This window comes from Enhydra lutris, unplaced genomic scaffold, assembly GCF_002288905.1.
Source record: "Enhydra lutris kenyoni isolate GAN:26980312 unplaced genomic scaffold, ASM228890v2 scaffoldscaffold14, whole genome shotgun sequence".
Classification (NCBI taxonomy): Eukaryota; Metazoa; Chordata; class Mammalia; order Carnivora; family Mustelidae; genus Enhydra; species Enhydra lutris.
This window is the reverse complement of record NW_019154098.1, coordinates 491677-754443: the sequence shown is the minus strand read 5'-3', so window position 1 is coordinate 754443 and position 262767 is coordinate 491677. Positions and strand designations below refer to the sequence as shown.

General features: G+C 60.6%; 20 protein-coding genes across 44 annotated transcripts in view; 11 read left to right on the top strand and 9 right to left on the bottom strand.

The window, feature by feature from the left end:
• LOC111146757 (5-oxoprolinase, ATP-hydrolysing) overlaps positions 1–5083 on the bottom strand; it is a 9284-nt gene extending 4201 nt beyond the window's left edge. The window contains exons 1-16 of the mRNA XM_022502441.1: positions 4862–5083; positions 4596–4787; positions 3962–4061; positions 3761–3884; positions 3489–3684; positions 3234–3399; positions 2995–3133; positions 2849–2916; positions 2447–2712; positions 2183–2295; positions 1928–2098; positions 1588–1725; positions 1354–1492; positions 1022–1134; positions 631–782; positions 1–73 (exon numbers count right to left, since the gene is read on the bottom strand). The exon at positions 1–73 is cut by the window's left edge and continues 88 nt beyond it. Coding sequence (XP_022358149.1) covers positions 1–73; positions 631–782; positions 1022–1134; positions 1354–1492; positions 1588–1725; positions 1928–2098; positions 2183–2295; positions 2447–2712; positions 2849–2916; positions 2995–3133; positions 3234–3399; positions 3489–3684; positions 3761–3884; positions 3962–4061; positions 4596–4787; positions 4862–5032 — 2321 coding nt within the window. The 5' untranslated portion in view covers positions 5033–5083. The remainder of the gene's footprint in view (positions 74–630; positions 783–1021; positions 1135–1353; positions 1493–1587; positions 1726–1927; positions 2099–2182; positions 2296–2446; positions 2713–2848; positions 2917–2994; positions 3134–3233; positions 3400–3488; positions 3685–3760; positions 3885–3961; positions 4062–4595; positions 4788–4861) is intronic.
• Positions 5084–20718: 15635 nt separating this feature from the next.
• Positions 20719–22955, top strand: LOC111146528 (exosome component 4). The gene is made up of 3 exons (XM_022502087.1): positions 20719–21276; positions 22224–22430; positions 22541–22955. The coding sequence occupies exons 1-3, from the start codon at positions 21106–21108 to the stop codon at positions 22898–22900; spliced, it is 738 nt and encodes a 245-aa protein (XP_022357795.1). The 5' UTR covers positions 20719–21105; the 3' UTR covers positions 22901–22955.
• On the top strand, positions 22841–32057 carry LOC111146527 (glycosylphosphatidylinositol anchor attachment 1). Of its 2 annotated transcripts, XM_022502085.1 has the most exons (13): positions 22841–22867; positions 24056–24355; positions 24602–24781; positions 24866–24977; positions 25158–25305; positions 25386–25487; positions 25571–25767; positions 25857–26053; positions 26149–26302; positions 26460–26555; positions 26704–26894; positions 26973–27143; positions 27300–27613. In XM_022502085.1, coding segments are annotated over exons 1-13 (2094 nt in total). In that variant the 5' UTR covers positions 22841–22865; the 3' UTR covers positions 27544–27613. The 2 variants fall into 2 exon arrangements, with proteins under 2 accessions (XP_022357793.1, XP_022357794.1); XM_022502086.1 differs by lacking the exons at positions 22841–22867; positions 24056–24355; positions 24602–24781; positions 24866–24977 and adding an exon at positions 30072–32057 and having other exon boundaries at positions 25090–25305; positions 26460–26894; positions 27300–27581.
• Positions 32058–35078: 3021 nt separating this feature from the next.
• LOC111146626 (cytochrome c1, heme protein, mitochondrial) lies at positions 35079–37528 on the top strand. The gene is made up of 7 exons (XM_022502262.1): positions 35079–35213; positions 35831–36027; positions 36114–36240; positions 36327–36484; positions 36571–36731; positions 37042–37142; positions 37228–37528. The coding sequence occupies exons 1-7, from the start codon at positions 35079–35081 to the stop codon at positions 37330–37332; spliced, it is 984 nt and encodes a 327-aa protein (XP_022357970.1). The 3' UTR covers positions 37333–37528.
• Positions 37529–38396: 868 nt separating this feature from the next.
• LOC111146543 (SHANK associated RH domain interactor) lies at positions 38397–43377 on the bottom strand. Of its 3 annotated transcripts, XM_022502129.1 has the most exons (9): positions 42816–43377; positions 42356–42530; positions 39651–39782; positions 39437–39578; positions 39270–39360; positions 39036–39189; positions 38839–38957; positions 38626–38754; positions 38397–38550 (listed from the first exon to the last, which is right to left on the bottom strand). In XM_022502129.1, the coding sequence occupies exons 1-9, from the start codon at positions 42990–42992 to the stop codon at positions 38491–38493; spliced, it is 1179 nt and encodes a 392-aa protein (XP_022357837.1). In that variant the 5' UTR covers positions 42993–43377; the 3' UTR covers positions 38397–38490. The 3 variants fall into 3 exon arrangements, with proteins under 3 accessions (XP_022357837.1, XP_022357835.1, XP_022357836.1); XM_022502127.1 differs by having other exon boundaries at positions 38397–38556; positions 38626–38957; XM_022502128.1 differs by having other exon boundaries at positions 38397–38556; positions 38626–38957; positions 42936–43377.
• Positions 43378–43410: 33 nt separating this feature from the next.
• LOC111146546 (MAF1 homolog, negative regulator of RNA polymerase III) lies at positions 43411–46640 on the top strand. Its single transcript, XM_022502132.1, has 7 exons — positions 43411–44727; positions 44828–44956; positions 45034–45199; positions 45353–45474; positions 45555–45674; positions 45839–45985; positions 46096–46640. The coding sequence occupies exons 1-7, from the start codon at positions 44645–44647 to the stop codon at positions 46115–46117; spliced, it is 789 nt and encodes a 262-aa protein (XP_022357840.1). The 5' UTR covers positions 43411–44644; the 3' UTR covers positions 46118–46640.
• A 59-nt stretch (positions 46641–46699) lies between these two features.
• On the top strand, positions 46700–56720 carry LOC111146538 (WD repeat domain 97). The gene is made up of 24 exons (XM_022502115.1): positions 46700–46893; positions 47087–47214; positions 47392–48020; positions 48162–48283; positions 48454–49153; positions 49238–49380; positions 49475–49711; positions 49787–49877; positions 50070–50202; positions 50299–50420; positions 50687–50747; positions 50917–51066; positions 51163–51420; positions 51502–51627; positions 51713–51796; positions 53352–53480; positions 53580–53762; positions 53865–54056; positions 54131–54328; positions 54411–54532; positions 54608–54770; positions 55103–55644; positions 55735–55796; positions 55907–56720. The coding sequence occupies exons 1-24, from the start codon at positions 46764–46766 to the stop codon at positions 56107–56109; spliced, it is 4908 nt and encodes a 1635-aa protein (XP_022357823.1). The 5' UTR covers positions 46700–46763; the 3' UTR covers positions 56110–56720.
• A 6815-nt stretch (positions 56721–63535) lies between these two features.
• Positions 63536–66473, top strand: LOC111146544 (HGH1 homolog). Its single transcript, XM_022502130.1, has 6 exons — positions 63536–64189; positions 64262–64362; positions 64473–64571; positions 64759–64850; positions 64930–65052; positions 65134–66473. The coding sequence occupies exons 1-6, from the start codon at positions 63564–63566 to the stop codon at positions 65308–65310; spliced, it is 1218 nt and encodes a 405-aa protein (XP_022357838.1). The 5' UTR covers positions 63536–63563; the 3' UTR covers positions 65311–66473.
• A 193-nt stretch (positions 66474–66666) lies between these two features.
• LOC111146545 (testis-specific serine/threonine-protein kinase 5-like) lies at positions 66667–72471 on the bottom strand. Its single transcript, XM_022502131.1, is given in 11 exon segments — positions 66667–66811; positions 66813–66916; positions 66984–67124; positions 67719–67834; positions 67911–68043; positions 68561–68619; positions 68714–68898; positions 69040–69146; positions 69149–69182; positions 69520–70871; positions 71700–72471. Coding segments are annotated over 10 exon segments (1221 nt in total). The 5' UTR covers positions 69724–70871; positions 71700–72471; the 3' UTR covers positions 66667–66673.
• A 546-nt stretch (positions 72472–73017) lies between these two features.
• On the top strand, positions 73018–133545 carry LOC111146537 (maestro heat like repeat family member 1). 6 transcript variants are annotated; one of them, XM_022502110.1, is made up of 43 exons: positions 73018–73103; positions 86819–86888; positions 87334–87479; positions 92082–92213; positions 92536–92698; positions 92863–92961; positions 96868–97019; positions 97478–97618; positions 97959–98051; positions 101371–101449; positions 101714–101827; positions 105201–105274; positions 106989–107111; positions 109382–109489; positions 109762–109906; positions 110055–110095; positions 110372–110513; positions 110831–110883; positions 111347–111454; positions 111772–111891; positions 112057–112179; positions 112880–113026; positions 113105–113131; positions 114082–114204; positions 114360–114439; positions 114584–114695; positions 114780–114875; positions 115512–115616; positions 117747–117882; positions 117988–118100; positions 119144–119296; positions 124669–124823; positions 127171–127336; positions 127891–128087; positions 130350–130487; positions 130748–130862; positions 131223–131369; positions 131504–131692; positions 132041–132199; positions 132276–132402; positions 132523–132625; positions 132706–132771; positions 133232–133545. In XM_022502110.1, exons 2-43 carry the CDS (start codon positions 86867–86869, stop codon positions 133284–133286), a joined length of 4887 nt encoding a protein of 1628 aa, XP_022357818.1. In that variant the 5' UTR covers positions 73018–73103; positions 86819–86866; the 3' UTR covers positions 133287–133545. The 6 variants fall into 6 exon arrangements, with proteins under 6 accessions (XP_022357818.1, XP_022357816.1, XP_022357821.1 ...); XM_022502108.1 differs by having other exon boundaries at positions 132268–132402; XM_022502113.1 differs by lacking the exon at positions 111347–111454 and having other exon boundaries at positions 132268–132402.
• Positions 133546–133694: 149 nt separating this feature from the next.
• On the bottom strand, positions 133695–158611 carry LOC111146539 (block of proliferation 1). Its single transcript, XM_022502116.1, has 16 exons — positions 158507–158611; positions 157163–157363; positions 146910–146990; positions 136468–136622; positions 136275–136392; positions 136097–136198; positions 135786–135998; positions 135548–135709; positions 135387–135467; positions 135245–135314; positions 135020–135152; positions 134758–134938; positions 134385–134673; positions 134191–134275; positions 133983–134090; positions 133695–133899 (listed from the first exon to the last, which is right to left on the bottom strand). Exons 1-16 carry the CDS (start codon positions 158594–158596, stop codon positions 133746–133748), a joined length of 2223 nt encoding a protein of 740 aa, XP_022357824.1. The 5' UTR covers positions 158597–158611; the 3' UTR covers positions 133695–133745.
• LOC111146547 (scleraxis bHLH transcription factor) lies at positions 138157–141552 on the top strand. Of its 3 annotated transcripts, none has more exons than XM_022502134.1 (2): positions 138157–138777; positions 139737–141552. In XM_022502134.1, exons 1-2 carry the CDS (start codon positions 138202–138204, stop codon positions 139773–139775), a joined length of 615 nt encoding a protein of 204 aa, XP_022357842.1. In that variant the 5' UTR covers positions 138157–138201; the 3' UTR covers positions 139776–141552. The 3 variants fall into 3 exon arrangements, 2 of the variants coding, with proteins under 2 accessions (XP_022357842.1, XP_022357841.1); XM_022502133.1 differs by having other exon boundaries at positions 139506–141552; XR_002640541.1 differs by lacking the exon at positions 138157–138777 and adding an exon at positions 139211–139611.
• Positions 158612–158858: 247 nt separating the features above from the next.
• LOC111146540 (heat shock transcription factor 1) lies at positions 158859–178773 on the top strand. 7 transcript variants are annotated; one of them, XM_022502120.1, is made up of 14 exons: positions 158859–159129; positions 173299–173407; positions 173737–173873; positions 174197–174321; positions 175508–175583; positions 175662–175723; positions 175856–175952; positions 176041–176177; positions 176264–176539; positions 176933–177013; positions 177835–177940; positions 178015–178080; positions 178169–178238; positions 178315–178773. In XM_022502120.1, exons 1-14 carry the CDS (start codon positions 159013–159015, stop codon positions 178518–178520), a joined length of 1665 nt encoding a protein of 554 aa, XP_022357828.1. In that variant the 5' UTR covers positions 158859–159012; the 3' UTR covers positions 178521–178773. The 7 variants fall into 7 exon arrangements, with proteins under 7 accessions (XP_022357828.1, XP_022357826.1, XP_022357827.1 ...); XM_022502118.1 differs by having other exon boundaries at positions 178166–178238; XM_022502119.1 differs by having other exon boundaries at positions 173296–173407.
• A 165-nt stretch (positions 178774–178938) lies between these two features.
• LOC111146542 (diacylglycerol O-acyltransferase 1) lies at positions 178939–190079 on the bottom strand. 2 transcript variants are annotated; one of them, XM_022502125.1, is made up of 17 exons: positions 189689–190079; positions 185060–185147; positions 183202–183242; positions 183037–183122; positions 182895–182947; positions 182620–182725; positions 182361–182474; positions 182186–182260; positions 181989–182092; positions 181850–181888; positions 181708–181749; positions 181581–181625; positions 181389–181501; positions 181241–181306; positions 181027–181114; positions 180674–180736; positions 178939–180577 (listed from the first exon to the last, which is right to left on the bottom strand). In XM_022502125.1, the coding sequence occupies exons 1-17, from the start codon at positions 189886–189888 to the stop codon at positions 180422–180424; spliced, it is 1479 nt and encodes a 492-aa protein (XP_022357833.1). In that variant the 5' UTR covers positions 189889–190079; the 3' UTR covers positions 178939–180421. The 2 variants fall into 2 exon arrangements, with proteins under 2 accessions (XP_022357833.1, XP_022357832.1); XM_022502124.1 differs by lacking the exons at positions 178939–180577; positions 180674–180736 and adding an exon at positions 180745–180831 and having other exon boundaries at positions 189689–190010.
• A 6201-nt stretch (positions 190080–196280) lies between these two features.
• LOC111146456 (scratch family transcriptional repressor 1) lies at positions 196281–199290 on the bottom strand. The gene is made up of 2 exons (XM_022502010.1): positions 199176–199290; positions 196281–197218 (listed from the first exon to the last, which is right to left on the bottom strand). Exons 1-2 carry the CDS (start codon positions 199288–199290, stop codon positions 196281–196283), a joined length of 1053 nt encoding a protein of 350 aa, XP_022357718.1.
• A 16255-nt stretch (positions 199291–215545) lies between these two features.
• Positions 215546–218489, bottom strand: LOC111146741 (transmembrane protein 249). Its single transcript, XM_022502416.1, has 7 exons — positions 218391–218489; positions 218133–218278; positions 217912–218054; positions 217605–217699; positions 217169–217364; positions 216862–216947; positions 215546–216651 (listed from the first exon to the last, which is right to left on the bottom strand). The coding sequence occupies exons 1-7, from the start codon at positions 218487–218489 to the stop codon at positions 216466–216468; spliced, it is 951 nt and encodes a 316-aa protein (XP_022358124.1). The 3' UTR covers positions 215546–216465.
• Positions 218490–218733: 244 nt separating this feature from the next.
• LOC111146753 (F-box and leucine rich repeat protein 6) lies at positions 218734–221813 on the bottom strand. 2 transcript variants are annotated; one of them, XM_022502435.1, is made up of 9 exons: positions 221419–221813; positions 220969–221127; positions 220743–220806; positions 220317–220448; positions 220135–220242; positions 219934–220047; positions 219604–219835; positions 219271–219517; positions 218734–218984 (listed from the first exon to the last, which is right to left on the bottom strand). In XM_022502435.1, exons 1-9 carry the CDS (start codon positions 221811–221813, stop codon positions 218834–218836), a joined length of 1602 nt encoding a protein of 533 aa, XP_022358143.1. In that variant the 3' UTR covers positions 218734–218833. The 2 variants fall into 2 exon arrangements, with proteins under 2 accessions (XP_022358143.1, XP_022358144.1); XM_022502436.1 differs by having other exon boundaries at positions 220761–220806.
• A 154-nt stretch (positions 221814–221967) lies between these two features.
• On the top strand, positions 221968–224646 carry LOC111146587 (solute carrier family 52 member 2). 3 transcript variants are annotated; one of them, XM_022502206.1, is made up of 5 exons: positions 221968–222026; positions 222678–222866; positions 222987–223854; positions 223949–224072; positions 224178–224646. In XM_022502206.1, exons 2-5 carry the CDS (start codon positions 222737–222739, stop codon positions 224388–224390), a joined length of 1335 nt encoding a protein of 444 aa, XP_022357914.1. In that variant the 5' UTR covers positions 221968–222026; positions 222678–222736; the 3' UTR covers positions 224391–224646. The 3 variants fall into 3 exon arrangements, with proteins under 3 accessions (XP_022357914.1, XP_022357912.1, XP_022357913.1); XM_022502204.1 differs by lacking the exon at positions 221968–222026 and adding an exon at positions 222037–222335; XM_022502205.1 differs by lacking the exon at positions 221968–222026 and adding an exon at positions 222037–222487.
• A 16661-nt stretch (positions 224647–241307) lies between these two features.
• LOC111146726 (aarF domain containing kinase 5) lies at positions 241308–261120 on the top strand. 5 transcript variants are annotated; one of them, XM_022502403.1, is made up of 15 exons: positions 241310–241368; positions 252674–252777; positions 253691–253840; positions 258545–258620; positions 258765–258965; positions 259059–259199; positions 259285–259398; positions 259508–259639; positions 259707–259790; positions 259896–259977; positions 260051–260129; positions 260214–260305; positions 260374–260626; positions 260728–260844; positions 260929–261120. In XM_022502403.1, the coding sequence occupies exons 1-15, from the start codon at positions 241357–241359 to the stop codon at positions 261032–261034; spliced, it is 1743 nt and encodes a 580-aa protein (XP_022358111.1). In that variant the 5' UTR covers positions 241310–241356; the 3' UTR covers positions 261035–261120. The 5 variants fall into 5 exon arrangements, with proteins under 5 accessions (XP_022358110.1, XP_022358109.1, XP_022358111.1 ...); XM_022502402.1 differs by having other exon boundaries at positions 241308–241368; positions 258765–259199; XM_022502401.1 differs by having other exon boundaries at positions 241309–241368; positions 252674–252780; positions 258765–259199.
• Positions 261121–261191: 71 nt separating this feature from the next.
• LOC111146725 (cleavage and polyadenylation specific factor 1) overlaps positions 261192–262767 on the bottom strand; it is a 13009-nt gene continuing 11433 nt past the window's right edge. Inside the window, exons 31-38 of the mRNA XM_022502400.1 lie at positions 262572–262724; positions 262322–262498; positions 262173–262239; positions 262047–262094; positions 261818–261973; positions 261600–261729; positions 261390–261528; positions 261192–261308 (exon numbers count right to left, since the gene is read on the bottom strand). Of these exons, the coding sequence (XP_022358108.1) occupies positions 261261–261308; positions 261390–261528; positions 261600–261729; positions 261818–261973; positions 262047–262094; positions 262173–262239; positions 262322–262498; positions 262572–262724 (918 nt within the window). The 3' untranslated portion in view covers positions 261192–261260. The remainder of the gene's footprint in view (positions 261309–261389; positions 261529–261599; positions 261730–261817; positions 261974–262046; positions 262095–262172; positions 262240–262321; positions 262499–262571; positions 262725–262767) is intronic.

Below are 262767 nucleotides of genomic sequence, written 5' to 3'. Positions count from 1 at the left end.
GCGCAGGAGAAGTCCAGGCGCTCCTTGATGTTGGTGGAAATGGCTGTTCGCTGCAGGATGCGGCCCATCTGCTCTGCGGGCACAGAGTAACAGGCACTCCTGGCCCCACCCCCCAGCGCAGCTGGCCGATGCACACAACAGGAAGACGAGGGACCTGCCGCCTTCCAGGGGGCCCCAGAGTGGCAGTGGCTCATGTGCGCCCAAGAGGCCACAGCCGGGCCACCGTGCCCGTGTGAGGGCCATCCCCTTCCTCTCCATCCCTGCCTGGAGCCTCACCAAGAACCTGAGACCCCACCCGTCCCCCCTCCAGCGTGCCCAGCACAGTAAGAAGCCAGTGCCAAGGCACAGGACTGAGGGCCTCGAGCAGCCCCAGCCCGATCCCGCAAGGACAGCTTCACTGGGCTGAGCCCACCTCCTGTCCACGGACCCCATGGCTGTCGGTGGGACTTAGGTACTCACACCGCCCAAGGCCTGCCGGTGCCGGGGGGCTGGCCATCCCAGTGCCTGGGCCACACCGCCCACCTTCCCCTGGGTCACACCCCACCTCTCTCCACACACCCCTGAGGGCCACACCGCCTGCACCCCCTCTGCCCCGGACACACTCTCCCACAGACGGGGGCAGCCACTGACCAGCAATGCTCATGAAGCGGTGTGAGAAGATGGACAGGTGGATGGGGTCGAGCTGGGCCCCCATTGTGCTTGGGGCCTCAGCCCCCACAGAGATGCGGATGTCCCCCGTCTTGGTCACCTCTGCCTGACAGCCTGGTTCCACCAGGATAGTGCTGAGGGCAGGGGCACAAGAGGCTGGAGGTGCCACACCAGAGCAGAGCCCCCTTCCCAAGTAGACACCACACATCCCCAGGCTAGGGCCGTGCCCACCCTAATGGGACCCTAGAGTCCCCCATAGTCTGTAGTCTTGGGCCCAAGAACCCTCCACCAGGACCCCGAGCTCCCCCAGGCCCTGGCAGCTGTGCCCCAGCCCTCACGGTCACGGCCCCACCCTCGCCGGCCATCAGCCCACCTGTTGCTGTCAATGATGAGGCAGGGCCCCTGAAGCTTGTGCCCGAAGCCCAGCTCTCCCAGCAGGTACACGGGGGTTTCCTGGTACCCCCCCTCAAAGTAGCACTGGGTCATCTGAGAAAGGGGGGGCTGAGTGCGCTTCCAGGGTCCGGCTCCCTGCTGGGTCTCCCCGCCCGCCCACGCCCGTCCCCACGTCCCTGTGGGTGTGGGTGGGCGGGTGGGGGGCTGAGTGCGCTTCTGGGGTCCAGCTCCCTCCTGGGTCTCCCCACCCGCCCACGTCCATCCCCACATCCCTGTGGGCATGGGAGGGTGGGCAGACGCAGAGCCACCCACCTTGTCCACCCGGGGAGGCCCAGTCTGAGCTTTGGCCACGTCCTCAAGGCAAAGGCCACTGCGGCCTGTGCCCCTCACGCGCACGTCGTCCACCACCACGGGCCGCTCGGGGATGACAAATCCAAACTCCCTCATGTACCTGCATGTCCCCCAGCCCCAAGGGAACTCTCAGAGCGGGACAGCCAGGCTGGCAGGCCCCCCACCAGCACCCCCCGGGGACACGCGGTTGCCTACCTCTCCACAAAGGCGGCCCCGAAGTCGCCAGCCCGGGGCGAGTGGGCTGTGGCCGGGTGCTGGTGGGCAGACACCATCAGGGCACAGTCGGTGCCCTGGTAGCGCAGGTTCAGGAAGCTCTCAGTGCTGATCTGGGACCTGGGGCAGGGGCCGGAGGGGCGTTCACACAGGGCCGCCTGATGGGACTCCTGTCCTGCCTCCCCCAGCCCTCCTTGACCACTGCCCCCATGGGCCCCAGCACCATCTGGGAAATCAGGTGGTCAGTCCACCTGGGGGGCGGGGCACTGGGATGAGGGCCTTGGCTGGCCCAGTGCCCCCCAGCCCGCCCCTCGCTCCCCACCTGGGAAAGCCCTGGGCCCGCAGAGCGTCCACGCACTGCTCCTCCAGGTGGCTCAACCTCTGGTCCAACTGCATAAAGGTCTCAGGCGTATAAGGCAAGGAGCACGGCTCCTGGGCCTCATGCACCACGTCCGCCAGGGCCAGTCCCAGCGCCGACAGCAACCCGCTGTGCCTATGGGACAGGGACCTTGGCAATGTGGGACACCTCCGAAGCCAGCGCCCCAGCCTAGGACATGGGTGCCACTCCCACACATACCTGTGAATGTGCACAGTGTCCATGCCCAGGGCCCGGGCAATGGCACAAGCGTGCTGCCCACCAGCTCCCCCAAAGCAGGCCAGAACATGGGCCGAGGGGTCGTGGCCTCGTGCCTGGGAAACCAGAAGGGGGTCGGTGGCAGACCCTGACCCTGTCTGGCCGCCCAGCCCTCCCCCCGCTTGCATTGCCTGAGTGGGAGTCATGGGAGTGGGGTGCAGGGATGGAGGGCAGGGCAGGAGAGGGCAAGGGCAAAGGCGGGCATACCTGCGTGAGTGCGCGGATCGGCCGACACATGGCCTCGTTGGCCACACGCACGAACCCCATGGCCACCTCCTCCAGGCTCAGGGGAGAGGCCGGGCAAGGCCCGTTGGTCAGGAAGCTGTTGACCTCAGTAGCCACAGCCTCCAAGGCCTTTCGGGAGGCCTCAGGGGACAGTGGCTGGTCCTCTCCAGGCCCAAAAATGCAGGGGAAAGAGGCAGGCAGTAGGCGACCCAGAACCAGATTGGCATCCGTCACTGTCACGGGCCCCCCTGGGAGGTGTGCAAGGGGTGGGGGTTGGGGGTTGGAGACGGGGCCCAGGACTGGGCAGCAGGGGCTGGGCTGAAGGATTGGGGCGGGCCTGGGCGGCAGGGGCAGGGCCCCGGCCGGGCAGACAGCAGCTCCTACCTTTGCGGTAACAGGCGGGGCCGGGATGGGCTCCTGCAGACTCAGGCCCCACCACAAAGAGGCCAGACCTGGGACAGGGTAGGCTGCACTCAGAGGTGCCCTGGGAGTTAGGGCTAGGGGGCCCCAGCCCAGGGGCAGGAGCTGACCTGAAAAAGAGGCGGGAGCCCCCACCAGCCGCCACTGTGTTGATGTCCAGCTGGGGGGCCTGGAGGGTGACACCAGCTGTGCTGGCCTCAAAGACGTGCTCGAACTCTCCAGCGTAGCGGCTCACATCAGTGGACGTGCCTGTTCGGGGGAGGGACAAGAGGAGTGACTCACAGACGCAGACGCCCCTGCACTGCCCGCCCCCCCCCCCCCCCCCCCCCCCCCCCCCCAGCCTTCCTACCTCCCATGTCAAAGCCAATGACAGGCTGGCCGCCTTCCACCCGGTAGGTGGTGGCCGAGTAGCCAACCACGCCCCCCGCGGGGCCAGACAGCACAGCGCGGGAGCCGCTGAAGGAATCCGTGGGCGCCAGGCCGCCGTCCGAGCGCATGAACAGAACCCGCACGTCCTGGGGCGAGCAGGTGGCCAGTGAGGGGAGCTGGGCCGGCTCAGGCTGGGGGTGGCAGGGAGGAGGTGGGGCGGGGGCGAGGGGCTCACCTTGAGCTGGCCCTGGAAGCCACGGCGGAAACTCTGTACGTAGCGCTGGATGGTGGGTGTCAGGTAGGCGTCGGCACAGGCCGTGTGCCCCCGCGGCACGATGCGCACCATGGGCATGGCCTCCGAGGACAGGGACACGTGCGTGAAACCCAGCTCCTGGGCCAGCGCGCCCACCTGCTGCTCATGCTGGGCCCACCTGCGACAGGAGCCAGCAGTCCTCGGCCTCCGCCCACACCTCCTGCCCACCCCAGCCCCCCGAAGCCCACGCTCACGTGTAGGAGTGCATGAGCACCACGGCTAGGCTGCGGATGCCTCGGGCCAGGAGCCCCTCCAGCTTCCCGCGCAGACCCCCGAGGTCCACGGGCAGCTGCACCTCCAGCAGGTCCCCTGTGCGGCCTGCCGGGAAGCCCGTTACCACCCCGTTGGAGGCCCCGGGAGGCGACCCCACACCCCGAGCCGGGAGGCCCCCACACCTTTGACAGGTGTCCCCGCGCCGGGCTCCCCGCGGTACAGCACCACGCGCTCCTCCACCTCCAGCACCTCCTCGTACAGCACCTCAGGCATGGGCACGGCCTGGGGGCAGGCAGAGACTCAGAGGATGCCCAGGCCTGAGGGTCCTTGCTGGGGCCCTGCGTGGGTGGGGCAGTGCAGGCCAGGGGATGTGTCCCAACAGGCCCGTCAACAGGCCCAGGAGACATGGTCAGACGGGGCGGCCCCAGCAAGGCCCACCCAGGGGCCGGCTCCCCGCTCCCAGGCGCCTGAGTGTAGCCAACTGCCCACCCCCACAGGGGCAGCTCCCCCCATGAACCCCGCAGGGGAGGGTCAGGAGGGTGGGCTCCTACCCCTCACCCTGAACGGTCTGTCTTGGGTCGCTCCACACCCGGAGTCCAGGACAGGGCGTGGTGGCAGACAGGAGCAGCACTACCTGTGAGCACTCCGAGGGCTTGGGGGACACAGTGCCTGCCACGAGTGCTGGAACCTCCTCTGCCTATCAGCTGGTGGCCTTGGGCCAGCACTGACCAAGGACATCCCTCCCGAAGGGACCATGGCATCCCCGAGAAACATGAGCTGCTGGGCCCAGCCACCAGCTGGAGTGGGTGAGCTCACCAGATCAAAGAGGTCCTCTCGGGCCTGGGTGCCCACGTGCAGCAGGTCTCGGAAGCCACGTGTGACCAGCAGGGCCACCCGCTCCCCACGCCGCTCCAGCAAGGCGTTGGTGGCCACTGTGGTGCCCATGCGGATGCTGGCAATGCGACTGGTGTCCAGCGGCCGGTCCCGGGGCAGCGGCATGCCCCCCTCCTGGAAACCCCATGGTCGGTGTCAGGCCTCTGGTCCCCAGGTCCCACCCCACCCCGCCTTCCTGCCCTGGCCACCTGCTCCAGGATGCGGCGGATGCCCTCAGTCGGTGCGTCTACATAGTTGGTGGGGTCTTCTGAGAGCAGCTTCAAGACCCTCACGTGCCCCCCGGGGCACTGGGCAAAGACATCTGTGAAGGTGCCTCCGCGGTCGATGGCGAAGTGGAAACGCCCCTCGGGGCTGCCCATGATGATGGGGCTGGGGTCCAGCAGCGACTCTTCAGCCGGTAGTCTGGGGAGAACTGGACGAAGACCGCGGATCAGGCCACAGGCCCCAGGGGCATCGGCGGGCTGGCAGCCTTGGGTAGAAATGGGATGGGGAGAGGACGGGGCAGGCGGGGCTGGTGGGGGGGCGGGTTCCAGGTCCCGAAGGAGCCCTGGGCAGAGCGGGAGCTGCAGACCCAGCTCAGAGGGCAGGGTGGGTCCGGCGCCCTAGTGGCCCGCATTACCCGGCTCCCAGCGCGCCCGGAGCAGGTCTTTCGGAGGGGGACGCGCCACGGAACCCCACGGGCCGGGGGGTCTGGGCTCTTTTGGCACGAAGAGGCACGGGGGCCGGGGGCGGGCGGGGGAAGCCCCACTCGCAGCCGCGCGACCTTCGGGCCCAGGCCCTGGGGGACGCGGGGCGGGGCCTGCGCAGACGGCGGGGCGGGCCCGGGCGGGGCCGGGAGGCGCCGAGCCGCGGGTGTCGCGCGGCCGGGGCGGGGCGGCGAGGAGAAGGGCCCGAGCGCGCGGGTGCGGGGCCCACCTGGCGGGTCGGCTCCAAGCGGCGGGCGGTCTGCGGTCTGCCCAGTCCCAGCCCGGAAGCGGAGCCCGCTCCCCGCACGACCGGTCCGGGCGCGCACGGCCCTCCCGGTTGCGTAAGTAAGGCTCGGCTCGCCGGGAACCGCCTCCCTCCTCCGCCGGGAGCCACCCGGGGGCACGGGAGGGCGCGGGGCCGAGCGGGGCTAGGCGCGGCGCGTTGCTGGCGCGTCCCCGGCCTCCGGGCACCTCGGTTCCGCCGGCCCTCAAGGCCCAAGCCGGCCCAGAGGTCGCCGAGCCTAGGAGCCCAGGGGCCCACTCTGGGAGCCCGGGGCAGGGAGAGCAGAACGCCCGGCAAAGAAATGCCAGCCCGGACGAGCTCGAGCTGCGCGCTGGCACGACGCGGTTCCGCCGCGGGAATGGGGCCAGGGCGCCGGGGGAGGGAGTGCGGGTGGGGGAGCGCGCCCTGCAGAACCCCTTGCTCCCCGCGTGCTTGCAGGTGCTGCGGGCAAGGGCCCCCCCACAATCTATCAACACCCCTGCTGCCCGTCCAAGGCCAACCCCGCCGCAGCGGAGGCCGGGAGCAGCAGGACCCTCACAACAGAAGGGCTGATGTCCCCAGAAGCTGCTGCGGGTGCCCTTACGAGGGCAGACAGTTCTCCCACCCTGGCTGTTCCCCAAGGGCAGAGAGGTGCCCAAGCTTGGAGTGGGCTCAAAATGCGCAGGGCCTGGAGCAGGCCTTTCCCACTCCCTAGAGGGAACAATGTGTGTGTGTTGGGGGCGGGTGTCCCAGGCAGAGGGGACAGCGGGTGGAGGGGGCTTCACCTCATGTGCCAGGCCAGGTAGCCAGGCCAGCAGGGCCCCCCCCACCAACACGCTCCCCTGTCCCCTAGGAAACTTGCCGGCCCTGCTTGGTCCCCGCAGGTGGGAGGGAGGTGGGCCGGGTGGGGACCACAGGCTTTGGGGTGCACCCCAAGCTGCAGCAGGGAGCTCCCATCTGCCTGCGGGCCTTTGGCAGCCTCAGCATCCCCTTCCATGTGGTGGGGGAGGGAGAGGAGACATGGTTTTGAAAGAACTGGACCAAGAAAGATACATGAGATTCAGTGACTCAGAGCAGTGCCCAGGTCTGCTCACACCTTCTGACGGTGGCCCATGGCCTCCTCCACCAGCCCAGGCTCCAAAGGGTGTCTCCCCACATCCAGCCCTGCTTGGGCCAAGCGTGGAGGACTTGAGCTCCCCAGCCCACAGGGTTGGCCCTGGAATCAGGCACATGGGACCCACGCCCCCAAGGATGGGCTGTGACCATGTCCAGATGACTGTGATCCCGCATCCCCAGTGGCAGGTGCCAGCCATGGGAACGCCCCCAGACCTCTACCACACTGATGCTTAGCACCTCCCCCATCCCTCTCGCCCAGCTGGGACCCCCGATAATCAGTACAGCCACAACGCAGGAGCTCTACCTCCTCTTGCTCTGAGCAAACCACAAGGTGATGGTCAGCAGCCCCCTTTCAGTCAGAACACCCACCTGCGGCCCCCACCATGTCTCCTTCATTCCCCCACAGCAGCTGCCCGGCTAACAGCCCATGCACTCGTCCACATGACTGGGTGATCATCCCACCAAATCCCCCACACGCCTCTCCGTCTGGGCCCTCAGCTGAGAATCCATCCAGAGACTTCCACGACCCGCACCCACCACCGCCTGGGGATACGCTCTCGGCCAAGCCTTCTCAGTACTGCCCAGCCACGCCCCCCTCGCACGCACGTCTTCCCCTTGTGGTTGGTGATCCTCATTGTCAGTGCACACCTGCTTAAGTCCCCACCCCCCACGCCCTTCCAGCAGCACCCAGCGGCTCCGTCCCCAGGCTGCGCCTCCCTGGCGGGGTCCACCTTCCGCCCCACTCATGTCCTGGCTCTCTTGACCTCACCTCCACTGAGATCATATCTGGCAAGACCAAAGAAGGTCCCCCAGCCGTCCCGGTGCCCGGTCCCTCCCTGACCACCCCGTGCGTCCACCCATCCCCCAGCTGTGTGTGTGGGAAGCACCTTTCGTGATGGGCTCCTGACTTGCTCCCCGACTTCCTCCGGCCAGCCTCCTTCACCATACCTTCTTGATGCGAGTGTTCCGAGAAGGGCCCCTCTGCTATGCCCTGAATTGTGTCCCCCCAAAATGCGTATGTTGGAGCCTACCCCACACCGTGATGGGGTTTGGAGGCGGGATCTATGCGAGGTGATTAAGTCATGAGAGTGGGACCCCAGGGTGGGATTAGTGTCCCTGTAGGAAGAGACGGCTTGCTCTCTCCAGAAGGTGCAGACATGCTAGACGGTGGCCAGCTCTAAGCCAACCGCAGAGCCCCACCGAGAGCCCCGCCAGCACCCTGAGCTCGGACTCCCAGGCTGCAGGACTGTGGGAAGCAGACTGTTGCAGTGATCCTGCCCGCAGCATTTGGACAGAGCAGCCCAGAGTGTAAGTCCCGGCTCCGATCACACTGTCTCCCCCGTTGTCGCCTCGGGTCCCTCAGCAGCAGGGATGGAACCCGGTGCCAGGACTGGCATCCGCCCCCCCGTATCTCCCTGTGGATCTGCACAGCCAGAGGCTTCCCTGCAGCATGGTGCCTCTCCCCATAAGACTGGGGTCCCCTGATCCTGCCCGCACCAGGGACAGTGCCCTACTTGCAGAGCTGAGGCTAAACCCTGGGAGCTGCCCTCACCCACCTCCTCACCCACCACACCCAGCCTTCAGGCCCCTGCCCTAGCCAAGCCTGTCACTTCTCACCAGGAGAATGACCCTCACCCACCCCATCCCATCAGGCCAGGAGCCCCAGAGGCCCGGATCCTGCCGTCAGGTTCCTCCTGACCTGCAGGGCCTTCCTGGTCCTCGTCTGCCCTCCCCTTCACCGGCGCTGGCTCAGCGCGACGCCTCAACGCACCCAGCTTGCTCCACCTCAGGGCCTTTGCACAGACTAACCCTCAGCTCGACCCTAGCCTTGTGGCTCCCTCACTTGGGTCCAGCCCTGCTCCAACACCACTTTCTCGCAGCTGTACTGCCTTCATACCGCCGCCCCCCCCAAGCACCTTCCACTCCATACAGGCCACTGCCCTTGGAAGCAGGGCTTCCCCCCACTTTCCAGGCTCTTGGCACAAGTTGACAGAGTGAAGCTCCACGGGCCCTGGTGCTTCTCACCTCTTTCGGCATCCTTGAACTTGATGGTTCTCCTGCGGGACGGCTGGGGGCTGGCGGCCACCTCAGCTAGGATCCCTGAGCCGCAGAAGCCCAGACTGCTGCCCCGGTTCCGAAGCACCAGCTTCAGCTCCTGGTTCTCCTGGATGAGCTGCACCAGCCGTCGCAGCTCCTCGTTCTCCCGCGCCAGCCGTTGGATCTCCTGCCGCAGGCCCTCGTAGCTGCTCAGGAGGGACATGCCCGGCATCAGGGGCGGCAGCCGCCAGCAGCTGGCGGGCCGGCCGGGAACAGTGGACCAGACCCCGTCATTGTGAGGTCAGTGGCCTCCCTGCCCCCGTGCCTCTGCCGCATTCCAGGGCCTGGCAGTTCCAATCGCCTTGAGTGGAGCACACCTGACCGCTGACCTCTGACCTCTGGCCCCTGACAGCCCAATGACTCGGGCCTGGAGTCCCTCAGGAAGCCCCTTCTGCAGGGGAAAAGCGGCTTTTTTTCTTTAATTTAATTTAGATTCAGTTAACATATAGTGTGTTCTCCATTTCAGACATAGAGCTCTTTGACCCATCAGTGTCCTACAACACCCGCCGTCCATCACATCCCGCGCCCCCTCATGCCCATCCCCCAGCCACCCTGCTCCCACCCCTCCCCTCCAGCGACCCTCATTTTGTTTCCTGTGGTTAAGAAGAGTCTCTCATGGCTTGTCTCTCTCTCTGCTTTCATCTTACTTTATTTTTCCTTCCCTTCCTTATTTCTCAACTTCCTCATATCAGGGAGCCCGTATGATAATTGTCTTTCTCCGATTGACTTATTTCGCTCAGCGCGATACTCTCCAGTTCCATCCACGTCATCGCATATGGCAGGATTTCATTTCATTTCTTTTTTTTTTTTTTAAGATTTTGTTTATTTATTTGAGAGAGACAGCGAGAGAAAGCATGAGAGGAGAGAGGTCAGAGGGAGAAGCAGACTCCCGGTGGAGCTGGGATCCCGATGCAAGACTCGATCCCGGGACTCTGGAATCATGACCTGAGCTGAAGGCAGTTGCCCAACCAACTGAGCCACCCAGGAGCCCAAGATTTCCGGTTTTTTATTTTATTTTATTTATTTATTTGACAGAGATCACAAGTAGCAGAGAGGCAGGCAGAGAGAGAGGGGGAAGCAGGCTCCGTGCTGAGCAGAGAGCCCGATGCAGGGCTGGATCCCAGGATTCTGAGATCATGACCTGAGCCAGAGGCAGAGGCTTTAACCCACTGAGCCACCCAGGTGCCCCCCAAGATTTCCTTTTTGATGGCTGCATAGTATTTATATATATATATACGAATGTATATATTATTAATATTATATAATTGTATATATTATTATACATATTATTAAATTAGATACTATTAAATATATAATATTAAAATGTTGTATATATTAGAGAGAGACATACCACATCTTCTCTATCCATTCATCCGTTGATGAATGGACATCTAGGTCCTTTCCATAGTTTGGCTATTGTGGACGTTGCTGGTATAAACATTCGGGTGCACGTGCCCCTTCGGATCCCTACATTTGTATCTTTAGGGTAAATACCCAGCAGTGCGATTGCTGGGAGGGTAGCTCAATTGTCAGCTTTCTGAGGACCCTCCATGCTGTCTTCCAGAGTGGACGCACCAGCTTGCGTTCCCGCTAGCAGTGTAGGAGGCTCCCCTTTCTCCGCATCCTCACCAGCATCTGTCATTTCCTGAGTGGTTGATTTTAGCCATTCTGGCTGGTGTGGGGTGGGATCTCATGGTGACTTTGATCTGTCTGTCCCTGATGCCGAGTGATGTGGAGCACGTCTTCATGCGTCTTTTGGCCATCTGGAGAAGTGTCTTCTTTGGAGAAGTGTCTGTTCACTGGAAGCTCCTTTATCCCAGCCTGGCACAGATGTGTTGCAGGAAGAGGGAGGCGAGGATCTGGGCAACCCCACTGCTACCGGCAGCAGCATCTCCACCTGCCTGTGCCTGTCACGGGCCTGGGTGACCAGGCATGGTCCACAAGGCAGTGGCAGCCAGCACGACATTGGAAGGGGCTGGGAGAGTGAGTGTTCCAGCTGCCTAAAGGAGGGGGCTCTTCTGGCCTAGTGGCAGCAGGAGCTGCACAGTGAAGACTGGGGAGGTCAGAATCCAGGGACGCGGGGTGAGTCAGCAAGTGCGTTCGGCTGGGGCTGAGCCTGGGGTGGGAGGGGTGGGGGCAGCGCACATGGAGCCAGGGGCCCTTGGGGAGGCAGTGGAGACGGGCACACAACGTCGTGAGAGAGGGTGGGACACGCAGCAGGGAGACCCCAGGAAAGGGCTGAAGACAGCAGATTCCGGGTGGCATGGGAGCCCACCTAAGGGTAGCAGTGGGGTTTACAGGTTCAAGGCCATGAAGGACTTCCTTCCCTCACCCGGGCACTTCTAATGGGGTGGCTCTGTGCTGTTGCTGTCCTTGCCTGTCCTTCCCTTAGTTACAAGGAGTATTTATCTCACATCATCATTTCCTTTTTGCGGGTCTGCTCGGGGCAGTTTCCACTAGTTAACTGGCAGGTTCTGAGAACGGCGAGCTCCAGGGACGGGGGTGGGGTCTTCACAGTGCCAGCCGTGGAGGGGGCCGCCTCTGACAGCCGTGTTCCAGGAGATGGGGTGGCGACTGCCCTTAAGCTCAATGTACATGATGACAATTTTAAGAGTTCCTCTAACTAGGAACTACCCTGAGTCTCAGGGTTATGGAGTAGGGCATTTCTGCCAAGACTAGAGACCTTAGCTCAAAGGTGAGCTTTGACTTTGACTTTGAGCCTGAATGACAGGCTCAGGGCAGTGAACCTCCAGCCCAGACCCTCTCAGAGCGGGAATGTGGCAGGCAGAATTCAAAGGCCCCCAAGGACGCCTGCACTCATGGACATACCCTGCATGATCCAAGAATGAAATGGTTTTTACAGCCACAATAAGGTTATTTATACATAATTATAGGAGGCATAAAGGGAGATTATGTGGGATGAGACCTACTGAATCAGGCGGGCCCTTGAAGAAGAGGTCTCTTCCTAGAAGAAGAGATCACAGTGTGAAAGACGTTCCAGGCAAGGGAGACGGTTTGCTGTGTAAGCGCCACGTGCCAAGGGATGTGGCCGGTCTCTGGGAGCATATCATAGTCCAAATACTAAAAGACAAAGAGAAAACCTCCCAAGTCACAAGATAAAAATGACTTCTTGCACGTGAGGAAACCCAGTAAGATCAACACCTGACTTCTTGATGGGAACAGTGGAGGGCAGGAAGCAATGAGATGACGCTTCCAGTCCTTCTTTCAGTGACTCGAGCAAGAATCCTAAATTCTGGAAAGTGATCTTTGGAAATTAAGGTAAAATAAAGGCAGTCCATGACAAACAAAGATGGAGAATTTCCTGCTAGAAGACCTGCCTTACAAAAAAATACTTAAAAAAGTTCTTCACAAGACGGAGGCACGGAAGGTCCAGAACTCGCCTCCTTCCAAGGACATAACAAATTCACAACTGCATGTGGAGGGGCCTCCTCGGAAACAGCCCTCAGAACTGGACAAACAGAGCCTCCGCAACGCAGGACAAAAAGAGACATGGGTACGAGTGGAGCGCCTGGGTGGCTCAGTCGGTTAAGCCTCTGCCTTCGGCTCAGGTCATGATCCCAGGGTCCTGGGATCGAGCCCCACATCGGGCTCCCTGCTCAGCAAGGGGTCTGCTTCTCCCTCTCTCTGCCTCTCCCCCTACTTGTGTGCAAAGGAAACCATCACGGAAAGGAAAAGGCAATGTACTAAACAGGAGAGGATATTTACAGGTCCCCCATCTGATATGGGGTCAATATTCGGAATACACAAAAACTCATACAACTCAACAACGACAACAAAACCACCAAGCAACCTGATTAAAAAATGGGCAGAGGGGGTGCCTGGGTGGCTCAGTGGGTTAAAGCCTCTGCCTTCGGCTCGGGTCATGGTCTCAGAGTCCTGGGATCGGGCCCTGCATCGGGCTCTCTGCTCTGCAGGGAGCCTGCTTCCTCCTCTCTCTCTGCCTGCCTCTCTGCCTAGTTGTGATTTCTCTCTGTCAAATAAATAAAATATTAAAAAAAAAAAACGGGCAGAGGATCTAAGTAGACACTTTTCCAAAGACATGCAGACGACCAACAGACACATGAAAAGAAATTTGACATCAGTGATTATCAGGGAAATGCAAGCCAAAGCCACGAGGAGACGTCACCTCCCGCCTGTTAGATCAGCGAGTGTCAGAAACACAGGAAAGAACAGGCGTTGACAGAGATGTGGGCAAAAGGGAACCCTTGTGCACTGGCGGCGGGAGTGCTAATTGGTGCAACTACTGTGGAAAACAGCACGGAGTTTCCTCAGAAAAGTAAGAATAGAAGTGCCCTATGACCCAGGCAGTCCACTCCTGCGTATTTTGGAGAAAACAGAATCACGAATTCCAACCTCTGTTTGCACCGTGGGGTCTGAGCAGCATCATCGACAACAGTCAGACACGGCCGAGCGCCCGCTGCAGAGGAGGGACGGAGGGTGTGCTGCTTGCACACTCACAGTCACACACTCGCACACTCACTAACGCACCCTCACACACTCAGTCGCTTACACACTCACTCACACCCACACTCTCGCTCGCTCGTGCTCGCACACTCGCACACACCGTAGAGCATCACTCAGCCAGAAACTAGGAGAATGAGAGCTACTGTTTGCCACCACAGGGATGGCCCTTGAGGGTGTGACCGCGCGTGCAGTGAGCCAGAGCAGGACGGACGCACGTGGGGTCTCGGCACACGCGGAAACAAGCTCAGGGAGACGGGCCGGCGGCAACCAGCCGCGGCCCGGGTGGGGCGGGTCGGTGGGCGAAGCGAGTCGCCGCGGTGACGGCGGGGAGCGGCCTCCCGGTGGGGATCCTGCTGCGGCGAGCACGGGTGTGAGACGGGGGTCGCAGACCGGAAACTCACAGGAGGTTGTCGACCAATTTTACCTCCATCTCAGCCAAAAGAAAAGTCCTCAAGGTGAGAAGCAGTCCCCTCTGACCGTCGCTGAGGTCCAGTTCCTCGGTGCGGCCCGGCCGGCGGGGACCTGGGCGACGCCCCGCTGCGGCCTGGGCGCCCACGTGGAAAGCCACTGGCCGGGCAGCACCGCGGGCAACCGGAGCCCACGCACGCGCTGTCCTCGGACGGACCGGCGCCCCGAGGCCAAGCTGGGGACCCCGCGTGGACACACGGGCACTGAGCCCTCCCGGCCCCCGGCAGCCCTCCCCCCCGCGGAAGCAGGCGCCCCGCCTTGCCGGAGGACGCGTGGCCGGCGGCCCCGGGCTGCCCCACGGAGACACGCTGGGGGCCCCCCTGCAGGAAAGGAGGCCTGGGCATCATCCCTCGGCATGGGAGCCCGCGCCGTCCCTTATTTTGACCAGAAGAATGTGGCTGAAGCGACAGCACGCCGCCATCAAGCCTTGACCTTGAGGGCCGGGACGTCCGGGACGGCTCGGAGACCCTCACTCTGGACTTTGACCACAGGGCGCCCAGCGTTTGTGGGAGGCGGTCTGTCGTCTGGGTGACAGACGGGTCTGCAGCAGGACCTGGCACTGGGGCCAGGACCTCCCCGCTCCCAGCCCGGGTTCCCAGCCCTGGAGGCTGCGCCCCGAGGGCCCGTGGCCAGCCGCTGGGCGGAGGGGCCCGCCGGGCAGGACAGCTGAGGCCCGCCGGGCCCCCGGCACCCGCCGGCAGAGCAGGGGCCGCTAATCCCGGCGGAGCCGCCTCCCCCACACGCTGCCCCAGGAAGGAGGCAGCCTGGACGCTGACGCGGACGGTGGGATGTCGCGGACGCGGAGATCCTCTCGGCAACGGAGGACGGAAAGGCTCTCAGCACAGGCTGAAGGCTTGAACCGCAAGCACCCCGCTGTGGGGGCCCGAAGCTCGGGCGGAGTCTCAGGGATTAAAATCGAGGTGTTCACAGGAATGTTCCTTCCGGAGGTTCCGGGGGAGAATTCTCCTGTGCTCGTCCGGTCTCTGTCCCCACAGTCACTTGCCTTCTCTTCTGTAACCGAAGCCCCTACGCTTCCATTTCGCAAAAACGATCGTGATGACGCTGAGGGCCAAGACAGTCTTCCCACCTCAACTTAACCATATCCACAAGCTTCCTTTTGCCCTAGAAAGTACCGTTCACAGCTTTCAGGCCTGGGCTCTGGGTCTCTGGAGGGGAGTCCTGTATGCCCCAATAATGGGTCTGTGATTAAAGGAGCGAGACTGATATAAAGTGAAGGTCAAGCAAAGCTTTATTTCACGCCAAGCATCAAGAATCAGACCGAACGTTTGAGGATGCACCTCTTACGAGAGAAGGCGACCCTTCTCTGGTTCACAGACTAGCTTTTAAGGGCAAAGGCCATGAGGTCGGGCCTGGCCATGCACAGGCGGCCAATGAGATTGTAACACACACAGGAAACTCCACAGTGATGCTAGGTGACCAATTGAATTACAGTTTACCTTAGGAGACATTTGAACCAGCCTATCACACCTTGATTAAGATTGGTGCCAAAAAGGCTCCCAAAGGGTGGGGGCCCATACTCCTTGGTAACCAGGGAGACAGTATGCAACACCCCACTGATCGGATGTCTCCACCTGGCCTGACCCACCCTTGAATCTGGGCTTTGTTACCTGGAGCTGGTTTCCTGGACTTGTTTTTAAGGGAATCCCCTGGGGGAAGGGGAGCAGGGACAGTTTAACCTTAATGAAAGCCTTTTGCTAAATAGGTCCTTACAATTCCTCAGCCCACCACACCGCAGGACACGAGGCCTTCTCCAGCCAAACAAGAACGTCAGCAGTGATGCTGCCTCCCTGGCGGGGGGGAGGGGGGGAGCCTAAGCCCCACCTGTGCTGACCCAGACTGGGCTCCTAGGAAACCAGGCTTCCATCGAAGACCAGGGTGGGGGTGGGCAGTAAAGCTCACAAAGCAGCTCTACAGGGTCCCCCGTGAGCAGCACTGGCCAGTGGGCAGCACGGTACTGGCTGAGCCTCGTCTGGAGGGCCCAGTAGAGGAGTCCCAGGAGCCTGCAGTGCTGAGCTCGTGACATGGGACTCACCGTCTTCCCAAGTCCCCCATCAGCCTAATGGAAAGTGACCGTCTGCGGAGGGCCCTGCACATTCCCAGCTGGTTACTGGCCCCTCTGGTGGGGGTGCCACCGTTGGGATATGTCTGTGCTGTCTTCAGGGGTCAGGTCTCTGGGGACAGGCTCACTGGGACGTCAAGAGGCTCACCCCTCATTCACACAGCCCCTTCCCGGGGCAGGGGGGCTTGGCAGTCCGCATTTTGTAAAACCTGCAATAGTAAAATAATCACCGTCAGTTCAAGCTCTCTTCCCACCGTGACGCCCCCTGTGTTGCATGAGCTGGAGGGGCTGCTCGGAAAGAGGGGCTGGGCCGCGTTTGCGGGGGTTTAGCAGGAACAGCCACTTCCTGGAATCCCTAAGCTGTTGCCTCCAGGAACACACCTGCCTCCCGCCACGCTGTGTGCCAGGGCACCTTGGGCGGCTGGAGTTGGCTAATGGGCGTCATCAGTTCAAAACATGCCTAAGGTCTACTCACTAACAAGAAAACCACAAAGGCCCTGAAACCTCCGGGCTCACATGTACACGAAACCTGACAGAGGGCTCCTCAAATTTAACGATCCTAAAAACTGACACCCTATTACCCACAGGATCCGTTCCCTGAAAACAACTTTTCTAAGCTATAGTAAAAAGAAGCTTTAATCAAACATGTTAGAAAAGAGACTGAGTTCCCTTCTCATCTCACACAACTGTTGTCATCTTTTTATTTTACTTTTAGTCATCTCCACACCCAGTGTGGGGCTCCAACTCGCAGCCCCGAGATCAAGAGTCACGCACTCCACCAGCGGAGCCCACTGGCGGTCACCCTAACAGGCCATCAGAGCCTGCATCCAAAAAGCATAAAGAAAACGCATTAGAGAAATATTTCAGAAGGAAAATTCATGATGTTATGTGGGTTCCCTGTGTTTTGTGATGTTTGTGATGCTGCTCAACTCTGAACAATTTATGCTACGTGTCAGGGTTTCTTTTCTCACTCTGTTCACTTGATTTCGGACACATGACTTCACCTTCTGTTTTGGGAAACAGCACTCTGCAGGAAGAAGCGCACAGCAGGGCTAAGAGCTCTCTCCTTTGTGAGATGCGCTTGGGTTGGCCAGTCCCTGGGGGCTTCAGTCTGGGGACGGTCCCTGCCATTCCGGAGGAGTGGCTCACTGAGCCTGATCTGTGCAAACAAGTACTACGGCTTGTCTCACGCTCTGGCCTTCCTCCCAGCCCTCTGGCGACTGGGTACATGCTAGACGGAGGGCGCCTCCCTGCCCAGCCCCCACAAATGCCCTCAGTATGGAGTCTCCCCACGCGCTGTCACCCCTGGATGCTGGGGGGGTGTAATGTATCGTGTGGAGAAGGTTCTGGAAGCTGTGCTTGGGTCCCTAACTTTGCCACATGAACCTTATTCCTTTGCTGATTTGGATCACTGTCCTTTCTCTGTAATAAATCTCAGGCTCGAGTTCAACACCTCTGAGCAAGTTGCCAAGTCCGGAGTGGTCCTAGGGTCCCAAACGTAGCCCCCAAATCTGCATACGTGTGAGCCCCAGCCCTGGATCTACCCATGGGTACAGCACAGGGTCAGAGAATTGAGGGGGCAGGAGTGGCCTGCTGAAGTGCTCGTGCTGCCAGGTTGGAGGTCTTAGTTCCCGGGGGCAGTGGGACACTCCCACCAATGGACACAAGAAAGGTTCCACTGGCCTGGGGGGAGCAGCCGCCACCCGGCCGCTTTGGGCCCTGGACTCCTTAGGCCCCGGACCAGCATCACGGATTGTGCTGGGCAACTAGTGTCACTGCTATGCAACTGGGGCAGGAGCGTGTGGGACACCTGCGGGACTCCCACCCGCACCAGTGGACAGCCACTGCGGCATTGACCCGATTAGAACGGGGACAACATGGGCTCAACCCGCTGAGGGGAAAAGCCCCCATCGCTCCCCCGATAACCAGCCAAAGATCTGAGGGTAGGCAGATGGCAGGTGGTGAGTCCCAGAGGACGCCAGCCATCACGGCCTCAGACCAGGGGCAGGTACAGGGCCGTGGCTGGCTCCCCGCCCTCAAGCTGCATTCATCTCGGAGACCAGGACCTCGAAGGGGACACTGTGCTGGCAGGACTGGGCTCTTGCCTGCTACGGTGTGTCCGTCCTACCTGCTCTTCTTATGGCCTGATGTTGGTCTTGCCTCTCTTGAGGGTCAAGGTCCGTGTTCCCATCCCTGGAGCCCGAGCGGAACTTTGTGACCACCTCGACCCACAGAGGCTACTGGGAATAACACTATACGATTTCCGAGGCTTGGTCTTAAAGCACTGTACGTGCCCACCTTGTTCTCTTTCGAAGTCAGCTGGAGGTCACCTTCCAGGAAGCACTGGCTGCACTGACAGGCCATGCCCCGGCCGTCTCAGGTCCGGATCAAGAGCCAGCATCAGTCACCGAAGACAGGGGAGAGGAAGCCCTCAGGACCATAGCTGTCGCCATCTGCCGTGAGCACCAGCAGGAAAGATCCTGAGTGCAAACAACCTAGACGGGCCCAGACAAGCTCCAGGACTGCAAGACTTAATGACATGATTATGCTTTGTTACTCGAAGTGACTGAGGTTACCCAGCATGAGACAAACAGCCGTACAAGCCCTGCTAGACCCGTCCTGGAAGCAGCGAGCACGTCTTCATTCTCGAAGGGGAACAAGGCCCATTTTATTTCTTTACTTATTTTAAAGATTTTATTTATTTATTTGTCAGAGGGAGAGAGAGAGTGCGCACAAGCAGGGGGAGCAGCAGGCACAGCAGGCAAGGGAGAAGCAGACTCCCGGCTGAGCAGGGAGCCCGATGCGGGGCTTGATCCCAGGATGCCGGGGATCGTGACCTGAGCCGAAGGCAGACACTTAACTGAGCCAGTCAGGTGTCCCCCAGAAGAGAAATTATTAAATTTCCTACTATCTAGAACCCGTTGACAAGTCCTCGGAACAAGCAGAGCGACCTTCCTCTAGGGGCTCAGCTGCCTTGATGCTGACACTTTGCTAAAGGCAAGAGGCAATCCTAGCCCGACCCCCAGCATCCTGTAAGTCTACTTCAACATATAAAAATTTGGGGCGCCTGGGTGGCTCAGTGGGTAAGCGTCTGTCTTCGGCTCAGGTCATGGTCTCAGGGTCCTGGGATCAAGCCCCACGTTGGGCTCCCTGCTCAGTGGAGAGCCTGCTTCCCTCTCTCTCTCTGCCTGCCTCTCTGCCTGCTTGTGATCTCTCTCTGTCAAATAAATAAATAAATAAAATCTTCTTTAAAAATACTGATGCATAGTTTGTATTGTACACGTGCAGGCTCATATTCTTTTTATTTATTTATTTATTTTTAAAGATTTTATTTATTTATTTGTCAGAGAGAGAGAGAGAGCGAGCACAGGCAGACAGAGAGGCAGGCAGAGGCAGAGGGAGAAGCAGGCTCCCCACAGAACAAGGAGCCCGATGTGGGACTCGATCCCAGGACGCTGGGATCATGACCTGAGCCGAAGGCAGCCGCTCAACCAACTGAGCCACCCAGGCGTCCCCTCTTTTTATTTTTTTTAAGGATTTTATTTATTCATTTGGCAGAGAGAGAGTGCACAAACAGAGAGGAGAGGCAGAGGGAGAAGCAGACTACGTGCTGAGATCCCTTGGCGGGACTCACTCCCAGGACCCCAAGATCATGACTTGAGCCAAAGGCAGAAGCTTCACCATCTAAGCCGCCCAGGCGCCCCTCATATTCTCTTTAGATAGTGACGTAGGAAAGACGTTAGGGTTGGAAGGACCTGGCCAAGAAGGAATTCTTTTTTTTTTTTTTTAATTTATTTATTTAACAGAAATCAAAAGTAGGCAGAGAGGCAGGCAGAGAGAGGAGAAAGCAGGCTCCCTGCTAAGCAGAGAGCCCGATGCCAGGACTCCGGGATTATGACCTGAGCCAAAGGCAGAGGCTTTAACCCACTGAGCCACCCAGGAGCCCCAAGGAAGAATTCTTGAAATGTCTTTGGTGCAAAAAGGTGGTTTTATTAAAGCAGGGGGACAGGACTGGGGGCAGGTAGAGCTGCACTGGGCTCCTGGGGAGGGGCCCATTATATATTTCCAAGTTGGGAGGGGTTAGGGAGAGTGCAGGCCTCCCAGGCATTTTGGGAACGAGGTTTCCAGGACCCTGAGGGGGCGGCTCTTGTTAGAAGGTCATGCACTACTGTTCCATGAAAACTCAGTCCTGAGACCTTTCGGATGTATCTCGGTGCGTGTATGCTTGGGGCAATGATGGCCACCACGTATCTTGGGGGTTTAGAGATAAAGGAAGTTTCCAGAGGAATTTTCCTATGTTTTTTTTTTTAAAAAGACTTTTTGTTTATTTATTTGACAGACAGAGATCACACGTAGGCAGAGAGGCAGGCAGGCAGAGAGAGAGGGGGAAGCAGGCTCCCGGCTGAGCAGAGAGCCCCACGCCGGGCTCCATCCCAGGACCCCGAGATCATGACCCCAGCCAAAGGCAGAGGCTTAACCCACTGAGCCCTCCAGGCGCCGCATCGTCAGTATTTTTAAGAGACAAACGTAAACACTAAACTGTAAGGACAAAACACAATGCATGCCTCAGCTTGGGAGAATGAATGCATTTATGGCTGCAAAAGAACGAGAAACCATCAGAGACAGGACGCGGCTTCCTTCGAGCTGCGTCCGCCCACCGGACCCACAAGGAGCCTCCAGGCAGGCCGAGTCGCAGAGAGGAACCGGCCGCCAGAGCCGGTCGCAGGTGCAGGGGCAGGTGCGGGGGGAGGGGCGGGGCGGGAACGACCGGCGCAGGCGCAGGCGCAGGGGCTCGGTGGGGGGGCGGGGCCAGCGGGGTGCAGGCGCGTGCGGTAGAAGCCAGGGAGGGCCCGGGGAGTACGAGAACCGCCCCCACGGTGAACCCGAAGGGGCGCGACGGGGGCAGTTCTTCCCCGAGCCAGTCTCCACCTCTGGCCGCCATGAGACAGCTCCCCAAAACGGCAGCAGGCACCGTCTTCCTCCCCTGGCTCAGCACCGCCGAAGATTCCCGGGGCCGGAACTGAGGGAAGTCGCGCCGCGGGGGAGCGTAGTTTCCCAGGACCGGAAGTGGGAGGAGTAGGGCCGCCGGGCCCCCTGGGGGAACCGTAGTTCTCCAGGGCCGAAAGTGGGGGCCGGACCGCCGGAAACCGCGGGCCCCGGGAGGCCGGAAGTGTGGGTCAGAGCCGCCGGGAAGTGTAGTTCTGCGGGAGACGGAAGCGCGGCCCGCGGCCGGGCGCCATGGCGGGCCTGGAGCTCCTGTCGGACCAGGGCTACCGCGTCGACGGACGACGCGCTGGCGAGCTGCGCAAGATCCAGGCGCGGATGGGCGTGTTCGCGCAGGCCGACGGCTCGGCCTACATCGAGCAAGGCAACACCAAGGCGCTTGCGGTGGTCTACGGGCCGCACGAGGCGAGTGGGGCGCGCGAGCCGGGCGGTGCGCGGGGCCTCCGGGCCGGGCTGAGCCTCGGGGGGCCCGGCCGGCGCGCGCCTCCGTTCGCCCAGCCCATCCTCGGGGCCGCCCCGGCGCACTCGGAGTCAAAGCCGGGGCCCCTGCAGTGTGAGGCGGCGCGTTCCCTCCGGCGCACCGACTCTCGCTGTTCCGGAAGCACCGGGCGCGCCCCCTCCCCTCCCCTCCCCCGTCTCTCCTCCTCTCCCTTCCCGCTCCGGACTGACCACGCTGGCGTCATCCTCCGGGATGTACCTGACTTGCGTGGCGAGCCCCTCCGCTGCCACCCCACGCTTCCCTGCCTCTCCCTACCCAGTCACCTCGGGCGTCCGTTCCGGAGCCCTTCGCTGGACGCCTCCGTGGGCCGTAAACTCCGTGAGGACGGGGCTGTGGATGAATCTCCCGGCTCTACCGCCCCGTCTCCATTGCCGGAGAAGGGAGGAGCGCCGGGGTGGCGACGAGCGAGGCGGGTTTGCGGGGCAGAGGGCTGCCCGTGGGGAGGTGCGGAAGGACTCCAAGTGGGATCCAGTCGTCTCTAGGGAAGCAGCAGCTCGTCGCATTGTTGATCAGGGACACTGTTGAGGATTTTATGTCGCACGTGGTGGGGCAGCTTGGGAGGCAGCAGAGCTGAGGGCGTCAGACTTGGTATTTGCGAACCTATCAGCTCTCGCTACCAGTGGAGAACGGTTGGGAGGGCATGAGGCAGGGAAGAAACGGGGAGGCCTTGTTAAGAGAAATCCTGTCCAGGCGTGGTGGTGGCTTAGAGACTGGCCACGCAGCCCTCCCGCAGGCTGCTTTGCAGGTAAAGTAGGAGGGTGAGAGGGAAGCTGAGGCCTGGGTCTGAGCCAGAGGAAGGTGTAGTGGGAGCTGGGGAGCAATGAGCCCGGCTTATGTGTCCTTCCTCCCCCAGATCCGAGGCTCCCGAGCACGAGCCCTGCCAGACAGGGCCCTGGTGAACTGTCAGTATAGTTCTGCGACCTTCAGCACAGGTGAACGCAAGCGGCGACCACATGGGGACCGTAAGTCTTGTGAGATGGGCCTGCAGCTGCGTCAGACCTTTGAGGCGGCCATCCTTACACAGCTGCACCCACGCTCCCAGATTGATATTTATGTGCAGGTGAGCAAGCAGCAGCCATCAGCCCAGGGAGGGAGGGGGACAGGGGCGAGGAGGGTTTGGGAGCCAGGGGTCAGGAGGCTAATGGATGGGTGCCATGGGGGCCGCTGCAGGTGCTACAGGCAGACGGCGGGACCTACGCAGCTTGTGTGAACGCAGCCACGCTGGCAGTGCTGGACGCTGGCGTACCCATGCGGGACTTTGTGTGCGCCTGCTCCGCGGGCTTTGTGGACAGCACAGCTCTGGCGGACCTCAGCCACGTGGAAGAGGCCGCTGGCGGTCCCCAGCTGGCCCTGGCCTTGCTGCCGGCCTCAGGCCAGATTGCGCTGCTTGAAATGGATGCCAGGCTCCACGAGGACCACCTAGAGCAGGTGCTGGAGGCCGCTGCCCGGGCTGCCCGGGACGTGCACACACTGCTGGACCGTGTGGTTCGACAGCATGTACGTGAGGCCTCTGTTTTGTTAGGGGACTGAACATCTGCACCCCCTCCCCCGTTCCCAGAATAAAACCCACACACAGTGTGCTGAACTTTGATCTCCCACGGTGCTTCCACACCCTCAGAGCCTGGCCTGGTGCTTGCACTCAGGGGTGACTAGGGACCGTCCCTGTCCCCCACACATGAAGGACATACCGCTTGCAGTCTCAAGAGTCACAGCCCAAAGAAGAAGTTGGGGCAGGCGTGTCCCAGGATGGACAGAGCAGTTGTGCCAGGAAGGGTTTATTTTATTTATTTATTTTTTTTTTAATTTATTATTATTTTTTAAAGATTTTATTTATTTTTTTGATAGAGAGAAATCACAAGTAGGCAGAGAGGCAGGCAGAGAGAGAGGAGGAAGCAGGCTCCCCGCAGAGCAGAGAGCCCGACGCGGGGCTTGATCCCAGGACCCTGGGATCATGACCTGAGCCGAAGGCAGAGGCTTAACCCACTGAGCCACCCAGGCGCCCCGCCAGGAAGGGTTTAAGGCCGCTGAGCAGTGAGGTGCGGCCTGACATAATGAGCCAAGCCATCGGACGGGGACGGGAGTCTGTTTTCCCGCCAGCACATCTGGGGCCCACCATGGCGATGTGGGGGCCATGTCTCACACCTTCCGGACTATAGCTTGGACCGAATGGCCCCTAACACCCTAGGAGCCCTTTGGGCCTACTGAGCCTCAGACTCCAACAAAAGTACAACAGATACAGGTTCTCACCTGGGGGAAGGAGGCGGGTCCTCTCTACACACCTGTGCCCTGAGCACCAGCCCCTGCAGCCCTCACTGCACACCTCCCCATCTGAACAGGAGTGCTCCCTGCTTTTTACTCCACATACCCCAGCTCCTTTGAAACCCGTTTTGGCCAAGAGTACCATCTGCACTTTAATGCCTGTGGTTATCTGACCCTGATGACCTCGGCGCTGCGTTCACACGGGGATTTCCCTTGTGCACTCGCTGCCGTTTCTGACCAACATCCGTAGGATGGGTCTGCCAATGCCCCGGTCTCTCAGTCCAAGCGAACGTTCCTCCTCCCCTCCTCCCCGCCCCCCGGGGCGCTCGACCTGTCGCTGCCAGTGGCGGCTCGTTCGGAACGCTGGGCGGCCGAGCTCTCCAGAACCCCGCAGCCTGCCCTGATTTTCCGTCTCTGATTCTGCAGGTCGGAGCTCTCTGGCTCTGCCCCGCCAGCGCGGGCGGCCGCCGGTCGCCGTGCTCGTCCTGAAGGCGCGTCCTGCCGGGGAGCGCGTACCGCCTCTGCTCGGAGCATGCGCGGCAGCGCGAGGGCCGTCGGGACCGGAAGTGCGAGCGGGCGCGGAGCGGCGGCCCGACGGGAGCGCGGCCGGAACTGCCGGCCGAGCGCGGCCCCCGAGCCGCCCTTCCCCGCCATGGGCCTCCTGTCGGACCCGGTGCGCCGCCGCGCCCTCGCCCGCCTCGTGCTGCGTCTCAACGCGCCGCTCTGGTGAGCGCGGGGCCCGGGGCGGGACCCCGGGGGACCCGGGGCTCGGGCTGCCGGCGCCCCCCGTGCCCCCGCGGGCTGCTCGGGCCCGCGGCTCAGCTCCCCCGTCCGACGTCCCGAGCGCCCGGACCCCCGGGCCGGGTCCCTCCGACACGCCCCCGCCGTCCCCGGTGCAGCGCGGGGAGGGCCCGGGCCGGAGCGCGCGGACCCGCTAATGCTCCGGGGCGCCGTCGTTCCCTCTCCCCGCAGCGTGCTGAGCTACGTGGCGGGAATCGCCTGGTTCCTGGCGCTGGCTTTCCCGCCGCTGACCCAGCGCACTTACATGTCGGAGAACGCCATGGGCTCCACCATGGTGGAGGAGCAGTTCGCGGGCGGGGACCGTGCCCGGGGCTTGGCCCGAGACTTCGCTGCGCAGCGCAGGAAGTCGGGGTGAGCCGGACAGCTGCGGGCGTGGGGAGATAGTGGAGGCCAAGGCCAGGGAGCTCTGCCTAGCGGCTTTCCTTGTGTCCCTAGGGCTCTGCCAGTGGCGTGGCTGGAGCGGACGATGCGCTCAGTGGGGCTGGAAGTGTACACGCAGAGCTTCTCGCGGAGGCTGCCCTTTCCTGACGAGACCCACGAGCGCTACGTATTGTGGGGGAGAGGAGTGCCTGGGACCAAAACGCACCTGGGGAGGGTGGCTTGGGGCCGGGAAGCCCGGTGGTGGCATGTCCCGGCCCGGGAAGTCCCTGGTGGGCAGTCTAGGGCGACGAGGGAGGGCAGCCCTCCGGGGTAGGGTGGTGTTAAGTCTTCCCCATACTGTGTGCAGATGGTGTCTGGTACCAACGTGTATGGCATCCTGCGGGCCCCGCGCGCTGCCAGCACCGAGTCCCTGGTGCTCACCGTCCCCTGTGGCCCGGACTCTACCAACAGCCAGGCTGTGGGACTGTTGCTGGCCCTTGCTGCTCACTTTCGGGGTGAGGCGTGGGGGCTGCTGCGGGCAAGGGATGGTTTGGCCCCTGTCCCAGGCCCTGCTGACCTAGCGTCTGGTGTCCAGGGCAGATTTACTGGGCCAAAGACATCATTTTCCTGGTGACAGAACAAGACCTTCTGGGCACGGAGGCTTGGCTGGAGGCCTACCATGACGTCAACGTCACCGGTGGGTCGTCTGCCCCAGTCCCTCTCTGTGAACCACTGTCCTTGTCGGCCCCCCATAGGCAGCTCCTTCCCCTGCTCCCACAGGCATGCAGTCATCCCCTCTGCAGGGCCGGGCAGGGGCCATCCAGGCAGCCGTGGCTCTGGAGCTGAGCAGTGACGTGGTCACTAGCCTCGATGTGGCTGTGGAGGGGCTCAACGGGCAGCTGCCCAACCTCGATCTACTCAACCTCTTCCAGACTTTCTGTCAGAAAGGGGGGCTGCTGTGTACGCTGCAGGGCAAGGTAAGGGGGGCTGCCTTCCAGGGAAGCCTGGGCTTCCCACGGGCTTCTCTCTGGGGGGCTTCTCTCACCCTGCCCCTAAACCCTTTAAGCTGCAGCCCCAGGACTGGACATCCGTCGACAGGCCGCTGCAGGGTCTGCAGACCTTGCTGCTCATGGTTCTGCAGCAGGCCTCTGGCCGCCCCCATGGCCCTCATGGCCTCTTCCTGCGCTACCGTGTGGAGGCCCTGACCATCCGTGGCATTAACAGCTTCCGACAATATAAGTATGACTTGGTGGCAGTGGGCAAGTAAGTGGCTTTTGGCCCCCGCTTCCGTGCTTGGGGTGGGGGAGGGGGGTGGTCTGGGGGGCCTGGGTGGCCGTGACACCGCCCCACCCTGGCAGGGCCCTGGAGGGCGTGTTCCGTAAGCTCAACCACCTCCTGGAGCGCCTGCACCAGTCCTTCTTCTTCTACCTGCTCCCGGCGCTGTCCCGCTTCGTGTCCATCGGCCTCTACATGCCCGCTGCCGGCTTTCTGCTCTTGGTCCTTGGTCTCAAAATATCCTCTGAACCCCCTGTCTGCGTGTGGCCAGCCCAGGTCCTCTCCACTCTAGGCTGGGGAGAGCCCTCTGTCCTTGGGGGAGTGGGAGTGAGCCCTGGGTCTGCTGCCGGGTAGGTTCCATCACACCTGTCGTCAGGGTCCTTGACTAGACCATGCTCTGGAGCTGTGGATGCAATTGCATGAGGCCGGAGTGGGCCCCGAGGAGCTTGGGGGGGCCTCTGGACCTAGCCCTCCCGTCCTGCCAGCACAGGTGATGGTCCCCCAACTCTTGCTGTTGGGACGGGATTCCAGGCGGTCGTCCCTGCGGCAGCTCAGTTTCGATTGGTGGGGTGGTGGTGAGGATCCTTGGGGCTCCCTTGGCCCCAGGACCCATCTCCCATTGTCTATGTACCGTGCAGAGTATCGGGCTGGCCTCGCTTGTGGCGCCCTTGCTGATCTCACAGGTCATGGGTCTGGCCCTCTACATCTTGCCAGTGCTGGGCCAACACGTGGCTACCCAGCACTTCCCTGTAGCCGAGGCCGAGGCCGTGGTGCTGACCCTGCTGGCCATCTACGCGGCAGGCCTAGCCCTTCCACACAGCACCCAGCGGTGAGGGGCGGGGCGGGGGGGGGGGGGGGGGGGCACCCTGGCCACACAGGCCAGGCGTCTGAGCCCCTTGTCCTGCAGGGTGGTGAGCGCACGGGCCCCAGACAGAGGCTGGATGGCACTGAAGCTGGTGGCCCTCATCTACCTGGCACTCCAATTGGCCTGCATCACCCTCACCAACTTCTCGCTGGGCTTCCTGCTGGCGGCAACCATGGCGCCTGCTGCCGCGCTCACCACGCCCTTCGGGCCCCGGTACGTGCCGGCCTGCCCCCCGTCGCGGAGTTCAGCGCGCGCTGCCCCTCCCCAAGCCCAGGGCCTGCGCTGCTTCCCACCCCCGTGCCCTCAACGGGATGCCCCTCACTCCCCTGCCCTGCCCTGAGCCCGACCTGATCCCGCTTCTCCTCCCAGGCCCCTCTACGCTGCCCTGCTGGTGCTGACGAGCCCAGCAGCCACGCTCCTGGGCAGCTTGTTCCTGTGGCGGGAGCTGCAGGAGGCCCCGCTGTCCCTGGCCGAGGGCTGGCAGCTCTTCCTGGCGGCTCTGGCCCAGGGTGTGCTGGAGCACCACACCTACGGTGCCCTGCTCTTCCCGTTCTTGGCTCTGGGCCTCTACCCCTGCTGGCTGCTCTTCTGGAACTTGCTTTTCTGGAAGTGACGTGCGGCTCACAGCTCTGCAGCGTCAGGACTCGGGTGGTGCGTCCTCACGTTGTCTTCTTGGGAAATAAACAGCTTTGTTTCAGCTGCCCTTTGGTGCTGCTGACCGAGTGTCTGCTGTCCGTGTGGGGCCGCCCAAGCCCCTGGGCGAGAAGCTCTGCATGAAGGCTTGGCCTTCCCAGATACTTCCTTCTCGAAGGGCACTGCCCGACCCCCTGCTGCTGGCAGGAGTGAGGGCCCGAGCCACATGAGCCTCAGAGGAGAGCCTCGGGTGGACGCTGGGCCCGGGACCTGGAAATGGCGCATGCTGACCCTGCCCGGGCCCCCGCCCCACGAGCGTCACGGTAGGAGGCAGGGTGCTGGGTAGGAGGAAACGATGGGAGCAGGGCTTGGGGCCTGATGGGCTCTGGGTGTCCAGAGACCACGCTGCTCCGTCTGCAGCGCTGGCGTGGAAGGGGCAAAGGGGCCAGAGCTGGAGCCCTGCAGAGGCTTATGGTGTGGGCGGGGCACCTCCCGGGGCCAGAACCTCTATGTGGGTCTGGAAGGGGCATCTGCTTCCTTGGAGCTGAGCCAGTCCAGGCCAGACCCAGGGCCCCGGAGGAGCAGGCAGGCCACGGGACCCCGGAAAGGAGTTGGGAGGTTGGTGTCTGTCCTGGAAGGAAGAAAAGAGCAAAACGGATTCTTTAGCAATGCCAGCGTCACGTCCGCTCCCAGGAGGGCCTCTGCCGGCACCTGATGCGGCGGGCGGAAGGCAGAGTGGCCCTGCCTGCAGAGTGGTCTCGGGATCTGTGTCCTTCAGTGCCACACCCAGAACGGTGGGGCCTGGGAAGGCCTGTGGGGGAAGGTCTAGCCCCCAGGGCGTGCTGGTTGTCTGCTGATGGGCGCCTGTGTGTCCGGCATGGTGGGGGCTGGTGGTGCCGTCAGGGTGCTGGAGACCCCACGGGCACGAGCAGCCTGTCGCTGGCCAGCTGTTCCCATGATCCCGCGGGGGCCTGTAGTTCCTTTATTGTTGTTCTGCTCCTGAGGCTTGAGAGAGCGGTCACGCCCGCACCCCCAGGCCGGCTCCCCGGCTGGCTTCTGTTGAGTGCCCTCTGGCAGGTCAGGCACCGCTACTCCATGGCCTCGCTGTCTTCTGAGTCGCACAGACATCTCCGCTCTGTCTTAGTCGCCGCCGTCTCTATCTCTGTCTCTGTGGGCTGGCAGCCAATACAAAATCCCTTCTGGGCCTTTCAGCCAGGCTTTGGCCTCAATCAGCCATTTTTTTTTTTACCGCACTTAGTCACTTAAAGTACAAATCTTGAAAACACATTAAATCATGGGACATACAAGTGGAGCCAAAAGCAGAAAGATCATCTCAGGTGTGCTCTGAACTTACCTGTGCAGAATTCTTCTTGTCTACACAAAAGATCTGAAACCATGGAAACAACAAAGTTGGTTTGTCAGGGAAGCAGAGGTTTTTTTTTTAAGATTTCGTTTATTTGACAGAGATCACAAGTAGGCAGAGAGGCAGGCAGAGAGAGAGAAAGGGGGAAGCAGGCTCCCTGCTGAGCAGAGAGCCCGATGCGGGGCTCGATCCCAGGACCCTGAGATCACGACCTGAGCCGAAGGCAGAGGCTTAACCCACTGAGCCACCCAGGTGCCCCAGGGAAGCAGAATTTCTGTTCTGATTTTCAGTAATGTCATTTGTGTGATACTTTTTTTTTAAGATTTTATTTTTATTTATTTGACAGAGATAGCAACAGAGAGCACCAGCAAGGAGGAGAGGGAGAAGAGGGAGAAGCAGGTTCCCCATGGAGCAGAGACCAGGACGAGGGACTCAGTCCCAGAGCCCTGAGATCACAACCTGAGCTGAAGGCAAATACTTACCGGACTGAGCCACCCAGGCGCCCCTCTAGTACATTTTTTAAAACAAGGAAATGTCAGGGGCACCTGGGTGGCTCAGTCGGTTAACTGTCCGACTCAATCTCAGCTCAGGTCTTGATCTCAGTGTTGTGAGTTCGAGCCGTGCGTTGGGCTCCATGCTGCGCATGGAATCTGCTTCAAAGAGAAAAACAAGGAACTGTCAGGCTGTGAAAATGTAGGTCAGACATACAAGGAAAGAATCTCAGGTCATAAATGCTTTATTTTGATGGTGTGGCAGGGTCTGCGACTTGTGTCCAGTGTCTGTCCTCTGTAGTCATAGACCCCAATATGGATTCTTGTGCCTGGAGGTGTGGCCTTGTGACTATGCTGTGGCCAGTAGGATAAGAACAGAAGCTTCCAGGGTGAGTACCAGGCAAAGACTTCACCCAGAGACACCGCCCTCTGAGCCGGATCCGTTCTCCTGCCCTCGGGAATGTGGAAGTGATGGCTGGAGCGTGGAGTGTGTCGCCGCAGGAGGCACAGCCTGTGTTGGGAATGCAGGGAGAGGAGCGGGCACTCCCCGGCCACCCAGAGGCAGTGCAACCCGTTTGCGGAGCTCCGTGTCGTGGAAGGGGGAGCAAATTTCTGCCTCACGTAGCACTGTTACTCTCTGACGCTTGCTTCTAGTTCCAACCAACACACAAGGGGCTGTCGCCGAACCCAGCTCACAAGAGGACGGGGACTCAGCCGCCAGCTGTCGCGCCCAGAGTCGGGCTTAATCATGCGCGCTCCTTCCTTGCTTGTTCCCACGACCCAGAACCGAAGCACCGTGGGGGGCGGTGAAGCTGTCCTACTCCCTGCCGCTTCTCCAGCTCAGAGCCAGACACCCGGGAGAATACTCATCTGCATTTGTTGAATGAGAGGGAAAAAAGAGGGAGAGCCTCTGGAGGTCCCAAGGAAGCTCCAGGGGGCAGACGTGACAGCTCCTGAAGGGGCCTGGAGGGTCACCTATGGCTTAGGGTGTGGGGTGAGCACAGGAAGGTGAGGGTAGCGGCCCCCCCGCCAGCCAGGCCACCCTTCACCTACCTCCCAATGCCCAGCAGCCTCCGCACGAGCAGGCCCACTGTGGACGCCCTACTTGGCCTTGGGGTGCTCCTAGCAACTCACCTGCCTGTCCCAGGTTTCCTGAGCTTTTGCGAATCGTTTGCCTGGTCGCCCCTCCCCGCCTGAGGTTCCGGTGTGGGCAGCTCAGGGCACCGTTGTCCAAGAACGGGGCCTGCAGGCCCCAGCTGCCTTCACGCCCACACTCAGGCCCTGTCACCCGCCCAGGCCCCTCTTCTGAGGCCCCAGTGTGTCTCCTGTGCCTCCTGGATGCTGTGATGGTCGTCTCTAAGTCACAGTCTCCCAACCTGAGCACTTCCCACCCGACGGACCGTCTTCCCGAGCAAGTGCACGCAACCCTGGGCCACCGCGCAACTGCCTCTCCTCAGGGGGCCCATCACTCTCGGGACAGAGCCCGAGTCCTCGCCGTGGTCGCCAGGGGCTGTGTTGTTCCAGAGCACGCTTTCTCAGCCCCGGGAGCAGCCTGTACCTGCGCCGCCTCCCCGTCCAGCCCCAGACACCGTCAACCTTCGTTCCAGCTCCAGACTCAGACCTGAATAGGAGCGGGGTCGTGCGTCTGTGGTCTCTCGTCCGGCTCTTCACCCAGCGCTACGCCTTCAGGGTTCATCCGTGTCGTGCTGTGTCACAACTTCCCTCATGGCTGAGGAACATGCCACGTTCTGTTCATCTGCCCGACGGCTCAGGGACTGGACGTTTCGGTGGTTTGCTCTTTGATGGTCATTGTGGGAGATGCACCAACCACGGCTCGGGGACAAGCGTCGGTGCGAGCGCGTTTGCTCTCCGGGCACAGCGAGAGGAGAGCGGGGCCCCACGGTCCCTGGTGGTGCTGCTGGGACGCAGCTTGCGTGTTTCCATCTGCTTCGTCTTCCTTTTCATTCACCTCAAGTCATTTTCTAATTTTCTTCTTTGACTAGTTGGTTATTTAGGAATATGGTATTTAATTTTCACGTATTTGTGAATTTCCCAGATTTCTTTCTGTTATTTTTAATTTATATTGTCAAAAAGCGTACTTCGTGTGGTATTAGCAGCTTTAAATGTGTGGAGACTTGTTTGATCGAGTAACGTCACGGTCTGTCCTGAAGAATGTTCCACGAGCACTTGAGAAGGGTGCGTGTCCCGCCGGCTGGCTGCTTCTAGCATCGCGCGACTCCTCTCTGCTCAGCGTCTGTCTAGTTGTTCCGTCTGCTGCGGAACGTATGGAAAGTCCGTTATTGTTCAATTAGGTCTGTTTGTTCCTTCCATTCTGTCAACTTTTACTTCACGTATTTTGGGGCATTTGGGCAAATGTATCTTCATGATTGTTATGTCTTCTTGATGGATTCTTCTTTTTTTTTTTCATTATAAAATGTCCCCCTTTAACTCGTGTCAATTTTTTATTTTAAGGTCTATGCTGTTTGGTATTAGTACAGGCTCCCCGGCTCTCCTTTGATTACTGTTGTATAGATGGTGTATCTTTATCCACATTTTTACTTCCTATTTGTGTCTTGGAATCTAAAGTTTGTTTCTTATAGATACCCCATATAGGTGTATTTTAAAATCCATTATACCTTTTAATTAGAAACTTTAACCCATTTTTTAACTTTTTGTGATAAAGATAGATGTTTTCCAATGTACCATCCTATTATTTCTTTGACTATATCTTTTTTTTTTTTAAAGATTTATTTATTTATTTATTTGACAGATCACAAGCAGGCACAGAGGCAGGCAGAGGGAGAGAGGAGGAAGCAGGCTCCCTGCTGAGCAGAGAGCCCGATGCGGGGCTCGATCTCAGGACCCTGAAACCATGACCTGAGCCGAAAGCAGAGGCTTTAACCCACTGAGCCACCCAGGCGCCCCTTGACTATATCTTTTGAGTAATTTTCTCAGTGTTGCCCTTGAGCTTACAGTCAACATCCTTATTAATAATCTGATTTTGAGTAACAGTAAATTAATTCTGGGGTACCCGGCGGGCTCAGTCGGTGGAGCACGGACTCTTGCATTCGGAGTTGTGAGCTTGAGCCCCATATTGGGTGTAGAGACGACTTAAAACCTTTAGGGGCACCTGGGTGGCTCAGTCGGTTAAGTATCCAACTCCTGGATTCAGCTCAGGTCATGATCTCAGGGTCATGGGATGGAGCATCATGTCATGCTCTGTGTAGAGGCTGCTTGGGACTCTCTCTCCATCTCCCTGTGCCCCTCCTCCAGCTCGTGCTCACGCTCTCTCTCTGTAATAAATATTTTTTTAAGATTTTATTTACTTATTTGATAGACAATGATCACAAGTAGGCAGAGAGGCAGGCAGAGAGAGGGGGAAGCAGGCTCCCCGCTGAGCAGAGAGCCCGATGCGGGGCTCGATCCCAGGACCCTGAGATCATGACCCGAGCCGAAGGCAGAGGCTTAACTCACTGAGCCACCCAGGTGCCCCTGAATCACTTCTGAGGGTGCCCTGAGCCCGCTGCGAAGGCGCGCACACGAGTCGTGTCTTCGCAGTGTTGGCTTTAGGCTTTATTCGGTCCTGAAGCGAGGGTAACGTAAAGCGGGTGTAGGATTCCAGACTCAGTGACATTTCACCGTGTGACTGACTTGGCTTCTTACACGGCACGCCACAGACAAGATAACAAGGGGGCAGGGAGTTCACGAACCGAACCCCAAGTCCGTCTGCGGGCAGCGGCTGAGAGGGGGCCCGGGTCTTGCCCCGGTCAGCTCTGGTCAGCTCTGGGCACTTGCTGCTTCTGTTCAAGCAGGGACGTGTCTCAGTCCTGTTCGGAGACCGGCCTGGCGAGGCTTGGGCAGCAGCTGCCTTTCTGAAGCGGTTGGACTGAGGGGGTCTGTCTGTCTAGGGGGGTCTGTCCGAAGAGTCTGACGTTTGCTGCAAAACCCTCCCTTTTAAAGGGATCTAACGGGTCTGGGGCCTGCAGATGCCCTCTGCTTCTGCCGGTTATCAGTGCTGGATGTGGCAGATCTCATGGCTGCGGTACCTTCAACGGCTTGTGCGTTGCCGGACACAGATTCCTGCTTGAGTGAAAGGCTCCATCTTGCTCTCTTACAGTGTTCTATAATTTTGTTGTTGTTGCTGAAAACTAGACATGTTAGGGGCGTCTGAGTGGCTCAGGTCATGATCCCCGGGGTCTTGGGATCCAGCCCGCAGGGGGCTCCTTGCTCAGCAGGGAGCCTGTTTCCCCCTGCTGTGCTCTTTCTGACAAAATCTTTAAAAAGAAAGAAAACTAGATTTTCTAAATCTTAAATATGTCAGAGCGCGCGCACAAGCAGGGGGAAGGGCAGGGGCAGGCGCAGAAGCAGGTTCCGCTCCGAGCAGGGAGCCCCGCGCGGGGCTCGGTCCCAGGACCCCGCAGCAGGAGCCCAGCCGAAGGCCCACGCGTCAGTGGCTGGGCCCGGGGGCGCCCGAACTAGACATTTTAAGTCCTAGGATGTGGCGACGCTGGGAATTGTACTCCAAGGACGCGGCAGGGGCCGGCAGGGGCCGGCAGGGGCCGGTCGGGGCTGTCTGCGCCGGGACGAGACAACCGGCTCCGCCTGGCCTGCAGCATCCGCCCTGCGGAGCCCCGAGTCCCCCTTCGCTCGGCCCTCGGGTGGGCTCGCGGCCGGCGGACGTGCTCGGAAACCAGCAAGCGCTAAGCTCCCTGCTCTCCCGGCAGCTCTGCGCCCCGCGGAGGCCGCCCGCGAGCCCTGGGCCGGGCGGGCCGCACGCCTGCCGGGCGCTTCCCCTAACGGAGCGCCGAGCCCGCCGGTCCACCACACAGAAGCCCCGGGGGCGTCTTCGGGTCGCGCGCGTTCGTCTCGGGACCCTTTCCTGCTCCGGCGCGGCCCCCCGGGGGTGCTGCTCCCCGACCTCCGCGCCCCGTGGCCGCTGGCGGATCTGAACCCACCACCCCGCCCGCCGCCCTCGGCGAACGGCCCCAGGTCACAGCTCGCCCGGGCCGGGGCCGGCGCAGGGGGCTCCGCGGGGGGCGTTCAGGGCTGCAGACACTGTCCGCAGCGGCTCCGGCGGGGACGCGGCTCCGCCCCTCGGGGCCAGCGGCGGCTCCAGCCCAGGAGAAGGGGAGACGCCTCCGGGACAGCTGTCCGCCGGGACGCGGCAGGCCTCGGGCGGGTCTCCAGACCCGTCGCTGCGAGCGTCCTCCTGGCACGTGCGGGGCCGCGAGACCCCGGCCCTGCGCTCCCACCGACGGCCGACGCCGGGCTTCCGAGGGCCTGGGATGCCCCGACGGCTCCCGGCGATAACGTAAATCCTCGTCGGGCGGATGAAGGCGAGCGGTGTCCGGCCCTGCGCGGGGCCCCCGGCCCGCCGGCCCTGCTCGCCCCCACCCGGAGCCCGGACCCTGCCCCGGGCGGCAGACAACGCTGCGCGGAAGCCCGCGACGGGCGGGAGGCGACCGGACCGGGAAGCCGCGGGAGCCGCCGCTGCCGCCAGCTCGGGCCCCGCCCACTTCCGGTCCCGGGAGGAGCGCGGCTCGGCGGAACCCCGCCCCGACGGCCAGGCCCCGGCCCCGCCCCTCAAGCTCTCGCGACATCTGGGCCCCGGGACCGCCGCGGGGCCTGACGGGAGCTGTCGTCGCGCCGGAGAGGGCCAAGATGGCGGCGGCGGCGGCGACGGCTTCGCTTCGCGGGGCGGTGCTGGGCCCGCGGGGCGCGCGGTTGCCGGGCGCGCGGGCCCGGGGTCTGCTGTGCGGCGCGCGGCCCGGCCAGCTCCCGCTGCGGACGCCTCAGGTGAGCTCTGGCCGCGACCCCGTCCGCCTGTGGCCCCGCAGCCCTTGAAGGTCACGGCGGGGAGGCTCTGGGCGCGGGCCGGGCAGCGAGGGAGCGGCCTCGACCTCCCGGCGCCTCTGCCCCGGCCGGATCCCCGCCGCCTGCCGACCTGAGGAGCCCGGGAGCAGGACCAGGAGCCCAGTCCTCCGAGTAGCAGAGGCGCCCTGTGCGGAGCGTGGGGGGCGGCGGGGCGGGCTCGCTGCGGGCTCGGGGCTGGGGGCTTCTCCCGGAGGGCGCGCCCAGGCCCGCTCCTGCTCTGGCCTTCCAGCTTGGGCCTGCGTCCTGAAGTGACCTCAGCCTGATCTCGGACAGCTGCCTTGTGACCTTGGCCTGCTCGGGCACCCTTGCTCGCATCCACCTAGTCCCCAGCCCCGGAGCCCAACAGCAGCCTTACACCTCCTCCTCAGGGCCGAATCGCGGTCGAGGATTCGGCGCGGCGGGGACGGGGGGCGGGGGCCGCGGTGCCCCGCAGGAGTGGCGGGTGCTGCGTGGATGAGTGAGAGAGGTGGGCGCTGAGAGGCGGATCCCCAGGTAGGGCCGGGTGGTGGTCTGGCAGGCGCTGAGCGGGGCTCTTGCAGGCAGTGTCCTTGTCGTCGAAGGCCAGTCTGTCCCGGGGCCGGAAAGTGATGCTGTCAGCGTTGGGCATGCTGGCGGCAGGGGGTGCAGGGCTAGCTGTGGCCCTACATTCCGCCGTGAGTGCCAGTGACCTGGAGCTGCACCCCCCCAGCTATCCGTGGTCCCACCGTGGCCTCCTCTCTTCCCTGGACCACACCAGGTGTGCTGCTGGCTGGCTGAGGCCGTTTCGGGGTGGGCTGGGCGGGGTGGAATCCTTGGCGCCTGTGACGCTCCTCCTCTCTCCAGCATCCGGAGGGGTTTCCAGGTGTACAAGCAGGTGTGCTCCTCCTGCCACAGCATGGACTACGTGGCCTACCGCCACCTGGTGGGTGTTTGCTACACGGAGGAAGAAGCGAAGGCGCTGGCCGAGGAGGTGCGGGGCCCAGGGATGAGGAGGACCTGGGGATTGGGGTTCCCACTGTGGTGGACAGCTGGGTTGTGATGGGCTCTTCGTGGCAGGTGGAGGTTCAGGATGGCCCCAACGAGGATGGGGAGATGTTCATGCGGCCCGGGAAGCTGTCTGACTACTTCCCCAAACCGTACCCCAACCCGGAGGCTGCTCGAGCAGCCAACAACGGGGCACTGCCCCCTGACCTCAGCTACATCACACGGGCTAGGTACATGGACTTCCTGCAGAGGGATGTGGGAGGGGGACAAAGGGCCATCTTGTGCCAGGGCTCAGGAGGCACGGATCTGCTTCCAGGCACGGTGGCGAGGACTACGTCTTCTCCCTGCTAACGGGCTACTGTGAGCCACCCACCGGGGTGTCGCTGCGAGAGGGCCTCTACTTCAACCCCTACTTTCCTGGCCAGGCCATCGGCATGGCTCCTCCCATCTACGACGAGGTTCTGGAGTTCGATGACGGTGAGAAGCCACCCCTGCCTGGGGATCAGCACGCTGGGTCCTCCTCTTCCCGCTGCCAGGGCTGCTTCCCGTGTGGGCCCTGCACTGTCCTTGGCTCAGGCACTGTGTGCGTGCCAGCGTGCCAGTGTGTGGGCAGCCTCCACGGTTGCAACTAGCCCAGACCCCTGTGTGCTGGGGGCGAAGGGGTTTCGGTTCCTTGTGAAGCCTCGGTGAGGACCCTGTCTTGGCTCTGTGGGGGGGGGGCTCCAGGGCTACCCCAGGTTGGGTAGGGACCCCTAGGGGCAGCCCTTACCACTTGTCCTTGGCCCAGGCACCCCAGCCACCATGTCCCAGGTGGCCAAGGACGTGTGTACCTTCCTGCGCTGGGCATCTGAGCCAGAGCACGACCATCGCAAACGCATGGGGCTCAAGGTAAAAGGGTTGGGCGTGGGAGAGGGGCTGGGAACCGGGCAGGGTTCCTTTCTGCTTCCTCCGGCTGAGCCTGCCTCGTCCCCAGATGTTGATGATGATGGGCTTGCTGTTTCCCCTGATCTACGCCATGAAGCGGCACAAGTGGTCAGTCCTGAAGAGCCGGAAGCTGGCGTATCGGCCGCCCAAGTGACCCTGCCCCGTGTCTGCTCACTGTCTGGTCTGGATAGGGCCTCCAGCCCAGGAGCCACTCTGGACCTGTTCAGGCCTCAGCGGGCCCTCTTGAAAAGCCCTGATTTCTTGGGTAAAAGAGGGGAGGGGCCAGGAGACCGGGTTCTGGCTCCAAAATCTTCAGTCTCCGTCATGGAAATAAATTAAGTTTCTCAACACACAGGCTTGAACTGCTGTGATGGGAGCAGAGTTTTCACAGGATTCTGGGACCGAGATCCTGGCTCTCAAGCTCCCGGGATACTCTGTGGGGTGTGGCCAGCATTGCCACGGAGAGACCGGGGGCTGCCGTCGTACGGCGCGTGGGACAGGGAACAGCTGTTAGGGAAAGCGGCAGTACTCGCCGAGCTGAAGAGGGCCTGGCTCGGCCACGCAAGGCCTGGGGCTCTGGTGGGGTAACCGGCCCCGCGTCAGTATGTGAACCGCTTGGCTTCCGTCCCAAGAGCAGCAGTTCACGGGGGGGGGGGGGGGGGCGGGGCCCCGCTTGGGGAGGAGCTGCTGGGGAGGGGAGACAGCTGCTGGTCACGCTGAGAGCCGAGCGGGCAGAGGCCACCCAGAACGTGCTCCTGATCGCTCAGCCGGGCAGCTGGAACAGGTTAAGGGATGGCGCCTCCCGCCTTGGGGCTCCTGGGTTCTGAGCCGTTCTTGCCCCCAGGAGGAGGTAAGGAGCACCTGGCTGGAGCAGCCCATGAGTGGGAGCGGGGGGGCGGCGGGGGGAGCAGAGCACATGCTTCAAGGTTTCTGGGTGGACAAGAGGCATGAGGCATGGTGAGCGTGGGACTGTGGGAGCTCTGCGTGCCCTTGGGCTCTGGGAAGAGCTCAGGCCCATGCTTCTAGGATCCCTGCGGTTTGGAGACCCCAGTACTGGCCAGTTGACACCAAGACCTGGCTGGGTCACCTCAACCAGCTGGTGAGGGCCGGGCCCCACCCCTGGCAGCTTTTATCCCAGTGGGGCTATGCCGCACACCCCCCCCCCCCCCCGCCGGGGCCGCTCAGTCTGCAGAAAGGCACAGAGATGCGGCACTTGGCTGGCTCAGAAGTGTCTTTAATGACTCCAGACTGTGCCCCTCCCCAGCCCAGATGCTATCCTTAGCGAGCAGTCAGCAAAGGTCCCCTGCGAGTTTCAGGAGGGGTCCAGGGGCCTCGGGCCTGGAGGGACTGGGGCATCCTCTCTCTCTGTGACCTGGGGCTGAGGGAGAGACTGGTCATTCCGCTTGCTCTGCCGCCCCACCCCCGTGCCCTCCGTGGCCTCTGGTACCTTTGGTGGCTGCTGGGCAGAGGCTGCAGAAAGGGGGTCCCAAGTGCAGGGCTTCTGGGTGCTGCACATCTCGCAGCCGGGCCGGCCGGGGGCGTTGATGAACGTGCAAGAAGGGCAGGACCAGCTGGGCTGGGGCGGGGGGGGAGTTGCTGCTCCTCCTTCCTTCCAGGGCCCGGAGAGTCCCAGGCCCACCCTGTCCAGCCCCTTACCCACCTGAAGGGGGCTGGGGAGGCTGGAGCTGGCCGGCTGCGCAGCTCTGGGCACCCCCCGTGACGGAGGAGACAGGCGACTCAGTTCCCCATCCAGCCTCTGGGGGCCCTGAGGGCTGTGTCCTGCAGGGAACGAGGGGGGCTCAGGGGCGCGTCAGGCTGCGCCTCGCCTTCCTCATCCCGTCCACGTCAAGGACTCACCTGGGGCTTCTCGAGGGGCTGAGAGCAGGTAGAGGAAAGCGGGATCCCCGTCCCGCCGGGCCCCATAGGAGGCAAGGCTGCGCTCGGGCACACACAGGCACCGCCCGATGACCCAGCGCTGCACGGCTGGTGGGAAGCCAAACTCCGAGAACACCTGGGGCCAGAGCATCAAGGCCAGGCAGTGTCACTGAAGGGCCCCTGCCCGCAGCAGGGTTCTCCAGACCCCACACTTACCTGCTCCTGGAGGGTCGCAATGGTGCAGTGGGGGCGAACTTGCAGCGAGACATGGGCAGAGGACGCAGCATCCTCAACCGTGACCTGTAGCCTGGGCCAGAACACAGGTCAGGGGGAAGAGCGGGGGTCCTGGAAGGGCCGGGAGGGCAGAGCGAAGCAGCCCTCACCTGACAGGGCCGGGAGGGAAGCAGGCCTCCTGGAGCTGGACACTGAGGGCCACATGATGCTGGGCCAGGATGGCCGCAGCCTGGGCTGCCCCCTGCTCATCCCCAGCCTCGATGGCCCGGGCCAGGCGCCGCACCAGCTCTTCTGCAGAGAGAGAAAAGGCCATCACAGCTGAGCAGACCGCTGCTTCCAGCCCCCTCCGCCACCTGCCTTTACCTTTCTCCACAGCGTCTCCCGGGCTCCAGCAAACATCCACCTTGGGTTGTGGGGCCTGGAGCGTGGGCACCTCAGGGGGACTGGGCGGGGAAACGGGGCACATTTCTGGGCCCAGGGCTTGGGACAGGCTGCCTAGGAGGGAAGACGTGGGGTGGGCTGGGGTCTCCTGAGATCCAGCCCCCAAGCCGAGTTCTTACCCAGGCCTCTGCTCTCTGACCTCAGGTTTCTAAGACATTTGCCGCCACCTTGCTCACCTCAGCCCATGCCAGGGCTCTTGCCCATACATTAAGTCAGACTCCACCTTGGTCCTCACTAACCCCTAAAAGGTCCCTGCCAACTCCTCACAGCTGAAGCTGCACTCGGCTTTTCCTTGGGCTCTGGCATGCTTCTGGGCTGTTCCGTCTAGCCCCACCTAGGCCCATCCACCAAAGAGGCCCTGTCAGCCCACCAGGGATGCTCCCTTGGCCTCCCAGCAGAACCAAAGCAGATCCTCAGAAGGAGCCTGCCCCTTCCTGCTCACCAGGAGCCCTGCAATTGCGATCGTCCCCTCTTGGTGCCCTCAAGGACATCCACCCTCTCTACTGGCTCGACCATCAGCACAGGACAGCCTGGGGGCTCCCACTGCCTTCTCAGGGCGCCCTTACAGAGCTGGCCATGCTGCTGTCTCCCCTCTTTCCTTCCACCTGAGGCCCAGCCCACCCCTTGCTGATGCAGCTCTGAGGATGGCTTCAGGCCCTCACTGTTGAGCCGTGGGCCCCATGTGTGTGCCCCCAGGCCGAGGCCCAGCCTAACCTCGGAGCCCCAGAGGTCACACACACACTCTTGCCTGGAGGCTATCATACCTGCTACTTCCCGGCCACATGGGTGTGAAGATCACACTAGGACCTTCCAGTTTTACTCGTGTCACCTCAATGAAGCCCTCCCAGCCACCCTATATAAAACTGCAAACTCCATGGGGCGCCTGGGGGGCTCAGTGGGTTAAAGCCTCTGCCTTCAGCTCAGGTCATGATCCCAGGGTTCTGGGATCAAGCCCCACATCGGGCTCTCTGCTCAGCGGGGAGCCTGCTGTGCGCGTGCGCGCGCGCTTGTGTGTGTCTCTCTCTGCTGCTTCTCTGCCTACTATATGATCTGTCAAATAAATAAATAAAATCTTTAAAAAAAAAACTGCAAACCCCACCCTACCAGCACTCCCATCTCCTCCAACATCTGACACAATTTTACTTAATTTTTTCCCCAACTTACATATATAGGTATATATACGTATATTTCTCGGGGGAGGGGAGAGGGACAAAGGGAGAGGGAGAAAGCATCTCGAGCTGACTCCACACTGAACGCTTAACCAGCTGAGCCACCCAGACACCCCCCAACCTAAGTATTTTTTAACTGAGGGGCACCTGGCTGGCTCAGTCGATGGGGCATGTGACTCTTGACTTGGGGTCCTGAGTTCAACCCCCATGTTGAGTCCAGGGATTACTTAAATAAATTAGGGGCTCCTGGGGGGCTCAGTTAAGCAACTGCCTTCTGCCCAGGTCATGATCCCATGGTCCTGGATCGAGCCCCCACATCAGGCTCCCCGCTCAGCAAGGAGTCTGCTCTTCCCTCTCCCTCACACCACCACTTGTGCACTCTAATAAAATGTTCAAATAATGATTAAAAAATAAACCTCTCCACCTAATCAATACGTTTGGACCGATACACCGGGTTCCATTAGTTCTAAGCTTACAACACAATGGTTCCACAAGTCTCTCCGCAATGCTGTGCTCCCTGCAAGCGCACGTTTACGTATTTTATATGCCCGCCTCCCCTCCAGAAACACAAGCTCCGAGAGAGCAGGGTCTGAAGTTTGAGTCACACAAACTCTCCAAGGCCTGAAGCACTTAGTACAGAGCAGGTGCTGAGTCCCCAGCAGGTCAAGGGATGGACAGCCTTCCTCCCTCCGCAAGTGCTGTGCTGTCTGGGCCTCTCCTAGGTCATACTGTACGGTTTCTTCTTAGCCCTCGGACAGCGCTTCTGATACGTTTATGGGCCCTTTCCTCTGCTTGCCACACTGCCTGCCTGTTGGATTCTCTTGCTCCTCTCTCCTAGTGACCCAGGGTTGACCTCTTCAGAGCCCCACCCCCAGCCCAGCTCCACCCAGCTAGCTCCTCTCCCCTCCGCACCCTTGCACACAGGCCCTGTCTGGGAGCTCCTCTCCCCTCCGCACCCTTGCACACAGGCCCTGTCTGGGAGCTCCACAGTAATTCTCCCTCCAGCTCTGTGTCTCAACCATTAACTCCTCAACTTAAGTGACCGTGAGATCCACCCAATTCCATCTGCTAAGCATCTCTGGTATCACTCTTCTCTCCAGCTCTATCTGCGCCGCCCCTACAGAAACACGGGTCTTAACCTCGAATCTGAGCCTGTCACAATCCCACTGAGTACACATCCCACTGCTCCAAATGCCATCAGTCTTACCCACACCCGGAGGACCTCCCTGCTCTGCCCCTCATGTGTCCGGTACTCCCGGCTCCAGCTTTTCGGCTTGGATGCCTTTTCTCCACTTTCTCCCTCCGGGGAGCCTGTTCAGGACCCACCAGTGGGTAAAGTGGGCCCCGCTTTCCCACCGCTTCCCCCATCCAGGCCTGGGGGACTGGGGCTACACCTGTTCTCTCCCAGCACCCACGGTCCCTGCCCAGCCGAAATGAATTTCACTCCAGAGCACTAACCATTCTGCCCCTCCATGGTGGCGCCTCGAACTAGCGCTGCCCACCGCTGAGCCTCCTGGGGGTTGAGGAAATGCAGGCTGAGGGTCCCAGGCCCTCCCGGTGGAGGCTGCAGCTCATGCTGGCTGGGGCCTCGGACCGTGTAGGAAACGGACTCCAAGGGCCACTCCAGACTGACCTGAGGAAGGGCAGAGTCCAGGCTCAGGGTCTTCCGCCAGCACCCACTGCGCGATGACCAAAGGAACACGCGGTCACGTCTGCAGGCCACTGACCCGGACCTACGCCCCTTCGCACGCCGCCCTCGGAACCTTCACGGGACGCCGCTAAAGACGGGCAGCACGGCCCTGGCCCCCGTTCTGCCGACGAGGAGCCGGCCACAAGGGCAAGCCAAATGCTCAAGGGCACACGGCCGGCCCCGCTCAGGGGACCGGTCCCGGCTCGCGGCCCCGCCGCCCCCACTCACCGCCCCGGGGCCCGCGCCCAGCAGCTCCAGCCGGAAACGCCCGGGCCGCTCCGGGTCCGCGGTCAGCTGCAGCTTCCGCAGCTGTGCCTGGGTGTCCGGCCCCGCGCCCAGTGGCCTCACCGCGGCGTGCACAGCCAGGAGCACCGCGGCCGAGTCCGGGTCCGAGGGCGGCGCCATCTCCAGTCCGGCCCCCGCCCGGCCCCCCGAGCCCGCTTCCGTGCGCTCGGGCCGCTGAGCGCCTCGGCCGGCCGGAAACTGGGGCCGCGAGCCTGGGGTTCCGGCCGCCGCAAAAGCATCGGAGCCTCCTGCTTTCCCCAGGATGGACACAGCCTAGAGGCTCGGCGGGACGGGACTGCAGCCCGACGGTCCGGGTCCCCCCGGCCGCGCGGGGCGGGAGCTGAACGCCGTTCCCAGCTCCTTCCGGCCCGCCCTCCGCTGCCCTCTGGGCTGCCCGGCCCACCCACCCCGCGTGGGTCAGCCAACCACTCCGGGAAACGCGGGCTGACACCAGGGGCGGGACAAGCGAGGGCCGCAACCAATGAGCACCAGGGAAGGAGGCGGGTCCTCACGGCCTGAAAGAATGACGGACAGGCACCTCAGCCAATAGAGGTGGACGCTAGGAGTGACTGGCGGGAGGCGCACCCAACGGTTATCCGAGCTCTCGATCCCGGCGGCTGGAGCGGGCCATTCAGGGGCGGGGGCGGGGCCTTGCAGACGCTTGTTGTTGTCCGGCCGGGGGAGGCAGAGGTCGCTCGCTCGCTCCTTTGCGCTCTCGGGCCTTGTGTGGCGGTCGGCGGGCAGGTCGGTCGCGGGAGTCGGTCGCCGTGCAGGGGCGAGGCTATGTCGCGGTGGCAGCCCGGCAGGGCCGGCAGGGCCGGGAGTAACGGGACGTCGCCGCAGAGCCTCTTCCCCCGGATACAGTGCGGCCCGAACGGAGGCCGCGCCGCCGCCCTCCGGTCCTGAGGAGCTCGCGCTGCCCGGAGCCCCACCGCCTTCTTTCCCGCGCCGACGTCCACCGGCCCGCCCCGACCCGGCCACACCGAGCGCTGCGCAAGCAGGTAGGTGTCCGCCCTGTGCCGGGCGCCGAGCAGGGGCCTCCGGAACTCCAGCCCCCAGCGGACTTCGCGCTGGCGCGCGTGCGCGTCCCGGGGCGCACGGCACCCTGGGATTTGTAGTTCCCCGCGGCTGGCTTGGGGTTTTCCTTCGCCCCGGCGGGTGCAGCCAGGCTGACGCTGGCGGGCCCTAGCTGCCGGCCGACAGGCCCCTCGGGGGTCGTGGTGCCCGCCTCTGTTCCTTGGTGTCCGAAGAACTAGGCGCCCTTGCGGAGAGGAGCAGGGAGGCCTTCGGGTTTCCTCTCCACCTCGCTAGAGGCCCCGTAGCACAGGGAAGAGCTCTGCGTCCCGGTGACCGCAGGCCCCCAGCCCCCGGTGTGCTGGATCGCGACCCGGTGCAGGTCCTGGCCGTAACTGAGGCGCTTAGCCCGAGGTCCTGCAGGAGCCCCGTGCCTTACGGGGAGTCCAGGGAGATGAGCTAGCGAGCCCTGGCGTGAGCAGGAGCCCTGGTACGCCCCCGGTATCGGGCGGGGAAAAGTGGGTTGGCTGAGCTGGAGCCTGGGCCCACCACTCTCGGGTAACAGGATCCAGTTTCTCTCTCCTGCCAGTGCTGAGGGCTCAGGATTGAGCGCAGGAGGGACCCAGCGTGTCACTAACGGCTCCACTTACTGGCTAGGGAGGCCAGACGCTCAGCCCCAGGGCCAAGATAGTCAGGGGCTGTTTCCCATCCTGAGGCAACACTAGCCCCTCCGACCGCAGGACCCCTTCCCCAAGGACATGAAGCTGTTGGAGAACTCGAGCTTCGAGGCCATCAACTCACAGCTGACAGTGGAGACTGGAGATGCCCACATCATCGGCAGGTGAGGCCTGGGCTCCTTGGGGCCTCAGAGGTCACGAAATCCTGGCCCAGACTTGAACCTGCCGGGTGGCATGCTCCATGGTCCCCCTCGCCCTTTGTAGGATCGAGAGCTACTCATGTAAGATGGCAGGCGACGACAAGCACATGTTTAAGCAGTTCTGCCAAGAGGGCCAGCCCCACGTGCTAGAGGCGCTGTCCCCACCCCAGACCTCGGGCCTCAGCCCCAGCAGGTGAGCCGGAGCAGAGTCTGCCCACTGTGGGCTGTGGGGGGCGGGCCCGTGCCGGGCTGATGTGTTTCTCCGTGCAGACTGAGCAAGAGCCAAGGTGGCGAGGACGAGGGCCCGCTAAGCGACACGTGCAGCCGCAAGACCCTCTTCTACCTGATCGCCACGCTCAACGAGTCCTTCCGGCCTGACTATGACTTCAGCACCGCCCGGAGCCATGAGTTCAGCAGGGAACCCAGCCTCAGCTGGGTGAGGGTCAGGCTCGGGGGAGGGGCTCGCAGCCCCCCCCCCCCACCCCAAGCTCTGCTTACTGTGCTTCCTACCTGCAGGGGCCCCTGGGCTTGGCCCGGCACGTGCCCTCGGTCCCGCACCCTGAGTCAGTCCCGACTGTGACCGTCCTAGGTGGTGAACGCCGTGAACTGCAGTCTGTTCTCAGCCGTGCGGGAGGACTTCAAGGCCCTGAAGCCGCAGCTGTGGGACGCGGTGGATGAGGAGATCTGCCTGGCCGAGTGTGACATCTACAGGTGGGCTGGCGTCCCTGCAGGTGGGCCGGGGTGTGCGCGCCCCTGGGCCTTCACACCACCTCTTGCCCCGCACTCCCCAGCTACAACCCAGACTTGGACTCAGACCCCTTTGGGGAGGACGGCAGCCTCTGGTCCTTCAACTACTTCTTCTACAACAAGCGGCTGAAGAGGATTGTTTTCTTCAGCTGCCGCTCCATCAGGTTGGCCCCTGTCCGCCGCCTCCCCGGCCTCCTGTCTGGCTCGTACACCGCTTCCCCAGCCCTGCCCACCCCACTCCTGACTTTGTCCTTCCCGGACACCCTCCCTGGGCTCGGCAGCAGGCCGGGGCAGGCAGTGCTAAGACCAGTCCCCGCACCTCCCCCAGCGGATCCACCTACACCCCCTCGGAGGCAGGCAATGAGCTGGACATGGAGCTGGGAGACGAGGAGGAGGAGGAGGAGGAGGAGGAGAGCGGCGGCGGCAGAGGCGGTGAGGGCGGGCCCGAGGAGACGAGCGCCATGGAGGAGGACAGGTGTGTGGCGGCTGCTGAAGCCGGGGCTGGCCAGGACAGAGTGGGCACGCCTCTGCCTCACCCCCTGGGTGTTGGCTCCTCTGAGGTCCTTTCGTGCCACCTCCTGCCAGGGTCCCGGTGATCTGTATGTGAGGATGAGGAGCAGAGGCCCAGCTTCATTCAGCTTCAACCAGTGCCGGGAACTGCCCTCTCGAGGGCCCCGAGGGCCTCCCCAGCTGGTGGTCAGCCCCTGGCTCTGCCACGGCTCCGGCGCCGCCCCAGGCCACGCCCACCCAGCCCTTTGGCTCCGCCCACAGATGTCTACCCCGCCCCCCCCCCCACAGGCTCCCGCTGCCTGTGTTGTGGTTGGCCTGGACAGCGCAGGGCCTGTGGGAAGAGCCGCTGCCCTGCCCCCCCGGGAACTGACACCGGCAGGGGCACCCGGACTACAGAGTTTATTTTTGTATTTTGTGCTGGATCAGGCATGGACCTGCACACTCCAGCCCAAGGGCCTGAGATCCAGTCAGCAGGCCCCTGCGGTCACCACCCTGGGCTTGGCCAGCCCCTGGCGCCCACCAGTACCCACCCTTCCCCTGCCACCTCGCCCGTTGGGCAGCGTGCACTGAGTGTCACTTTGCTGCAGCTGTTTGTTTCCAATAAAAATTTCTGTGACTTAGTGGGGACCTAACCTCTGTGCTGTGTTGGGGGTGGGGTCTGCGTCGAAGGCGGGGTCGGGGCGTCTGGTAGCCTAGCAACGGTCTTAGGGGCGGTTGAGCCGCCCGGACCTGCTGTCGCTGGAATGGAGACTGAGGTGTCAGAGGCGGGCAACGCCTATTCAGCAGAAGGCGACAGCCTGCTGCTGGACCCGGACCTGTACGATGCCGACGCCTACGACATCCCAGACCCAGGGCTGCTCAAGGAAAAGAATGGTGAGGTGGCCTTGCCCGGCCCCCCTGCCCCCCCCCACGCCCGCACTACAGCAGGCCTGCCTCGCTGGGGCGGGAGTTCGTCTGCGGCGACGCCACACTACCCGGGCTGTCCGTGGTCCCCGCGCTGGCTGCAGCCTCCAGAGTCAGGGCTGCCGGAGCACAGGGTGACCGCGCTTCCACTGCTAACCCGCAGAGCTGTTTACGGAGCCCATCCCACGGCGTTTTACCGGCAGCTCGTGGTGGCAGAACCAGACCCCACGTGCTCGTGCCCGCCAGCTGTGGCTGCTTCTCCGTGGGGGCCTCCATGACTTCGTGGAAAAGGTGGGGCTTGCCTGTGGGCCATGCCTCGAGGCCTCTTTCCTGGTCCATCTCTTCGCCCAGATGTCCCTAGTATGCCCTCAGCCCAGATCCCCTTGGCTCCCTGAGGCAGGCGCACTACGTTCCAGCCACCCGCCCCTGCCTCTCAGCTGACCACATGCCTGCCGTCCTGGCCCACAGGAGAAGAGAAGTGAGCTGTGTGTGGCACGCTTGACCCATGGACTGGAGCCGTTGCGCCATCTGAAAGTGGCAGCTGGGCTGTGCTCGGTGGCACAGGACCCCGTGGGCAGACGCTTCGTGGTGCTGGATGGTGTAGGCAACCTGCATGTGCACAGAGAGGACGGCTGGGCTGACAAGAAGCTACGGGCCCCGGCCATGCTCACGGGGCTGGTGGCAATGCAGGGCCCACTGGACACCATTAGCCGCTTTGTGGGTTGGGGCCCCGAGGGGCTGGCCATCCTAAGGCCTGACCTCAGCCTGCTGTGGCTGAGTGAGCCAGGGGTGGGCAGGGTGCCGGGCCACGAGCCCATCTGCTGTCTGCCAGTGCCCAGCCTGAGGCTGTTGCTAGTGGCAGAGGCAGGAGGCAGCCTGGTGCTCTGGGAGTTCCGTTCAGGGGGTCGCCGCCTGGTGCCACGCGGGTCACCTCTGCAGCTGCCACCGAGTCCTGCAGGTACACTCACCCGTTTGGTTCTGGGGCCCCCACATTCCCACCAAACCCCATGCTGCTTCGCGGCCTATGGCTCAGCCGTGCTCACCTTCGATCTGCACACCTGGGCTCTGGCAGACGTGCGCCGGGACCTGCACAAAACGTGAGGGGCACCTAGGGACAGGGAGAAAGGGTGGGTGGCAGGGAGAGGCAAGTCCCGGAGGGCAAGCGGGTCATGGCAGGGGCACAGCAGCTCCCATGGCAGGAGGTGCTGAGCGGGCCAGGGCCTCCTCTTCCCCTTCAGCACTATCTGGGACGTGGCCTACTGCCTAGAGGTGGGAGCACTGGTGACAGCCTCTCGAGACAGCACGGTGAAGGTGTGGGAGGCTGACTGGCAGATCCGGATGGTGTTCATGGGCCACACAGGTGAGCCGTGCTGTGGCGGCCTTGAGGCTCCTTCTCTCTCCATGCTGTGCCCGGCCGGCGGGAAGTAGCTCGGGGCTGTCCGGAAGCTCTGCCAGCCCCAGCCAAGTGTCCCCGCGCTGGCCGCATCCCAGGCTGACCATGCGCCCAAGTGACCCGTGCCCCTCCTACAGGCCCAGTGACCGCTCTGGCGGTACTCCCGAACACGTCCCGGGTGCTGTCGGCCTCGCGGGATGGGACGCTGCGCACATGGGACCTGCAGACGGCGGCACAGGTGGGCGAGGTGGCGCTGAGCTGCCGGGGCCGGGGCGCTGCGTGTGGGCTCGTGACCCGCCTGCTGGCGCCCGCTGGCCCCGGCTGGCCGGTGCTCTCCCTGAGCACCAGCGGCGTGGGCCTGTGGCGCCTCCGCGAGCTCTACTCGCCGTTGGCGCAGCTGTCGGCGCCGGTGCTTCACCTGCAGCTGGTGCCCGCGCTGCCCGCGTCCGCGCACCCGCTCCTGCCGGCGCGCCTCGTGTGCGCCTGCGCCGACGGCTCGGTCTACCTGGTGGCGGCGGCGACCGGGCGCACGGTGAGCGCGCTGCTGCTGGAGCCCGACGACCGCGCGGCCTCCGTGCTCTACTGCCTCCCGCGCGAGGCACTGTGGCTGCTGACGCGCGCCGGCCACCTGGTGTGCGCAGACGCGGCGCGCTGCCCCATGCGCGTGCTGCGGCGCGTGTGCCCGCCCGCCGCCCCCGCGCGCAGGCCCTGCTGCCTGCACCTCTACAGCCACCTCACCGACCCCGGCGGCGCGCGGGCCAGCTGGCAGGCCGTGTGCCGGCGTGCGGGGGAGCCGGGCCGCCGCGACGCGCCGCGGGCCTGGAAGGACAAGAACCGGTGGGTGCCCGGGTGCGCGCGCTGCGTCCGGGCGGGGCGGGGCGGGGCGGCGGCGCCCGAGCCGACGGGGGATGTCCTGCACAGGTACCTGCCCGTGCTGGGGCACACGGATGGCGCCCTGTCCGTCCTGGAGTGGCGCCGCTCGAAAACCGTCTTCCAGACCGAGGCGCACAGCCCGGGCCCTGTCACCGCCATCGCGTCTACCTGGAACAGCGTCGTGTCCTCCGGTCCATATCTCCCCTGCCCCCATAGCCGGCCTGGGGGTCCCCGCCCCGCCCCGCAAAGGTCCAGCCCCGGCTCCCGCCCCCCCCGCCCCCGCAGGCGGAGATCTGACCGTGAAGATGTGGCGCGTCTACCCCTACGCCGAGGAGAGCCTGAGCCTGCTGCGCACCTTCTCCTGCTGCCACCCCGCCGTGGGGCTCTGCGCGCTTGGCCGGCGCATCACGGTGGCCTTTGAGAACCCCGACAGCGCCACCTATGGCTTGGTGCAGTTTGGCCTGGGCGACAGCCCCCGCTCTGATCACCGGCCCCAGGATGACCCCACGGACCATATCACCGGTGAGCCGGCAGGGCAGGAGTAAAGCCCGAGGGGCTGCGGGGCCCTGGTCCCTCACCCGAGCCCCGGTCCCTCAGGCCTGTGCTGCTGTCCCTCGCTCCGGCTGTACGCCTGCTCCAGCCTGGACTGCTCCGTGCGCATCTGGACGGCGGAGAACCGCCTGCTGCGGTGGGCTGTGGCTGGGAGGTGGAAGGGACGGAGAGAGGGCTTGGGAGCCCGTGGGTGGCCAGCTGGGCTCTCCTCCCTCTCCCCCCACTAGAGCCTGCAGGCTGGACAAGGAACAGGGCCTTGCCCCTGCCAGGGTTTCAGCTTCTGACTTTGTGGAGCAGGGCTGGACCCTGTCCCTTGACACCCCTCCAGGCTCCTGCAGCTGAATGGCCCCCCTCAGGGCCTGACCTTCAGCAGTGATAGCGGGGACCTGGTGTTGGCTCTGGGCTCCTGGCTCTGCCTGGTGTCTCACAGGCTTTACCTGCCCACATCGTACCTGGTCAAGGTACACGGCGAGCATGGGATGGGCAGGTTGGGGCCACTATGGGCAGACAAGCCCCCCGCCCCAGGCCAGCGCTCTAGGTTCCTTTCTCTTGCTCAGAGCCTGTGCCAGAAGGTCCCTGATGTGGTGCCTGACCCTCCACTGCCGCTGACCAGCCAGGAGTCGCTGACCCCCGCCCAGCTGCAGAGGCTCGCCAACCTCCAGGGGACGCCCAGTCTTAGGTCTGCGGCAGGCCCAGCTGAGCTGTCGGGAGGCCCCCGCCCACCTCCCCTGAGTCAGGGCCTGGCTGTGTGACCCCAGCACAATGCCGCAGAGCGCTGGGGCCACTTAGCCCCCATTCCCCGCCCCCCGTGAGCCAAACCCAGCCCTGACAGCTGTCCTCCTGCCAGAGGCCTGGCCAACCCCAGCCCAGTCCTTGTCCCAGCATCCCCCCGACCCACCTGGTGAAGATACCCAGTGTCGCACCTGTGCCCATCCTTGTCTGCAGCCCAGACTCAGCTTCCATCCATCGCCAGACAGCGACACCTCCACGGCCAGTGTTGGAGGAGGTGGGATGGGGACCGGGCCCTGCCCCTCACCACCCCAACCACGCACCTGGCCAGGGCCCAGGCCACTCCCATTCAGTCCTTGGGGTACACCCCGGGGTCCCTGGGGTTGTCTGGGAAGCAGATGACAAGACCAAAGGAGGAATGAGCTGACCCCCACCCCCTCCCGCAGGACTTGGAAGCCCTAGCTGCCCGGGACCGAGGCCTGCAGCAGCTGAGGCTGGAGCTGGTGGTCCCCACAGCCCCACCCCCACCCTCCTGGCAACAGCGGCAGGAGGCGTTTGACAACTACTTGCACCTGATCTATGGCCGGGGCTTGCTGGTGGGTGTGGGGCCTCCCTTGGGCTCAGCCTTGACTCCAGCCCCTCCCTTCACCCAGGGGCTCTGACACGGCCCATCTCCCCTGCATCCCTCCCAGGATGTGCCTCCTGGAAGAGAGTTCCAGCAGTGGAGCACCACGACCCTCACCGTGGAGAGAGAGACCTGGGACGTGTGCACCGTACGCAGAGTTGCCAGCGGTCTTTGGCAGCCCAGGGTCTGCACTGAAGGCCCGACGGCGCCCGCAGCCCTCGCCCGACAGGAGCCGGGAGCCATGGGCCGGCGCTTTGCCCATCCTCCTCGAGTCCCCTTACCTATCCCAGCCACACGTCGGGGTGTGCACAGCAGGGCATCCCAGGTAAGGCCTCCCATCCCTCCCACCTCTGCCCTGACCCCATGACCCTGCTGCCACCCTGTGACGACATCTCTGTCGCCCCAGCTGCTGGCCCGCTCCTCACTAAGCAGTAACCTGGGCCTCAGTCTGGACCTGCAGCTACAGTGGGAACGACTCCGAGGGAAGAAGCCTGTAGTCCCTGACTCACTGTCCCTCCACCTACAGCACAGGGTAAGGGGGGCTGCGCTGCCCAAGAGCGGGGCCACAGGGGCACTGAGGGTCCGTGCTTGGCTCTGAGCCCTTCTCCTGTCCCCAGGTACCCCTCTTGAAGAAGAGGCGGCCCCACGAGCCTCTTTCCAACCTCCGAGGCTGCTTTCCTGCCACCATTCGGCCCTACAAGGTGAGAGCCCTTGCTCTTCCCAGACGCACCTCCATCCAGGGGTGGCCTTCTGAGGCCCCCCACCTTCCCTCCGCTGCAAATCTTGTGCTCGGATCTGACCTGAGAGCCGTGCCCGCCCGCAGCCCTCCACTCACCTCCTGGCCAGCCCAGTTTGGGCGCTGCTCTTCTTCTCTGGGGACCGGCTGCCGGAGGGCCGGAGATTCCCAGAAAAGGCGCCAGGCCAAGCCGGAGCCTCTGCCAGTCGAGTGTGCCCGCACACCTCCTCCCCGGTTAGAGTGCCGGGTGGGGCCTGGATGGACTTCATCTGGAAGACCAGAGTCTTCTCCCTTTAGAGGAGTGATGTCAGTGGGAGCTGGCCCCATGCCATCTACCACCTTCCCAACCTCTCCCACCCAGACACCCAGACACGCCTCTCTCCAAGCACATTCTGGCACTGCCAGCTGCCCTGGCAGGTGCCAATGCTTCCCGTAGCTGAAACTATCTACCCAAACTCTCAACAACCCCCTCCAAGTTCCTACCACCAACCCCCATGCTTCCTTTTTTTTTTTTTTTAATATTTTATTTATTTATTTGACAGACAGAGATCACAAGTAGGCGGAGAGGCAGGCGGGGGGGGGGGGGAAGCAGGCTCCCTGCCGAGCAGAGAGCCTGATCTGGGGCTCGATCCCAGGACCCTGAGATCATGACCTGAGCCGAAGGCAGAGGCTTTAACCCACTGAGCCACCCAGGCGTCGCCCCCAATGCCTCTTCTAGACATCCCTGTTCCAGGGCTGGGGTCCCAGTCCTGTGTGGAGTGTGGAGGGGTGTTAGGGTTCCCCAGAGGCCAGCAGCTGCCCAGACTTCCTCCTCAGTCATCACAGTTGAAGTCTCACTGACCGCCCTTCCACCTGATTGCTAAGGGTCTTTTTGCCCGTCTGTGTGTCTTGGGTGTCGACTGAGGCAGGACTGAGGTAAAACAAAAGCACTTACCTTGGGTCTTAGAATTGCGACTCAGGGAGCACAGATTTGGGAGCAACGCTGATCATGTCCTGCTGAGGAGCAGAGCCAGGGACCGGTCTGAGCGACTTGGAGGAGCCCTAGGAAACTCACACAAGTTCCAGGGGATGCAATCACGTGGCGTGCCGCGCCGGTTTTCTGAGTGCTGTGCTTCGGTTGTGGGAAAAGAGCTTTTGAGGAGCGCCCACTTTTCTTTAGGATTTTGCTTTTAAGCAATCTGAACACCCAGCGTGGGTCTCGAACCCACAACCCTGAGACCACAGGCCACGCGCCCCACCCACGGAGCCCAGCAGGGGCTTCTTTTCGTCAAGAAGGCAGGGGCCGCATCCTGTGTTCAGTCTTGGCCCAGTTCCTTATAATTCCTCTTTCAAAGACAGGATGGAGTTTTAGTTCCGAGCAGTCTCTAATGCTCGGTGGTTTCATGCAAGTTGAAACAGATGGGGTGTGCGTCCTGGCAGGTGGAGCGGGGCCGGCGCTTGGGGTACTTGCCAGGCAGCCTCCACCACCCCTGGGGTGGGGCGGCCTTCAGGTTCTCAGCCCCTGCTGTGTGCTGCCCCAGGACTTGCGGCGGCCCATCGGCTTCCCGGGCAGCGTGCCCAACTCGGTTGTGCTACGTCAGCTATGGCTTCGGCGGGAGGTCAGCAGCCCCGGTGCCTTCGCCCAGCTCACCGGCCACCGCAGGCCCAAGGCAAGGGGGGCTGGGGGGTCCTACCCTGGGCTCTGCAGGAAAGGGCCTGAGGTCCCCCCCACAGCGTGCCAGTGGCCACCTGTTCTCTCTCCTCTGCAGCCAGGAAGGCACCATGATGACCTATGGCAGCTGCGGCGCATCAGGCGGCCTGGTGCCAAGGGGCAGCAGGACCTGGCCCAGTGGCTGGGGGAAGAGGAGCAGGAGGGGCGCTCCGTGGACTGGTTCTCAGACTCCCTGAGCCCACACGGGGAGCTCTCCGAGTCCGAGAAGACGGAGGCTCAGGTAGGCGCCTGGCTGGGGACTGGGCTGCAGAGGGCCCCAGAGGGCGGCGCGGCACGGTTGGAGAGGAGGGGCCTGCAGGCGCTGCCGCCCCCGCCCCCACAGAGCTCCGAGTACTTCTCCCCGAAGCGCACGCACTCTCGCACCGCGGCCGGGTCCGAGACTGGCCTTCGCCAGCCCTTGCACTCCTATGGGCACGCGCTCTGGGAAGAGCGCTCCGGGTATCTGCCCAGGCTCCTGCATTTCTTCGTCGGCCAGAACTGGTTCAAAGAGCTCTTCCCCGTCTTCACCTTGGAGGTTCGGGGGTCTGGGGCACCGGGGAAGCCCGGGAGGGCGGGAGGGGGCAGGGCCTCAGCTCACGGCACCCGCAGGCCTACCCCGAGGTGGGCACGGCGGAGGGCCTGGCCTCCATGTTCATGGACGCGCTGTGCGAGGCCTCTTGGACGGACCGCGTGCACGTCTTGAGGGCGCTGCTGAGGCTGCTGCCCGACCTGAGCAGAGACCTCCGTAACCGGCTGCAGGGCCTCCTGGTGGGCCTGCTCAACCTGGACGAGCCCCCCAGCCTCCAGGTGCGCCACAGCCCCGCCCCCGCCCCGCCCCACCGGCCCGCCCCGCCCTCCCGGCCCGACGCGCTCCGCCCGGTGCGCGCAGGACCAGACGCAGAAGGAGTTCGTGATGCTGGCGCTGCAGCTGCTGCTGGCCTGCTCCCTGGAGTCGCGCGAGGTGGTGCTGGAGCTCCTGTCCTTCTTCCTCTACTCGCCAGCCTCCTGCCGGTGAGTCCTGCTCCCCGCTCCAGCTCCCCGAGCGCGGGGGAAGGCCTCGGAGTCAGCGGCTCGCACCTGTCCCAGGCCCGAGCTCAGGAAGCTGCTGGACGGGCTAGGCCTTCAGGACCCACCGGGCTTCCTGTTCAAGGAGATGATGACCTGGGTGCAGGGCCCGGACGCGGACTCCAAGGCTGCCCTGCGCAAACGCTGCTGCCACAAGCTGGAGGAGATGATCCAAAGGCTGCAGGTGCTGACGGGCAGGGGTGGGGCTACTGGCCCGCGAGTCTCCTCTCTTGCCGTGCTCCCCGCCCCCCCCCCCCCCCCCCCCCGGCTTTCCCCAGGTCTTTGAGGGGGAGGGTCAGGGAATCCAGGTGAGGCTGGCCAGCTCTCTGCCTTGCTCTGTGTCTGTGCCTCATGGGTCCTCTCCTGTTCCCAACCCCCCATTTCTGGGGCTCTTCCTGCTCCCCCCCAGGAAAGAGCCTGCTGCCAGGTCTCCAGCTTGAGGCCTCTCTGCTGGGGGAGGGGCAGCCTCTGCCTTGGGCTGGGGGGGACATAAGCAACCAGTTCTTTCCCCCACAGATGCAACACTTGCAGCCTTCCGTGGCCAATTTGTCAGAGATGCTACTGAAGGTGTCCCAGACTGCGGTGTTTCTGCCTCCTCCCAAGGAGGCCCTGGCACGGATCTCGGTGCTCGCTGGGTCAGCTCCTGTCTCGGGGACAGCCCCGGTCCGTTCCTGGGTGTCCTCTCTGGTGGTCTCACCCCGGGAGCTGAACTCGGCTGTCCTCCAGTCCCGAGCCAAGCTGATGCCTTCGCCAAGGTGCCTGGGGCGGACCAAACGCGGGCTCTCGGAGGCGCTGTCCCACTTCTGGCCCCCCAAGATCTGTGCATGCTCCTCAGCACCCGACGTGCTGCCGGAAGAGCTGCCACCACTGGAGCAGACAGACTGGTCCCGGTCACAGATGCTGGACCTGGAGACCATCGACGCACTCAACTTCTTCTGCAAGCAGCTACAGGCACGGGCTCAGCTGCAGGGTCTCCCACAGGAGCAGCTCGAGAGACCGCGCCCGAGCCCGTGTCCCCCAGAATACAACACAGTACTGCCACAGCCCCGGGAACGCTGGTGAGGGGGCCCCCAGGCTGGGACAGGGCCTGCGGGGTGGGGGTCTGCTGAGGGGCCGGCTGGGCCAAACCTCCCTCCTTACTCCTCCAGGCACTATCCCATTCTCCGGCTTCAGGAGGCCAAGGTCCAGAAGCCTCCAATGAAACTGAGGAGTGAGTGTGGACAGGGGTAGGATTGGACCCCGATGTCTCCCTCCACCCTAGCCGGGGTCCCAGTGGCCATCGGCCCCATCCGGAGACCTCACTGTCCTGCTGGCCTGCAGGCTGGAAGCGGTCCCGGCTCTGGGTGAGCCGTACCGTCAGCGGCTCCATCCGGATGCTGAAGCTGCCCCTGCCGAGGGCAGAAGTCCGGCCTTTCCCCCCAGACTGGCCCAGGCCCACCCGGCCACTGCCCCCGCTGCTCCTCCAGCCGACCTTGCAGCGCTACTTCCTGCCAGAAGATACGGACCCCGACAGCTACAGCTGACCAGGCTGCGGGCCCAGGCTCTTCCCTCCCGCACGGAACCAAGATGTGGCCCTCCAGCCAGTTGCTCTCCCCTGGAAATAAAGTCCAGAGGTTGTGGCCAGAGAAAGGGGTGCCGCCCTCATCTTTGGGGGCTGCATGTGTGAGCAGGGTGGTCTCCATGGTGTGACGAAGCTGCCGGCGGCAGGCCAGGGGCTGGGGCCGTGGTGGAGTCTGGCGTAGCCAGCCCCAGTGGGGCGGCATTCCCAGTGGGGTGGGAGCCAGGAGCAAGACCCAGCATGTGGGCATGTCCCGGCTGGGTCTCGCTCCCAGCTTAGGGACTCAGCCTATGTTTATCAGTAAATCACTGGGGTCAGAAGGGGAGTGGGGACTCACCAGCCAGTGAGTGGCCAGGCATGAAGGGAATGGGAGAGTCTAGTTGGCCACACGTGTGTGTGTGCGGAGGGGTAGGGGGCCTGCAGTCCTTCGCTGCAGATTTCAAACTAGGTCTGTTGGTGCTTTGCTACCCTTGGGCTGGAAGGGAGCAGTGATGGGTCCCATGTGCTTTAGTTAAAAAGCAACAAAGGAGGGATGCCCGGGGGGCTCAGTCTTTGAGCATCTGCCTTCGGCTCAGGTCATGGTCCCAAGGTCCTGGGATCAGGCCCTGTGTTGGGCTCCCTGCTCGGTGGGAAGCCTGCTTCTCCCTCTCCCACTCCCCCTGCTTGTGTTCCCTCTCGCTGTGTCTCTCTCTGTCAAATAAAGTCTTAAAAAAAAAATAGAAGCAATAAAGGAGCAGCATCGTTTGGACGCTCCTACCTCAAAATTGCCACGAAACCGAACTTGTACGCAAAGTGCAGGGCCTCGGGGCCTTGGCTTCCTTCTGAGCTTCCAATCCTCCCCGGGCACTGGTCCCACAGCTCGTGGGACACACGGCCCATGTGTGCACTTGCTACAAGATCTGCCTTTACTTTGTTTTTTGAAGATTTATCTGTTTACTAGAGAGAGAGCACAAGTGGGAGGGACAGAGGGAGAGAGAGAATCTGAAGCAGACTCTGCCCAGAGCCCGGCATGGGGTTCGATCTCATGACGCTGCGAACACAACGCTAGCAGAGTTGGGTGCCTGACTGACCAGGCCACCCAGTGCCCCTGGGTCTGCCTTTGTGAGGGGCTGTCCTAGGTTTCACACCTAAGCAAAGCACCTTTTGGGTGGTCAAACAGCGGTTTCTTCCCTCTGAGTGTTTTCAGCCTCCGACTTTAGAAGTTTTTTCTCCAGGGTGTTCTGTATAGACTTTGTCTCCCATACCTTCCGCACAACTCCCAAACTGTGCCGGGACTTTTGTGAGGGGACTGCCGAGAGAGGGGCCCTGTCCTAGGCCGAGTAGGGCACCAACTGCAAGGTCTGGAGAACTGAAGAGGTGACGTTTGTACAAAAGGACCCACATCTGCCCATAGTGTCCGCTTTGACAGGTATTTCCTTTAAATTACAAAAGCAATAAATTCTTTTAAATATACCAACATGAGAAGCACCTGCCTGGCTCAGTGGTGGCGTGTGCAAATCTTGATCTCAAGGTCATGAGTTCAAGCCCCATGTTGGGTAGAGCTTAAACTAACAGAAGTAAATTAGGAATAGATAAAAATGTATTAAAAAATAGCAACGTCAGGGGCACCATGGGGGCTCAGTGGGTTAAAGCCTCTACCTTCGGCTCAGGTCATGATCTCAGGGTCCTGGGATCGAGCTCCGCATCGGGCTCTCTGCTCAGCAGGGAGCCTGCTTCCCCCCCCCACTCTCTGCATGCCTCTTTGCCTATTTGTGATCTCTCTCTGTAAAAAAAAAAAAAAAAAAAAATCTTTTTTAAAAATACCAACATGAGAAAGTGGGGCAAATTTAAACAAGTCAAAAAACCCCACTAACTTGGGACACCTGGGTGGCTCAGTCATTAAGCTGCACAGGTGTCCCCAGATCCCCTTCTCACATCATTTACAAAAGTAACGTTCAGAGGATTCAAAGGTCGCAGTGTAGAAACCAAAACCATAAATATATCAGAAGGTAATTTAGAAAAACATTCACTTAGAATACTCAGAAGGGAAAGATAGACATATTTGTAGATTAAAAAAAAAAAATTATGTCAAGGGGCGCCTGGGTGGCTCCGTCGGTTAAGCATCTGCCTCCATTCGGGTCATGGTCCCAGGGTCCTGGGATCTAGTCCCTGCATTGGGCTCTCTGCTCAGCAGGGAGCCTGCTTCCCCTTTGCCCCCCACCCCTGCTTGTGTGTGTGCGTGTGTGGGTGCACGCCTGTGTGCCTACTCTCCCAAATAAATAAATCTTTTAAAAAAATTATGGCAAAAAAGAGATGATAAAACTAGGGACAAACCTCAAAGTGAATTGTGTATTTAAATGTAAAACTAGGAAAAATGTAGAAGGAAATATAAAAGGTCTTCTGGACTAGTGACTGACGAAGCATTCCCAGGACGCCAGAGACAGCGTGCATGAAAGAAATCAGAAAGTTGGACTTCATCAAATTTTAAAACTTCTGCTTTATGAAAGTCCCTTTTAGCAGGACCGAAAGACAAGCCATGACTAGGAGAAAATGCCTACAAGTGGCCTGTCCACAAAGAACATCCTTAGAAACCAAATAATCCCCCTAGAAGATGGGAAAAGTGGCAGACATTTCACCAAAGAGGAGACGCTCCAATCACTAGCCAATTAATGAGAAACGCAAACTAACCCTAAAATTAAAAAAACACTGACATCGCCAAATGCTGGTGGGGATTCGGAACCACTGGGTCGCCACACGTGGCTTGCGGGAATGGAACATGGTCCAGACACTCTGGAAAACCATTCGGCAGTTTCTCAAAAACTGAACACACCCGTTGCGACAACTCGGCATTGACCCCAGGGAATGAAGATCTGCGTCCGTACACACACCTGCACGACAGGGTTCTCCCGCCTCACCCTGGAAATGACATGAAGGTCCTTCAACAGGCAAGTAGCTGCTCACGGGGACGTGCACACGGGGGGCACTCGGGAGCGACAAGAATGAAGTGGCCGACTCAGGCAACAGCCTCCAGAGATCATCTGCCGCGTGATTCCATTTCTGTCACACTCGTGAAGTGACAGAGTCGCAGGGACGGAGGGGGGATTGCCCGGGGGGAAAGGTTGGAGGTTGGGGGCGAGCGCAGAGGCTCCTCGGGCTGTGCCCCTGCTCCCCATCCTGACGGCAGCTTCGGTTCCGGGAGCCTCCCCGGGGGATAAAGCGGCGTAAAACCCCACACACTCCTTGGTCCGGAGCCATCCGAGCGGCATGGGGCGTCCCGCCGAGGCTGCCGGAGGAGTGGGGTCTGTTTAGGAAGTAGATTAGAGGTCACCGGAGGCAGGCGAGCGGGGGCCGGGCGTGCTGGCAGGTGACGGTTCGCACTGGGCGGTGACGGTTCGGAAGTAGGCGGCGGTGATGGTTGCACCGTGAGCGTAACTGATGCTGCTACCCGTACACTTGGACATGGCTTAGCGCCTTGGCTGGCTCCGTCCCTGGAGCATACCCCTCTGGATCTTGGGGTCACGAGTTCAAGCCCCATCTTGGACGTGGAGCCTACGTTAAAAAATGGTTTAGGGAAGCTTCGGTGGCTCATTCGGTTAAGTGTCTGCCTTCAGCTCGGATCATGATCCTGGGGGCCTGGGATCGAATCCCTCATCAGGCTCCCTGCTCCGTGGGGAATCTGCTGCTCCCCCTGCTTGTGCGTGCTCTCTCTGACAAACGAATAAATAAAATCTTAAAAAAATAAAAATAGGGGCTCCTGGATGGCTCAGTGGGTTAAAGCCTCTGCCCTCAGCTCAGGTCATGATCTCAGGGTCCTGGGATCGAGCCCCACATTGGGCTCTCTGCTCAGCAGGGGGCCTGCTTCCTCCTCTCTCTCTGCCTGCCTCTCTGCCTACTTGTGATCTGTCAAATAAGTAAATAAAATCTTTAAAATAAATAAATAAAATAAAAAATAAGAAATGGTTTCAATGGCCAGTTTTGTTATACACATTTTATTACCATTTACAAAATTAATAATGTAATATACCAAAAAACATTGAATTTAAATGGATGATTTGGATGGTATATGGATTACCAAATAAAGTTTTTTGTTAAATTTTATTTATTTGGCAGAGGGAGAAGCAGGCTCCCCGCTGAGCAGAGAGGCTGATGTGGGGGTCAATTCATGACCTGAGCCGAAGGCAGACGCTTCACTGACTGAGCCACCCAGGTGCCCCTCAATAAAGTTCTTTTAAAAAATACCACAGGAGGGGCTCCTGGGTGGTTAAGTCAGGTGAGCACCCTACTCTTGGTTTTGGTTGAGGTCATGATGTCTCAGTGGTTTGACTGAGCCCGGTGTCGGGGTCCATGCTCAGCACAGAGTCTCCTTCAGATTGTCTCTCCCTCTCCTCCCTCTCCCCTTTCTCCCCTCCTCCCTGCCCCATTGTCTGTGCTGCAGGCTGCCTTCGGCTCAGGTCATGATCCTGGAATCCTGGGATTGAGTCCCACATCAGGTTCCCTGCTCAGCAGGGAGTCTGCTTCTCCCAGTGACCTCTCTCATGTTGTCTCTCTCTCTCAAATAAATACATAAATAAATAATCTTTAAAAAAATTTATAGAACTTTTTTTTGCCCAATAAGTAAAATCTTTCAAAAGAAAATTAAAATAGGGGCATCTGGTGGCTCAGATGGCTAAGTGTCTGCCTTTGGCTCAGGTCATGATCCTGGGGTGCCAGGATCGAACCCCTCGTCAGGCTCCCTGCTCAGTGGGGAGTCTGGTTCTCTCTCTCCCTCTGCCTCTCCCCTTGCTCCTTCTCTCTATCTCTGTCTCTCAAATGAATAAATAAAATCTTTTTTTAAAAAAGATTTTATTTATTTGTCAGAGAGAGAGGAGCTTGAGCAAGCACAGGCAGACAGAGTGGCAGGCAGAGGCAGAGGGAGAAGCAGGCTCCCCGCCAAGCAAGGAGCCTGATGTGGGACTCGATCCCAGGACGCCGGGATCACGACCTGAGCTGAAGGCAGCTGCTTAACCAAATGAGCCACCCAGGCGTCCCAATAAATAAAATCTTTAAAAAATAAAATAATACACAGAATCATCCTTGAAGGTTCTTCCAATGGCCAAATTTTGGATCACAATAATGAGAGTAAAATATTCTATTTCTTTGAATAAAATAAGACTCCATGAGGGGCACCTGGCTGGCAAATGACTCTTGATATCAGGGTCATGAGTTCAGCCCCACACTGGGTGTGGAGATTACTTCAATAAATTAACTTTAAAAACAGAAATGAGAATCCATGAGTCTTCACTGACATACACAAGTGAACAAAAATAGGTAAAGAGAAAGCTTTCTCCTCTATGACAGACAAAACAAGCAAACACTAGTGAGTGAAATGTGCATGAGGAATGCACTATTTACGTATTCTCAAAGTATTGCCCCATAAAACATTTACTAAAGACAAAGAGAAAAAGTAATCTAACAGTGAAGAATCCTGGGCAATTCCCCTTAAGTAATCAAAATAAACATCTCCAGTGTGGGGACAAACTGATGGGACCCAACAAAAAGCCCTCAGCCTCATCTCCATAGTATTTCTTTCTTTTTTTAAAGATTTATTTGAGAGAGAACAGGAGCAGGGGGAGGAGCAGAGGCAGAGGGAGAACCAGGCTCCCACTGACAAGGCAGCCAAGGGTCTCCATCCCAGGACCCTGAGATCATGACCGGAGTTGAAGGCAGATGCTTCACTGACTGAGCAGCCCAGGCTCCCCCCTCCTTGGTGTTCCTGCCAATCTGAATCTAATCATGAGGCAACCAGACAAGTACAAGTTGAGCAACATGTTACAAAGGAGCTGGTCGGTGTCCTGCAAGCATCAAGGGCATGAAAGTCAAGACTGAAGTGTAGCTCTTAGTTGAAGGAGACTGAAAACTTTGCTAAAAGGTCATTATTGGGATAACTGGGGTAACTTGGGAATTTGAAGTGTCTGGGTCAGAGGTATGTGGAAGTTCTTGTTGAGACGTTTTCAACTCTTATGGGCAGCAACTGCGTGTCCGAGCATGTGGTTTCCTTGGAGAGGTGGGCATTTCCTCGGACTTGTCTAACGTCTTCCTCAGTTCCGGGCAAGGGGCTTTCACACAAGGTTCAGCTGACAGTGAGCCTATGAAGTGCTGGTTGGTCTCACCTGGGGGCAAATCCCGACTCCTGGACCTTATTACCCACTGACTTCAGGGGCGTGCTGTTCCCTCTCAATAGCTCTCCCAGCCATCACTGTCCCTACAGGCTTTGTTCTAGCCCTTAGAGTGAAACAAAGATAATATCAACCTACTAAGGGGCTTATAACCTATGCAGAAGTACATAACATGACCCATGAGGCAAGGAATAGATGAAGGAAATATCTTATATTAGAAAAGGTCTCAAATCAATTATCTCAGCCTTTACCTTAAAGAAACTAGAAAAAGAACAGCACATTAAACCCACAATAAGCAGGAGAAAGGAAATAGTAAGGTCGATGTGGACATTCATTAAATCAGAAAAGAAAATAGAGAAAATGTATGAGTCCAACATGATTCTTTAGTGAGATCAACACAATGGACAAATCGACAAGAGTGAGACGTCACAAGCCGTCAGCATCAGGGAGCACAAGCGACACTACTACAGACGCTACAGACGTTAAAGGATGGGGGAAGATTATGAACCACCTCATGCCAACGAATTTGACACTTCAGATTAAATGAACCAACCAATTCCTTGAAAAACACAAACTACCAAAAGTCACTCAAGAAGAAAGCGGCAACCTGAATAGCGAAGTGTCTATTAAAGAATTTGTGGTCGAAAGATCTTTCTAGAAAGAAAATTTCAGGCGCAGATGGCTTCACTGGGTGGTCGACCAACCACTCAATGAAGAAATGCTAGTTTCACAAAGTCCTCCCGAAAACGGAAGAAGAGGGAACGCTTCCCCAATCCTTCTGAGGCCAGTACTACCCCGATAAGAAAACCAGGGCTTTATATGAAAACCACAGACCCGGATGCAAAGATTCTAAACAAAATGTGAGCAAACCGAGTACAACAACGTATTAAAATGTAAGCATTCTCACTACCAGACGGAGGTTGCTCCGGAAACACAGGCTGCTCTAACCTTAGAAAGTCCATTACAGTAACTTATGACGTGACTCTTCCAGCGACAGGAACTCTCTCCCCAGGGGCCGGCCGGCCCGGGGGCCGAGGTCACACCGGGGATTCCCGTCCGCTTCGGTCCGCGCGCCAGCCCCGCCCCCGCGCGGCTCCCGCCCCCGCTGTGGCTGGGCTCCTGGACCACAATGCCCCGGGCTTCGGCGTGGCCACGCCTCCAAACGCCGACCCCGCCCCGCGCGCACAGTCGGCAGCCTCTGATTGGCGGCTGCGGCTTCCGCTCCCCTGATGGGCGAGTTCTCGGGGCCGGCGGCGGCGTGGGTGATCCGCAGGCACCAGCAGGCATGGGGGAGGCCCGGATTCGCACCGGAGCGTCGGCTGATGGGCTCGCTCCCGCAGGGTCGCCGATGCCGGAGGCCGGCGTGGAGGCGGAGGTGGCGAAGCTGCTGCTCTTCCTGGCGCCCGCGGAGCGGGCGGACCTGCAGGCGGAGGCAGTGCGGCACGTGCTGGCGCTGACCGGCTCCGGGCCCGGTCGGGCGCTGCTGGCCGGCCAGGCGGCGCTGCTGCGGGCGCTGGTCGAGCTGGCGGCGGCCCCGGCCCCGGCCCCGGCCCGCGACGCCGCTCGTGCGCTCGTCAACCTGGCTGCCGAGCCCGGCCTGCACGATCCGCTCCTGGAGGCCGAGCCCGCGCTGCCTGCCCGCCTGCTGGGCCGCGCGTTGGACCCAGAGTGGCCCTGGGCCGAGGAGGCGGCCGCCGTGCTGGCCAACCTCAGCCGCGAGCCGGCGCCGTGTGACGCGCTGATGGCCGCGCTGGCGGCTGAGGAGCCGGGGGGGCCAGGCCTGGAGCGGCTGGTGCACGCGCTGTGCACGCCCGACTACAATCCCCGGGCGCCGCTGCATTACCTGGGGCCAGTGCTCTCCAACCTCAGCCAGCGTCCCGCAGCGCGGGCGTTCCTGCTGGACCGCGAGAGGTAAAGCCCGGGGCGCCCGCGGGGAGGGGGTGCAAGTGAACGGGGACGGCACTGAGTGGCCCCTTCCCCCAGGTGCGTGGTCCAGCGGCTGCTGCCCCTTGCCCAATTCCCAGACTCATCGGTGCGCAGGGGCGGGGTGGTGGGGACTCTCCGAAACTGCTGCTTCGAGCATCGTGAGTGGTGATGGGGGTGGAGGGGTTGCGGTTGGGGGGTGGGCTGGGGCAAAGAGACCACTTTGGACCCCTCCCCCCCAGACTGGCTCCCGTTTCTGTCTTCCCCTCAGGACACCACGAGTGGTTGCTTGGGCCCCAGGTGGACATTCTCCCCTTCTTGCTGCTGCCCTTGGCTGGGCCTGAGGACTTCTCTGAGGAGGAGATGGAGCGTGAGTGGCTTTGGTGGAGCCTCAGGGGTGGCTGGGCGTGGGGAGGCCCCTAGAGGGCAGGCAGGTGCACAGATCAGGACCCTTCCCGAAACCTTCAGGCGGGGAGATGCTGAACACAAGTGGGACTTACAAAGGCAGGGTCCAGCTGCCCAGTGCAGACAGCAGCAACTCCCACACCCACCTCTAGGGCTGCCAGTGGACCTGCAGTACCTGCCCCCAGACAAGCAGCGGGAGCCCGATGCTGACATCCGCAAGATGCTGGTGGAGGCCGTCATGCTGGTGAGCAGGGGTCCTGTGCCAGTGCCACTCCCCAGTATCCCCACACCTCAACCTCTGCATGCTCTCTGCCCTGTTGCAGCTGACAGCCACGGCCGCTGGGCGCCAGCAGGTGAGGCGCCAGGGAGCCTACCTGATCCTGCGTGAGCTGCACAGCTGGGAGCCAGAGCCCGACGTGCAGGGGGCTTGTGAGAGACTCATTCAGGTGGGAGCAGTGTGTGTGGAGAACAGGTATGGATGTCTGTGGGGGGGCGGCCAGCTGCTCACCTCCCTCCCCTGCCGGCAGGTGCTCATTGGGGATGAGCCAGAGCCGGGCATGGAAAACCTGCTGGAGGTACAGGTGCCTGAGGATGTGGAGAGGCGGCTGCAGCAGCTGGACCACCAGGAGCGGGAGCAGCACATCTGGGGGCAGCCAGAGGAGCCGGCCGCGGAACCACAAGCAGAGGGGGCTACACCCACCTGAGGCCCTGGCTCCCCACCCCAACCCCCAGCTCCAGGCCCACCTTGGCCAGCCCATCCGTCCAGGCCTTCCACACCAGGCCTTCCACACCAGGCCTTCCTGCAGCCACCTGCAGGCCTCCGGGTCTCCTTTCTCAGAGCACTGTTCCCTGCTGAAAGGCGTAGCTACACTTGGGCGCAGGGTGGGGCGTCTGGGATGAATGCGCAGTAAACGTGGGGTGTCAGGGCGCTTCATGCCCCGTTGCTTCCTGCAACACAGGTTGTTCAGACCAGCACTGGTCAGCCCGAGCTAGTCAGGCTCTGTGACTCTCAGGCACTTCCAGGAGATAGCCGACGGGGCTGGGCAGAAACCAGTACAAGCCTGAGCAACCCCTGAGGGCACTACAGAGGTCTGGGCATCCAGGTATAAGCAGGGCCCTTTGCTGCCAGTCCCACACCGCACCTTCCATTCTGGGGTCCTTAGCTAGCCCTGCCTGAGATCCAGCCTCAGAGGACTGACATCTTGTGACCGTCACCAGCCTCAGCCTGTTCTGGGATCTCCTAGGGCTGCTGCCCCTGGTTTGTCCTTGGAGCACTTGCTGGGTGCTGTCTGCCTCCTCTCCACCATCCTGCTCCGCCTGTGTCCCGAGACTGCCCTCAGTCCCTTGCTAGTTTGTCCAGCCCAGAACTGATGTGACAAGCTACGTCTGCACTAACTACGCTCTAGCCGTGGTCCCTTTCCTTGAGTTGCATAGCCCCTTGCCTCCCCGGTGCGCCTGCAGCCTCACTCTTTGCCCAGCCTTTTTCCTTAGCACCCTCTGTCTCCTTGGAGCCCCAGTGGGTCCAAGAAACTTGTTTTCCCCCAGCTCCTTGTGTGGGCTCCTGTGTTCTGCAGCTGCCAAGCCTGGTAGGCTGTCCACATGGCCCTCCCCGTGCCCTGCTCCCTTCCTGCCACCGTCTCCGGGGTAGGACTCCTTTGTACTCTGGTACAGGAGTGCAGCCTGACGCCCTGAGTGTTCCAGCACCCTCTCTCCATGTGCCCTCAGTCCTGTCACTTCCTCCAGAGCTGGAGGTCCACTTCCATTCCTCCCATCAAGCCTGGGTGCATCCCGGAAACGAGGGGTCTCCTTCCTCTCTGGTACCCCCTGTATTTGTCTTCTCCTCCCGATTAAAGCTGTGGCGTGGAGGCATGTGGATTCGTGTTCTCCCCGGCTGGGGAGTGCTACCGGCTTCCCCGTGGCTGGCTGCCCCTTCCTGCACTGACACACGAGCATCCCCTCCGTAAAATAAATGCTTTATCTGGCCTCGCCTGGGCCTACCCATCCTCGGGTGCCCAGGCAGTGCTCAGGCGTGGTCCTGACGGCAAACGTGGATCTCAGGGATAGTGGCTACCCGGAGGCGCCCACCCCCAGGCTTGCTACCGCCATGCTCCGGAGCTCCCGCTGGGCAGATCCTGCACCTCTTCTTGGGACTCCCTCTGGGGGCTCAGGCGTCTGGCCAGAAGCATTCCCACGGTGAGTCCCCCCCGTGGTGGGGGCGCCGGAGCTGCAGGAGTGGCCTTGGACGCTCTGAGTCTCTGCCAGGCTCCGTGGGATGCGGGGTTGTGGGCAGCTGTGACTTGGCTGGCTTCACTGCAACCGACAGCCACGGGGAATCAGAAGGGGCGTTGAGCGCCCGCCCTGCTGGGGCCCCGCCCACCTGGCGACGAGCAGAGCATGGTGCGGAAGAGCGCATGCGTGGCGGGCAGCATTTCCCCCCCCCAGTGGGCGGCCACGTGTTGCAGATCCAGGCGTGCGCGCGGCCTTAGCTGTAGCAGGCCCTGGCTCAGGTCCTGGCACTCTGGGCAAGGGCTCGCAGCTGTGGCCTCCCACTGGCCACTCTCTTGCCCGTGCCCATGACTGTCAGCAGTGCTGGGTAGTTTGGGGGACGTATCCCGTGCAGGCACCCGAACGCGTGCAGGGAGTCCGTGCTTCTCCAATCATGAGATGGAGGCACCGAGAGGGAAGGAGGTGTAGTCTGGGCCGGTGCAGAGCTCAGAGTCCCCGGGACCGTTGCTTTCCAGACAAGGAGACTGAGTCTGTGCCACCCCCAGCCCCGCTGCCCTCTCACCTCTGTGCTGCCGTCCGTTTACCAGCCCGGACTGGGGGTGGGATGCCAGCTCAGCCCCCATGCCCCCGCCACTCCCCTCACTGGGGATAATGACCGGTCTCTGGACCCAGTCTCTTCCTAAGATTTTATTTGAGAGAGAGCATGAGCAGGAGGAGGGGCAGCGGGAGAAGCAGGCCCCCCACTGAGCAGGGAGCCCAATGCAGGACTCAATCCCAGGACCCCAGGACCGTGACCTGAGCCAAACACAGCGAGGGAGCGCCTGAGGCGCCCCTGGACCCAGATCTTTCTTGCCAGGACTTGGGGGGGACCCGTGCTCTGGCTCACCTGGGGACACGCCCGGCCTGAGGGCGGGGCCTTGGCGCACGAGGTGCAGCACGCGGTGTGGCTGATGCTCCTTGAAGGGCAGCTTCCCAGCCACCATGGCATAGAGGATGACACCCCTGGGGACATGGGCGGCTCAGGGCCTGCACCCCTCCTGCCCTCCCACGGTCCTGCCTGTGCCAGGGGGCCACTCACAGGCTCCACAGGTCAGCCTGCTCCCCATTGTACTTCTTGCTCATGAGGATCTCGGGGGCCGCGTAAGCCACAGAGCTGCAGAAGGTGCTCAGCAGCGAGTCCTTGAGGCCCGAGCGGTTGTCGAAGCCAAAGTCTGTGGAGGCGCGTGGTGCCGGGGGTGGGGGGCAGGAGGGGAAGGGACGTTGGGCTCAGGAGAGGGGGCTGTGGGGCAGATGCAGAGTGGGTGCGTGTCCCAAGCACAGGTGGGGGCCAGCGTGGGGCTGGGCCTCCTGGGAGGGTCAAAGGTCAAGCCAGGTTGGGGTCAAGTCTGAAGGGGGGGGTGCCTGGGCGGCTCAGTCACCTGAGCAGCCCACTCTCGGTTTCGGCTCAGGTCACGATCTCAGGGTCCTGGGATAGAGCCCGGGGTCTGCATCCGGCTTCACGCTCAGCCCGGAGCCTGCTTCAGGATTCGCCCTCTCTCTTTCTTTCAAATAAATAAACGGGTCTTTAAAGCCACAAAAATTGAAAAAAGCCTGAAGCAGTTGAGAGTAGAGGCTGGAGTCCTCGCCGGTACAGTGGCTGAGCGTGGGCGGGCCTCCCGGAGAAGCTGAAGGCTGGGGCCGTGAGTCAGGGTGGGTTAGGGCAGAGGTGGGGCTGGGCCACAGGCTCACCGGTCAGCTTTAGGAGGCCCTGGTCATCCAGCAGGATGTTCTCACACTTGAGATCCCTGCGTAGGGAAGGGGAAGCAGGGCTGGTCCTGGGCTCATTGGGCCTCTCCATGCGGGGGTCGGGGGGGACAGGTGGTGAGGGCACCCCCTCAACTGTGCACGATGCCAGAGCTGTGGCAGTGGGCCGCGGCGCTGACCAGCTGCCTGAACAGCCCACGGGCCTCCTCCTCTTCCAGCCCCAGGCGGCAGCAGTGGCCCGACACGGCGTTGATGTGCTCCAGCAAGTCCCTGCGGGCCGCCAACTCCAGCACCAAGTAGGAGCGCTGGCTGTTGTGGTCGGTCTCAGAGCTGCACCTGCCAGAGCCCGTCCCCAGCCTGCCATCACCCAAGGAGGGCTTGTCCAGGGCACTGGAGCAGGGGCTCAAGATGGGGCTGGGCCCCAAGCATCAGGGTCCCTGGTGGGAAAGGGGGTGCTCTTGGACAGGATGGGCACGGGCCATGTCGGGGTCTCTGCCTACCACATTCAGGTGCCTGTAGGTAGCATTGAGGGATGATATCTCACGGGGCAAGAACTTCTGGGAGAACTCCATGGGGCCTCAGCCGTGGAGATGATCTTGATAGCCACCTGCAGGGGCAGAGGGTGGCCCTTGTGTGTAGGCCACAGCCCCTGAAAGGGGATGTGAACAAGCCCCATGTCCTTTGTGCACATTGCTGAGCTTGACTGGGGCGAGGCTGGGAAGCAGAATCCCTGGGGGTCTAGAGAGACCTTCCCCTTCCCTCCTGGCTCTGATATGCTCCAGGGGTTCTGGAGCTGGGAGTGGCCAGCTTGCAGGTCCTTGGGAGGACACCAGAGCAGGAGGGAGCTGGCACAGCAGGGAGGTGCCTCAGTGGGGCATGGGGCATGGGTACCACTGGGGTTAGCCTGCTGTCTGCACCCATGGGAGGATATGGGCCTGCCTCACCATGGCATGGTGTTTGCCTCGCAGGTCGGAGGCCAGCTTGGGGTTGTGCCGCATGCGCTCACGTGTGGCGTAGGCCAGGTAGACTTTGGAGAAGGCCCCAGAGCCAATCTTCCTGGAAGAGAGCAGGTAGCCGTTGTCCCTGCATTCGCGCACCTGCTCCATGAAGTTTTGCTGGTCCAGCTTTCGCCGGGCACTGCCCTTCATGAAGGGCGGGGTGCCACGGGAGGGGGCGGGGCCTTGGGTGGGAGGAGCAGGGGGCGGGGCAGAGGCCTGACCGGGATCAGAAGGGCTAGGGCAACAGGGCCCGAGGAGGCTGCTGGGCCCTGGGCCCCTCGAGGCTGCACCCCCGTTTCTGAAGTCTTTCTGGGACTGGGGCAGAGGCAGGGGAGTGACCAGGGCTGAGAGCTCGGAGTGGGAAGCGAACGCAGCCGTGGACTGGTGTGGGTCCAGGCAGGCTCTGGGAAAGCAGGGGCAGATTCCAGAACGGAGGTTCTAGAGCTGCTCTCGCATTGTGCCCTCAAAGAGGGGTGTTCTGTCCCCCAGGGCCTGCCTTCTCTGAGAACGTCTTGCTGGAACTATCCTCATCTTGCATGGGGCCTGCTCCTTGTGGGGTGAGAATCCCCAAGGCAGTGTGAGGCCTTATGTGACTAGTCACAAAAGACCCTTCAAGAAGCATGTGGAGAGGGTGGGCGAGGGAAGGTAAGCAGGGCTTCTAAGTATACAAAGAAGGGGAAAGGAAACCCAGCGTGCACTGGTGCGTGCCCCTCTTCCTTTGCGAGGGTAGTGTGGAGGCCGCCAGGTCCGCTGACCCTGGTCTTGCCCCCAGAGCTCTCCTCAGACTTGACAGCCCATCTCCAAGGCAAGCAAGGGTCTCCAGTCTGGGCTCTAGGAGAGGAAAGCCAACACGACCCCTGACTTCTGGCCTGCAGAGCCTTCTGGGGGCACTGTTGCCACAGGGAGTAGCAGACGACGTTAATGAGCATCTACTGTGTGGCCGACACGGTGCTAAGCCGCACGGAGTGGCCACACCCCCTCAGTCCCTGCCTCCCGTCTACAGACCACACCTGACACAGCCATCCTGCAGTAGGCGTTCTCATCCACGATCGCAAACCACAGCCAAGTTCTACAGGTGAGAATTTGGCCCATCGAGGTGCACATATGTGGTCTCTCCGCTCTGAGCTAGCTGGCTTGGTGGCTGCTGGTCTGCTGTCCTGGGAGGGCCTGGCTCTTGGTGGAGGCTTGTGATTGTCTGTGGCCCTGGCTTGTTCCCTGTGGGGATCTGCAGTGGTCATGGTGTGCCTGTGACCGTGAAGGCCTGGGAATGGTCTGGTAGGACAGCTGTTCTCCTAGTCCTGCTAGGTGAGAGGAGGATGAGCTGCTTTAGAGCAAGGTTTGTGTCATGTGTTCCCTCGCTCGCCCACTGCCCTTGCTAGTCAAACTGCCTGGGATATAGAAAATATGGACAGACTTTCTGCGTTGCTGATGTGCAGGTTGGGGAAGAGAAACCTCTGGATTTCAAGCAGAGGGGTTATTACTCAGGTGTTAGGGGGCTGGCGCAGTGAAAGGGAAGATGGGGTGGGTCCAGCCAGAGGTGTGTGTGCCTCTGCACTGCTACTGGGGAGCCTGGGAACGGTGTTGGCTGTCACCTTCCTAGCTCCCACCAGTGCCAGAACAGGAAGCCACTGAGAATCGTGTGGAGACAGGCAGGACGTCGAATGGTCACCAGCTCTGTGCACCCTCCCTTTGCAGAGTCTTTCATGCCCTCCTCCTTCACTGCGCTCTTGGTCACCCACCCATTATGAGACGCATTGAGCCCCATCATGTGCGGGGCTTGGTGCGGAGCACTTGGAAGCAAATCACAGACATGGGCCTTTCTCTCCTAGAGCTCAGACGGAGATGGGCCTCAATAGTGTAATAAAATGACAGCTGTGGTGTTTGGTGGAGTGGTTTGTGCCCTTGGGGAGTGACATCTGGCTAAGGCTGGGGACGGGACAGAGCCAGCAGGGCTGCTGCGCACTGGCCATGTCCGGAGGCAGGGCTTGGGGCAGGAAAGTGAATCCTTCAGACAGGACCTTCGAAAAGGCCCGCCTCCTGCCCTAGCAACTTCTGCTTTCTATGTGGGGGTCGCGGGTGGTTGGGCTCTTCCCGAGGGACCAGGCCCCATCGGCAGAACATCTCACCGTCAGCCTTCTGTGGGGTCGGGGGTGGTTGGGGCTCTTTCCAAGGGACCAGGCCCCATCGGCAGAGCACCTCACCGTCAGCCTTCTGTCCCTGTCTTCTGGGCTCCATCCCTGCAACAGAAAAGGGCTGATCCCCTTCCCTCGTGGGGAAGGGAATGTCCCTCCCTGCACTGTGCAGCTTCCACTGCCCCAGTGTGTGCCCCAGGGCCCCACGCTGCACCCTCAGGCCATCAGCCACAGCTCGCTGCAAGTTGAAGACACGGGCTAGGCCTGGGCGTAAGGCTGCCGACCACTTCCTTCTCAGAGGGCCCTTCTCGCTTCCTGAGCTGTGGCGATGCCCGCCTTTTTCTCCGTCTGCAAACGTGCCTAGATGACTTCAGCCTGCGAGGCTGTGCCCGTGCCGTGCCTTGTGCAGATCGCAGCCCCCCGCCAGCTGCTTCCCTCGGAGTCCGATCCTCCTGATCCTCCTGGGTCCCCCCGCGGCGCCACTTCGCAGCGCTTCGCGTGTCTTACTGTTGCCTGTTCCGCGCCCTCTGCAGCGCCCCGGCTCATCCCGACCCCCGGTCGGCCCACGGAACTCGTCTCTGCTCTCTCGGGGGTCGGCGGCCGCAGGGTCTCCGGGGGTTGGCCGGGAGCGCCGCATGTGCGTTCCTGCGTGAGCGGTAGCGGAGCGGGAGAGGGCCCGCGTGTGTCCAGGTCGGGCCCACCGGGCGTGTGTCCCTGGACAGGCGCGTGTTTGCGAGGGGCCTGGCTCTGAGCGCAGGGGCGCGCCGAGCCCGCGAGGCCGATGCGTTTCTGCCGTGCGGCGCGGGATGCGCGCGCCCGCGCCTCCGCCAGGTCAGGGTCGGAGGCGGACAAGAGCAGAGAGGCGGAAAGAGCCGGGAGCCACGCGAGGAAGCGGGACGTGCACGCCCCGCGCCTGCGCACTGACCGGCCGCGTTCCTTACGGCCAGCGGGAGGCAGCGCTCGCGCGCAACGGTCGGGAGTCGAGGTCTCCAGACGGCCGGGGGGCGGGGCCGAGCGTGAGGCGGAGTTTGCGCACTCCCGTTCTCAGGGGCCCGGTGGGCGGGGTGGAGAGAGGGAGAGCGAGAGAGGGACGCGTCTCTGGCCAATGAGCGCAGAGATCGCCTGGGGGCGGGGCCGGGCTGCTGCGCGCCGGGCCGCGGTTGGCGGAGGGTGGCGGGGGCGGGCTCGGCGTACGACCCAGCCCGCCACTCCGGGCCGGGTAGGCTGGGAGGGCGGTGCCCGGGCCGGGGCGGCAGCTCCTCAAGTAAAGCGGCGCCCGGGGACCGGCGGCGCTCGCTTGGAGAGGCGTCCGTCGGGGGAGCCGCGGCCGGAGAGTCTGGGGTCCGCGCCGTCGGCCGGGGCCTCGTGGGAAGCCGAGTCGGGAGGCGCGTTCCCAAGGTCAGCGGGCGAGCGCGAGGAGGGTCCTGGGCGTCGCGGGGCCGAGACCGCCCCCCGGCCGGGGCCCAGGTGCGCCCGGCGCGGCCGAGGAGCCGGCGCCGCAGCCCGGAAGAGGCCCGGGAGCCGGCCGCGCCCCTTCTGCCCCACGCCGGCGCGGGGTGCGGGGCCTGAGGCGCGCCCCGGGCACGGCGGACTGTCCTCTAGGGGAAGCAGAACCTGAACTCGGAGAGGCCCCTTCCCGTTCGCCGCGGGCGTCGGGGGAGGCGGTCCGGCGCAGGGACTGGTGTGTCCGGACGCCGCGAGGACTGCTGGGCGCAGCGGCCAGGTCGTGAAGCCGGCAGGTCAGGGTGAGGGCCAGGTGGTGCTGGGCCAGGCCGGCCCGCGGCCCCCGGCTGCGAGGCCCGAGTGCCGGGGCTCCCGGCTTCCTGCAGCGCCGGCACGACTGCAGTGCAGCGCCAGGGCCCGAGGACAGGGCTCTGTTCCCGACCGCACGCTTGCAGACCTTCGCTTTGCCAGCCCGGTGGAGGGGGGCGCGGGGCTGGTCGGCTCGAGAGCCGTGAAGTGAGTCAGAGGGGTGGGGTGGGGTGGGGGCCGCGGGTCTGGTGGGGGAACCGGAGGACTGGCCTTGCCTGGGGACGTGGCTGCAGTGGCTGGCTGGTGTGGGGAGCAGGTGGGGTTGGGGTGGAGGCTGGCTCTGAGGGCACAGTCTTGGAGGCAGGGACCCCTTCTGAAAGGGATGGTGGTGGGGGGTGGAGAAGAGGGTCAGGTGTGGGGAGGGAGACGGAGGAGCAGGAGCCGTGATGCTGGTTCCTGACCCGACCGCTGAGTGCGTGATGATGCAGGAAAAGAGGCAGGTGTGTTGGGGGCCAGGGAGAGGTCGGGTGAAGAAGGCAAGGTGAGCATTGGAGCTGTTGGGTTTGAGGGGTCCAGATGGAGATACCCAGCGGGCACTGGGCCCCGGGAGACCCACGTGGGAGTTGTCAGTTGTGGGACCCTCCAGCAGTGGCTTGATCGTGACGCGGCTACATCTCACGCCTGTAGTTCTGGTGCCCAAGGGGTCTGGGGATGCTGCTGTCAGCAGGGTCTTTACTTCCAGGCCTCAGGCTGTCGTGGTTCAAGTGAGCAGGTGTCTCTGGTCTCTCTGTGGTGTCGGAGTGGAATGACTGAGTTGAGCTCCCTTGGTTACCTTGAAACCAGTGTTCAGGCTGCCCTGCCTTGCTGGGACCTGCGTCTCGCTGTTTCTCACTGCCCAGGGCTGGTTGCTGCCTCCCGAGGGACAGCCGTAGATCAGAGCTGGAAACTGGGGGGCTCATGCCTGCTTGCGTTCCCCGCTAGTCCCACCTGCAGACACGGTGTCTGCGCTCAGGCCAGGGTCCGCTGAGGCCCAGGTAAGCGGTCCGGTCACGGCGAGCGTGTGACCAGCCACTGCGGACCTCGTGAGCCTCTTCCGTGGGCTGAATCATTCAGTCTCCTTGAGGTATGTCCCAGAAAGCCCCTGTGGCTCTTGTGGGCGCCTGGCCAGTGCTCAGGGCATACTGGCCCTGGAGTTACGAGGACTGGGATTTCTTCACTGAGCTGGAGGGCCACGTGGCTCTGGGGGTTTCCGTGTGAACCCAGTGACCCAGCTTGGGACAGCTTGGGTTGAGAAATAGTGTTCCTGAGGGATGGTGAGCAATGAACTGTTGAACTGTCTTCCCTAGATCCTCAGCCCAGATTCTTGTTGGTGACTCTGGAAGTGGATTCTTCTCTGGCTCCTGTGCCAGAAGAGAGGGTCCTGGGGCCTGCTGCAGGGCTGGGTCATTCCCGTGACCCCACACGGTGGCCTGACCCTTAGGCGCGTGGCTTCCTCTGGGCAGTGGTGTCTGTGGCCTCCTCGCCTCCCATGCCTCCTCCTGACCCACCTTGGGCTTGGAGCAGTTGGCCCAGCGCCTCTGTTAGCCTCTGCCATGTCGCGTGGCAGCCATGATACACGTGGGTGTCCTTCAAGCCAAGGTCTTGGACTCCGCGGGCTCAGACGGCGCCTGGCCGGCTTCCTAGATGTGGTGGAACGCCTGTCCAGGTGAATGAGGAAGAAGCTGCTGCTGCACTCGGCTACGATGTGTAGGATGCAGGGAGGGAGGCCCTCCTCGACCTTGCCTTTGACCTGTGCTGGTCTGCGCCACAGCACGGGCGGAGAGTGGAGCCTGTGGGAGCCGGTCCTGGGCGAGTCCTGCTGTGCCGGTAGCTGGCCGCTAACGAGCAGTGGGTTCCTCTCCAACCTGCTGGGCTCTGTGTACTAAACCAGACGGAGCCTCTGAGGTGCTGGCCGGGCAATCCGTGCTCGGCACACGCTTCCTGCAAGACACAGGGCGCCTTCGGGGCCCAGAGCCTTCCTTGTCCCTGCACCCTCTTCCCCCACGGGGCTTTTGTCATGGTTTGCCTCCAGCGACCTGCTCACGTTGGTTTGTCTCCGCAGAGAGCAGTCTGTGCTGTCTCAGCGTGTCCCGCGTCACACACAGGTCACCTGACTTGCGGCGGTGGTGCGGACAGGACGTCTCCCGCTGGCCTTGTTTGGCCGCGCGCTCTTCACTTTTCCACCCGGCGGTCGAGCTCTAGACTCTACAAGCTCCGCTCCCTGCCACGCTCCCGTGCTCGCGCTTGTGTGACGGTTTCAAAATGGGGGGGATCCTGTCGCGGGTGTGACTGTTTGGGCCGGCGGCAGGTGCCCCACAGGCTCTGCTGGCCCTCACCCCCAGGACGACCGCCGCTGCCCGCCGGGCTTGCCGTGTGCCAGACTCCCGCCGTGCAACCTCTTGCGTGTGTGACGAGTGATTTGTGCTACTTTGTCGCTTATTGACCTTCTGCTCTGGCGGTCGGACCAGGTGTGTGAGCACGTACGGTTGTGCGCAGAGGTGTAACTGAGCACACGGTTCTCAAATTTTATGTATCTTTTCACTCAGAAACTTGACTTTTTTTTTGATAGTCAAACTGAACAGTGTTCGTTAACGTGTCTGGGTTTTTGTGTCTGGCGTAGCACGTCCTTTCCTACTTTAAGACTATAGAAGGTTTACGTGTGCTTCCTATTTGGACTTTAACATTTCATCTTTCTTTTTTTTCTTTTTAAAGATTTTATTTATTTATTTGACAGACAGAGCACAAGCCCAAGTAGGCAGAGAGGCAGGCAGAGAGAGAGAGGGGGAAGCAGGCTCCCCGCTGAGCAGAGAGCCCGATGCGGGGCTTGATTCCAGGACCCTGGGATCATGACCTGAGCTGAAGGCAGAGGCTTTAACCCACGGAGCCATTCAGGCGCCCCATATTTCATCTTTCCATTTAACTCTTATGTTAATAAGAGTTCGTGTTGGGATAAGGAGAGGTGTGGGGAGGCTAGTGTTTTCCCTGAGTGTTTAATTTGCTGTTTCAACACTATTGATTAATCGGTCTGTATGATTTAAAACTCTGTCTTTCTTGCGTAATGTTTTCTTCCTTACTGGTGTTCATTTCTGGAATTTTTATGTAGTTCCATTGATTTAATACACTTTAACATAATATAGGACAAATCCTCCTCTTCATATACTTTTTAAAAATTTAACTGGCTGTTCTTTTTTTTTTTTTTAAAGATTTTATTTATTTATTTGACACACAGAGAGAGATCACAAGTAGGCAGAGAGAGAGAGGAGGAAGCAGGCTCCCTGCCGAGCAGACAGCCCGATACGGGACTTGATCCCAGGACCCTGAGATCATGACCTGAGCAGAAGGCAGAGGCTTTAACCCACTGAGCCACCTAGGCGCCCTTTTTTTTTTTTCTTTAATTGGCTATTCTTGTACATTAATTCTTCTATATGAATTTTGGACCATTTCATCAAATACCCTTCAATATCCTGTCTCATATATTTGTAGATTCATGAAAATTGAGCTCTATAATATTGAGTTATATGGGAGGAGTTTGATTCTATTCCTTCCATGAACAGTTTTTGGTTTTTTTAAAGATTTATTTATTTTAGAGAGAGTGAGTGAGTAAGTGGGGTGGGAGGAGGGGCAGAGGGTGAGAATCTTAGAGCGGACTCCCCGCTGAGCTTGGAGCTTGATCCCAGAACCCGCGAGACCATGACCTGAGCCAAAACCAAAGTTGGACACTCAACTGACTGAGCCACCCAAAACCGGGCAAAGACCCCATCAAAAAGGAGAATTTCAGATCAATACCCTGATGGATACGGATGCCAAGATTCTCAACAAGATCCTAGCTAGTAGGATCCAACAGTACATTAAAGGGGTTATCTATCATGACCAGGTGGGATTTGTCCCTGGGATGCAGGGGTGGTTTAATATTGCAAATCAATCGATGTGATAGAACCCATAAATAAAAAGAAGAACCGCATGGTCCTCTCAATTGATGCAGAAAAAGCATTCGGCAAAGTACAGCATCCGTTCCTGATTAAAACTCTCCAGAGTATAGGGATAGAGGGAACATTCCTCAACTTCATAACATCCATCTATGAAAAACCCACAGTGAATATCATTCTCAATGGGGAAAAGGTGAGAGCCTTCCCACTGAGATCAGGAACACAAGGGTGCCCACTCTTGCCAGTGTTGTTGCACATAGTACTAGAAGTCCTGGCAACAGCAGTCAGACAACAAAGAGAAATATAAGGTACTCAAATTGGCAAAGAAGAAGTCAAATGCTCTCTCTTTGCAGATGACATGATACTATGTGGAAAACCCATGAGACTCCACACCCAAACTACTAGAACTCATACAGCTGTTCAGTAATATGGCAGGATACGAAGTCAATGTACAGAAATCAGCTGCTTTCTTATACACTAAAAATGAAACTGTAGAAAGAGAAATTAGAGAATCGATTCCCTTTACAGTAGCACCAAGAATGACAAAATACTTTGGAATAAACCTAACCAAAGAGGTAAAGGATCTGTACTCGAGGAACTACAGAACACTCATGAAAGAAACTGAAGAAGACACAAAAAGATGGAAGACCATTCCATGCTCTTGGATCAGAAGAATAAACATTGTTAAGATGTCTATACTGCTTAGAGCTATCTACACTTTCAATGCCATCCTGATCAAAATACCAACGGCATTTTTCAAAATGCTGGAACAATCCTAAAATTTGTATGGAACTGGCAAAGACCCTGAATCACCAAGGAAATGTTAAAAAAGAAAAACAAAATTGGTGGCATCATGTTGCCTGATTTCAAGCTATATTACAAAGCTGTAATCACCAAGACAGCAAGGTACCGGCACAAAAACAGACACATAGACCAGTGGAACAGAGTAGAGAGCCCAGATATGAACCCTCAACTCTGTGGTCAAATAATCTTTGACAAAGCAGGAAAAAATATCCAATGGAAGAAAGTCAGTCTCTTCAATAAACGGTTCTGGGAAAATTGGACAGCTATATACAGAAGAATGAAACTTGACCATTCTCTTATACCAGACACAAAGATAAACTCTAAATGGATGTGAGACCTCAACGTGAGGCAGGAATCCATCAAAATCCTAGAGGAGAACATAGGCAGTAACCTCCTCGACATTGGCCACGGCAACTTCTTTCAAGACATATCTCCAAAGGCAAAGGAAACAAAAGGAAAAAAGGAGTTTTGGGACTTTATCAAGATAAAAACCTGCACAGCAAAGGAAACAGTCAACAAAACAAAAAGACAACCCACAGAATGGGAGAAGATATTCGCAAATGACAGTACAGACAAAGGGCTGATAGCCAAGATCTATAAAGAGCTCCTCAAACTCAACACCCAAAAAACAGATAATCATGTCAGAAAATGGGCAGAAGACATGAACAGACACTTCTCCAAAGAAGACATACAAATGGCTATCAGACACATGAAAAATGTTCATCGTCATTAACCATCAGGAAAATTCAAATCAAAACCACATTGAAGTACCACCTTACACCAGTTAGAATGGGGTGGGGAATGGGTGAGCCCGGTGGTGGGCATTAAGGAGGGCATGGACTTTGGGGAGCACTGGGTGTTATATGCAAACAATGAATCATCATCAAAAACTCTTGAATGTACTGTATGGTGATTAATATAACACAATAATAAAAAAATAATAAAAAATTTAAAAATAAGATTTATTTTAAAGCAAGCGAGCAAGTGAGTGGGGGTAGGGGCAGAGGGTAAGACTCTTACAGCGCCTCCCTACTCAGCTTGGAGCTTGATCCCAGGACCCATGAGATTATGACCTGACCCAAAACCAAAGTCGGACGCTCAACTGACTGAGCTACCCAGGTGCCCCTGAACAGGTTTTTAAAAATGCTGTGCGCACTAAGGATGAAAATCAAAACGTTTTCCCTTGCTCTTGATGCACTGGAAATGGCAGGGAGACTGGAGCCTACAACTGGTAATATTTTGCACTGACCCCATATACATCACTTGAACAAAGTGGGAATATTGGCTCACTTGCTGGAAGGTTGGGCGTGTCCTGGGTGAGGTGTGGGAATAGGAGTGGGCTGTTGAGTGAGTGGGCGTCCCCAGTCAGAGGGCCTGGACGCGGCACGCTTGCAGAGGACAGGCAGAAGCGAGGTGCTGAGAGTCCAACCCAGGCCTGGGGTTTCTGGGGGGCCAGGACACCTAGAATGTAAAGGGCTGAGAGAGAAGCGACAAGGGCTTCGGGTCTAGGCTGACACATCGTGCGTGGGAGGTATTGGGTGCTGCGCGCAGCAGGAGGACGGGTAAGCAGCGGTGCGGCATCGTGCTAGCATCAGTGTTGGCAAGAATCCTCACCCTGAGCATGGAGGAGGCAGGGAAGGGGGAGTGGCTGAGGCAGGACGGCTCAGGAATAGGACCCTCGCGGGGGAGCAGGGCATCTACGGGCTTGTGGGAGGGCAGAAGTAGGGAAAGGAGAGCAATGGGGAGGGGTACTGATGTATTTTACGGTGTGTCTGTTACTGAGTGGTGTGCCTTGGTGCCATTAATTTCATTCCCTTAGCAGTATATCCAAAGAGAGGAAGTTTTTTGGGGGGCCTGGGTGGCTCAGTCGGTTAAGCCTCCCTCCGACTCTTGGTTTTGGCTCAGGGTCTTGGGATTGAGCTGAAAATCTGCTTCTCTTCTTGCTCTTCCTCTCTCCCTCACCTGGCATGTGCTCTCTCTCTGTCTCTCTAAAATAAAAGAGTAGGCATATTTTTAAAAATATTTTATTTTTTTATTTGACAGAGAGACAGTGAGAGAGAGAACACAAGCAGGGGAAGTGGGAAAGGGAGAAACAGGCTTCCCTCCGAGCAGGGAGCCTGATGTAGGGCTCTATCCCAGGACGCTGGGATCATGACCTGAGCCAAAGGCAGATGCTTAACAACTGAGCTACCCAGGCTCTCCCCCTCCCCCCCGCTTTTTTTTTCTTTTAAGAGAGACAGAGATAGAGCACACGCAGGTAGGATAGGGAGAAGCAGGCTCCTGGCTGAGCTGGGAGCCTGATGCAGGGCTCGATCCCAGGACCCTGGGATCATGACCTGAGCCTAAGGCAGAGGCTTACTGACTAAGCCACCCAGGTGCCTAATAAATACAAAATTTATTTAATAAAAACAGCGGAAGTTTTTTGATGAATGTCAGTTTATCAAGTCTTTTCTTTTTCCCCAGAGCCCTTTTGCTTTTGGTATCGGTCATAGAGATTGTCTTCTGCTTTTTACCCCCCCCCCCCCCAAAATTTTCTGGTTTGAACTTTTACATTTAGGTCCGTAAGTTATTTTGAGTTTCGTGCGTGGTGGGAAGGACGGGCTGCGGTTTGTCCCGCTGCGTGTCGGTGTTCGGTGCTGTTTGTTGGAAAGACGGTCTCTTCCCCACTGCATAGACTTCGTACCTCCGTGGAAAATCAGCTGGCCGCGTGAGTCGTGAAGTCAGGTAGTAGAAATCCTCCAGTCTGGTTTGGTTTGGTTTCAGAATTGTTTTGGCTGTTCTAAGGCCTTGCACTTCCGTACGAGTTGTAGGGCTAGTCCCCCAGTTCCTACAAGAAGCCTGCTGGGATTTTGAGTGGGACGCATTTAATCTGTAGATCCATTCGGGAATAATCGGTACCTTCGCACACTGTCTCTCCATTTATTTACGTTTTCCTTAATGTCTCTCAGCGGCGTGGGGCGCCTGGGTGGCCCAGTTGGTTAAGCCTCTGACTCTTGGTTTCCTCTCCGGTTGGGATCTCAGGGGCCCGAGGTGCGGCCCAGCGCTGGCCTCCATGCTCAGTGCAGACTTTACTTGTCCCTCGCCCTCGGCCCTTACCCCAGCCACTCTCTCTCTCTTTCTCTCGAGTAAATATATAAACCTTAAGTGTGTGTGTGTCTATCTCTGCAGTGTTTGATAGCGTTACTGTCTAATCTATCTCTTGTCAAATTTATTTTTCAATATTTCATATTTTGGCAGGGTGGGGGAAAATATTTCATATTACTTTACTCAGCAAATGGCACGAGTTCCCATTTTTGATTGTTTATTGTTAACAAATAGAAATACAGTTGATTTTTAAAAATTTTTTAAAGATCATTTATTTATTTATTTATCTATTTATTTATTTGACAGACAGAGATCACAAGTAGGCAGAGGGGCAGCAGAGAGAGGGGGAAGCAGGCTCCCTCCTGAGCAGAGAGCCTGATGCGGGACTCGATCCCAGGACCCTGAGATCATGACCTGAGCCGAAGGCAGAGGTTTAACCCACTGAGCCACCCAGGTGCCCCAAAACAGTTGATTTTTTAAGATTTTATTTATTTGTCAGAGAGAGAGAGGGAGAGCACAAACATGGGAAGTGGCAGGCAGAAGAAGCAGGCTTCCTGCTGAGCAAGGAGCCTGATGTAGGACTCGATCCCAGGACCCTGGGATCATGACCTGAGCTGAAGGCAGACACTTAACTGACTGAGCCACTCAGGTGCCCCTATTTCTTTCTTTTTTTTTCTTAAGTTTATTTATTTATTTAAGTAATCTCTACACCCAACATGGGGCTTGAACTCATGATCCTGAGATCCAGAGTCTCTCGCTCCTCTGACTGAGCCCGCCAAGGTGCTCTGACTCGTCTGTTTCTTTTAGGGTGTTCGGTATACTTAAAAAAGAAAAAAGTTCAATTTATTGGCATAAAGTTATGCATAGTGTATATTTACTTTCTAATTTATTTCTAACTTCTAATGTCACTAAACTCTAGTGATGTCACCTCTCATTCTTTTTTTTTTTAAAGACTTTATTTATTTATTTGACAGAGATCACAAGTAGGCAGAGAGGCAGGCAGAGAGAGGATGAAGCAGGCTCCCTGCAGAGCAGAGAGCCCAATGCGGGACTCGATCCCAGGACCCTGGGATCATGACCTGAGCCGAAGGCAGAGGCTTTAACCCCCTGAGCCACCCAGGTGCCCCTCGTTCTTCTTTACTAGACATTAGTGCTATAAATGTCCCACAAATGTTGGTATATTTTTTCATTTTCATTCACTTCAAAATGCCTTGTAATTTTACTTTTGATTTCTTTTTTGCTTCATGTATTATTTTGAGGCACGTTAAGTACTTTTTAAAATACTAAGGGGGTGGCACCTGGGTGGCTCAGTTGTTAAGCATCGTCTGCCTTTGGCTTAGGTTGTGATCCCAGGGTCCTGGGATTGAGCCCGGGATGGAACCCCGCATCGGACTCCCTGCTCAGGGGGGAGCCTGCTTCTCCCTCTCCCATTCCCCCTGCTTGTGTTCCCTCTCTTGGTCTCTCTCTCTCTCTCTCTCTCTCTCTCTCTCTCAAATAAATAAATAAATAAATGACTTGGGGATATGTCAGATCGCTTTCTCTTACTGATTTTTAATTTAATTCTATTGCAGTCAGAGAACATACTCTGTATGACTTGAACTCTTTTAAATTGACTGAGGTTTGTTTTCCTGCCCAGATTGTAGTCAGTTTTGATAAATATTCCATATACTTTCAGAAAAAACATATTCTACTGCTAATGAAAAGATGGTTCTGTAAATACTATGTAGGTCAAGTTGGTTGATGGTATTGTTCAGGACTTCTCTACACTTAATGATTAGTTTTGCAGTTGTTTTGCTAATTATGGAGAAATCTCCACTACAATTTGTATTTGTCTATTTTTTCTTACATGTTCATTAGTTCAGGCTTTGTGTATTTTGAAGTTCTCCTATTAGGCACATAAATGTTTAGGATCGTTATGTCTCCGATCTGTTTCATCTAATATTGACATAGTCACTCCAGCTTTCTTATAACTCACGTCAGCCTTGTCTTTTACCATCCTTTTTTTTTTTTTTTTAAGATTTTATTTATTTATTTATTTGTCAGAGAGAGAGAGAGAGAGCGCAAGAGTGAGCACAAGCAGACAGAGTGGCAGGCAGAGGCAGAGGGAGAAGCAGGCTCCCCGCTGAGCAAGGAACCCGATGTGGGACTCGATCCCAGGACGCTGGGATCATGACCTGAGCCGAAGGCAGCGGCTTAACCCACTGAGCCACCCAGGCGTCCCTACCATCCTTTTTCTTTAACCTTTTTATATTAACATATGCAGTCTTTCTTGTGGATTTTTTGAGTATATGAGACAGACACAGTTATAATAACTGTCTGAGTGTTGTTTACTAGTTTCTCTGCCTCGTTTCTGGGTCAGTTTGTATTCACTGATTCATTCTCACTGTGGGTTGTATTTTTTTGCTTCTTTGCGTGATGCCAGGCATTGTTATTTTACCTTGTTGGTGCTGGATTTTTTTTTTAGGATTTATTTATTTATTTGACAGACAGAGATCACAAGTAGGCAGAGAGGCAGGCAGAGGTGGGGGGGAAGCAGGCTCCCCGCCGAGCAGGGAGCCCGATGCGGGACTCGATCCCAGGACCCTGAGATCACGACCTGAGCCGAAGGCAGAGGCTTTAACCCCCTGAACCACCCAGGCGCCCCAGTGCTGGATATTTTTGTGTTCCTGTTCTTATTCTTCTTCTTTTTTTGGATCTTATTTATTTATTTGAGCGAGAGAAAGAGATAGCGATAGGCAGCACCAGCGAGCGAGAGGGAAAAGCAGACTCTCTGCTAAGCAGGGAGCCAGATATGGGGCTCCGTTTCAGAACCCTGGTATTAGGACCTGAGCTGAAGGCAGACGCCCAACCAATTGAGCCCCCCCGCCCAGCGCCCCTGTTTATTATTCTTGAACTTTGTGCTGGGATGTAGCTGAGTGACTTAGGAACAATTTGATCTTTTCAGGTCTTATTTTTGGCTTTGTTAGGTGAGACCAGAACGGCATTTAGTTTACAGCTCGTCTTACTTTGTACTGAGGCAAGATTGTTTTGAGCGTTCTTCCCAACACTCTGTGACTTCTGGTGTTTTCCCGTCTGGCCGCTGAGAGCTTGGCCTGTTGGGAGTTCTGGGGATTGTTTCTGCTAATCCTTCCGGGTAGGTTTTCCCTGGCTTTTGGTAATTTCTTCTTAAACATGGTGCTTGTATTAGTTTTCCTCTGCTGCTGTAACAAATTACCAAAAACCTCATAGCTTAAATGACATATATTTAGTACGCTAAGGTTCTTGAGTTCAGAAGTCTGATGTGGCTCTCACCAGGCTAAAATCCAGGGGTCAGTCAGGCTGTGCTCTTTTCTGGGTTCTCTGGGGAGAATCTGCTTCCTGCTCTCAGCTTGTTGGCAGAATTTGGTTCATTGTGGTTGTAGGAACAGAGTCCCTGTTTGATCACTGCCTGTGGACTAAGGGACACATCTGACTTTTGGTGGCCGCCCACGTTATGTGGTCCGGAGCCACCTTCCTGTCTTTAAAGCCAGCCATGGTGGGTTGGGTCCTTCCCACACTTAGAATTTCTCCTCCTCTTTCCATGTCATCCCTTGACCCTGCTGGGAAGGGTTCTCTGCATTCGACGACTTACACAGTTAGGCTGGTCTCACCCACATAATCCCTCCAACCACAGGGTTTGTACCCTTAATCCTATCTGCTGAGGGCTCCTGGCCTCATGTCCTGATGTCCGTCACCGAGGTGACTGAGAACTCCTGTTCCTCTTGAGTTGTTTGGGTCAGGAGAGCAAATTGGTGCGTTCCTCCCGACTGGGCTAGGAGCTCATGTCTCATGCTTGTTTCCTTAATTTTTCTCCTGTTTGAGTTGGGTGCACATGGCCTTTTGCACTTCTCTGAAGAGTGCTCCAAACCTGCTGATCCCAAGTTGGTTTACCCTGGTTCCTTCCCGGGTGGTAGAGGGAGGCGGCCTTGGCCTCCACAGGGTGAGGCCTAGCACTTGGAGTCTAGGTTCTGCCCAGCGGTGCGCAGCCGCCTCTGGCAAGTATCTTTGGGCTCTTGTGGCACTTGCTGCCGGCGAACCTCACAGCCCTCCCGACAGCCGTGGCGTTTCCAGCCCTTGATGCTTGGGGTTTGCCATTTTTGCCTTCTTGCTTTGCCACAAATGAAATGTGTGTTTCTGTGTCTTGTTTTCCTTGTTACTTTTAGATGCTTTCCAGGCAGAAAGGGGAAACACCTTGCTGATGCCAGAGTCTTTAAGCCAGTCTTCTCCATCTGCTTTCTAGCTGCTTGTGATTCCTGGAGATGCCTGGTTTGCTAATTTTATCTTGTTTTCTAGTGCTCTTGTGGATTTACTCTTTTAAAACTTGCATCCTTGGGACACCTGCTGGCTCAGTCAGTAGAGCATGTGACTTTTTTTTTTTTTTTAAGATTTTTTATTTTATTTATTTGACAGAGAGAGAGAGAAAGCACATACAAGTAGGGGGAGTGGCAAAGGGAGAGGGAAAAGCAGGCTCCCCGCTGAGCAGAGAGCCTGATGCGGGGCTCGATCCCAGGACCCTGGGACCATGACCTGAGCCAAAGGCAAACGCTTAAGGACTGAGCCACCCAGGCTCCTCAAGATTTATTTCATTTAGAGAAAGTGTGTGAGGGAGAGGCAGAGGGAGAGGGAGGGAGAGTCTCAGGAAGACCTCCACTGAGCGTGGAGCCTGACACGGGGCTTGATATCGCAACCCTGAGACCGTGACCTACACCGAAACCAAGAGTCGGTCACTCAACCGACTGAGCCCCCCAGGTTCTCCGAAAGCTGTACCTCTGAAAGCCATGGGCCGTCTGGATGGTCAGTCTCTGGTGGCAGGGCACCCGCTAGACCCCCGTGCTGCCCACCCAGCCTGTCCGAGCCACGACGAGGCTTGTTCTGCGCCCTGCTGGGGTTCTCGGCTCGGTGGGTCCTGAGCCTGCGGTGATCAGGGCTGTCAGTCTTGGCCCTCGGGGCAGGTTTCTCGGCCCGCACAGACTGCTGGTGACGTCCGCCTTAGGTGTGCCCCCTGTCCTCTACACAGCTCAGGGAGATGCCGTAGGTGGAGGCAGTGCCCACACTTGCCCAGGTCACCACATGGGGCTGATGTCACCCTGGTGGGGCTGCTGGGGTCGGGGGGCAGAGGACAGCTGGCAGCTGCTGAGGGACGCTGCCTCCTGTCGCCCATAGTGGTGCTGCCCCGCTGTGGCAGTTAGCTCCCGCGGGAAAAGACACTGGAATCGTGGGGTTTTTTGATGAGGTTTTTTTTTTTTTAATTTTTTAGAGAGAGTGCATGTGAGTGGGGGAGGAAGGGGGGACGGGAGCCGAGAGGGGAGCCTGACCTAGGGCTCGATCCTGAGACCCCGAGATCATGACCTGAGATGAAATCAAGAGTTGGAGGCTTCACAGGCTGAGCACCCCCACCGGCGCCCTGAAGTCATGTTTTACACAGACGCGGTGCCCACCTAGAGACGCAGGCGGCGTCTGACCTAACCGCTGTGTTTTTGCTTCCTCGAGGTTTGGGAAGAAGCTATCCGCGCGTGCTGGGGCTGATGCAGAGGCGAGATGACCGAGTCCTATGTGAAGAGTGAGTGCGGGGGCCCTCGGGCAGGACGCAGGAGCACCTGGCGTCGGATGGCATCTCTGGGAGCCACTAGGGGCCTGGGCTGCTCCCAGGAGGGGCAGCTTCGCACCTGGCCCCGAGCCCGTAGCGCCGGCGTTTAGAGCAGCCGCGGTCCAGCGGGGGCAGGAGACGTGGAGCAGTCAGTTGGGGGTCAGGTCAGGGAGCGGCTGGCCAGAGCGCCCTCGGAGCGGGCGGCCCGTGGGTGCCAAGCAGACCCCGGTGGGCAAGTGGGTGGGAGGCGGCGCCCCGGGGGTGGATGATGGAGGCAGGCAAGGTGGCCGGGGCGGTTGCTGAGGCGGCGGGAATGCGCAGGGGAGCAAGGGGGCCGGCGTCCTGCGGTGGGAGGCCAAGGCAGTGGCTGGCAGGGCGGGCTGGGCCTGAGCGCACACGCCGGGCTGTGTCGTTGCAGAGCTGGCCGCCATCCTGCTGGACGCCATCACCGACAAGGACCCTCTGGTGCAGGAGCAGGTGTGTGGCGCCCTGTGCGCCCTGGGAGAGGCTGCGCCAGAGGAGGCACTTGGTGCCTGCGAGGAGTACCTGCGGCAGCATGAGAAGGTAGTCCCTGCCCAGTGGGGACGGGCGCGGGGCGGCGTCTGTAGGTGACGGTGGGTCCCCGGCTGTGCAGTCAGTTGCTGTGGCAGAGCCGCGTTCCCTGAGGTGGGGAATTTCCAGGATGGATGAGACCCCTTGTCTTGTGGCCAGCGCCTCGGCCAGCGTGGGGCACCGGCTGGGGGCAGTGCCGCATCCAGCGGTCACACACGGGGTGTGTTGCTGTCCCTGGTCAGTCACTGGCCAGAGACTGAACCGCTCTCCCTGCCAGGGTCTGTGCTGTCCCCCAGGGAGAGAAGGCCCCTTGTCATCAGCTGCAGTGGGACGAGTGTTCCGTGGTGGACGTGGAAGTGGGGGCTGCCCCAGGAGATGGGGCCTTTCCCCCACCCTCCTGCTGCCTGCCGGCAGGGCAGGGGCCAGGCAGGGACAGCGGACCCCTGGGGACCCTGTCGGTGCTGCCGGAGTGCCTCCGAGCCAGCGCTCCTCCTGGCCTCACTGCTGTCTGCTGGGTCTTGGCTCCGTGGCACTGTGACGCTGCTGGGTCCCTGTGCGCTGTCTCTCGTCTGTCTCAGCGTGTGGTCTGGGCTCTTCCTGGCAGGGAAAGGCACTTCTGCAGCCTCCAAAGACTGTTTCTCTTTCTGTGATTTGACCCCCAGATGTGGAAAAAGGGATCTCTCTGCAATGGGAGGTCATTCTCTCTCGTGTCTCGGGTGCCATCTCCTGGGGGAGGAGCTCCGTCCCCTGAGCGGCCACTGAGCTGATTGTTCCTGGGCGTCTGTGTTGGTGTAGGGTGCTGGGACTGCCCGCGGGCGCCGGGGCTAGAGACGCACCATTCTTGGTGCGAGAGCACGACCCCACGTGTGGGCACTGTGCGCCCACCGTGGCTCTTCCGTGGCTCCGTGGAGCTTCGCGCTGCTTCTGTGCTGGGCGCCAGTGCCCTTCTCAGTGACTCAGAAGGGGCCGGCCGTGATGTGCTGAATTAGCGTCTGATGGGACCGCAGATTGGGGCCACCCCGGCCGCTTGAGGGGCTGGCCAAGGAGCGCTTACTGAGGGGAGCTACAGGAGCCCTTGTTAGTTTTAGTAATTCGTTGCAAAATTTAAGTGGGCTTCATGCTTGTCATTTTCTAGCTCACTTATGATTTTATCCCACTTCTAGCCTTTCGGTTTCTTTAACCAACTTAAAAATAAAAATCTTCACCCATATTTGCATATTTGCGGTAAACGTGCGCTCAGTGGGCAGCTCTGTCCCGTGGAAGCGTGCTCCTCTCCGGGCACCTCTGCCCCCCAAAGGCCGCTCCAGGGTCTGCCGCTCCTGTGCTCCATCCCAGCCGGGCTTCATGGGGCCCCTCCCTGGAGGGAGCGCGGGCAGAGTGCGCACGGGGGCGCTCAGGCAGGGGCGGGGAGCGACTGCGGGAACAGAGGCAAAAATCGCCATCCGGGTCTGTCGCGCTTACTCGGACAAGAGCAGACTTGGGCTTGTCCCAGCTCCGGAGGCCGGGAGTCCCAGGTCACCGTGCTGGCAGCTCCCATGTGTGGCGGGGACCCACTTCTTGGTGTACAGACCTCCATCTCCTCACCATGTCCTCACACGGCAGAGGGGAGTGGGGGCTTTCTGGGGTCTCTTCAGAAGGCACTGATTCCCCCCGTGGGGCTCCACCCTCGTGACCTACTCACCGCCCGAAGTCCCTGCTCCCGCTGCCGTCCTCGGGGCTCGGTTCCCTCACAGGCATTCCAGGGGCCCGTCGCAAGCAGTAGAGAAGCCCAACTTGCCGGTAGTGACTGAAGCTTTCCTTCTCTTCGTTCTGCTTCTTCGGGCTGGTTTCAACGTCGTGTGCTCCCATCTGGTTTCCTCTAGAATCTCATCCTAGGGACGCCTGGGTGGCTCAGTTGGTTAAGCAGCTGCCTTCGGCTCAGGTCGTGATCCCAGCGTCCTGGGATCGAGTCCCACATCGGGCTCCTTGCTCGGCGGGGAGCCTGCTTCTCCCTCTGCCTCTGCCTACCACTCTGTCTGCCTGTGCTCATGCTCTCTCTCTCTCTCGAACAAATAAATAAATAAAATCTTTAAAAAAAAAAAAATAGAATCTCATCCTAACATAAGGGGCTCGTAACCAGCCACTCGTCAGCTCGCTCCAGGTCTCCCCGCGGACGCCGCGTGAGGCCGCAGCAGGCAAGCCCAGGCGTGGCGTGGCTCCCGTCCCTCCGGGCCCCTTGGCTCAAACCGCGTGAACCCGCCTCCCCCGTGAGAAGTGGAGTGGATTCTCTGGTCACGGAAGGGCCTTGAGAGCCCGACGTCAGAACACAAAGCCGCAGCGGCCGCTGCCCCAGCCAGAAGGGGTTGCCCGTGGGCTGTTAGTCCGCCGGGACGGTCCCAGTCTGCCGGAGGGGGCAGCTTTGGCATCTCAGGTCAGGGCCTTAGGTGGCTGCGGGGCTCACCCCGTGCCCTGGGACCACCCGTGCCCAGGCCCAGCCTACACATGGCCCGGGTGGCCGGGTTGGTCTCTTTAGCAGGTGTGGTCCGTTGGGGGGAAGGGACAGAACAGTGGGTTCTCTGGCAACCTGCCACACGACTGTCGAGCCGGAAGTCTCACACACGCCCACTCTGGGCCCGGATCGGCAGCCGGCGAGTCCCGTGCGCTGTCCCCGTCTGTCCCGCTCGGTTCCTACTGCACTCGGATGACAGAGGGGCTGTGGTGGTTTTTTTTTCTGTGTGTGTTTTTTTTTTTAAAGATTTTATTTATTTATTTGACAGAGGGAGAGAGATCAAAAGTAGGCAGAGAGGCAGGCAGAGAGAGAGGAGGAAGCAGGCTCCCTGCTGAGCAGAGAGCCCGACATGGGCTCAATCCCAGGACCCTGGGATCACGAACCGAGCTGAAGGCAGAGGCTTAACCCACTGAGCCACCCAGGCGCCCCGGGGCTGTGGTTTTATCCCTGTGCGCGCAGGGCCTGCGGAGGCCTGACGGAAAACCTCTGTGGGAAGCCGACAAGTCTCACTCTGCCGTGAGTGGTGCTCTGCCGGTTGGACTTCCCAGAGCAATGGAAAATGGGGGGGGGGGGACCTACATTTTCTTTAAAAATAAGCCGCTGTTGTAGTCTCTGTCAAAATCCCAATGACGTTTTTTTGCAGAAATAGGAAAAGCCATCGTAAAATTCCTGTGGAATCTCAGGGGACCCAGGATAGCCGAACAGTGTTAAAAAAGAGCAAAGCCGGGAGCTCACGCTTCTTGACCTTAGAACCTGCTACAGAGCCACTGGAGTCAGACAGGGCGGTGGAAATGGGCGTAGAGACAGACACGTAGATGAGCAGAATAGGACTGAGAGCCCAGGAGTAAAGCCTCATGTGTGGTCGGATGCAAGGGAAGAAAACAAAAAACTAGTGCTTTCCCCCTGGGACTCTAGGGCAGCTCGTGTGATCTGTTCGTGTATATAGAGATGTTTCTGATGCGTTGGCTCTTTTCAGGAGCAAAAGTCTTGTCCATTCCTGGGGCCTACCCTGGGAGGGAGCTTGCGCTCCGGACTGAGCAACGGCCCTGTCGGCCGTGGGCCCTGCTTTCCTAGGCTCCTCCAGCCCGAGGCATCTCTCTACCTTGCCACTTTGTCTCTGGTCCCGCAAGCTCAGTCCTGTCCCAGCGAGGGCCCGGGTACCACCCACTGCACAGAGTGCCCCCACCCGCCACTGGGATGCTGCATTCCTGGGGGCTGGGGAGTCCTCGGGAAAGGCCAGTCTGGGTCTTCCCTGCCCCCAGCAAGTGTCTTGCCCTCTCCTCCAGACTCTGAGCGCCTGGGGGCTCCTGGCTGGATGGAGTCTTCCACATGGCTGGGCTGGGCTCGTCTCCGCAGCTCTGTCATCACAGTAGGGTGTCTGGGCTTCCTTGCCTGGCCCTCCCCCCGGGCCCCACCTGCAGCTTTGCCATCAGCACACGTCCTCAGTCTGGGCGAGGATGAGCGCCCGGTGGCGTCGCCGCTGCGAGGTGCAGACGTGGACTGTGTCTGGGCCGGTGGCAGGGCTTGTGCAGGGTCCGCCCGGAGCAGAGGAGAAGCCCCAGTGGTGGCTGGGGGCGGCCCCCGGGGCACAGGGGCGGGGCGGCACCATCATCTCCCATGTTAGTCTCAGGACCCTTGGGTGTATTTGCCAGTTTGGGGAGGGCCGTGACAGACGAGGCTCCCTGGGTGGGAAGGGCCCCAGAGTGAGGAGAGGGCCCTCGGGTGGGAGGGCCAGCCAAGTGGTCTCTGACAGGTGCTCCCTGGGACCCCGGAGGATGCCTGGTGACAGAGACCTCTGCCGTGATGGGGCGTCCCGGGGCAGTGCAGCCTCTGGCCGGGAGATCCTGGCCACAGCGGGGAGGGCTGTCGTCACCCCCCGTGAGTCTCGCACAGAGCTCTCCTGGCGCTGCTGACAGTCAGGTGCCCCGAGTCCCTTTCGTGGTCCTTGCTGGGCGAGGCGCTAAGGCGCTGGGTGCACGAGGCGTGGTCGGGCGTGCTCCTTTCTGCCCTGCTGGGGCGGCCGCTTTTGTCCTGAGGAGCTCTCCAGAGAAAGCAGGAGGTGTCAGCAGGGTGCCTGGGTGCTGGGCTCGCCTTCCAGAACCTTCCTCCCTGGTCTCTCTGCTCAGCTGGCACACCCTTACCGGACGATGATCCTGAGGGCCATGGAGGTGGTTGTGAGCAGCCACATCGGTGAGCTGGACAAGGCCAAGGCCAGGGCTGTCACCCTCCTGGCTTCCAGCGAGATGACCAGGGCGAAGGTATGACTGCACCTGCGTGGCTTGGGGTGGGAAGCTGCTTCCCTGGAACTCTATACCAGGCGCACCAGGCATGCGGTCGCCCGTGACTAGGGGCGGCAGTCGAAGCAGAGAGCAAAATTCCTAAACTCTCAGGGCAGCTGTGGGGGCAGGGGGGCCTGCATCCCAGTTTTTGGGGATGCTGCTGGGCTCCGCACAGGGCCTGGCACCCAGTGCCGGCTCCTTGCGGTGGGAGTGGCAGGTGCTTGTTGGCCTCTCCTGGGCGGGGGAGGGGGGTCCTGTGTCCTTCGTGAGCTCAGGGCGTCAGTGCACATTTGGGGGGCAGGACTTGGTCTGTGACTGGCAGCGGGCCGCCAGTGACGTCCTGGTGGCCGTCGGAAAGCGGTTCGTCGGCACGGTGATGGAGGAGCTGCTGAGCAAGTTCCAGCCCGGGGCCCTGCCCCACTGCTCCGTCGTGCAGACCCTCGCCAACCTCGCAGCCTCCAATGGTAGGTGCCGCTTGGCCCGCCTCCGCCTGCATCCCGGAGCCTGTCGGAAGGGCCTCTGCACCACCTGGCCCAGGCCCCCTCTGCCTCTCCGGTGGGGCGCGGGGAGGCCAGGCCAGATGAGGCGGGGGTGGCGGGTACCCCCTCACGCACCCCCCCTTGTGCAGTGTTCGGCATGGTGCCCTTCCTGACGTCCATCCTGAGTACCATGCTGCCCATGCTGGGCATGGCCAAGCACGACGCAACGAGGGTGGCGTTCTGCTGCGGTAAGATGGGGTCTCTGAAGGCGGGCGAGGCCTCCGGGGAGGGGCTGGGAGCAGCCTGCCCCCCACCCCCAGCCTTTGTGGAGGGTCGTGAGTCCTCTGGGCTCCAGGAGGAGGGCAGGGCACCGGCGGGTGCCCGCAGGCGTGCGGGTAGAGCCTCGGCCTCTGCCTCTGGCTGCTGGTGGGGACCGCTCTACCTCACTGGCAGGTCCCTGAGGCCCGGACCCTTGTGGGGGCACGGGGAGAGCCCTCTCCAGAGCCGCAGGCGCTTCCCGCTCTTCTCCCTGCTCAGTGCTGGACCCCTCGGAGAGCGGTCTTCACTCCGCTCCCACCTCCTCTGTCTGCTGCCCTCGCGGGGCTGGGCGGGGGCTGGGCGTCCCTCCACAGCCGCAGCACAGCCGTACCCTGCGGCTTCCTCAGGAGCCCTGCCGGCTCTGGCACCGGGAGGAGGGCTGGGAGCGCCGGTTCAGCCCAGACCCTCAGAACAGGACTCTGGTTAGGAGGGTTCCGGACATGGCAGGGGCTGGTGACGGGGTAGAGTCAGGGGCCACCTGGAGCTCAGCGGAGGGGTTGCTGGCTCTTTGCCGGCCGGCCTTGTCCTGCTATGGCCACTTGCTGCCCTGTGGGTGGGCTGGAGCCTGGGGAGCTGCCAGCCTGTGTGCACCCGGGGACTTTCGAAGCAAGGGGCTAGAGCTTTGAGCCCTAGCCCACCCTGCTCACAGTGGCTTTGGGTCCTGGGTCCCAGGATGGGGCTCCAGCTTCTGCCACCCTCCTTGTGGCCCCTTGTTCACATCTCACTTGCCCCTGCCGTGGCCTCCTTCCTGCCTTCTCCTCGGTTCCTCCCGCGGCACAGGATGCCAGACTCCTGGGTCGTATACGGAAGCTCTCCTTGACGCGGTTCTGGCTGAAAAGACAGCTTGTGACAGGATCCCGGGGTTAGTGGAGCCGGGATCTCCCACTGAGTGGGGACGCGGAGCAGGACACAGAAGGGACAGGCCGTGTGGGGTGTGGGGGCATGAGTCCCCGGTATATACTTAGAGGTGTGGAAGACAAGGCAGGGCGTTGGGAGGCCATCTGGGATGGGCGCATCCAGGCTGAGAGGGAGGGGAGAAGAGCCCCAGGACACAGCCACCGTCCGCCCCACGCAGCTCCTCGGAAGGGCGCAGTGGTCTGCAGCCGCCCGACTGGAACAGGAGGCTGACCTGCGGTGACGAAGCCCTGATCCCTTCCCCGTGGTAGTTTTTACTCCGTGTCTTCTCTCGCATGTGAAGCGGGCCGGTTTCACCAGCAGACTCAGCCGTAGGACGTCCCCATAGCAGGCTGCGGGCCTCCTGTCCTGGCGGGCTGGCCTGTGTCCCCTGAGGACGATGGTCCTGGGCCAAGCACAGGACCTGTACACGCTCGAAGGCCCTCACTGGTTGAGTTCCTCAGACCCTTGGGTCGGGGGCGGGAAGAGCTGGGATGCGCAGAGAGGGAGCTGGTGTTCCCCAGAGGCCGCGTGTTTGAGGGGCCCGGCTGTCCCGTGGCCCTGACAGCCAGATTAGTGCCCGCGGGGACATGAGAGGGGAGGGGAAAGCTGGTGAGAAAGGAAAGGCGCCACTAACCCCTCGGGGAGGCGGGAGCGGGGAGCAGAGCGCGTTGCCAGGGAGCCCAGCTGTGCTTTCCGGGGTGACAGACACAGTGACAGGGTAACCAGAGATGGAAGAGGAGGCGGAGGAAATCCCCAGAAAACAGCAAAAATGCAAACACACGGAAAGTAGAGAAGGGAGGACCAGCGTGATGTCGTGTCCAAGCAGACCCCGTCGGAAGAGCGCACGGGGCGAGTGGCGAGTGGGCGCGGGGGCTGCCCAGGCGCGGCCCGGGGCGGAGCTGCCAGGCGGCAGGGCCCTCCGGCACCCACACCAAGAAGCTTTGTGGGGCGGCCCCTCCCCCACGCAGAGGAGGGTGCCGTGCACCGTGGACTTGCTCCCTGCCCAGAGGCCATGTGCAGGGCCCCGTCCACGGCCAGAGGAGGCCCTAGACGCGGGCGGGAGGTGCAGGAGGCGCAGGCTGGCGCGGCGCGGGACGGCTGCCTTCCCCTGGGGAGGCAGTGTGGAAAGCTGCAGACCCGTCACGCCTGAGAGAAAGGTCCGCCCCAGTGCTTGCTTCTGGAGGAAAGGAAATCGAGGTTGGGGAGGGCATAGGAGAATGGCTGTGCGACCTTCGTGTGTGTGTGTGTGTGTGTGTGTGTGTGGGACAGGTAAAACCTAGTAACAAAGCGGGGAGGTTGATTTCTGCTTCTGGGAACAGTGGTCTGTCACCCTGAAAAACCTCGCTACAAAATGCTAAGAAATGCCGGTCAGCCTGACGACCGTCCTGATGATGGAGCTCAGAGAGGCGAGAGCATCGGGGGGACAGGACGGGAGCGGGCTCTGGCCCCACTCCACGTGGCCAGCAGCCGTGCGGCAGGTGGGGGCGCGTCTGCCTGGGACAGACCCTCCAGAAACCCGTGATGACACAGAAGGGCTCCAGGACATGGTTTTCTCCTGAAGTTTTTTTATTTTTTAAAATGTTTTATTTACTTGAGAGAGGGAGAGAGGGCACACAAGCAGGGGGAGTGGGAGAGGGAGATGCAGACTCCCTGCTGAGCACAGAGCCTGGACTTGGGGCTCGGTCCCAGGACCCCAAGATCATGACCTGAACCGAAGGCAGATGCTTAACGACTGAGCCAGCCAGGTGCCCCTCTTCTGAAATTTCTTTAAATTCTCTTTCTTGGGAACTCAACTGATGGCCCTTGTGTACACCGAAGGGTCGGGCTCATTCTTTGTTGGACTGGGGAGCCCACACTGGGAAGTTAGCCGTGCAAGTCGGCCACGTGAGAGCTGGGCTGGACAGGCTAGCGGGTCTGCCGGGTGAGGTGGCAGATCCCCGGGGGTCGCCTCCGAGGGGGCCTCACAGGCTGGTGCGGTGCCCTCCCCATGAGGCCTGGGAGTCATCGGCCCTCCTGGCCACTGCCCGGCTGCTCGACTACCCAGCCCTTAGCAGGGCCACACGGAGCGGGGCTACATGACGGGGCCCTCGCTCGGCCTTCCCTTGACCCAACGTCAGCCCTTGCTGACCACTCCTAGGCCTTCGTCTCTGCCTGGACTTGCCCGCCTGGATGTCCATGAGCGCAGTCACCGTGGGAGGCGCGGCACGCTGCCCCCGGCCCGCCCCACCCCAGCCTGGGCCCTGCGACCCCGGCAGAGTGAGCGGCACTTGTGGCCATCTGGGAGGGGTGGGAGGGCACGGCGCCTCTGCCTTTTGCCTTACAGCCGGCTGCCGTGGGCCGGACGCTGTGAACCGAGGCCGTCCGGCACTGGTTGGTACCTGTGTGGGTTTCCCAGAGCCGCTGTGACATAGTTCCCCAAATTAGGGCGCTTCAGTGAGAGAAATGGGGGCGCCGGTTGGTTCTGTTGGTGGAGCGTGTGACTCTTGGTCTCAGGGTTCTGAGTTCCAGCCCTACATTGGGTGTAGGAATTACTTAAAAATAAAATCTTTAAAAGAAAAGTAAAAAGATAAAAGTATTCTGTCATGGTTCTGGAGGCCAGAGTGCGAGATAGCTGTCGCCAGGGTGGGTTTCTTCGGGGCTCAGAGGCTCTGCTCCCTGGCCCCCCGCCCCCGACCAGCGTCTGGTCTGTGCCCTGCTGCCACCCCGCTGTCTCCTCTCTGTGTCTCTGTGTCTGTGTGTTCTCGTCTAGGGACACAGTCACGTACGATTCAGGGCCCACCATACCCCGCCTCGATCGCAGCTTAAGCAGTCGTGTCTGCAGAGAGCTGCTTGATTCCGGGAGGACGAGGGTGTGGCCGCTGTGCTGGGGGGGCCTTGCAGGTGGCTGGGGGCGCTGTTGTCAGGGTAACTGGCGCCCTCACCCCTCACCCCTGCGACAGCTCTGCAGCACTTCAGCGAGAGCATTCTGGAGTACCTGGCCGACCTGGACCAAGCCCCGGACCCCACGGTCAGGAAGGACACCTTTGCCACCGACATGCTCAGTGCCTACGACATCCTCTTCACCCACTGGCTGCAGAGCCGCGAAGCCAAGGTGGCCCTCGTCAGTGTGTCCGGAGCCCGTGGTCCCCTTGCTGGCCACCTCCCCCACCGGCGGGTCCTGGGCTGCTGTCCACACAGGCTTCTAGTCCCTTCTGTGTCCTGCCCTCGGCTCGGGGTGGGGGTTGCATTGGGGAGTGGGGGTGCCCTGTGCAGGGTCCCTACGGAATACGGCTTAATTCCTGCCTTCCTACCCCTCTCTGCCTGGACGCGGCTCATTGCCGGGGTTGGGGGGGGTGGACTCCTTCACGGCCTCCCTCCCTGGCCACTGTCCAGACCCTGGCTGTGTGTGGTCACGCTGACCTCTTTGCCTCTGCACCCCTTTCGGACCCCTAGTCGTGCGGTCACTGGCTTTCCTCACTTCTGGCCCTGGGTTCTTGGTGGAGGGGCCTTTGCCTCTTCCCCCCTTGGGTCAGTGCTTTGACCCGAGCGGCATGGTGCTCTCGCTCTCAGCTCCGGCTTGCTGTGCTGGAGGCCCTGGGCCCCATGAGCCACCTGCTGCCTGGCGAGAAGCTGGAGGAGCAGCTGCCCAAGCTCCTGCCCGGGGTCCTGGCCCTCTACAAGAAGCACGCGGAGACCGTCCATGTGTCCAAGGTGCGTACCTGCACGCCGTGGCCTGGGCGGAGCTCTGTCCCGGGGACTGGGCCCCACCTGGCTGGGACAGGAGGGTGTAGGCACCTGGGAAGGGCGGCTCAGAGTGCTGTTGGAGGCGGTGGTGGGTAGGGCCCAGTCACACTTGTCGCTGCCCTGCCCTGCCCAGGGGTCCTTCACCTCGACTATGCCCGCCTGTCCCGAGACTTGCCCTCCTCTCTTAATTCTTGACTTGGACGTAGGTCTCCCTTACCTGGGCCCTGGAGTGGGGTCTTTGTGGCCAGGAGGTGGGGCTGGGGGCTTGAAGTAGGACCGACGGCTCTTGTCCTCTGTGTCTGAGCAGAGCCTGGGCCAGATCCTTGAGGCCGCGGTGAGCGTGGGCAGCCGCACGCTGGAGCCACAGCTGGACTCACTCCTGGCCGCCCTGCATGCTCAGGTAGGGTGCACGGGACGGGAGTGGGGAGGGGGGCGCCTGTGGCTGCACAGGCTGGGGCTCCACAGGGAGGGTGCAGGGGGGCACCCTGGGGACGGGGCTGGTAGGACGGGGCAGTTCCTGGTGCTGCCTGTGGCCGGGTCTTGGGTGCAGATGCCTGCTAAGGCGTGCAGGGGGCAAGAGGGGTCCAGCCTGGCAGCACTGAAGTTGGGGCGTTGCCTGGGCCATGGGTGTGACCCCAGGGATGAAGCTCCTCCCCGGCAGGAGTGGGCGGAAGGCGGGAGAGAGGCCGGAGATGGCCCGGGGGCATCTGCCCTGGCTGTGGGCCACTGGCCATGGAGAGGGGAGGGGTCCTGAAAAATAGCGGGGCTGGGCTCCTGTGGGCCATGAGCTGTGCAGCCCTCTCTCTAGGTCAGAGGAGAGGTGTGGAGGTCCCAGGAACAGAGGCGGGTGGGTGGAGTGGTAGGTAGTCCTTTCCACAGACTCTCCGAAAGAGGAAAGAGGGGCATAAAACGTGAGAGAGAGGAGGGGGCGGGCATGGGCCTTCTTCCTGCTCTGCGGCCCTGCGGCTCCTCCCACGGCACCTGGAACACAGGCCTAGCCCCACGTGGTCTGCCCAGCCAGGGCAGGGAGGGCTGCAGTAGAGAAATTGAACAAAGGTAATGAACTTGAAAAATGGTGAAATGGATAGATTCCTGAAGAAATGAAAACGTCAAACTTGGCAGAAGAACGAAAACCCAACTAACCCAGCAAGTGGAGATCGTCTCCCAAGGCCTCCCGAACCCAGCACACGCCGGGCCCTCAGGCTCTAAGGCTGGGCTCTGCCCGACTCCTAACTGCCGTCCCATAAACGTGGGTTGGAAGACCAGGCAGATTCAGAGCTGCCTGAGGGAGTAAAGTCAGTGCCACGCAGGGGACTGCAAGTCTGTGGTTTGAGGCACACATTCGAGCTAATGGATCCCACGCTCTCCTCCCAAGACAGGAGGGACGGATAAGCTGTCAGGATGCTCCCTCTCGGAAAGCGATTGGGGAGGAGAGCCCAGTACCTTGGCTGACGCAGAAAAAGCTTCTGTGGATGTTCAGCATGACCACTGAAAGTCCGCGATGAAGCTTCTTGAATCCTCAGAGCTCCTGCGCCACGCCCCAGCATACTGCCTCGGGACTGGGACACAGGCACTCTCCCTTAGGATCAGAGCAGGACCCCTGCACCACCGTTGGTGGAGCCTGGAGCCAGTTTCGACAGCGAGAAACAGAAATGTGGGGCGGGAGGCTTCGTGGACCGTCGCCCCGCCTCCCCGCCGAGTCCCTGGCCCTGCTTTGTTTCTCCCCGTGACGCCCACCGCCTTCTAAACCTACGGGGCGCCTGACTGCCTGCCGCTCGCCGCACTGCCGCTGCCGTGGAGGCCACGGCACGACGGTGGGGTGTTGTCTGTTTCCACGGCGGCATCTCTGCCCCTGGCGCCCCACCTGTCACTCGTAAGCTCTCAGTATTTGTCTGGGGACGAGCGGTTCCCTCCTCGAGACATCCACTCGTGTCCGAACAGAGTCAGTACGCGGACATTAGGACCTGGGACCACCTTTGCTCCTCAGCTAGTGACAGGGTGGCCCGCTAGACAGCGGCCAAAACGCGCTGCAGGCCGTAGCAGGAGCGTGGTGCACAGTGTCCTAGAGCTGAGGTCACCAAGAGTGTCCAAAATCCCTGCGGAGAACAAGTTAACTGCTCCGAAAACCTCACGGTGAGAAGAGGGACCGCGGCACCACACTGGCCGCAGAGCAGGGGCGCGTGGAGGGGGAGACGGGTGTGGAGGCCCCGCAGTGGAGGCCCCGCAGCGGACGCGATGGCGTTTCCTCTTGCCTCGCAGCTGCCTGTTCATGTGTTCTGTTCTGCTGGGTTTTCGGTTCCCGTACCGACCAGCCCTGCGTCCTGCGTGTCCTTCCTGCTCCTGCTTTGTCTGTGGTCCTGTGGTTCTGTTCGGGATGGACTCTGCCACCAAAATTATCTCATGTTTCCGTGTCGTGTACCCGTCTTCTCTGTTGTGCCGTGGGTTTGGTTAGAGTTAGAAAAGCCTTTTGAATTCTGCAAGTCGTTTTCCACATCTTCCTAGCACCCAATATACTTTTATTGTTTAATCCGCCTGGACCTTATCTTGGGAAACCGTGAGCGAGAGTCCGTCTCCTCTCCAGAGGCCTGCGCGGGCATTAGTTACCTCTCGCCGTGGACCTAGTTGTTCCGAAACTTGGCGCCTTCCCATGGCAGCCGGTGGTTACTCCGCAGCCACTGTCGGTGCAGGATCTGGGCATGGCTCAGCCGCGAGGTTCTGGTTCAGGGTCTCGTGTGAGGACAGTGAAGGCTCGGCCAGGGCTGGGGGCTCTGCCTCCACCAGGCTGGCAGCCTTGCTTCCAGCTCAGTGGCTCTCCCCAGGGCTGCTTGCCCGTCCTCACGACCTGGCCGCTGGCTTCCCCCAGAGGGAGAGTCTGCTGTGGTGCCTTTGATGCCCCGATGCCTTTCTGTACAGTGGGAAAAGCAAGGAGCTCCCTGGGAGGCTGGGCCACTGCCTGCCCCTTGCCCACATCCCCCAGCTGTCTGAATGCCAGGAGGGTCCAGCACGGGGCAGAGCCCGCGGTCCTGGGGTCTCGCTCTGTGCTGTTGCGCACCGTCCCGCTCCTGCCTTGAGGTTGGGCTGTGCTGAAGACTTCCTGCTGGTCCTTCTGCATGGAGGCCCTGTGGGCGTCCTTTGCCATGAGCCTGACCCGGGGCAGGAGCGGAGTGCCGCTGCAGAGCCCAGCCCCAGGTGACTGCAGGGGGCAGGGGTGGAGGACCCTAGAGACACAGCTACCAGCAGCTTCAGTTTTAACGAGTGCAGCAACTTTTTGTTTAATTTTTTTTACAATTTTGAATGAATCAGCACTAGGTGTTTCGGTTTCCGGTGCTTTTTATACTCTAGAGATCAGTGCCCAAAGGAGGTGTGACGCTGGCTCCTGGCTCCTGGCGGGAAGGAGCCAGGCCTCAGCTCCCCTGACGCACAGGGGCCAGCCGTGTGTCTGCTGTCCCCGCAACCAGCCGCAGGGGCGGAGGCTCAGGTCCCTGAAGCAGCCTCGGATCTCGGGTGCGCGCGTCTGTGTCGCCCCAAGAGGGTGCTGGAGTGACCGACGCCCGCAGGCTCCGATGCCTGCTGTGCGGCAGGCAGAAGGCACGGGCCTGGACAGCCCCTTGGGGCCCCGCGAGTGCAGGAGCGCGTGCCCTTCCCGCCCGTCGGCGCGGCCCTGGGAAGGCAGCAGCTTTCCTCCGTGACTGGTGTCTGTCTTCTGTCCCTTGGAGCAGATCTGCGTGCCCGTGGAGTCGTCCAGCCCCCTGGTGGTGAGCAACCAAAAGGAGGTGCTGCGCTGCTTCACCGTGCTGGGTAAGCCGTCTGCGGCGGCGTCTGCTCCCCAGGGCGCCTGGGCGCCGCCTGTGTGTGGGAGGCGGCTTTGCTCAGGGCTTGGAGCGGAGGAGCTTTCTGTGCCCACCTGTCCCTGGGCCTGTGTGTAGCTCCGGAGCCTCACCGTGGAGGCCTGGCTGGGCTGCAGCCCCCGCGTCCATCCTCCGTGGCCTGGGTTTGCACACGCCGATGCGCGGCAGGGAGCGGAGATGATTACTAACCCTTTTCGGATGTTGCTTCCTGCAGCCCGCTGTGCACCTGACCGCTTACTGGCCTTCCTGCTGCCCAAGCTCGATGCCAGCAACGAGAGGACCCGCGTGGGCACCCTGCAGGTGGTGAGGCACGTCATCAACTCAGCGGGTGAGTGTCCGGCGGGGGCGGGGCCTGAAAACGGCAGGTGCTGTCCATCTTTCAGATGAAAGGAACACCTTGCTCTTTTTTTTTTTTTTTTAAAGATTTCATTTATTTGAGGGAGTGCGAGCGAGCACGGCTAGGGAGAGGGACAGACAGATTGCCCACTTGGCATGGAGGCCGACCCAGGGCTCGATCCCATGACCCTGAGATCGTGACCTGTGCTGAAACCAAGAGTCGGACGCTCGACCGACTGAGCACCCAGGCGCCCCTTACTCTGATTCTTTTTTTTTTTTTTTAAGATTTTATTCATTTGTCAGAGAGAAAGAGCACAAGCAGGGGGAGGAGCGGAGGGAGAAGCAGGCTCCCCACTGAGCAGGGAACCCCAGTGTGGGGCTCCATCCCAGGACCCTGGGATCATTACCTGAGCCGAAGGCTGACCCTTAACCGACTGAGCCCCCAGGCGTCCCCCTTTCTCAGGCTCTTAAAAAAAATTTCCCTATTTCCTATTTTGCAAAATTCCAAACTCCGAAAAATACCTTTCTGTGTGGCAGCAAATGCCCATCGTAGACGTTTGCCTTCGATGGGTGGCTGGGACACCGGGCCCCTGCGCCCCTTCCCCGGGCCAGACGTCCCCTGCCAGCCCCTGGCCTGATGGCTCAGACATGTCCCGTGTCACCTGTCCTGGCTACCCTGGGGGGCCCAGTCAAAGAGACCTGTCTCTCAGGTGTGGGCCCCTGGGAAGGGTGCAGCTGGCCGTCGGGCAGAACACCTGTTAGCCTGCACATGTCTCTGACCCCCTCAGACGGAAGGCTCCAGGCTTCTGCTTCTGAGACCCACGGAGCCAGCAGTGGGCTCGCTCTGTGTCCTTGCCAGCTCTGGTCAGTCTCACTTCAGCCATTGTGGTCGACACACACCACATCCCGCTCTGGTTTGTTTTGGTTATTTTAAAGATTTACTTATTTTAGAGAGCACACGGAAGCGGGGGGAGGGGCAGCGGGAGAGGGAGAGAGACACCCCTCACTGAGTGTGAGGTCTGACTCGGGCTCAGTCTGCGACCTCAAGTTCACGACCTGAGCCGGAACCGAGAGTCAGACGCTTGACCGACTGGGCTCCCCGCACGCCCCTCGTTTTGGTTTTTATAAAAGTAAAGCATGTACTTAGTTCGGCTTACGGCAAGAAACTTGGTTCTAGCTTGCTGATCTATCAGAAGTCCGGAAAATGCGCCTTTTCCAGTGACAGCCGCATCTCATTCCTGTTCTCTTCCCCTGTGCTGAGACCTGCGGGACACTCAGCGTCGTGTGGCGCTGGGGTGAAGGGCCCGTGGGTGACGCAGCCTGTCTGCGGGCGGGACGGCGTAGACCAGAGCCCCTCTCCCCACTTCAGGCCTCACTGATCCCAGGAGCTGCAGTGCCCCTCTGCTGGCTGTGTCCCCCCCCCCCAGTGCCAGCTGTGTCCCCCCACATCCCTGTGCTGGCTGTGTCTGTGGCCCTGTTCACGCCCTGGGCACCTGCGGAAAGGCCCCATCACGGTCTGATTTGTAGGTGAGGGTAGTAAGGCTTCGCGTTAGCATGAACGGCAGGTGTGGTATGCACAACCCAGCTTCGGGTGAGCCGGGGCCCTGCTCTTTCTAGAAGTTCTCAAATTTTGAGTTAAAATATTATGAGTAAGAAGTTGGGGCCATGATTAGATTCCTTTGAACCGTGACCCAGGACGCCTTTCTTGTGTGGGTGGGCACTGCCGTGCCCGCCGGGTCGGCCACACAAAGGAGGCTCTTGCTTCTTCCTTCCTTCCCTTGTCTCACTGGCCTCGAGCTTTGGGCCTGGTCACCAAAAACTGGTGACAGTCTGAGTTTCCGTATAAGTGATTCGGTCTGTTTGCCTCAATGCCCAAAGGATGTGTATTTTTTTATTTTAAATCCAGAAATTTTATTGGCTATGTTGGCTGTTCTGGGGGTGATATTTTTCCCAGATCTGTCAAGTGCCTTTTCAGTATGTAGTTTCAAATCTTATTTTGCCTCAGGATTTTTTTTTTAATATTTTATTTATTTATTTGACAGACAGAGATCACAAGTAGGCAGAGAGGCAGGCAGAGAGAGAGAGAGGAGGAAGCAGGCTCCCCGCCGAGCAGAGAGCCCGATGCGGGACTCGATCTCAGGACCCCGGGATCATGACCCGAGCCGAAGGCAGAGGCTTAACCCACTGAGCCACCCAGGTGCCCCTGCCTCAGGATTTTTATTTTTGTTATTTTTTTAAGATTTTACTTATTGGGGCACCTGGGTGGCTCAGTGGGTTAAGCCTCTGCCTTCGGCTCAGGTCATGGTCTCAGGGTCCTGGGATCGAGTCCCGCATCGGGCTCTCAGCTCAGCAGGACGCCTGCTTCTCCCTCTCCCACTCCCCCTGCTTGTGGTCCCTCTCTCACTGTGTCTTCTATCAATAAATAGATAAAATCTTTAAAAAAATATATTTTATTTATTAGAGAGAGAGAGTAAGAGAGAGTAGAAGCAGGGGGAGCACCCCTAGGGTGCCTGGCGGGCTCAGTCGGAGGAGCACGCAGCTCTTGATCTCGGGCTTGTGGGTTCGAGCCCCACATTGGACATAGAGATGCCTTAAAAATGAAATCTTTAGGGGCACCTGGGTAGCTCTGTGGGTTGAGGCCTCTGCCTTCGGCTCAGGTCATGGTCCCAGGGTCCTGGGATTGAGCCCCGCATCGGGCTCTCTGCTCAGCGGGGAGCCTGCTTCCCCCCACCCCTGCCTGCCTCTCTGCCTACTTGTGATCTCTGCCTGTCAAATAAATAAATAAAATCTTAAAAAAAAAATGAAATCTTTAAAAAACTAAAGTGCCCTCCCACCGTGTGCCTTGAAGGGTCCCTGTGCTGTGGACACTTGTGTCTATGTCCTTGTTCTTGTTGGTCTCAGGGCCACTTCCTGACGGCTACCTTCAGTCCCCACTTTCCTGTCAGGAGACAAAGGCTAACCTTGCTGGCCGTCCGGTGGGAGAGGGTCCTCGGAGCAGCAGCATCAGCACAACTGGGAATATGTGGAAAGTGCCCACGTGTACCTGCTGACAGGCCTGCCGGGACTGGGGTGCTGGTGGACGCCCCCCAAACCTGGTTCTGCCTGACTTAGGACACTCTCGTACCTGTTGCCCTAAATTATCTACCGTCCAGCTTCTTCTTGGGCAAAATAATGTTATTTGGGAAAAAAGTCACTTGTCCCCCAAGGGAAGTGGGAGGGCTTTGCTGAAGTGCCGTCCCCTCCCCCTGCTGAGGACCAGGCTGCGACCAGACCCTGGCGATGGGGCACTGGGCCTCATTGGGGTGGATGGGCCAGCCAGCCTCGGTCCTGGCGGGGAGACTGAGCTGGCCGTTCGTTTCTTGCAGCTTCTCAGATGGAAGTTAAGAAGCCCTTTATTCTGTCCTCCATGAGGCTTCCTCTTCTGGACACCAACACCAAGGTAGATGGTGGGGTCAGCCCGAGCTCCGCTGGGAGCAGCGGCAGGAGGTGTGGCTGGGCTGGGGCGGGAAGTCCTCATTGACTCAGCCCGACCTGGACATCAGAGGGAGGATGCAGGCGTGGGTGCTGCTGAGCCGTCAGCCAGGACTCCCACACCCTACTCCTTACACAGTTAACCGCATGGGAAGGGAGGCAGGGGTCCCTGAGACCCCGTGGGGTCCGCCGATTCGCTCCACGGGCTCCCAGAACTTACGAGAGCGGTTAGGCTCCCGGTTAGGCTCATCGCAAGGAAAGGACGCAGACCGCCCTCAGCCAGGGGCAGCGGCGCGCGGGCAGGGCCCAGGAGGGTCCACACCGCCCTCTCCCTGTGGAGTCTCGAGCAGCGCGCGCTCTCCCTGCCCGAAGTGCCAGCTCGCACTAGTGCTGTTGGCCGGGGAAGCCCCCGCCTCGCCGTCCAGGGTCTTCGTCCGGCTCCCGTCACGCTGACCTGGTTGTCTTCCTGCGTGGCCGACCTCCGTCTCCAGCCCCTCGGGAGCCCAGGCTGACACCGTGTGGCCCAGAGCCCCGGGGAAACAGGACACGAGACTCGGCCCGTCCCAGCAGCCAAGGACAGGGTTGACCCTACTGACCCTTACTGGGGCCCCGTAATCAGGCAGGCCTGCTCACTCCCAGGTGGCGGGGTCCCCCTGCCCGGCCCCGGGGGGCTGCTGCAGACTTGACGCTCACCCTAGGTAGCCTGCTCTTTGGGCCCTTCCATGAGAGTTTTGAAAACTACTGACGTGGACCCCCAGGCACTGAAGCCACATCTGTTGCAGGCCCCACGCACAGCCCCCAGATTCCCTCCTGGTGCTGTTGTTCGGGACACCTCTGAAGGGCCGCCCCACGTGCCAAGGACAGCGCTAGTGGCCGGGCGCACTCTGCCGGAGCACCCACTGTGCGACCGCATTGCTTGCCCCGATCTACCCCCCCCCACAGTCACTCAGGGCGCACACGTGATGGGGGATGGCACGGAGCTGAGTGGCCAAGGAGGCTGGGGCAGTGACATTCGCCCCGAGGTCCAAAGGAGAGAGGCCTTTTGAGGAAGGATCTCAGGGGTGGGGGGCATTGGGCTGGCGTCTGTGCCTGTGGCTCAAGGGGAAGCCCTAGGGTGTGTGGGAGGCGCCAGCTCTGGGGGAGGGGTTTTTGGCCTTGGTGACATGGCTGTGCCTTTGAGCCACCAGGTGGGGCCATTAAGTGGGGCTGGACGGTAGGCTCAGCTCCCAGGGGGGTTGTGGCAACAGGGGCTGATTCAGGGTCCTTGTGCTGGAGGGGGCGGTGGAGCCGGGGGTAGGGCCCGTGAGAGGTGCCAGCCCTGAGAGCAGCAGTCCTGCAGCTGGAGGTGGGGCGAGCGTGGGGCAGAGGGGACGGCACATCGGGAGCCAGAGGAGCAACAAGTCTCACGCCCAGGGAGGGAGGGAGGTGTGGGGGCAGGAGGAAAAGGGACCTTCTGCTGAGGCCATGACAGCCATGTGTGCAGCTGAGGGGCTGGGTGCGGCACAGGTGCCGAGGAGGGCCGGGTGTAGGTGCACTGCAGGTGCGTGTGGCACAGATGTGGGTGCAGGAACAGGTGCAGGCAGAGGAAAGGGCAAGATGCCCTTATCCCAACTGGGCTGTCACGGCACTGTCCAGGGCTCTCCCCCCGAGGCCCCTCCCTGACCTCCCTCGGTCCCGGGCAGGTGAAACGGGCCGTGGTACAGGTGATCAGTGCCATGGCCCACCACGGCTACTTGGAGCAGCCCGGAGGAGAGGCGATGGTGGAGTACATTGTGCAGCAGTGTGCATTGCCCCCCGAGACGGAGGTAAGGGGGTGTCCCCCACCTATCCGCTCTGGGGCTCAGGAGCTGTCGGCCTTCTGGGAGGCCGTGTGCCCATCAGAACCTGCACAGTCCCAGCTGGGGGCGGGGGGGTCTCAGCCCGTGCGCTAAGCACCTCTCTGCTTTGTGCGGTGGGGCCTCCCTCCCTCAGCTCCCAAGGCTCCGCAGAGAGAGGCAGAACACATACCTGGTTCTCTCTGGGGCTTTTCTGTTGAAAAAGTTACTAAGCAAATCCAAGTTTCTTCTTGAGGGAGAGCAAAGTAGATGGCAGAAACGCAGGCATGACTGGGTGGTCTGTCCCCGTGTCCTGGCCTTGAGCCTGCCCTGGGCCTGGTCTCTCAGGCCCAAGTCAGCTCAGAGCTGCGTGAACCCCGAGGGGAGCTCTGCGTTTGGGCGGAAGCACTGGAGTCCAGCCAGAGCAAGAGGACGCTGCTCCCTTGCTTCGAGAGCTGCTCTGTGGGCCCTGGGAAGGGCCAGCTCGGCACTGTTCCCAGGCCTCGGGTGGCCAGGTCTCCCCCTGCTCCGGCCCGCTTCAGCCTCCACATGTTCACAGCCGCTCCGGGGCCTTTGGGCTTATGCTGGAGAGAATCAAGGTCTGTTTTAGTCTGTTACTCCCCGGTTTTGGGGCATTTGAAGATTTCTTTTAGGATATTAAAATTTTTCTAGGTGATTAGTTTTTCATGGCCATCGTGGACTTGTAATTTTATTGTGTTGTCTTCTGTGAATCTGGCCAGGTTTATTCCTGCCTTTAAGAATTTGTTGAGAGGGGCACCTGGGGGGCTCAGTCGTTAAGCCTCTGCCTTTGCCTCAGGTCCTGATCCCAGAGTCCTGGGATCGAGCCCCACGTCGGGCTCCCTGCTCTGCGGGAAGCCTGCTTCTCCCTCCGCCGTTCCCCCTGCTTGTGTTCCCTCTCTCGCTGTCTCTGTCAAATAAACAAAAAAGTCTTATTAAAAAAATAGAGAGAGAGGGGCGCCTGGGTGGCTCAGTGGGTTGAGCCTCTGCCTTCAGCTCGGGTCGTGGTCTTGGGTCCTGGGCTGGAGCCCTGCATCGGGCTCTCTGCTCAGCGGGAAACCTGCTTCCCCCTCTCTCTGCCTGCCTCTCTGCCTGCTTGTGATCTCTCTCTCTGTCAAATAAGTAAAATAAAATCTTAAAAACAAAGAGCTTGTTGAGGAGGTGCCCGGCTGGCTCGGTCAGTGGCGCGGGCAACTCTTAATCTCAGGGCTGTGAGTTCAGGCCCCATGTGGGGTGCAGAAATGCCTTAAATAAATGAAATTGTTTAAAAAACTGTTGACCAGGGACGCCTGGGTGGCTCAGTTGGTTAAGCAGCTGCCTTCGGCTCAGGTCATGATCCCGGCGTCCTGGGATCGAGTCCCACATCGGGCTCCTTGCTCATCAGGGAGCCTGCTTCTCCCTCTGCCTCTGCCTGCCATTCTGTCTGCCTGTGCTTGCTCTCTCTCCCTCTCTCTCTCTGACAAATAGTTAAATAAAATATTAAAAAAAAAAAAAAAAAATTTAAAAAACTGTTGACCTAACAGATGATCAGGCTCTCAGAGTTGTTCGTACTTGTGCGGGACGAAGCTCAGAGCGTTTTGTAAAAGTTGCTATTCAAGGTCTAAACATGTCTCTTCTCTCTACTTGACCTTTGATCGCTCCGGGAGAGGTGGGGGGTCTCGGACACTCATTGCATTTTGGCCATTTCTCTCTGGTGTTCAGCGTTTGCGTTTCGGTATCTCAGAGCGTGAGTGGGAGGCTCAGACAGAACATGTGGCCAGCAGGGTCAGTGTTTTGCAAGGGACCGTCCTAGGGAGGCGGGTGAGGACGCAGTGTCGGCGGAGAAGCCGTCCGCCGCCTGAGGCTGCGGGAGCTCTGGCCCGTTCTGGCGAGAACGTGGCGGTTTGCCCGGGTGACCGTCATTGCCGCTCGGGCACGCCTGTGTCTGTGGACGTCAGCATGGCCACAGCTGAGGATAAAGCGATTTCTTACAGAGTCTGTGGCGGGCAGGGAAGGCTCACGGTCTCTGTTGTCCTGGAGGCTGGAACTGAGCCAGCTGGGCCCATTTCCTTGGGCGCTGCCAGTGCCCAGTGTGTTACCTGCCCGTGGCGGACAGGTGTCCCCTATGGCAGCTGGGCTGGGTCTGCCCTGTTTGTGTGCTGGCTACGTCCCCACCGCCCAGAGCCCACAACAGTGCAGGATTTGAGAGCAGAGCAGTACCGTCCCAGGCACGCTCCTGCCTCTCCGCCCCCCCCCCCCACCAGCTGCAGAAGCTGGGTCCCGACAGCGAGGACCTCACAGCGGACAGTGTGCGGGCCATCAGCATCAGCACCCTCTACCTGGTCAGCACCACCGTGGACAGGATGAGCGACGTGAGTGCGTGCCTGCCCTGCGGCCTGTGCCTAGGCTCGCCCGGACGGCTGGCCACCCGCCCTGGGCACCTGACCGACCGCTGCCCTCCCACCTCGTGGCCCAGCGACTCTTGAACTCCGGGGTGGGCAAGCTGCAGGGGCAGGGCTCCTCTCTGGGCCACCTCCCCAAACATCCCCAAGCCCCTGCAGAGCCTGGGGGAGCCCCTGGCTGCGTTTGCCCCTGCAGCCTGCACTCCTGAGGTGCGGCACACAGACCAGGGCTCTGCTCCCAGGTCCTCTGGCCCTACCTGCTGACCTTCCTCACCCCTGTGCGCTTCACCGGGGCGCTGACCCCGCTCTGCAGGAGCCTCGTGCACCTGGCCCAGAAGAGGCAGGAGGTGGGAGCCGAGGCCTTCCTCATCCAGTCCAACAGCAACGGTGCGCCCTGCTCCCCACCACCTTCTCCTCACCCCCGATCTAGCCCTCGAGCCCTGCCCTCCGAAGTCCCTGCACCCCACGGGGCGGTCAGGGCCTGGGGCTCTGGGCGCAGGCAGCCTGCTGAGCATGCCTCCCACCTCCTTTCCAGTGACCCTCCCTTCACCCTACGCCATCACAGCGAGACTCCTGGTGAGCATCGCGCAGCATGCCGTGCTGGCCCTGTCCCCTCCCCGAGCCAGCATAGCTCCCCGGGAGACTCAGGGAGGGAGTGGGCTCACCCTCGGTCCCTGTGTCCCTGGCCTCACACTGTCTCGCAGTGGGGCCGGTCGGGCGCACCCCGTGGGGCTTGGGGGAGCTGTGTCCCGGAGCCCTCCTCACCTCCCTGCCATGGGGTGGCCTTGCGGGGCTCACGTGGGGCGCGGTAGGCCCTGGAGCGCCTGGAGCTCCTGCCTGCACTTCCATCAGACAGTGTCCTCCCAGCCCTACATGGGGGACGGCCGCGGGGCCGCCTCTCTGCGCCTCTTGAACGCCCTGCATCGTAGCATCCACCCTCTGCTGGGGCAACGTTGGGCGACCACCATCCCCCCGTTGCTGGAGCACCTGGATGGTGAGGCTCCGGGCCGTGGGGGGGGGCCCTCCACCTCTGACCCCATGTGGGCCAGTTTGCGTCCCGGTTGGCTTTTGGGGACCAGAGTTTGTTAAGTTGGCAGAAGCGGCCTCCCCTGAGTTTCAAGGACATGGGGCTGGAAAGGTATCCCTGCTGGGTCACCCAGGAGGGTCTGGGCTGTGGGAGCTGCTCGGCTGTCCCAGACAAAGGATGTGGCCTCTCTGGAAGGTGCTGGGCAGGGACCTGGGCCTGGGTGTCTGAATTCCGCCCCTACTTGCTGGGATGGGCCAGGCTGACCGCGTGACCGGTCCTTGCAGAATTTACCGAAGAAACCCTGTCCCAGAAGGAGTGGGAGGAAAAGCTGCTTGCGGTGAGAGCGGGGAGACAAGGGTGCGGCCTGCGTCTGCCGTGCAGGGCTGTCGCGGGCGGGACAGCTTGGGGCAGGGGATGCTAGTGGGAGGCCGCCCCTCTAGGGTCATGACGCCTGCCTTGACCTCACAGGGCTGGGGTGGGGCGGCTGGTGGGTGTCTCTGGGGCGAGGACTGTCTGCCGCCCTCACGCACTGCTCAACCTGATGGGACGGGCCGCCCTGTCCCAGGGGCTCCGAGCTTCTGCCCGGAAGGCTTCTGTCCTGCCTCTGCAAGGCCAGTGCGCCTTCGGCCGCACAGGGCTGCTCTGCAGAGGCTCAAGGCTGTCGGCTGACCATGTGGAGCTGTGGCACGGGACCACCCAGGGTCGCTGCATGTGGCGCCCCCGAGCCTCAGTTCCCTCCCCAGCCAGCCCGGTGAAGGGCTGTGTTCCTGGCCCCTCACTGCCGTAGCTCCTGCCCACAGTTCCTTCGGGACACTCTGGCTGTCGTGTCTGACAACACGTGGATTTGCCAGCTGAGCCTGGAGATGTGCAGGCAGCTGCCTTGCTACAACGGGCTGCCCCAGGAGAAGGTTTGAAGAGCAGGGGTGCCCCGGGGGAAGGGCTTCTGGGCGTGGCCCTTAGGCTCCCCAGTTCCTGTGCCTTAACTCTGGGGGGGCCTTTCTGCCTGAACATGTCTCCAGTGGCCTGCGGGCCTGACAGAGCCCCCGCGGGCTGGCTGGGAGATGCAGGAGCCCATTTTCCACTCCTCTTGCTCCTCAAGTCGCCGCCCAGAACTCACCGGGTCTTCACGGTGGCCACTGCCCTGGGCTCTGGCAGCCCCAGCCGCGTCCGGTTGGCCTCCTGCCCTCGGGCTCCGGCGCAGCTGTGCCCCTCCGCTCTCTTGCAGAACTTCCTGTACAAGTGCGTGGGAACCGCGCTGGGGGCCGCCTCGAGCAAGGACGTGGTGAGGAAGCAGCTGCGGGAGCTGCTGGAGACGGCTGGACACCAGGAGGAGGCCGAGCGCGAGGTGACTGCTGTGCTTCCCAGGAGGCCCCGCCGGCCCTGCTCGGCACGTGCGTGTGTGCTCACGCGTGCGAGGCTGTGCCTCTCGGGCTGTGTGTGTGTGTGAGCACCATGTTCCTTCCCGGCCCTGTCCTCGCCCAGGTGTGAGCACACCTGTGTGCCTCCTCAGGGCCTCGCCTGCTGCTTTGGGATCTGCGCCATCTCTCACCTGGATGACGTCCTGGCCCAGCTGGGGGACTTCATGAGGTCGGATGTGTTCAGAAAATCCACGGGCATTTTCAACATTTTCAAGGTACAGGGATCGGGGTGGCAGCTAGGAGAGCGTCTCAGGCGGGACTGGCCTGGGCTTGTGTCTTGGCCGTGATTTGCCTGGCGGCTGGGCGTTCCGGAGCTCCCTGGGCTCAGGGTACCCTGCAGGTTGAGGGTGGCACGGGGAGGTGGCATCTGGTCCACACTTCCTTGTGTAGGGGGGCGCTCCTAGCTGGTGACAAGAGGCGGGCAGCCCTCTGCTAGCCACGGACTCTGATGGGGCTGCCGTTGCTGCCGTGTGTCCTCTGCCCGCTGGGGTCTGTGGCGGCTGCCTTCTGGGCAAGCGTGACTCAGGAGGCACGGAGCACGGCCACCCCCACGCCAGTCCTTGTGGCCAGGTTTCCTGTCTCCGGGGGCCCATTGTAATTTTAGAATCTGTGGGGCCCCAAGGATGGAGGGTTCCAGTGCAGCCACTGGAGAGAGGACGGGGACCCAACTCTGGTCCTTTCCCTTCTGCCACATGGTCCCCAGTGGGCCTGAGCCCAGCCTGCCTGTCCTGTTCTGCTGTCCCTGCCAGAGGAACTCTGGGGGGTCAGGTGGCGCCATCCACCCCTCAGCGACGACTCTGATGTTGTTGGCCAGCCCCTCCCTTCTTCCAGAGGGACCGGGGAGTCTGATCGCGAGGCTTCCTGCGGGGACCGAGGGCTCTGCCTGAGGCCCTGCCCACTCCCCTGGCTCCTTAGGAGCGCAGCGAGAACGAGCTGGAGAAGCTGAAAGGCACCGTGATCCTGTGCTACGGGCACGTGGCGGCGCGGGCCCCCCGGGAGCTGGTGCTGCCCAAGGTGGAGTCAGACCTCCTGCCGAACATGTTCCGCTACTTCAGCACCAAGGTGAGTGCCCCGCACACCGCCTGCCGGGGGCCGCCGAGGGGGCCGCGCGTGTTAATCCCTTTCACTTTCGTCGTTCAGGTTCTGGGAATAAAGGTAGAGACCAAGGTACAGTGTGTGGGAGCTCAGTGCGGGCTCTGCCTCTTCTCTCTTCTCGGGGCGGGGCTGGCCGTGAGCTTCAGGGACGGAAGCCAGGGGGACAGGCCCCGGGACTCCCTGCTCCCAGTCCGCAGGCAGAGCTTTCCGGAGCCCGGCCCCACTGTCTGTGGAGCATCTGCTCCTCTTGCGGCCCGGACGGGGACCCAGGAGTTAGCGCCCCGGCCTGGGCCTGGATGGTGGGTGGACAGAAGGGTGGCCATCTGAGCGGCTGGGCGGCAGGCCCGCAGGCTGGGGCTCTGCTCCCTGACGCTCACGGGGCTCACCTCTCGGTGAGTTCTAAAGCCAGTGGCGACGGTCAGACTCTCTGGCCTCACTAACACGCCTGCTCTCTGGGACTGCTGGCACTAACCTGTCACACCTCCGAAGCAGCAGTCGGGCTTCTCCCTCGAAGAACGGGCCCTCTTGGATCTCCTGGGGCTGGCTGGGGCTAGGGTATTCTGACGGTCGTTTCTTCTTCTGGCCCTTCATGTCCCCAGGACAGCACCCCTGCACCCCCTTTCCTGACCATCCCCAGAGGCTGAGTTGGTAGGACAGGCGGGGGCAGGCTCTCTCTGCAGGGGCTCTGCTTGGGCGCACTCCCTCCCCTCCCAGCTTGACAGACCCCTGTGGGGGATGCAGAGCACGCTGTCGGCCCTGGCCGGGTAGAGAGCTGGGGGCCGCAGGGGCTCTGTCCCAGCCCCCCCGATCCGTGTGGCTTTGGTTGAAAGCTGGAGGAGTACAGGCTGAGCTCCCTCAGGAGGAGCGAGTGGGGCTGTGGACGGAGGGGAGGGCCTGTGGTCCGGCCTGTGCTGTCGTGAGCGCCCACCGTGCTGTGTGCAGCCCCGAGGGCCCCCACGTCGGGGCAGAACCTTGCTGTGGGGCGTGCGTCGGCGGCCTCCTGCAGCCCAGCGTCCTTCCAGGACCCAGCTCTGAAGCTGTGTCTGGTCCAGAGCATGTGCATGGCCAGCCAGGCCATCTGCAGCAATGCCCAGGCCGGCCCCTTCCACTTCTCCCGGAAGCCGGAATTGGTGGCACAGATGATGGTGAGCGCTGGCCGGAGCCGGCCTGGGGCCTGGGGAGGGCAGTGAGGGACCCAGCCCCCACTCAGCACAGCCTGAGAACCCCACACCAGGCCGACCGCTGACCAGGGGAAAGCAGGGGCTTGGACCAGGGCTGAGTCACGGGCCTGGCCCCCCAGGAGTTTATCAAGGCAGAGCCCCCGGACTCCCTGAGGTCGCCCCTCCGGAAGAAGGCCATGCTCGCCTGCACTTACCTGGTGTATCCTTCTCTCTGGGTGCTGGGGGGGGCTTCGGAGGGGGCCATCTGTTCCCATGCTCTCTAGACAAGGGGTGCGGCTGCAGGGCGGGATGCGGGGCGGGGCGCGGGGCTGGAGAGGCCTCCGGCCCTTAACTGCGGGTTTAGCTCCTTGGAGCCGGCGCTGGAGGAGCAGGTGCGGGCCGATCTGGTGCGTCACTGTCTGCACAGCGTCCTGTCCGTGCTGCCCGATCCCGAGGGGGAGCGCGACCACCAGGAGGTACTGCCCTGCATCTGGGGGGCCGGGACAGGCTGCTGAGCAGGGCAGGGTCACTGGTGTGGCTGGCCACCCATCTCTTCCTAGTCCCTGTACCTGGACACCATGCACGCCCTTGAGGATTTGCTCACCAGCCTCCTTCGGCGGGATATGACCCCCCAGGGCCTGCAGATCATGGTGGAGGTGTGCAGTGGGAGTGCACTGCCTGGGTGGGGGGGGGCGCGTGGGGGGGGCGGGCACCCCACCTGGCAGCCAGCCCCTTGCCTGCTTCTCCTGGTTCTCCCTGCCACGGGGGCCCTGGGGAGTTCTGTGCTCTCTGCAAGTGTGTGGTGTCGGGGGCGGGTCTTGAGTTGGGGGCAGCACCCCTCCTTCGTGGGCAGGTGTGCAGATGGGCTGAGCCCAGATGGGAGCCTGTACTCCCCTGCCCTCCATTGCATGGCACTGGGATGGAGAGAGCCCATAGCCCCCCAGGTGGGAGTTCTGGCCATCTGGATCTTCAGGTGCTAGAGAGGGCAGGCACTAGGCAAGCTGCCCTCCTTGCTGCCCTTCCCAGCCATTGCCGGGGCGGGACTGACCTGCTTCAGGGAACAGCCTGTCCCTCTCTGGGCCTGGCTCGCTCTGGGCCCACCTAGGGTAGCCATGTCCGTGGAAAGGGACAGAGCGGGAGGTAGAGCGGGTGACCTGCCCTGACCCGACCAACTGTCCCTCGCAACCGGGAGGCTGTCCCGGCGGGGATGCTGAGCGGCCCGTGGCGCACAGGCTCCTGCTTCCCAGGAGAACCCCCGAGCTGGCACCGACGTGAGGCTCCTTCTTCCCCAGCACCTGAGCCCATGGATCAAGTCCCCACGGGGCCATGAGCGGGTGCGGGCACTGGGCCTGAGCGTCTGCCTGCTGCGGCACTTCCTGGACCATCTCCGTGTTGGCGTGAGTGCCCGGCGGGCCTGCCTTCGCTCCCCGGCGCCCGGCCCTGTTCCTTGGTCCCTTGGCGTGGGGACTGCTGGATGTGGCACTCATGTCCCAGGGCACCCTACCAGCTTCCTGTCCCTCCTCTGGTGGTTGCCCTGGGCGCATCCCACGTTCCACAAGTCCCACCGTCCTCTTTCTGGAGCCGTGAACTAAAGACCCTTCGGGGCCGGGAGTCGTCCTCAGGCTGGCCCCTCAGTCTTACGTGCATTCACTAGGATGGTGTGTAGTGTGTCCCCTATGCGAGGGGAAGGGTGATGGGGACTGGGGCTGAAAGGCTGAGGGCGCTTGAGGCAGGAACAGCACTTTGGGCAAAGGCAGGGGGACGTGACCACACAGAATGCCGTGGGAGAAGCAGGTGTTGTGGAGGGACTGGAGGGGGCGGGTGGGGGCTTGTTCCAACACGCGCTCAGTTTCTAGGGGTTTTCATCTTGCCTAAGGTGAAGGAGCTCTCGGTCAGCCTTTCGGAGTTTCATGGTTGTGCTCACGAGGTCATTAGTCCAGGTGACTTTAGGATAAATTTGCTACAGTCCTAAAATATTCCTGCTGTGATTTTGGATTTTGGTAGGAACCGCATGGAACTGACGGACTGACGTGTTGGACGGCAGCATCTTTTTTTTTTTTTTTTTAAAGATTTTTAGTTTATTTATTTGAGAGGACTGAGCAAGTGAGAACACGAGCAGGGAGGGACGGAGAGAGAAGCAGGCTCCCCGCTGAGCAGGGACCCCGCCCCACCCCCACCGCCTGCGGGGCTTGATCCCAGGACCCTGAGATCATGACCTGAGCCAAAGGCAGAGGCTTCACCCACTGAGACCCCCAGGTGCCCCAAGAGCGTCTTTTAATAATGGGTCTTCCCCGCGGGTCCCCCAGAAGCAGGGCCCGTGTCTGTGCCGCACCTGTGCTGGGTCGGAGGGCTCGTGGCTCTTGTCTGAGTAGCTTTCTCTGCCGTCGCTTTTACTGCTTGTTGCTGGGGTGTCCGAGAAGCATGGACTTGCGGGTGCTTAGAGATGAGGTCGTTCATAAGATTCTCTGGTCATTTCTAGTGAGTTTTAGTTAACGCTCTTTCCGGGGGCTGACCATCCTGCCGCCCCCCCCGTACCTGCACCTCCGAGCCCTGTCGTGCAGCGCTCCGGGCCACGCTGACAGAGTCCCCGCGGCTTATTCTGACCCCGTCCTGGTAGCGCCTGAGGGCGCCTCCGGTGGTTGTCCCTCGTGTTTGCTACTGCACCCAAACGCTCATTCTGTACCGGCCGGACCTGCCGTGTGTCTCTCGGGGGCTTCTGCCTCCCGTGTGTGCCTCGGCGGGCTTTTCCCGCTCCCGATTCCTTCAAGGCCTGCTTTTCGCATAATCCCAGTCCACCTAGAGGTCACTCTTGTGCGTGAGGCGACAGGTGTGTGACCTTGCTGGGTGGAACAGCAGCTGCGCCCCCCCCGCCCCCCCGCGCTCTGCCCAGCGCCCCACCTCCCTCTGCTGGACACTTACTTCCGGTGGCAGCGAGGACGAGGGGCCCTTGAAGAGTCCTGCGCTTCCTTAAAGCGTGGGCAGGGACAGGGCGGGGCGGGGGGCAGGTGGAGGCAGGAGGCCGAGAGGTGTGTAAGGGAAGTCACAAGACCCAGGGCAGGCAAGGCCATTTGCTTAGAGCAGAGTGGGCAAGGCCCTGTTATCTGAGGGGTGAAGACGGGACTCTAAAAGATGGGGCCAGGATCCAGCGAGGATGAAGCGAGGGGTCTCTCGCAGCCCCTCAGCTGACAGGGCTTGCTTTCTCAAGGAGAGGACACCCCACACCTATCAGCCAGGATCGGCAGAGCCCTGCCTCCCTCTGCTGTCTTGTGGGGACTCCCTCCTTATCTCCTGATTGCCCCTCTGTCTGCACACACCTACTTACCCAGCCCTCCTCCTCTCGGGGACCCCTCCTCCTCCGGGGGGTGGGGAGGAGCCACCAAGGGGCTGTACTGGCCATACTCTTGCCCATATCTGGATCCAGGTGTTACAGGGGGCACCTGCCCACCCATGGCTTCTGCAGGGTCCCAGTCCCCTCTCTGCTGTCCCCCCGAGTGCCTCTGCAGGACCCCCTCCATCTGTCTCTCCAGGCCCTGGTGCCCTTCCACAACCTCGGCCTCCTCATAGGCCTCTTCTCCCCTCGCTGTGCGGACTTGTGGCCCGCCACCCGCCAGGAGGCCGTGAGCTGTGTCTATGCCCTACTATACCTGCAGCTGGTCTACGAGGGTGAGCCCGGGCTGGGTGGAGGTGCTGAAGGCTGAGGGGCAGAGTCTGGGCCCTGGGGGCTGCGGAAGTGCCTGCCCAGCTCCACTTTCCATCTTGCCTCTGTAGGCTTCGCCCGCGACTACCGGGACGATGTGGTTGAGCGACTCCTCACCCTCAAAGACGGTCTTATGGACCCCGACCCTGACGTCCTCTTCCACACCTGCCACAGCATCGGCCAGGTTACCAGTGGGAACAGCCGCAAAGGGTGGAGGGGCAGCACTGTCTGGGGCAGAGGGGCTCTCCAAGCAGTCAGGACCTTGCATGTTGTGGGCTCCTCAGGGCGCTGGTGCAGGGCACCATGGGGCTAGTGGGCCCGGTGCAGGGACTGGGCACAGAGGCAGGCGTCGCTCAGAAGATGAGCTGTCCGGCACCACTGCTGGCCGGCACTGCTGCCCTCTCCCTGGGGTCTCCCCTCTGAGGCCCAGCAGCAGGGGCGTGGTCAGGAGCTGCTCCAAGGAGCAGAGAAAGCTGCCCCAGCCTCCCCCAAGAGCCCCCATGCCAGGGCAGGCCTCCTCTTCCATTTGGTACCCAGAAATGGCCCTCGGGCATCTGGAAGCTGTCTCTCCTACAGAAGGAAGAAGGGAGGGGGTTACTCAGTGAGAGGCAAAGACCCAGGCCTGGGCGAGTCCAGGTGGAATGGCAAGGGTGTGTGTGGCTGGGGTGAGACGTGGCAGATATCCAGCCACCTTTCTGCCCGTCGCTCCTGTGTGTGTGGTTTTGTGACCTTGTCCAGCCTGAGTGCTGCCTCTGCACTTGAGCACTGAGCACAGGGCTCTGCGGGGCCGAGAGGACAAGGAGGGTACTGTTGGGTGGGATGCATTACCCTCTGCCCTTGACTCTGGTCTGGAGAGCTCCAGAGCCACTGTGCCCACCGAGACCACCCCCCCACCCCGCCGCATCCCAGCTGCTGGAGGTCAGGAGGGGCCTCCAGGAGGGCGCTCTGACCTGCCCGCTGTGCTGCAGGGACTACCTTCCAGGGGCCGGGGTAGGCAGGCCCTGGGGGCTGTGCCCATGGCCTGGTGGGGCATCACTGTGAACAAGGCTCCCATGTGAGCCACCACCGCCCCTGGTGCCCAGGACAGAGTAAGGAAGGCTGGAGGAGGGGCGTGAGCAGGTGGAAGTGGGGGCAGCCCTTGTGGCAGCCCCAGACCCCGCGATGTTGGGTCTGTCTGGAAGGGCGCTGACCCCCACCCTCGCAGTTCTGACGCAACCGTCCTGCTAGATCATTGCGAAGCGCCTCCCGCCAGAGCAACTCATCAGCCTCTTGCTGACCATGTTTGAGGGGCTGGGCGACCCCGACAAGAACTGTTCTCGGGCCGCTACCATCATGATCAACTGCTTGCTGAAGGAGCGAGGCAACGTGCTCCTGGAGAAGGTGCGGGGGCGGGGCCTGGGTGGGCGGGGCCACAGCATGGGCGGGGCTTGCGCTGTCTGGGTGGGTGGGTCCGGGCGCGGGGCCGGCGGCCCGACCCCTGCGCTGGGGCTCCCGCGGTCCTGGCTCCTGTCTCCTGGCTCCTGTCTCCTTGCCCTGCCGGCCTGGTAAGCACAGGGTTTTCTCTTCCGGTTGAGGACAGGTGAGAACTGGGCCCAGGTGACTGCTGAGAAATTGAGAGGGAGGAGGGAGGAAAGGGAAAGAAGATGCAGGGGTAAGCTGTAGGGAGCCCTTTAGCGAGTGGGCGCTGGGTGGGCGCTCTGCTGCAGGACCGGGAGAGTCCCGCGGCCAGCTGCTCCAGGGAGGCCGTGCGCGGGACACTCAGGTGCCGCCTGCTCCGTCGGCCCGTGCGTTCACCCTGCCTCTGGGCCTGTTGGCGGGAGCTCGGTGGCTGTCTACGCAGTCGTTCCCAAGTGTGCACTGCCCCTGCTCTGTGTCCCATGCGGACTGACAGGTCCCTGTAGGGATGAGGCAGGCTCCAAGGGTCCGGGGGTGCCTGCTCTGTCCTGCGCCTGGAAAGCATGTGAACAGAGGACTTGTCTGAAGCACCCAGCCCCGGGAGTCCCCCCCAGACGTGCACGAGCGGAGCACCTGTCAGTCTCCCAGCCCCTGGACCCTACCGCGGCACCCCACAGAGTGGCACAGAGCACAGCCTCCTCAGGGCCGGCGTGCAGCGCCGCCCAGTGGTGACCTGGGAGGTCGTGCATGTTGCTGCCTCGCTCAGTCCTGCCTCACGAGTGCTTCCTGAGTGCGGTGCCTCCGTCCCTCTTTCCGTCCATCCCGTCCCCTGGCCTCAGTTCCCAGTCTGAGTAGTCTTTTTTTTTTTTTTTTAAGATATATTTGACAGAGATTATTTGACAGACAGAGATCACAAGGAGGCAGAGAGGCAGGCAGAGGGAGAGAAGGGGAAGCAGGCTCCCGGCTGAGCAGAGAGCCCGATGTGATCATGGGATCATGACCTGAGCCGAAGGCAGAGGCTTTAACCCAGTGCCCCAGTCTGGGCAGTCTTGATGCGAGCTGTCAGAGCTCAGGTCCTTTGACACGAGGGTGCATGTCTGTTGGGGACATACTGGGGGAAGGACTGGGGCCTGCAGGAGAGGCCCCTGCAGGGCTCTGCCACTGGCTTTCCAGGCAGCTCACCTCCTGCCAGCAGCAGGTAGGGCCCCGGCGAGCCCCATGGTGGCCAACTCCGATGCGCACCCTTTCTGCCATGCGTGCAAGGGCTCCGCAGACGTGTTCAGTCTGTGTCTCTCTGGCGGCCGATGCGGTTGAACCGCTCATCCGTGTGTGCTGGCCACTCGGGGGTCCTCCCTCATGAAGACACCAGTGTTCTACCCACGTTTCGCCTGGGTTGTCTGAGCTTTTACTGGTGGTGGAAGTACTTTATATGTGCAGGGCACACGCTCTATGTTGGAGGCGGGCACACACGGGGGAGTGTGCACGCATCACAAACACTTCCTCAAGACAGAGATAGAAGAGTGCTGGGCAGGGCCGCGGGACAACGGAGCCGGCTCCCAGCGAGGGCTGCAGCGGGTGTGGCGGGTGGGCAGAGCCTGGACCTGGGAGGAGAGCTGTGGCAGGAGTCGGGGAAGGGGGTGCCGCCATGACAGGGCCTGCCGGCTAAAGGTCTGGGTTGTAGTTTGCGTCCCGCGGGGCACCAGCTGGTACTTTGGACTGGTTTTGCCGTCAGTTCCCACTGATGAGTGACGGTAGGCGTCTCCTGGTGTGCTTGTTGGCTGCGTGTACGTCTTCTTTGGGGACGCATCTGTCTGTGTCCTTGGCCCAGTTTAACGTCCTGTCGTTGGATCCGCCATTGAGTCGCAGAGGCCGCACGTGTTCCGATCGCCAGCGTGGCTTCAGGTGTGTGATTTACAGACGTTCTTCCCCATTCTCTAGGGCTCCTCCTCACGCTGCTGACTGTGTCGTTTGATGCATGAAAGTTTTGGGTTTTTTTAAAGGTTTTATTTATTTGACAGAGACAGAGAAGGAGCACAAGTAGTGGGAGAGGGAGAAGCAGGCTTCCCACTGAGCAGGGAGTGCGACACAGGGCTTGATCCCAGGACCCCGGGATCGCAAACTGAGCTGAAGGCAGATGCTTAACGACTGAGCCCCCCAGGTGCCCTGTTTGTTTTCTTTTTAAGAAAGCTCTAAACCCAGTGTGGTGCTTGAGCTCATGACTCGGAGACCAAGAGCTGTGTGCTCGACCAGCTGAGCCAGTCAGGTACTCCTCGCGGGAGTTTTTAAGTTTGATGTAGTCCTATATTTTTGCCCACTTTTTAAAAAGATTTTAATTTATTCATTAGAGCAAGCACAGGCAGAGGGAGAAGCAGGCTTCCCACAGAGCAGGGAGCCCGATTCGGGGCTTGATCCCAGGACCCCGGGATCATGACCTGAGCCGAAGGCAGAGGCTCAATGACTGACACCCCCCCCAGGCGCCCTGATATTTTTGCTTTTGTTGCCTGTTCTTTTGGGTTACAGCCAAGAAGTCATTGCCAAATGCAGGGTCACAAAGCTTTTCTTTCTTCCTGGGAGTTTTCTAGTTTTTGATCTCGCCGCTCTCCTCTCCACGGGCCCCTCACCCCAAGCTGGCGGTCTGGGTGCTCATGGTGCTGCTTTTTCCACAATGTCCTTTCCAGCTCAGGTTCACAGACAGGGCCCGTCCCACGCCTCCCCCGGGGAGGGGTGTTCCTGACACCTGGGCCTGCACTGTGTATCTGTGGCCACCAGAGTCTCATGGGGGCCACGGCACACCGGCCTCTTGTGTCCACAGATGCCATGGCGGGCTGCCGTTTCTGTTCCTGTCCTGGCAGAGCTTGGCGGGGGGACATCCTAGGCACGCCAGGATGCTGTTAGAGGGTCAGCTTCTCCGACATCCCATCAGAAGATGTGGCCCTCGGGGGCGGCGCGTGACTAGACACAGCATGAACTAGGGCACATTGTACAACTGAGCACAGAGGGCGGGACAGGGCAGCCGCCGCAGGCTCCTGACGTCCGTGGTGCTGGAAGGCGGAGAAGGGCCTTCTGTGGGTGGCAGGGAACGTGCAGGGGAAGCCGAGGGAAGAGGACAGACGAGACGTAAACGGCATGGGGCTGGCACTGTGGCAGGCGGCCCGTGGCCCGGAGCAGTAGAACAGCCCCACGAAGACTCGGACGCGGACGCTCACAGCGGCACAGGCCGCGACGGCCGCATGACGGACACAGCCTACACGGCGGTGCAGCGCGTGCTCCCCACACCACGGTCCTGCTTCAGCAGCTGAGCGGAACGGCCGAAACCCTGCCTGGGCACCGCCTGGGAAACGTGTGCAAAACTCAGGACCCGAGGCACCAGAGGCCCGGGTGTGAGCGCGCAGCTCCGACGCTCGCACGGCCGGCCGGGGGCTGCTGGCTGCCAGGGCGGGGGGTGGCTGATGCACGTGAGGTTTCTTGGGGGTGACGGGGATGCTCTCGGATGGGCGGGTGCGGCTTCCTGACGCTCTGGGCAGCCCAGAGACCCCCGAGTGGCACACGTATAGCGGGTGGGCTCTGTGGCGAGCGGTCCTGTCTGCAAAGGCACCGGGAAGAAACCACGGAGCAGGGGCGTAGGCGCGGGGCTGGTGAAGCTGAGCCGGAACGACCGAGCATGCCGAGCCCCACACGGTGGGCGGTCGGAACACAGCCCCCACCCTGGGACAGGACGGGGCAGGCTCACTGGAGCCGACCCGGGGCCGAGAGCCTCCGCAGCCCCGCCCTGGGGTTCTAGGTGCTGAGCGAAGGAAAGTATCAGAGACGCAGGATAAACCCACCAAACCAGCTGGAAGGAAACACCTGGCGAGTCGGGGCAGAGATCCGGCACCCGAAGTGAGCGGGGGGGGGGGGGGGAGCCGCTCGCTCCTGCTCCCGCAGAACCGCCCCGCAGCCCATGGGCTCGCTGCCGGGACCACCGAGGGACGTGGAAGTCAGGTGGGCCAGCAGCTGTGGTCGCAGCCCAGCGCACGCACGGGCCGTGTGTCCAGGCCGAGAGCCTGGGAGAATGGAGCGCGTTCAGCCCTGGACTCGGGGGGGCGGGGGGTTCCTGTGGATGCCGCTACACCGGCGGGAACAGGACCCCAGACCCAGCTGGTGTGGAAGACCCCCATCCTGGCTCAGCACGTCCTCACGGCTGGGACTGCCCCGGCCGGCCTGGAGAGGACGCGGCTGCCTGTGGCGGGGCCCCAGCTGGTGGGGTCTAGAAGACAGTGGCGACCAGGTCAGTGGGGGGACAACCCTGGCGTGAATGTGCTAATCTGCTTTCTGTACCCAAAGTTGTAAAAGAGTGTTGTCGTGGTCGCAAGTCTTGAGAAATGGCAGTGACAGCACCTCCCCCGCAGCCCAGCCGGGCCCACGGCCTCCCATGTCCCCTTCGCAGCCTCGGGCCCCACGTGCCCTTGCTGGCCGGCGTGAGCCTGGCCTGGAGCGTTCCACCGTCACAGCCGTGGCCAGGCCCTTCTTGCTGCTCCTGCCTCCTGGGCATCCAGGAGGGGCAGCGCACGGGTCTGCCAGCTGCCCTCGTCCAGGGGACCGTGTGACTGCCGCTGTCTCGTCTGCTGTCCTCTCAGACCTGTGTCTGCCACTGTGCAGCCCCCAGGGTCGTGGATCCCAGTGCTTGGGGCCAGCGCCCCCTCCGCATCAGCCTGGGGACCTGCAGTGACAAGGCCGTGCCCAGAACAGGGCCTGCCGGGCCAGGGCGGGGCAGGGGCCCAGGCCGCCCGCGGTCGCACTCTGCCTGCTCCTCCTTGCACCCGATGACCCCTCTGGCTTCTGGGACGACGGCGGCCAGCTGTGCCCCAGCACAGCCCAAGCGCCAGCACCCGCGTCCTGGTCCTCCCTGTCCCGGTGCAGCACTCCCCTCGTTGTCTGGTGTGGGCGCTGCGTGTGCTGTTCCAGGGCCAGAGGCTGTGTGTCCCTGCCCGGGGGTATGAGGGCCCCACAGGGGCTGGTGACCGCCATGTGCACCCCAGTGGCCTCCCATGCTCCGCGCGCCCCACAGACCGCCGCCCCGTGTGCACACAGCACTTCCAGCCCCTGGCTGGCCTCTCAGGTGCTTGTTACTTCCCACATGGAATCTAGGTCCTCGTTCTCGGGCCACAGCGACTCCGCCCGAGGCGGCCAGGCTCTTGCCTTCTCCCTTTGGTCTGGTGGCCAGCAGTGTGATCTGTGGGATTCCCCTCCCCACGACCCCGCTGAGTGGGGCTCACAGCCAGCCGCTCTCCCCAGGGCCCGGTGCTCTGCAGGCACTGGAATGGCTCGGGCTGTGGGTGCGGGCCCAGGGCCTGACCTCCGTGGCCCACTGCCTGCAGGTACCTGAGCTCGTGACCGTGCTCCGCTCGAAGCTGCGGGACACCCGGGAGGAGGACATCCTGCAGGCCGCCCAGCACAGCGTGTACCTCCTGGCGTCCCAGCACTGCGCCGCCGTGGTGGCCAGCCTCCTGGGCAGCCCCCTGCCCTTTGACAGGTACGTGGCACCTGCCAGCCTGCGGTGGGGCTGGGGTCCGGCCATGGGGCTCCAGGCCAAGGCCCAGCTCAGACACAGGCCTTGAGGGTCCTGCCTGTCGCCAGCCCCTCCTGCGTCAGTGTGCACAGCCTCTTGCTCTGCTGGGGATGGTCCCCCACTCGCACTTCCAGCTCCTGACTTCCTGCCAGCGACCGTCAAAGGAGAGGGTCTCTCTCTGCCCCAGGCCTGCGCCCTGGTCCTGCCTTTGCTGCTGGCGAGGCCTCTGAGCTCCCGTGCTGGGCTCCTCCGTGCCCCATGCAGGGGTCCGCACGCCCCCACCCCCAGCTGGCAGGTGCTGTCCTGTGCCCTGTGCACTGTCCTGTCCTGGACTGTGTCTTTGCTGAGGTGTGTGGAGGCTGCCCGGTCGGTTGCCTCTCTTCCTCAGGGACACGCCCGACATTGGGGTACATCGTCGGACGTCCTGTCCCAGTCAACCTTGTCTGCCTGGCCTTGGGACACGGATGGCTGCATTTCACGGCTGGCGTGATGGGAGCCCCGCCCCCGGCTAGGACTTCTCCGCCTGGCCTCTTCTCTGTTGATCTTCTTTCTTGTCTCTTTTTAGCTCGACTGGGCCTTTTTTGTGAATTTGTTTTGCCCCTGAATTACTTCAGGAGTCACACCCCATTTCTGTTCTTCTAGTGGCAGCCCTGGGGGTGACCCTGTGTGCACAGAGCCCGGCTCATGAGCAGCTCCCTTGGGCAGCTTGGGCCTTTGTACGTGGGGCTCCCTCTGGGCCTCTGCACGGACACGGACACGGACACGGAAGGGTCTAGCTGTGGCCTGCGGCCCGCCAGCCGCACCACTCCTGTGGGCCCCGCCCCTTTGCTCGTCCCTCATCCCATTGCTTCTCCTTTCGAGGAGGCGTCACTGGCGCCATCCACGGCCCGGACGGGGGCAGGGAAGCTGTCCCCCCACCGCAGTAGTGCCCGTGTGCCCCTCACTTGAAACTCCGCGAAGTGTCCCACCGTCTGAGTGCTGTCACTAGACACGCGCTTCGCTCCATCGTGAGCTCAGATGACAGAATCAGCGTGGAAGAACCCCCGGCGTTTCCTTCCGGCTTCCTTGACAAGTCCTCTATCTCTGCTCTGGGGCACACGTGCGGGGCTGGGCGGGTGCTGCAGGCACAACCCCCCCACCCCAGTTTATGCACAAGAGCACAACTGTCCCAGCCCAGGCATCTGCACGGGGCAGCTGTGGGCCCAGTCCGGCCAGCAACTGGTTTTTGTCCAAAGCGTGAGCTCACGATGGGCTTACGAGTGGTTAGGAAAGGAAATCAAAATAATAATACTTTGTGGCTTGTGAAAAATCATATGAAATTGAAATCTGCCCATAAGCAAAGTGATTGGAACGTGGTGCTCCTACTCCCTTCCGTGGCAGTGTCCGCAGAGGCCCTATGTCTGGGGTCAGAAGTGCTGGGCCCTGCCCTGGACACAGGTGGATGGGGGCCCACCAGCCACCATGCCCAGCACCTCCCTGTGTCCCCATCGACGCGCCACACCCTCCCCTCCTGCTGGGCACGCGTGTTTGGCCCTTGGGCCGCAGCTTGGCCAGTGTCGCTTTCCTTCTGTGCGGTGGGTCCTTGGCGTCTCCCCGCTGAGTCTGCGGTCTCCGCCTCTGGGATGGGAAGGCGCCCTCCCCGGCCGCGCTCGAACGTTCCGTGGAGTTGGGAGTCTGGTTTGACAGGTCTTTCCGCGCGCGGGTGGGGGGCCGCCACAGGCCGCAAGTGTCTGTCCTCAGTCCTGCACACTTTCTGTCCTTTTTCTCTTGGAGACCCGTCCTCCTTTTCCTCACCTTTCTGTCCCTCCCGGCTCTTGTACTGAGTCCCAGGGGACCTCTCCCGGCCCGGCTCCCCGTCACCGTGGGCGCGGCTGGGCCGAGCTGGCGCCAGACCTCCCGTGTCTTGGGGGAAGGGCGGCGGCTGTTTTTTCCAAATCGCTCTTCGGAAAGTCCAGGTCCCACCAGATGTTTGAAGCACGTCGTTTCTGTGCGGGCACGTGGACTGGGGTGGCTTTGGCGCAGTTGTGCTCCTGGGGCCTGGTTCGCCCGGCTTGCTCTGGCCGAGGCCTGCAGAACGCTCTCTCCTCCGGGAAAACCTTCTGGGGGCCTCAGGGCCTGTGTTCATGTCACCCCATTCTCCCTGCCCTCTGTGGCCTGCCGCTCCCCTCCCAAGACCCCCAGGGGCAGGGGAGATGCGAGGTCAGGGGGTCGTCTCCCAGCTGGTGGGAGTGAAGGCTCGAGGGCGCGTCGGGGGGCCACGGTGTGGGACCGGCAGTGACCTGGGGGTGACTGGCCTTCCACCCTGTTCCAGCCACACCTGTACTCTGTGGCGGGCGCTGGCTGTGGAGCCCGGCCTCACCACGCAGGTCCTGGGGCTACTCCTGGACAAGATGAGCAGGGACGTCCCGTTCAAGGAGACCCGGGCCTTCCTGCTGAGCAGCTCCCCGGGCCGCGAGGCCACTCTGCTACCCCTTGCGGTGAGTGGGGTCCCGGGGCTGACGCGTGGGGCCCCGCACGGCCTTCCCCCTGCTCATCGAGGAGGCAGGGTGAGGGGCCGGCCGTGTTGCTGCGGGCAGGAGAACCCCACAGGGGGCCTGGGTGCCACCCTTCAGGCACCTGGCAGCTGAGAGCGGTGCGGGCGCCAGCCCTGCTAGGAGGCTGGGCTCGTAAAGGCCCCACAGGTGTTGGTCCCCAAGGGCATTGGCTCCGTTTCATCCTGCGGAGAAAAGTAAGCCCGCTTGGCAACACTTCCAGCAGCAAAGCAGCTGTGAGAATTCCCTCCTCCTCCTGCTATGGAACCGAGCGCAGATGGCGGGAGGCCTGTCCCCAGGGTGGCCACACTGCCCCGTGCCTGCCTCCGGCCCCGATGGCCCAGCTAGGCTGCAGCCTTCCCTGGGGCCAAGCTCTCCACGCATACGGGCCACATGCCAGGATGGGCTACGGGCCGGGCTGGTTTTGGGGTGCGGGGCCCAGCCTTCACCGTGGCCAGCCCCTGAGGGAGGGCTGAGCCTGAAGCGGCCCCTGTCCCCAGGCCACGTGTGCGCTGTACGAGGTCATGAGCGCGCCAGCGTCCGGGCCTGCGGTGCTCGGGCTCTACCCCCAGCTGTTCGCGGCGCTGCTGCTGCGGGTCAGCTGCACCGTGGGCGTCGTGCTGCCACGGGCCCTGCAGGCCAAGGAGAGGAGGAGCGTGGCCGTTGCTCCAGCCCCCAGGACCCTCGAGCCCTGCAGGTAGGCGGGTCCCCCCCCCCCACCACCCCCGGGACTGTGGCACGAACCCGTGTGCACGCGTGTGCAAGGCCGCCCGGCGTCCTGGCAGTCAGGGACAGGACCGGGAGCGCAGGCCAGGCCTTGGGGGCTTGGCTCAGGGCCTGCTTTGTGTCTGGGACACGGGCACTTCCCTTGGGGAAGATGTCCCGGGTCCCACAGTCAGGGCTAGGGGCTGTGGGAGGGGCAGTTGCCGCTTCCCCATGGCCTGCAGGGGCTTATAGGACACTCAGGTAGGTCCAGAGTCCTGTCTCCTCTTGAACGTGGAGCCACGGGGAGTGTTTGGGGTGAGAGAGCACGGGGTGAGCCCCCACCTACAGCCCCACGTGTGCCGCCTCAGTCCTGAGCTCTGGCTTTCTGCCGCCCTCCCGCCCCGTCAGGGCCCCCCTTCGGACGTGTCAGATGCCCAGCCCCGCGGAGCGGGCTCTGCGGCAGCCGCACACCACCAGCCCGTACAGCCCTCCCCGCTGCTGACACTGGGGTGTGGGAACCTTGCGGTCTCCACCAAGTGCGCCCGGGGTCCTGGGGCAGCAGGCCGGCGGCTGGAGCAGCCTGCCAGCAGCGGTCACCAGAGCTTCTGGCGCTGGGACACCTGCCTGCCTGACCTGGTCTCTGGGCTCATTCCTGTGCCCTCCGGGGAGGCACCTCAGGGCTCCAGGTGACTGCCCCAGGCCACAGGGCGACACAGGAAGCCCGAGGGACAGTGAGCTCAGGCTGCCTCCCCACCCACTGCAGGCCTGCGGGGTCAAGTGGCCCTGGGGGACACAGCAGGCAGCATTTGCTTGTCCCAACCCCCCCCCTGCCGCCAACCCCACCGGGCTGTGCCACCACAGGGGCCGCTCACACCTGTTGCCAGAGACCGTTCGCCAGAGCCTTCCGGTTCTGCGCAGGCCGAGCGGAAAGTTGAATGGACTCGGCGGGCTACAAGCCCCCAGCCCCCATCAGGCTCCCCAGCTGCCGCCCCGAGCTGAGGGATGCAGGGCCAGGGCTCGGAAGTCCGACCCCAGGAAGGGCCACATCTGTAAGAACCCTGGGCAGCAGGGTGGACAGGCCGTGGCGGTGCCTTAGCCGAGCAGTTAACACACTTCTCGGGCAAACCCGCATTCCAGCACTTGAGCTGGGTCACAGCCCGTCGGAACTGGAACTGGCCCTGAGCAAGCCATCTGGGTCACAGAGCCCCCGCCGCTCGTGGAGGCCTGGCGGGAACCCGCGGCCGGACACTAGCGTCATGTGCACTGCCCTAGGGGCGAGGTGGCCACTTGCCGGGGAGAGGTCAGCCCTGGGGAGGGCGGGAGGCGCTGTGGTCCCGGCGCCCCCCTGTGCGTCCCCCCACAGCCCCGGTGAGCACGCTCAGGGCTACAGGCTTTGCCGCAGGGTTCTGCCAATGCCGCGCTCTCCCGAGACCCAGGCCCGTGGGGTCCCTCCCCTGTCGCCTGCCAGCCCCGAGTGCTTCCGAGTCAGCCGGGCAAAAGACAGTTGCTAAATCCCAGCTGTGCCCTGGGGGCTCCAGCCGCTCCTGCAAGGGAGACGGGAGAGGCAGGTGCCAGCAGGGCTGGGTGAAGGCGGCGGGCACAGCCGCGCCTGCCATCCCCCAGCGGCTGGGTGGAGGTGGGGCTGGATGCGCCCCAGCCAGCCGCCGGCCCCGTCCTGGCCTGTGGGCAGGGTTGCCCTCCTCACCTGCACGGAGCCCCACCTGCCATCCCTTCCCTGGGCTCTGGGGTCTCCCAGGGAGGGTGTGGCTGTGCGCCTGTGAGCACGGGGGCCTCGTTCTTGGGTGCCGGACCCTGCTCCTCCGGCTGCCCGCATCGGGTCCCCCCGCCGCTCATCCGAAGACCCCTCATAAGTCAGACCCTGACCTGCCTTCGGCTTCGCTATTCTCCGTAACTTTCTATGCTCTTTTTTCTGTTTCTTATCTTAGTTAAACAGAGGTCATCAAGGCAAGTGAAAAACTCTGTAGGTTGTGACGCTAACAGCGCCATGGGGCCTTGGGGACCACTGCCTGTGGCGATCCCCCACCTGCCCGTCATGGGGTGGTGGTCAGAGGGTCCAGAGCCACCTCCTGGTGCCCAGCTCGAGATGGGGGGAGCCTGAGGGGCCCCCCAGAGGGTGCTGCTGGCAGGGCACAGGCCAGGCAGCCCTGAGACATCCCCCCCACCCAGGAGGCGGAGCCTGTCTATGTGGGGGGCCCTCTGGCACCCCCAGACCCATCTGCGCATGTCCTTGCAGCTCTGCCGTGGAGGCCCTGCAGGCCATGCTGCTCCGGGGCGGCAGCGAGGACGTGGTGCAGCGCATGGAGCTGGAGGGAGGCTGGCAGCTGCTCAGGACCTCAGCGGGGCACGAGGAGGGGGTTGCCCGGCTGGCCAGGTTTGGTTTGGGCTGTCTGGGGCCCTGGGACCCCCACACATGAGGACCAGGGCCCTCCGCCCTGCTGCACAGCTGGGCTGGGGACCTCCCCTGGGTGTGTGCAAGTGGGGAGGCCACCAAGGCAGCTGTGCTGACAACTTGGGGCAGGGGGTGAGGGCCCAGGAGGAGAGGCAGGGGCAGCCCTCACATCCACGTGGGAGTTGGGGCGGGGAAGCCCGAGGCCCCAAAACTCACAGTGTGTGGCTGGCCTCCCTCCCTAGTGCCATGGCCAAGTTTGCGGGCCCCCGGCTGCCCCTGGTGATGGCGGCGCTCGTGTGCACACAGGGCAGCATATATGAGATCCAGCGGGTCACCTCCACAGGGTTTCTGGCTGAGGTAGGGGTCACCTGCTGCAGATGGCCACGGGGCCTGAGAGGGCGGGGGATGCTCTGCCCCACCGGTGGGAGATGGCCCCGCTGTGCGCCCAATGAAGAGAGGCCTTGGCTGTGGGGTCCGTGCTGGGCCCTCTGCGGGGGCAGGGCCCTCTGCCCGGGCCCCAAGCATCCCTCCCTCCGTAGCCCTTTTGTGGCTCACCGTGACCGTGCCAAAGATGGGCCCCGAGTGAGCTGGGTCAAGAGTCAGAGACAAGAGGCACTGGCCACGTGCACTGCTCCCAGCAAGTCTAGACCAGGCCTGGGGTGGGGACAAGGCCCCGGGGGTCAGTGCAGTGGGCGGTCACGGCACCTCTGCTTCCAGCTGCTGAACAGCAACGTGGTAAATGACCTAATGCTCCTGGAGTCGCTGCTGGACAACCTGGCGGCCCGGCAGAAGGACCCGTGCGCTAGCGTGCGGCGGCTGGTGCTCCGAGGCCTGGCCAACATTGCCTCTGGCTCTCCGGACAAGGTCAGGAGCACTGTGTGGGCGCTGGGGTTGGGCATGGGGGCGGGGGGCCAGCAGGCAGCACCATGGGGATGGGTCTGCGGGGCGAGGGCTTCCCCACCTGGGGCACAGCTGAATGCGGGCACCCTCCCCCCCAGGTGCAGGCCCATGGCCCCCAGCTCCTGACAGCTGTGCTTGGCGGGCTGGACGACAGGGACGACCCTCACAGCCTGGTGGCCCTGGAGGCCATGGTGGGCCTGGCAAGACTGCTGGACCTGATGGAGCCCCGGGACCTGCACCCTGTGCTGCCGCACGTGGCCATCCGCATCCGGCCCTTCTTCGACAGTGTAGGCTGGGCGGGGCATGGGGGCCCGAGGCCTCGCATTCCTCCCACCCCCGTGGCACCTCCTCTCTGAGCCTTAGGCCCCGGCTCTACCCTGCTACCTGGGCCCCACAGCGTGGGTGTCACCCCTGTGCTCCCCCCCTCGCGCAGACCCTCTAGAGTATGGTGCTGGGGTCCTCCCCGGCACCGCCCCAGTCCCATGAGGGCTAGCCAGCCCCTCTCCATCCCTGCCCGGGTGCCCGTGCCGGGCAGGGCACATGCCCATTACACAGGGACAGGGAGGGTGGCATAGAGAAGGGGCCTGAGGCCCGGCACTGGCTGATACCGGCCCGTCCACCCCCCACCCTTGCAGGAGAAGATGGAGCTCCGTTCTGCCTCCATCCGCCTCTTCGGGCACCTCAACAAGGCCTGCCACGGCGGGGGCTGTGAGGACGTGTTCCTGGAGCAGGTCGTGGGCGGGCTAGTGCCCCTGCTGCTGCACCTCCAGGACCCCCAAGCCGCCGTGAGCAGCGTGAGTCTCCCGCAGGGGCCGGGCGGGCCGGGCTCTCGGTCGCGGGGACTCACCCGGACGACCCGCAGGCCTGCAGGTTCGCCCTGTGCATGAGCGGCCCCAACCTCAAGTGCGAGGAGCTGACGGCGGCCCTGCAGAAGCACCTCCGGGAGGGGCGGGGCCTGCACTTCGGGGAGTTCCTCAACTGCGCCTGCAAACTCCTGGTGAGGGTCGGCCCGGGGAGCGCGGGCGCCGGGGGCATAGGGGCCGGGGGCGCGGGGGCGCGGGGGCCCGGGGCATCGGGGCCGGGGGCGGGCGGGGCTCCGCTCATGGCCTCTCTGCAGATGCACCACCTCCCAGACCTGCTGGGCCGCCTGGTGAGCACCAGCCTGTTCTACTTCAAGAGCAGTTGGGAGGACGTCCGCGCTGCCGCCCCGATGCTCACAGGTGAGCCGCGCCCCCTCAGGCCACACCCACCTGTCTGGCCCGCCCCTGGCCACGCCCCTAACCCCCGCCCCACCGCCCAGGGTTCCTGGTGCTGCACGCGGAGGCGGAGCACCGGCCGCAGGTGGACCTGGAGCCGCTCACAGCAGGTCAGCCCCGGGCAAGCCCCGCCCCCACCCCACCCCACCCCCCAACCTGTCCGGCTGTGCGGGGCCTCACTGACCTGTGGGCACCAGGGGGGACTAAGTGATTTTCCTGGATTTCAAGGATTTTTCCCCTGTCACTGGTGACCTCATCGTCTCTAGTAATTCACGGAAACTTCTTAACTGTTCCAAAAGAGCTTAAAAAACACTAAAAAAGGAAAAACTATCTTTCCGTTGGCTCTCAGGCGCTCCCGGCAGAGGCCTGTCTTAGGAGGGCGGTGGGCGGGTGGCCCCAGCGGGCGGGGGCGGGAGCGGGAGGGGGTGCGCACCGGGAGAGAGGTAGGCCCAGGCCGGGGCTGGGTGGTGGGGTGCTGGCAGCGGCCCTGGGCTCGGGGCGTCCTCTAGAGGCTGCACGGGCAACCGTCGGCAGTAGCCCGCTGTCCCCGCTCCCACTCCCGCCCCCCAGCGCTCCAGCTGCTGCTCAAGGACCCAGCCCCGCTGGTGCGCGTGAAGGCTGCTGAGACTCTGGGCCGCCTGGGGAAGTTCGCCTGAGGCTCCCGCAGCGGCGCCGCCCTGACAAGCAGCCGCAGCCTGGGTCTGAACCCCCTGGGGGAGCCCCAAGGAGCCCCCGGCCCGAGGCCGAGTCCGAAGCTGCCGGCACCCCCGCCACACAGGGGTCCAACGCCTGCCCTTCTGGAGAGGCCGCAGGAGGCCAGTGCGGGGCGGGGGGCAAGTGGCTGTACCCCCACTCCGGTTTCCAATAAAGCCATTGGGTCCTCAGCAGGTGGCGTGGGAGTGCAAGGACCTAGCCAGTCCTCCAGGGGCAGCGGGGAGCGCCTGCACCCCGATTAGGAAGACTGAACCGGGGAAGGCCCCAAGAGGTGGTGGGGTGGCCGGTCGGAAACCCCCAAATAAAGGTCACACAGCAGTCGTGGGGGACACTTGTATTGAGGGCCCTGAGCACACACGTGCCCCGGGGCCTAGCTGAACAGGCGGATGGTGCCGTCGGCCCCTGAGGAGAAGACCCACGGCTGGGTGGGGTGGAAGGCCACGTCCAGGACCCCCAGGTCTCGGGTCGGCACATGCCCCCGTAGCACCTTCACTGGCACCAGCGTCGGGTTCTGCAGCAGGTCACTGTGGGGGAGGGGAGCAGAGGGACTCAGGCGGGGGAGCACCCCTCCCCCAAGCCAGGCAGGGCGCGTGGGGCTCGCACTCACTTGTACACCATCCCGTGGCACACGGTGACGCTCCCGTCGTCTGAGCCAGATGCGAACAGTGGGTACCGGGTGTGGAAGGCCACAGCCCTGAGGGCCTTCTTGTGATGCCTGGAGGGCAGGGGCTGGTGAGGGCTTGGGAGGGCCGGGGGGGAGGGCGGGGGAGGGCCGGGGCGGGCCCGCCGGCACCCACACCCCCACCCCCACTCACCTCAGCACCCTGTACGGCTCACAGGAAAGGTCCAGGTCGAACCACACAAGCTTGCTGTCATAGCTACCACAGATGACGTTGTCTCCTGGGGGTGCAGGGGCTGGTGGGGACCTGCGGGTGCACACTCCCCTGCCCACGCGCCCGCCCACCCTCACCTGCAGGTGCACGGCCCCGCCATGCCCCGGCGCCCTCACCTGCAGGGTGCACGGCCAGGCTGGACACCCACTTGCAGTTGGGTCGGAGCTTCTTCGTGAGCTCCTGGCGCAGCAGGTGGTACAGGCGGACAGCGCGCTGGGAGGCCACCAGCAGGAAGGGTCTCAGGGGGTGGAAGGCCACGCACTGCACGTGTCCGTGGCTACGGCGGAAGGGGCTTTGGCTGCGGCGCCGGCTCAGCTGGTGGATCAGCACCTGCGTGTGCCCCGCAGCAGCCAGCACCACGGCCATGTAGTCCCCACGCCCGTGCCAGGTCACCTGTGTCACCGGCTGCAGAAGGCAAGGCTGGCTCAGTCGCGCTCTCCCCGGCCCTTGGCCACCCTGACTCCACACACCCGCCGGCAGCCCCCACACCTTCCCGTGGCAGATGCGCAGGCGCAGGCCCCCCTGGCGCTCCTCCTCCGAGGCCTCCAGCCAGCGGGCGGGCTGCGCCGCGGGCTCCTCGGGCGGGACGAAGGCGCTCAGCAGCTGGTCCGTGCTGCCCGCCACCAGCCGGTCCCCCAGGGCCGGGTTCAACAGCAGCACTGAGTCCTCTCTGCAGGCCAGAGTGACATGCGGCCCCTCAGGCGCAGGTCTGCACCCGTGGCCCCCGGCGCACCCCGGGCCGCCCACTTACGCCGCCACGGCCACCAAGCAGATGGTGGGGCGAGGGTTCCAGGCGACGCTCTTTACCACGCCCCCCACGGGCACAGTCCTCATGCAGCGGGCAGTGGCCACCTCCCAGAGCCGCACCGAGCCGTCATCGGAGCCTGGACACGTGAACAAGGCCCTCACCAGCTGCCCTCCCGCCCCCCAGCAGCACCCCAACCCCCTACTGGCAATGCCCACACCTCAGGCTCACCTGAAGCCAGCCACTGGCCATCCGGGGACACACTGAGGCAACGGACAAGGTTGCTGTGGCCCCTATAGACCTATGGAGGAGGATCAGTGAGGAGACACCCCTCTCAGAGGCTCCCCCACCTGCCCATCCCCCACCCACTCACCAGGGCCTGGCACGTGGGGAAAGGCTGCAGGTCCCGCGGCCGGGGCAGTTTCGGAATGAGGTCTTCAGGGTCCACGTTCACCTGGACCAGGAGAGCACGAGGTCATCCCGCCCCTCGTCCTGTGGCCCCCGCCCCTTTCCTGCACCCCCCACCACACACACCCTCATCTTGCGCTGCCGCGGGCACAGGTAGAGGTCAAGGCAGCGCTCGAAGCGCTCCTGGATAAACCGTCCGTACGCAGGCACGGCCCGCAGGCTCGGGAACTTGCGGGGCAAGAAGTTGAGCTTCCTCTCGCCCGGCTCCTGCTGCTCCCACACCAGGCGCTGCGGAGACAGGGATGAGCTGGGGGACCAGGGCCAGAAGCGGGGACCCAAACCCCCATCCCAGGGCGAGGCCCACCTCCTCTTCGCTGGGCAGGTACTCGGGGGGCGGGTTGTAGGACTCTGCGTGGCCGGGCAGGGCCAGCTTCGGCGCGGGCACATGCATCTTGTGCCGGCCCAGCACGGCGTCCGGGTCCTCCTGCGCCCAGAGGTCGTAGAAGCTGGGTGTGTGGTCCCGGGGCCGGCGTGGCTGAATCCAGCCCATCTTGATGGCGTGCACCATACGAGAGACCTGCGAGGCCGGGGCCAGTGAGCGCGCGGGGACGCGGGGGGTGGGGGGGCGGAGGTCCGGCCGCGGCAGCAGGGGGGTGGCCAGCAGCCAGCGCCTACCTTCTCCTTCTCCACCAGGGACGGGATGAAGCTGCGCTTGTCGGCGGGTCGGCTGGTCACCGGGTGCAGCATCAGGTCACCGCTGAAGAAGTCCACGGCCGGCTGAGGGCACAGCAGATGGGTGGGCCCGGGCTCTGCGGCGGCCCCCGCACACCCAGGGCGAGCCGCCACTACCCACCTCGTAGGGGTCGCAGCTCCCGTCCCCAAACTGGCCGCTCTGCAGCCGCCGTACCAGGGCCACCTGCTCGTCGGTCAGCCTCACGTCGTGCCCAGTCATCCGGTCCCGCACCGTGCGCCTGGGGGGTCGCGATCAGAGCCGAGCCCGAAGCCCCCCACCCCGCCCCCGCTGGCCCTGGCCCGAGGCTGCGCACCAGTAACCCGGGTCATCCATCTTGTCCAGAAACTGGTCCAGCTCGTCACGGGTCCGCAGCGGCTTGTAGATGCGCCTGCCGTCCAGGTCATAGCCCACGTGGGGGAAGTCATCGTACCACTCCAGGGGCACGTTGCCCACCGTGTTCCGGATGTCCTGGGGCAGCACGCCAGGCTGTCAGCATCCGCGCCCACCGCGCCCATCCTCCCTGCAAGCGCCCCAAGAGTCACAGGCCAGGGCGGGGGGAACCAGTGAGAGCAAGGGGACAGGCCTCGAGGCTGCTGGGACGGTACCAAGCACCCTGACATATGCCCTCTCCCTGGGGTGTGACGTGGCGCAGTGGCCAGTGCTGTCCACCCCCCCCCCCCCGGCCCTCAGAGGCGCCGGAGCTGTACCTTCACATTTTCCACTGAAGTGGTGCCAACCCCAGAGCCTCCCCCCGGATTCCTTGGCCAGGACTCTGGGCAGCCACAGACAAGGGTGACCTCATCGCCCATGGGCTCCCTCCCCTGGTGGGGGCCTTAGGCAAAAATGGGTAGCCACGGGCAGGGACTCAGGGAAGACCCCGCCAACCCGCTCCAAGGGGAGACAGAAGCCGCTGCATTCTGCCCTGCAGGCATTTGTGGACCCCCCCCAGCCCTCCCTGGTCCTGCCCCCTCCCCAGCAGCCACATTCCTGGACACACATTCCTGGTCGAGGCCCCTGCCAGCCACCACCCTCCCTCCGCCCAGCACAGAGACTGCTGCCCAGGCGGCCGCTTCCTGAACAGTGGCCACAGGGGGAGGGGCCCAGAGGAGACCGAGCACAGTGGGGAACCCAGGGGCCCCTTGCAGGAGCACAGGACCCCCTGAACTCGGCCCCTTTGCACCTGCCTGCCCTAGTCCTGCCAACTTCCGTGGTCCCAGTGAGGCCATCCTTCGGGGACACCTCCTGTACCCCTGGCCTTCCTCCTCTGCATGGGGGTGGGGTGGAGCCACCACCCCTGAATGGGACAGACCCTGGAGCGTGCACCAAGGGAACAGGGAGGTCGCCCCACAGCAGGTACAGCACGAGCTGGCAGAGAGCAAGGCATCAGGCAGAAGGCACAGCTTGTGCCACAGCTGGAGGGCGTGGCTGACACCGGGAGGCTGGGCCACCCAGTGACCCCACGCACACCCGGGGTGGGGGGCAGCCTTGGATGGTAGGGTGAACTCCAGCCCCCCAGGGCTTTGCATCCCCTCCCCACTCTGCCTGCCACAAAAAGCCCAAGTGTACAGAGGAGAGAGAGACCCAGACAAACAGGGTGTGGCCCGGCACCAGTGCCAGGGGAGAAGACCCGCCTGGGTCATGGGTCCCACTTGACCCTCCCGCCCCCTGCTGAGGCAGAGGATGAGGGCGGCAGAGCCCCGGTACCCCCCCAGAAGGGGACTCCCACCCCCCCACGGCCCCCAGAGACAGCGAGATGCTCCAGGCTCCTTCAGCGTGGCGCGAGAAGGCAGAGGGATGAGGGCCCCTGCTCTGCGCGGCCTCCGGGGGCTGGGAGGCGGGGAGGAGGGCGGGCCGGCGCGGGGGAGGGGCCGCCGCCACTATAAAGGCCCGGCCCGCGGCCCCGCTCCAGCCCGGGACGCACACGTGCGCGCGGCGCCGCAGCCGCCACCGCGGGCCCCCGAGACCCGCGCCTCCCCGGCCCCGGGCGGCCGCGCGGCGGGCGGCATGCGCTGCGCGAGGCGGAGCTGACGGCGCGCCCGCCGGCCCCATGTCCTTCGCCATGCTGCGCTCGGCGCCGCCCGGCCGCTACCTGTACCCCGAGGTGAGCCCGCTGTCGGAGGACGAGGACCGCGGCAGCGAGAGCTCGGGCTCCGACGAGAAGCCCTGCCGCGTGCACGCCGCGCGCTGCGGCCTCCAGGGCGCTCGGAGGCGGGCCGGGGGCAGGCGGGCGGGGGGCGGCACGGCGGGGCCCGGGGGACGGCCGGGCCGAGAGCCCCGGCAGCGGCACACGGCGAACGCGCGCGAGCGGGACCGCACCAACAGCGTGAACACGGCCTTCACGGCGCTGCGCACGCTCATCCCCACGGAGCCGGCCGACCGCAAGCTCTCCAAGATCGAGACGCTGCGCCTGGCCTCCAGCTACATCTCGCACCTGGGCAACGTGCTGCTGGTGGGCGAGGCCTGCGGCGACGGGCAGCCGTGCCACTCGGGGCCTGCCTTCTTCCACGCCGCGCGCCCCGGCAGCCCCCCGCCGCCGCCGCCGCCGCCGCCGCCGCCCCGCGACGGCGAGAACGCCCAGCCCAAACAGATCTGTACCTTCTGCCTCAGCAACCAGAGAAAGTTGGTGAGTGTGGCCCGCAGGGCAGACACGGAAAGGGACCAGGAGGCTGTGGCGGTCTCTGCCTCGATATCGCCCTAGCTACCCACACCTGCTGGGCAGAGACCCTGGCCAGAGGCGGGCAGAGCTCCCCACCCCCCACCCCCAGCATCACCTGTGACCCAGTGTGCCCCTGGAGTCTGGGGAGGGAGGAGCACAGGAAGGCCCAGCTGGGGCCGGCAGGGCCGGACCTTCCTTGGGCCTTCTCCCCTCGAGTCCCCAGGGACACAGGTGCCCATGGGGACCAGACAGGGCCAACCATCGCTACATGGGAGTCTGGGAGAAGACACCAAACTAGAAGAGGCAGGGGGCTAGACCAGAACTGGTTCAAGAAACTCTGCCCCCCCCAACCCTGTCCCCAAAGGAAGGGGACTCCCCCTCCCCCTCCCCCACCCCCATCTGTGTGCCCTACCACAGCCCCTGCCACTGGCCTAAAGCCTATGGGGCACCTGCTAGCTCTCCCATGGCCCTCACCCACACCCCTGGGGCTGCCCACGCAGACCCCCGGGGCAGCCGTGGGCTCTGCAGACAAGAGGCTGGCGGGAGACGTGGGGGCTGGGGGGAGGGAGGGCCACGTTGCGGGAGCGCTGGCCGGCTGATTTACAGCTCCTGCTGTGCTTGGTGGCACCGGAAAAGCAGGGTGAGCGGGGAGAAAATGCGGCGCGGCTTTTCCCCGATCCCCATTTCCTCTCCAGACAGCACGCGTGAGCTCCTGGGGCCTGAACATCTGGGAAATTTAATTTTACAATTTCGGCTGTGCAGCAGCGCACTCTCCTCCCCAAACTGCACGGGGAAGCCGGGGTGAGCGTGGAAGGGGGTGCTTTCAGCACCCGCCACCTGAGACAGCACCCCCTGGGGAAGCCCAGAGGCGCGGGCTGGCACTGGGTCTGCGGCCAGGCCCTGACACTGACCCCTCCCCTCTGCAGAGCAAGGACAGAGACAGAAAGACGACAATTCGGAGTTAGAGACGGACACCGCTGGGCTAGCCACAGAGAGCTCCCGTGGACCGGACTCGGGCACAGGCCTCCTGTGAGGGCGCCCAGCGAGCGAGCCTCGCCTCTGGCCACGGCGGGGCCAACGGACAGACAAGTGTGCGGGACTCTGCACGGGCCCGACGGGCCCAAGCCCACCGGAACCTTCCGTGCTGGCTTCCTACCTGGGTTTTCTTCTGGTCACTACATGCTGGCATCTTGTGTCTTTAATACGATAATATAAAGTCTGGAAACTTTGTATAATTAAAAACAAAACAGTATTGTCCAACCGTGGAAGCACCCTGTTCTCTTGAACGGTTCTGAACCCAGCCTGAGCCCAGCCCTCACGGCGCCCTCCGTGCTCTGCTCTCTCCAAGCTCAGTCCTCCCGGGCCATTGTCAGGGAAGGCCTCCACCCTTCAGGGGCTGGGTCATCCCTCCCAGGCCTGAGGCAGAGTGAGGCACCTCCCCCGGGCCCCGGGGGCTGAAGGAGACAGAAGAGGGAGAGGAGGACAAGGAAAGGACGGAGGGAGCCCACTGCCACGCAGCAGGGGACCGGCCAATCTGGCCTTGTCTCCGAGGGCCTGCCGGGCACCCAGGCATCCCTGAAGGGGTGAGAAGGGCAGAGCTCGCAGCACGATCATGTCAAGCCTCGGCCTTTGCCCAGAGACCCACAGAGCGGACGCCTGGGGGAGGTGGAGTGAACGGCGCTGCCCAGCACAGCAGGTTTCCCAACCTGGGTAGGCCTAAGGGTGCAAGTCACCTGCGTTCACCCGAGTGCCCACCCTGAACCCCCAAACAGGGCTCTGAGTCCCACCCCTACTGGGCTGCCCTGGCTCCCCCACCCCCACGAGCTGTGAGGGGAGAGGAGCTCCGTGACCCCCCCACCGCTGCACCCCACCCAGCTCCTCCAAAGGCCCACCTGCTCGAGGGCAGGGCGATTTGAGCCCCTCCGAGCTGCGCACAGCCGGGTGACCGTTAAATCCCAGGTGACAGTTATGCTCTCCCCGCACAGCAGGGAAGAAAGGCAGGGGCAGCCCTCTGCGAACCCCCTCCCTCCCCTCCCCCTCACTGGGCGGGGCGGGCCGGCAGCCTGACTTCCGGCCGGGCCAGACCACAGAGGGAATGGCCGAAGGCGCCAGGTGCCAGCACTGGGCCCTCCGAGCCCTCAGCACAGGCTCCAGAGGCCCCCACTGACCCACCCTCCTGGGTCCCCAGGGAGAGGCCAGGTGCTGAGGCCCACGTGGGCACCCCAATAGGACAGGGCCAGAGCCGCCCCCTCCTCTGCACCGAGGGGCTCCGGGGAACTGCGAAACAGGAAGCCGTGGTGTAATTTTGGAGGAAACTCTCAAAGCCAGAGCCATTAAGGGCCAGAGGGGGGCTGTGTCCAACGTGATAGAAATATAACAGGATAAAAAGTCGCCATGGCAGGTTCCACTCCGAGAGAAACCCAACCCCAAGTTTCCTTTCCCTAATCCTGCAGGAGCCCACAGCCGGCCGGAGGAGGGGGCTGAGAGAACCCCAGGGGGGAGTGTCGGGAGGGGCAGGTGCACCCCAGGCCTCTGGGCCTGCCTCCCCCACCTCACTGCGCACAGGGTGATGTTCTGTGGGGAGGGTCTGTGGCCCACCCACCCCCCACCTACTGTAATCACACGTCCACACCGGAGCCTGGGTGGGAGGATGTGAACCTCCCTTAGGAAGCCCCGCCAAGACAACGAGCCCGCAAGTGGGCGCCCACCTCGAGGCCACAGAGCGGCGCGTGTGAACAGGGAACACGTACCACGTGAGGCCAGAGGAGGGTGAAGAGGGAGGGGCACCCCCCGGAGCCCCACGGCTGAGGGGTGTCAGGAGGCCTCCACAGGAGGTGCTGCGGCTCCGGGAGGCCAGCGGGAGAGGACAGGCCCGCTGGGATGGCCCCCCGGGGACCTCGCCTGTCGGGGCCCAGCGTGCATGGGCCAGTTCCCCGAGGCCGGGCCTGTGACTCCAACAGCGGCTGCAGCTTGGCCGACTTGGGCCTGGGCAGTGGGCCCAGGGCTCCCTGAGCTGCTCGGTAGCAGCGATGCGGCGGCGAGGGCCTGGCCCGCCAGCCAACAGGAGGGAGCAGAGGGGGCGGGGGAGGCGCACTCCGTCACCCTTCACTGCTGCAGAAATTCAAACCAGACTGGGGGTGGCGGGCCGGCCCGAGCCAGGCGGCCCCATCTGAGTCCACTCGCTGAGCAGCCGCTGGGCTGGGGGTGGCAGGTGCTCCTTGCCCCCCACAGGCCCTGCTTCCTTCCCAGAATGCTGGCCTCGCCTTCCACCAGGAGGGACAAAGACCCAGGGCTCCCCGTGTGTGCACGCCCCAGAGGCAGCTGGAAAGGAGGGGCCGGGCCCGCGCCCTGGGCCAGCCGCCGCCGCCGCCGTGGGCCAAGCTGGGCTGGAAACACTCTGATCGGCCCCGGCTGTCAGCTCCCTGTCCCCAGCCTGGGGAATGAGCTGCTGGCGGCCCCACATGATTCATCACCAGGCCTGAGCCCGAGGGCCAGCCGGCCCCCACCCTGTTCAGCACCTGTGGGCTGCCAGGAAGCACATGTGACCCCGTGGGGGCAAGCACCCCCCCCGACCCCTCCAGGTCAGGCGCCGAGCTCGGAGGCGCAGGCTGAGGACACAGACGCCTCCGTGCTCTCCCGGGGGGCCACTCTACCCCAAGGACAAGCCTCTGGGAGGGGCCGGCGGGGGTCCCCCAGCCCCCAGACTGCCCCGGACGGAGCAGCAACTGGTTGATGTGTCGGCTGGGGTTTTTCCGCTCTCCCTGAGCCTCCCCTCCCCCTCCCCAAAGTGGCTGCAGCTGTCGGGACCGCAGACTGGAACTGCAGGTACGCGCTGGCCCGCCGCCCGCCTCCCTCCCGTGTGTGTCTGCGAGAGAGGAAGCCGGCCCACCTCTGGAATCCTTCACTCTCTCCTCATTCTGCCTCTCCCACCTGTCCCCTGGGAGCATGGGGTCAGCCGCCCGCGCTCAGGCTCTCTTTTCCCTTGCCCCTCTCCGATTACAACGCCGGCAGTGTTCGCTCAGCTCCCCTGCACGAAGCTCCCGCCTGTCTCCGAGCGCCACTCAGCCTTCCCGAGCCCCGGCCTCTCCTGGCTCCTCCGCGGGGTTTCATCTCCGTCAGAGCCCTGGGCGGGAGAAGGCCCGGCTGCGTGCTCCCCCGCTCACCTGCTGCACCAGGACCCACAGAAGGTGCCAGCAGGACGAGGCCTGGTTCACAGACCAAAGGGGCAAGGCCAGGGAGGGCCCTAGCAGGAGAGCCGCTAGATGGGCGGGGGCGGGGGGCAGGTGGGGGGCTCAGAGCCGCCTTCCCACACTCCCTCCATCAGACCACCGTGGTCATTTGCCGACTCAGGCAGCGGGCACATCTGCCACGGCCGACCCAGACACCAGCACCCGCTCTGTCCATCCCTCTCCAAGGTGCTGTCAGCCAGGCCCACCCAAGCCATCACACGCGCGCTGACACAGGACCGCTCGGAGCCCACTGCCTGGCCCCCGCCAATTCCTCTGTGACTTGGGGGCAGCAAGTGCAGCCTCCACGGGGTCCATGGGAGCTTGGGAGCTCCCAGGCCCTCAGATCCCCCAGCCCCCACCCACCCCGGTCAGCCCCAGGGTCCAATGGGCATTCCCACAGGGGTCCCCTGAGTCTCGGCTACCCATAGGCAGCTGCTCTCCCGGAAATGGCCCTGGAGTGCTGGGGTTAGGCACAGGCCCAGCTCTGTGGAGCGGCAGAGACCCGTTCTGAGACCCACGGGTCAAGCAAGAGCTGCTAGTGTGAGGGTGCCCGAGCCCCCCACCTGCCTCCGTCCCCATCCCCAGCACTCCAGGATCTCACTCTGGAGGACTCCCCTCAGCTCCTGCCTATACCCCTCCCCCGGGCCCCAGCCCATGCTGTCACTATCCCTCACCCGCCTTTCCTATAGAAGTCCCACCTGCGGTCCCCGGGGCAAACCGTCTTCCCCCAGGAGGCCCCTGTCCCAGCTCTCTCCTACCCACCTGCCTGGCTGGGTTCCTACTGCCAAGGAAACTGGCTCAAGTGGGCACAGAGCCGGGACCTCCGCCACCCACGTGCCCTAGCAAATGGGGCGGGGGACGCAATGCTGAATTAGCCCTGCCTCCAGCTGCCGGCTGCTGCACGGGCCCCCAGCACTGACACCCTGCTCTGTCCCAGAAGGCGTAGGACATCCCTTATAGAGACGGCTGCTTCCACCACTGCACCGCCCACCGGCCCCCACCTTGCCCTCCCACCAGGATGCTCTCTCCCTGCCCAGAAGCACCAGGCCGGCACACGGGAGGCGGCGCAGGGCTGGCAGGAGGAGGGCGTGCCCCCCGGCCCGCGGCACCAAGGGGCACTCTGCGGTCACAGGCGTCACGCCCGCGGCCCTGCGGCCACCTGCAAGCCCGCGGGTTGGACCAGCGGGAAGGGGCAGACTCGCAGGCCAGGAGCGGGGGCCGACACGAGCGGCTGAGCGTCGGGCGCTCTCCACAAACAGCCAGAAACCTGAGCCGCGGGGCTCCCGCTGCCAGCAGCGACGCAGGCGCCCTGAGTGCGGGCGGCCAGGAGGGGCGGGGCGGCGGGCCCGGAGGAGCGGGAGGCCGCCAGCGCTGGAGGCAGCTGCCGGTTCAGTAGCTGGGAGAGGCCATTAACGGCCGTTTGGCGAGAGAGCAGAGGGGATGGCGGGCTCTGGATACAGGCAGGCCTGGGCCTGTCCCCGCGGTATCCCAAGTTACAGCGAGGCCAGAGCGCCCTCGGGGCGGGCTCAGCTGCAGCCCCACCCCTGCCACCCCCAGCGGAGGTCCCGTGGGGGTGGGGGGTCAGAAGGGTGTCGGCCGGGGTTTCGGGGACTTGGATGACGTGCCTCCCCACCTCTGCGGCCAGGGTTCATAGCCACCCCTCACCTCTCACCTCCAGCCGGCCTCAGTTTCTCCCCGAGGACTGGAACAAAGAGGGGCCCAAGGCTGTGAAGGCCGTCAGCCCCCTCCCCCAACACCGCCCCACCTCCCTGGGGTCCAGTGGCTGGATGAGATCACGTCTGTGAGGCGCCGGGGCCGTGGGAGAGGAGTGGGGTGGACACAGCCTACGGCTGCTCAGCCTCCCCAACCAGACCCAGCAGCACTTCGAGTGGACTCGGGCCCCAGTGCGGCTCGAGGTGTGAATCTGGGGACTGAGGAGTGCAGATGCACGAGAATAGGCCTCAGACGATCCAAGTGTCACTCATCAGCCAACATCTGGGGGCCCCCAAAGCTGGGCCTGGAAGAGGCCAGCAGCCAGAGGGTCCAGAAGCCCCAGCACCCTCCACCTCAGGTCTCGGATCCAGACTCAGGGAGTGGGCAGGGCAGGGCCCAGGGAAAGGGAGGCCAAGGGGCACTTGCACCTCACCCACTGGCCACCACGCCACAGCGCCCACGAGGCTGTCTCCCCCAGGACCACCAACCCTCTTAGGCCACCACTGCTGCTGGCCAGAGCCTTACGTGGGGTCCAGACACCACTGGCCACCTCCAAGAATGCTGCTGGGAGAAGGCACTGCCCAGACACCATGGGGGTCCTCAGACTGTGGACCCTCACAGGCTCCAGAAACAGCACGACACAGCCACGGGGCCACAGCCTCCAAGCCCCACGCTCCGAACCACGTACCCAGTGGGGCCTCTTCCCCAAAGTCCACTGCGTTCGCCTAGACTACAGAGACACCCACGACGTGGCGTGGAAGACACCAGCGCCCACGCACGCCCCGAGCACCCCAGGCACACGTGCGGCTCCGGGAGGGAAGCATCCGTCAGGCCTGGCGGAGCTCCTGAAAGATGAGCTCTGCCGCCCCCTCGAGCCGCCGGCCGGCTGTGCTGGCAGAAGCTGGGGAAGGCGGGCACCCGGGCCCCCTCCTGTCACTCAGACATATGGGATAGTCATCGCCGGAGGAAGCAGCCCCCGCAGCCCCCACCACGGCTCCGGGGCCGGCCGGGCCAGGCCGCGAGGAGCGCCTCCCTGTGGGCAGGCCCAGGCCCCTCCCCCCACCGCACTCCATTTACAACCATCGTCGATTTCTCAAAATACCAAATATAAAAAAGTAGCCGACAGGATGTGGCTGCCGACAGCCAGAGCCCCTGGGAGGGAGACAGGCAGGGAGCCGCACGGCACCGGCCCCCCTCCCCATGCGCGCCCGCTGCTCCGGCCAGGAAACCAATTTATTTTGTTTTGTCTCTGTTCTCTGAACGCACAGAGACCAGATCGGGCGGGCAGCCAAGGCTCCTGCAGCCGCTGCCAGAGAGCGCGAGCGTGGGGGTGGAGGCCGAGCAGGGGAGGGGGCTCGAGCCTCCCCAGGCCCCAGGACAGCCCCCGCCGGCGGCAGGAAGAGCCCTGGAGGACTGCTGTCCGGGTGAGGTCCGCATCGATGCTGCCGTCCTCCTCCAGCCGAGGCCGCTGCCCACGGAGGCACACATCTGGGGGCACATAGTGGCACAGGGGCCACAGCCCTGCCAGTGACTGGGACGCACCTGAGAGGGCACGGGCAAGAGGAGGACAGCCACCTCAAGGCTCAGAGCACCTCAGCTTCCGGCCCTCCCAGAACAGCAGCCCAGGGAGCAGAGACAGCCTCTGGCCCACACGCCGGGGCCTCTGCACGCCAGACAGGGCACCACGCCTGCCCCTTCAGACCCTAAGCTGGAGGGGGCACCTGGGATGGGGCCCACAACAGTCCACACCTCAAGGACACCGGGGGGGGGCACCCAGAGGCCACCCACCTCCTGCGCGAAGCTGCCAGGCAACGCTGTCCTCCACACTCAGGTCTGTCACCACGAGGGCCCAGCACTGCCCCAGCCTCTCCGTGCCCACCAAGCATGAGCTCAGCCTCCACAGAGCACGAGGGACCCCAGCATCAGCCGGCCGCCCTACAGACACCCCTGGGGCTTCACTGCGTCACGTCCACCCCGCTTCCTTCCAGAGTGATGACGTACGCTAGCAGACGCGCATCCCCAACCCTGAGATCGCCCTTCCGGACCCCAAGCGCGGCCCCTCACAGCGGCCCGACTCCACTCTACCCAGGGCAGCACGGCGCAGCTGGGGAAGGCGCCCCCCCCCGCCCCCTTGTGGAAGGCCAAGCCCGGCCCCACCTCCTCATCGGAGCTGTCCTCTGCATACTCGTCCTGGCCCTGCACACTTGCCACCTCTGTCCTTGGGGGAGGGCTCCCGGCCTGTAGGAGAGAAGGGAACAATGGTTATGTCAGGGTGCTGATGCCCTCTGACCTCGGGCAGAGCCCACGCCCACAGTCCCCTGCCCCTTCCTGGTGACGGTGGCTTGGCAAGAACACACTGTCCCTCCCCCGGTGCTGCGCCCAAGGTTCCCGCCACCCCCAATCTCTAAGCAGCTCCAACCTGGCCCTGGGCCTTAAGACAAGATGAGCAACACCCCAGGTCTACGTGGGCCTCTGGGGCCCCACCTGAGGTTCTCTGTCAAGGGCCCCACTCATCACCATGCGCTCCAAGGAAGGGCCCCAGGGAAGGGCTTACACCTGTCCAGGCAGGAACAGGAACAGTCGAACAGTTGGCAACAAAGCCACCCGCTGAAGGCCCAGCCGCCCCCACACCCTTTAACAGAGAAACCGGCTGCAGGGCTCCTGGCACAACTGCCCGAACCCAGCCCTGCCGGGCCCTGGGGAGCCCAGGGTCAGGGAGCACAGTGGGGGTGGTACTTCGTGGCAGTAAGTAAGAGCCGGGCAGGGGGTTCCCCCACACCTGGCCTGGACCCTCTGGAGAGTGTGTGGCACCTGCCGCCAGCCAATGCCATGGGGCCACAGCCAGCCCTCTCCTAGGACAAGCCCCCCTCCCCCAGGAGGCCTCAATGTCCATGGCAGCTGGGAACCCCATTCAGCCCAGTCAGCCAAGGGCCCAGAGAACACCGGGAGGACGTGACCCCCACGGTGACCCCAACGCATGGGGTCAGGGATGGGAGCCCCGGAACATACACACCCTAACCTGGAAAACAGACGCTTCCCTCCCAGGGTGGGGGGAGTCGGGCGTACCGGAACCCGGACTGATGGGGAAAACAGCCCTGCCTTTCCCTCCCGGGCGCTGTCAAGTACTTGGGAGCAGGGCCCCTGAGCAAGGCACCCCCGCCAGAGCCCCACTCCCCCGACAGGGCAGGAGCCAAAGGCCTGCGAGGTGGCTCTTCCTCCCGCCTGGTTTTCCCCTCAGTATAAGGAGGGTGGGAGATTAAGTTTTTTTCCAGGCCAGGAACAAGGCGGGATTTGGTTTCCATGTCTCCCCCACCCCCGCTCCCCATGCTGCACGCGCTGTGGGAGCCCTGCCCACTGAAAGTGGGTCAGCGCGGCCTCATGGGTGCAGGGCGTGGGTGGGGGGCGAGCAGGGCAAGACCCGAGCCCCTGCCCCCCACCAGGGCCCCAAGCCCTGCTCCGTCCTAGCCCACAGGGAGCCCCACCCCAAGCAGCAGCCAGGGGACACACCTGCCCCAGGACCAGGCCCAGGCAACAAGTCTCCTGAGCAAGCAGGCTCCAGGGCTGCCCACGGCACCAGCCCGCCCGCTGCTCTCCACCAGCTCGGAACTCCAGAGAGTCCCACACCACCTGTGAATGTGGCTCAGGTCACGGTCGTGGGGTCCCGGCAGGAAATGTCACAGCCCCTCGACCTCCAGGATGCCCCTCGTCGCCCCATGCCGGTGTGGCCACCCCCGGGACAACCGAGTGCATATGCAGGGGCCTGAGACAGGCAGGCCCTCCCCCAGCAAGGAGGGGTGCCCCAGCCCTCCTCTGTCTCCCCCGCAGAAGTGCTGCTGCGGGGTACACGGTGGCCGCCAGGGGGCAGCAGAGGGCGGCCCAGCTCCAGGAACCTGGGGAGGCTCTGGGCGCAGCCCACATGCCTGGACACACTTGGGCCTCTTGGGTACCAGGCATTTAAAAAGAGGAAAACCTCGGGGGCGCCTGGGTGGCTCAGTGGGTTAAGCCTCTGCCTTCGGCTCAGGTCCTGATCCCTGGGTCCTGGGATCGAGTCCCGCGTCGGGCTCTCTGCTCAGCGGGGACCCTGCTTCCCCCTCTCTCTCTGCCTGCCTCTCTGCCTACTTGTGATCTCTGTTTGGCAAATAAAGAAAATCTTCAAAAACAAAAAGAGGAACACAAACAGCGTGCGGCGGGCCAGCGGAACAGCTCTTGCTTCTCTGCCCAACCCCACGACCACCAAACACCATGAGGACCAAAGTAGGGGCCCCAGGGGTGCCGACCGCCTCCAAGGCATCTCATTGCAACTGCCGGGGCCCCTCCAGTCACCAGCGCCAGCACGGCTCAGCCAGCCCCACTGCCCCCACCCCACGACAGCAGGGCCCCTCCACCAGCCCTTACAAGCAGGGCCCTGAGAGCCCACGGAGGCCCCACGACGCTACCAGGCCAGAACTTGGCACCCTGTGCAGCCTTTCTGTGGGGTCCGGGAGATGCAGGAGGGAGAAGGGCAACAGCAGCCAACACAGCCTGAAGGTCGAGCGGGGTGCGTGTCCAGGGGAGGTGAGCTGGGCTGGCGTGCGCCCGGGAGCCACGCTGGGAGCCAGACCGCGGCTAGTGACCCATGTTCACCAGGGTCCAGTGTGGGGCAAACACTGTGTTCGCCAAAGAGCATCCACGGCCCCCGGCGCCTGCTGCAGACCCCCAGGCCAGCCCCCAGGGCTGCTCGGCCTCCTCAGGGACGTGGCTCCTGACAACAGACTTACACTGAGAGCGAGCAGACGCGCAGTCTCTAAAGAACATTCGCCACGGGGACCTGCAGAGCCCAGAGACAGCTCGAGCTGAATTCAGCGTGACACCCCCCCCCCCCGCCCTCGTTCCCGAGGGAAAAGGCAGGGACTTGGAGGAGGAACAGGATCGTTCCCAGAGCAGGAGCCGGCCCTGCTGGAGGAAGCGCTGCTCGCGCCCAGCCGGTTTCCCAGAGACTTTTCCACGCTGCCGGCGCCCCGTTCACAACAGACGAGTTTAATGGACTCGATGCCACCACAGTAAAGGCTGCGTGAGGACGAGGCTGAGGACCTGATTCGGATGAGCCCCCAGGGCTGGGCGTGGCGACAAGGACAAGGTTGGGGGGGTTGGACACAGTGGCAAGAATTTGGCTCTTTCATTATTTCCTTTTAAATTTTCTTACTTGGGGACACCTGTGCAGCTCAGTCATTAAGCGTCTGCTTTTGGCTCAGGTCATGATCTTAGGTCCTGGGACGGAGCCCCCCGTGGAATTGGGCCCCCTGCTCAGTGGGGGGGCCTGTTTCTCCCTGTCCACCGCCCCCGCCCCAGCCTGTGGCCTCTCTCTTGCTCTCTTTCAAATAAATAAATAAAATCCTTAAATAAATAAGTCTTTATCTGAGAGAGAGCAAGAGAGAGAGCGCTCGAGTGTGAGGGAGGGGAGAGGAAAGGGGAGGGGATAGAGAGAGAGCGCGCCAGACCCAGAGAATGCGCGCAGTGGGGAGGAGGAGAGGGAGAAGCAGACTGAGCAGGGACCCAGGACCCTGAGACCATGACCTGAGCTGAAGGCAGATGCTTAACCGACTGAGCCCCCCAGGCGCCCCGGGAAAGAGTCTTCAGCAGAGTCCGAGCTGAGCGTGAAGCCCAACGTGGGCCCCCGCCTCATGACCCTGAGACCGTGACCTGAGCTGAAACCAAGCTGGACACAGAGCATCTGACGCACCTGGGCGCCCAGACTGTTGCTGTTTCAAGCCGTGACGGCAAATCTTTGACTTTCCTCCCACCGAGGGCAGAGGCTATGTGCCTCCTCCCCAAATTTGGGTGGGCTTGTGGCTCGCCCGTCCCAGGAAAGCAGCCCGGACCAACAACATGTGAACTCCGAGTGGAGACCTTAAAGGTCTTGCAGCTGTGCCCTCGGAGCCCTGAGCCCTTTGGCAAGGACGCGCCAGGCGGGTGCCAGCCATGCAGGCTGCCCCCGACCAGACACACAGACACACAGACCTCGGCTGTTCTTCCTTAGGACCCTCCCGAGCCCCAAAACACGGGGTGTGATGAGTGATGACTGTCCGAGAGCAGAACGCAGCAGAGCCCTGGAGGGGCCCAGGAAAGCTGACATCCTCTGAGTGCGTCACCCAATTCTCTGGCAGGACCCAGCTGAAGAGGCCGCGGGTTGCGCCCAATCCCGCTGACCACGTCCCCTAGACATGACACCACCTCACCCTGCCTGAACTCTGATCCCCAGAAATGAGGATGCCGCTAAATGGCTAAATAACGCTCAAGACGTCGGGCGGACCACGGAGCAGCTGCCGGCCGCCCTCCATGGAGGCCAGTCCCACACGGCCTGCGTGCTCACGTCCTTGGCTCTCTGGTTGGTGCCCAGGCACTTCCCAGCTGAGGTGAGCTCCATTAACCAGCTGGTGACGGCCCCCCTTGCGACCCCCGCCCAGGCACAGTGCCCACACCTAGACCCGAGCACGGGCAGCACGGCCACGGCTTGGGCCCAAGACTCCCACAGTGCGCTACCTGGCCTCCCAGCAGTCCCTCCACCCCCGTCCCCAGAGCCGTGTGGAGACCCAGGCAGGCCCCTTCTGCCCATGGGTCTGCAGTATGGAACACACAGAACGCTCCTTAGAACACGTGGAGGGGCGCCTGGGGGAATCAGTCGTTAAGCGTCCACCTTTGGCTCAGGTCACGATCCCGGGGTCCTGGGATCGAGCCCCGCATTGGGCTCCCCTGCTCAGCAGGGACCCTGCTTTTCCCTCTCCCACTCCCCCTGCTTGTGTTTCCTCTCTCACTGTCTCTCTGACAAATAAATGAATAAAATCTTCAAAAAAACAAAAACACCTGGAGAACACTCCTGACGCCCAGGCACTATCGCCACATCTGTAGCTGAACGTGGGGAGCTAACCGACAACAATGGGACCCTGTGAGCAAAAGAAAACAAAATGGGAAAAAACCCACCTAAGAAAGACCAACGTAAACATGACAAGTGGGAACACCGGGTCTAAACAAGCACAGGGAGCGCCTGGGGGGCTCAGGTCATGATCCCGGGGTCCTGGGATCGAGCCCCGGATCGGGCTCCCTGCTTGGGGAAGCCTGCTTCTCCCTCTCCCTCTGCTTGTGTTCCCTCTCACTGTGTCTCTGTCAAATAAATAAATAAAATCTTAAAAAGAAGAATTAAAATAATAAATAAACAAGCACAGAAGGGAAGAAAATGGGAGGGAAGGGGAGACAATGGCTTCAGGCACATAAATCCACCCAGAAGAACTCATCTAGAAGAAGCACAAAGACGTTGCCCTTCCCAAGGTCCCGCACACGCCTCCTTCCGAGGGTGCAGGCAGTGAGGCCCTCCTGCCCGCTGAGAGGCCCTGCGCCCTGGGGAGCAGGCGCACAGGTGGGCCAGGGTGGGCGTGCTGGGACAGTGGAGCCTAAGCATATGCCCCAACTGGCAAGGACAGCCCTCAGAGGCAGAGGGACGCACAGAGGACGGGAGTCAGGAAGCAGACGGGCATGACACGAATGGGAGCCTGGCTGTGCGGAGAACCCAGGAAGCCCCAGGCACAGTCCTCACGCTTACGCCGGAGCAGGAGGCAGGACAGAGCAGGAGGGACGGCCCTCAGGAGCTCCAAGCAATCACTCTGCTGGGATCTGTGATGCTCGTCACGTGACCCCACACAACACTTAAAAAGAAAGTGCTGGGGGCACCTGGGGGTGCTCAGTGGGTTAAGCCTCTGCCTTTGGCTCAGGTCATGATCTCAGGGTCCTGGGATCGAGCCCCACATCAGGCTCTCTGCTCAGCGGGGGGCCTGCTTCCTCCTCTCTCTCTGCCCACTTGTGATCTGTCAGTCAAATAAATACATAAAATTGGTGGGGGGGGGAGTGCTGGACATGTCTAGATCCCTTCCAAAGACCCAAGAAGTGGAGAAGGAGCTCACACACAGTGGTGCCCAGGGCAGCCTGGCACCCAAGCAGCCATGTCTCCCCAGGGCAACCCTGGGCACCTGGGCCATGTAACCCCATCTCTCTCCCATGGGAAAGGAAGGTGTAGATCAGGAGAGTCCCCCCAGAACGGGCCAGTGATCACCTGGCCATCCATTTTCATCCCTGGATGGCTTCAGCAGGATGTGCATGCCAGTCTGGGATGGCCTGTGGCAGACATACCTGGAACCCAGGACTTGTGGGGCAGGGTCCCCTGACAATGACCTATCAGCCCCATCCCTCCCAGAACAGGAAGGCAAACCCTCCAGCTTCCTGTTGTGGAGGTCACTCAGTGGACTGGAGGGCCTGGGGCATCCCACTCCAGTCCGCATCTCTCTCTGCAGCTCTCGGCCTCGGGCCCTGCATCCCTGATGTTAGCACGCAGCCCCACCAGGAGGCAGGGTGCCCGTCAGGCATGTGCAGGAGAGTGAGAAGTCAAGGAGCTGGGTGGTGGCCTGCCCACCCTTGGAAGCGGTGGAAGCCTTGACACAGGTTAAGGGGGACAGAGTGCAGGGGAAACAGTGACAGGAGCACCCAGTGGAAGAGAAGTTAGGGGCGAGCCCCACAGCATCGTCGCCGTGGGCGGAAGGAAGAGCGGCAGAAGCCCGAGCGGGTCCCCCCTTGCAGAAGTAGCTCACCTGAGACCGCCGTCCTCCAGACCACACAGGCGGCTGTGGCCAGGAGCCAGGGAATTCCGGGGGCTTTCAGTTCCAGAGCTGGGACAGCGGGCGGGGACCCGGGCCCAAGTGGGAGTCACCGCTGGCAGGGGTCCACAGGACCGCAGGCAGCAGGGAGACACTAGTTCCAGAAGCTGCTCAGTGGAGGGGTCGGTTTTCAGCTATGAGGCTGCGCGCTAGCAACAGGGCTCAGACCATGCAGCGGGGAGCCAGCTCGACCCAATGGAGGGGCGTGGATGGCTTTTGGGGAGCAGCTGGCAAAAAGGAGAGCTGGGGAGCTTGTTCCACTGAGGACCAGGAACCCCCAGCCCCCACCTGAGTCCTCTCTCTTGGCCTAGAGAACCTCAACCCTAGTAAAAGGACAACCGTGCACTAGAACAGAAAATACCTCAACGGGGCTACCCGTAGCCCTCGATGAAAGCACAAGGAGGCCAAAGACATGAATGGCCACGCAGGGCAGCCCGGGGGCTCTGCAGGACTCAGAACCCCTCCTGATCCGTGGGGTTCCCCACCAGGATGACCGACAGGAGACAGGGACGGTCCTCAGAGCCAGGGCGTGAAGCGGAAGGGGCCCAGGGGGGTGCCGCACCGACGAGGCCCCAGCACTGCACACAGCACAGGGGCTGCGGTCCTGGCCGCCAGCCGACCGGGGTGCAGCGGACCCAGAGGCAGCCTTGCCTCCTCTGAGAACTGCGCCCTCCAGGAGGCCAGAGCCAACCTCCCCAGACAGAAGTCTGCCCCCTCCTTCTGGAGAAGGGAGGGCTTCAGTCTCCACCAAATGGACCAGCAAGCCCACCCAGAAGGTGGCCCCTCGGAGAACAAGCAGCTCAGCGGGCGCACAGCTGAGGGAGGTTGGGGGGGACCAAACGCGGCCACACCCACAAGTGTCCCTCCCACCGAACCCCAGGCCGCAGTCTCTTGAAACACTTGCACACATCACCTAGTTCAGAGAACTTAAGCCGAAATCTTTTAAGGGGGAGAGGGGCAAAGGGAGAGAATCTTAACCAGGCTCCAAGCCCAGCACAGAGCCTCAAGCGGGGCTCACCCCCATGACCCTGAGATCACAACCTGAGCCAAAATCAAAAGAGGGATACTTATCTGACCGAGACACCCATGCACCCCAAACAGAAAATTTTTATTTAAAAAGTGATTTAAGGGGCACCTGGCTGGCTCAGTGTGTTAAGCATCTGTCTTCGGCTCAGGTCAAACTCCCAGGGTCCTGGGATGGAGCCCCGTGTCGCGCTCCCTGCTCAGTGGAGCGGGGAGCCTGCTTCTCCCTCCCCCACTCCCCCTGCTTGTGCTCGTTCGCATGCTTTCTCTGTGACAAATAAATAAAATCTTTAAAAAATAAAAAAGTAAAACAAAATAAAAAATTATTTAAACTTTTTTAAGTAGGCTTCACGTCCAGCACAGAGCTTGAACTCATGACCCAGAGATCAAGAGTTACATGCTCTACCTACCAAGTCAGCCAGGTGCCCCAAAAGTGATTTAATTTTTAAAAATTATCTTTAGAGCACCTCGGTGGCTCGGTTGGGTCAGCATCCGACTCTTGAATTCAGCTCAGGTCATGGTCTCAGGGTCCTGGGATCTGGCTCAGGGAGACGGCCTCCCACTCATCTGCACCTACATGCCCACACTCTCTATAAAAAATAAATTTAAAAATTATTTTTATAACTTTACTTATAAAATAAGATTAAAAAACCCCTTTTTAAAATAAAAAAATTAGGGGCCCCCTAGGGCACCTCAGTTGTTAAGTGTCTGACTCTGGACCTTGGCTCAAGCCTGGCTCCCACAGTCATGAGTTTAAGCCCTGCGTTACGTGCCATGCTGGGCGTGGAGCCTACTTTATTTATTTATCTGTTCGAGATTTTATTTATTTATTTGTCAAAGAGAGAGCGAGCACTCGAGAGCACAAGCAGAGGGAGCGGCAGAGGCCGAGGGAGAAGCAGGCCCCCCACGGAGCAAGCAGCCCCACAAGGATTCGATCCCAGGACCCTGGGGTCATGACCTGAGCTAAAAGCAGGCAGGCATTCAGGGGGCTGAGCCACCCAGGCGCCCACGGAGCCTACTTTGAAACATAAACAAACAAAAAAAGTACTTAAGTGGGTGGACCCTTAACTGTGCGAGGAGAAACGACACGCCAAGAGGGCTACTCGCGGGGGCCGCCCATGGGAGCACGGGCTGTGAGGACGAACTTCCGCTCTCTACTGAGTAGCACTGATGAAAGAGTGAATTCTTCTCAAGGAAGGTATATTTTGTAATTTTAAAAAGTTAAAAAAAGGGACACCTGGGTGGCTCAGTGGGTTAAGCCACTGCCTTCAGCTCAGATCATGATCCCGGGGTCCTGGGATCGAGTCCCGCATCGGGCTCCTTGCTCAGCGGGGAGCCTGCTTCTCTCCCGCCTCTGCCTGCCTCTCTGCCTGCTTGTGTGTATTCTCTCTCTCTGGCAAATAAACAATTTAAAAAATCTTAAAAATAAATAAATAAATAAATAAATAAATAAATAAATAAAAAGTTAAAAAAAGGAGGAAAAACAGCTGCCCATCATCCCCCAAACCACAGTCAACGCAGCTCGCACGTCATCTCTCTGTGCACACTGGCAGTAGGACTAGATCCTGAGTGGGCAGAAGGGTTAAATCTGGGCCACCTGGGGGTTCAGTAGGTTAAGCATCTGCCTTTGGCTCGGGTCAGGATTCCAGGGTTCTGGGATCGAGTCGCACATGGGGCTCCCTGCTCCGCAGGGGGCGCCTGCTTTTCCCTCTGCTCCTCCCCCTGCTTGTTCTCTCTCTCTCTCAAATAACTAATCTTAAAAAAAAAAAAAAGGTTTAAATCTGACATTAAATCCTTTCTTCCTAGGTAACAGATCAAACAAGCATGGCTTTTTGGTTTCTATTATGGGAGACTTCTGCATGATTCAAGGTCATAAGCTTCAGAACACCAGGCCCATTGAAAATACAAATAGTTATAAACTAGTTTCTAAAACTTCCAAAGAGCAAACAGTGTATTTTAGTTAAATTAAACTTTTCTCTCATTTTTCTCACTTGAGACAAGAGGGAAATGCACTCTTCCTCGTCATCACAGGGACAGACACAAGGCCAAAGCCTCAGCCGGCAGGGCTCCCTGGGACGAGGCTCAGGTGTCAGGACGGCTCACTCCCGTGTCCTGTGCACATGAAGGCCCCACCTCAGGCTTCGCCCCCAGGAAACCCAGCCTGCGGCTGAAAGCGGGCTGAGTTCCACGGAGAGGTGACGCTAGAATCACCTGCACAGCGGGTCCGGCATGTGGACATCTGCAGTTCTTGAGAACAGAGCACATAACTGTAATTGAAAAACAAGACCTAAGAAGGGCGCCTGGGTGGCTCAGTGGGTTAAACCCTCTGCCTTCGGCTCAGGTCATGATCCCAGGGTCCTGGGATGGAGCCCCGCATCGGGCTCTGCTCAGGAGGAAGCTGGCTGCTCTGCCTACTTGTGATCTATCGCTATCTATCAAATAAATAAAACCCTTTAAAAAACAAAACAAAACAAGAGAACAACCCCCAAGAGCTCAGAGCACTCCAGCTCTAACCAAGCGTTCCACTTGGCCCCAAATGTGCCCACAGGTGCATCAGAGGAGGGACGTGGGCCTTGGGGTCCCAAGGACACTTGGGAGAAAGCAGTGTGGGGACAGGCCCCAGAGAGCCTAAGGCCTGGTGGTCACTTTCTTTCCTGGCCACCTTCACCTAGAGAGGACAGCCTACTGGCAGGCTCCTCACTCACCCACCTGCACCTGCTGTCCAGTGGTGTTCTCCGTCCCGCCGTGGCCCTCATCACTGCTGACCCCATCCTCTCCCTCTGCTGGGTCGTCCTCACTGCTGTCACTGCAGGGGTCTTCCCGGCCTGAGAACACACTCTCCTCCGTTTCCGACAGGCCAGAGTCGCCGTCATCCCGGAGGCTGGGGGCGGCAGCACAGGCGAGAGACGACTGCGGGGAGCACAGTGTTGATGGCAGCCAGAGCCCCCCCAGGCCGCCCACCACCCGCCAGGCCCCCTGCTGACCCATGGCTCTGCATGGCCAGCCTCCAAGGCCATAGCCCTCAGGCCACAAGCGTCTACCTCCACCAAAACCATCCACCTAACCCAGGTGGAACCTTCCTCACTGTCCACCTCCACTGACAGCACGGCCACCTGCCCTTGGAAGGGACATTTCGTTTCCTGCATCTCGCAGGGAAAGGAGTTTTCAAGGACACCATCTCTTAGAGCTCAGTTCCCACCACATTTCCAACCCAGGCTCCCCATCCTCCGCACCCCACGCTGGCAAACCCCAGAGCTATGACGGTGCTGGGCCAGAGGCTGAGGCCCACAGAGGAACAGGATCGCCAACGGGCTTTTCTCTCTGAAAGAGAAGCCCGTAGCCAACTGGATGGAAACCGGCAGTGGATCAGCAAACTGTAAAGGTGGGTTGAACAGTGACAAAAATGATCCAAGTCTGGCTTAAAAACAAGCGTAACCCACCCTTCCCTCCCCCTGCTTACCGGATACCATCTCCCCTAACCCTCCCTACAGGACACGACGCCCGGGGAGGGGTGGGGGGACCGTCACTGCGTTTTTTAAAGACGAACAAGAAGCTGCAGACTTCTCGGAAGCCTCTGAGCACAGAACCCCGGACCTCCTGCGCTTCCCGGGTTTGGACCGGCCTCACCTCTCCCGCGGCAGAGCCGCTGCCGGGCCGGACCGTTCGCAGCCCAGGAGCCCGACACCCGCAGCCGGCGCGGTCCTGCGCCCGCGGGAGGACGCGACGGCGGCCGTAAGCCCCGGCTCTTCCCTCCCTAGCGTCCTTCGTCCCACAGCACGTCCCCACGCAGCAGAGGTCGGGACGCCGGGCCCGCGGCTTCGGGAGGCCGCCTCTCCGGCCCGCTGCGTCCCCCCCGCCTCCGCCTCCCCCTGCGGCCGCCCCCCGCGCAGGGGGTGCTCCCTGCTAAGGCCGCGCAGGGCAGACGACCCCTCCCTGCTCCTACTCCCGGGCCCGCCGCGCACTGGGCGGCCTCGCAGAGGGCAGACCAGCCACCACGTGCGGCCCCGGGCCCCGCCGCCCGACCCCGCCGCTCGGACCCGCGCCCGCTGTCACCTCCTCCGGCTCCGGCTCCGGCCCCCGCCGCCGCTTCCCAGGCCGCGCTCCCGTCGCCGCCGCGCGCCCCGCGTCTCGCGCGCCCGCCATGCTACCTAGCCAGTCCCGACCGCGCCGCCACTTCCGGCAGCGCGGGCCGCGTGGGAATGGGGCAGGACCTGTGGGGTCAGTGGGCGCGGCCCGCCCCGCCCTTCCCGGCCCGATTAGTGGGGCGGGGCTAGCAAGCGCAGGCGCACGGCGGCAGAGGCGCAGGAGGGGGCGGGGCGGACAGGGCGGGGCGGACAGGGCGGGGCCGGCGTGCGCGCGCCGGGCCGACGCGGGCGGGCGGCGCCGGCGGTAGCGCGCCCGTCGCAAGATGGCTGCGGCCATGCTAGGCCGCGGGGCTCTGTGTGCGCAGCGGGCGGCGGCGGTGGCGCTACCCCGGCGGCAGGCGCGTCGGCGGCACTAGCCCGGCCCTCGGCCCCCTTTCGCGGTCATCATCTCCGCTTCTCCCTGCGTAGCCCGGTATGGATCTGCCCGTGGGCCCCGGCGCGGCGGGGCCCAGCAACGTCCCGGCCTTCCTGACCAAGCTGTGGACCCTCGTGAGCGACCCGGACACCGACGCGCTTATCTGCTGGAGCCCGGTGAGGGGCCGGGGCCAGTCCCCGGGAGGCGTGGGATGTGGAGGCGGGACTCAGGGCCGGGGTTCGCCGGAAGAGCGTGCGGGGCTCGCTCCTGTCGGCTCCTGCTACGCCGAGTGTCCCCGGGCTGGGGAGGAAGGGCCTGTCCTTCCTCCCCAGTTAGTCTTTCGCTAACTGTTGGACAATCGCGGAAGTGGGTCGTTCCTTGGAGCAGTACCGGGTCTCGCTGGCGATCATTGTACCCAGCTGACCCTCTGTATCTTCCCAAATGAGTTACCAGGGTGGTGCGGCGGCAGCTATTCGGAGAAAATTAGGACGTGGCGCGTGAATTGGAGGGCGTTTCTCCAGTGCAGAGGCGAAAGGAAGGAAAACAGAAAGTAAAACGTCATAAAATTCAAGTTGGTCTCGAACCCCTGCCCAGAGATGCTAAAGCTGGGTGTCCCTGGAGCGGCTTTGTTTTTCGTGCCTCACAGGGCGTCTTTATGAAGTCCCCGTGTTCAGTTGCCTGGCAGCGGGCTTGTTTACAAGGTTTGACCCTGCAAGACCGGACAGCTCCGGTTTTGCCGAGGTAAATCAGGGAGTGTTTGGAGTCGAGTATCGGACTCTGCTGTTACCCATCCTGTGGTGTCCTGTCTGGGGAAGGCCAGAGCCATACGCCAGGGCTGGCAAACGGGTGACCTGAAGAAAGGCCACCCTGGTCATGCAGAGCCTGTGGGTGCCTCAAATGTCTTTGACCTCTGGAGGGCTGGAACGCTGGCTTTCTTAGACTCTGCTAAGCACTTCCTTTCATGCTCTTAAGCCATTAGGAATGAACAAATGTTTAGGCTGAAGCTAACTCCTGGGTTGTCTGTTTGCCCAAGCCCTGCTCTGCCTGAAGACTGGAAATAAAGAGACTAGGTATCACCAGCGTTCTGAGTGGGGACCCTTTGTGTCGGTCTCAGTGACTTGCATCTGTGGGCACTCCCTGCTTCTGTGATGACGAGCCAGGACCCTGAGGAGGAGGAGCGTGCTTTCCCACACGCTGCGGAGTTACCGCCATCCCCACTTTCCAGACCTCAGAGTTTTCTAAGCAAAGGAAGTGACCCCACATTTCTGTCTTCCTTTACCTTCCTTCTCCCTTTTTTTCCTTCCCCTAACTTCCAGGAAACACTGTTAACCCTAATCAGGGAGGGGGTCAGAGATGCTCTGCGATATTCCAAACCTAATTCTGCTGGGGTGATCGTCCCACCTGCTAGGGCGCCCCTTACTCTGCTTGCTTTTGCTGCTGACACACTGTGAGGCATGTGGGTGAGGTGGCCACCAGGTTACTCTCCAGGACCCGCAGCCTGTGTTCCGGGCAAGGCCTTTGAACAGGAGCAGTCAGACCTGTGACAGCTTTCTCTTACAGTGGCTGCCCATGAACCCTGCTGGTGTGGGGCGGCGGGTGGAAGGGTGGGAGGGAATCGGATTCAGGGGAGAGAGGGGAATGGGGAACTGGCTGGCTGGAGCATGAGTATTTGACCCTTCCCGGTCTATATGCAGGCCAAGCGGGACATAGTGGTAGGGGCTGGGACTAACAATGAACACAGAAACCACACAGTAGCTCAGTAGTGGAAGGAAGCCCTTCCCAGGCTGGGCAGGGGCCTGGAGAGCTGCCTGGCTCAGAGGTGGGAGATGGTTCTGTACCTGTGGCCTCTACCAAAAGAGTCCAAACCGGGTCTTCTGCAAACTTGTGGCCTAGAGTCTGGCTCTCAGAGGCCTTAGAAAGCTCTGATGTGCTTGCTTTTGGTGTCTTCCCCTTTGTGTTGGAAGTTTTCTCGCAGTTCTACCAAGAGCAGCACTACATCTGACCTAGGGGACGAGGGGCAGTCAGAGGTATGGTGGCTGATTCTCAAGGATGAGTAAGGTGGGGCAGGGGTCCGGCCCCAGAAACCCTCCGGCCAGCGGGACTGCCTCCTGCTCCCGAGGCTGTTGAGCTTCCCCTGCCCAGCCTGAGGGACAGACCACAGGTCGCTGCCCCGGAGAGTTGTGTTCGCTTACTGACCCTCAGACCCTCACCGTCGAAGATGGCACGGCATCTCAGCTGAATGAGCAAGGCTCTTTAGAGATGCAGCTGTCCCCCAGACAGTCCTGCAGGACCCCTGCGGCTCCTGCTGCCACCAGGAGGGAACTTGGCCACCATGAGCACAGCCTAAGGGTGTGCCACAGCTCCCCTGACCTACAGCCTGTGCCTCCCACGCCCACTGGGCCTGTCCATGAATCAGGCCTTTCTGGCTTAGGGATCAGGGCCAGGTGAGCCTGGGAGATGCCTGACGGCAAAGTTTAAGGACGCACTTATTTTTAGGGCCTCTTGGAGGCCAGGGGGCTGGAGGGAGGGGGCTTCTGAAATTTGGGGCTTTGGTGCCTTTCTGGCCCCACCCTCGCCCAGCCTGATGAGTGCAGTTCCATTTTCTTTGGGAGCTGGAGTGCAACTAATAGGACTGTGTGGAGCAGACACCGAGGAGCTGGAGGTCACCAAGGCCAGGGCCCGTCCCAGGTAGCCCTTGTGCGTGCCAGTGGTCAGAGGTCACTGTGGAGGGGCTGGGTCTCAGGGTGGGGAGTTGGGGGCACGGCACTTCCTGCAGTTAGCTCATCAGATACCTGAGAAACCCCTTGAATTGCCCTGGTCACACCTGTACACTCAGAGCTGGCTATGGACCATTTCCAGAGCTCCCACGACAGGCAGGGACACTCCTCCTCCCCCGCCACGGAGAGCCAGGTGAGCCCCCGCCCCTCCCCCCAGCCTGCTGAGCTCTATCTCAGACAGCTGGCAGGACCCAGCAGGCCCTCTGGATCCTGCCCTTAGGGCTCTGTCATCTGAGCCAAAATTTTGAAGGAGCACCACAGGTTACCGCTCCCCAGTGGCAGGCTGGGCGGCGCGCTGCAGGCCCTCCCGGAAGCACGCAGTTGCCTCAGCCGAACGGTAGCCCGGCTGTGCTCTTTCGGACCTCGCCTGCGGTAGGAGGCTGCGTCTTCTTGTGTGTCACTTCTCCATCCAGGGCCGTGCAAGGAGGTGACAGTTGGCCATTCTGCAGATAGGAAAACTGAGTCTCGGGCCCCCGGATGGCTCAGGCCGTTAAGCCTCTGGTTTCGGCTCAGGTTGTGATCCCGGGGCCCGGGGATCGAGTCCCACATTGGGCTCCCTGCTCAGTGGGGAGCCTTCTTCTCCCTCCTCTCTACCATGAGTGGCTGAATAAAACCTTTAGAAAAAAGAAAGAAAAGAAAACTGCGTTTCAAAGACATCAGGAAACTGAACAGAGAAGACTAGAGATTGGTTAAGCCAGACCTGAATCCACCATCTTTCTTTTTTTTAAGATTTTATTTATTTATTTGACAGAGAGAGATCACAAGTAGGCAGAGAGGCAGGCAGAGAGAGGATGAAGCAGGCTCCCCACTGAGCAGAGAGCCCGATGCGGGGCTCGATCCCAGGACCCTGGGATCATGACCTGAGCCGAAGGCAGAGGCCTAACCCACTGAGCCACCCAGGCGCCGCAATCCACCATCTTTCTGATGACGAGCAGCTGTTTCCCTGTCTGCCTTTCCCAGGGACTCCAGATTTCCTGAGGGCAGCAGGGGAGCCCCGCCCACACCCACAGGGTCAAGACGCTGCTTACCCCCACCTGTTTTCTAATTAGACCCCAGCCGCTCGGGGACTGACCAGCACTGCGCGTGGTTGGTCAGGATTGGATTTGGGATTTTTACATGAATCCCCCTCACCCCTTCAGTAGAGTTACACACAGACGGACGGATGGATGGATGAGACTGGTAGAGACCTATAAATGACAGACTCTACACTGTGGCCTCCCCCATCTGTTTCCTACCACCACCCCCCAGGGGGTGAGGTGGACCCCGGGGACATGGGTCCAGGAAGGGGGCTGGAGGTCTGGGCCGTGGTGGCCTCCTCGGAGAGGCCAGAGCCTAGCTGTGCACACCTCACTCCACAGGACCCGTGTGTGCGCTCATAATTCTTTATTCAAGGACCTGGAAGGGGGCAGTGGGATGGACCCACTCCAGAATGTGCAAAGAGCTTCCATTGTGTATGGTGTGGGGCTAGGCCAGAGACCTCACAGTCCGTAGGCCCTGGAGCCTGCAGCTCTGGTTGCAAGGCCCCCTCCCCGCCGGGGTGGGGGCTGTCTTCACAGGTGCAGAAGGGAGGAAGGCCAGCCCTCACGTGCTTCCCAGTCCTGGCAGGATAGCAGCGGCCACCACAGACCCCTCCCATCCTGACCCTGAAGGCCACAGAGTGAGCAGAGTCACCAGCCTGCTTCGGCTCCCGGGCCTGGAGGTCCGAGCGCAGGGTGCCCGTGGCCAGAGATGAGGGCTGTGTCGGTGCCTGTGTCGCGGGAACTCGCGACAGCTAGCTTGAGCTGAAAGGAGAACAGGACATGATGGTTCAGACGGCCTCAGACGCAGATAAGGACAAAACCAGGATGGGAGAGGAGGATGAGTGAGCCTCCCTTCCTCGACCAGGCTCACACATCCTGTCCTCTCACTCTGCAGCCTGGATTTCTCTGCTTTTGTGGCCACACATGCCCTGCTCCTAATGCCCGTGTTGCGGGCCCCACAGTGTGGTCTGCCGGCCACAGTCGAGACTAGAGTAGAGCGCCTCACACCCAACTAGTCTTCGGATGGACATGGGGGGACCGAAGTGTTCTGGGCAGAGTATAGCTGGTCCCCCTCATGGAATTCGGTGGTTACTAACCCTCTGGGGTCGTGGTGCCCTTTGAGAAAATACTCAAAGACAGAAACCATCTCTGTAAAACACCTACCTGCCTGCAGAATTTTGGACTCATTTTAGGTTGGTCCAGGTGGCGTCAAAAGTCAGGCCAGATGGGGTGCCTGGGGGCTCAGTGGGTTAAGCCTCTGCCTTCAGCTCAGGTCATGATCTCAGGGTCCTGGGATCGAGCCCCACATCGGGCTCTCTGCTCAGGAGGGAGCCTGCTTCCCCCTCTCTCTCTGCCTGCTGCTCTGCCTCCTTGTGATCTCTGTCTGTCAAATAAATAAATAAAGTCTTTAAAAAAAAAAAAAAAAAAGGCTGGAGGCTCCAGACTCGGTAGCTGCGAAGAAGTGCATCCCGGGACAGCCGGCTCAGGGTCGGGCACGCAGCTCTGGGCCTGGAGGCTGTGGGTTCGAGCCCTATGCTGGGTGTAGAGTTTACTTTAAAAAGAAAGAAAAAAGAAGGAAGGAAAGAAGGAAAGAGAAGTGCGTCTCCGGATTAGGGCAGGGCTCGGCCGCCGGGCACTCACTTCTTCCTGCTTCTTCGCATTTCTGATCACAGGATTTGATTATGTCCAGGGAAAAGCTAAGACCACCTCCAGGACTTCCTCAGGCGCAGCAGAGGAGGAGGGGCTTGAACCATGAGGCAGGGACATGGAATGGCATGCTCTGTGATGGATTCACCAGGAAACCTTTGAAACCCCTGATGGCCCTCAAGTAGGGCTTATAGGACACACTCAGGGTGGGCTTCACTCTTGAACAGTGTTCAGGATTGAAAACAGGAGGCACAGGTAAGCCACACAGGTGCCCAGACTTTGTGTCCAGAGGCAGTTTTCAGACTAAGAGCCCAGACTTTGGAAAAGCTGACGCAGCTAGAGTTTACAAGGGGCGGTACCAGGGATGGTAGCCGCGCCGAGGAAGAGGTCCACGAGTCTACTGCATGCGAGCCCCTCTGGGCCTTCGACAGAAGACTGGTTCCGCCTGCCCATATGCTGAGACCTGTGAAGCTAGCCTGAGAACTTTCCGGAAAGGAACAGCTACTGAGGAGAGCTCACAGAGGGCCGTGAGTTAACCTGAGTTCTCCCAGCCAGAGCGGAAGAATCACACTCAACTTGCAGAGCACTCAGCAGAGACGGAAAGAGCCAGAGCTTGGAACTGGGGCTGAATTAAGAAAATTTGCCCCAAATGCGGCGTAACCGAGTTTAAAGAGAAACCATGCAAGGATCAGACTGAGCCGCGCAGACACTCTCAGGAGGAAAACCACAAAAGCCAGACACGACATAAAGACCCTCGTGTCGGGGGCCCTACCAGAACGGACAGATGAGCCAGGTGGAGAGTGTGTTCTGTGACAGAGAAGGGGAGAGTCGTAGCAGTGTTCCCAGGGATGATGGAAACGAGCCAACAAAGTCATTAAAGCAATTGTAAGAGTATTCTGAGTGCTCCGAGAGGTAAAGCAAGCCCGTGAAGACAGAGAAGTAGAAGACAGAAGAAAATGTCATGGAACAAGTGTCCGTGCAGAAGAGTTCCCCATTGTTCGTGGAGATCCCTGCTTCGGGGAGGGGCTGCACATCTCCCCGCCTGCACGTGGCTTTCTTCAGAGAAGCACAGTGGGGAAGGGTGGGGGGCGACTACAGCGGGGACACCTGAGAGACATGGCCTCATGGTGCATGTCCTTGCCCTGACAGGATGAGAAGAGCACTTAACCTCTGTGGCCTTCCTCCAGACGCTTCTATAATCTCAACTAGTCATGAGGAAAAGACACAGGACGAATCGAAATTGAGGGACAGTCTGCGGAATACTGGCCCGGTACTCCTCAAAACTGTCCGGGTCCACAGAAAGCAGGAAAGTCTGAGAGACTGTCCCTGCAAGAGGAGTGTAAGAAGGCCTGACAACCCAGTGTAGTGTAGTCCCTTGGATGGTGTCCTGGGACAGAAGGACAGAAGGCAAAAACTCAAGAGATCTGAATAAAATAAGGACTTTAGTTAATAAGTCCCAGACATGCCCCTTTTTTGGAAGTTCAGAAGCCATCCTACTCTTAAAAGAGACCTGCATCCGTGCCTGTTTCAGCTAACTGAGAGATTATTCTGTGGTGTGGGAGAACCGTAGAATTTTCCATATTCAGTAACGGTAATTGTTTGCTTTACAAATTTCGGCTTACAAAAGATTCCATAGGAACTCTGCTTTCAGATAGCAGGGAAACCTGGATGCAGACTGATTACCTGCGACAGGTGCACAACGTTAATGGTGTGCAGGTATGAGAGCCCTCCCCAGTGCTACCGCAGATCTGAAGTCGCTCTCAGTTCCCAAGCTGATTTGTGTGAGTCGGTGCAGGGGTCAGCCGCAGCTCAGCTACCGCAGAAGGAAAGATCACTGAACTAGACTGACCGGAGAAACTGCTCGCAGCGCTGTCCAGAGAAGACGAGACGGCAGACGCTGAACAGAGCCTCGTGGGGACATCACACAGCCTGATGACACAGAAGCGGATTTCCAATATAAAAGGGGAGGGAATGCTTAGACGTAACCATGCAGATTTTTGGAAAGCTGTGAACCTGTAGTTCCAAGACTTCCAAGAACTCCAGGAAGGGTAAGCCCAAAAAACTATACCAGGTCGTATCACTGTCAAATTGCTAAAAACGGGTGATAAAGAGAAAATCTTAAAAGCAGCCAGAAAGGGGCGCCTGGGTGGCTCAGTGGGTTAAAGCCTCTGCCTTCGGCTCAGGTCATGATCCCAGGGTCCTGGGATGAAGCCCCGCCTTGGGCTCTCTGCTCAGCGGGGGGGCCTGCCCCCCCCCCGCCTTCCTTCTCTGCCTACTTGTGATCTCTGTCTGTCAAATAAATAAAACCTTTAAAAAAAAAAAGGCAGCTAGAAAAAAGAGAATTGCACCGAGGGACATAGAACGATTCTGACTTCTCAGCAACTCTGAGGCTTGAGGCCAGAGGGCAGCTCCGTAGATGGGAGTCTGGTCAGCTTTCGGAACACAGTGTAAGGGCATCAGTGGGGAGGGAAGAAAGACCACACGGCCATCTTGACAGCGTAAGGAGAAACACTGGACAGACTTAACCCGCACTTCACGACGACCACTCAGCAGACTCGTGAGGGCAGTTCCTCAGCCCACAGAAACACCTGCAAAACCTACATGTGGCGTTGTACTTAGAGGTGACAGAGCGGGCACTTCCCCCAACACTGAACAGGACGGCTGGGAAGTCCGTTCCTACCGCTCTTCTTTAACAGTGTGTGTAATCCACTGGTCGGGTGATATGGCAAATGAGGAAATAAAAGACCAAAAAATTGGAAGGTGAGACGTCACACTGCCTCCATTTATAGAAAACACCATCATTGACTTAGAAAGTCCCAAGACATCTACCAAAAAAAGTTGCTGGAACTAATAAATGAGTTTAGTAGGGCCACGGGGTTCGGGGGTAGTATACAAAAACCGATTCTAGTTCTGCACACTAGCATGAACTGTTGAAAACGGAGGTATTTGCAGTAGCCTCAAAAAAAGACACAGAGAGGCACGTGAGTGGTTAAGTGTCTGACTCTTGATCCCAGTTCAGGCCACGATCTCAGGGTCATGAGATCGAGCCCCGCATCGGGCTCTGCACTTAGTGAGGAGTCTGCTTGGGAGTCTCCTTCTCGTTGTGCACCCCCCCCCCGATGCTTAAATAAATAAATAAATCTTTAAAACACATGCACCAATATTTAGTGGTTGTATTGCTTATTGACGTGTAACCAAATATCTTAAAACTTAACTGCTTGAAACAAGAAGCATTTCACAGTCTCTGAGAGTCACAGACTGACTCTAACTCACGGCCCCTCATCCAGGTTGCGGTCGTTTCAGGACTCAGTTGAGGAAGAGCAACCCGCCTCCAGGTTCACTCAGGTGTTTTGTGACAAGTAGCTTTTGGCAGGAGACTTTCATTCCTCACCACATGAGCTCCTCCTTAGGGCTGCTACAGCAGGTCAGCCTGCTTCTCTCAGAGCAAGGGATCCAAGACAGCAAGAGCACCAGGTGACTTCTGTAACCTGTTCTCATATACCGTCACACCTGTTGAATCCTGGTGGTCACAAAGAACAGCCCTGGTTCAAGCCCCACATTGGGTGTAGAGATTACATAAATAAACTTTTAAAAAGTTAGACAAGAGGCGCCTGGGTGGTTCATGAGTTAAGCCTCTGCCTTTGGCTGAGGTCATGATCTCAGGGTCCTGGGATTGAGCCCTGCATCGAGTTCCCTGCTCAGCAGGGAGCCTGCTTCTCCCTCTCCCACTCCCCCTGCTTGTGTTCCCTCTCTGGCTGCCTCTCTGTCAAATAAAATCTAAAAAATATTTTTTTCCCAAAAATTAAAAAAAAATACTCCTCGAACTAAACAGTGAGTTTTGCAACATCACTAGATACAAGGTCAACACACAAAAATAAATTGTATTTTTTTTTTCAAGATTTTTATTTGAGAGAGAAAGATATCATATGCATAAGGAGGGGGGAGGAGTAGAGGGAGAAGCAGCCTCCCCACTGAGCAGGGAGCCTGATGTGGGGCTTTATCCCAGGACGCTGGAATCATGACCTGAGCCGAAGGCAGACACTCAACCCACTGAGCCACCCAGGCACCCCATCAATTGCATTTCTAATGAATGACAGGAAGTTGGTTTGTTTGTTTTTTTTTCTTTAAACTTCGTTTACAACTGTTCAGGGGAGGGGAAGAGTACTTAAAGAGAAGTCTGGTAAAACATGCAGGGGTCGGTATGTCAAGACTTGAGAATAATAAAAACCTTTACGAAAGAAACCAAGTTGACCTAAGTAAATGGGATGGCATACCATGTTCATGGACTTTTTTAAAAGCGCATTTGGGAAGTTTTCAGGCCTTATTTCTCTGAATCCTTGTTCCAGCCCTTTCTCCTCATGGTGCTCCATTTACACATATGTTGGTGCAGCTGAAGGGGCCCCAAGTGTTTCTGAGGCTCCTTTCATTCTCTTTACTGTGTTCTCTCTGTTCTGCTGCTTTCATAGTCTCTCTCAGTCCATTGTCAAATACGCTGATTCTTTCTCCTGCCAGTTCCTGTGCACTGTTGAGCCCTTCTGGTAAGTGTCTCATCTTGGTGGTTGTGCTGCTGAACTTGGGAATTTCTGTCTGCCTTTGCTCTATGCTTCCAGTCTCTTTACTCTTCCTCTCCCTTTGGCGAGGCACAGTCACCTCATCTTCCTCGACTTTATGATTTTCTTTAATTCTCTAAACATACTTATAACGTGTTGTTTGAAGTCTTGGTTAAATCTGATGTCTTGTCTCTCACAGGCTGTTTCTGTTCCCGCTTCTCTCTTCTCCCTTGTGCATGGGTCATATGTCGCTATTTACATGTCTCATTTCATTGGTAAAGCACATTTTGGGCCGTGCAGTACTCCTGGACGCCCACCCCCACTGCTCCTGTGCTTGTTTTTGGGGTTTGTGGGCCTGTAGGTTAGTGAGGTCTGTTTCCTCTCTGGTCTCTGTGTGGGTTCACTGTGTCGGGGGGTAGTACACCCAGACTGTAGGCTCCGTGCTTCCCGCCTGATTGTTCCATTGGTTCTGACGGTACCGCCGGGCACAGACTGTCCAACAGTCCGATCCAGTTACATTCTCGCAGTGCAGCCTTTCAGGTCTGTCTGAGGTTTGCTCAGACCTGCGAGGGCTCTTAGCCTGTGGGAACAAGCTGGCTGTGGTTGAGTTTGTTTCTCTTCCTTTGTTTTTTGTTTGTTTGTTTGTTGTTTGAAGATTTATTTATCTGCAAGAAAGAGGGAGCATGTGTGTGAGATTTAGGGAGGGATGGAGGGAGAGGGAGAATCTCCAGCAGACGCCCTGCTGAGCAGGGAGCCTGACATGGGGCTTGATCTGACAACCCTACAGTCATGATCTGAGCTGAAATAAGAGTCAGACAGATGCTCAACCGAGTCACCCAGGTGCCCCTCGAGCTTGTGACTCTTAGAGCTATTCTCTTCTCAAGAGCAGCCTTAGGCTTGAGCTTTCTACACTTTGTTTCACATAAAGTGAGTTTGCTGGGGGAAACCTTCAGAGCTCTTTCCTTTGGCCTGCCTCTCTCCTGGGGCCTTCTGAGCCAGTGCTCGGGCACTGGGCAGGGCAGCGGCCTCCCCCCGCTTGGATGCCATGCCCCGCATGCTGGCTGGAGGTGGGGCTGTCAGGGGTTCCATACGCTCAACCTGCCATGCCTGGGGTACAGCCTGCATTATGTGGACGGGAGCGAAGTGGAGAAGACCCTCCCCAAACTCTTGGTTGCAGGCACCAGGAATTTAGCCTTTTTACCCAGACAGGATGAGAAATGCTGGTGGCCTTCCCCTCTCAGTGAGATAGAGCAAACCTCGACTGGAAACGGGGTAGAGGGACTGCCAGCTTCCCAGCCGTGCCCTCCCAGGGTGTAGCGTCAGTCAAGGTGAACTGGAGTCAGGAGGGAGTGGCTTGCGGCTCAGGTGTTACAAGCTCACTGTTCCTACATAGTCTTAGTAGGGTTTCTGGAATAAATGTTTTCATTTGCTGTACGCTTTTAGGACAATTTCCAGACTTTAGAAGATTTAGGGGCACCTGGGTGGCTCAGTGGGTTACAGCCTCTGCCTTCGGCTCAGGTCATGATCCCAGGGACCTGGGATCGAGCCCCAAATGGGGCTCTCTGCTCAGCGGGGAGCCTGCTTCCCCTCCTCTCTCTGCCTGCCTCTCTGCCTGCTTGTGATTTGTCAACTAAATAAATAAAAATTAAAAAAAAAAAGATTTAAGTAACTTTGTTTCACTTGGGAATGGTTCAGTAGATCTCCTCACACTTGACATCCCAGAAGGAGAAATTTTTCCTTCCTTTTCAGAGGGTGGTTTTGCTGGATATAAAATTCCTGATTCACGGGGTTTTTTTCTTTCAGCCCCTTTAACTGTCATCCCACTGCCTCTGGCCTCCATGGCTTTTGATGAGAAATCAGCTGTTAATCTTCTCAAGGCTCCCTTGCGCATGAAGTCTGTTCTCCCTTGTGGCTTCCAGAGGCCTCTCTGGGTCTTTCTGTCCCGCAGTTTGATGACGAGGCTTCTGGACGTGGCCCTCTCTGAGTTCACCCTGCTTGGGGTTTCTTTGGATTCCTGGACGGTTTTCCTCAAATTTGAGAAGTTTTCAGCCCTTCTTCCTTCTGTCCTCTCCTCTCCTGCTGGGACCCCATGATGCCTGCGCTGGTGTTTGCTAATACCCCACAGTCTCTGACACTGTCCGTTTTTCTTCACTGTCTTCTCTTTCTCTTTGACTGGATAATCTCAGTGAGCCTGTCCTCATGTGTGCTGACTCCTTCTTGTCTGTGCTCAGATCTACTCTCAAGCCACTGTAGTAAGCTTTAGGCCTGAGTTATTACGCTTTCTCAGTCAGAAATTGATTTGCTTTATATTTATGACTTTTATTTTTATTGATGTTCTTTGTTCGATGAGATACTCTCATGCTTTCCTTTATTTCTTTAGATGCAGTTTCACTTTAGCCTTTGAACGTGTCTGAAATGCTGATTTAAAGTCGTTGTGTAATAAATCCAACTTCTAAGCCCCCTCGGGGATGGTTTCAGCTGATCGCTTTTTTCCCAGTGTGTAGGCCGGGCCTCGTTTCTTTGCAGGTTGTCGTTGTTGTTGTTGGAAATGGGACTTTCGGGTCACGTAACGCCACGTGTGTTCGGCTCTGAACATCAGCTTCCCCTCTCCAAGGCTGGTACCGTTACTTGTAGTTGTTGGTAGTCATTTGTCTTGTGAGTTTTCTGAACTAATTCTGGGCAGTGTATGGTCTTTGTTGTTTGTGACCACGGAAGTCTTTCCTTGGTTAGCATTGTAGCGAAGGGGGGTAGAAATTTCCTTTAATGCCTGGAACCCATAACTGCCCCATTCTTTGGGGGGGTTCTGTGTATGTACTGGGGTACGCCTGCTGATGGGGACCCTTGAGCTCAGCCTGGGGTGCAAGCTTAGGGCGTTTTTAGGTCTTACCTTGGTTCTCCACACGGCCCTGCACATGCATGTGACTTCTGGGTTTCCAGGAATATTTTGGAGATTTTCAGAAGTATCTCATTCTCCAACTCTTTCTTTTTTTTTTAAGGATTTTATTTATTTATTTGACAGAGAGAGAGAGATCGCAAGTAGGCAGAGAGGCAGGCAGAGAGAGGAGGAAGCAGGCTCCCCGCTGAGCAGAGAGCCCGATGCGGGGCTCGATCCCAGGACCCTGAGATCATGACCTGAGCCGAAGGCAGAGGCTTAACCCACTGAGCCACCCAGGTGCCCCATCCAGCTCTTTCTTTTACGCTTTCTGGTTAGCTTGTTTTTTGCCTTAACTGTTACCCTCTGACTTAGACAGTCACAAAGTTTTAAAATACTCTCTCAGTGTTATCAACAAGCATCCCTAGGGAAAAGGCTTTTTATATTGGCAGAGTTTGGGGTCAAGTCAAGCAAAGACAGCTTTGCAAGTGGAACCGCCCAGGTAACTGTCAGATCAGTAAAATAAGAATCCTCTGGCAGTGGGGCTCGAAGGGGCCCCAGCAATGCCCCCCAGCAGTGGCTGTGAGGGTGCTGGGGTTCGGGGGTCTCAGCCGCAGGACTTCCCGGCTGCAGGACGGCCAGTGGGAGTAGGGCAGCCTCTTGGACCCTCCTGTGAGTGAACCACTGTTCTTGAATAAATGCTCCCTCATGTTGCCAGAACCCTTCGACTGACTTTCAGAGGTCTGGAAAAGTGCACTCTGACATTTTGGCCAATTTTCCTTCGGCCACTTTGGAGGAGAAGAGTTTTCCGAGGGCCTCCCTCTGCCTTCTCCTCCCCTCACGTGCTTACGTCTGAGCTGCTTTTCATGTGCCCGCGCGTGTGGCCGGGCCGGCCTCCTGCTCTCGTTGGGCACCCGGGGGTCCTCTCTGTTTTCGGGCGCTCCTCTGGTGCCCTCTCTGCTGGTGAAGCTGTGCTCAGGGTCTCTCGTGGGCTCACAACCCCTCCCAGGCCGGGCTCCCCTCCCCTCACCACTCTACCGCTGCTCCAGGGCCCTGAACCTCCTGGTAGCTCCTGGGTTTAGGTCTGAAAGGGGTTGGAGGGCGCGAAGTGTAGCGACTCTGCTGGGGTCTTGGACGCCCGTAGAGGAATGGACTTGCGGTTCTGAACACAACTCTGTGTTTCCCTCCCGAGTGACTCAGGTCAGCCTCCCCTTCTCTTGGCCGCCTCACTCTGGGGTCTGAGCTGCTCGTGGGGAAGTTCGCTGATGAAAGCGAAAACAGGCTCCCTAGAGACTGGGTGTGGAATGCTGTGTTTGGGGAACCTCTGGAGGCCTGGGGCGGGGTTTGTGATGGGGTCCGTGATGGGGTCCCTCCACGCTGTGGCCGTGCAGGGCAGAGGGACCAGGCTCGTCCTGCTGACAGGCGGCCCAGCTGTTGGGAGCGAGCCTCCTGTGTGACTCAGCGGCATGTCTCCCAGCAGAGCGGGAACAGCTTCCACGTGTTCGACCAGGGCCAGTTCGCCAAGGAGGTGCTGCCCAAGTACTTCAAGCACAACAACATGGCCAGCTTCGTGCGCCAGCTCAACATGTGTGAGTACCCGTGCCCCCGGCTCATGGCCGGGGACGGGGGGCGCCTGCACCATGGCTCTGAGCGGCCAGCATCCTGCGGGCCTGAACCCAGAGTCCTCAGGGAAGCGTGTGAAGCTACGTGGTGGGGAGGGCGTGTTGCCCGGGGGTGTGGGGTCTCCCTTAGACCCAGACCACCCGGTGGCTGCAGGCAGTGCTGGGACCAGAGCTGCGCCAGGCAGAGCCCTCCTCTGGGACACTCCCGATGACCCTCAGCAGGGCAGGGGCCGGGCTGTCGTTGGGGTCTGGTCCCCAGCCCTGAGGCAGAGCGGCCCCCACCCCGTCATGTGCAGACGGCTTCCGGAAGGTGGTCCACATCGAGCAGGGTGGCTTGGTCAAGCCGGAGAGGGACGACACTGAGTTCCAGCACCCGTGCTTCCTGCGCGGCCAGGAGCAGCTCCTGGAGAACATCAAGAGGAAAGTGACCAGTGTGAGTAGCCGTCCTCCCTCTCTCGGCCTCCATAGATCTTCCTCCAGGGGACGGGGATGCCGCATCCCCTCGCCGTCCTGCAGGCCTGTCCACTGCCCTCGGCAGCTTGGCGGCCGCCTGATGGTCTGGTCTCGCTCCACCGAGCCCTTTTCCTGACGGGCCCTCCCTTCCCTGCTTGTGCATCTTGGGCTACCCTGGCCCATTCCCCCATCAGCCACCACAGCAAAGGTCCCTCTCCGGACCACCAGCCCCTTGGCCTCGGCGCAGTCCGGGGGGCAGTGGGGTGGGGGTCCTCCCAGTGACTCTCCCCCTTGGGAACCCAGGTATCCACGCTGAAGAATGAGGACATAAAGATTCGCCAGGACAGTGTCACCAAGCTGCTCACGGACGTGCAGCTCATGAAGGGGAAGCAGGAAAGCATGGACTCCAAACTCCTGGCCATGAAGCAGTAGGTTCTGTGCCGCGGCACATGGGCGGGGAGGTGGCCGGACGAGGGGGGAAGGAGCAGGCAGGAGAGGGGCAGGCCTGGGAGCTGGCCTCTTCCCACCAGCCCCGCCTCCCACAGCTTGTGACACAGGCGCCCAGGCCTTCTGCCCTCCGGATGTAGAATTAGGTTTGGACTTGTGCTCACTTCCCGGGAGGCAGGGTCTGACCGGCTTCCCGCCCCACAGGCAGAGCTGGGCTCCTCCCGCTGCCGCCCGCCTGGGCACCCTGTAGGCTGGGGTGGAGGGTTTCTCGCCAGCTCTCATGATGTTGGCTGTCCCGCTGGTCCCCACCCCTGGGGCATGTTTGGCCAGCACATAACCAGTCCTGTGCTCCTGTCCTCAGCCAGGACCCCCAAGAAGGCTGGCTGGAGCCTATTCCTATACACCTGGGGGCCCTGGGGACCTCTGGAACCACAGCCTAGGGTGCCTGTCGTCAGCTTAGCTGTGTGTGGCCTCAGACCATCTCAGGGGGCAGGGCCTCATGACTCCAGCATCACAGAAGAGGCTCCTGAGCTCTGACTTGCTCACATTGGGGTCCAGCAGAAGCCACTGGCTATATGACGTGAGCAGAAGGGGGCCGGGTGAACTTGGCCTCCCGGGACGCGGGTGCCTCTCAAGGTGAGGCCAAGGGGGTCAACTCCGTGTCAAGGAGGCGCTCGGGGGCTTACTAGAAGGGCAGGCCACAGCCTGCTCACAGCCCTGTTTGCCCAGTTGGGGAAATGGTGCCCAGGTGGCCCTTTCCACTCCTTAAAGTCACCTGTGAGCCATTTCCAGGCTTGGGGAGCAACCCTGAGCCCCCCAAAGGCACAGGATGACCCCCATAGGCCGCTCTCCAGCCTGAGAGCTGGGCTGGCCTTCCCTCCTCTTCTCAGGTTCAGTTGGGGCAGAGATGGTTGGGGGGGGGGCAAGGGGGCCTGATCCTGTGTTCTGCCTAAGCCCACCAGCCCTTTCCTTAGGAGCCCCCTCCACCGGACCCCCCACCCGGATCGTCTGTATGTCCTCCCCCAGCAGCGTAGCCAAGCACAGAGGGGCCGCGGTGCCGTTACCACCAGGCTCCAAGCCACCTGCGGGAACTGCACCCTAGACCCTACACCTGCCCAGGGCGTGGGAGGGGGCACGGGGGTAGCTGACCGCCCCGTTGTGTTCCAGCGAGAACGAGGCCTTGTGGCGGGAGGTGGCCAGCCTGCGGCAAAAGCACGCCCAGCAGCAGAAGGTCGTCAACAAGGTGTGCGGCGGGCCTGGGGGGCGCCTGCTGGGCCCCGTCCCCGGCCAGGCTGACTGTGCCTTTCTACTGCCCACACAGCTCATCCAGTTCCTCATCTCCCTGGTGCAGTCGAACCGGATCCTGGGGGTGAAGAGGAAAATGTGAGGCATGGGGGGTGCCTGTTCCTCAGCACGGGGCCCTGGGCCTCCCTGTCTCCTCTCGGCTGAGTGGCGGGTGGCCATGGCCCCGGGGAGGCCCTTGACCCCACCTCTCCCCCCCGCCCCGCCCCGCAGCCCCCTGATGCTGAATGACGGCAGCTCGGCACATTCCGGGCCCAAGTATGGCCGGCAGTACTCCCTGCAGCACGTCCACGGCCCGGGCCCCTACTCGGTGAGCGCGCGGTGCCGCGGGGCTGGCCCGGGCAGGGGTGGGCGCTGCTGCGGCTCCTGCCACATAGGCCGCCTCCCTTCGATGGCAGGCTCCCTCCCCGGCCTACAGCAGCTCCAGCCTCTACTCCCCAGATGCCGTCGCCAGCTCCGGACCCATCATCTCCGACATCACCGAACTGGCCCCCAGCAGTCCCTTGGCCTCCCCGGGCGGAAGCGTAGACGAGAGGTGGGGGCCGCGTCATCCTCCCAGCCGTCGGGGGGAACGGGGCGCCCACGGAGCCGGCTGCTGACACGTGTGCTCCCTGGACGCAGGCCGCTCTCCGGCAGCCCCCTGGTGCGCGTCAAGGAGGAGCCCCCCAGCCCTCCTCGGAGCCCCCGGGTGGAGGAGGCCAGTCCTGGACACCCGTCCTCTGTCGTGGAGATACCCCTGTCCCCAGCCGCCCTCATTGACTCCATCCTGCGGGAAAGCGAGCCTGCCCCCACCGCCCCAGCCACACCCCTCACGGATGCAGGGGCCCACCACCCCTCACCCCCGCCCCCACCTGCCTCGGCCCCTGAGAAGTGCCTCAGCGTAGCCTGCCTGGACAAGTGAGTGCCACCCCCACCCGCCTCCCCTGCGGCCTCTGAAGCGCAGCGGGGCCTCCAGCCAGGACCGTCCTGGAGGGGCTGGTACAGGGAGGTCGTCAGGCTGAGGGCACGGGGTCGCTGGGGGAGGCGCCTGCAGGTGTGGCCCTGAGCCCAGAGCTTGCTTGTCCCAGGCCCCCTGCCTCAGGAGCCAAGGGTGTGTGGCCTCGCAGGCCTGTCCCGCCTGCCCCCTGAGCTGCTCCAGCTGCTGCCGTCGCCCCTTTCGCAACAGGCCACTGCCCCGTCCTGCTGGCCAGCGGAGGGCTCGCCCCAGAGGCCAGGCGAGCCAGGGCGGGGGGCACGGAGTCCACTGGCCCCCACCTGCAATCGGGGGGCTCTTGTCTTTGTATCTTGCAGTTTGGCTCGCGCTCCACAGATGTCTGGGGTCGCCCGCCTCTTCCCCTGCCCCTCCTCTCTGCATGGCCGAGTCCAGCCAGGGTTAGCGCCGTCCCCACTGGGGAGGGAGGAGGGCTCCGCCAGAGCTCAGGCCCCTCCCCAGCCTCGGACCAGACCCTGGCCTGGCCGTGAGCACTTGGCCCTGCCTGGCGAACAGGTGTCCTGGGCCTTCTGCAGCAGGGAGCAGCCCCCCACCCACCCCAGGCTCTGGGGCCCAAGACCGTGCCCCAGGTCACTGACTGACAGACTGGGCCTCCCGGCCTGGCAGCCGCCACCCATGCAGCCAGAGTCCCAGCTGCTGTGACGACCCGCTTCCTCTCAGGGTGGGGCTGGGCCCCGTGGACACCTCCCAGGACCAGCCAGGCCACCCGTCCTGTAGCAAAGGTCCACCAGGTGGCCCAGGACCTTCTTGGCCACCGCCTCCAGACCCACGCCTCCTTCCCAGCACGCACCAGGGCAGAGACCAGCCCTCTACAGCCTGCCCACGGTTCCCTCTCCCCATCCCTGTGGTCTTCCAGTGTAAAGGCAAGACCTTGTCAGGCCTGAAAAACTGCCCCCGGCCTTCCTGAGCACAGAGCCCCTCCTGGGCCCTCCTGCCATCTTGGCCCAGCTCCCAGTGCTGCCGGAGGTCTTCCTGGCCCCACGGCGACCGGACCAGCCCGCGTGGCCTCGGCTACCCTCCCACACGCGTGCCCTGGGCCCACACTGGGGAGGGCGCGACGGGGGGGCCCAGGTTGGGGGGTGCAGCTGAGGGCAGCCCCCCTACACACACACCCGGGCTTGTGTGTGTGGGCACCGGCGGGAAGGCATCTGCCTGGGGGTGCCCGGAGCGACGCTTGACCCGTCCCGCCTGCTCTGGCCAGGACCGAGCTCAGTGAGCACTTGGACGCCATGGACTCCAACCTGGACAGCCTGCAGACCATGCTGACGAGCCACGGCTTCAGCGTGGACACGAGCGCGCTGCTGGACGTGAGCGCTGCCCTGCCCCGTCCCCGCCCGCGCCCAGCCCCCAGCGCAGCCTGACCGCCCTCCCTTCCCTGCAGCTGTTCAGCCCCTCGGTGACCGTGCCAGACATGAGCCTGCCTGACCTTGACAGCAGCCTGGCCAGCGTGCGTAGGCAGGGTGGGGACAGCAGAGGCGTGGGGGTGGGGGGACGGCGACAGGGAGCCCTCACTCCACCCCCTCCTGTCCCAGCAGATCCAGGAGCTTCTCTCTCCCCAGGAGCCGCCCAGGCCCCTTGAGGCTGAGAACAGCAGCCCCAACTCAGGTGAGCGGAGCCCCCAACCCCTGCCCTGCCGCCCGCATGCCCTCCGGCCGGTGCCCTGACCCCGCCCCACCCCCAGGGAAGCAGCTGGTGCACTACACGGCGCAACCCCTGTTCCTGGTGGACCCGGGCTCCGTGGACATGGGGAGCAGCGACCTGCCTGTGCTCTTCGAGCTGGGGGAGGGTTCCTACTTCTCGGAGGGGGACGACTACACAGATGACCCCACCATCTCCCTGCTGACGGGCTCCGAGCCCCCCAAAGCCAAGGACCCCACTGTCTCCTAGAGGCCCCAGGAGGAAGGCTGGCCGAGGGGCGAGGCGTAGACCCCGGTCAGCAGCGAGGGCCACAGCCCTGTGCCACGGCCTACTTGAGGCTCCCGGCCACACGGGGACTGACGGCCACACAGGGACTGACGGCACTGCACGTGCTCCGTCAGGATTGGGTTTGGGATTTTTACATGAGTCCCCCTCACCCCTTCAGTAGAGACACACGGACGGACGGACGAGACTGGCAGAGACCTATAAACGACAGACTCTACACTGTGGCCTCCCGTGTCTGTTTCCTCCCGGCACCCCCCAGGGTGGGCCCCGGGGACATGGGTCCGGGAAGGGGGCTGAAGGTCTGGGCCGTGGTAGCCCCCTCAGAAGGAAGGTCGATGGTCAGAGCCTAGCCATGCGCGCCTGACTCCACAGGACCCGTGTGTGTGCTCACAATTCTTTATTCAAGGACCTGGAAGGGGGGCGGTGGGATGGACCCACAGGAACGCCCTTCCCAAGACCTCCCCAATGAGGCGGCTGGGGGAGCATGGGTGGGTGTGCTGGAGCCTCTTCCTGGCTTTGCAACCCTGCTCACCACATGTTCTCAAGGCACTGGCTGGTTTGGGAGCAGAGGAGGGGTGGGGAGGGGACAGACCAGAGTGGCCTTCCTGATGCCCTGTGCCCCCAGGTGTCCACCCACTCACTACTCACCATCCCCAGCAGGGCCCAGGGAGTCCCTCTACCCCTGACTCCATCACAGCCAGAGGAGATGGGGGACATGAGGTTGGGCAGATTCAGGGCAGGTTGGGGGCAGCATGGCCCTTGAGGCCACTGCCCAGGCACCCCCTCACCTGCCTTGTCAGACCACATCAGACCAGTCTGTGACTGGGGCCCATTGGGCCACACACATGGCTTGGGGTCTTGGAAAGAGCCTACCCGCCCAGTCCGGTGGGAATGGGCTCCGGGCTGCCCCCCGTCGGGCTTGGCAGAGAATAGTCTGGGAGCACAGCTTCCTGAGGGCCACACGTAGGCGTGCGTGTGGGCTGCCGAGAGCGAGAACTGGGCGTGTGGGGCTCAAACCCAGGGCAGTGGAGAGTCCCTCCTGGGTGCCCAGCAGGGGCAGAGAGCTGGTGTTCAAGCCTTTGCGTGGATGTGCTCAGGAGGAAGACCGAGGTCATGGGTCAGGCCAGGCCACCTGCCTCCCCCCAAGAGCTGCCACCCCAAGGGTCCAGGGACTCCGCCGCCATGAGCATCACAGCCGAAGAACAGCACCAGCACGCGGCGCCGCCAGGCCACACACTGGTTCTGACTCCGGCCTCCAGCCAGTGCCCCAAGCCAAGATCCCCTCCTGGGAAGTCCTTGGGCACCATCTTCTTCCAAGGCCCCAGCACAGGGACCACGGAGCTCTGAGCTGCTCCCCCACCCTGACAACGCACACACGCTAGGTTAACAAGGGCAGTGATAGGACAGGACATGTGACCTGAGCCAGGTCTTGCTGGGCAGTGGGGGTTGCCGCCTGTGGTACAGAAACAAGTGCCGGGGAGGAGGAGTCAGCCTCATGGGCACTGTGGCTTTGCTCCCGCCCCTCCAGCCAGGACACCGCGCCCTGAGGACACGGGCATCAGAAGGCCAGTGGGACTCCGAGCCCCCCACCCCCGAGAGCAGCACTAGCACCCCACGACCCCGGCAGGCTGAGGGCGCCGCTCCGGACAGCACTTTATTGATCCCCTCAGACCCCTGGGCAGGGTCGGCACAGGTTCCTGGGATGCTGGGCTGCCGTCCCTGAGTAGGTCAGGAAGGAGCCCCATAGGGGCAGAGAAGCCCTGCGGACGGCCAGGCCCCCTCCCCAGCACACAGGTGGGGCGGCGGGCTCTGGTCATGGGCAGCGAGGAGGGAGGAGGAGGCCACAGGCCCCGCCATGGAGCAGCTCAGGCCCCAGCCACGGGGGCCTCATAGTTGAGCACGTAGTAGTCGTGGACGTACATGAGCACGGCCACCGGCTGCCCGATGATGAGCGTCAGCCACACGGCCGCATTGCCGTAGTTGCCCTGGAAGAAGCGGCTCACCAGCCAGGCCAGCGGGATCTGGAGACACGGGCCCGGGTCAGCCGGCCGCGCAGGACCCAAGGAGGGGCCCCGGGCCGCGGGGGGTGGGGGGCGCGGGGCGCGGGGCACACTCACCTGCGCCATCATGCCTGTGAAGGCCCAGAGGCGGAACATGTGCAGAGGCACGCTCACCAGGTACTGCAACGGGGCAACGGGCGTCAGCCACCGCCATGGCCACACGCACCCAGGGGGCCAGGGATGGGGCTGGCCGGAGTGACAGGGGCTGCATGCGTCTGGGGGACAGGGACAGGGCTGACCGGAGTGATGGGGGCTGCACACACCCCCCAGGGACAGGGATGGGGTGACGGGAGTGACGGGGGCCGCATGCGCCTGGGGGACAGGGACAAAACTGGCTGGAGTGGGGGCTGCACGTGCGGTCGGTGGTGGGGCATGGGGCCCGGGGCTGGTCGTGCCTGCAGCGCACTCACCTCGTGGAAGAAAGCCGAGGCAAAGAACACCCCGGTCCTGGCCAGCCACTTGCTGCTGCCCCGGCGAAGCATGGGCTTGTAGAAGTGTCTGCAGAGGGAGGGGGCCGTGGGCCAGGGGCCGTGGGCTGGGGCTGGGCTGGGGCTGGGCTGGGGCTGGGCCGGTGCGCACAGCTGCCCGCGACCGCCCCCACCGCCGCCCCTCGCCCGCGCCCACCTGAGGCACCATTTGTGCACAGGGATGTTCCAATTCTGCCAGAAGTAGGTGACGGACTCCGAGTTCCTGGGGGTGGAGAGCAGCGGTGAGCGGTGAGCGGCCCGCAGCCGGACGCGCCCACCCCAGTCGCACACCCGAGGCCACGCACCACCAGTCCCGGTAGAACTCCCGGTCTCCGAACTGCATGAGCTCAGCCACGGCGTTCATGCAGGAGTGAAAGAACCAGTAGAAGAAGATGAGCCAGATGAGGTGATTGGGGACCTGCAGGGGGAGGCAGGGCCGGGTTGTGAGACACCACCCCCGCCGGCTCCCGCCACGCCCGCCCCCCCAGGCTGCTCACCGCCAGCTTCAGGAGGCGCTCGATGATGCGGGAATAATCCATATCCTGCAGAGACAGAGCTCAGCGGGCTCCCCGAGCGGCTCCCCACCTGCCCTCCACCCCAGCCCGGGGGAACCTGAGCGCTCACCTTGAAAGGCTTCATAGAGTTCTGGATGGTGGGGACCATCCACTGCAGAGGGGGGCACAGCGTCAGCGCCCGGGCCGCCTGGGCCACCCGGCCCCGCCCCCCCCCCTCCGGCCCGGCCCCCCCTCCGGCCCGGCCCGCGTACCTGCTGGATCAGCCCCACCTGGAGCTGGGTCAGAAACAGCTGAGGGAGGAGGCAGAGAGGAGCAGGCTGAGCCCCTCCAGCCCCAGGCAGGCCCCCAGCCTACCCCGCCCCCGCCCCCGCGGCCAGCCCCCATCCTCACCATCTCCAGGAGCCGCCGCAACAGGAAGCGCTTTCGGATTCGGGGAGAGCGGGGGAAGTTGAGCTCGTAGCACAGAGTCGGAGCAAAGAGGAAGTAGTACAGATCTGGAACAGGAGGCTGGGGCTAGCACCGGCCAGGCCGCGCCCTGCTGTCCCTGCGCCACTGCCCTTCGGCCAAGTCCCAGGGGGCGTCCTCACCACGATAGGTCAGGTTGTCCGGGTAGCTCACGGTGCGCGGGGCAGCTCCCCCGTTGGCCTTCTTACCTGCGGAAGCTTCAAGCGAGGGGGGCGGGTGAGGCCCTGCTGCTGCCCCAGTCTGGCCCCGAGGCGGGTGGCACAAGCTCTGAGGCCCCAGCCCTGGGCAGCCCCTCACCAGCCTTGGCCCTGGCCTTGGCCCTTCGTTCTCGGCACCACAGGTTGACATCCCGGTAGGAGACGAGCTTGAGGAACAGGATGGTGTACGCCATCAGAGCCAGCACGGAGCCCACTGCAGGAGAGGCGGGCTCAAGCCACAGCCCTCCCACAGCCCGAGGGAGAGCCACAGCCACGGCCCCTACAGGCGCAGGGCCTGGGTCTCGCCTACGGGCCTCAGAGACAGGCTGGGCCGCGGGTGGGATGAAGGAGGGGCACACCTGGAGTGATGGACTCGAGCAGCAAGGCCACGGCCGCCGGGAAGCAGAGAATGGTGGCCAGGTTGGCCGCGTGCAGCAACAGCCCCGCCTGCTCCGTCAGGGCGCCCTGGGGCGGGGGGGCCAGAGTACTCAGTGGGTGTCCCACACCCTAGGCAAGGGGTCTCCCTGGGGAAGGGCTACCAGGCCTGGGGCCCAGCCCCTCCCAGGAGAGCTACACACAGCCCTAGTGAGAAGAGCAGGCCCTGGGCAGGGCGGGGTGGGAGGGCCCTGCTTACCACGGCCAGGCGCTTCTCCACCTGGAACGCAGCCGCGGCAAAGACGTTGGCCACTGAGGATGTAAGTGTCACAGGGCAGGTTCAGGCCCCGGTCAAGCCCTGTCCCGTCTCCACCCGAGGCCTGCCTTGGCTCCCAGCTCACCAATAACTAGACACAGGGCAGGCCAGCTGTAAGGGTCCTTCAGGAACAGAGACACCACCTGGATGGGGTCCACCAGGATGCCGTACCTGGGGATCGGGGGATGAGGCCTGAGCAGGTGGGGAGGGGCTTCAGGGGTGGGGCCAGGGCCCTGGGGAAGACACTCACTTGATGAGGTTTTCTAAAAATAACCGTGCATTGCTCAAGATCTGCAAGAGAGAGGAAGGGCACAGCCCCATTAGCCCTGGCCACGGGGTGCCCCGCCCCCCAGCTCCTCTCAGCGCCTACAGGGGCAAGAGCCCCAGGTCCCGAGGGACACATGCACCCTATAAGCCCAGGCCTGTCCGGCCCGCACGCCAAGCTCCAAGACTCACCACCCTCCTAACCCCACACTAGCAAAGGGACAGGAAGCCCTTCCGTGATGCCCGCATCACCCCAGCAAGATGCCCCAATCCCTCCCCAGCAAGAGGGAATCGACCCCAACACCAGACACCAGGGTCTGCAGCAGCACAGACTGACCCGCTGCCTCACAGCCCTCCTCTCACTGAGCTGGCGGGGGCCCCAAGGCCCAAGGCAGGGGCAGCCACTCCCTGGGGAGTAGGAAGAGGCAGCTGAAGCCCAAGTGCCCCTTGGTACTCACGCCCCCGCCCCTCTTCCGCTCTCCTGTAGCGCTCCACGCCCGGGCACGTGGCCCCAAAGGAGCTCCCAAGGACAGAACCCCCATGGAGATGGGCTCCTGGCTCTGGCCTGGGGCTGGGGAATGGCTTCCCTCTGCAGGCACGAGGGTCTCCTACTCCATCCCATAAGGTACAGACCCTGCCAAATGCCCCAAACTCAGGCCCTGGCCATGGCTCGTGGTAGATTCTGAGGAAGAGTGATGCTTGACAGCAGACACCGGTGGGATCCCTTACCTGGGTGGTCAGGGAAGGCTTCACAAGGAGGTGAAAACCTGAGAGACACAGGGGCCCTGCCACCAGCCCGGCCTGCCAGGCACAGATGTGCCGTCACCATGCCTGGTGGTGGCCTGTCCGGAAGGCCCACAGCAAGCCCGCAGGAGCTGGAGCTGCTGGTGGGCCGGGCTCAGCCCCAGGCCCAGGCCATAGAGGGAACACACCAAGCAGCACCAAACACGGGTGCACGTCCCCTCCAGCGAAGGGCTGGGAGAGGCGCCAGCAGCAGGGGAGAGGTTCTGGGGCTGCGCCAAGGGGCCAGGTGGGCCCACGGGGTTGCAGGCCACCGGAGTGCTGCCTGAGCTGCTGAGGGCCCACCCTCCAGGGCTGCCTCTACAAACCCCAGGCTGGGAATGGCCTCCAGAGGCCAAGTACACACCTCCTGAGGGTCAGGCAGGCGTCTGGCCCACTGTCCCCTTGCTCAGCTAGCTTCCCACCCACTGTACTGCATTGCCCCTCCCCCAGCTCCAGGGAGAGCCTTCTGGGCCCATGGGCAGGGAGGATGTGGGTGTGCCTGGAGCCCTTTCCACACGGGTAACCGGAGGAGCCACACCCGAGACAGGTGGTGATGTCAGGGCAAGGGTCAAAGGCCTCTGGCCACATCAGCCTGAGTGGTGAGGGCTGGGCCCAGACAGGCCCTTGCCCCCTGCCCCTCCCTGAGGGCCACCCCTTGGAGCCCTGGGCTCCAGCGGCTTCTGGGCCAGTACTGCCGCCCCACCCCCACAAGGTGCCAGCAGGGACCAGGGCGGACGGTGAGGGAGGCAAGGGCCCCATCTAATCCCTCCCTGCAGGCCACCTAGGACCAAGGCTGAGGGAGAGAGGCTCGGTGCCTTCAGAGTCAGGGCCTGGAGCTGCCAGGCTGAGCCCAAGAGCCATCCGCTTAGCCCCGCCCCCTCCGCAGGCCAGGCCGGCCAGGGGCTCCACACCCACAAGTGCCATTCAGCACAGAAGCAGCTGTGTGACCCCCAAGACCACTCACACCTGCTGCAGCTGCTTCAACAGGGACGAGAGTCGATTGTGTGGCCAATGCAGGGACCGCCACCAGGTCTCTCCCCTCCAGCCCGGGCCCGACTCACCAGCATCACCACACACCAATTCAGGATCCCGCGGTAGTTGCTAAAGCCACTGTCCGAGCTGAACAAAGAATCCTGCAGGCGGTGGCACCTGGAGGCGGGAGACATGCCCTCTCAGAAGCAGGTAGCGGCCAGGCAGGGCTGGCCCTGCCAGTCCCGCCTGGAGCTGTGAGAACCCCGCCCGCCTCCAAGCACAGGGCCAGGTCGGGGCCGGCACAGAACCCAGAGCCAGCCTTGGGGTCTGGGGCCTAGGCCAGAGCGGGGCCCGGGCCAGAGCAGACCACAGGCCCTCCCTCGGAGCGACTCCGGCCCATCCTAGCCCAGCGGGACAGTCTGCGCCCCATACCGCCCGCTCTTCTGCCCACACATCCTCCTCCCCGTTCACCATCACAGAAGACCCAGGCAGGGCCAGGCTCTCGGGACCGCCCAGAAGCCTGCCCTTCCAGGTCGCGGGCAGCTCACGCAGCAAACAGGAGCAGGACAGCCGGCCCTGCCTTGCCCGGGGCTACAGAGAGCTGGAGCTCCCAGGCCAAGAGCCCATCCTCGATTCCCAGAGGCCTCTGGCTGCCACCATACGCTACAGCCACGGATGGTGACGCGCCCAAAGGAACAGTCCACTCCAGGGATGTTGAGGCTGACCCAGCAGGCAGCTGTGCAGAGGGGCGGGCAGGGGCTGAATCTGCCTTGCTATGCCCGTCCCACCGCCCAGCGCCCCAAGGGGCCCCCACCTCCAACGACTTCCCCCCAAGGTTTGGCCCATGCAGGCTCCGGTGTCAACAGGGCCCCAGGCCAAGAGCCAGCTGGGCACCTGGACCTACACGCACTTTCCCGAGGACAGCGCCCCTCAGACATCTGCACAGCCTCCAACTATTGCTGAAAAAGTATCACCTGTTCCGGGTTATAACCACAGGGTCAGCACTGTGTTCCTGCCCAGGCCGAGGGGGCCAAGAAGAGCCCACGCAGGGGCCAGGAGCCTGATGGCAGAGAGACCTCCACAGAAGCAGGAGAGTTCCCACCCATTAAAGGGGTTGGGGAAACACAAGCAGATCCTCAACCCCCGCGTGGTCCTCAGAGTGACACAGAGCCGGCAGAAGGGCCACAGGGCCTGGGGCAAGGCCCAGACCCAGTTCCCGGCTCACTCAGCCTGCCTCACCCCACCGAGCTGCCGTGCCCCCAGGAAGCCTCACACGGCATTGAGCAAGGCCTCCAGTGTGGTAAGACGCGAGGCCAGGAACTCCCCTTCTCTCCCGTGGACAGGCATCTCCACCTCTTGAGGCCCCCAGGCAGGAGAAGTGGACTCAGAGGCATACACAGCAGGGGCGCCATAGCACAGATGTCCTCTCGGGGCTGACCCACCCTCCATCACAGGCCTTGCTGTGGGTTAGGGTGGACACCGGGAGGTGAGGGGCTGGGCAGGCTGAGGTGCTACCCAGCCGTTTGTAACCTGGCCGGAGGCACAGCCCACACCGCACCTGGCCCTCCAGCCTCTCCCGCTCACAGGTCTCCTTGTGTCCCTCTCCCATCTGTCCTGGGCCTTGCCGGGAGGCCACAGGAGACCCTCTCTTCCCTGAGACTCTGCACCTGCCTTTCTGCAAGGCAACCAGAGGTCCAAGGCCCCACTCCCCAGAGAGGACAGTCTCTAGGCCCGTCTGCTAGAGGAGGCCTCCCCAGCCCTTTTGCCAAGTTTGAGCCTATGCACTTGCACTGGAGCTGTCCCAGGGCCACCTTGTGCCACAAGCTGCCCCCCGACCTGCACGTCAACACCCATCGAGCAAACATTTCACAACAACGTGACCCCTATCACCAAGAAGACCGCGCTGCTTTTATTTTCAGCAATTTTGAAGTTGCCGCAATCCTTCAGCATCTTGAAGATGAAGACAGGGCTGGGAAATGGGTATTGTTTTCCAAATCGGACACCAAACAGCATCATAAGAGCATACTCCGATCCCGGGATCCCGGCTGTCAGGCTCTCAAGGCCTTCCCCAACCTGCCCGCTGCCACTCCCCGGGTCCCTCCACAGGGCTCCTGACCATCCCCGACCGCAGGCAGCACAGGCCCAGGAAAGGAAGCCCGCCCCGCACCAAAACCCACAAGGCCCAGCCTTGCCGTCAGAGTCGGCAGTGGGCCAGAGGGCGACAGGCGGGATCTGGCACAACACCCACAGCCATCTCTGCCACGGCCTCTCCCCTGCTACCCAGGCTGCCCACACCTCTGCCCTCTAGCGGTTCCACATTCGCTCCCCAGGTCTGCTCAACCAGCAGGGCCACTGGAACTCATCACCTGTGTCACCTCACTCAACCCTCACATGAGCTTTGGGAGGCAGCCTCGAGGGGAAACTAAGGTTTGCCGAAGTTTAAAGCCTGCCGGGGCACAGCCCCCAAGTGTGGATCACACCTGGTTCAGCTTCAGGGCCAAGCAGAGCAAAGAGGGGACAGAGTGCCAGCTGTCCTCCCAGCAGCCTCCTCCTCGGCACTTCCTTCAGCCGGCCTCTGGGCTGACCCTTGGGATGCAAGAGGATGCGTGTGCTCCCCATAACCCGATACCCTGCTGGGGAGGAAGAAAAAGGACATCCCAGGAACAAACACCCGGGGGGCGCCCTGCCCAGAAGGCCCTGCCTGGAGTGCCCAGTAGCCAAGGGCCAGACGGCCTGGGCAGGGGCACTATGTACGGCGCCCCCTCCTTCCTGCCGCACAGCTGCACCCTGCCATGGCCGGAAGAAATGAGTTCACACCCAGAGCCTGACCCCCCCTTCCCAGGCAAGGTGAGCAGGAAGTATAGGGAGGGGAGGAGGCCTGGAGCCCAGGGCGTCAGGAAGAATGGGGAAGGAGAGGCAGCAGGCAGGGGCTCCCGGGGGGCTCAGGTGGTTAAGTGTCTGCCTTCGGCTCAGGTCATGATCCCGGGGTCCTGGGATCAAGGCCCACACTGGGCTCCCTCTCCATGGGGGACCTGTTTCTCTCTCTCCCTCTGCTGCTTCCCCTGCTTGTGCTCTCCTGCTCTCTCATTCTGTCAAATAAATAGACAAAAATCTGAGGTGAGGGGAGTGGACAAGGACGGGAAGCCTAGGGACCAAATCCCAGCACAGCCAGAGCAAGGCCTGAGCCTGTTGGCCCCCTGGGGCCGTCTGACATCGGGGCCCGAGGAACAAGAACACATGGCCTGCCTGACCCGAGACCAGGAGGGGCCCTAACTGCCAGCTCCCCCTCTAGCCCCGGGGCATCTCCCGCTCCTCTTCCCAGGGGCCCAGACTTTGAGGCTGCCACTCACTTGGCCCAACTACCAGGAGCACAGGCGAGGCTTCAGGACATCGGGCCTTGGCAGAGCAGGGAAGTGACTGCCGATCCCAGAGTGGCAACGTGGCCCAAAGCCAACACCCCCGTCTTACACAAAAGGACACCAACTCCTGCCACCTCTGCAGGAGATCATGCAGCCATAACCCCTGACTCCTGGAGGGCAGTCAGCAGAGGGGACTCTAAGGCCCTCCTGTCCTTTGGAGCCTCCTCAGCACTGCCCCAGGCCCACGGGGAGCAAGCACCCCCTCGGTAAAAGCTCCGTCCCCTGCCACAGCGCCTTCACAAACCCCGGGCCTGACCTTTGCTCGGGCTGCTCAGTGCGGAGATTATCTTATCTCTAGGCGGACTGTGAGCAGCCCAAGGGCAAGGACCCCAGCCACCCTCACCCACCCTCTCGCCACGGTGAAGCAAGCCCCTGTTCGTGTTCACTGAGAGAGCAAACCCTTGCCGGCACACGGACTGACCGCCCACTTCCTCCTCGATTACCTCTAGCCCCAAAGGCAATTCCAAAGCTTAAGCCCCGAGGACCCTGGGCCAGAGGGAAGGCCAGAAGTGGGAGAGGGAGGCTAGAGGTGGCGACGGGATCACTTGGAGCAGGCTTGAAGGAGGGACCCAGTACCTGGCCCTCCAGGTCCTCCCCATCAGCCCCCCAACCACTTCCTGTCAGTCCTTCAGCTAAACAGGTGCCCACCTGGGGGCACTTCGCGTCCCTCTCCTGTACCCCAACCTGGGGGTGAGAGTCCCAATGCAGGACCCAACTCCGTCCCTGCAAGAAGACACTTGTTCTGGAAACCGAAGCCGGGGCCCAGGCCAGCCAAGCTCTGGGTGACGGAGGGACCCCCATGAAAACAACTCTGGCGACAGTCTGCAGGGACACAGCCCTGCCCCTGTCCCTCAGGCAGCCCCAGTCTCCTGCGGGCTGCCTGCCCAGCAGGGCCACCGTCCTCTGCGAGACTCCCAAGCGCCAAGGCACCCCTCACAGCCCTCAGAAGACACCTCCCTGGTTACAAACCACCCGCTCCCACCCGGCTCCTTGCAGACAGGGAGAACCCGGGGTCCCGGGCTACCCTGGGGAAGACGACGTGTGGAGGGGTGGGGGGTCTGGAAGCCAGACTGCTGCCGGCTCCCCTCTGCACCCCGACGTGGGTGACCTTGGCAAGGGACTCCCCACTCCTGTGCCTCAGTCCCCCCCCCCCCACAGGGACCCCAGGGGCACACCTGCCCACGCCAAGTCCCGGAGCCAGGCTCGCGCACTCGGAGCCCGCGCTGCTGCGGTCATGCCCGGGGCACTGAGGAGGGTCCCGGGCAGGGGGCAGAGGTTAGGGGTGGGGCGCCTCGCTACCTCAGATCCCAGGGGCCGCTGCCCACGTCGGAGCCTCCGTTCTCGTCCTTGTCGGGGGCCGGCGCCGGCGCGGGCGCGTCTCCCGGGGGGCCCACGTCCCGCACCTCTTCCGCCGCCGCGGGCCCGCCGCCGCCCTGGCTCGAGGGCCGTGAACCCGTCCTCCGGCGCCGGGAGCCGCCCGTGCCGCCGCGGTCGCCCATGGCCTCAACCCTCACCCGGTCCGAGCAGAGTCGTGGCCCGCCGCGCTCGCAGGGCCCAAGGCCCGCGGCTCCGCTCCAGACCCTCCGCCAACCGCCGCCACCGCCCCCTGCCGGACACCGTAGCCCGCGCGCTGATCCCGGGCGCCAATCAGCGCGCGCCCTCCGGGCAGGCCAGGTACTGCGGGCACGTCGCTCCGGGAACCCCTAACTGGTCAACGGCTGGGGCGCGCGCCCATTTGTAGTCCGCGGGCGCGCGGGGCATCCTGGGAGTCGTGGTCGCTCCGCGCGGGGCACCCTGGGAGTCGTGGTCGCTCCGCGCGGGGCACCCTGGGACTCGTGGTCGCCCCGCGCGGGGCACCCTGGGAGCCGCGGTCGCCGGGTACACCCGAGAACGTGGTTGCGGCCGGGCGGCCCAAGGCGGACCTTGTTCCCCGCGGGCCTCTGCGTCTCCACGGAACGCGCCAGGCCTCCTGGCAGCGCCGAGCCTCCCCCCACCGCTTCCTGATGCTCCTCCCGCTCTGCCAACGCGGGGTTCGCCGCTGCTCGGCCAGGCACGGAGTGCGGGGTGTGGATGACTCACGAAGGGCCTCGCGGTCGCGTCAGGCCTCGCGGCCGTGTCCGTACGACCCGCCTCGCCCACCGCCCAGCGTGTTGGCCTCCGAGCGCACGTCGGGGCGCGCTGGGGTCCCACGAGCCCCCTAGTTACCACCGCAGAAGCCCCTGCTTTTCCTGGGCTCACGCTGTTCAAGCGAGCGCCAGACCGAAGGTCGGAGCCGAGGAAGGCCCCAGACCCCGCGTCCCCGGGACGCCCGCCCTGCCAACTGACTCCTCGTGGAGGTGCCCGGCGGGGATAGGGAAGGTGTTGCCCCCAACTCCCATCCCCGAGTGGCCAGGCCCTGGCCCCCGCCCGCCCGCCCCCGTCCGCAGACTTGCCGGGCCTCCTGCATTTCCACCCGGGCTAGTTTTGCCAGGTGTGGGGACCCTGGGGTGCCGGATCGCGGGGACCCAGAGGCTTCCGTGTCCTTGCATGACCGCACGGTGCAGCCCCCAAGTGGGCAAGTGCGCCTCCCACCTTAGCTCGACTCTCCTCTCTGCACGGGGCCTGTAGTGGGAACGTCGAGGATTTCCAGGTACGGGGTTCACCGGGGACTCAGGCCGGGTTTACCCAGCAGCAAAACCCACTAGCCATTCACTCCTAAGTTGAGCAAGGCTGAGAGGAGTGCCTGTCTAGAAGCAAATAAACTGAGAGGGAGGTTCACCCTAAGGCTAGCGGCCTCTCCTGGTGCCCTGGCCACTGCCTTCCCGCTGGGCTCATCCGTGTTCCACCACCTTCACCACAGTGCCTGGGCCCCCTGGTGCCACATTCCTGTTGCCACTGGGCCATCTGGGATTGAAGCCAGCCTGGCATCCCTACCTGGCAGGCTGGGGCTACCCGGCAGGTGTCTTTGAGTCACCTGCCAAAGGGGCTGCCCTGATTGGGCAGGAGAGCCCCTCCCCCGTGATTATGCAGCCCCACGGGGTGAGTCAGTTTCAACCTCATCTCCTATCCAGTCTCTCAGAACTCTCGCCTGTTCACTGGCTGGCCTGGGCCAGGCAGAGCGAGGCCTTTCTGAATACTGATCCCAAGGGAGGGCGAACAAAGGAGAGCGTAGGAGCGAGCCCTGGGAGCTCTGCCACGTGCGCCCACGAGTCTCTGCGTGCCTTCTGGCTGTGCCGTCCTCCCAACACGGAGCCAAGAACTACAGGGCCCGCCCAGGCTGTCGGAGAAGATTAATGACTCGGGCTCCCAGTAGGCCTGGAGAGGCGGGGTGCCCTAGTCATAAAGGGTGAAGAGTCATGTTGGAAGCGGCCGCCTGCATCCACGTCAGGCTCCAAGCCATTGGCAGGCCTGTGTCAGCAGGAGCAAAGCGACCAGAGTGGACAAGGGATCACCAGGGAGGACCAGTCCAGCGGGGCACTGGAGCAGAGCGCGAGGAGAGCAGGACAGCGGGTTAATAGGCAGGCATGGGCTGTGAGAGCAGCAATAAGGACAAGCCTCAGAACCAGGGGCAGGGGAAGGGCCCGGAGGGAGGCAGGGAGGCCTGTGCGAGGGAGGGGCACATGGGGGTCTTGGGAGGGGGAGGGGGTCAGCACTGGAGCTTCACACGACACCCACAGCATCAGTTACCTCAGGGTCCTGGGGAAAATGAGACCCAGGATGCCAGGGGAGAGGGGAAAGGTCAAGGTAGGTGGGATTGCTTGGTGACAAAGGGGTACATGAGGGTTATGGAAGAAAGCTCAGTGGGGATTTCCCGGCCAGGGGCAGCAACTGATTAGGGGACCAGAGGCCAGGAGCCTTACAGGCCTGGCTGGAAGAGATGCAGAGCTTAGAAGCTCAGCCTGTGGCAGGCCACTGAGGCCCGTGAAGGGTCTGGCCCAATGGGGGACACAGGACATGGTGGTCAGCTGTCAGGGCCGCCCATTCTCTGGGATGTGAAGTCCTGTCCGGGGAAATCTGTGGAGATTGAGGGTTGGACTTGCTCCAGGCCTCAGGGAGGCGGTTTCCCTTCTTCCACCCTATCGCCTCTCAGACTCCTGGAGAAGCAGAGACAGCCTGTCTAGACCCAGAAGATGGGAAGGAAGGAGCATTCCTCACCCACGTGTGATGGCTGGTGTAGGGTGGATAGGGGTATTGGGGAAGGGCTTGTGTCAAAGGCAGGCCTTGGATAAGCTGTTCTCCCAGAGGCTGATTTTTCGTACGCAAATTGAGCTCTGAAGCCCACCCCAGCCCCGGGACTGTGAAAGCCAAGGATCCCTGGGCAGGAGCATCTGCACACTGACCTCTCCCAATACCACGGGCTTTCCCTCCTGAAGTTTTTACTGCTGACAGTGTTCCCCAGAAGAGGGCGTCCCCCTCCATGTGAGCCCCACCCTAAGCACACTATAGGCCAACTTCCTGCAGGTCAGGCTCCCCTGCTGTCCATCCCGATGAAGTCTGGGCAGGCCTATCTCCTGCCAGGATTCACACGGCTGGCCCTGGGATCATTTGGTTCAACTGCATGACTCCAAAGACTTTGGGCCTCTGGCTCATGCCTGCCTACCTGGGTATCAGGAGGCATTGCTGGGGCAGGGGTCCCTGTCCTTGGGCTGTCCCTGACCAGCACAGTCCCACCCCTCATCTCAGTTTGATTCATCCAGTCTAAGGCTCAAGGCCTGTGGGTGGCTGTGGAAGCCTGTGTGGCCCACCCGGAAGCAACACGGGTCAGCTGTCCACGGAGGCCTCCTCAGACAGTGAGGGGTTAGGGCGTGGGCAGCACACAGCAGCAAGGAGCTAGACCCTGCACCCCCCACTGGCCCCCTTTCCTCCACTGGCATTGAGGAGGGTTTGTTGCAAGGTGTCAGGCCCTAGGGGCTTGTACAGGGACAGCAGGCCATAGGTCTGCAGGCCTTGCTGTGCCTACTCTGGGGGCTCCAGATCACTTCTGGTCCGGCCTGACTTCAGGCTGGAGACCCTCAGCTCCCTCAGTTCCAGGCACAGAGCCGATTAACCTGCCATGGGACAAATGCCAACTGCTTTTTGGGGGAGTTCTCCCACAGCTTGGCCTGCCAGGCTGGCCCTTCTGGGTGGAAGAGAACCCTCTTGCAAAAGGGGACACTGGTGCGCCCTGACAAAGGCAGTGCCCGGCCCTGGGGCCGCATGGGCCGGCTGCCGTTCCCAGCACTGTACCTGCACAGCCTTGCCTCTGGGACCCAGCATGACGGGGCAGCCGACCCCCAGACATCCCAGTGCCCCCGTGGCGTCGGCCCAGCATTGGATACATCAACCCGACACTCCAAGTTCTATCAAGAGTGGCATTTATTCTCCTCGTGGAGGTGCGGCGCTCCGGGGAGCTGGTGCTATTGTGCTTAGGAAGGAGGTCTGTCCGTCCGTCCGTCTGTCCGGCCGGCCCAGCCCCAAACGGGGGCGGAAGAGGGGCGCGGCCCGAGTAAAAATCCCGGCCTGTTCCGGGTGGGTGGGAGTATGTACAAGGCGGCGGGGCGCAGGCGGGGGGTGGGGGCGGGGCAGGCCGGCGGCCGCAACCCCCACCCGAGGGCCCCCGCATCTCGGGCCCTACTCGTAGAATCAGTACAAAATAGGTGCTACCTAAACGTTCCTTCTACCTGAATTCGCTAAGTCGGTTATTGTGCTGCTTAGTTATGGGGGCGGGAGGGGGCCCATGGCTTTCCACGGCGGCGGCGGGGTGTTGTAGGGAGAAGCAGGAGACCCTGGCCGGCCCATGGCCCTCTGGCCTTCTCCTTAGGTAGGTAGACCGGCGTGTGGGGGTAGGGTGGGGCGCCTGTGTGCGTGCGTGTGCATGCGGGTGTGCCCAGCACAGGAGGGCAGACCCCAGCCTGGGAGCTGTTGGACCCCGAGGTGTGGTGCAGAGGGTTTGGGATGCGGGCCCTGCTGTGCTGGGCCCCCAGTCCACTCCTGCAGGGGCTGTTCTGTAGCAGCTTGGTGCCCATGGGGATGGGGCTGACCAGGTCATACACTCCAGCGCGCACCTTTTGTCTGGCCTGGGCCCCTGGCCCCATACAGCAGAGCCCATGGTGGCCAGAAGATGGAAGGACTGAAAGTTGGTATGGGTGGCCTGGTCGTGCTGGGCCTTGGGGCCCTGGGTCTGTGCCACCTGAGCTGAGAACGCCAGGTGCTAGTCAAAGGGAGAGCCCAGTTGCACCCAGCAGTGGACCCCGGCTGGGGCAGGGAAGAAGTAAGGGGGATGCAGGGTTGGGTCTAGGGATCAGGCCTTTCTCTGCGTATGCAGCCCTCCTTGGCCCACCCAAACCTGACGGACCCCTGTGGCAAACACGCACCCCTGCAGGTCGCTGCATCCCTGGCTGACTCTGCAGCGGGCCTGGCACAGAGTAGGTGGGTGATGGATGACTGAAGGAGGGGTCTTGGGGGCAACCACCCCCGCCACTGCCCCTGGAACCATTACACCCGCAGGGCTCTGCCGTGGGGGAGTAGGGAGGAGGAGGGGAAGAAAGTCTGCGCGTCCGGCCCCGCGCAATGTCCCTGATCTAGGGGCCTATGGGGTGGATAGGGCAGGGGGATACCTGATTCTCAGTAACTCTAGAGGCGGCGGCAGCTTCGCATGCAGTGCGCATTATTGCTCTATAGTCGGCATCGGACTAACTAAGAGGGAGAGGGAGCGGGCAGCCCCGGGAAGGGACAGGAGGAGGGTTGGGGCTGCATGCAGTGACGTCACAAAGGCGGCGGCCAATGGGGCGGGCCCTTGGGGCGGGGTCGCCGCCGAGGCTTTGGCATAGACGGGCGAAAGTTGGCAACAGAGTGGGGGCGGGGCCTGGGGCTCGAGGGTAGGGCCCAGGTAGGGGCGGGGTTCAGGGGCGGGGAAAGTGATCCCGGACATCCCGAGCCCCCGGCGTCGGCGGGAAGGATGGGGGCCTCAGCGCCCCTTCCCTGACCCGAGTGCAATCCGTTCATAAATAAAACGTACAAATACAGAAAGAAAGAAACCCGACGCATCCGCAACCCCCCCAGGGGGCTTTACCCGCAAAGCGAATACAGAGAGGTGTGTAATGGGCTGTGCCCAGGCCTGCCTGCCGGGCCCCAGGATCCGTCCTCCAACACCGAATGCCCGGGGACGAGGGAGGGGGCCCCGGGGCAGGGCGGGAGTGGGGTCTGAGGAGGTCGGATAAGTCCATGCGATTCGATATGCGTCATTATTATTCGTTGTGAAGGACAGAGCCCGGGAAGCTGGGCTGGAAGAATTCGGATTTGGCCGAGGATGCGAGGCGAGGGCGGGAGAGCGGCTTGGACTGAGGCCCCAGAAAGAACCCGAGGGAGAGGGGTGCCGCCGTCCGCCTCTCTCCCTGATTCCCAACGCGTCTATCACTCCTGGGGTTCAGCGAAGACTGAGGAGTAGGGACGCCTCTGCAGGAACCCCCCTCCGGCTCCTCCCCCCCGTCTGCTCCCTGGACGTCTAGGCCGCAGGCCTGGCCCTTGGAAGGCTTGGGAAAGGGGTGGGGAAGACCTGAGTCTCTGCGACGCGATCCAGGGGCGCAGAGGAGGGAGGAGGGGGTGCTGCCCACCTCACCCCACCCCCGTCTTCAGAGACCTAACTCGGAGATGAGGTTCGGTTCTGGGTCTCCTCGACCCTATTGCTGGGAAAAAGCCTGGGGCACCCTGGAGGGGAAGGGAGGGGGTTCGGGGTGGGTCTCCCCTCAGGACCCTATTGCTTGAAGGGGCCGACAAGGCCCCTGGCGGGCGGGGCGGGGCCGGACCCCCTCCCTCTATTGCTGTGAGGAGGGGCCCGCCCTCCGGCCCCTCCGCCCGGGAGCTGGCGGAGACTTCCCTGGGGGCCCGTATTGCTGAGAGCCGACCCGGCTGGGCTGGCGGAGGCGCCGCCGCCCTAGGCCTGCACGGGACTGAGCTGCGGCGAAGCGGCGGGCGCCTGGGCCGCGGGGCCGCCGCTGCCAGCGCCGCCTTTGAAGCATGCAGACTCGTAGTGCTTGTTGAGATAGGACTTGAGCGCGAAGCTCTTCTTGCAGCGCTTGCACTGGAAGTGCTTGAAGGCCGAGTGCGTCTGCATGTGCGCGCGCAGGTTGGAGCGGTCGGCGAAGGCCTTGCCGCAGTGCGCGCAGCCGAAGGGCTTCTCGCCTGTGTGGGAGCGCATGTGGCCTTGCAGCAGCCAGGGCCTCGAGAAGGCCTTGCCGCACACGCCGCACTTGTGGCGCAGGTCGTGCGTGAGCAGGTGCATGGCCATGGCCGGCATGGACACGTACACCTTGCCGCACGTCGGGCACCGCCGCGCCAGCTGACTGTCCAGGCTGCGGTGCGTCTGCTTGTGACGGCTCAGGTTCGACGACGTGGCGTACGTTTTCCCGCACTCGCCGCAAGCGTGCCGGCCCCCTGCGCCGCCAGCCCCAGGCCCCGCGCGCGCCTCCGTGCTCACCCCCGCGCGCGCGCCGCCCCGGCCCCCGGCCCCCGACCCCGCGCCGCGCGCACCCGCCCCGGCCCCGCCTCCGCCGTCGCAGTCGGGAGCTGCCGCGGAGGCCGTGGAGGGAGCCGCGGCGTTGGCGGCCTTACGGCGCGAGCGCCCGTCGGTGATGAAGAAGGCGTCAGCCGCGTAGCCCTCGCTGACCGCCGCGTCGCCGTTGATGTAGCCGCCCGCGGCTGTAGCCAGCTCTGGGCGCGGGGTGGGAGGCGGTGCCGAGCCCGCGGCCGCCGGGCCCAGTTCTCCACGCACGGCCGCAGCGTACATGGGCTCTGGGGACGGCCCTTTGAGCAAGGCCGCCTCGGCATCGCCATCGTAGACGGAGGCGGGCCCCGCGTAGTCGTTGAGGTATCCTGAGGGCCGAGGCGGACAAGCAGATAGAGGGAGGGGGAACCGGGCAGCGGGCGAGACACACACGGGAAGGCGGAGGGCGACACGGGGTCCGGGAAGAAGGGAACAAGGAAAAGGACAAAGGAGAAGGGGCCGGGGGACCGCGGGGCAAGGAGGGTGGAGGAGGCAGGGAGGGGAAGAGAAGAGGACAGATGAGACTGGGCCGGGCCCAGCTCCGCCCCCGCCGCCCGCCCCACCCTCGCAGGGGGAGGAAAGAGGCGCATCCTCGGGCGCGGCTGCCCCCCTTCCGCGGAGCCTCAAGGTCAGGGGGGAGGGGCGGCGCTTCCCTCGCCCTTCTTCCTCCACCCTCCTCCCCCTCGGGTTCTCCCCACTTCAGCAGTTTTCCCTGATTATGCAACACACTGCGGACCCGCAGCGCACAAAGCCGGGACCGCCCACCGAGGGACCCCGTCGCTCCTGCCTCTCCGGGTTCCCACCTGCTCTTCCCCTCGGCACCTAGAACTCGTGTCCAGGCTTGATGCCCCCTCTCCTTGGTCCCCGAGGCCCCCCAACAAGCCCTGAAGACTTCTCCCTCAGACAGCCCCTCCTACCCCCTCTAGCACCTCCTTCTTACCTCCCAGGTCTTCTACTACTCACTGGACTTGACCCCCTTCCCGCTCCAGCCCTACCTTCCTACATCTACACTGCTTCTTTCCTGACTCCCTTAGGTCATCCTGCACCCTTGGGTCCTACCTTGTTCCACATAGCCCTCTTCCCCCAGGCCCTAACCCTTTGTAGGGGCCTTCCCGAGCCTCAGGACGGGTGACCAGGGAGTCCCTGCGTTGGAGAGTGCCAGGGCACCCACCAGGGGACACCTTCACTGGGACAAGCTGCAGGCAGGCAACATCATTCATGCCAGTAACTACAGTTGTTCTCAAGGTACAAGATGGATTTCACAACCTCAGAGTCACAAGTGCACACACCACACGATGCAGCCTCTGGCTTCTTCAGGGTTACACTCTGCTTCCCAGCCACCATCAACCCTGGAGTGTCCTCATAGGGTGGGCGGCACGCTCACCCCAGCATGCCACCTTTTCATGCAGGGTCACACATGCAGCCACCCTGGACACACTGTCAGCCAGGGTCACCAGTCACATGGGTGCACAGCGGCCTCAGAGTCACATGGTCCCATGTAGTGGCACACAGGCAGGCACACACTCATACAGGGTCACACACAAGCAAGCGCACGCAGTCACATGGCCTCACGCAGTCACATGGGCGCACACAGGCGCACACACAGGCTCACACTTGTTTGCCACCCCACACTGCTGGCACTCCCAGCCCTCCTGCCTGCATGTTAACAGTTGTCCTTGAACTTGGGCACCTTTACACAAAGAGCCTCCCCCTGATCCCAGCACTTAGGACCTGCCTACTTGGAGCCCTCCTGCCTACATCCTCCTCCCTGGCCCTGGTTGCAGGGGAAATACTGCAGCTCCTCTGCTGGTGCCCTAGTCCTGACAGGTGGCGGCCCCCAGTGGACCCATGCCTACTCCCTGGAACTCACAGCACTCTGTGACCCTAGCCAAAAAAGAGAGGATGATACTCAGGAGGGCCCAGGTTTCTGGGTGTGGGTCGGCATGCATGGCAGGTCCTGTCATATCAGCAAGTGTCCACACGCACAGCCAGGGTGTGGGTCTATGCGTACCTTCGGGCACTTCCTGTTTCCCACCCTTGCTCCCCACCTTCTCTCCTGCATTGACACCCTCCCTGTCTGGCCTTGGCCTTGTTCCGGCCTGCTTCTGCGTTCCCCTCTCCCACCTTCCTCCACAGTCCAGCTTCAGCCACTGTCTCCTTCTGGTTCTATTCCCTCAGGTCTATTTCCTGGAGCCCCTGACCCTTCCATCCCCATACTCTGGTCCTCTACCCCTCCCAGCATTGCCCTGGACCCCTTGCTGTCCCCAGCCTCAGCCCAGCTCGCACCTTTCTCGTGCAGTCGCACTCCGAGGTCGCTGCGGGCGCGCCCGTAGGAGCTCTCGAGGTCCGCCGAGGAGAACGTGTCAAGTTTGACCTTCTTGACCAGGAAGGATCTGGGCATGATTCCTGCGGGGCTCCGGCGCTGCGGGCCTGCAGAGCCGGGGCGCGGGGGGGCTGCGGCCGCGGCGGGGCCCCGTCACCATCCGAGGAGTGGCGGAGGCAGCAAGGGTCCCCACTCTGGCCTTTGGATGCTGCCGCTGGAGTGCCGTCCTCTCTCCTCCTGCCTTCCTTCCTCCCCTGCGTTTCCTCCTCTGCTCCTCTGAATTCCTCCTCTTTTCCTTCTCTTCTCTTCTCTTCTCTTCTCTTCTCTTCCTTCCTTCCTTCTTTCCTTCCTTCTTTTCTTCCTTCCTTCCTTCCTTCTTTCCTTCCCTCCTCTGGTCCTGGCTTCCCAGCCCGCAGTGCCGCCCCTGGACAGGCGGGGGAGGAGGCCGGGGGGTGGGGTGTGGGGAAGGGGGGAGCGGCTCCGTCCCGGGCCCGGAGGCTGCGAGTGGGTGCAGGGCTGGCCCGGCTCCGCGGCCCCCTTCCCCTCCCCCCCCACCGCCGCGGCGGAGCTTCAGTCAGCGACCCCCCATGCCCCTGGGGGTGGAGGCGCCGGGCCCGGAGAACGCGGCGGCGGCGGCGGCGGCGGCGGCGAGAGCGCCAACAGCTTCAGCACCGCGGCCAGCGCCGGCCCGGCCAGCACCTCGGCCAGCGACCGGGCGCGCTCAGCCGCGGCGGGCGGCGAGGGGCCGGCAGCGGATGCTCCGCCGCCAGGCAGGGGTCCTCGGCGGGGGTCTCTGGGAGGCTTGCTTTATTGTTCTGCAGCCGGAGCGAGCGGCGGCGGCGGCGGCGGCGAGCGGGGGGCGGGGGTCCTCGGGGGGGAGGGGTGCGCAGGGAGGGCGGGCCGAGGGAAGGAGAGAGGGAGGGACGGGGGCTCCGGGGGCGGGGCTCAGCGCTCGGACAGCTCCCGGGCCCGGCCTCCTGCGCCCACGGCCGCCTCTGCCTGCGGCCGGGCCCAGCCTCCGGCTTTTAAAGCCCAGAAGCTGAGGGAGGGGGAGAAGGGGAGGGAGGAGAGGCCGGCGGAAATGGCTGCGCGGGGCCGGGCCCGTCCAGGGTCTCCTGGGAGGGGTCTTGGGGATGCCGCGGCCCCAGCATGTGTGGATTTCCCCCGAGCAGCTTCGGGAATGGAGGCCCAGCGGTCTGCGGCATTGTCGTGCGTGGGGGGAGGGGGGAAACAGGCCTGGGACTCGCGAGCCCCAGACTTTGGATCTTGTGGGGAGGAACGCAGGGCGGATCCCAGGCTAGTCCAGCCTGCCTGGCTTTCGGGTGCGGAGGCTGGGGATCCTAGGGGCGGGGCGGGGGCGGAGGGGAGGCGAAGGAGCGAATGCTGAGGCAGCGAAAGCGCAGTGTGGAAGCGCGGCGCGCGCCCCGTGCCGCAGTGTCTCCCTGCCACTCGGTCACCTGGGCTGACCTCGCGCCCGCTGGAGAGGCCTCCCCCCTCCGCCTCTTTCCCCGGGGACTGAGGTCGAGCGCCGCGGCGACGCAGCGAACGGGCTGTGAAGCGGGAGAGGGGCTGCCATGCCCTTGCTCTAGAAATTCGACTTCGTGGTGGTTTTACACCCTTCCGCGCGGCTGCAGCTCCCCCCGGCGGCTCCGCAACCAGGCGGATAACCCTTCCCGAGGCCGCCCGCCCGGAGTTTGCAGCCCCCATGACGTCAGCCCCAGCCGCCAATGGCCGGGTACGGGGGTGTCGGGGGCTCCAGGCCGCACAATGGCTGCGCGTGGGGACATATGTCCTCAATTAGGACCCGGAGCTGCCATTGTACCCTCCCTCGCCTGCGCCGGATGGCTCGGGAGTCCACGCTCGGAGCGCGCCTCCGCGCGACCCGCTGTCACTGAGGACCAAGGTCGCAGGGGTGGCTCCGGGGAGTGTCCGGGCGCGGCCGAGCCGGGAGCGCGTGCACGGCGGGGGCGCGCGCGCCCCCGCCGCTACACGCAGTGACCTTGTGCAGGGCGGCGCGGCGGGACCGCGGGCCCCGGCCGGGAGCGCGCGGCGGGCGGGCCACTCCGGGAGCGCGCGTGCGGGGGCGTGCCTGGAGGGCTGAGCGCGGCGCCCCGCTTCCTCCCGCGGCTCGGCCCCGCAGGCGAGCAAGTGTGCGCGCGAGCGAGCTGGCCCCGCACGGGGGGGCGCGGCGGAGACCACAGGCCCGTTTTGTGGCCCTGGCCGCGGCCGCGGCTGCATATCCATCTTGCGTGGCAGGCGTTCCCGAGGGGTGGGGGCGGGGCGCCGCCGCCCCCTTATCGCGGAGCCGCAGCCGGCGAGGCCCTAAGTAGGGGCGGGGACGGGACCCCCCCCCCCCTCGGCCGAGCCTGTAGTCCCTGCTCCCTCCCAGGAGGGCCGGGCCGAGGCGCAGCCGGAGGCGCGGGGCCAATTAGCATTTTGATTGCGGGACTGGGGGCCCATCTGGACCGAGGCCTAATTACCGGGCAGACCCTCCGGGCGCGGGCTGGACGTGCCCGGCACAGTCCCTTCCGCAGCGCCACAGGCCCCCGCCCCAAACTCCTCCCGGACAACCGCCCCTGCCTCCTCTCTGACTTCATCCCTGTTCCCTCCTCTAGACCCAGTCACTTTATCCCTGTGCTCGTGTGTTCCTGGCCCCTTCCCTCATTCTCCCGCTCGGCTGCCCATCCTCTTGTTCACGCCCTCTGTTCGTGCCCCTTCCCCTTTTCCGTCGTTTTTCTGTTCCTCCATCCAACCTCCCTGTCCCTCCATCCCCTGGTTCGCTGTCCGTGTCCCTTTCCTTCTCTCAAGTCCCCCTCCCCCCCCCCCCCAGGCTCCCAACCCTCTTGACGGACAAGTCGTCAGGGCCCAGACACATGTGTCCCAGGGCAGGGCGATCCCGAGGGGACTATGCGGGCAGGCCTTGATCCTGCTCGCTCAGGTGGAGTCCGCAGCCCCTGGAGGCGCCTGGCGGGGAGGGGCAGGTGGGCCCAGGCCTCGGCCATCAGCCCGCAGTGGCTGGGTTGCAGAGCACACATGAGGCCCTTCTCAATTACTTGGGCCTCCTTGCTCCGCCTCCTTTCCAGCGCCCCTCCTGCCTCCACCAGGATCTCAAGGTCGCTGCGCCCCAGTCTTGGGGTCCAGCTAGGAGGGACTGGGGAAGGAGATGGTGATTCTCATGCTTTTGGAAACTTTCATCTGTCCTCCACCAGAGGCCACCCTGAATCTCTCCCACTGAGGGCTGGAGGCCAGAGGTTGGGGGGGGGGGGCTTTGTTGCAGGGGAGGACAGGGGAAGACAAGGCTGCTTTGGCCTTGTCTGGACCCAGCCAGCTGAGGGTTACTCCAGCCTTCAGGGCATTAGCACCCAGGTCCTCGGAGACTCTCCCCTCTGTTCTGTCCCCTCCGTCTGAATCCATGTTGCAGCTAGGCCCAGACTCTTACCCACCTGGGGTGAGGGAATGCAGTGTTGGTTCTGTGTCCCTCTATGTCCCTCTGCTTCTGGGCATGCCACCTCCAATCCTGCACAGGTCCCCTGCTGCTGGAAGGCCAGGCTTTAAAGGGGAGACTCACTGAGTTATGTCCCCAGCATCTGGCCCCCAGCAGAGCCAAGATCCCTGTGTGTGCTCACTCCTGAATCCTGTGGTCACCTTCTCATCCCCCTGCACTCTAGCAGGGCTCCAATCCAGTCTAGCCTAGCCTAGAGGGTCCACTCCTCCTTCTGGATCCCTCTCCCTGGCTTCCAGGATCCTATTGTAGGAGCCTCTTTTGGTCTGGCCCCTTGGCACCCCAACACCCCCCTCCTCAGCCTTCTCTTCAGTAAAATGGGGGATGGGGTGCTTTCCTGAAAACCAGTTGGAACCCTGTGTGCATAGTGGGCTATCCATGACAGCTCATTCTGTTTCCCAACAGTGAGGTGAGACTTGCCGCTCAGAACAACCACTCCCCACCTGCTCCTAGAGCCCATGGGCAGCCCAGGACACAGGTACCAACCAGAAAGACAGACCAGGTCATAGGTTGGATCATGAGAGCAGGAGGGGGTAGAGCCCAGGCCTGGGAGACAGTTGTGAGCTGTAGCCTCTGTCCAGAGGAGCTGGGGTTGTGTTGAGTCTGAGGAGCCGCCCAGACGCCAGTGGAGAAAAGCAGAGCGGCTGGGGCTGGGCGCATCCGTGTTTGGGCTTTTCCCAGGTGAGCTTCTAAAAGGTGCACCAGAGCCCAGGGGGTGTGCAAGAGAGAGGTGACAGTGATCGTGGGATCTAAATGGGGCGAGGACATGGCAGGGTGGGGGCCTGGGGTGCGGTGGTCAGCGTCTGCAGGACTGAGCTGGCGGCCAGGCGATGGGCTGAGAAGGGGGTGTCGAGTTGAAATGGCAGAGCGGGGGTGAGGGGAGACAGTTACTGATGGTGACAGGGTCGGGGCATAACGGGCAGAGGACGAGGTCGCTGGCAGGAAGAGGAGGGCAGGACTGAGGGGCAGGAGTTGAAGGGTGGTCAGGAGAACTTGAGACCATCAGGAATTCACACGGTGCCCACAGCAAGGGCTGGTGTGGGCGGTTGGCACGGTGGTTGGCACAGCGGGTGGCTCGCGTCGGCTGGGACTCCTGGAGGGAGGAGTGGGGAAGGGGCCACAGGCCACAGTGAGGAACAGGGCCGGTGGGTGCCCCCCTTCCAGGCCAGGGGGCTGAGGTGGGGAGAGAAAAATCAGCCCTCAGAGAAGGCTGGCGGGAAGGGAGCAGGGCAGAGGGGAGCAGGGTTTCCCAAGGGAAAGCCAAGGCCCAACAATGGGGCTGAGGTTCTCGGTGGGAGGGGCTGCTGGTGAGCGCCTCCAGGCCTGTGAGGACAAGGGTGTGAGGCAAAACAGGTCCCTACTGGGACAGGAGCTTCCGACCTACAGAGGAGAACGAGGCAACTATAAATGTCTACTCGAAAAAGACAAGGTAGGGTCCTGGGTGGCTCAGTTGGTTAAGCCGCTGACTTCGGCTTCTGGCATGATCCTGGAATCCCAGGATCCAGTCCCACATCAGGCTCTCTGCTTGGCGGGGAGTCGGCTTCTCCCACTGACCTCTCTGCCTCTCTCTCAAATACATTTTTTTTTTAAATCCTTAAAAAAAAAGAAAAAGAAAAAGACAAGACAAAGAGCAAATATCGAAGTAGTAGAAAACGTTTGTATAACAATGGGTTAATATTCTGATTATAGAATAGCTACTATAAATGAACTCTACAGAATGAACATGCTGAGACCACCCCCCCACACACAGGCAATTTACCACACAATAAACAAGAGATCTTACTGGGAAAGACATGCAAATTAAACAAGATGCAAATTTCAGGGTGGGTTTTTGTTTTTGTTTTGTTTTGTTTTTCTATGATATTTTTATCATAGAAAATATCAGATGTGGGACCCCTGGGTGGCTCAGTGGGTTAAGCCTCTGCCTTTGGCTCAGGTCATGGTTTCAGGGTCCTGGGATCGAGTCCCGCATCGGGCTGTCTGCTCAGCGGGGATCCTGCTTCCCTTCCTCTCTCTCTGCCTGCCTCTCTGCCTACTTGTGATCTCTGTCTGTCAAATAAATAAATAAAATCTTTTAAAAAAGAAAATATCAGATGTGTGCAAAAGTGCAGAAAGTCAGATAAGATGGGCCCATGTGTGCCCATCAGCACCATCACCCGAGACCGGCTCACAGGCAATCTGGTTTCCTTTCCATTCCCATCCCTCCCCCAAATCCCAGATGTTGTATCACAAAATGCCACTTTTAGTGTAAGCAAAGAAAGACAGGAGAGCGCACAGGGTTCTGGGCGTTGTATGAGGCAGCCCCTGCCTCCTGCCCTGAGCTCACCCAGCTGGAGCTGGGGGCACCAGGACGTGTGATTAGGCACTGTCCCCTTCTTGGTTCAGGAAAGATGTCCCCTCAGCCTCCTGAGTCTTACGGCCACTGGAGAGGCTAGCAGCCCTGAGTGACCCAGGTCCTACTTCGTTCCAAAGGATTCACCCTCCTGACCCTGTTCAGACCCTCCAGCCTCATTTCAAGCCTGAGATAGAATTTCCATACAGCAAAATGTGTGTTCCATTCAGTTTTAACAAACTCAGTTGCTCCTGTATTAAGACACAGGATGGACGCCTGGCTCAGTCGGTGAGGCGCCTGCCTGCAGCTCGGGTCATGCTCCCAGGATCCAGGAACTGAGTCCTTCCTCAGGCTCCCTGCTCAGTGGGAGTCCACTTCTCCCTCTGCCTGCCGCTCTTCTGCTTGTGCTCTCTCTCACCCGCTCTCTCTCTCGACAAATAAAATCTTTAAAGAAAAGAAAGAAGGACACAGGACACTTCCATTCCCCTCCAGGACAGTTCTTTGGGGGAAATTTTAAAGGAAACACAAGGGGGAGGGGGCGCAGGAGTGTGGGCCCTGGGGGAGGGGAGGAAGTGGGGGGAAAGAGAAGGTGACCAGAGGAAGTCAGGGACACCACGGGGGAGGCTGGGGCAGTGGGCAGTGAGCTGTCATCCTGCCTGAATTCCCTGGAAATTTGGTGTGGGGCAGTCTAGCAACTTTGTAATGTCCTTTTTTTTGGTAAGATTTTTTTTATTCATTTGTCAGAGAGGGAGAGAGAGAGCACAAGCAGGCAGAGGGAGAAGCAGGCTCCCCACTGAGCAAGGAGCCGAATGTGGGACTCGATCCCTGGACTCTGGGATCATGACCTGAGCCAAAGGCAGACGCTTAACCCACTGAGCCCCCCAGGCACCCAACTTTGTAATTCCTAATGCAGTGTGAACCTTTCCACCCTCGCCTCCCTGGCCTTCCCCTGGGGTTGCACACTCTCAACATTTGCTCTAGAACACGCAGAAGAGGAGACTAATCAGAGAAAGACCTGGGCATGAAGTCATGGCTTCACATGGCCCAAGACGTGGTAGGGGCCCTGAGAGGGAGGACGGATTGGGGAGAACAATGTAGAAATGATGGCCTAGAATCTTCCAGATTTGATGATGATTATAAATTTACCAATCCAAAAAGGTCAGGAAGCCTCAGGCACAAGCTACGGGAAGGAAACCACACCCAGGCCCGACGTATCCAAATGATCACGGGAAACAGTAGAAGCAGCCAGCAGGGTTGAGGAGTCAACAGACGCGTGTACAAGGAGCAAAGATGTGGCCGACACTGATCTCTCAGGGAAACACAGCGAGCTGGGAGAGAGCAGAGCAACGCCTCTAACTGCTGGGAGGAAAACACTGCCAACTAGACTGGGATGCCCGGGGAGAACACCTCTCAAACACGCAGGTTAGGTAGACTTTTCAGACATACAGAAGCTGTAAGGGTTCATCACCAGCTGAGTCACAGTATAAGAAATCCTAAAGAAAGTCCTCCAGGCAGAAGAAAATGACGCCAGGTGAAAATCTAGATCTCCACAAAGAAATGAAATATGTGGAAATTGTAACTGAAAGGTAAACGTGAAAAGTTTATTTCTTGTTATTTAGAAGATAATCTGCTGATTAAATAGAATTAACAATGTATGCGAGATTTATAAAAGACAAAAACAAATGCGGAACTGGCGAGCAGCGTCCAGGTGGGAGATGGAAGGAAGTACTCGCTGCGGAGGTAAGGGGTGCTGTCACCGGAATGTGGGCTGTGATACGTCAAAGATGTCTCTGTAAAGAGTAAAGAAATTAAAATAGCACAAATTATAGCTAATAAGCCAACAAAGAAAATAAGTCACGCAAAATTCTCAACAAATCCAAAAGAAGGCAGAAAAAGAGGAAGAAGAAAACAGAAACAGTTGAGACCCACAGAAAGCACAGAGCAAGATGGTAGACCCACGGCCAGCATGTCCCCGATCACATTAGATGTGACCGATCTGAGCATCCCAGCTACAAGGTGGAGGCCGTTGGGCACAAAAAAGCAGGACCCAGTCAAATACTGTCTACAACAAGCCCATCTTACATATAAAAATAGGTTAAAGGAAGAGGATGGGAGAAGATATTCCACAAAAACACTAAAGGCTGGGGAGGCTGCGCTCCCATTAGACAAAGCAGATTTCTCAGTAAAGCACGTTGCCACGGATCGGGAGGGCCCTTTCAAAGCAGGGGAGACGCATGGTAACTGCTACGGTCCTGGTTGAGAATGAATGAGACCCTGACACGTGGGCTGAGGACAGCTGGGTGGGTGTCCCCGAAGGTCTCTAATTTCCAGACCCCCTAATCTGGACCAGCAGAAGTGTTGCCTTCTGGTAGGAACTTGCTCTCCCTGGGGAGACACAGGGACCATTCCCTTTCCTGACCTTGTGTACAGCCTTAGGGTCTGTCTCCACTTCCCACCACGAGGGCCTCGAAGGGAAGTCATAGCCTAACCTATCCCTGCACATGCTGTGGGCACAGAGAGAGGGGCACATGCTGAATCCCCAAGGATCTGTAGTGGGTTACAGTGTCAAAATCAGTGTCCGGGAGGGGTGTACGACTAAGCCGTGACACACCTGTCCCTGCAGGTGGACCACATGGCGTCCAGATACCAAGGGGGTGAGAATAAGCATGGCTCCCCATCACCCCACAGTGAGCCCCTGAGGGTCTGGGCTCTCCGTCCCTGTAGGTCTGGGGTCCGTCCCAGAGGATGACGGCTTCTGCCAGGGACGGTCCCGCTGCGCTGATGGCCACGGCTGCTCCCAGGACACTCTGGCTCCTTGTGTCCAGGACCAAGAGGCCAGAAGAGGAGCGACCTGACCGCCAGGAGGAGGTCTGTGACGATGGGGGCGAGGGGTGTGCTGGCTTCTGGCAGCAAATGGACAAGTGTAGCCGCCCTCGCCCAAGAGGGTGTTTTCCTGCACCAAACACCAAAAACAGGTGGCATTGGCTTCGGGACCAGGTGACCAGCAGACATGGAGGACATTGTTGGCAGAGGCTGGAGAAAGGGGACCTGTGTTTGCAGAAAGGTCAGCAGGTGGTTGCCTGCTGTCACCTGGAAGGTAAGAAAGCAGTGACCTGGGTTCTGGGCAAGGAGACTTCCAGCAAAGTGGTGGAAGCGCCTGTCATGTGTTGAATTGTGTCACCTGCAAAAAACATCTGTCAGAGGCCTAAGCCCCAGTGCTTCAGAATGTGATGCTGTTTGGGAACAAGCTCACAGCCGGCGCACTTAGGTAAGAGGAGGCCGTTGCTGGAGTGGCGCCCATTCAGTGGGTGCTTCTGCGAGGAGAAGAAGCGCGCAAGACGCAAGAGCGTCCCGGGAAGACACGGAGACACAGGGTAGACAGAGGCAGGCCGGCCGAGGGGCACGAGAGACCGCCGCACCCCCAGCAGCTGGGGTGGGGGTCCGGAGCAGACTCCCTCAGAGACTCCAGAGGTAGTGGACCGTCCCGACACCTTGATTTCAGACTTGCAGTCCCCAGCGCGGCGAGAAAGTGAACTGCCGCGGCCCTAACCCACCGGCAGCCCTAGGAGGCCAGCAAGGTCCGCTGCTTTCCGCAACGAATGACCTCACAAGCTGAAGAGAGACGAGTTTCGTTTTCAAGAAGAATTTAGGGAAGACGTTTCCCATCTAGGATTGCTGGGCTGAATGTAAAACATTTTTTCATTCCCAGGCTCCCCACCTTGCAAAAGCTACTCAGTGTAAGAAAATGACTTATTTTGCTCAGCACAGTATCAGGGTCCATCAGAGAAAGACAATGATCATATGGTCTCCCTGAGATGAGGAAGTTGAGAGGCAGGGAGAGGGGTCATGGGGGACAGGGAAGGAGGAAAAAATGAAACAAGATGGGATCAGGAGGGAGACACACCGTAAGAGACTCTTAATCTTGCGAAACGAACTGAGGGTTTCTGAGGGGTGCGGGGGAGGGATGGGGGGCTGGGTGGTGGGCATTGGGGAGGGCATGTGCTATGGTGAGTGCTGTGAAGTGTGTAAGCCTGACGATTCACAGACCTGTACCCCTGCGACAAATAATACATTATATGTTAATAAAAATAACTTTAAAAATATTAAAAACAGAAAGAAACAGGCCCTGAGCAAAGATCAAATCCAGGCTCCACCGTGAAATGTGTTCTCAGTGTGAAGATTAAGTTGAAAGTGGGGCCGTAAGAAGGTACCTGGGTGACTCAGCCGGTGGGACGTCCAACTCTTCATTTCGGCTCCAGTCATGGTCTCTGGGTCATGAGATCGAGCCCTGCCTTGGGCTCCATGCTCAGTGGGCGGTCTGCCCGTCACTCTCCCTCTGCTCCTTCCCTCTCCCCTCTTCTCAAAAATAAATAAATAAATAAATATTTTTTAAAAAGTGGGGCCAAAAAAAAGTGGTGCCATAAGACTTCTCATTCAGACTCCTAAGAGATGTAAAGCAGTAACTTTTTTTCCCCCCAAAGATCTTATTTATTTGAGAGAGAGAGAGAGAGAGCACAAGCAGGGTGAGGGACAGAGGGAGAAGCAGATCACCCCTGAGCAGGGAGCCCAATGAGGGACTCGATCCCAGTACCCTGGGGTCATGACCTGAGCCGAAGGCAGACGCTGAACTGACTGAGCCCACCGGGCGCCCCTGTAAAGCAGCGTCTTATAGATCCTCTCACCTAGGGCTTCTAGGAATCTGAAGGACGAGGTCAACAGCATTCTGTCTTGCAAGTAGAATGAGGTCTGCCTGGAAGAGATCTCTTGGTGTAAATCTTGTTCAATGTACTGGGTTATAATTTGATACATAGAAAACCTACATAGTTTTTTGAAATTTAAATTCAATTAGTTAGGGACGCCTGGGTGGCTCAGTCAGTTAAACACCTGTCTTTGGCTCATGTTATGATCCTGGGATTCTGGGATCGAGTCCCACTTGGGGCTCCTAGCTCAGTGGGAAGCCTGCTTCTCTCTCTGCTGTGCTCTCTCTGTCTCTGTCTCTCTCTCTCTCTGTTTGACAAATAAACAAAATCTTTAAAAAAATAATTTGTTTAAAAAAATAAATTCAGTTAATTAACATACAGTGCATTATTAGTCCTGGAGGTAGAGCTGAGTGATTGATTCATCAGTCTTACACAACACCCAGTACCGCTAATGTCCATCGCCCATTTATCCCATTCCCCCCACCCACCCTAAAACTACAGAGTTTTTTTTTTTTTTAATTTCATTTATTCATTAGAGAGAGCGCGCAAGTAGGGAGAGAGGCAGAGGGAGAGGGAGCAGCGGACTCCCCAAAGAGCAGGGAGCCTGACAGGGGGTTCCATCCGGACCCCGAGATCATGATCTGAGCTAAAGGCAGATGTTTAAACATCTGCGCTCCCTAGGGGCCCCCATAGTTTTTAAAGGAACCCTACTATCTTGGATTACAAGAGACAGAGATTGTTCAAGATGAAAAAGCACCTGTAGGCTTCAAAAGTTCTGTCGGCAGAAAGCATTCTGGTCAAGAACGTGGGGCCTTACCCAAGGAAGGATGACCCTGGACAGAGCCAAGAACCTAGAGAGCAGAGTCCAGAGCCTCCGAGAGCCACCCCTGGAGGACTAGCACCACGCGGCACCATTGGGCCCTCATCCGGGAAGCGTCCCCGCAGGACAGCAGGCTGACTAGCAGCTGCACACCCACTGCGTTTCCGAGTTTCCACTGACCGTGAATGCTACACACTTTCCAACCCTTCCTTTTTTAAATTTTTATTTTTTTATTGTTTTAGAGATTTTATTTATGTATTTGAGAGCGAGAGAGCACTAGAAAGAGAGAACACGCACAAATGGGGATCAGAGGCAGAGGGACAAGCAGACTCCCCTGCTGGGCAGGGAGGCTGACACCTGGGTCAAAGTCAGCCTGACTTGGGGCTCGATCCCAGGACCCCGAGATCATGATCTGAGCCAGAGGCAGACGCTTAACTGACCGAGCCACCCAGGCAGCCCCATCCCTTTTTTCAAATAAACGTTTGAGTTTAGAGTGAATTAAGATTAGCAGAAGAGGGGCGCCTGGGTGGCTCAGTGGTTAAAGCCTCTGCCTTCGGCTCAGGTCATGATCTCAGGGTCCTGGGATCGAGTCCCGCATCGGGCTCTCTGCTCAGCAGGGAGCCTGCCTCCTCCTCCTGTCTCTCTCTGCCTGCCTTTCTGCCTACTTGTGATCTGTCAAATAAATAAAAAAAAATCTTTAAAAAAAAAAAAAAAAAAAAAAAAGGATTAGCAGAAGAGTGCAGCTGTAACTCGAAGTCTTCCTGTCAGTCTTCCCTCACCTCCCCCCAAGGGCAGCATGTAGGTCTCTAGGGTACATACGGCACAGCCAGGAAGCCGGCTCCGGTGTGTCACTCCTAGCTCCACTCCAGGCTTCATCCAGAGTCACTTTTTTTTAACCGACATTTTCTTTGTTTCAGGAACCAGTTCAAGGGACCACAGTGCATTTAGTCTCCTTACTTCCCGTGGTCTGACAATTTCTGCAGTTTCTGTCTTTCCTTCTTTCTCATGACCTTGACAGTTTTGAGGAGTCCTGGTCACTTTTGTGGAATGCCCTTCAGCTGGGATTTGTCTGATAGTCTTTTGTGATTAGCCTGGAGTTTTGGGTTTGGGGAGGAGACCTCAGAAGTGATGTGGCCTTTTTTTTTTTTGAGATTTTATTTATTCCTTTGAGAGAGCGAGCACAGCTAGGGGGAGAGGCAGAGGGAGAGGGAGAAGCAGACTCCCCAAGGAGCAGGGGGCCCTGTTGTGGGACTCGATCCCAGGACCTGGAGATCATGACCTGAGCTTTAGTCAGCCACTCAACTTGTGAGCCACCCGGGCGCCCCATGATGTGATCTCAGTTCACCACAGCAGACGGACAGACTGCCCACAGGACTTCGAGCCGGTGATGTTGATCTTGACGCTTGCAGTGGTGTGTGCCGGGGTTTTCCACTGTAAAGTTACTATTTTTCCTTTCCCATACTCTAGTCTTTGGATGCAAGTCACCAAATCCAGCCCACGCTCAAGGCTTCCCCCATTTTAATAGAAGTGTCGATGGAAGACATTGTGTCCCTGTCTCATTAATGTACATTGTGTGTGTAGAGAAAGAGAACTTTTTTTTTCTTTAGCTCATGGGTCTCTGCACTGAGGACCCACACAGCTGTCTACGTCCAAGGACAGCTACCCGAGCAACATCGTTTGTACCTGGACCTAACTTAGATACAAGACCCTGGACCTGAGGTCTGAGCCGGGGACTGTGAGGAGATACTGGCAGTCCTGGGAGAGGCCCGGGGATGGACTGTGGTGGACTTCCCACATTCATGACCCTATAAAACTCCTGGTTCTTGTGTCCTTGCTAGACCCTTTCCACACTGACTCTGGGCTTGGACGTGTGACTTGCTTGGCCATGGGGCATGAGCACGGATGATGCACGCAGAGGCTTATGGGATTGGAGCCCACTGGGGCTAGTTTTCTTGGAAACCAGTAGCAAAACAGTCTCCTGAAAGACGAGACACCACTTGAGGAGAGGCCCTGGAAGATGGGGACCCGCTTGGACATCAGGGCCCAGGCCAAGCCTCCAGCCGATGCGGCCACACGAGCAACACCAGCTTCAGGTGTGGCCGGGGACGGCCGCGCTGAGCCCAGCCTGCGCACGAAACCGTGAGCGTCTGCTGCCGTGAGCCTCACATTTTGGGGGGCTACTGATGTACCAGCAGAGAATGAAGCTTTTTGCCCTTTGTCCTCAACTCCTGTTTCCACACTCTGTCCTCCCCGCTCAAGTCCCATAGTCCAAAACTGTAATCATTTCCCCAAACTCCACACTCGTACTATATTGTCCTTACTAATTCCCAACCCTTGTTAGACCAAACCACCTCCCTACTCCATACCTACATCCAAGCAGCAAAACATTGCTAGAGAAAAACATAAAACCACACTCACTCATTCTTTAAATTTATGAACACAGGGCCTCTGGGGGGCTCAGTTGGTGAAGTGTCTGCCTTCGGCTCAGGTCATGATCCCTGAGTCCTGGGACTGAGCCCTGAGTTGGGCTCCCAGCTCAGCGGGGAGCCTGCTTCTCCCTCTCCCTCTGACCCTCCCTCTGCTTGTGCATGCTCTCTCTCTCTGTTAAATAAATAAAAATTCTTTAAAAAATTTTTTAAATTTACAACACACATCTAAAACTAGGCTCTGGGGGCGCCTGGGTGGCTCAGTGGGTTAGGGCCTCTGCCTTCGGCTCGGGTCATGGTCCCAGGATCCTGGGATCGAGCCCCGCGTCGGGCTCTCTGCTCGGTGGGGAGCCTGCTTCCTCCTCTTTCTCTCTCTGCCTGCCTCTCAGCCTACTTGTGATCTCTGTCTGTCAAATAAATAAATAAAATCTTTAAAAAAATAAAAAAATAATAAAACTAGGCTCTGCACACAACCAGAAAATCTTTTTTTTAAGATTTTATTTTATTTTTTTAAAGATTTTATTTATGTATTTAACAGAGAGAGAGAGAGATCACAAGTAGGCAGAGAGGCAGGCAGAGGGAGGGGGAAGCAGGCTCCCTGCTGAGCGGAGAGCCCGATGTGGGACTCCATCCCAGGACCCTAAGATCATGACCTGAGCGAAGGGCAGAGGCTTAACCCACTGAGCCACCCAGGGGCCCCACAACCAGAAAATCTTAAAACACTTTTTTTTATCCAGTTCATCTTCCCTTCTCCAGGAAGACAGTTCCACACCTTGCCTTTTTTCTTCCTTGAAGCTTCCCACCCCACCACCTCCTGAAGCTAATAATCTTTTTTTTTTTTTTTTCCATTCGAATCAGGGGCTTGGCTACAAGTGTTAGAAAACCTCAAATAACAATACCTTGCACCATAGAAGTTTTTCTCTTTTGCAAAGAGATGAGCATGAGCTGTCTGGAGTCAGCGGGGAGCTGCAGTCTTCAAGCTCCTCCGCTCAGTCTTGCTGCTGTCCTGGACCCCTGCGTTCTACCTCACGGCCCAAGATGGCTGCTTGCGCTCCAGTCATTGTGGGCGCGTTCTAGGCCATAGGGGAAAAAAAGGAACTGGCAAAGATAGGCAAACCCCTCCCTTTAAGGACATGTTTGGAAATTTTACGTACTGATTCTTATATCATGCTGGCCAGGAATTAGTCTCAAGACCACACATATCTGTCTGTAATGCAGGCAATGCAGTCTTTCTTCTGCGGGACCATATGCCTAGTTAAACGTGGGGGGAGGGATTCTTTTTAAGGAACAAGTGGAGGATGGGTAAAGAGATCCTGCTGGCAGTCACAAATTGTTCCCAATCCTCTCCTCTTCTGCCCAGCCAAGAAATTCGTTCCTGCATCACACCCTTTACACTGCTGTCCCCATGCCCAGACGCTCTTCTCCAGAGCTCCCCACGACCCCTAGCTCCTTATCAGCTCAAATGCTGGATCCTTGGAAAGGTCTTCCCTGGTCCCCCTAGCTCGGGGGACACCATCCTCCCTCCCCAACCACATGGGCAGTATCGTTAGCTCTTCAGTGTCCCCCACTGAAGCACGGACCCATCTGAGCGGCCCGGAGCCTGAGGGAAAGGCACACCTTCCTAACCCATTCAAAGCAGACAGCACCCGGGTCTAGCTTAGCCAAAAGCCACTCCCCCAGCTAGCCTAGCCCCACGGCCTGCATCTCCCCTCCTCAACTTCCCCCATGACATTGTCCCTCAACCTGTCCCAAGCCCATCTCTGCCGGGCTCTTCCCCCCTCTCCAGCCTGTCTCCTGGTAAAAGCAGGGAACTCTCAGTCTGGGAATAACTTGGGCCCTGCCTTCTTTTTTTTTTTTTTTTTTTTTTTAAGATTTTATTTATTTGAGAGAGAGATAGAGCGCACGAACGAGGGAAGAGGGGAAGGCTGGGAGGGGCTTGAGCTCAGGACCCCAGGATCATGACCTGAGCCGGAGGCAGACACCCAACCAATTAGGCCACCCAGGCGCGCTTTGGGCCGTATCTTCTGACTGGCGAGAAGACCCTGCACTTGGGCCATGAATAGTAATTGCTCCATGGGACTGGCTAAAGCAATTCCAGCGGCTCCCAGACCCTGCCCAAGACAGCAGGGATGTGCGTGCGCCCACCAGCTTTGGCCAGCCTTGGGAGAAGCAGTTGACCAGAGAGGGATTCTGAGCCCTGGTTCCAGGCAGGACCAGATTCCTAGCACGTGACCTGGGCAGTCACACGGGACCCCAAGCTCAGAAGAGACCATCCTGGGTTTTGTTCTTTGTTTATTAAGTAAACTCTACCCCCAGTGTGGGGCTTGAACTCACAATCCCGAGATCAAGAGTCACAGCCTCTACCGACTGAGCCCAGGGACGCCCCACACTGTGCTTAATGCTTTAGCATCTCCTTCTGGAAATTCTTGTTTTTAAAACAGATCTTATTTATTTATTTATTTATGTAAGAGACAGAGCGCATGCAAGAGAGAGTGAGCGAGCACATGTGTGAGTGCAGGACCAGGGTGAGGGGCAGGGGCAGGGGGGCTGGGGGGGGAGCAGGCTCCCCGCTGAGCAGGGAGGCTGATGCTTGGCTCAGTCCCAGTCCCAGGATCACAAGGGGAGCCAAACCCACTGAGCCACACAGGCACCCCCTTCTGGACACTTAATAACTTTTTATCAAGAGGCTCTGCGTTCTCATTTTACTTGGGGCTCTGCCAATTATGCAGCTGGTTCTGGTCCTAGGGACATCATGGACACAAAGCCCAATGACCTGGGTCACCAGCATGGCCCTGAGGAAAGATGTTGGCCGGGACAGCTACGTGGACAGTGCCAGTTGCCCCTCCTCCTGAGTCCCCAGTGGCCCACTGCCCTCTGCTCCAGTAGCGGCTTCCAGGTGGTGGGAATGCCCACTGGACAAGGCAACATGGGGCTGGAGTTCCAGCAGGCCTTGAACCCTGGCCTAGGGCTCTGCAGCAGCGACTCCGGGGACGGTCTAGTCTAAGACGTACCCCCAGGCACAAGGCTGGACCTGTGGCTGTGCCCCATCCCACTGCCGACTGGACTAGGAAGTGACTGACTGACCCAATTCTGACTGCTAGATGCGGCTCATTGGTCCGCACTTCCAAGGCCAGAAGGACAGGGAAGGGCTGCTGACCGCGCGACAGGCAGCCTGTCCTACTCCTGAGGAGTCCAGATGCCTGGAGGGGCTACCAGCCCGGACTCACCCTGCTTCCGCACCCACCCCCACCTTCCAACCCAGCTCCAAGATTTGCTCCCTGGCAAGCTCCCTGAGGTCCTGAGAGGTGTGCACCAGGGGGAGACCCTGGAGCTGGTGTCCCCCACCCTGCACCCCCCACGGAGGAAACACTTGTCTGGAAGCAAGAGATGGCTTTACTGAGGAGACTAGCGGTGGGGTGAAGGGGAGAGACTGGCCGGAAAGGCAGAGTGTGGTCTCGGGGTTGCCTGTGGCGTCACACGTCGAGGTAGGACTGAAAGCTCCGTCTCTTGTAAGTGCCGGGCTTGCGCTGCAGGAGGCCGGGGCTGAACGCGGCCCCCAGCGGCCAGTGGCGGACCACGTGCCGGTACGACGTGGCCAAGCAGTCAAAGTAGTTAATGTTGAGCTTCCGGGCAATGTGACGGCCCAGGTATTCCATCTGCTGTGGGAACAGGTGGCGGTCAGGAGGACACCAGTCAGCTCGGGTGCCCCCTCCACCAGCTGCCCTCGCTAAGGTGCCCACAGCGGGTTGGTTCGGCTCTGCCTGAGAAACGGCCCCATCCTAAGCCCCTAAGCAGTGGCAGGCCTCCTGCAGCACGGAGCAGGGGAGTGGAGTGTGTCTGGGGCCCCGGGCGGGCTGGAGCGGACCCACCTGGTAACGCTCTGACAGCTGCACCAGCACCAGCGGCTCGAGCCGGTGGCCGCACAGAACCAACTGAAAGAAGCACCTTCCGTAGGCTGGAGAGGGGCGAGCAGCTCAGCCAGGGGCTCCGGGGCCCGCGGGGGCTGTGGGGCTCTCGGGGGCTATGGGGAGCGAGCGCAGGGGGGCTATGGGGAGCGAGCGCAGAGGGGCTGGGGGCGCAGGGCAGAAGGTCGGCTAGGCTCCCCCACCCCCGGCGCCCCGTCCCCAAGCTGCTTCCTTGCACACCCGCCCCCGCCCGCGGCCGCGCCCGCTTCACCGTCGGAGCTGAGCGCCAGGCGCACGTAGACCAGGTGCATGGGCCCTTGGCACACGGTGCGGCCCTGGATGGAGAAGTGGTACGTGCCGCGCGTGTGGTTCAGCACCAGGCGGCGCCGCGGCAGGGACGAGATCAGGAGCCACAGGCCAACGACCACGCCGCACGCGGGGAAGCCCCACGTCTCCTGCTTCAGCACCTGCGGGAGCCGCTGGGGCCTCAGTCACCAAAGGGCGTGGGGGGATCTGGAGGGCGGTGCCCGGAGGGGGTCCAGGGCCGGGAGGCCGGCGGCGGGGGCTCAGAGGGAGGGGGCCAGCCCCGGGAAGCCGGCGGGGGGTGCCCGGAGGGGGGACCAGCCCCGGGAAGCCGGGGGGGGGGGCGCCGGGGGGGGGGGCCAGCCCCGGGAGGCCGGCAGGGGAGGGGTGCGCGGAGCTCACACCTGGCTCACGAGGCCGAAGCTGACGAGGACGAGGCAGACGACGAAGAGCAGAGCGCCCTTCCACAGCGTGTCCAGGTAGTACTCCAGCACGAAGACTGCGGGCGGGCGGCACGGCGGCGGCGCGTGAGCTTGGCTGGGCCCTGCAGGCGCCGCCGTCTCCCGGCGCCCCGGGCTTGGCCCCGCCCCCGCCCCCGCTCCAATCAGATCCCGGGGCCAGCCCCCGCCCTGCCCAAGCAGGACTGTATCCCGCGGGGGTTCAGGCAGGGGTCCGCGCCCCGGCCTGTTCTGCTTCACGGTCCGCGCGCACCATTGGGCTGCTGCTGGGTAAACGGGTAGAAGCTGTCGTGCTTAAGGCGTTGGGCCAGGTGGCGCTCCGTGCAGAAGAGTCCCAGGGCCCAGAGCTGGAAGCGCTTGCCCCCGGAGGTCGTGGGTAGGCCGCGGACGCGGCCCCTGGGGACCTGGGTTAGGAACAGAGTCAGCTGGGCTGCTGGTAGGTTGCCAGCACCCGGGGCTCGAGGTCGGACTGACCTGGTACAACGAAGGCTCCAGGGCTGCCCTTCAGGAAGGCTTTCAAAAGGCAGAAGAGCGACACCAGCTGAGGCGGTGGCCCAGGCTGGGCGCGGCCTGGGTTCTAGAAGTTCTGAGCAGCGTGTTCTAGAAGGGGCTGTTGTTGACTACCCCTTCTGCAGGGAGTCCCCAGGTCTGGCCCTGAAGTGAGCACGCGCTTCCCTACGAGTCCCCACACCACCCAGCGCCACCCTCCTTGGCCTGGTTTGCAGTCCTCACCCGAAGGGAGGGTGGCAAGACATCCCAGGCCTGAGCTGGAGAGAAATCTGCAGGCAGGCTCCCCACACTGAACCCCACGGCTGAGCAGGCCTCCCCCATCACCACTTTTGCCCGGGTAGACCACAGACCGCTCACCTCCGTGTGTGTCCCTGAGGGCAGGACACACACTCAGTCCAGGACTCAGGCCCAGGGAGGAGTGAGCGAGGGATGACCACAGGCAGCCTCAGGAATCTGGGAGGCCACCCCCACCCTACCCCACAGGCTCTCCGCCAGTTTCAGCCTTAGATGCTTCCCTCAGGTATGACACCTGCCCTCTCATCCCCACCTGAAGGACCACACAGAGTTCCTAAAATGTTTTATTGTAACAAAACGCTCAATCATCCCAAACACGTAAAGGGTGGAGGGCACCGGTGGCCACCTGAGCGCCTGGGGTCCAGGACTGCCTAGCCGGAGGAGGGGAGGCTGGTGAGCAGCTGCTCGAGGCACCACTGGACTTCCTCCTGGCCTCGGTACGCCCGCTTCAGGCCCCGAGGGAGGCAGCGGCAGGACTCCAGATTGAGGTAGAGGAGGCCTGGGCAGCTGCTGATCACAGAGCTGGAGGGGCAGAGCAGGCCATGGGGACCAGAGCCACTGGTTCCCGGAAGACCCGGGCCCTGGCGGGGATAGGCCAGCATAAGGAGCCCTCTCTGCCCAGGCGCCACGGCTGGCTCTGCCACCCAGAGGCCCCAAGGCCCAAGCCCAGTACCCACGGTGTCCCTAAGGGCCATCCGAAACAGGGGCCGGCCCTGTGCTCCCCTTTTGGCCCTCGAAGCTTGCAAGCCAGGCCTGTTGGGGAGGCAAGCCATACTGACTCCAAGGGACAGGGGAAGGGGATGCTGACCTGACCGTGCTTGGTGTGACCCGGGTGCCCCTGAGGTTGACAGAGCATAAGGCGGGGGATGAGCCCCCAGGGGTGGCTGAGAAGGCAGCCAAGGCCTGATCCAAGTCCTTCTCGCTGAAGCCCTGGCCACTCAGGTCCAGCTCCCGCAGACTGTGGTGCCACTTGTGGGTCAGCAGGTGGCTGCCCTCTTTGGCCAGAGTCAGCCGGTCGGACATGCCGTAGAGGCCCAGGTGAAGCTGTTGTAGCTCTAGAGACAAAGGGTGTTCACGAGCTGTGGGGCGGGCAGGGGGAGCCACACCCGTCCCACCTGGCCAGCACCCAGAGGAAGCTGACCCTGGCACGGCAGATCACACAGGCCAGCCGGTGTGATGCGGGCACAGCCTCGAAGATCCAGCAGGCGCAGACTCGGGGAGCCATGGAGCAGGCGGCCCAGGGCCTCATCGCTCACAAAGTTGCAGGTGGAGCCGGCAAGGCAGAGCTCCTCGAGGCTGGGGAAGCCGGGGCCGGGAGCTGCCACTCGCCCGGCAGGCTTGGGCAGCCACGTCAGGTTCAGCAGCCGCAGCACCTGGAGCGAGGCCCAGGCTGCAGATGGGGAGGGAGGGTGGCAGGCGGGGGAGGCAGGGCATCAGGTGCCAGCAGGTGGGAGAGGCGGGGCGCCAGTACCTGCAGCTGGGGGCAGCCCTTCTGCAGGGCCTCCACTGGCAGCTGGAGCGGAGCACTGTTGCGACTGAGGCCAGTGCTCACCTCCAGGAGCTGGAGCCGGGGGCAACGGCTGCCCTGCAGAGGGGTCACAGAGCGCAGGCTCAGCGGCCTGGCAGTCCCTGGCTCAGCACTGGGCTCTGCTCGTGCCTGCCACCAACCTACCAGCAGCGCACCCAAGATGGCTGTCGTCTGGGAGCTGTAGGTCAGCCACAACTTGCGCATTCGGGGCCCTGCCTCCTCCAGGAAATTCACCACAGCTGTGGACTCCACCTGAGAACCCAGCACATGGGTACCTGTCACTTCGGCCCAGGCTTCTTCAGGACCCCTGGGGACACAGGGCTCACCATGGAATGCTGTATGTCCAGGCTGTGGAGCTGGGAGCAGGCTTTGGCCAGCATGACCATCGTGTCGGGGGTCACGCCATGGCAGTCAGAAAGCTTGAGGAAAGTGAGCCGAGGACAGCACTCACTAACCAGCTGTGGAAGACAGAGCACCAGCCGAGACTGGGTCTCTGTGGTCCACGAAGGAAAGAAACCAGTGGCTGACGCCACACCCTCTCTACTGTCTCAGCCAGGACCTCCTTTCTGCCCTTGAAGGCCAGCACGGGTGCTCCCACTTCTGACACCTCCCTGCTGAAAGAGAAAGGCAAGGAGAACCGGGCAGGCATCCCCATGGGGCCACTGGGATCCGGGTGCCTGACCCACTGCCTGGAAGTACTGGGCAATCCCCAAGTGTCAGGGCTGGTGTGCAGGGCAGCCTAGAGCTCTCACCTTCAACACAGGGTGTACCTGGGACTTCCAGTGGATGAGGGTCAGCCTCTGGAGCTGGGAGAACCTGGCCGACAGCAGAGGCAGAGCTGCATAGTGTCCCCACGTTGCCCCTTTGTCAGCATCAGCCCATCCCATCACTTTGGTGTAGGGGACAGAAACGGGCCTGCGGCTTTCTCCGAGCCACAAAAACGAAGCCAGGGAACAAAGAAAAGAGGGGCTGTCTCACCGACTAGGCATAAGCCACTCCAGAGAGGCAAGAAGCTTCTTCTCGGCCTTGGCTCCGCTCTTGGCCAGGCGACCAGCCAGCGGGGGCGACAGGGTCACGGTGTGCCAGAGCGCAGGCTGGGAGGCGGCCTCGTGCCAGCGGCGGCACACGCGTGCAGCCCTGGGGTGGGGGGGAATCTCAGCTGAGGGGCCGGGCCTTTCATGGCCGTTGCTGCGGGGTTTTCTAAGAGGAGAGGCCTGTCACGACGCTGCGGCCACCTTAGCTCAAAGACAGGCCCGGGGGATTCTCACTGGACCCCCGAGGGACGGTGCTCTCTCGCACGCGTGTGTGAGCGCTCCCTCGGCTACGCGCTCTGCCCGCACCCCACCCGCCCCCACCCCGCCTCAGCCACCCGCGGGGCGGGCAGGAGGTCAGCCCGAGCCCCGCTGCGGCGCTTGACGGGCCCACTACCTGCCGAGGAAAGGCATGGGCCCCTCGGCCGCCACCAGCAGCCCGAAAATCTGCAGCAGGATTTCCAGCGGGATGCGGTCGCCCCAGCCCGGGTCGGGCCCCCGCGACGGCTCCGGAGCGGGCGCCGCTCTAGGCCTGGCCTTGGCGGGCGGGGCGCGGGCCGCGGCGGGCAGCAGCCGCTGAGTGCGGCGGGACGCACGTCTTTGCGCGCGGGAGCGGGCTGGCCCGGGGCCCGGCAGCAGCAGCAGCATGCTGTCCGACTGCAGCAGGTGGTACCCGGAGCCGCTGGGCACCAGCCGGTCCCACCACCAGTCCTCGGCCGAGCGAGCCCGCGCCCCGGCCGGCGGGGCGCCCCGCACCCTGCGCCGGGCCCGCCGCGCCGCCCCGAGAGCCATCGCCCCCAGCCCCACGCCAGATCCGCCCGCTACCGCGGAAGAGTCGAGGCCGCCGGAAGGAGGCGGGGCCGCGGGAGGAGGCGGGGCATGCCCGCGGAAAGGCGGGACCGGAAGCCAGGGCCGCCCCCCCCCCCTCCGCGCCCCCTTCCGGGGCGGGACTTCCGGCGGCGGGTCATGCCGGGGACTGGCCGGCCGCGGCTTCCTTTCGTTCGGGTGAGCCGGCCTTCCCGCTCCGGCGCGCCGGCGTCTCCCAGCCCCACCGGCTCTGGGCTGAGGCCGCGCCCCAAGGCCGCCGGCGGCGCCTTCAGAGTGTGGCGAGACGCCAGGCCGTCGGGCGGGGAGCGCGCAGGTGCAGGGTCAGGAGGCGCGGGCAGCGCCGCGCCCCGGGTAGCTCCTCGCCGCCCACCTGACGCAGCGAGGGCCGGTCCCGGCCCGCCGCTCCCCGCGGAGCCCGACTTCGCTCCCGCAGTCGTGGGTCTCGCAGAAGCGTCGGGCTCCCACTGGGGCGCAGAAGCAGCTCAGGTGTGCGTGGCGCCTTAGCGGTGCGCTGTCCCGGAGTCCGTGTCCGTTTCGGGGTGAGGGTGGTGGTCTCACCAGCTCAGACCCGAAGGTGGAGGCCGTTTTTCCTCGTTTTCCTCTGGGGTCGTGGTTCCTTGGGCACGGCGTGCCGTCCGGTATGTTTGGCCCCTGCCATCCCCATGCCCCACCCCGCGCACGCTCCAGGTTCCCTGGTCCAGGCGGCCGGACCCTCTTCTGACTCCGGCTCTGTGCTTTGACCTGTGATCCCGCATGCGTGTCTGTTCCTTTCGAGATGGAAGAGGTCTTCAGTTCCCAGGAGAGCTGAAGCCTTTTCTTTGGGTCTAGGTGGGGAAGAGGAGCGGGCGTGACCCTGGCCTGTTCTGAAGGGCCCAGCCTTGCGCTGAATGGCAGCACCCCCACTGGGCCGTCTGGTGTGGACCCACATGCTGGTAGCCCTCTTTGGCATGGGCTCCTGGGCTGCCATCAACGGGATCTGGGTGGAGCTGCCCGTCGTGGTGAAGGACCTTCCAGAGGGTAAGTGGGAGTGTGCAGGGTAGCGTGCAGGGGAGCGGGGCTTCAGGTGTGCCAGGTGAGGCCGGTTGCAGCTGCTCCTCGTCCCTTAGCTCCTGACTTGGCTTTCTCCCTTCCCGGCAGGTTGGAGTCTCCCGTCATACCTGTCTGTGCTTGTGGCGGTGGGGAACCTGGGTCTGTTGGTGGTGACCCTGTGGAGGCGGCTGGCCCCGGGCAAGAGCGAGCGGGCTCCCATCCAGGTGGTCCAGGCACTGAGCATAGCGGGCACAGCCCTGCTGGCCCCCCTGTGGCACCATGTGGCCCCAGTCACAGGGCAGCTCCACTCCGTGGCCTTCCTAACGCTGGCCTTGGTGCTGGCACTGGCATGCTGTGCCTCTAACGTCACTTTCCTGCCCTTCTTGAGCCACCTACCACCTCCTTTCTTGCGCTCCTTCTTCCTGGGTCAGGGCCTCAGTGCCCTGCTGCCCTGCGTGCTGGCCCTTGTGCAGGGCGTAGGCCACTTTGAATGTTTGCCATCTCCCACCAATGGCACCCTTCGGCTCCCCCACGACTTCCCAGAGCGTTTTCCCGCCAGCACCTTTTTCTGGGTGCTGACCGCTCTTCTGGTCACTTCGGCCGCCGCCTTCCAGGGTCTCCTGCTGTTACTGCCAACCCCGCCATCTGTACCCACAGAGGGTCCGGGGTCTGGCCTGCGGGCGAGAGCCCCAGCGGTGGAGGAGGAGGAAGAGGCCTCACCACTGCAGGAATCGCCGAGCCGAGCAGCACGCGCCACTCCTAGCCCAGATGCTGAGACCCAGCGGCTGCTCTCTGTCCAAGGAGCCTGCCTGTTGGGCCTGCTGGCCATCACCAACGCGCTGACCAATGGTGTGTTGCCTGCGGTGCAGAGCTTTTCCTGCTTGCCCTATGGCCGTCTGGCCTACCACCTGGCCGTGGTGCTGGGCAGCGCTGCCAGCCCCCTCGCCTGCTTTCTGGCCATGGGCGTGCTCTGCAGGTACACAAGGGTCCCCGAGCTCCTAGGGGTAGAGTTTAGGGATGGGGGCTGGGTCCGGGTACAGCCAGCCCTGAGTTTCTGCTCACCTCTGTAGGTCTCTGGCAGGGCTGGGTGGTCTCTCTGTGCTGGGCATGCTCTTTGGGGCCTACCTGATGGCACTGGCAGTCCTGAGCCCTTGCCCACCCCTGGTGGGTACCTCTGCAGGAGTGGTCCTTGTGGTAAGTACACTGGGGACACTGAAGCAAAGAGGGCTGCAGTGGGGAGGGTTCCCCCACAGCAGGGAGCCCCTCGTGCTCAGCCTGCCACTGTGTCCGCCCTCCCAGGTGCTGTCATGGGTGCTGTGCTTGGGTGTGTTCTCCTACGTGAAGGTGGCTGCCAGCTCCCTGTTGCACAGTGGCGGCCGGCCAGCATTGCTGGCAGCTGGCGTGGCCATCCAGGTGGGCTCCCTGCTCGGGGCTGTTGCCATGTTCCCTCCCACCAGCATCTATCATGTGTTCCGAAGCGGGAAGGACTGTGTGGACCAGTGTAGCTCCTAAGCCTGGGCATACGGAGAACGTGATGTCAGACTGAGACGCCACCGCACCCTAGTGCCCACATCCCCAGGGGGCCTCCTGACACGTGGGCTCACTCATGGACACCTGTACACTCCACAGCAGACGCTGGTCAGAGTGGGGACCACAGAACAGTCCCAGAGCCAGGGCCCAGCTAGGGCTGTGGGCTTGGCCCCGGATCTGGAACTTGTGTGGGATTTGCACAATAAATCACTGTTACTCCATGGGTCCGAGTAGTTAACTTCTGTAGCCCCTTTCTCTGTGCAGAGAGCCCGCTGCTGAGCTGGAGTGGTGACTTGAACCGATTGTTGAGCAGGGGTTCCCCCCGCCCCCGGCTGGCTGCTCTCATAGGTCCTGGGGTTGTGCCCTCTGAGCCCTGGACTCTTGCTCCCCATCCCCCCAATAGCTTTTTGGAACCCCCCCCCCCCCCCCAGAGGACAGGTCATGGTCGCCAGAGGTAGTGCGGTGTCGGCCCAACAGCAGCTCACACAGGGTCTCCAGCTGAGTGGTGAGGCCTCGTCCCATCTGGGCCCCTGCTCTGTGAGTGTCTCCGGGCTGTGTGGGCTGAGCCAGCTGGGCTGAGGGTCAGACAGAATAGGCTGTCTCTTTTTTGGTGACCTGGCAATGGTCGTGTCTGTTTGTTTCTTTGTGGGAGGGTCCTGCCAGGGGGCTTATGCCTGGGCCTTCCTGCAGGATCCAAGCATAGAAGGGGCTCAGTGAATAGGCTTAGAAGAGACTGGGGTATAAGGTTCCAGCCCGTTTAGGGATCTGTCTGGTCAGAAGCACTGCTGCCTTCCCTGAGCCACAGGTGTCTAGTTTCTGGCTCCTTCTGTGATCAAATGTGTGAATGGCTCATGCTCTTTATTTCTCCCTGGGCTTCTGACAAGTCCTGTCCCTGAGCAGCCCACAGTCAGCCCAGCCCTGGGAGAGCAGTCTGGGCCTCGGCTTGGCTAGTGTCTGCAGGGACCGGAGTAGTGGCACCGACTGCAGTCTGCTGAATGGGGTGCTTCTGTACAGGGGCTGGAGGGGACTGGAAGGAGTGCCGAAGCCGGCAAGGGGGCAGGCAGGGACTCGGAGGATCCGGATGGAAGCTGCGGTGATCAGAGGCTCAGGCTTCTGCCCCCTCTTCTGGGCTTGCTGGGCAGGCCAGAAGCAGAGGCCCATGGGGCAGGCTCTGCAGGGGAGGCAGGACACCTGAGCTGTGACCTGGTATGACTGGTCGGGTGCCGAAACCCTGTTCTTACAGAGAAGGGGCCCCATGTCTGCAGTGGGGAGCCTGCAGCAGCAAGGGTCTCACGCAAGTGACCGCAGGGGCTGGAAAAGTGGCTCCTTCCCCTCCTGCCTCAAGCCCTTCCCGCAATTGTTCCAGTCTCTGGAATGCCCTTTTCAAACTTGAGAAGCTGCCTGTCCTTGACTTGGCCTGCACATGGGCCTTTGAAGGTCTCTTTCTTCCCGCCCTGGCAGGACCTGCTGGGCAGGAGAGTAGGAGGAACCCCAGGCCCTGAGCGCCGGAGCCTCTGCTCTGGGGCTGCATTGAGAATTGGGATGGTCCAGGCTCCCAGGGGCTCAGACACAGCCCAGTCCTGAGGACAGGGGCCTGCCTGCCAGGTCCCAGCCTCCCAAGGTGCTGATGGCCTGGAGAAGGAGCAGGGGCAGTGGGGGGTTCACATGGCTGTTTGCTTTTGGGAGTCAGGGCTGGTGGGTGGGTGTGAGCTGCAGAAGCTGTCTTTGGTGGCGGCGAGTGGAGAGGTTCAGAGGGAGGAGGGTGAGGACAAGGGCTGGAGTGGAGTAGCCGCAGGCCTTGGCACACCCCCTTCCCTGTGCACACACTCTGCCCTCATCCCCCGGTAGCACCCTCCCCTGCCCACACGGGCTGGAGCTGGTGGAGCTGCCTCCCAGTTCCTGACCTTTTGTCAGGAAATGATCAAAGGAGCCTCTTCCCTGCCCACATGTGCATTTGTGCCTGGCCCAAGGGCCACAGAGGAGTAAGGCCCCGTGGGACATCACCATCTCCTAGAGAGAGGGGGGGCAGGTGGCCCAGAACCTGGGGCCAGGGCTGGAGGTGGACAATTTGAGGAAGCCACTGCCCTTAGAAGCCTCAGGGGCCTTCCTGTCAGTGCTTTGTAGGAAATAAGGGGAGGGAGATGCTGAAGGGCCAAGTTTTTGAGAGCCGTCCCGACACACCCTTCCTACTCGTGGCTGCCCAGCACTGAGCCTGGTCACCAGGGCACCCACACTGCCAACTGGACAGCAGGTGGCCCACGACTCAGGCTCCCAGCCCCGCCCAGAGGGTCTCGAAAACCCAGGACTGGGGGGAGTTTGAAGGAGACCCCAGAGGGTAGTCAGTGGCTAAGGCAGGACCTTTGGCACCTGGTTGTCCACAGACAATGCCCCCTGGGGAAGGGCAAGACATGACCGACAGGCCCACCGAGGCCCTATCCCACCCCGAGGCTCCTCGGAACCAGAGCGGGGCTAGCTGGGGTGTGGCCTGCCCCGTGCCGCTTCCTTTCGCAGGTGTGTGTCCACCTCCCCTGCGGCTGAGTCTGTGCGTGTCTGGACAAGGCTCGCCTGGCTTTGGTGGAATGACTGAAGGTCCTCTGGTTCTCAGCCTGTCGGAGTCCCTAAGGTGTGGCTTCCGGTCTGGGTGAAGGTCTGAATGCCCGGCTGACGGGATGGTTGTGTGCTGCCATTAGCATCTGCTCGGGGCCCCCATGCATGGCTTGGGGACACAGGACAGTGGCCCTCTAAGGGGCTTCCTCCTCTCCATGGAATTCAAAGGGACCTCCTGGCTCTGCGGCACCAGAAAATGGGAATGCGGGAGCCTCTGGGATCCTGGCTGGCGACCGAGTGCAGGTCATCAGCTGTTTGGAGTCAGCCACTCTGGCCAAGTCCACCCCGTCTCAGGGATGCTAAGTGCCTGAGGCCACAGGGCCACTTAGGGCCTCCCCACTGCAAGCACCGGCCTCCTTCTCTCCGTTGCACCTTCCAGGGGGCTTGGAGGCTGCCAGGGTTCTGATGGGGTGCTAATCGCAGGGCCCCCGCCCCCACCCTCCGGTTGGTGGGTGACCCAGATGGTCCAGTCATGGTGTCCATCATCCTGCCCACGGCGACTGAACTAAGGGACCACTGGTCCTGTGGAGCAGCTCAAGATCTACCATGACATCTGTCTTACGGTGTCAGTCATCCCAAAAGCTATGACAAGCTACTCAGACTGCTCCCGGAGCACACCTGAGAATGAAGGCACCCCAGAGGCAAGCAGGGTGAGGGGTGGAGAGGGGTGGAACCCAGAAAACATCCTGGGATTCCCTGCATCCAGTTGTATCCATGCGCCATCTCTGGACGTCGAGTCATGAGGGCCCGTAGCTTCTTGCTTGTTGAAGCAGAGGTGAGTTGATTGCCGTGTGTCCCCCAAGGGTGTGGTGACACTTGCCTCCCTGAGACATTCAGGACAGTTCAGACCTTCGGACACCCGGCGCTGGTCCATCTTTTCTTGCCTGGGGGCGAGTTGGTCATTCTCGTGGCAACACTCCCTGTCACCCTCCCCATGACCTTTTCCTCTCCTGGGCCTCCACCTCCAGTTCCCTAGCACAGTGGTTCCCTGACCCGCTTCTGACCTGCGAGGGAGAGTTCAGAACTTTCTAGACGGGGTCCCAAGGCTGCTCTCAGGGGAAGTTCCTTTGTGTCTGCATAACAGTATGAGCATTTTCATTTGGTGAAAGACAAGCTGCAAACAACTTTGGAATTTCCATCCCTTCACAAAGGTGGCGGAAAAACTGAGCTAATTTAAAAGCAGATTGGAAAGGATTTCCTACCTAGTCTCCCCCCACACACCCCCGAGCCTCCCCAAATGTTCCCTTTGTTGTTTTCTTTTTAAAGTAGGCCCCACACCCAGCACAGGGCCTGCATTCACGACCCTGAGATCAAGACCTGAGCTGAGATCAAGAGCCACCCAAGCGCTCCTGAATGTTTGTAGAGCTGTTCTGTGGGTGGCACCATTCTGAGAGCGGAGCGGGCGGTGTGGCTGCAGACGGCGGAGCGCCAACTCTGCGCGCAGGTCTCTGGGAAGGCAGGCCACCAGCACGGGAGAAGGCATGAGAGCACAGGGCAGAGGAGAGAAGGTGTTCATACCCAGGCCAAAGAATGGAGAGAGGAAAAGAAAGCAGGTGCCCAGCAAAGCCAGGGATCGGGAGCCTCCACTGAAGAGCAGAGACAGTGAGAAAGGCCCTTGTGATGAGGCCACCGGGGATTCTCCTCGGGCGCGGGGAGCTGAGGTGAGCTGGCAGCGAGGCCAGTGTGGGGCTGGGAGCCTGGAGCCAGTCATCTTCTCCCACTGAGGTCTCAACGGGGAGCAGGGGGCGGGCTTCTCTAAGGGTTCACTGTGTTGAAAGTTGCTGTCCTGGCTGGCTGGGTCCCTCTCCAAAGCAGTGTCATGGCACCTGTTTAGGGCTCCTGACGTGAAGGGCATCACGCTTCTTTATTTTTCTGAATGAAGAGTCCCCTTCCCTCTCTCCTCCACCCATCAAGCCAGAGATCTCCCAAGCTCAGCCATCCCCGGCCTCCCCTCTCCCTGGCTGTGCTGAGAGCACAGGGCTCTGAGCGGGGCGGGGGATGGTCTGGCTTCCAGCCCTTGGAGACCATCAGAGCTGGTGCTGGAGCATACTGGGGGGACTTGAGCAGGGGGATCTTAGGGCCAGAACCTTGAGGAATTGGGGCCTGAGGATGTGGCAGATGGGGACTGAGGTTAGGGTTAAGTTTAGGCTGAAATGAGAGGACACTGGACAATAGCTCAAATCCACATAAAAAATAAAGAGCACTGGAAAAGGTGACTACAAAGGTATATACAAAATTCAGTATTCAAGCATTTTTGTCTTTTTAACTTTTTCTTGTCCTATCTGATTAAAAATATAACTGCATGAAGCAGTAATCATTAAACTATGTTGATGGATTTATAACATAAACATGTGATTTGTATGACAGTAATAGGAAAGAGTATGGAATGGAGATATACAAGAGCAAATATAGGAGTAAAGTTCTTATATATTATTGAAGTTAGGCTGATATTAATATGAACCAGATGGTTATAAATAAAGACGTTTAATTTAATTCTCAGGAAATCACCAAGAAAATAACAACAACAACAACAAAAAAAAACCAGTAAAAGAAATTACAAGAAAATTGAAATAGTACACTAGAAAATATCTGTTTAGCACAAAAGGATGTAATGGAGGAAAAGAGGAACAAAAAGATAAGACATATATTTTATTTTATTATTATTATTTTTTTAAGTAGACTCCACCCCAACGTGGGGCTTGAACTCAAACCCTGATATCAAATTTGTTTGCTCTACTGACTGAGCCAGCCAGGTGCCTCAAGACCTAGGACATACAGAAAACACAACAAAATGACAGATGTAAATTTTACCTGCTCAGTCATTACATTAAATGTAAATGAGTTACCCACAGAATGGATTTTAAAAATGATCTTACATGTGCAACTCTTGGATCTTGGGGTTGTGATTTAAAGCCCTGAGTTGCGTATAAATATTGCTTAGGTAAATAAACTTAAAAAAAAAAATGATGGGGTGCCTGGGTGGCTCAGTGTGTTAAAGCCTCTGCCTTTGGCTCAGGTCATGATCCCAGGGTCCTGGGATTGAGCCCCATGTTGGACTCCCTGCTCAGTGGGGAGCCTGCTTCTGCCTCTCCCTCTGCCTCTCCCCCTGCTTGTCCTCACTCTCTCTCCCTGTCAAAATAAGTAAATGAAATCTTACAAAATATGTCAAATCAATAACCTTCACTTCTACTTTAAGAAATTAGAAAAAGAAGAGCAAACTAAACCCAAAACAAGCAGAAGGGAGAAAATAATAAAGATTAGTGCAGAAATAAATGAAATAGAGAGTAGAAAGTCAATAGAGAAAATCAACAGTTGGTTCTCTGAAAAGATTTTAAAAATTGACAAACTTTTACCTAGACTGGCCAAGAAGAAAAGACAAAATTCAAATTGCTAAACTCAAGAATGAAAATTGAGACATTACTACTGAACTTACAGAAATCAAAAGGATTAAAAGGGAATATTACGAACAACTGTGTGCCAAAAAATTAGTCTGCCAAGAAAGGCATCTCAAGAAGGTAGACAATCTGAACAGACAGATAGAAGTGAAGAGATTAAGCTAGTAATTTAAAAACTTCTCACAGAGAAAAGCTCAGTCCCAGATGACTTCACTGATGAATTCTACCAACCATTTATGTTTTTTTTAAGTTTTTTTTTTTTTTCATTTATTTGACAGTGAGAGATCACAAGTAGGCAGAGAGGTAGGCAGAGAGAGAGAGAGAGGAGGAAGCAGGCTCCCTGATGAGCAGAGAGCCCGATGCGGGGCTCGATCCCAGGACCCTGAGATCATGACCGGAGCCGAAGGCAGTGGTTTAACCCACTGAACCACCCAGGAGCCCCCCCAAAATAGACTTTTTAAAAAAGTGTATTTTATTTATTTTTGAGAAAGAGAGAGTGCATGAGTGCAAGTAGGGGAAAGGGGTAGAGGGAGGAGCAGGCTCCCTACTGAGCAGTGACCCCCGCCACTGCCCTATGTGGGACTCGATCCCAGTACTCTGGGATCATAACCTGAGCCAAAGGCAGGTGCTTAACCCTGCCCAACAAAATAGATTTTAGGGGCGCCTGGATGGCTCAGTGGGTTAAGGCCTCTGCTTTCGGCTTGGGTCGTGATCCCGGGGTCCTGGGATCGAGCCCCGCGTCGGGCTCTCTGCTCCACGGGGAGCCTGCTTCCTCCCCTCTCTCTGCCTGCCTCTCTGCCTACTTGTGATCTCTCTCTATCTCTGTCAAATAAATAAAATCTTAAAAACAAAACAAAACAAAATAGATTTTAAAGCAAAGACTCAACAAGAAACAAAGGACACTATATAAACCATAGAGGGGACAATCCAACAAAAAGATATAATAGTTGTAAATATTTATGCACCTACCATGGGAGCACCCAAATACATAAAACAAACATCTAATAGCAAACATACAGAAAGTAATTCATAGTAATGCAACAATAGTAGGTGACTTCAACACCCCACTTAACGTCAACAGACAGCTCATCCAAACAGAGAATCAACAAGGAGATAGTGGCTTGAATGATACAATGGACCAGATGGATCTAACAGATATATTTAGAACGTCCCATCCTAAGACAGTGGAATACACATTATTTTCAAGTGCAAATGGAACATTCTCCAGAATGATCACATACTGGGTCATATAACAAGTCTCAAAAAATCTAAAAACACTTAAGTTATACCATGCATCTTTCCCAAACACATTGCTGGGAAACTAGAAATCAACCACATGGAAAAATCTGGAAAGAGCACAAATACATGGAAGTTATATAACATGCTACTAACCAACAAATGGGGCAAGTAAGAAATCAAAGAAGAAATTTAAAAGACACATGGAGAGGGCGCCTGGGTGGCTCAGTGGGTTGGGCCTCTGTATTGGCTCAGGTCATGATCTCAGGGTCCTGGGATCGAGCCCTGCATCAGGCTCTCAGCTCAATGGGGAGACTGCTTCCCCCCTCCTCTGCTTGCCTCTCTGCCTACTTGTGATCTCTCTCTGTCAAGTAAATCAATAAGCAAATAAATCTTTTTAAAAATTCCTCATATCAGTGAGATCATATGATAATTCTCTTTCTCTGATTGACTTATTTTGCTTAGCATAATACCCTCTAGTTCCATCCATATCATTGTAAATGGCAAGATTTCTCTTTTTGATGGCTGTGTAATATTCCATTGTATATATTTATGCCACATCTTTCTTTATCCATTCATCTGTCGATGGCCATCTAGGCTCTTCCCATATTTTAGGTATTGCAAACATTGCTGCTGTAACCATTGGGGTACAGATGTCCCTTTAGATCACTACATCTATACCTTTGGAGTAAATGTGCAGTAGTGTAGTTGCTGGGTTGAAGGGTAGCTCTATTTTTAACTTTTTTAAAAAATATTTTATTTATTGGGACGCCTGGGTGGCTCAGTTGGTTAAGCAGCTGCCTTCGGCTCAGGTCATGATCCCAGCGTCCTGGGATCGAGTCCCACATGGGGCTCCTTGCTTGGCGGGGAGCCTGCTTCTCCCTCTGCCTCTGCCTACCACTCTGTCTGCCTGTGCTCATGCTCTCTCTCTCTCTCTCTCTCTCTCTCACAAATAAATAAATAAATAAATCTTAAAAAAAAAAGATTTTATTTATTTATTTGACAGACAGATATCACAAATAGGCAGAGAGGCAGGCAGAGAGAGAGGAAGGGAAACGGGCTCCCCACTGAGCAGAGAGCCCAATGTAGGGCTTAATCCCAGGACCCTGAGATCATCACCTGAGCTGAAGGCAGAGGCTTAACCCACTGAGCCACCCAGGTGCCCCTATTTTTAACTTTTTGAGGAACTTTACTGCTTTACAGAGTGGCTGCTTTACAGCCATACTGCTTTACAGAGTGGCTGCACCAGCTTTTTGGTTGCACCAACAGATTTTTGCCTCTTTGGTTAGATTTATTCCTATGTATCTTATGGTTTTGGGTGCAACTGTAAATGGGATCAGCTCTTTAATTTCTCTTTCTTCAGTCGCATTGTTAGTGTATAGAAATCCAACTGATTTCTGTGCATTGATTTTATATCCTGCCACTTTACTGAATTCCTGTAAGAGTTCTAACAGTTTTTTTTTGGGGGGGGGAGTCTTTTGGGTTTTCCACATAGAGTATCATGTCATCTGCAAAGAGTGAGAGTTTAACTTCTTCTTTGCCAATTAGGATGCATTTCATTTCTTTCTGTTGCTGAGACTGGGACTTCGAGTACTATGTTGACTAGCAGTGATGATAGTGGACATCCCTGCCATGTTCCTGACCTTAGGGGAAAAGCTCTCAGTTTTTCCCCATTGAGAATGATATTCATTGTGGGTTTTTCATAGATGGTTTTTATGATATTGAGGTATGTCCCCTCTATCCCTATACTTTGAAGAGTTTTATTTTTTAAATTTTTAAATGTTTTTATTTGTTTATTTGAGAGAATGAGAGTGGGGAGGGGCAGAGGGAGAAGCAGACTCCCCACTGAGCAGAGAGCTCAATGCAGGGCTTACTCCTGGGACTCCAGGATCATGATCTGAGCCAAAGGCAGACGCCCAACTGGCTGAGCCGCATAGGTGCCATGTGAAGAGTTTTAATCAATGGTGGACTTTGTCAAATGCTTTTTCTGCACCTATTGAGAGTATCATATGGTTCTTGTCCTTTTAGTTATGTAGTATATTCTGATATGTGGGTGTTGAACCAACCTTGCAGCCCAGGAATAAATCTCCCTTGGTCATGGTAAATAACCCTCCTAATGTACTGTTGGATCCCATTGGCTAGTATTTGTTGAAAATTTTTGCATCTCTGTTTACCTGGGATATTGGTCTGTAATTCTACTTTTTGATGGGGTGTTTGTCTGGATTTGGGACCAAGGTATTGCTGGCCTCATAAGAAGAGTTTGGAAGTTTTCCTTCCATTTCACTTTTTTTTTTTTTTTTTTTTTTTTTTTTTGGAAACAGCTTCAGAAGAATAGATATTAATTATTCCTTAAATGTTTGCTAGAATTCCTCTGGGAAGCCATCTGGCCCCGGGCTCTTGTTTGTTGGGAGATTTTTGATGACTGCTTCCATTTCCTTGCTGGTTATGTGTCTGTTCAGGTTTTCTATCTCTTCCTGGTTCAGTTTTGTTAGTTTATATGTCTCTAGAAATGTATCCATTTCTTCCAGATTGTCTAATTTGTAGGCATGTAGTTATTCATAATATGTTCTTATAATTGTATTTCTTTAGTGTTGGTGTAATCTCTCCTCTTTCATTCATGATTTTATATATTTGGGTCCTTTCTCTTTTCTTTTTGATACATCTATCCAGCGGTTTATTATTATATTAATTCTTTTTTTTAAAGATTTTATTTATTTATTTGACAGACAGAGATCACCAGCAGACAGAGAGGCAGGCAGAGAGAGAGAGAGAAGCAGGCCTCCTGCTGAGTAGAGAGCCGGGTGCGGGGCTCGATCCCAGGACCCTGAGATCATGACCTGAGATGAAGGCAGAGGCTTTGACCCACTGAGCCACCCAGGCACCCCTTATTATATTAATTCTTTCAAAGAACCAGCTCCTAGTTTCGTTGGTCTATTCTGCTGTTCTTTCGGTTTCTATTTCATTGATTTCTGTTCTCATCTTTATCATTTCTCTTCTTTTGCTGGGTTTAGGCTTTATTTGCTGTTCTTTCTCTAGTTCCTTTAGATGCAGGGTTAGGCTGTGTATTTGAGCCCTTCCTTGTTTCTTGAGAAAGACTTGTAGTGCCATATACTTCCCTTTTAGGACCACCTTTGCTTCATTCCAAAGGTTCTGAACAGTTGTGTTTTCATTTTCATTTGTTTCCATGAATTTTCAAAATTCTTCTTTAATTTATTGACCCATTCATTCTTTAGTAGGATGATCTTTAGCCTCTGTGTATTTAAGTTCTTTCCAACTTTCCTTTTTTGATTGAATTCCAGTTTCAAAGCATTGTGGTCCAAAAATTTGCAGGAAATGATCCCAGTGTTTTGGTACCAGTTGAGACCTGATTAGTGATGCAGGATGTGATCTGTTCTGGAGAATGTTTCATGTGCATTCAAGAAGAATGTGTATTTTGTTGCTCTGGGGTGAAACATTCTGAATATATCTGTGAAGTCCATCTGGTCCAGGATGTCATTCAAAGCCCTTATTTCATTGTTTCTCTTCTGCTTAGATGATTTGTTCATTGCAGTGGGGGGGGGTGTTAAGTTCCCCTACTATTATTGTATTATTATTGACATGTTTGATTTTGTTATTAATTGGTTTATACAATTGGCTGCTCCTATGTTAGGGGCATAAATATTTACAATTGTTAGATATTATTGTTGGATAGACCCTTTAATTGTGATATAGTGTCCTTCCTCGTCTCTTATTACAGTCTTTGGTTTAAAATCTAATTTGATGGGGTACCTGGGTGGCTCAGTCATTAGACATCTGCCTTCGGCTTAGGTCATGATCCCAGGGTCCTGGGATTGAGTCCCACATTGGGCTCCCTGCTCAGAGGGAAGCCTGCTTCTCCCTCTCCCTCTTCCCATGCTGTATTCCCTCTCTTATTATCTCTATCTCTGTCAAATAAAGAAATGAGATCTTTAAAGAAAAGAAGAAAGAAAAAAAACAAAAAAATTAAAATGTGATTTGTTTGATATAAGGATTTCCACCCCAGCTTTCTTTTGATTTCCATTACCATGATAAATGGTTTTCCATCCCCTTCAGTTTAAATCTGGAGGTGTCTTTGAGTCTAAAAAGAGTCTTGCAGACAGCAGTTTGATGGTTCTTGCTTTTTTATCCAATCTGGAACTCCGTGTCTTTTGACTGGGGCAGTTATCCCATTTACATTCAGGGTATGAATCTAGTGCCATTGTATTGCCTGCAAGGTGACGGTTACTGTTATATGGTCTCTGTCCCTTTCTGGTCTATATTACTTTTGGGCTCTGTCTTTGCTTAAATAACCCCTTTTAATATTTCTTGTAGGGTGGTTTGGTGATCACAATTTTTTCTTTTTTTTTTTTTTTTTAGTTTCTGTTTGTCCTGGAAGCTTTTAATCACTCCTATTTTGAATGACATCCTAGCTGGATAAAGTATTCTTGGCTGCATATTTTTCTCATTTAGCACCCGAATATATCATGCCAGTCCTTTCTGGCCTGCCAGGTCTCTGGGGATAGGTCTGCTGCTAATCTAATTGTTCTACCCTCATAGATTACAGACCTCTTACAGCTGCTTTCAGGGAGCCCAATGCGGGGCTCGATCCCAGGACCCTGGGATCATGACCTGAGCTGAAGGCAGGTGCCTAATGACTGAGCCACCCAGGAACCCCTCTTGTTCTCTTTCTTGAGGTGAGTTTTTCCATCTTATCTTTCTGTCCAGAGAAGAATAAATGAATGAGAGAACAAAATACTAAAATGGCAAAAAGACCCCAGAGAAATATACACTAAACAAATCAGAAGAGACCTGAAACTGGGAAGGAAAAAAAGGAGGGGGAGAGAGAGAGAGAGAGAATATAATCAGACAGATAAGCAGAATAGAGCAATACACTGGACTCTGTGTGTATTTTGGTCTGTTTTTTAGAAAACTAGATCCCAAAATTATAAAGAAAGGAAAACATATACATACAAAAATAAAATTAAATACAATGAAAGGATAGAATGTAATTGTAAAAATGGAAATTAAAGGACAAGAAAAAAAAAAAAGAAAAAGAAAAATAACAACAACAGTAAAAAAGGAAGGGAGGGGCGCCTGGGTGGCTCAGTAGGTTAGAGCCTCTGCCTTCGGCTCAGGTCATGATCCCAGGGTCCTGGGATGGAGCCCTGCATCGGGCTCTCTGCTCGGCAGGGAGCCTGCCTCCCCCTCTCTCTGTGCCTGCCTCTCTGCCTACTTGTGATTTCTGTCTGTCAAATAAGTAAATAAAATCTTTAAAAAAGAAAAAAAAAAAAAGAAGGGATATAATCAGGCAGATGCGCAGAACAGAGCAGTACACTATCTCCTGCGTGTGTTCTGGTCACTTTGTTAGAAGAAACTTCATCTCAAAATTGTAAAGGAAGAAAGACTTATATATACCAAAATAAAACTAAATACCCTGAAAGGATAGACTGTGACTGTAAAGATGAAAATTCAAAAAGATTTTTTTTTAAGATTTTATTTATTTATTTGACAGAGAGAGATCACAAGTAGGCAGAGAGGCAGGCAGAGAGAGAGAGAGGGAAGCAGGCTCCCCGCCGATCAGAGAGCCGGACGTGGGACTCGATCCCAGGACCCTGAGACCACGACCCGATTCGAAGGCAGCAGCTTAACCCACTGAGCCACCCAGGCGCCCCTCAAAAAAATTTTTAAAAAGGAGTTGATAAAATGGGAAGTTGGTTGAAAAAAGAAGAAAATTTTAAGAAAAAATAAAGTAAATTTTAAAAATTAAAGTTGAAAGTAAAAAATCATGGGGGAAAAGCCATGAATTCTATGCGCTGTATTCCCCTAGCACTGGAGTTTGGCAGGCTCGGTGATTGGTGAACTTGGTCGTGGGTGGATGTTCTTGCTGAGCTTCTGGGGGAGGGGCCGGTTGCAGTGATGCTCGGGTTTCTTTGCCCAGGGCTGAACTGCAACACCCTCGCCAGGGGGCCAGGCTATGGAATCCGGAATTGCTCTGGGTCGCTCTGTGTGGCTTTTGTTCCCTGAAGCCTTTCTGGGAAGCTTTAGAGGATAAGACTGAAAATGGTGACCTCCCAATCCCCGCCCTTGAGCAGAAAGCTGGGGGCCCCCCCCGCTCCGCAGTGAGCCCTCAGGGAAAAGCAGTCATCTGCTCCCTGGTCTCTGTTGGACCCGCTCTCTCCTGCAGGCGCAGGTTGCATTCGCGGGTGCTCAGCACAGTTCCACAGCTCTCTAACTGATGCCCGGGACCAGACGGTCTCTTTATTCCAGTCTCCTGCTCCTCTGCCGTCCTGGACTCCCCCCATTAGTGGTATTTCTAATGGAAAACCACACGAGTGTAGAGGACGCCTTTCTGGATTATCTGATTCTATCAGATCCTACCGTTCGTCCCCTTGGAACTACCCCATAGCTCCGTAAATTGCAGATGACCAAGAGCCATGCAGATATTCCTTTTTACAGATTTGCAAATAAATTTTCCTCAGCAGAGATTCAATTGCTTTTTCCTGTGGAAAAAGCCAATCTCCATCTATATTTAAATTCATTTCAAAAAAATGTAAATGTCGGGGCACATGGGTGGGTGGTCAAATAAGCATCTGCCTTCAGCTCAGGGAATGATCCCGGGGTCTTGGCACCCAGGTCCTGGGATAGAGCCCGGGATCGGGATCCCTGCTCAGCGGTGAGCCTACTCCTCCCTCTCTCTCGGCCCCTCCCCCTGTTCATGCTCACTCTCTCTCTCAAGTAAATAAATAAAAATTTTTAAAGAAATGTAAATGTCATAAACACCTTATTTTACAGATTATAAAACTGAATTTTAAAAAACAAAGGAAAAAAATTCATTTCATCATTCCTTTACTCCACATAGATGTGTAGGTTTTGAACTTCCCTTTTGAACTTATAATCACTTCCTTGGGGTCTCATTAGTTAATGAATTAAATAAACCCTTGACACATTGTACTAGTTTTTTTAGGAATGCTGGGACTAATTCCCACAAACATGGTGGCTTTTACCATGACAGAACTTCATCCTATGAGAGTGCTGGAGGCCAGAGATCTGAAGTCAAGGCTTTGGCAGGGCTGGCTCCTGAAGGCTCTGAGGAAGACCGTGTTCCAAGGCCCTCCACGCTTTGGTGGTGCTGCCATCCCCAACGTCCCCAGGCTTGTGGCCACGCCATTCTGTCTATACTTCTGCCTCCACACAGGCTTTTCTTCTGTGCCTCAGGTCTCTCTCTTCTCGTGTAAGAACACCAGCCACTGGGTTCAGGGCCCGTCCTCCTCCGGGATGATCTCATCCAGAGAACTTTAACTCATTTCATGTGTAACAACCCTATTTCCAAATAAAGTCGTATCAGAAGCTGCAGAAGTTAGAAAGGGGACGTATCTTTTGCAGGGACATTGTCTGGTCACGGCATACATGTTCATTTAATGTTTGCGTGAGAAATCATGCTTCTTAGTAAATATATTCTTCCATTTTTAAAAAAAGATCTTATTTATTTGGGAGAGAGAGAGACAGAGACAGAGATAGCGAGAGCACTAGTGGGAAGGAGAGGGAGAAGCAGGCTCTCCACTGAGCGGGGAGCCCACCCATCCCAGGGCTTAATCCCACAACCTGAGCTGAAGGCAGACACTTAAAACTGAGCCACCCCAGTGCCCCACACTTCCTTTTTTTATTTTTTCTAAGAAACAACAGTTTTGTAGACTCATGGGCCTGGGAACACAGGGGAGCTGGGAGATTTGGAGTGGGGGACTGACTGGGCAGCACTGGTGTGGACTGTGTCTGGGTTTGGGGTGGACCAGGAGTAGTGATCACTTGGAGGAAAGTTTTCTTGGCACTCCTGGGGCGCAGTCATCTCAGCTTTGGGGAACTGACTTCACATAGCACAACTAAGGGTAGAGTCCCCCCATTCAGTCCAGGCACCTGTGCCTGGGACAGGAGCCCCAGTCAGTACTGGGTCCTTTGATGTGGCAATAGAACAGAGTCCATTCCTTGGTGCTTTTGAGGCGTGGGAGCTGGCTGGACTTCGTTTCCCAAAAGTGGACAAGAAAGCCCCACCCACCCCCATTCCCAGCCCCAGGGCAGGTGGCCCCGGGCTCCCAGCCATGTCTGCGTCTGAGGTCATGCTGCTATTCTCAGCCTTGCTGCTGTCACTTCTCAGATGCCTTAGCAGCATTTTATGTGGCCTACACCATCTCCTGGACCAGTTTCATTAAACATCACGGGGTTAGGCGAGGAGGCTGAATGTATGCAACTGGGAATATTCCAGAAAGTCTGGACTTGGGAGGGGCTCAAGACCCACTGCCAGGCCCTAGCCAGGACGCCAGGGACAGGGCTGTGAAGACGGGAAGTTACATCTCTGTCTTCGTCGCAAGGCAGGTAAAAAGCCAGCGAGGACAGCGGTCTGCGTTCAGCCGGAGTACGGAGCCCCGCATCTGTTGCAAGCGGGATAACGGGAGCAAGGTGATTCTGGACGCTGAGCTGTAGCAGAAGAGGCCTGGGGTGGCATAGTTCACGGCGGGAGACACTGGCTTCACCTGGGCCCCGGGATAAAGGACAATGAGCAGGGACCATTGGGCTGCGCTTGCGGGAGCAGGAGTCCCCTGGCGAGGGAGGAGCCTCGTGGGAGGCTGGGGGGGAGCGGAGAAGAGCCGCGCAGAGGGCCCAGCCTCAGGGGAGAGGGTTCTGGAGCAGCCCCATGCGGGCGCGGGCCCCGACCAGCGCGGAGCCGGGGACCCGAGGCCCCGCGCAGCCGCCGCAGGACGGCCGGGCCGCAGGAGCGCCGGGTGCAGCCCCGCGTCCTGGACCGCTAGGAGCGCGGCCGCGGAAGGGAGGAGCCAGCCGGGGCGGGGGGCGCTCGCGGGAGGGAGGCGGAGCGGGCAGGGGTGCGGGAGAGGGGGAGAAGCTGCCGCGAGCGGTGCCTCTCCCCACCCCGGCCCCCCCGGCAGGGTGAGAGAAGCAGGGACCGGAAGCCTGGGCGCGGGCTGCGAGAGCCTTTGAGAGGAGGGGCGGGTCCTGCCCTGCCTCGGGCCGGCCGGCCGGTGCAGAGGGACAAGCCTTCCGGTGGGTCTCGCCCGCCCCGTGCGCGCCTCTCGCGGCGACGCTGCGGACCGTCCGCCCTCCAGATCGCCCGGCACACAGCAGGCGCCACAAGTGTCCCCGGCTCGGTCCAAGGAACAAGGAGCTCCTACCTCATTTTGCCGCGGGGAACGCGAGCCGCGAAGCGAGATGCACCCTGGCCGGCGGCAGGAGTGTTGGGCCGCTCCCCGCTGCCCGGCCCGGGCTCCAGCTCTCAGAGCAGTGTCCCCCCCCACCGCGCCTCCGTGCGAGCCCCTTCCCTCCGCCCGTGCTGTGAGCTCCCGGGGAACCAGCGAGCTGACCCCCGCGAGCCTCGGCTTCCATCCGGTGGGAGCAGACGCCCACCCCAGAGCGGCCGTGAATCCGGGGATCGCCTGCGGGAGTGGACGCAGGGCGCGCGGTCCCAGCCCTAAAGCTAGGCTGCGGCCGCCGCCAGGGGGCGCTGTTCCGCCGCGGACGCCGGCAGGATGGGCGAAGCCTCCGGGCCCCGCCCGCTGCCGGCGGGGCGGGGCGGGGCGGGGCGGGGCGGGGCGGGACGCGCGTGCGCACTGCGCCTCCGCCCCGCAGGGGCTGCTGGGCCGAGCGACGAGAGCGTGTGGCGAGCGGGAGCCGGAGCGGCCGGGGTACCGGCGGCGGCGGCCTGGAAGATGAGGCGGCCGGTGAGTTCCCCGCCCGGCTCGCCCCGGCGCCCCCCGGCGCCCGCTCCCCCAAGCTCCATCAGACTCCGTCCGGAACCCCAGGGCCACCCCCGAGCCGCCCCGTCCGGGGCCGCGTCAGGGACCCCAGGGCTGCTGGGGGCGGGCGTCCTTCCCGGCGGTCGGAGCCCGCGTTCTTCACGGTAGAAAGCCCGGGACCGCGCTGGGACCGGTGGATTCCACCGGCGGGACGCCCCGAAGGGAGCGCGCCCCGGGGGCCGCGACCGGAACCTGCCCCGTCGTGTGCCCTCGGGGACGCCCTGCTGACCCCCGTTCCGGCGCGCACGACCGCCTTGGACCCCTGGCTGCTTTGTGCTGTGCGGCCGCCGCGGGCCGGGATCCCGCTCCCGCCTCCCCGCGCCGGCCTGCAGCCCCCCTCGCGTCGTGCGGCGCCGACCCCTGCCGCGCGGCTTTGAGCGGAGCCGGGGGCTGCGGGCCGCGGGGGCGGCTGTCTCTGCCCTCGCAGGCCTTCCCGGACTTTTCTGCTCCGCCCTGGGCCGCCTTCCCAGCCCTCGAAAGTGCAGCTCCTCTTCCCGTTCTGTTTCTCGGTCGGGCCTCGCGTGTTGTATCTGCAGTTAGGAGGCCGCTTTTCAAGCCTGGTGTCCTTGGGGCGCTGGGGGGCTCAGTGGGTTAAGCGCCTGCCTTCGGCTCAGATCGTGATCTCGGGGTTCTGGGATCGAGCCCCGCGTCGGGCTCCCTGCTCAGCGGAGCCTGCTGCCCCCCGCCTGCTTGTGATCTCTGTCCGTCTGTCAAATTTTTAAAAAATTAAATAAACAAAGCTGGTGGCCACACACTCAGCTCTCACCCGCTCTGGGCCCAGGAATCCGTCCTTTTCCTCACAGGGTTTTCGGCTGAAGAGACAGAGGGTTCATCAGCATTTTCAACTTAGAGTTTCTGCGGGGCTTGTAATTTTCTAGGAAGCCTAGCCTTGTAGATTTTAGATATTAACAGTTTTTTTTTCATTTAGATTTAGTGGACATAGAGCATGCTGTTAGTCAGTGATTCATCAGTCTTATACAACGTTCAGTGCTCACTCCATCCCCCAGCAACCCCGTCCCCCCCCGCAGCAACCCTCAGTTTGTTCCCTAGACTTAAGAGTCCCTCGGTGTGTCTCCCTCCCGATCCCATCTTGTTTCATTTTTTCCTTCTCTGCCCCCCCACAACCCCCCACCCTGGCTCTCAAATTCCTCATATCAGGGAGATCATATGATAGTTGTCTTTCTCTGACTGACTTATTTCGCTCAGCATAATACCCTCTAATTCCATCCACGTCGTCGCAAATGGCAAGATTTCATTTCTTTTGATGGCTGCATAGTATTCCGTTGTGTATATATACCACATCTTCTTTATCCATTCGTCTGTTGATGGACATCTAGGTTCTTTCCATAGTTTGGCTATCATGGACATTGCTGCTATAAACATTCGGGTGCACGTGCCCCTTCGGATCACTACGTTTGTATCTTTAGGGTAAATACCCAGCAGTGCAATTGCTGGGTCATAGGGTAGTTCTATTTTCAACATTTTGAGGAACCTCCATGCTGTTTTGCAGAGTGGCTGCACCAGCTTGCATTCCCACCAACAGTGTAGGAGGGTTCCCCTTTCTCCACATCCTCGCCAGCATCTGTCATTTCCTGACTTGCTAATTTTAGCCATTCTGACTGGTGTGAGGTGGTATCTCATTGTGGTTTTGATTTGTATTTCCCTGATGCCGAGTGATGTGGAGCACTTTTTCATGTGTCTGTTGGCCATCTGGATGTCTTCTGTGCAGAAATGTCTGTTCGTGTCTTCTGCCCATTTCTTGATGGGGTTATTTGTTCTTTGGGTGTTTTGATAAGGTTTTTATAAATTTTGAACATTAGCCCATTATGTCGTTTGCAAATATCTTCTCCCATTCTGTCGTTGTCTTTTGGTTTTGTTGACTGTTTCCTTTGCTGTGCAAAAGCTTTTGATCTTGATGAAGTCCCAATAGTTCATTTTTGCCCTTGCTTCCCTTGCCTTTGGAGATGTTCCTAGGAAGAAGTTGCTGTGGCTGAGGTCGACAAGGTCGCTGCCTGTGTTCTCCTCAAGGATTTTGTTGGATTCTTGTCTGACATTGAGGTCTTTCATCCATTTTGAGTCTATTTTTGTGTGTGGTGTAAGGAAATGGCTCAGTTTCATTCTTCTGCATGTGGCCGTCCAATTTTCCCAATACCTTTTGTTGAAGGGACTGTCTTCCTTCCATTGAATGTTCTTTCCTGCTTTGTGGAAGCCTAGTTGACCATAGAGTTGGGTCATTTCTGGGCTCTCTGTTCTGTTCCATTGATTGATATGTCTGTTTTTGTGCCAGTGCCATACTGTCTTGATGATGACAGCTTTGAAATGGAGCTTGAAGTCTGGAATTGTGATGCCGCTAGCTTTGTTTTTGTTTTTGTTTTTTGTTTTCAACATTCCTCTGGCTATTTGGGGTCTTTTCTGGTTCCAGACAAATATTAGGACTATTTGTTCCAGCTCTGTGAAAAATGTTGCTGGTATTTGGTAGGGATTGCATGGAATGTGTAGATTGCTCTAGGTAGCATAGACATTATCACAGTATTTGTTCTTCCAGTCCATGAGCATGGAACGTTTTTTCCATTTCCTTGTGTCTTCCTCAATTTCTTTCATGACTATTCTATAGTGTTTTGGTTTTTTTAAAAGATTTTATTTATTTATTTGACAGACAGAGATCACAAATAGGCAGAGAGGCAGGCAGAGAGAGAGGGGGAAGCAGGCTCTCCGGTGAGCAGAGAGCCCGATGCGGGGCTCGATCCCAGGACCCTGGGACCATGACCTGAGCCTAAGGCAGAGGCTTTAACCCACTGCGCCACCCCAGCGCCCCTCTATATTTTTCTGAATACAGACCCTCTGCCTCTTCGGTTAGGTGCATCCCTAGCTGTCTTACCGTTTTTGGTGTAATTGTGAATGGGATCGACTCCTTAATTTCTCTTCCGTCTGGCTCATTGCTAGTGTGTACAGTACAGGTGATTGCTGTGCGTTGATTTTATATATCCTGCAACGCTGCTAAATTCTTGTGTGCGTTCTAGCAGTTTTGGGGTGGAGTCTTTTGGGTTTTCCACGTAAGTACAGATGCATTTCTGTTAATTTTTGTGACTTGCAATGAGCAGCTGCGTCCCACAACGGTGAGGCAGAGTTCGTGTGAGAACCAGGCAGACAGGCCCCAGATTGGCCTGTAGCACAGCACTGGACAGCTTACAAAGTGTCTGCACATAGTCGATCACTTAACCCTCCCAACTACCCTAAGGAGCAGGCTGCAAGTTTTAGCTTCCACTGAAGAGCTGCTCCCGTCTGGTATGTGGAGCCGGGCCCAGTACGCTTCTGAGTCCTGACTGGTACCCAGACGGTCATAGAGCCTTGGAAGAGAAAAGGGCTGGGTATTCGTAGTCTCCTGGGCCACCTCTCCTGGGCCCGGATTCCCGGGCTCATTTCCTACCTATGGGAACATTTCTGTGCCTTGGATTCCTCTGCTGCTGGAGTGCAGAGGGCGGCTGACCCTGCCAGGAGGCAGCCTTGGTTCTTGTCACCTCTGTAGTTCTGGTTCGGGCCTCGGCGCGAGGCGTAGCATGTGCTGCTTAGAGCTGTGGGCTGGGTTGTCCACAGTGACTTTTCATTCCCTAATGTGCTCTGTGCAACCGACAGGGTGGAGGTTACGCCCTAGCTCAGCCTGTTGGTGACCTTTGTGATATCTGTTTGACTCTCACTACTCAGAGCCTTTTTTTTTTCCTACTTTATAGGTTGCTAGCTGGGTCCCAGGTGGCAAATGCTTTTTTTCTTTTTTTTTTTTTTTTTTTTTTTAATTTTTATGTATTTATTTGACAGAAATCACAAGTGGGCAGAGAGACAGGCAGAGAGAGAGGAAGGGAAGCAGGCTCCCGGCCAAGCAGAGAGCCCGATGCGGGGCTCGATCCCAGGACTCTGGGATCACGACCCGAGCCGAAGGCAGAGGCTTAACCCACTGAGCCACCCAGGCGCCCAGCAGCACTCTGTTTCTACAGGCAAGCTGTGCACACACTCGTGTGTTCCCCACGAGAGGCTGGGGTACAGAAGGCCCATTTCATCTCGTCCAGACTGGAAGGCTTTGAGGTGGTGGGTGCAGAGACAAGTGTAAGCTAGGGCTGTCCCAAGCCAGGCAGGGCATGTGGTCGTCCTAGTGAGAAGGCACTGGTGCGTGGGGGAGCAGCCTGGGGACCCACAGCTCTCTCTTGGCCTGTTTGCTGGTGCGCTCTGGTACTTAAGCTCTGGGTGTGATTTCAGTTCCATGCTGGAAATTGCCCTGGACTGGTTTCTGGAAGATCTGACTATAGATTCTGTCCCATATTTATAGACACGTGACTTCTTTGGGCTTTGGGGATGTCTCTTGGATGATGGGGCTAGTTTGAGGAACACTGGCCATCCCAGACTGGAAGGAGCCAGGTACTTAAATGGGCCTATGGACCCTGGTGGGGGCTCAGGAGTTGTCAGTATGAGGCCTTGTCCTTGGAGTGTGTGCAGAGCCGGGCTGCTGCAAGGGCTGCTGGCCTGTCTCACACACTGTGGCCTTCTTGTTGCTCACCAGGCATCCAAGCTTGGGCCACGTGGGGTTCTGGTTCATCCTATCACCATTTATCTGAATTCAGCCAACCTTCCTGGGCTTCCTGCTTTATGTAACAAGCACTGCACGAGATCCTGGAAGCACAGAGATGATGGAGAGGTGGGCCCTGCAGTCTGGTGGACACGCGCACAGCTTGCAGAGGTGGGGGGGGGATGAGAGTCGGGCCTGGGGAATTCGAGTTCTGGTGAAGGCCCTTCCAGGCAGGACGGCAGCCTGGGGAATAGGGCTGGGCCTGGTGCTGCGTGGACTGTCCAGGTTCAACCAGAGGGACCTTTGTTACGGGAGTGTGAGTGAGAGTCACTCGGCGCTGGGAAGTGCCTTGGGGGATGGTGAGATGCGGCTGAGAAGGCAGGAACTGGCACTGGGGGCTGTGGCCGTTTACCTTTCTGGCCTTGTGCCTTAGGGTGAAATGACTGCGAGCGGCTCCTCTGTGAAAGAACACGAGGACAGCCCCTCCTGCTCGGCCCTCATGGGCACCTGGAGGGTCTGGGGGTCTTGCGGCGCTGGGTTTAGCCTGTGGTCTTGGGGCAGCCGTGCCTGGGCTCCGGTGCGTTTCGTTCCCTGCTGGCCTCGCTGCTCAGAATCGGGAGCCTTTCGCTGCTGGCCTCGCTGCTCAGAATCGGGAGCCTTTCGCTCCCCCTCCGGTTTGTCGGCTAGAACAGCACGTGGATCTTTCCTGTCCCTACCTCGTGAAGCCTCACGTCTCAGAATAATCGTTGTCGGTCAACTTTGGCCATTTTCCTTCTTTGTCGGGGGTGGTGAGCTTCTGCAGGAATCCGTGAACGCACCGGAGCTGCGCGGCCAACCCCTCCTCCTTCACTCTCTCCTGCCCGTCTGCCGCTGGTACGTGAAGCACTTCTTCACGTTCCTTACGTGACTCTCTCGGAGGTGTACACTATGTGTCGGACATAGTCTCTTCTCTTCTGGACTAAATGCTTGTTTTCCTTCTGAAAAAGCAATGGGAAGCTGATGATCTTTTAACATAAATAGTTCAGTTTAATCTAGTACGTGTGTGCATGTGTGTGTTAGGTGGGGCGGGCTTCTGGGGGCGGGGCCGTTGGCAGGAGAGGAAGGGCCTGGGGACCAGCAGGAGGCTTGGCGCAGTGAGCAGGGGGGCTGTGGAGAGTAGCTGCTCCTTTTTTTTTTTTTTTTAATATATATTTTATTTATTTATTTGACAGAGGGAGAGAGATCACAAGCAGGCAGAGAGGCAGGCAGAGAGAGAGGAGGAAGCAGGTGTCCTGCTGAGCAGAGAGCCCGATGGGGGCTTGATCCCAGGACCCTGAGATCATGACCCGAGCCGAAGGCAGAGGCTTAACCCACTGAGCCACCAGGCGCCCCGAGTAGCTGCTCCTTGACCCATACCTTACTAGTACAGTGGTCCAAGCTTTATAGACAGTGGAAGGGAGGTATGGAGAGGGAAGTAGCCTGCCCTCGCTGGACAGCTAGTGCTGCGGGAACCTGCATTCCAATTCCAGGCTCAGAAGTCTGCATTCCTAGTCTGCCCCTTCTCAGCCTTGGCTCTCCCTGAGTCTCTAGGCCAGGGTCATCCTGGGCACTGTCTGCTCTTGGGCAGTGTCCCTGGTCTCCACCCACTCAATGCCAAGGGGACCCCTTTACCCAGGTTGTGACAACCAAGAGTGTCTCCAGACAGTGCCTGGTGTCCTGAGCACATGGTCGCCCTTGGCGAGTGGCCCCGCCCTGCCCTAGCTGCCTCATCTTCATAAGGCCACCTTCCTAGGATGTGGAGAAAAGGAGCTCTCTTACACCACTGGCAGGAATGCAAGCCGCTGTAGCCCTTCGGGAGGAGTATGGCGGTTCCTTAAGAAGTTAAACCTCGGGGTGCTTGCGTGGCTCCATCATTAGGTGTCTGCCTTTGGCTCAGGTCATGGTCCTGGGGTCCTGGGATTGAGCCCTGTGTCAGGCTCCCTGCTCAGTGGGCTGCCTGCTTCTCCGTCCCCAGCTCCTTGTGCTTGTGATCTCTCTCCCTATCTCTCTCTATCAAATAAATAAATAAAATCTTCAAAAAAAAAAAAAAAAGCAGTTAAAAATAGAGCCACCCTATGACCCAGCATTTGCACTACTAGCTGCTTACCCCCAAAATACAAAACCACTCATTCAGAGGGCTACATGCCCCCTTTGTTTATAGCAGCATTATCAACAGTAGCCAGATTGTGGAAGTGGCCCAGGTGCCCTTGAGTGGTGACTGGATGAAGAGGACGTGGTGTGTGTGCAGTGGAATGTTCTTCAGCCACAGAAAGGAATGGGGTCTTGCTATTTGCAGCAGCACGGATGGAGCTGGAGAATAGTGCCAGTGAGCAAAGTCAGTCAGAGAAGGGCAAATGCCGCATGTGGCTCATCAGTCTCCCAGGTGGGATCTGAGAGACAAATGAGCAAAGGGAAAAACAAAAGAGAGAGACAAAGCAGGAACCAGACTCTTCAGTCTAGAGAATGGAGGTCACCGGAGGGGAGGAGGGTGGCGGGATGGGAAACAGGGCTGGGGGTCAAAGAGGGCGATGGGCACCAGGTAGTGGTAGAAGTGTTGAGTCGCTGTGTCACACAGTCACATAACATGCACGTTGACTGTGCTGGAGGAAAATAAAAACTTAAAATAGGGCCGCCTGGGTGGCTCGGTTGGTTGACGATCTGACTTGATTTTGGCTCAGGTCATGATCTCAGGGTGGTGAGATCAAGCCCCATGTCAGGCTCTGCACTGGGCATGGATCCTGCTTAAGATTCTCTCCCTCTCCCTCTGCCCCTTCCATGCCCTCCCTCTCTCTCCCCCACTTAAAAAAAAAAACAAAAAAGCAACTTACAAATATCTGACAATAATATAAAAGTGAGGAAGGTTAAAAATAGAACCCACGTGGTACTAAAGTATTTGAAGCTGGGGAAGGCGGTAAAAGCAATGGCCTGTATTAGACTTTGTCAGGTTACGGAGTCATAGCATAGCTCAGTCGTTTACTTTTACAGAGCGATACAAGGCTTCCTATGTGATTGCAACACTGTGTAAGTCTATAAAGGAAACAATGGGGCAATAAAACAGCGCCGCCTTCCGACTGGGACTTGGCATAGCCTAGCAGATGCCTGTTGACTTGGATCGTAAGAACATTTATTTATTTATTTTTTTTTTTTTTAAGATTTTGTTTATTTATTTGAAAGAGATCACAAGCAGGCACAGAGGCAGGCAGAGAGAGAGGAGGAAGCAGGCTCCCTGTTGAGCAGAGAGCCCGATGTGGGGTTCGATCCCCGGACGCTGAGATCATGACCTGAGCCGAAGGCAGAGGCTTTAACCACTGAGCCACCCGGGCGCCCCTCGTAAGAACATTTAAATACAGGGACGGGCGCCTGGGTGTCTCAGTGGTTAAAGCCTCTGCCTTCAGCTCAGGTCATGATCTCAGCGTCCGGGGATCGAGCCCCACATCGGGCTCTCTGCTCAACAGGGAGCCTGCTTCCCCCTCTGTCTCTGCCTGCCTCTCTGCCTGCTTGTGATCTCTATCTCTGTTACATAAAGAAATAAAAAATCTTTAAAAAAAAAAAATTCAGGGCCAAGCTTACAGAATGGTCGCATGTAGCTAACTGTGCAGATGCCGCCTGTGACCGCACGCTGTGAGTGTCTTGCTATAGTTGTTCCTATTTCTATTTGAAACCACATATTTTGGGGGTACCTGGGAGGCTGAGTGGTTAGGCATCTGCCTTCTGCTCAAATCATGATCCCAGGGTCCCAGAATCGAGACCCCCATCGGGCTCCCTGTTCAGCAGGAAGCCTGCTTCTCCCTCTCCCACTCCCCCTGCTTATGTTCCCTCTCTCGCTGTCTCTCTCTGTCAAATAAAGTCTTAAAATATGTGTGTGTGTGTGTGTGTGTGTGTGTGTGTGTGTATAGTTGTCATTGGACCATTTGAATGTAAGTTGCAGACGTTTTGACTCAACCTCTAAACGTTTCAACGTGCATCCCCTAACAAGGTCATTCTCACACAGCTTCCTCTCGCCTGGGGTGTGAGCAGGAACTCCCCACGCTTGCCGCATGCTGACTAGAGTGTTGTCCCCAGACTGTGTTCATAGGACCCTTCCTGCTGCCTGAGGTGTGTCTGGGCTCTTGTCTATCTAGCCTCCCAGGTGACAGCTTTTTTCCTGTGATTGTGTTTTAACTTATTGTTATAAAAAATTGCAAACATTGGGGCACCTGGGTGGCTCAGTGGTTGTCTGATTCCTTTTTTTTGAGAGAGTGAGTGAGCACGAGCAGGGGGAGAGGCAGAGGGAGAGGGAGAAGGAGGCTCTCCACTGAGCAGGGAGCCCATTGTGGGACTCGATCCCAGGACCCTGAGATCATAGTGAGCATTCAATTCTTGATTTTGGCTCAGGTCATGATCTCAGGGTCCTGGGATCGAGTCCCCGTTACGCTCCTCACTCAGCGGGAAGCCTGCTTGTCTCTCCCTCTGCTTGCTCTCTCTCTCTCTCTCTCTCTCTCTCTCTCAAATAAATCTTTTTAAAAATTTGCAAGTATTTATGGAAGCAGAGAATTGATAAGTGGCTGTGCCCAGCACCAGTGTTCCCAACTCACAGATCCTGATGACTTTCTGGAGAGGCCAGGCTGTTGAGAGGGTCCTTGAGCCCTGGATCCACTCGGCAGACGTGCTCAGGGTCACGGACAGTGAGGGCTGAGCTCCCGTTCTTAGTGGGCTTGCCGTCCTCTTCAGAAGAGCAGAAGCACAGCACAGCTCTCAGGCCGGAGGGCCAGGCGGCCGGGGTGGGACGGCATCCCAGCGCTCCCCGGCTCTCCGGCACCAGCCTGGGGCCATCTTGCCAGGTCCCCACGCTTGCCCCGAATCCGCTCAACTCCACCCAGCCTCACCCTCCTCCTGGACTGACCTCCCAGCACAGTGCCCGCTCCCTGTAGGAAGACCCCGGGGCCCCTGGGGTGCTCTGCCTGCTCCAGCTCACTTGGCCGCCCCCCTTCGTGGGCACACCCCCGCCCACCACCTGTGAGCCCCCACCACAGGTCCCAGCCGCATAGGCCTCTCCTCCCCAGAAATGCCCTGCGCTCTCCTGGCTTTGGGCCTCCACCGAGTCCACCTTCTCTGTGTCGAAGACCCTCTCTGGTGTCCTGTGGGAGTCCCACGTGCAGCCGGATGGCAGGGTCCTCCCTCCTTGGCGCCCCGAGCCGTCCCTGTGTCTCGTTGGCCTTGTCCGCGTCCGCAGCCCCTGGCTGGATGCGGGACATCTCCGGCAGGGATTGTGGGAGGGGAACGTGCGGTGGAAGAGCGGGCTCGGGAGGAGTATGGGGGACGGGACTGCGGGCCCTGAGAAGAGCAGGCAGGGGACGGAGCCTGGACAGAGGCCTCTGAGGGGAGGGCGTGGGCACACGAGGCCTTCCCTCTGGCGCGCGTGCTTGTGGTCACAGGCCCTCGAGATCCCAGCCCAGAGCCCGTACTGCAGGCCGTCGCGAATGTTCTGAGTGGCCGTCACCGGGTGTCTGTGGTCACAGACGCCCATCCTCTGGGCTTCTGCTGCGGAGCCTGCACAGAGCCGTGTGCCCGTGGCCTAGCAGGGCGCAGGCCAGAGGGCAGCGGGGGGGCGCCGCGCCGGCCGCTCTCTCTCGCACAGAAGCCTACGGCTCTGCCTGTGCTGCCTTTCTCGCCTCTGGGGTTTCCTTGAGGATCTGCGCTCACTGTGTGTGGCCTCGCCAAGCAGAGGTTTTCTCTCAGCCTGTGTTCTCCTCTTGGGACAATAGGTCGTGGACCTTTTCCTTTGACTTTTGTGTTGTTTTGCAGTCCTTGAAATTGCCTTCAGGGCTGTGTGCTTTGGCCAGAAAATGGTCGGAAAGCCGGTCCTTTATTTGGTTCAGGGTTCACGGTAATAATGTTAACATCTGTGCCATGGGTCATCATACACAACCTTTTTTTCTCTATAAAGGGAATTGCTGTTGGCAATTTGTGGTTAAAGACCTCATAAGACCCCACAATTCAAATAAGATTGGGAGACCAGGGTTGTCTGAAAGTGTAGGAGGGCCGTGATGCTTCTGTGGTCGCTGAAACAGACCGGCACTCTGAGCGGTCCCCGTGGTCCTTGTGGCTGGCTGTGGCACGTCTTCCACTTGGCCTTCCCTGCCCTCTGCCGTGTCTCTGCCGCTGGGGTCCTAGCAGGTGTTTCCAGAGCAACCGCCCGCACGGGGTCCTTTTACTGCTTCTGCCCCCACCCCACCCCTGACATCTTTCTGATTGTGTAATTAAACATTACACATCTTTGGAAATTCAGAATGACTTCCTGAGGCTACTGGTCAGTGGGCTGAGAAGCAGAAGGATAGTCAGCAAGAGGTCCCAGGACCACCAGGAGAGGGTCCGAGGCAGGAACAGAAGGGATGCATGGAGGTGGGGTGTTTCTAGTGACCTGTTGTGGTGCCTGGAGGCAGAGGCTCCTGGTGCGGACAGTGTAGCCTTGCCGCTCTCGTGTCGTGCTTGGATCTTGGCCTTGCTCCCCAGAGATGGGATTGTCCTTGCGTTCCTGAAGCGAACGTGTGGGCCTGGCCCTGAGCACAGACCCTGCAAGTGCTGACCGACACTGGTGACGTACTGGGGCCCTGGGAGGTGCTGCTTGCCTCGCAGCTCGGGGCCGGGGTGACCCTGTGCCGTTTGCTCCCTTTGCAGTCACAGCTCTGCCGCTTCCACTCTGCCCTGCTGCAGAGCAGCCGGGACCCCCGCCTGGCCCCTGCTGCTCTTCCCAGGAGAAACCTCCGGGTCCTGCCTGCAAGGTGGTGAGTTCCCCGCAGCCCTGGGTGCCCTCTGCGGCCCGTGCCCCTTGCCAGGCAGGGATGGAAGACCTCCCCTGTGGGGCCCCAGGCCGGACTTCTCTGTGCCTCCGCCGGCACGACAGATGTGTCTGCTCCTCCGTGTGGTGGCCTGGAGTCACCAGCCTCTGCCCCCACCGGGGACTGGCGCTCCTGGGCCGGGACTCTGCTGGCGGCAGCGTGAGCACACGGCGGCTAGAGCTGTGTGCTCTGGGAAGACAGTCGCTGGCTCAGAGCGTGCAGAAGGCCTGGCCGCTGTGGCTAGAGCCAAAACAAGCCGTAGAAGTAGCGAGAACTGGAGGCAGGAGGGTTCCAGGCCTGAGGCCAGTGGGCAGGACAGCGTGGGAGTGAGGCAGGAGGCGTCAGGAGGCCAGACTCGGGCCTGGCGGGCTGCAGTGAGTTACCTGAGCCCACACTCGCTGGTGACCTCGGCACAGACGTGTGACTCAATGCCGGGCTCCTGTCGGGCTCTCCCCTTCATCCCCGTCACCCACGCATCTTGCCCAGCTCTGCCGTCCTGGCACTTGGCAGTTCATATGGGCATCCTCAGGGCAACGGTGGCTCGCACAGCGCAGGCCTGTCCGGTGGGGCTCTCAGCTCTGCCTGTGAGCTGCTTTCCTGCTCACGGGCCCTTGGAGCCTGGCGTCCAGGGAGTCTGCGGGGCTTGGGCTAGGTGATTGGGAACACGCTGGTGAGCACAGGGGCCTCTGGACCCAGTGTCGCCTGCAGAGGCTTCCGGTACAGCTGCAGCTCCCCAGGGTGAGCCGGACCCCAGCCGGGAGGGCCCCGCGGGCCATGGGGAGCAGAGGCCGGCAGAGCCCTGGCCTGGAGGCCGGACAGGAAGTAACCCGCACCACACGCCTCTGTCTCCCTCCAGGTCCCTCAGACCCCAGCCCCTGTGGAGGAAGGTGCTCTCTGCCACGGTGCTGGGGGTCCCCCTGCTCCTTGGGGCCCACTACCTCACAGCAGAGCCTCAGGAGAAGAGAAGGATGAGGCTCGTAGTGGACGGCGTAGGGCGCTTCGGCAGGTAGGAGGGGTGGGGGCATGGGACGTCTTTCTCCCCCAGCCAGCCCTGTCCTGAGATGTGTGGAGCCTGAGCTGGGGCTAGGAGGGGCTGCAGGGTTTTGCTGGAATCTTCCAAGCCACCTTCCAGACCCTCCAGTGCTGCCGCAAGGACGTGGTGCTGACGAGCCGTGTACCCGGGACGCGGCCTCTTCCAGACCCTGCAGATCAGCCTTGGAGGGCAGAGAGCTGGTCCGGCTTCTGCCAGCTGGTGGGCAGACGGGCAGCTGCCTCCTCCTCCTCTTCCCCTTCCTCCTCTTTTTCTCACCTCCACTCCCCCAAGGACAGTGGGCACCCAGAGCGCTCGGGGGCTCGGGCGGGAGGGCTGCCAACCCTCCTCCACTCCCCGTGGACTGGACTAGAGACGGACAGTGTCTGGTCATTAATATCAAGGGTGCCTTAAACTGAAGGCCCTTCTCAGACTCCCTCATCTACCAGTGCTAGATTCCTGGGGTGGGGCTGATCTTCCTGTCGGAGCCCCTCGGACAGACGTTTGTGCTGTTGGCCAGACCAGGGAATCCCTACCGCCAGGAAGTCCTGACAGCCAGTTCCTGGCTTTGAGTGAAAACTCAGTCTAAGCCACACCCGCCGCTGGGCTGGGCTAGGCTTCACGTACTGCTGCCCCGGGAGGCGGCTCGCATGCGACCTTGCTCGAGGCGGCTGTGGGGTTGGGGCCTACGGCTCTGAGCACCTGCAGCCTCTCGACCCTGGTCCATCTCTCAAGGGAATGCTTAGGCCTTACTAAGGCCTTCGGGCACTTAGCCAGAAACTTCGCTGAGATTTGTGCTAATGGAGACCGTGATCGGGTGAAGGCTTGAACACTTCCTGCCATGGGGACAAAACAGGCTCTCCATTTTTTTTTTTTTTAAAGATTTATTTATTTATTTACTTGACAGAGATCACAAGTAGGCAGAGAGGCAGGCAGAGAGTGAGGGAGAAGCAGGCTCCCCGCCGAGCATAGAGCCTGATGTGGGGCTCGATCCCAGGACCCTGAGACCATGACCTGAGCCAGAGGCAGAGGCTTTAACCCAGGCACCACCCAGAGCCACCCAGGTGCCCCAAGAAAATGTATTTTCACAGCTTGCTTTCAGAGGCTGGGCTGGGATTGGAGGGAGGGAGCTGGAACTATTCTTTTCTCAACATGTTCTTGTCAGCTGTAAGCCCCAGCCGTTGCCAGGACAGGCACAGGGCGACCACAGGGCCTTCTCAGTCCGCGGCATCGAACATGGGGGAGGCCGGAGTGCAGGTGGGAGCAGTTCAGGGCTGGCTCCCCGCCCGGGGGTTGGGCGCACGTTCTGCAGGAGAGCGGAGATTAGAACATGTCCCGTGTGAGTGAAGGCTCAGAGATGAGCGGTGGGAAGTCCGTGTCAAGGCCTTGCTCTCCCACCCTTGCCCCTTATTCAGTCGTAGCTTTTCAGAAACCTGTGGTCTTTTTTTTTTTGGACAGTTTTAAATGTCCGGAAAAGTTGTAGAATTAGACAAAAGAACTTTTTTCTTCCTGAAATGCCTACAGAGGAGTTGTCAATGTGCGCCATTGCCCCGTAAGCTGGGGTCTTTCCTAAACAAGGACGTTTTCCATGAGCACCGTCAGGACACTGGTATGCTATGAGCCTCCAACTTCCTAAGCTCATCTGCCTGTCACCAGGATCGCATACCAGGCCCACCTCCAATTTCCTGCGGTCTAGAATAGTGTCTCCTTGGTTCTTATGGCTAAACCTGGGGTCAGGCATGGCCCCCCAGACCCCCATGTGGGCCCAGGGCTGTCAGTTTCGATGGCTCCCTGGGCCGAATCACAGGACTCAGGAAAGTGCCGTACTCTGGATTGAGCTGTTCTCCCAGCAAACAAGAGACAAACCAGAAAGAGCCCAAGGAAGAGCTGCACAGGGAGAGCCCCAGATTCAGAGTTTCCATATCCTCAGAGACCTGCCCTGTTGCTGACAGGCCGCCGTGCACCCGGGTGGTTCTGGGACCTTTGTGTGCACGGTTTCCACGGGAGCCTCCTTCCGGGCAAGACTGAATCGTGGGCCTCCGACTGAACTGTGTCCAGTCCCCGTCCCTGCCCCCAGCTGGGCTGATCTCTCGCGGTCTGAGCGCATCGTCAGTGTGCACTGTCCCTGCCCGTCACCAAACCAGACCGTCCTGGCACTCAGGAGCTGGGGCACAGGCCGGGCCCTTCTGGCTGAAGTTAATTATTCACCACACAGGGACCTTGACGCCTTGGGAGGCTCATAGGCCAGTGATGCTGGACAACGGGGGTCAGCAAACTGTGGCCAGAGTTGGCTGCTGCCACGGGATGCGTAAGCGTCCTTGGGCTCGTGGTCTTGTCCGCTCTGCGTGTCGCGGGCAGCTGCCAGCTCTCACTGCAGCAGCGGAGGGCAGGCCTAGGGCTCAGCAAAATCCTTGCCGTCCCACTTTGTCAGGAAGCACGTTGGTGACCCCTTCTGGAGGGGCCCCTCCGTCTGGGTCTGAGCGAGGCGCACAGGCGGGTTCAGTTGGTGCTGTTTGCCGTGGTTCTGCCCCCGGGCGGCGGTCCATCCGGGCCGCTCTTCTCGGAGCGACGTTCGAGGTGGTCCCTGCGCCCCACTGCCCACTGGCCCAGTGCCTCCCAGGGCTTCCGAGTGAGTTCATTCCCACCCCGGCCCCCACGTCCTGGCTTTGCTCGCTCAGTGGCTCCACAGCTGCTACCTGCCATCCTGCTGGTAGGAAACACTCTTCTCCCCACTTACTTGTATCCGTCCGCACTCGGGGGTCTCTTACGGATTGTGTGGGCCGCTGCTCTCCGTCAGCGTCCGCTGTTTTCTTGTTGCTGACTGTTCTGGGTTAGCCTTTGTGACCCTTTCTTAATTTCCAAGTTTGTTTTCTTTGACTGACAGATCACAAGCCAGCAGAGAGAGGGGGAAGCAGGCTCCCCCTGAGCAGGGAGCCCGATGTGGGCTCGATCCCAGGACCCTGAGATCATGACCTGAGCCGAAGGCAGAGGCTTCACCCTCTGAGCCCCCCTGGCGCCCCTGCGGGGAGTTTTGTCTCTGGCATCTTACTATAAAACATCTCGAACCGTGGAGCTGGAGACGCTACACCGAGCCTAGACTTTGGCGTTACGTCTTCGGACTGTCGTTCTAACTCCCGCCCCGGGTCCGTGTGCAGTGTCTCCACTTCTGGGGCATTCTGTCCCTCCACGCACTCAGACACTCTGTCTTGTTCTTCCCCAGGCCTGGACTCGGCCATTCTCCAGGGAGCCTGGTTCCTTGGGATGACGAGGGGTCTTAAGGACTGTGGGTGGGTGGCGGTGTGCTCGCTGCTTCCAGGCTGCTCCCAGGCTCTTCTGCAGACGAGAGCGAGGAGCTGTTCAGACACGGGGCTGTGCGCACACGCTTCCACGTGTGTGTCTGCGGCTGTGCACACACCTCGCATTCACACAGTATTTCCCAGTACAGAGATCATTCTCATCCACTCCCTTTCCAGAACTCCTCTCTCCAGCTGGGAGGACCTTGGCTTCCCTTGGTAGCATGTTTGGCCAGTCACTGAGTGTAGCAACTACCCTGCCCCTTTTGCAGACCTTGCATTGCCTTTTGGACTGAATCACTCAAGAAGGAGGGACGCCCCCCCTCCCCCGCTTTGTATCTCTAGGGAGCTCAGAGAATTCGTGTCCTTGCTCCCCTGCCAGCCACGCACTCCGTTCTTCACAGACCTGTTTGTTCCCTGGGTCCAGATGGGGGTGAGTGGGACAGAGCCTGTTTGGGGAGTGCGGCGTGGCAAGCACAAGGCACGGGCTGCCCTGTACACTGAGCGTGCTCAGTCACCACGACTGCGGGGTGGGCAGCCTCTACCCTAGCAGGGAGGCAGACCCGTCCAGAATCCAGCAGCCTTTTCCTTCAGCTGCGGCCCTCCTGTAGCGGAGGTGGTGGGACGCAGGAAGAGAAGAGGTTTGGCTTGACCAGTGTTTCTGGGTCTCCTCGGGGCTGCTTCCTTGAGAACAGGAGCCCGACACCCCTCTCATGAAGGTCTGAGGGTCTGCAGTCTGATGCTGGAGGCTGGACTCAGCCCTGGTTCCTTCCCTCTCCAGACCCAGGCGGCCTGTCTATAGCCCGGGCCGCAGGGAGTGAGTGCTCGCCCTTGCCAACGTAAGGAGGGGCCCCGGCCCCCAGGACTGCGGAGAGCAGTGGGAGCCCTGCCCTGGGATCCAGCTGCTGGGAGGCTGCTGTCCTTGGACATGTGCAGTGCAGGTGCATATGGGGGCTCTGCTGGGCCGGCAGTGCAGACCCGCCTGGAGCAACACCGCGTCTGCACAAGGGAGCTGGTGACCGCTGCACAGGTCCTAGGTGCTGTGAGAATGAGGAAGAAGCCCCGCCTGGTCGTGAGGGCCTGAACGTCCCCCCACCCCCCAGTTCCCACCCACTCCCGTCTGTCCCGGGTGCTCCTTGCTGCACGTTCAGGCACAGGAGTGGTGTGGACACAGGCTGCCTGTTGTGTAGACCAGGAGCTGAGACTGCCCGGCCGGCAGTGCTGAGTAAAGAAGCTGGACGGGAGCCTGTCCTCTCCCTCCCTGCCCCGCCTGGGAGCCCAGCAGCCCTGCCACCTGCTCAGTTTGGGGGCCAGTGGTCTGGGGCGGGGGTGGGATGGCTCCAAGGCCCTGTGCCTTGGGGGTGCTAAAGGCAGCCTCTGCCAACAGGTCTCTGAGGATAGGCCTGCAGATCTCCCTGGACTACTGGTGGTGTACAAACGTCGTCCTGCGAGGGGTGGAAGAGGTTTGTCCTTGCACCCCAGCTACAGTGGGCAAGGCCTCTCGCTGGGGGAAGAGGGGGGCCGTGACACGCTAGATGAAGGTGGGTGCTGGAGCACTGAGGCGGCGCCCGCCAGCCCCCATCCCTTCCCTCCATGCCTGTGGTCAGAACAGCCCGGGGTACTTGGAAGTGATGTCTGCCTGTCACCAGCGGGCGGCTGACGCCCTGGTCGCCGGGGCCATCAGCAACGGGGGCCTCTATGTGAAGCTGGGCCAGGGGCTGTGCTCCTTCAACCACCTGCTGCCCCCGGAGTACATCAGGACTCTGCGTGTGCTGGAGGACCGGGCCCTCACGCGTGGCTTCCAGGAGGTGATCCCTGCTCTTGGGTTGGGGGCTGGGCAGTCTGGCAGCCTCCCCTGCCGCTCCGCCGGCTGTTCTGCGAACCCCCCCGCCCCCTGCCAGGTGGACAAGCTGTTCCTCGAGGACTTCCAGGCACTGCCCCACAAGCTCTTCCGGGAGTTCGACTACCAGCCCGTCGCCGCCGCGAGCCTGGCCCAGGTGCACCGAGCCACGCTGCATGACGGCACGGAGGTGGCCGTGAAGGTACGCCGGGGCCTGTCCCGCGCTGCGGCAGGGTCTGGGGTGGTGCCGGCGGCCCCAGGTCCTCCCCGCAACCTCGCCTGCGCAGGTGCAGTACATCGACCTGCGGGACCGTTTCGAGGGGGATGTTCGCACGCTGGAGGTGCTGCTCCGGCTCGTCGAGCTCATGCATCCCAGCTTTGGCTTCAGCTGGGTCCTCCAGGTCAGCGCCGCCTAGAGGCTGGATCGCGGGGGGGCGGGGAGGCTGCACGCCCCATGCTGGGGTGGGCCGGTCCCCAAGCCGGACCCTTAGCTGCCCATGTGGCCCCCAGGACCTGAAGGGCACCCTGGCCCAGGAGCTGGACTTTGAGAACGAGGGCCGGAACGCCGAGCGCTGTGCACGGGAGCTGCGGCATTTCCACTACGTCGTGGTCCCCCGTGTGCACTGGGACGCGTGCAGCAAGGTGGGCTGGGCCCCTCCGGGGTGGGCACATGCAGCCCGGCCAAGCTCAGCCACCTGCTCTCTCCCAGCGCGTGCTGACGGCCGAGTTCTGTGACGGCTGCAAGGTCAACGATGTGGACGCCATCAAAGGCATGGGGCTGGCGGCGAAGGATGTGAGTGCCGTGGGCGAGGTGGGCGGGGGTGGGGGCGGGGAGGTCACAGATGGGGGGTGTGTGCTAAGTACCCAGTGGCGGTGGCCGGTCCCAACCTCCCCCCAGATCGCGGAGAAGCTCATCCAGGCTTTCGCGGAGCAGATATTTTACACCGGCTTCATCCACGCGGACCCCCACCCGGGCAATGGTAGGAAAGGGCCCGGGGCTGGGAGTTGGAGGGTGGGGGTCGGAGCCCACAAGCTGACAAGCTGCGTCCCTAGTTCTGGTGCGGAAAGGCCCCGACGGGAAGGCACAGCTGGTGCTGCTGGATCACGGGCTCTACCAGTTTCTGGACGAGAAGTAAGCCAGCCACGGAGCCGGAGGGAGATGGTTCGGGGGCTGGTGGGGGGGGCTGGGCCTGGCCTCACTGCTGGCTTCCCACAGGGACCGGGCGGCCCTGTGCCAGCTGTGGCGGGCCATCGTTCTCCGGGACGACGCGGCCATGAAGGCACACGCAGAGGCCCTTGGGGTGCGAGGTGAGGCCGGGCCCTGCGGGTGTGGAGCTCCGGGGGGCAACCTGTCCCGGCTCACCCCCCACCTGCAGACTACCTCCTCTTCTCCGAGGTGCTCATGCAGCGGCCCGTGCGCCTGGGCCAGCTGTGGCGCTCGCACCTGCTGAGCCGCGAGGAGGCGGCCTACATGCAGACTATGGCGCAGGAGCGCTTTGAGGCCGTCATGGGTGTGCTCAAGGCCCTGCCGCGGCCCATGCTGCTCGTGCTGCGCAACGTCAACACCGTGCGCGCCATCAACACCGCCCTGGGCACCCCCGTCGACCGCTACTTCCTCATGGCCAAGAGGTGGGTGCCGGCTGGCCAAGGCCCCGGGGTAGTGGTGGGGGCGTGGCAGGAGGCAGTGGCCAGAGTGGGACCAGGCTGGGCTGACTTGTGACTCTGGGCAGCGCGGTCAGGGGCTGGAGCCGCCTGGCAGGTGCAGCGTACCAGAGTGTCTACGGGGCTAGTGTCCTGCGCCACATCAAGGTCATCTGGGAGATGTTCAAGTTTGAAGTGGCCCTAAGGTGAGACAGGAGGGGCAGGTATCCAGGGTGGGTGGCCGAGACCTGCTCCCCACCCACCCCTGATCCCCCTGCCCTTCCTCGCAGGTTAGAGACCCTGTCGATGCAGCTCACCACCCTCCTTATTCGGCTCTTGGTCCAGCTGGGCCTCCTGCCCGAGACCCAGGGGCTCTCCCAGTACTTGGAGACCTAGGCAGTCCTGGGGCCAAGAGGCCCTCAGGGCGGGTCCAGCATCTGGCCCCACAGACCGAGACCTGGGGCGCTGAAGATGCTGTACCCTAGGTGAGCGGGGGGAAGCACGGGTCTCAGACCACAGCCCGGCCAGGAGACCCAACAATGACCACAAGCTCTACTCAAACCAAACATCTTTTTCCTTGTGTTTTGTACAAAAAGAGGTGGGGGCGGCGGCCTCTGGGAATCTAGAAGTGGGCGGTGACACGGTCGGTCTCCAGCAGGTCGTCCAGGATCTGCAGAGAGAGGGGCTGGTGGGCGGGGGAGCGCGGGGTGGGACGGCCGGGCCGGGCCGGGCAGGGCGGGCGGGGGCTCACGATGTCCGGGGTGGTGCCGATCTTCTTGGCCAGCTCGCCGCGCTCCATGGTGCTGAGGTACAAGTAGCGGTTCAGCAGCTCACCGTCCAGGACGTTGCGCACAGCGTTCTGCAGGGCGCGCCGGTCCGCGTGCAGCAGCCTGGGGGGACGCGCAGGCTATAGGGCGGGGGCGGGGGGGCGGGGGCCCGGTGGGCGGGGGCGCACACGCACCGGAAGGCCCGGGGGTTGAGGCCGGCGTGGTGGGGCAGCATGGTGGTCAGCGCGTTCTGCAGCATCAGCAGGCGTCGGTAGGTCTTCTCCTGCATGGGCAGCAGCAGCCCGATGCCGCCGTCCAGGGTGGCTGCGGGGGGCCCCGTGTGAGCCAGGCCGGCGTGGCACCACCCACACTCACCCCACCCCCCAGCCCGTCGCCCGCCGCCCGCACTCACCGAACCACGTGATGTGCTTGTTCTCCCACACCACCGACTTCTTGCTGGGCCCCTCCGCGGCCCCGCGGCACGGCGTCCTCCAGAAGGTGTTGACGTGGGCGCCCACGTGGAAGTCGGCGCGCCGCAGCAGCCGCAGGCCCCCGAAGCTCTCTTTGGCTGGGCCAGAGGGAGCTCCGCTCACTGCCCGCCCGGCAACAGCCCCGCAGGGGAGGGGGTGGGGCATACTCACCTTCCGGCAGGTACATGTACACCATGAGGTTGCGGTCTCGGTCGGACACTGGGGAGCAGAGCCCAGGGTCAGCCTGGCCACCCCCGAAGCCTGCGAGCCCCAGAGCCCCCGGGGCCCTGCGCTCACCCAGGAAGCCCAGCTGCGCGTTGTCCACCATGAAGTCCACACTGTACACCTCCAGCGGCTTGGCGTCCTGGGGACCGGGAGGGGGGAGGGTCATCAGGGCGGGCCGCGGCCGGCCCCCACCCGGCTGGGGTCCCAGGCTGCGCACGCACCCTGGACACGAGGCTCAGCGTCTTGCTCTCCTCCTGGTAGCGCAGGAGCGAGATGCTTTTCATGACATCCGCGGCCAGGATGAAGTTCTTGACGCTGATCATCTGGTGGATGTAGAGCTGCGTGTCGATGAAGGCCATGCCGGTCAGCTCGCTGGCCCGCAGGCTCCACAGGAAAATCTGGGGGGACAGGGGCCACAGGTGACGAGGACAGGCCGCAGGCTGGCCCCAGGGCGAGAGGGAGAGCGCAGACCTTCTGGCCAATGGCGGACACCAGGTGGCCGTTGCAGTGACACAGGGCGGTCACCGGCCCCTTCTGCTCCTTCTCATACAGGACTTTGAACTTGTTCTTAGTCAGGGGCTGGCCAGGCTCAGGCACCACCTCAATCACGTCCATGATCAGGATCTGCCGGGTGTGGGGGGAGGATGACGTGCAGGGAAGGGGCCAG

Excerpts from the sequence above, each read along its gene's own strand:
- LOC111146528 (XM_022502087.1), top strand. The coding sequence starts at position 21,106 with ATGGCGGGCCTGGAGCTCCTGTCGGACCAGGGCTACCGCGTCGACGGA. Across the intron at positions 21,277-22,223 it reads TGGTCTACGGGCCGCACGAG|ATCCGAGGCTCCCGAGCACG; the intron begins GCGAGTGGGGCG and ends TTCCTCCCCCAG. Across the intron at positions 22,431-22,540 it reads AGATTGATATTTATGTGCAG|GTGCTACAGGCAGACGGCGG; the intron begins GTGAGCAAGCAG and ends GGGCCGCTGCAG.
- LOC111146527 (XM_022502085.1), top strand. Across the intron at positions 24,356-24,601 it reads CGTCTCAACGCGCCGCTCTG|CGTGCTGAGCTACGTGGCGG; the intron begins GTGAGCGCGGGG and ends CTCTCCCCGCAG. Across the intron at positions 26,054-26,148 it reads GACTTGGTGGCAGTGGGCAA|GGCCCTGGAGGGCGTGTTCC; the intron begins GTAAGTGGCTTT and ends CCACCCTGGCAG.
- LOC111146626 (XM_022502262.1), top strand. The coding sequence starts at position 35,079 with ATGGCGGCGGCGGCGGCGACGGCTTCGCTTCGCGGGGCGGTGCTGGGC. Across the intron at positions 36,241-36,326 it reads CGAAGGCGCTGGCCGAGGAG|GTGGAGGTTCAGGATGGCCC; the intron begins GTGCGGGGCCCA and ends TCTTCGTGGCAG. Across the intron at positions 36,485-36,570 it reads AGCTACATCACACGGGCTAG|GCACGGTGGCGAGGACTACG; the intron begins GTACATGGACTT and ends ATCTGCTTCCAG.
- LOC111146543 (XM_022502127.1), bottom strand. The coding sequence starts at position 42,992 with ATGGCGCCGCCCTCGGACCCGGACTCGGCCGCGGTGCTCCTGGCTGTG. Across the intron at positions 39,579-39,650 it reads GGGAGACGCTGTGGAGAAAG|AAGAGCTGGTGCGGCGCCTG; the intron begins GTAAAGGCAGGT and ends CTCTCTCTGCAG. Across the intron at positions 39,190-39,269 it reads TTGCGACCCTCCAGGAGCAG|GTGTTCTCGGAGTTTGGCTT; the intron begins GTAAGTGTGGGG and ends CTCTGGCCCCAG.
- LOC111146546 (XM_022502132.1), top strand. The coding sequence starts at position 44,645 with ATGAAGCTGTTGGAGAACTCGAGCTTCGAGGCCATCAACTCACAGCTG. Across the intron at positions 44,728-44,827 it reads GATGCCCACATCATCGGCAG|GATCGAGAGCTACTCATGTA; the intron begins GTGAGGCCTGGG and ends CGCCCTTTGTAG. Across the intron at positions 45,986-46,095 it reads AGCGCCATGGAGGAGGACAG|GGTCCCGGTGATCTGTATGT; the intron begins GTGTGTGGCGGC and ends ACCTCCTGCCAG.
- LOC111146538 (XM_022502115.1), top strand. The coding sequence starts at position 46,764 with ATGGAGACTGAGGTGTCAGAGGCGGGCAACGCCTATTCAGCAGAAGGC. Across the intron at positions 47,215-47,391 it reads TCCATGACTTCGTGGAAAAG|GAGAAGAGAAGTGAGCTGTG; the intron begins GTGGGGCTTGCC and ends CCTGGCCCACAG. Across the intron at positions 53,481-53,579 it reads CCGGCCACCGCAGGCCCAAG|CCAGGAAGGCACCATGATGA; the intron begins GCAAGGGGGGCT and ends TCTCCTCTGCAG.
- LOC111146544 (XM_022502130.1), top strand. The coding sequence starts at position 63,564 with ATGGGGGAGGCCCGGATTCGCACCGGAGCGTCGGCTGATGGGCTCGCT. Across the intron at positions 64,190-64,261 it reads TTCCTGCTGGACCGCGAGAG|GTGCGTGGTCCAGCGGCTGC; the intron begins GTAAAGCCCGGG and ends CCCTTCCCCCAG. Across the intron at positions 65,053-65,133 it reads CTTGTGAGAGACTCATTCAG|GTGCTCATTGGGGATGAGCC; the intron begins GTGGGAGCAGTG and ends CCCTGCCGGCAG.
- LOC111146537 (XM_022502108.1), top strand. The coding sequence starts at position 86,867 with ATGACCGAGTCCTATGTGAAGA. Across the intron at positions 86,889-87,333 it reads GACCGAGTCCTATGTGAAGA|AGCTGGCCGCCATCCTGCTG; the intron begins GTGAGTGCGGGG and ends GTGTCGTTGCAG. Across the intron at positions 132,200-132,267 it reads CCCAAGCCGCCGTGAGCAGC|GCCTGCAGGTTCGCCCTGTG; the intron begins GTGAGTCTCCCG and ends GACGACCCGCAG.
- LOC111146547 (XM_022502133.1), top strand. The coding sequence starts at position 138,202 with ATGTCCTTCGCCATGCTGCGCTCGGCGCCGCCCGGCCGCTACCTGTAC. Across the intron at positions 138,778-139,505 it reads TCAGCAACCAGAGAAAGTTG|ACAGCACGCGTGAGCTCCTG; the intron begins GTGAGTGTGGCC and ends TTTCCTCTCCAG.
- LOC111146539 (XM_022502116.1), bottom strand. The coding sequence starts at position 158,596 with ATGGCGGGCGCGCGAGACGCGGGGCGCGCGGCGGCGACGGGAGCGCGG. Across the intron at positions 136,623-146,909 it reads AGGACAGCTCCGATGAGGAG|GACATCCGGAACACGGTGGG; the intron begins GTGGGGCCGGGC and ends GTGCTGCCCCAG. Across the intron at positions 135,153-135,244 it reads TGGCCAGTGGCTGGCTTCAG|GCTCCGATGACGGCTCGGTG; the intron begins GTGAGCCTGAGG and ends TCACGTGTCCAG.
- LOC111146540 (XM_022502117.1), top strand. The coding sequence starts at position 159,013 with ATGGATCTGCCCGTGGGCCCCGGCGCGGCGGGGCCCAGCAACGTCCCG. Across the intron at positions 175,724-175,855 it reads CTGGGGGTGAAGAGGAAAAT|CCCCCTGATGCTGAATGACG; the intron begins GTGAGGCATGGG and ends CCCGCCCCGCAG. Across the intron at positions 176,178-176,263 it reads GGCGGAAGCGTAGACGAGAG|GCCGCTCTCCGGCAGCCCCC; the intron begins GTGGGGGCCGCG and ends CCCTGGACGCAG.
- LOC111146542 (XM_022502125.1), bottom strand. The coding sequence starts at position 189,888 with ATGGGCGACCGCGGCGGCACGGGCGGCTCCCGGCGCCGGAGGACGGGT. Across the intron at positions 185,148-189,688 it reads AGCGGCCCCTGGGATCTGAG|GTGCCACCGCCTGCAGGATT; the intron begins GTAGCGAGGCGC and ends TCCCGCCTCCAG. Across the intron at positions 181,502-181,580 it reads AGCGCCTCCTGAAGCTGGCG|GTCCCCAATCACCTCATCTG; the intron begins GTGAGCAGCCTG and ends CTCCCCCTGCAG.
- LOC111146456 (XM_022502010.1), bottom strand. The coding sequence starts at position 199,290 with ATGCCCAGATCCTTCCTGGTCAAGAAGGTCAAACTTGACACGTTCTCC. Across the intron at positions 197,219-199,175 it reads AGTGCGACTGCACGAGAAAG|GATACCTCAACGACTACGCG; the intron begins GTGCGAGCTGGG and ends CTCGGCCCTCAG.
- LOC111146741 (XM_022502416.1), bottom strand. The coding sequence starts at position 218,489 with ATGGGGGAGGCCTGCTCAGCCGTGGGGTTCAGTGTGGGGAGCCTGCCT. Across the intron at positions 218,055-218,132 it reads TGGAGCCTTCGTTGTACCAG|GGGCCGCGTCCGCGGCCTAC; the intron begins GTCAGTCCGACC and ends CCAGGTCCCCAG. Across the intron at positions 217,700-217,911 it reads TACCCAGCAGCAGCCCAATG|TCTTCGTGCTGGAGTACTAC; the intron begins GTGCGCGCGGAC and ends GCCCGCCCGCAG.
- LOC111146753 (XM_022502435.1), bottom strand. The coding sequence starts at position 221,813 with ATGGCTCTCGGGGCGGCGCGGCGGGCCCGGCGCAGGGTGCGGGGCGCC. Across the intron at positions 221,128-221,418 it reads CCCATGCCTTTCCTCGGCAG|GGCTGCACGCGTGTGCCGCC; the intron begins GTAGTGGGCCCG and ends CCCCCACCCCAG. Across the intron at positions 219,518-219,603 it reads GTGTGATCTGCCGTGCCAGG|AGCTACAACAGCTTCACCTG; the intron begins GTCAGCTTCCTC and ends CTTTGTCTCTAG.
- LOC111146587 (XM_022502206.1), top strand. The coding sequence starts at position 222,737 with ATGGCAGCACCCCCACTGGGCCGTCTGGTGTGGACCCACATGCTGGTA. Across the intron at positions 222,867-222,986 it reads GGTGAAGGACCTTCCAGAGG|GTTGGAGTCTCCCGTCATAC; the intron begins GTAAGTGGGAGT and ends CCTTCCCGGCAG. Across the intron at positions 223,855-223,948 it reads GCCATGGGCGTGCTCTGCAG|GTCTCTGGCAGGGCTGGGTG; the intron begins GTACACAAGGGT and ends TCACCTCTGTAG.
- LOC111146726 (XM_022502401.1), top strand. Across the intron at positions 259,978-260,050 it reads GGACCCCCACCCGGGCAATG|TTCTGGTGCGGAAAGGCCCC; the intron begins GTAGGAAAGGGC and ends CTGCGTCCCTAG. Across the intron at positions 260,845-260,928 it reads AAGTTTGAAGTGGCCCTAAG|GTTAGAGACCCTGTCGATGC; the intron begins GTGAGACAGGAG and ends CCTTCCTCGCAG.